We start from the raw sequence: 288358 nt of genomic DNA, 5'->3' as shown, positions 1-288358 counted from the left end.
AATTTTTCCTATAGTCAAACCAGACATAATCACGAGGTTATTCATTACAACAGTGTTTATAGTTACCAAAGATTGGAAACAATCCAAAGGACAGTCAGTGGGGAACTGAGTATATAAATGAAATGCCGCAAGGAAATATTGTGACACTATAACAGAAAACAAAGAAGTTTACTGTGAGTTGTTACTGAAAAATCTCCAGATATACTGTGAATGAAAAACTAAAGTGTCGAACATGGTCAACTGTGCTTTTTACGTTAAAAAAAAGGGGGGGGAGGGTGGGCACATGGGAATTGCAGTATATGTTTGCATACTCTATACCTGTATGAACATAACATATCTCTAGGTGGAAAGACGAGACCCGAGCAATAGTGGTAATAGTGGTTGCTTGTTGGGAGTGCTGGGGGCAATACAATTAGCAGGTGGGAGAGCAGGGTGAGGGGAAATTTTCACCTTATGTCATTCTACACTTTTTTTTCCATTCCCTTAAAAGTTTATTTCTGATGAGGGTGTCTGGGTGGTTCAATCGGTTAAGCAAATGCCTTCAGCTAGGGTCATGAGCACAGGGTCCTGGAATGGAGCCCTGGGTCCGGCTGTCTGTTCAGGGGGGAAGCTTGCTTCTCCCTCTTCCTCTTTGCGCTCTCACTATCTCTCAAATAAATAAGTAAAAAAAAATTTTTTAAAAAAGTTTATTTCTGATGAATTAAAAGAAAAAAAATAATGTAGGTGCCCAGATCAATACAGTAAAGACATTATGATATGGGAAAGAGCTTAATGTTCGTGTTGCTCCTGGATTTTGCAGCGTGTAACAGAATAGCTTAGTAAGACCCAGCCTCCTGCTTTGTGGAGCTTAATTCCATAGTTTTTTGATGTGAAAATCTGTCAAAAAATAAAGGAGGAAGAAGAGGAAAAAGAACAAGATATCTTCAATGTTTTTATCTCATCCAGCCTCTGATGGGGGCCAATTCCAACCCCTTCTTCATTTGTGTAGATCAACCCTCATTCCAGGTAAACTCACTTCTTTCATGAGATCACCAACATATGGATGTGCAGAAAGACTGGCGTCTCTTTTTTACAGATGAAGAAATGAAAGCTTAGCAAGAGTAAGTGACTGGCTCATGAACACATAGGCAGTAAATCACTTAAAATGTTTTCAGCTGAAAGTAAACAGATGACTTGATTTAAAACAGCCTAAGCAATGAAGGGCTTATTAACCAGAAAGGAAGGGCTGTTCAATGTTTAATTAGTTCAGGGGCAGGAAGACGTTGTCGAAGCCTCAGGAACTGGCCAGCCTTATGCTTTGCATTCTCAGCAAAGTTGCTGTCTTCTCTCCTCATGGCCACAAGATGGTGGCAACAAGGGTCACTTAAGGACACATTATCTCAAAAAAGAGGACATTTTTCTCTTATCGGCAATGAAATCCTTTTCCAGAAGCCCCAAGTGAGCTGCTCTCAGATTCCCATCTCTCAGATGACTGATTCATAGTCCATGCTCAAACCAATCACTAACCAAAAGTTTGAGATCACCAAGAATGGCTTCACCCACTCATGATTCACCCTCCTGGGGCTGAGGATAGAGCCATCTCCCCTCAGCACATGATACACCAATGCTGAATGTCACTGACAAGGGTAGAATAACTATTACATACCCACCCAATAATGTCTGTGTCCAGATAGGAAATGATATGTCCTCTCAATACAAGTAGATGGGACCTCATTGAGAACATTAAAAAAAAAATTATTTAGTAAAGTTTTGTTGAGTAGCTACTACGTGCAAGGCAATCTATGCAAGGTACCAGAATTTTGAAATGAAAGACACTGTCCTTTAAGGCCCTTCCCATTTTAGTGAGGAATGCAGGTAAGCAAAGACACAGGTCCAACCCAGCACGGCCGGAACCCAAGGAAGGAGGCTCAGGGGATTGCGGGACATGGAAGAGGATCCTGGTCCAGAAGGTTATGGGCAGAGCTTCAGGAGAAGGGAACCTTGAGCTGTGATGCAGAAGAACTGGCGATAACCAGGGAACCGCTGGTGAGGATGGTCCAGCAGAGTAAACGGCCCGTGTGAAGCCTGGCGATGGGGAACGGGCACGGGCGAGGGACTATGTGGTGGGCACGGGTGGAGGGGGAAGTGCTTATGGACCAGGGCCGGGAAGATGACCAGAATCACAGTCCTGCTGAGACTTGTACACCAAACCTCTATCCAAGAAGGTGGGAAAGTCAGACAGTCTCTAGTAGGGGTCTGACCACCAGCTTTATGTTTTAGAGGAGGACATGGGAAGGAAAAGAAAAAAAAAAGAGGGAAAAGAGGAGAAGCAATGAATAGAGAAAGACTGATAAATTACAAAGAGTGACTGGGAGCCAGACTCCGTCCTAGGAGCAGGGGGTCCGGCGTGAGCCGCACAGAATCGGCCCCGCCCTCGCCACCCTGTCAGGAATAGAGACGTTGTCCACATGCTCTAAACCTGTAACGGCTGGGAACCGCGGGTATCAGGACAGGCTCCAAGGAGGAAGTGAGCTTCAGGCTGAGATCCGAAGGATGAGTAGGAGTGAGCTAATGAGGGATAGAGAGGTGTTCCAGGTGTGGGAGTACCATGTGCAGTATCCCTGTGTCCCTGCAGTGCAGAACCCATGGGTCATCAAGGAACAAAGGCCCCCAGAGGGGCTGGAGCTCAGAGAGCAAGAGCGCAGTGACCTTGAGGGGAGCTGGGAGAACCTCTCAGCCAACACCCTAGAACATGTTTTATTGAGAGAAAGAAATAGAAGAAACACAAAGAGAATGCAGGGGGAGAGAGAGAGACCTGAAAGGCCGATTTCCTGAGTTCAGGCCATTTGAGATCGTATTGGCAGTTGGAAACCCCAGGATGGAATTTCAGCACCATCCTACCAGCCAAGGACAGAGTGACAGCCTGCTGGCAGTTCCGCACCTCCCCAGCCAGCGCAGGTCCCTCTCCAAGCCAGGGCTCAGGCCTCTAGGGGCAGACCCTCAGCAGTGAGTGATTTGCCCCAGGCACCCGCAGCGAGGGCTTGTCCCGCCCCCTGGCAGCTTCCAGATCTACTGCAGGTGGAGGCCATCAAAAAGAGATTAGCACGCTGCCCTGAGACACCTGCAGGGAGGAGCCTTACTGACCCTCGTACTGGGAACTCCTCCAGCTGATGCTAGGGGAAGAAACCTGAGCTCTCTTTTGGCAGGAGCCAGAGGAGCCTTGGAAATACATTTCCCCTTCGGGGGGCGGGGAACTTGCAAAATCTGTGATGGACTTGGGACTTGCAGATTCTAGAATTTTTTAGCTAAAATGTGTCTTCAGAAACTTGAACTTTAGAGAAGAGAAAACCAGAGCCGAAGAGAGAAAGTGACTTGCCCAAGGTCACAAAGCAAGTCATAGAAGAGCCAGTACTGGTATAGAAGTCTGAAGACTCCATGTTTAGTGCTCTTGCTGGTAACAACGACAATAATAGTAGCTAACAAGTACTGAGCACTTTCTATAGACTAGACGCTGTCCTAAGTGCTCTGAATGGTTTCACCTATTTAATCTGCACCACTACTCCGTCAGACTGGTAATGGCCTGATGCCCATTTTCCAGATGAAGAAAATGAGGCAGAGAGAGTTTAAGTAACTCTCCCCAGCTTGCACAGCTGGCACAGTTAGAATCTGAGCTCTGGAAGCCTGCATGTTTAAAGACCACTCAGAACTGCCCCACTTTTGGATGAATGCCCCACTTCTGGGTGCCACCCCCCTCCTCCAAAAGTCACAATCTAGTCACTAATGTGGGCCTCACTTTTTAAAATGCGGTCTGTCTTGGCTTCATCTCTCTTCTCCCAGCCCTCCCTCAGTAGGAAACAGCCAGTGGTCTACACTGAATAATAATCCTCACATCCCCAATCACCTCCAGGCAGAAACAACAAGGTCACATGCCAATATGTCCGCTGAGCCCCAATTCCCTTCTACCACTCACCACCTTTCTGTCCTTGCTGTCTTACTTATATGGATCACATCACTGGGCATCCTTGCCCTCTGGCCAATGGGGACAATGGGAAGGATGACCAGGAGATTAGAAAAAGAAAACTAGAGGCTGGCATATTTTTTCCCCCAGTTCCCTCTCTTTCTGGTCACCCCTGACTGAATGCCTCACCTGCAGGTCCAGCTGTTACCGGGGTGGGGGAGCCTTTCACACAGTCTTCCCTTCCTCCGCTCTCTTAGGGCTGGGGATGGCAAAGAAGCCTCTGTGATCTTTGTTCCAGGGTCCCTCAACATCCCTTGTGACTTCCCTATGCCCTGAAATGGCGCCATGATGGGCTCCTGTCTTATCTTCTTGATGGATCCCAACTTGAATGTGTCATCTGTTTCCTGAATGATGCACAGGCTGTTTCTTCATCTTCTAGATGGTGGGCTCTGCCCTAGCCCAGGGGAGCAGAGACCAACACACAGCAGCTATCATCATGCTCACCAGCAACCTCCAGGTTCCACCAGCTATTTTGGGACCATCATTAGAGATGACTCTAAAGCCCAAAGCCCAGTCTCCAGAGCCACTAGCTTTAATCCCTGACAGTTTTCGCAGACATGGCCAGAGGGAGTTCCCAGGTACCCAAGTTGGGTGGGGCACGCGGGTCTCTCATCCTTACAGCAATCCTGCAAGCTATGTGGCATCACCCCATCTGACAGACCAGAAAAGAGGGTCCAAAGGAATGGAGATCAAGCTCTGCAACTTGGTAAGGCTCTTTCCCTGCAACTTGCCCTTGGATCCGTGGGCCATGGCAGGATTATCCGAAAGGTGGCCCAACCAAAGTCTGGGGGATGGGGGCCTTCTGCGAACGGGTGGACGGTCCCTGCCAGTTTGGGGCTCTGGGCCACATGGTTCTGATGCCAAAGAGGCCCACAGGTATTAGGGTTTCAGGACCCGGGCATTGGCGTTGTGTCCCCAGAGCGGGTGTCGGGAGCACCTGGCAGTTTCATCCACGTGACAGTCTTGTCTCCTCCTTGTCCCCGCTGTGTCCTCCCCTCCTGTCCCATCCCATCCTCCCCTGCACTTTCAGCCACTCCCCATCCACGGGGGCCGGATCCATGGGACCCGATGGAGAGGACAGCAATGCCCAGCATGTCTCACAGTGAGGCACGTGGCTTCTGCAATCCTACCGCTGAAAACCCTACTGGGTTCGAATCCTGGTTTGCTATTGTTTGGCTGTGGAGAGGGGGGAGGGAAGGGTGGGGGGACTCGTGCCTCAGTTTCCTCATCTGTAAGATACAGATATTCAAAACAGCACCTTTCTCTTAGGGCTCCCGGGAGGACTGAATAGTCCATGACACGTGAAGCATTTACAATAATGCCTGGCAGATCATAATAAGCTCAGTCAGCATTAGGTCCTGCCATCCTCCTAAGCCATGCAGGTGACCCCAGGCTCATGCCAGGCTGCAAGACCCCCTTCACACCCACTAAGGAGAGATAGCTGAGACCAGACCTGCCCCTCATCAGAATGCCTCAGGGACTCTGAGGCGAAGCCTGTAGGAGAGACCTCAGTACAGACAAGCTCCCACCGGCTGAGGACAATGCGGGCCTCCAGGAGGGCAAGCTCTGGGCATCCGTGGGCTGCCCAGGGCATGCCCAGATCTGGTGGCCATGGCAGGGCCTGCTGGGAGGCCCCTCCTTGGCCCCTCTGTGCCCACCACCCAACTGTGGTGATGACCCTTTCCCTGACCACATGCGGCCCTGGAGAGGCAGGCACCAGCCCAGGGCCTGGCCAACACCCCGCCCACGCAAACTCACCACTGGGCTGCGGGGCCGTTTATAGCTGGGATGCTACAGCCAAAAACCGAGTGGGATGTCTTTGGTTAGAAAGGAAATTGTGGGTTTTGTTTTTATTGAATTAAGCATGTCCCCTGACCAAGACAAAGAAAAACGCAGAGGGAGAAAACTGCCTTCAGCCAGAGTCAGGAGGCCCAGGCTCCAGCCCAGGCCTGGCACTGGCTCACTGTGGGACTTAGGCCAGTCCCCTCTCCTCTCGACCCGGGTCCCCTCAACTGTAGACTCCTGGGTGGGAAGCAGAGCAGGAGAGGAAAGGCAAGTGGGTTAAGCAGCCTTGGTGGCCTCCTTCCCATCCAACAGTGCAGAAATTCCCTTTCATCACAAAGACCAGTTACTTTGCAGTTTGGAAAAGTGAACTTTCTTCATTCCTAACATGGGTTATCCTGCGCCATACTTCCTCCTGCTGGCTTTTCACGGATTCCTGGGTCTCTCCTTCACCCACAGCCTGTGCCTGTCCTCCCCTCCCTTTGGTGTCCTCTGGGAGCTGGTTCTTGGAACCCACAGAGATTAAGAACAAACGACCAACGTTTGTATTAGCCCTTTGCCATCTAAAACTAACCTCACGGGGATAGCTTTGTTTAGGCCAAAATGAACGGAAGCCTATCATGGTATAGTCCAAACAGAAGGCTTCCCCCCTCTACTGGAGTTGCTGCTTTAATTGCCTTCCTTGTAGGGTCTCTAGACATGTGGGGGAACTGCGTCTATCCTGCTCACCCCCGTAACCCCACTGCTAGAACGTCCTGCCTGTTATGTGGTAGGCTTTCTCGGTAAACAAGTGTTGAACAAAGCAGCCAGGCCTGTCGCTGGCTGAATATGGAGCTTAAGGAAGAAGAGGGAATCCAGGGTGGTTGGAAGATCCTCTCTTAACAAATGACACCACTGTCCACCTGCTCACTTCTGGAAAAGCAGACTCAGAGTTAGGGAGGGAGTCCCAGTGGTTCAAGGGCCCATCAGGGACCACTGTGGCTTCTCCAAACTGGTGACATCAAGAGAAGTGCCCAAGAAATTTTTTCGTGAGGGCTGCAAGAAACTTTGAGTGGTTTTTACTAAATCTGATCGTTCTGCAGCCTGTAACACTGAATCAGATAGGTCTACAGTATTTTGTTGCCAGAAAATCATCTGTGACAACTTAGCAAGTTAGGGAAATATTTGGGTTCAGATCAATCTGGGAAGGAGGAAAGGAAGGAGAGACAGTGAGGAAAGAAAGAAGGAAGGAAGGAAGGAAGGAAGGAAGGGGAGAGAGAGAAAAAAGAAAGAGAGAGAGAGAGAAGGAAGGAAGGAAAGAAAGAAACTTCCATAGAAGTTTCAAGAAGGAGGAAAAAAAATGAGCCCCTTGAAGCAAAGGCAGATATCTGACCCAGGTCAGACTCTATAAACAGAACCACATGAATGTTCAGACATTTTGGTCAATTAGCTAAATGAAACATTTGCCACACCTTCCAAATGCTTTCTTCTTTTGCTGCAGGGCTGGGGTGGGGGGGACTTTAATTAAATGGCCAGAAGAGGTCTGGTACAGAGGACAGCAGATGGGAAGAGATCACCTTAAGGAAGCCATTGGCACAGAAACAGAGAAATCGGGGCTGGCTGGGACGCTCAGCATTCATTAAAATTCCCAAAGTGTGAACTCACGCCTGAGTCAGACTGTCAGCGGGGAGGAGAGTGGGGCCCATGATGAATCCTGCAGCCAGAGGCCTCGCCATCGATTCCAATTCCAGCACCAGGGCTGAGGCAGGGAAGGTAGAAAACCAAAGCTTGGATATGGAGCCTTAGGAGAGCCGGGTCCCAGTACGGAATGGGGCTTGCCTTGGTGGATGGGGTCAGCCTAGCTCAGGCGGGCTCAGGAGGCATAATTGGGCCTTGGCCAATAGTCAGTCCATGGACAATGATGAAGAAACCACCCAGGCCTCGCATGGTTGTATCCTAAGCAGGCAGGAAGGCTTTGGAGCCCAGGGCACCTGCAAGACCTTCCCCAGCCCTCCTTCGTCCATCAGTCCCCTACATGTCCACCTCGGCACACTCCTCTCCTCATTTACTACCCACTGGCTCCAACCTTGCTCATGAGTCCAAGACTCAAACTGCACACTGCCCGCTTGGATTCTCTAACTGGGTGTCTCGGAAGCCTTTCAAACTCAAGATTCCCCAATCAGACTGATTATTTGGCCTACTGGCTACCCTGCTCTTCCCCAGAGTCCCCTCGGCGAACGACGGGCACAACCATCGACCCAGACACAAGAGCCAAAAACCTGGGTGTTGCCCTCAGCTCCCCACATCCCATGAGTCACCAAATCCAGCTGTCGCATAAATGGATCCCAAACCCATCATCCCTCACCAGTCCCTCCCCAGAATACCCCCAGACCATGGTGGTGCTTCCCTGAGAACCGGCCTAGGTCCAGGCAATCTATAGTAGTTCAGAATCGAGATGGCTTCACCTGTTGAATGGCAGACGCCCTTCCCCAGCCATGATTCCTAAAGCCACACCAACCATGCCAGCTCTCACGGGACTCAAAATCTTGACTCATGGCTCCATAGGGCTCCTTATTTCTCTTCAGCTTCTGTTCCTGTTTCTCTGGGACGCCTGATGGGGCCTTGGTGGAGAACCCCCACCACCTTCTACTTACTCTGCCCCAGGCCCCTTAAGCATTACTTCTTACTCCTCAGCCTCAGCCTCCCCTGCCCCGTCCCATTCTGAGTTGCTCTGCAGAGTCTCTCCCGAATGAGCCTCTGAGCCTTAAGTTAGGAGCCCTCTCTGAGCTCCCACAGCCTTCTGTATGTGCCCTGTCACCACATTCATCCCCCTAGTCATTTGTATAGCTCGCTCCTTGGGAAGGGCCATTTAAAAGGCATTCCCTGTTCTATCTAGAAAGGGAACCAACAAGTCACTTGAGAGACAATCTCCTGAGTGTCTAAACCAATAGGTTAACACACTAATGTTTATTTCTCTCTTATGCCATTGCCCAGTGCAGGAGGGGCAGGGGAGGACCCGCTCTATGTGTCGCTCGGGAACCCGGATCCCTTCCACGCAGGTGCCCGAAGACCTCTCCATACAACAGGTGGGTGAAGGGAGAGAACAAGGATTGCATTTCCCCGGCCAGAGCCCAGTCATCGAGCCACACCTAGCTTCAAGGGAGTCTGGACGTGGAGTTGAGCTCCACGCTCAGAAAGAAGAAAAGAACATGAATGTTGGTGAACATTAGCATTTCCTGCCGTACCCGGCAATGTTTACCCAGCAAGATTTTGTTCATTTGATTAGTTTAACCTTGGGAAGGAGAAACGTGATCAGTAGCAGCAAGGAAAGTAAACGGGGAAGGCCCCTTCAGACCACCTTCGTTGCTGCTGCGGCTACGCCCGTTGCCCCCCTCCAAGCCGCTAGCAGCCCCTCACCACCCCAACACCAGCATCTCCTATGCGAGGTGGGACCTCCTGCCTTAGAGAGCATGGTTTGACTCCTGGTTCCTTGTGATGACCTAAGTCACAGCAGAACCAGGTCTCCTCACATACCCACTGCTAAGTATTCAGGGAGTCCCACTGGGTTTCTGGAGGAGAGCAGGAAGGAGTTAGAAAATTATATTCCAGGACACCACTGGGGAGAACCATGTCAGCAGCCCAAGCTATAAGATCAGACCCTTTACTTAGATCCATTGCTCTTTTTTCCTTAACTCTGAGCTACTCAGAGGCAGAATGTCACTGCAGGGCCAGGGGCCAAATATGGCATGGAAGGGCCATGAATGTAGCTCTTCCCCGAACCACACCCTTCCAGAACCTGCTCTGGGAAAACTGGGTCCGGTTAGCTAGGATGACCAGACCCCAAGGACAAGCCAACGGAATACTCATTCCACACCTGACTCTATTTTCCAGATGAGTCACCAGAGGACACAACTCTGGACGTGTTCCTAAATCCAGTCCCCTTGATTATTGCCCGCTAAGGGTGTGTAAAAACCAGAGTTATTGGCCAAAATACAAATTGGAACATGGGTGGGAATTACCTAATCCTGCATGAAGAGAAGACACTTAGTAACCCCTGGATCGGGTAGGTTTCGTTCATTAAGTCATTTAATCTCATAAGGGTAGTATAAAAGTGATATTTTGATGCCCATCTTGCAAATAGAATCACAGAAGTTCAACAAATGCAAGTAATTTTCCCAAGGTCATCCAGCCAGAGAATGGTTGCATTGAGATTTTGAACTCAGATCCTTCTTTGAACCTGCTGTCTTCTATCATATCACGATGCTGGCCTCCCCCCACCACCAGAAGGATCGAGGAGGGAGTCCCAGCCGAGGGGTCAGCACTACTGAGGAAAGCAAAGGGCTTGGGCACTGCTGAAGGGAAAGCCAATGTGTGACAACAGGAGGGGAAGGCACAAGGAAAGAGCCTTAGCAAAGGTTCCAGGGTTTAGCACTCCCCCATGTCTCATTTTATCCAAACCTCACAACAGCCCATCTAAGAGGTATAATTATCTCCATTTCACAGAGCAGGAAACTGGGCACAGAGAAGCGAAGTAGTTGAGCCAAATTTACAAACTATGATAGCAGAGCCGAGATTGAAACTCAGTCTACCTGGCAGGAGACCAGCTGAAGAGCCCACTGCCTAAGCCACGCCCCCTGCCACTCTTGGCCAGATCATATAAAACCCAACACCCTGGCTGCTGACCCAGAAGGATCCATGAGGACAAAATGTCGAGTGCATCTGGTGAGAGCCCGGCCCTCATCAGCATCTCTGGAACCCAAGATGCTGTATCCCTGGAAACACTCCTCAGAGCAATGGTATTTGGGGAGGGGGGCTTTGGGGAAAAGGCCAGACACATCTTGGCCCCTCTTCTTGCCCCAGGCCCAACCTCTGGGGAGGCCATACGGAAACACTTGGCCTTCCCCTTGCTGCCTCCCTCTTCTGCTGCCCTCAGCCCCGAGCCCACGGTGTACTGTACTTTAAGAGGATAAAGCTATAAAGAAAAACAAGGAATAAAATTCAACAATACATAAACCCCAAGTGACAAGAATGGCTATCATCAAAGAGACCGCCTGTCATCTAGGCTAGCTAAACTCTTGTCTCTTTTGCTAGTCCTGGTTTAAACAGCACCTTCTTGAAGAAGCCGCTCGCTGGAAGGAACCCCTCTCTCCCTGCCTGTACTCTGTTGCCTGGTTACTTTAGATTTATTGTCCTCATCTCCGAGACCGATCACACCTCCTCACTAAATTACAACCCTACTGAAAGCAAGGACCATGCCTTCTTTGCAGTAATAAAAGTAAACTAATAAAATTTCTAAAAAAATCTTTTAAAAAGGTGGGGCATGCCTGGGTGGCTCCAGTGGGTTAAGCCTCTGCCTTTGGCTCATGTCATGATCCCAGGGTCCTCGGATCAAGCCCCACATCAGGCTCCTTGCTCAGAGTGGAGTCTGCTTCTCCCTCTCCTTCTGTGTTCTCTCTCTCTCTCTCAAGTAAATAAATAAATAAAATCTTTAAAAAAAAAAAAAGGAAACTAATAGCCATCATTTTGAGGTGTTCATTATGCCCTATATGCTTTACATTTACTGTCTCCTCGAATACTCATGATGCTCTACATTTGTTTCACCCGTTTGGAAACTCGTGTTTGGAAAGGTCACCCACGGGGCCAGGATCCAAACCCAGATCCAAGAGTGGACTCTTTCCAATGCATGACAATGCACCAAACATTTATTGAAACATTTGTTTAGTACTTGTGAATTCATGGGTTCCAACACCACCACCTGTGTGTCAAATGCGAGTGAAGATGAGAACGTATCAATTTTCTATTGCTGCATAACAAACTGCCTCAACTCTTAGCGGCATGAAGCAGCAATCATTTTACCTGCTCCCGATCCTGAGGATCAGAAACTCTGGCAGTGCTCCCTGGGGACCTCTCCCTTCTGCTCCACATAGTATCTTTCCCCCTCCCCTTCCTTGTGGCCTGTCTATATGGATATTCTGGGCTTCTTTACACAACAAGTATGTTTCCCTCCAAGTGAGAGCAAAAGCTTTCTTAAAAAGCTTCTTAAATTTCAGAATGTCAGTTCTGCTGCATTTTACAGGCCAAAGCAAGTCACGGTCCAATCTAGATTCTACCCTAGAGGGCAGAAAAATGGACCCCAGTCCCTGTTGGGAGGAGCAATAAGGTCACATCATGAAGGGATGTGGACCTAGGAGACATCATCCAATGGGGACCTTTTTTTTTTTTTTTTTAAGCAATCTACCAGATACAAATGATGGATTCTGATCAGAGCACAGAGCTCTGGAATTGTCTGCTCTCCTAAAGAAATGGAGAAAATGCCAATCTGATCTGGAAATCGGAGCACATCAGGAAATCAGAGCTGCATCAGACCCAGAATTTCTCACGGATTTTCTCATTCCCAGCTTGGGTTTGCCATGATAATCATCACATGAACTTCACAAAGTTATCCACAAACATTACCACTTGTACAGAATAGAATGGGCTCTAACTTAAGTCTCCTTGCCAACCAGGACTTTGTGGTGGAAGGGACAACACGATGAAGGGACAGCAGCTGCCCCTGCAGGATGCCAGAAACCATCACTGGCACCTCCAGGGCCCCACAGGCCACAAGGCACAAAGCAGGCACCACTGGCCCTGGAAGAAATTCAACTTGCCCCCTGAGCTGCTCTCTCCAGATTTGGAGCACTTAAAGTGGACCTTTCACTATCTGGAAATTTTACCGTGTGGAAAATTCCTTGACAGGGCAGGAACTGGAAGAGAGAGGGGCTATCAGGGGAGATGATTCAAATCCACCAGTTAGGGCCAGGAGAGCCACAGCCCGTCCTTACTCAGCCTGCTGATCAAGAGCAGACGCTTACCCTCAATCCTCTCTTAAATGTTGTGTGACAACCTTTTCGAGTCAGTCGCACAGTGAATTGTATGAGCTGCCGACAGACACGGGTAGTAGGCCACATCTGGGGCAGAGGTCGGGAGAGAATAAAGGGGCTCTTCATAAAGATGTGAGCCGAGGGGCGCCTGGGTGGCTCAGTGGGTTAAGCCGCTGCCTTCGGCTCGGGTCATGATCTCAGAGTCCTGGGATCGAGTCCCGCATCGGGCTCTCTGCTCGGCAGGGAGCCTGCTTCCCTCTCTCTCTCTCTCTGCCTGCCTCTCCATCTACTTGTGATTTCTCTCTGTCAAATAAATAAATAAAATCTTTAAAAAAAAAAAAAAAAAAAAAAAAAGATGTGAGCCGAGCGCAAGGAGACTGACCAGGAGTCGTGCCGTGCCCTGGGGTCCAGAGCAGCCTGGCTCCCTGGAACTAAGCCATAGTCTCCTGGCAGGGAGAGAACCCTGTCATGTCCCCTCCAGCCACCCCCATCTCCGGCCGGTACCAACCATTGACTGAATCCAACCAGAAGCCAAAAGGCATGGAACCCAAAGACGCCATCTTTGAGGTCCCCTTCCCAGAGCCCAAGGCGAAGGAGAGAAGAGAATGGGTCTGGGAGGACAAATGGGAGAGAACACAGCATACAGCCCCTCTGCTCAATAGCCCACCCCAGGCTGTTCCTAAAGATCCCTCCCTGTCCTGCCTAACTTACAGTCTTTAAAATCCAGTTTCACCCGATCCCCCATTTGCAGGGAAGAAGAAGGCTCGTACCCAGAGATGGTCCAGAAGACCACTCCTCTGCAGCTCAGCGCTCTGATCTATAAAGTTATAAGAACATGGGTTTCCTGGAGTTGCTGCAGCTCATGAATGCATTTGGTCCTTATAAAGTATAAAGATGTTTACAGATATGCTCTACCCTATGGGATAGGGGAGGAGGGCCATGGTTACAAAAGCCATGACCCCAGGGAAAGACAGTCTCGGCCAATTCCACTGGACCCGTCACAGCACACACGTCCCTCCTCAACTAAAGGTCAAGGCAAGCTCCCAGGTCCCCCGTGGCCACTTCTGGTCTGACGTGTGCCGCCAGCAAGGAGTCCGGCTGGGCCCATGGCATCAGGGATGACAGCCTGGGAAGGCGTGGGGAAGTCAGTCCCTCGGCAGTGTGACCGATGAGCTGGAGATACATGAACGTCATCTGAGTTTTTGCTTGAGGAACATGCTTCTCTCCAGAGAGGCCCATGGGAGCATTTAAATCCACAAGGTTTATTTAGGGGCATAGGAAGTCAGTTGAGGGTGCCAGAGAGCGCCGTTCCCCAGGGAGTAGCCTCACAGAGGCTGCTGGCCAGGGCGAGTGGAGGGCCGGCCGAGCCAAACGCTGTCTCTCTTCCTCCTCAAAGGACCCTTGCCAGACTCTTGGCAAAAATGGCTCCAGAATTTACGAGGCCAAAAGAGGCTCTTAAATAATTTTTATTTTATTTTTAAAAGAAATTGGAAGAGGGTAGCAGGAATGGTGATATCCTCTTCGGATGGGGTCAGGCAGCATGAGAGCCCGTGGAAGCAGGCACAGAGGCCGTTCCCGTGTGCAGGCCCATTTTACTCGGAAAGGAGGGGCAGACTTCTGCTCTTCTTTTCCTGTGGCCCCGAAGACGATGTCCAGAGCTCTTTCAGCCAGCTTCTCAGGACCTCCCCAACTGGTCCCAGCCAATTTCTACACGTGCATTTCCCCACTCTAGGCCTCGCTCGCAGGCTTACAATCCTGGCCTCATGGGATGGTCAGATGCACAGGCCTCATTCAGAGCCTTCTCACCCGGGCTCCATCCCTCCCTGAGCCATGTGTCTTTGGCCAAGGTGTTCAGCCTCCCTGACTCAGGCTTCGCCACCCAGATAAATAGTGTTTGCCACAAAGTCAATGAGGTTATGTACATAAAGCCCTCAACATATTGCCTGACCACCACCCCGAAAACAAACAAACAAAACTCAGTAAATAGCTGATAGCAAACCAATCTCCTGGTTGTGCCATGTCCTTTGCTTCCAGAACCCTGCCTGCCCAGGCCTCCATCGATATAAGCCCACCCCAAGTTCAACATCTGCAGCTGTTCTAAACACACAAGCCTCTCCCCTGGCCTTGACCTCCACTCCTCCATGAGGACTCCAGGGAACTATTCAGCCTGAAAATGTCACCACCATGATACAAGAAATACTGCTAGGTTCAGCACCTAAAAAGCCAAGTTCAAATCCGAGCCTCTCCGATGATTTGCCACCTGACCTTCCCCAGTCACTCAGCCTCTCTGGACTCCATCCTTCTTCTCTAAAATAGGGAGACCGACCCCTTCCACTTGCCGTGGAAAGCCAGCATGATGATATATATGGATGGACTACGTAATTCTGAATTGCCACAGAGTGTTAAAAAAAAAAATTAACTTGTAGGGCAATACTAATATTAACCACAAAAACTTATTTTTTGTAACCTAGTTCTGCATTTATTGTCTATAATGCTTCTGCTGGAAACCTCGGTGTGCCGATTCAAATATCCAAGCCACGCCAGTTCACCATCACTGACAAGCAGGATTTCCATGGACTCCCAGTTCTTCCCCAGGCCCCTCTCTGAAAAGTGAAGAAATAGTTTATGTTCAATGTATGTTGTTGTTCAATGAAGGTTCTACTTCTCCTCTGAAGATGCTTCACAGTTTACCAACCACTCATACATCCCAGCACCTAAGGACCCTATGGTGCACCTGAAGAGGCAGCCAGAGCTCCTCACATCAGCTGGGGCTACTGCTCTCCTTCCAAACCCCAAGGGCCCAGGGCTTATGATTACATGAAAACCAGGGGGCAACCTCCTCACCTACGAAGGACCAAATGCCCTTATGCCCATGGGAAATGGGATTCTTTGGAATGCCCAGTCACGTGTAAAACAGTTAAGCCAGGGTTCTGTAACTATAAAGAGAAGGATTGCTTCTTTGGTTTTATTTCTTACAAAGAGCAAATCTAGCCTTTGTCCTTTCTCTTGAGCTTACAGCCCTGAAAAACACACTGAGAGCCCCACTTACCAACTCCAGTTGTCTGTCAAGTTCTCTACGTATTCTAAGCCGTGTTTCTTTCATTTTAACCTTCTTGACTGACATTTCTTAGGCAATGTCTAATGCACAAGCTTTGGTAATGCACAAACTTTGCAGTTTCTTCAAGATAGGGGAAGATGTTGAGAGGAAGCAGAATTATCTGTAAGCACAAAGAGATGAGTCAACTTGTTGAATTCTACACAGCATCACAGCTGGGGTTAGAGCCTATGGCCTCTAATAGTCTAGGCTACCTAAACAATGGAAATCCTACTGTGGGAAGAAAATAGTTAAATCTTATTGTCAAGGCTTGGCAACTGGACTGTCAATGAGAAAAATCACTAGACCCAGTTCTGCCCCTAGCTCATTGGGTAACCTTGAGTAAGTCAGTTCCCATCTCTGAGGTTTGTTTGTTTGTTGTTTAAATGAGAGGTTGGATTAGATGAAGAATAGCAAGTGCCCCACACGCTAACTCACCAAAGCCCATGCAGACATTACTAATGGATCACAGCACCCTTTCCCCGTAGGTAGAACACAATCCAGGGCTCGGGCCGTGGTTACCAGGAGGCCAAAGCCAGCACATAAGAAAGTAAAACCTGCTTGCCATCCCTAAGCTAGATAATTTCTAAAGATTTTTATTAATCTTGACATTGTGTGATCTATAAGGGGGGAAAAAAAGACACCAAAGTGGAAATCAGGAAATGTGGGACCAAGGCATCTCGTTGCCATGGGCTTTCAGTGCCGCTGAGGAAGACACACAAAATCTGGCTCTGTTTCCTCATTGAGAGTAAGAATTTTATACTTCTCTTCAAGGTCTTTGCGAAGGTGAAAATGGAGATGACAAACGTGTAAAAGAGTTTCCTGAACTGAAGTCCTCAATAAGAGTAGCACACCGACATTTCTTAAGCACCATGCTAGGTCCTCAGGTTTATTTCCTGCCTCATTTTCCCATCCTCGCCACTGTGAAGCTGTATTTCTGGCATGTGAAACTGAAGGAAATCTGCAAAGTCCTCCAGAACAGGCCTGCTTCTTCCATGCCTTTGTCCCAGCTCAGAGCCTAGGGCATTCAGTAAACATTTATTGATTCTTATATGATTCTCTGCAAGAAATTGTTGGCTGCTGAGAGAGTAATTAAAGACATACTTGGGAAGGTGAAGTGTAACCATGGGACTGACATGACAGTGGTTTCAAATCCTGAGGACACTTCAGGGTATGATCCGTGGACTCTCACCTCATGGTCCCAAGGTGACTGCTACAGTTCTAGACATCACACTCTCACAGTGTGTTTCCAAAGTAAACAATTGAGGGGGTGGCCAAGCCAGTAAGACACAGTTCTTATTGAATACTTATCTCCTTTTATCAGAAAGAGAGAATCTTTTCCTTATAACTCATTGGGTCTCATGATCATCTCTGCGTACAAAGGAGGTTAGGAGTATTAGTACCTGGGAAAAAGGCAAGGAATAAGGGTTGTTAGAAATGGCCATTAGGTAGACAAGCAATGGTATCTCCCACTGGGAGCATTTCAGGTATTCTTCACGTGTTAGTTTCAAAGTGCTACTGTAACAAATTGCTAGGAACTTCGTGGTTAACACCAGGAATTTATTATCTCACAGATCTGGAGGTCCAAAGTCCAAAATGGGTTTTAGGAGACCAAAGTCAAGGTGTCAGCAGGGCTGAATTCCTTTTGGGAGCTCTAGAGGAAAACCCTTTTCCAGCCTCTACAGGCTGCCTTTGGCCCCGTGACTTGTGGCCCCTCCTCCATCTCCAGAGTCAGCAGCCCCGTGTTTTCAAGTCTCCCCCTGCCTCTGGCCTTTGCTCCCAACCTCACCTCTCCCTTTCTGATCTAAACTTCAGCTCCCTCTTCTGGCTTTTAAGGTCGCTTGTGTGAATATAGGGGGTCGGTCCACCCGGATAACCTCCCCATTTCCAGATGGTTAACTTAATCACATTTGCAAATCTCCCTTTGCAATGTAGGGTAACACAGCCTCGGGTTCTGGGGATTGGGACTTAGGACATGATGAGTTCGGGGGGGGAGGTCTTATCTGGTTTGTCATACCTCACTTGATTCCTTGTAAACCGCTTCTTCCTGAACATGGGCTATCTGCTCCTGAAAGAAGGCTGAAAACAAGATGAACTGCAGACTTCAGAAACTTTATACATCTACCCACTTAAACAACAGCGGTCAACCTTCAAGAGAACGACCAAGAGGCTGGCTCAGGCCACTGTCCACCTTGGCAAGCTTTCCACCCAGCCCGGGAGAAGAGATAGACGAAACAAATTTGGAAACCAAAAGAAAAATGCCCTTCCTGGGTGGAAGAAAATATCTTTTAGACTATCCAACAGCACCCCCAAGTGCCAGGAGGCAGGAAGAAACAAGAAGGGCTTCCTTGGGCACATACTTTGACCAAGAATTTTATTTCGCAGCTTGGTTGCTCCTCAAAGCTGCCAGGCACAGATGCCCAGCCCCAGCCTCAGAGATCAGAAGCAAGTGATACGAGGTTGGGCTCAGATGGGAGAAAAGTTGTAAACATCTCCAAGTGAGTGTGTGAAGCTAGAACCCCTGGGTTCAGTGGAGCAGTGAATACCATCTGAAAGCCAGCGAGGCCCGGAGGGTCAAAAATCGATACAATAAAATCGATACAATATTGTATCAATAAAGGTCTTCCGCTCAAAGAGCTTCCAGTCTAGATAGACTATGAGACCTGGGAGAGACCCGCCACAGCTAATAACTGTGTGCTGTAAGGCGAGTTACCTAACCTCTCTGTGCCAGACTCCGCAGCTGTGTTCCAAGTCCCTGCCTTATAGGGTATGAAGAGCGTTACATGATAGAATCCACAGAAAACATTTAGTATGGTGTCCAGAACAAAATCAGCAAACAGCAAGTGCTGGGGGTTCCTAGCACATTCTGGGGATAGAAAATACATGACCCACATGCCACAGTGCCCTGCCACCTGTGGCAGAAATCACTGATGGATCTGAATCCGGACATGCTTCCGTATTTTTCTCAATCAGGTTTCCACGGGGGGAAGCAGCGGGATCCAATCTGACAGGCAAACTACCTCTGCCGTTTTCATTGAAGGGAGCTGAGACCCGGGAGGGCCAAGCTCGCTGCATGAACCTATGAAGAACTGGGAGGAAGAGCCACATCTTCCCGGCCAGATACTCTGTGCACGCAGCTTTTTGGCACACACCAGCTTGCTGGCTCTGTCTCTGCCATGACATGCTAGGCTCCCCGCTCCTTCTGGTCAGGGTTCCTAGCTATTCCTGTCTTCTCCACCACGGCCTCCCAGGTATTCTGCGGTGACAGCATGACCTCAGAGTTTCTCTGAGGGCCAGCCACCCCAGGGGACATTGTAGAAACGCACACCCAGGGATTAAAACTACTCCCATTCCCAGAGCCCTGACGCCTGCCTTTTGCTAATTGCTTGATTGTATCTGCTGCCTCTCAGGTAGCTTCGCGTTGATCCTGCCAGGCAGGGACTTTTTTATCCCCATTATATAGACGAGGGAAGTGAGGCTTCAAGAATTTTAGTATCTAGCTGGAAATAAAACTATTCAGAGGCAAGAGTATTCAAACCCAGGGCTGACAACAATGAGCTTGATCATAACTGGTTTTGCATATCCATAACTTCATGAGCAAAACCATGAAACTTTGCCATGATCCCAAAGCTTCCAGACTTTCCTCTGTCATGACTGGTACTATATTACATTGAACCTGTTTCTGTCCGGGTAAGGGTCTCCCCTGTAAGACTGAGGTCCTTCTGCCACTATTTCCAGCACACACATATGTGTACTTATACATCTTTCTACCAGTTTCCTACTCATCCTTCAATTTTATGCTTATAAGTCACTCCTCCTCCTAGACTGGCAGGTGCCCTGCTATATCCACCAGTAACAACCCATATTTCCCTGATCTCAGCACTTGTCAACCTATGTGGAACATGTTCTCTGACTCCAGGACCATTAATCTAGTAGTCCCCACAATATGTGAAAGTTAAGAAACACTAACAAATACTGCATCTCACTTACATGTGGAATCCAAAATAGTCACACTCATAGCCACAAAGAGTAGGGTGGTAGTTACCAGGGGCTGAAGGCTGGGAAAAATAGGAAGATGCAGACCAGAGAGTACAAACTTTTAGTTATAAGATGAATAAATTCTGGAGACCTCATGCACAGTGACCACAGCTAACAAGTCTGAATTCGGTACTTAGAATCTGCCAAGAGAGTAGATCCCAAGTGTTCTTAATACACAAACACACACACACACACACACACACACACACAGAACTATGCGAGGTTATAGATGTGTTTATTAGCTTAATGGCAGGGATCATTTTGCCATATATACATATACCAAAACATCATGTTGCATACCTTAAATATATGCAATTTTTACTTGTCAATCATCTTTCAATAAGTCTAGTCAGGAGGAAGAAATATTAAATTACACTTAGTAATAGCAGCTATCATACCAAGTTTCGGTCCAGACACTCACTATACTAAACACTACATATGTATACACACACACACACACACACACACTTACACATGATCTCACCTAATGATGACTCCAGGCCACTTAGGTGATTATTATCACTTTTCTTATTCTGTGGTTGGTAGGACTGGAAGCTGTCAGAGAATGGGCCTCAGAAAGGTTTGAACTCCCCAAAGCCAGGTAGATATGTGGCAAAACCAGAACTTGAACCGACCGCTCTGCAGCGGGAGGGCCAAAGCTGTGGGTCACCATGCTCTCCCAACCCCTTCCTCCTCTTCCTTTTGAGATTTCAGCTTCTAGAAAAATTACTAGCTTGTGAACGGTTCATTGAATTCTGTCACTGGAAGTTGCTGATTAAGGAGCAAAGTGTTCCCCCAAAAGATCACATGTTGGAGATGGTGGGGGAGAAAGGAGTTTGAGGGATTCTTCCCAGGTCCCAACGCTGAGAAGAGACAGTTGAAGCAAATATATATACATTCATCCACCATCAGAAACTGAGGAAAGAGATGGTTTTGTTCCTTGCTGCCTCCCGGGAACCTGGAACAGGGCCAGGCACAGAGTAGGTGCTCAAAAAAACACACCTGAATGAGTGAGCAGGACTCCCATTAACCCACATTGTGACAGCACACGGGGAGCAAGGGTCACCCCAAATCACTGCTGAAAGTTCTCCAAATACAGCACAATAATCTGTTGAACGCGAACTTAAATGGTCTTTTTAGGAACCCATGTATCCTTTTTTTTCTCAGATCTTCCCTAGAGAAATGAATAAAAGTTGTTTAATACAAAATACACTAATCATTAATGCACAGTACGTTTCCTCTGACATCACCCCTAACCACGATGATATAAAATATTCTAGTAATGAATGCACAATATATTGCATGCATCGTTTGATGAAAAACAGCTCCAGATTGCTACCAGCTCTCTTCTGAAGGGGCGTCTGTGGGGTGGAAGGGGACAGAGGGACAGACTGGGTGGCAGAAAACGGGCCAGGAGTGTGTGCCGAGGTATAAACTGAAAAGCTCAGGAGATGGGGCAAAAGGAGGCTCTAGCCAGAGGAAGGGATTTCCAGATGGTGGCAAGTTAGATGAGGTCTGGGACCCGGGCTCAGGGCTCCGGGGAGGAGGGCGGCTTGGACCTTCTCAGCAGCTCGGCTGGACACAGCGAAGTGCTCCCTTGTCCCTCAGCCTCCATCACTCTGCTCTGCTGGCTCTGCCTCCCAAATCCTTTACACTTTTTCTTAAACACTCGGCCTTTCTGCAAAGCAGTTAATCCCCCACCCCCCACCCCTCCTCAGGCAGAGCTAATTCTAAACAAACTAACAAACTCTTAAAATAAGAACACAGGAACTAGGAGGAGCTCTTTCTTTACTAAAGGCTGTAAAGAGAGAAGAAGATGGCTGTCTTCTGGGAATGGTTAAGGGTGGCCTTTTCCTACTCTTGACTGAACTGCCTCTTGAAGCTCTATTCCGTCCCGACAGTAGGTGGCGAGAACGTGCCACAGGGGCCGGGAAGGGACACTTCAGCCTCCAACACAGCTGTGCCCATGTCCACAAGAGGGCAGTGGTGAGTGTGGTCTGAACCAAAGGTCTCACCCTGCCATCAGCCGGAGACCGGCATTAGGGACACACACACACACACACACACACACACACACACACACACGTACACACACACGTACACACACACGCACGCACACACACACACACACACGTACACACACACACACACACACACACACACACACACCTGCATAGAGCTCCTGGTTAATAAAACCCTCGGTTTTCCTTGCAGACCCAGTGATCAGAATCTCTGGGTGAGACTTAGGCATCAGTGATTTTTCCAGCACCCCAGGGTGAGAAGTCCAGCTCATTGCTGCCTCTCACCACACAGGATACAAAAGACAGAAACATTTGAGTCTCCTAGACTTTCCCAGGCTTTGCGACACTAAGCAGAAAAAGTCAAGAAAATAGGAAATATAATGAGAGGTGTATATGAAACAGTGTGTAAGTCGGGATCCCCGCAGAAACCAGCTCACTCAAACTGGGTAACTTGGAGAGAGTTAATAAAGGAATTACAGAAGTATTATCAGGACGTTGAGAAGCCACAAGGAACAGCGGAGCAGCCTATGGGACATTTACCATGGGCCAAAGCCAGAGAAGGGAGTGGTTAATGTGCCCCACAAAGTAGCAGTACAAGGAGACAACCCAGGGAAAAAAATACCCCAGACCCACTTTCCTCCACCCTCTGAGCTCCCACCGGCTTCCACTGCGCTGACATCAACCAGCAGCCAAAGGCAGGGGAGCCATTGAGAGTCCCTCAAGGTCAGTTGCCAGGGACAAGGAGCAGGGTGGCAAGGGACAGAGGATCAGCAAGTATACGCAATCCAACACAAGTCTGCCAGACAGAAACTGAATATGCAGTGCTGTATGGAGAACCCTATCAGATGAAAAAGAACTTCACCTTAAACCCCTATGGAGAAGGAATAGACATTCTTGGCTAAGTTGAATACAATCTAGGCAGTCACCTCTGGGAAAACAGTATAGTTTTAGTTGGTCAGAAGAAGAATTTCTAAACACCCTTGTTTTTTTCTTTTAACATAGTAATGAGTAAATTTTCTTAGAATTGGACAACAGGAAAAGGTTGTCATTAAGTACAGTACCCTAGGGTTGCAAACTTCCTGGTTAGAACTATAGAATCTCCTTTCTGAGGCTTAGAAAAAGTAAGTTCCTTATATTTATTATACAATATCTGTCTTTTCAAAGAAGTCCCACATGTCATCTCATGGAACAATGAGACAGCTCAAATACAGAGAAGGGGAAGCATTCTTGAAAGGTCAGCAAAAGAGCAGGGAAAGAGGGACAAGGCCAGGCCCCCCTGATGTCCGCCCCCACCCCCGACCTCAGACCTCCTGTCCTCCCACCCCTATACCAGGGTATTTACCTGCCCCTAGAGGTGGAGTCAGGGTAGGAACTCAACAAAACAGTGGCTCAATCAGTTAAGCATCCAGCTCTTGATTTCAGCTCAGGTCATGATCTCAGGGTCTTGAGATCAAGCCTCACACCGGGCTCTGTACTGAATGTGAAGCCTGTTTAAGATTCTCCTTTTCAGGGTGCCTGGGTGGCTCAGCGGGTTAAAGCCTCTGCCTTCGGCTCAGGTCATGATTTCAGGGTCCTGGGATCGAGCCCCATGTCGGGCTCTCTGCTCAGTGGGGAGCCTGCTTGGCCCCCCTCCCCCCCTACTTGTGATCTCTGTCAAATAAATAGATAAAATCTTAAAAAAAAAAAAAGAGTCTCCCTTTCCCTCCTCCCTTTCTTTCCCTCTGCCTTCCCCACCCCCACTCACTTGCACACTCCCTCTCTCTCTCTCTCCAAAAAAAAAACAAAAAACAAAAACCTCAGCGAAACAGAGTCCTAGGTCTAACATGGCCTCACCATCACCTCACTGGTGAGCTTGAGCCAGTCACCTTCCTTCTTTGGGCCTCAGTTTCCCCAATCCAAACATGAGAGAGTTGGACTAGACATGTAGCTATTAAGCATTTTTAGCCAGAGGATTTTTTTTTTTTCCAAACAAAACCTTATTTGGCAATCACCCATTTGACAGACTTAGCAGCTCTGTTTGTTAGGGCAGAACCCCTCTTACCCTGTCACTAAGGAAATCTTAGAGGGCTTTTCAAATCCATTCCAGGCCTATGTTCCACGAAATATTAGTTCCAGGAGATAGTAGTATAAGCCTTTGGGGAAAGGAGGGAGACAAGGAGACAAGGCCACACACTTGATCAGTCAAGTCCAGCAAATTTCTTTACTGCAGGAATTTTCAGGGTCTCTAAGATGTCACTCTCCAAGCTGGCGATGTAACTTATAGTTGGGGAAAAGGTGATCTAAACAAGTGTCTCTCAATCTTTTCTTAACAGAATCCGCAATCAGAAATACAATTTATGTCACAACCGAACATATACACGTGCGCACACAGGGACAAGTTTCACAGAACAACATTCACCTTTACTGCACTCTTCTATTTTATTTCCTTTTTCATATGTCTAAAGTCTGGGTGGGAAGGTCCATGAGCATCCGTGTGTGTGTGTGTGTCTGTGGGTCATGAAGCAAAATGGATTTCACCCTGGAGGCTCCAGTCAGAAATGTTTGGGGACGGCTATCTTGGCCACTGTCCGCTCAGTGACTCGGCCATGCAGGCCGCCGGCTGCTTGTGGGTCTCTGAGGCACAAATTAACGGATTCTTTTTAGGGCCTTAAACATGGGAGCCTCTGTGCCTCTCCTCACAGCTGATTTGGGCCAAAGAATGTGGGCAGGATGGAGCGAAGAAAGTTGGCACTGCCCTCGTCTGGGAGGTACAGCTCAGGAACAAGGAGAGAGTTTGTCTCAAGGGCTGCCAATCCCGCCTCATTCACAGGCACTAAATTCATTCAGCCTCCACCAACCCGCAGGCATCCCCTCTCACCCCTCAGGGCCTGCCAGCCACTTCTACAAGGGGGTAGTGTCGGATCTGGGCAGCTCTCCCTGCCTGATGTGATGGGCATTCAGGTCGCCTGTGAGAATCGGAAATGGAGTCACTCTTGTCTGTTGAAAAACAACATCCTTCCCCCATAACCCCATGTGCTCCCTGATCCCACCCTTACCCTTGGGGGACCCAGGAAACAAACCAATCTTGAGATGTACGTCCATCGTGGGAAAGGGTGCTGGCTGGCCTCCCTGTGCGGGTCCCAAAGGGTCGCCATTCCTCCCTCTCTTTCACCCAGGCTCCTTCCTCCTTACTCTGCAAGAGCTGCCTTTCCAGAGTGAGACACCACGCTGAGCAAAGGGATGGAGAGAGGAAGAAGGAAAGGAAAGAAATCCTACCTTGCACCAAGCAGCACCTGGGTACCTCACATCTAATCTCAGGTGTTCCCCATTTTATACAGAGGACATAATGGGACTTAGAGAGGATGTCACTCAAGCCTGAAGGAGGCCTGGGTTCAAGACCTACTAAGCTTGAGTGACAGGGATAGCAGATCAAATGGGTGAGTGGAGGGCAGTCTTAAGCTTAGGGGAAATGACCAGCTGCTTACAGAATGAAGTCCCGAAGAGTCTACGTGTGGGCAGCCAAATACAGACACATTGGGAGTCCCTAGCTGAACACCAGCGATGGGGACAATGGTGTATAGAGCACCCATTTTGTAAACACACAGATTCAGGGGGGTTTTAATGACTGGACTGTTTTTTAGAGCAAGGTTACATTCACAGCAAAACTGAGCAGAATGTACAAAACTCTCACATGCTCCTGCCACACACAGCCTACCCCAACACCCTCCTCAACATCTCCCACCAAAGTGGTACATTTGTTTCGATGCTGCACCTACACACAGACACATGATTATCACCCAAGGTCAGTGGTTTACATTAGAAGTCACTTTTTTGTGTTGTACATTTTATGAATTTTGGCAAAGATATAATGGCATATATTCACGAACTATTACATGATTTCCTATGGAATAGTTTCACTGCACTAAAATCCCACATACTCCTCCTTATTCTTCCCTCCCTTTCTCTCCCTCACATCTTTGACAACCACCAATTTTTTTACTTCCTTTATATTTTCTATTAATGAGACTGAATTCATTGAAACTCTTAAAAAGCAAGTATCTAGCCCCAGATGTTTTTATTGGACAATTCTGCCAGATGCTTAAGGAATAATTAACACCAGCTTTTCATAATCCCTTCCAGAAAATAGACAAGGAGGGCATACCTCTCAGTTCATTTTATGAAGATAATATTACCCTGATACCAAAATCAGACAAAGCCACTACCAAAAAAAAAAAAAAAAGAAAGAAAGAAAGAAAGAAAACCACAGGTCAAAATCATTTATGAATATAGATGTAAAATCCTTAACAAAATAGCAAATATAATTCAGTACGTATAAAAAAGAATTATATACCACGACCAAGTACGATTTATTCCAGGGATGCAAGAATGATTCAATATTCAAAAGTCTACTGTGTTAGGATAAAGAAGAAAAATCCCATGACCATATCAATCAATGGGGAAAAATCTTTTGATACAATTTGACACTCACTCATGATAAAACTCTGAGAAAAAAATAAAAATAAAAGCAAACTTCTCAACTTGCCAAAGATCATACCAAAAACAGACTGCCAACATTATACATGAGATCAGAATCAAGGCAAAGATATAAGTTCTAACCTTTCTTACTCAACATCTTCCTGGACCTTTTAGCCTGTCCAATAATAATACTAGAAAAGGAAATAAAAGGTATATAGACATAAGAAGAAGTAAAACTGTCTCTATTCTCAGATGACATAATTGGCTATGCAGAAAATCCCCAAAGTCCTCAAAAAAAAAAAAAAAAAAAAAAAAAAAAAAAACCTTTAACTCCTAGAATAACTAAGTTTAGAAAGATTGTATTGTAAGATACAAGATAATCATACTAAAATCAATTATATTTGTATAAGCTAACAAATTAAAAATAAAATACCACTTACAATTACTCAAAAAGCTAATAACTCAGTGTAAATCTAGCAAAATGTGTAGAAGACTGGTATGCTAAAAATTACAAAATGATGATGAAAGAAATCAAAGAAAATAAAAATGAGAGGCATAGAGAGTTCCTGGATGGAAAGATTGGACAGGAGAGGAGGAGAAAGATGGCAGAGGAGTAGGAGATCTAAATCTTATCAGGTCCCAGGAGTTTAGCTAGATAGTTATCAAACAATCCCAAATACCTACAAACTCAAGAGGAGATTGAAGAGAAGACGAGCAGCAATTCTAGGAACTGAAAGTGACCACTTCCTGAAGGTAGGATGTGCAGAGAAGTGAATCTGAAGCAACGGGAAGATAGACCACGAGGGGAGGGGCCAGCTCCTGGCAGTAGAGCAACAAAGCACAAAATCAGAACTTTAAAGAAATCTGCTCCACTGAGGGACATTCTTCCAGAGGCTAAGTGGGGTGGAGTCCTCACAGGGACAGTGTGGTCTCAGGTCCCACGGGGTCACAGAAGGATTGGGGGTATCTGAGTGTGGCAGTGCTCCCAGGTATCAGAGCAGGGAAGCCAGCTGCAGAGACAGAGCCAAAGAGTGGGTTCTCATTTCAGGATTCCCTTAAACCATGATCTGAGTCACAGTTGGGCTACTGGTCTTTGAGCAGGGACAGATCTGGGGAGACTCACCTTCCTCCCCCGGGGGGGCAACATGGGAACACACTGCAGGAATCTGCTGGGTTTGGAGACCCCAAACAGGTCCATGCACCAGAGAAGGAAATGCTCAGTCACAGGCCAGGTGAGCTCGGAGCATGGCCAGAGACCAAGGAGACAGGAGGGAATGACTGCTTTTCTCCAAGGGCATGCTGAGGAGTGTGGCCCAGAGCTCTTGGCTCCTCCAGCACTGGAGATTGGGAGGCCGTGATTTTCATTCCTGTCGTTCAGAGTTTTACGGAAAGCATTCAGGGAACTAAAGCTCCCGAGACCGAACCCAAGCAGATTACTTAGCCTAGCTCCTGGCAAGGGCAGTGCAATTCCACCTCAGGTAAAGACATTTGAGAGTCACTGCAACAGGTCCCTTCTCCGGAAGATCAGCAAGAACATCCAGCCAAGACCAAGTTCACTAATCAATGAAAACTGTGAAACTCCAGAGCTAGGGGAAAGAAACACATAGAATTAATGGCTTTTTCCTCATGATCCTTTGGTCTTTCAAAGTTAAAGTTTTTAAATTTTATTTTTTCTTATTCTATTTTTAAAATTTTTCCTCTTTCCTATTTTAACATCTTTTAACTATTTTATCTTATCAATACATTTTTTTAATCTTTTTTTTAAGATTTTATTTATTTACTTGAGAGAGTAAGAGAGAGAGCATGAGAGGAGAGAGGATCAGAGGGAAAAGCAGGCTCCCTGCTCAGCAAGACTCGATCCTGGGACTCCAGGATCATGAACTGAGCTGAAGGTAGTTGCTTAACCAACTGAGCCACCTGGGCATCCCTAAAAATCTTTTTTAATTTTCATTGTTATAGCCAAATTTTATCCCTTCATTGTATTTAACCTTATTTTTTGTATACATACAGATTTTTTTTCTTATAAAATTTTGGGATACAGCTTCTTCTAATAGATCAAAATATACCCTAAATCTAGTGCATGGCTTTGTTCTAGTCTCCAACCTGATCATATTCTTTCCTCCTTTCTTTTTCTTTTTTCCAAGCAACTTCTTACCTTATCAATTCCTTTTTTAGAATCTTTTTTTAATTTTCATCTTTACAGTCATATTCCATCCCTTCATCACATTTACCCTTATTTTTGTATATATAAGATTTTCTTTCTTTAAAATTTTGGGAGGTAGTTTCTTCTAACAGACCCAAATCAAATACACCCAAAATCAAGTGTGTAGCTCTGTTCTATTTACCAGTCTAATACATATTTTTTTCTTTTTTCTTTTTTCCCCTTTCTTTCCCCCCTGGTTTTGGGTCTCTTTCGGTTTGGTTAGTGTAAATTTTTCTGGGGTCATTGCTATCCTTTCAGCATTTTGTTCTCTCATTCATCTATTCTTATCTGGATTAAATGACAAGGTGGAAAAACTCACCATAAAAAAAAAAAAAAGAACAAGAGGCAGTACCAATGGCTAGGGACCTAATCAATATGGACATTAGTAATATTTCAGAACTAGAGTTCAGAATGATGATTATCAAGGTCCTAGCTGGGCTTGAAAAAACCATGGAAGATACTGAAGAATCCCTATCTAGAGAAATAAAATCCCTTTCTGGAGAAATAAAAGAACAAAAATCTAACAAAGTTGAAAATTTAAAAAGCTATTAATGAAGTGCAATAAAAAATGAAGACTCTTACTGCTAGGATAAATGTGGCAGAAGAGAGAATTAATGATATAGAAGACCAAATGATGGAGAATAAAAAAGCTGAGCAAAGAGTGACAAACAACTACTGGACCACTAGGGGAATATTCAAGAGATAAGTGATGCCATAAGATGAAACAATATTTGAATAATTGGGATCCCAGAAGAAGAAGGAAGAAAGAGAGGGGTAGAAGGTATATTGGAGCAAGTTGTAACAGAGAATTTCTCTAGTTTGGCAAAGGGAACAAGCATCAAATCTAGGAGGCACAGAGAATCCTCCTCAAAATCAATAAAAATAGGTCCACACCCCATCATCTAATAGTAAAACTTACAAATCTCAGTGACAAAGAGAGAATCCTGAAAGCAGATTGGGACAAGAAGTCTGTACCATACATTGGTAGAAATATTAGACTGACATCAGACCTATCCATAGAGACCTGGCAGACCAGAAAGGACTGGCATGATATATTCAGAGCACTAAACAAGAAAAATATGCAGCCAAGAATGCTATATCCGCCTGGGCTGTCATTGAAAATAGAAGGAGAGATAAAAAAAAAAAAAAAAAGCTTCCAGGACAAACAAGAACTAAAATAACTTGCAAACACCAAGTGAACCCTAGAGGAAATATTGAAAGCAGTCCTCTAAGCAAAGAGAGAGCCTAAAAGTAAGAAGCCAGAAAGCAGAAAGGAACAGAGACAATATACAGTAACAGTCACCTTACAGGCAATATAATGGCATTAAATTCTTATCTTTCAAAAGTTACCCTGAATGTAAATGGGCTAAATGCCCCAATCAAAAGACACAGGGTATCAGAATGGATTAAAAAAAACATGACCCATCAATATGCTATCTACAAGAAACTCATTTTAGGTCAAAAGACACCTCCAGATTTAAAATGGGGGGTAGAAAACAATTTACCACACTAATAGACATCAAAAGAAAGCTGGGGTGGCAATCCTTATATCAGGTAAATTAGATTTTAAGCCAAAGACTATAATAAGAGATGAGGAAGGACACTATATCATACTTAAAGGGTCTGTCCAAAAAGAAGATCTAACAATTTTAAATATCTATGCCCCTAACATGGGAGCAGCCAACTATATAAAACAATTAATAACAAAATCAAAGAAACACATTGACAAAAATACAATAATAGTAGGGGACTTTAACATTCCCCTCGCTGAAATGGACAGATCATCCAAGCAAAAGATCAACAAGGAAATCAAGTCTTTAAATGACACACTGGACCAGATGGACATCACAAATATATTTAGAACATTCCATCCCAAAACAACAGAATACACATTCTTCTCTAATGCACATGGAACAGTCTCCAGAATGGATCACATCCTGGATTACAAATTAGGTCTCAACTGGTACCAAAAGATTGGGATAATTCCCTGCATATTTTCAGACCACAGTGCTTTCAAACTAGAACTCAATCACAAGAGGAAAGCTGGAAAGAACTCAAATACATGGAGGCTAAAGAACATCCTACTGAAGAATGAATAGGTCAACCAGGAAATTAAAGAGGAATTTTAAAAATTCATGGAAACAAATGAAAATGAAAACACAGCTGTTCAAAATCTCTGGGACACAGCAAAGGGGGTCATGAGAGGAAAGTATATAGCAATACAAGCCTTTCTCAAAAAAACAAGAAAGGTCTCAAACACACAACCTAACCCTACACCTAAAGGAGCTGGAGAAAAAACAGCAAAGAAAGCCTCAACTCAGCAGGAGAAGAGAAATAATAAAGATTAGAGCAGAATTCAATGAAATAGAAACCAAAAGAACAGTAGAACAAATCAACAAAACTAGGAGCTTGTTCTTTGAAAGAATTAATAAGATTGATAAACCCCTGGCCACGCTTACCAAAAAGAAAAGAGAAAAGACCCAAATTAATAAAATCATGAATGAAAGAGGAGAGATCACAAACAACCCCCAAGAAATACAAACAATAATAAAAACATTTTATGAGCAACTATACACCAGCAAATTTGACAATCTGGAAGAAATTAATGCATTCCTAGAGACATATAAACTACCAAAACTGAACCAGGAAGAAATAGAAAACTTGAACAGACCCATAACCAGCAAGGAAACTGAAACAGTCATCAAAAATCTCCCAACAAACAAGAGCCCAAGGCCAAACAGTTTCCCAGGGGAATTCTACCAAACATTTAAACAAGAATTAATACCTATTCTCCTGAAACTGTTCCAAAAAATAGAAATAGAAGGAAAACTTCCAAACTCATTTTATGAGGCCAGCATTACCTTGATCCAAAAACCAGACAAAGACCCCATCAAAAAAGAGAATTACAGACCAATATCCTTGATGAACATGGATGCAAAAATTCTCACCAAAATACTAGCTAATAGGATCCAACAGTACATTAAAAGGATTATTCACCATGACCAAGTGAGATTTATTCCTGGGCTGCAAGGTTGGTTCAACTTCCACAAATCAATCAGTGTGATAAAATACATTAATAAAAGAAAGAACAAGAACCATACGATACTCTCAGTAGTTGGAGAAAAATCATTTGACAAAGTACAGCATCCTTTCTTGATCAAAACTCTTCACAGTATAGGGATAGAGAGTACATACCTCAATATCATCAAAGCCATCTATGAAAAATGCACAGTGAATATCATTCTCAACAGGGAAAAACTGAGACCTTTTCCCTTAAGGTCAGGAACATGGCAGGAATGTCCACTGTCACCACTGCTATTTACCTTAGTACTAGAAGTCCTGGCCTCAGCAATCAAACAACAAAAAGAAATTAAAGGCATCTGAATCTGCAAAGAAGAAGTCAAACTCTCACTCTTTGCATATGATATGATGCTTTATGTGGAAAACCCAAAAAACTCCACTTGAAAACTGCTAGAACTTATACAGGAATTCAGTAAAGTGTCAGGATATAAAATCAATGCAGAGAAATAAATTGCATTTCTATACACCAACAAGACTGAAGAAAGAAAAATTAAGGAGTCAATCCCATTTACAATTGCACCCAAAACCAGAAAATACCTAGGAATAAACCTCACCAAAGAGGCAAAAAATCTGTACTCAGAAAACTATAAAGTACTCATGAAAGATTTTGAGGAAGACACAAAGAAATGGAAAAATGAGGACGCCTGGGTGGCTGAGTGGGTTAAAGTCTCTGCTTTCAGCTCGGGTCATGGTCCCAGGGTCCTGGGATTGAGCCCCGCATCAGGCTCTCTGCTCAGCAGGGAGTCTGCTTCTCCCCCTGCCCTCTCTCTGCCTGCCTCTCTGCCTACTTGTGATCTTTGTCTGTCAAATAAATAAATAAAATCTTAAAAAAAAAAAAAAGAAATGGAAAAATGTTCCATGCTCATGGATTGGAAGAACAAATATTGTGAAAATGTCTATGCCACCTAAAGCAATGTACACATTTAATGCAATCTGTATCAAAATGCCATAAATTTTTTCAAAGAAATGGAAAAAATAATCCTAAAATTTATATTTCTTTTGAAAACCAAAGTTAATGGCACCACAATTCCAGACTTCAAGCTCTATTACAAAGTTGTCATCATCAAGACAGCATGGTACTGGCACAAAAACAGACACAAAGATCAAGGGAACAGAATAAAGAGCCCAGAAATGGACCTTCAACTCTATGGTCAACTAATCTTCCACAAAGCAGGAAAGAATATCCAAAAGAAAAAGCACAGTCTCTTCAATAAATGTGCTGGGAAAATTGGACAGCCACATGCAGAATAATGAAAATGGACCATTTCCTTATACCACACACAAAAATAGACTCAAAATGGATGAAAGACCTCAATGTGAGACAGGAATTCATCAAAATCCTTGAGGAGAACACAGGCAGTAACCTCTTTGACCTCAGCCGCAGCAACTTCTTCCTAGAAACATCGCCAAAGGCAAGGAAAGCAAGGGCAAGAATGAACTATCTGACTTCATCAGATCAAATCTTTTGCACAGCAAAGGAAACAGTTAACAAAACCAAAAGACAATTGACAGAATGGGAGAAGATATTTGCAAATGACATATCAGATAAAGGGCTAGTATCCAAAATCTATAAAGAACTTATCAAACTCAATACCCAAGGAACAAATAATCCAATCAAGAAATGGGCAGAAGACATAAACAGACATTCCGGTAAAGAAGACATACAACTGGTCAACAGACACATGAAAAAAATGCTCAACATCCCTCAGCATCAGGGAAATACAAATGAAAACCACAGTGAGATAACCACCTCACACCAGTCAGAATTGCTAAAATTAACAAGTCAGGAAACAACAGATGTTGGCAAGGAAGGGGAGAAAGGGGAACCCTCCCACACTGTTGGTGGGAATACAAGCTGGTGCAGCCACTCTGGAAAACAGCATGGATGTTCCTCAAAAAGTTGAAAATAGAGCTACCCTACAACCCTGCAATCGCACTACTGGGTATTTACCCTAAAGATAAAAATGCAGGGATCCAAAAAGGCACATGCACCCGAATGTTTATAATAGCAATGTCTACAATAGCCAAACTATAGAAGGAACCTAGATGTCCATCAACAGATGAATGGATAAAGAAGATGTAATATATATATATATATATATATATATATATATATATATATATATATATATATATACATACATACATATATATGTATATACATATATGTATATACATATATATACATACATACATATATGTATATACATATATATGTATGTATGTATATATATATATATATAATGGAATACTATACATATATATATATGTATATATATATATATATAATGGAATACTATGCAGCCATCAAAAGAAACGAAATCTTGCCATTTGCAATCACATGGATGGAACTAGAGGGTACTGTGCTGAGCAAAATAAGTCAATCAGAAAAAGACAATTATTGTATGATCTCTCTGATATGAGGAATTTAAGAGGTAAATCAAGGGAAAAAAATAAAACAAGATGGGATCGGGATACCCATAAGAGACTCTCAGGAAACAAACTGAGGGTTGCTGGGGGGTAGAGGGGGAGGGATAGGGTGGCCGGTTTTTGGACATTGGGGAGGGTATGTGTTATGGTGAGTGCTTGGAAATGTGTAAGCCTGATGATTCACAGACCTGTACCCCTGGAGCAAATAATACATTATATATTAATTAAAAAAGAAAAAGAAAGATTGGACATAGTAAAAATGTCAGTCCTTCTCAAATTAATCTCTAAGCTGAATGTGATTCTCATCTAAGTTCTTTTTTGTAGATCTAGAGAAGCTTATTCTAAAATTTATTTGGAAACAAAGGACCTAGAATAGCTAAGACAATCTTGAAAAAGAAGAATATGGGAGAAATCAGACTCCCTGCTTTTGGGATTTATTCTGTAACTACAGTAATCAAGACCGTGGCATTGGTAGGGGGGATAGACACATAGATCAATGGAACAGAAGAGAGAACCCAAAAATAGATTCACACAGGGACGCCTGGGTGGCTCAGTTGGTTAAGCAGCTGCCTTTGGCTCAGGTCATGATCCCAGCATCCTAGGATCGAGTCCCACATCGGGCTCCTTGCTCGGCAGGGAGCCTGCTTCTCCCTCTGCCTCTGCCTGCCATTCTGTCTGCCTGTGCTTGCTCTCTCCCCGTCTCTCTCTCTGATAAATAAATAAAATCTTTAAAAAAAAATAGATTCACACAAACACCCAAATACAAAAGTCACCCAATGGAAGAAGAATGGCCTTTTCAATAAATGACTCTGGGGTAATTAAACATCCAAAGAAGCAGGAAAAAATGAACCTCAACCTGAATCTCACACCTTATACAAAAGTGACCTCAAATGGATTACAGGCTGCGATGTAAAGTGTAAAGCTATAAATCTTGGTGGGAAAAAAAAAAGAAAGAAAGAAAAAATGTTAAAGATACATAAAAGAAAAATGGAATAAAAAGGTACTTCGTAGATATTAAAATGTTTTGCTCTCTGAAAGACCCTGTGAAGAGGAGAAAATGGCTAACTACAGACAGGGAGAAAATGTCTATGAACCCCACAGCTGACAAAGGGCTGGATAAACATTGCTCAAAATTTAAAAGTCAAAATAAAAAACAACTTAAGTTAGAAAGTAGGAAAAAGGTGTGTAGACATTTCACTGAAGAGGATGCATGGATGGTAAATAAGCAGATGAGAAGATGTTTAATGTTGTTAGCCATTCGGGAGATGCAAATTAAAACCACAGGGCTATGTCACTATAAATCCATTCCAACGGCTAAAATAAAAGAGGGACAACAGCAGATGCTGGTAAGGGTTCTGAGAAACCGATCTCTCACACATTGTTGGTCAGAATGTACATCCATTCTAGAAAACAGTACATCAGTTTTTAAAAGAATGAGCCAGGAAACTCCAATACAAACCAGCAATAGCATTCCTAGGTATTTATTCCAGAAAAACGACAACTTACATCCATGTAAAAACCTGTCCATAAATGTTTACAGCAGCTCGTTTGTAACAGTAAAAAACTAGAAGCAACCCAGATGTCCTTCCAATTTTTTTTTTTACAAATGCCAAAAATGCCACTAAATAACCATTCTTGTGACATGTCTTCTTTTATACATGTGGGAGATTAGCAGACACTGCTGGATGCTTGCCCATAACCCATTCTCATCTTCTAAGATTATTTTAATGACTGAGACAGATGCAATCACTGCTCTTTTTTTTTTTTAAGATTTATTTATTTATTTGTGGGGGGGCACGCTCAAGGAGAGAGGGAGAGGGAGGAGCAGACTCCCCGCTGAGCAGAGACTGATAAAGACAATGACCACGACAGGGACGATGATGACCCAGGGCTCCATCCTAGGACCCTGAGATGAAGGCAGACCTTCAGGTGACCTGAGCCAAAGTCCGTGTTTTAACCGACTGGGTCACCTAGGCACCCCAGACACCATCCCTGCTCTTACAGAGCTCAGGGTTTGGGGGAAACATTGACAAGTAAACAAGGATGAACAATTAATTGGTTCATTAATGGGTTGTTGTCAGAACCCTCTCTGAGTTCACAGCTACCCCAACCCAAAAAGGTGCCAAACTCAGCAGCTGACGTCACCATTTTACACAGAGGAACTTAGGACTTTTTTATATTTTTATGTAAAACTCATCACAAAACTTTCCAAAGGACTAGGTGACAGCCCCAGGAACTCTAATTAAATCTCTCTGATTTAATTAGAAACACTGAGTTTCTCTGATCAATGGAGCAAGGAACAATTTGCCTGACTTAATTATTTTGTAAAAAAGATAGTTTTTCACCCTCTTCTTGGAGCTATGTATTAATGAGTCCATAGAGTAAGTGAGGTTATGAAGAGCTCATACAACTAGAGTCAGATAACCCCAGTTCCCCCACTTCTCCATAGTTAGCCTTTATGTAACTTCTTTGGGTCTCAGTTTCCTCACTTGTAAAAAGAGACTGCATGAAAGTACCCACCTGATTAATAAAGCAATTGTGTAGGTTAAATAAAATAATGCATACTAATGCACTCAGCACAATGCTTAAAACATAGCAATTTCCCTATCCCATGATCGTAGTCACCTCTTATCCATGGGGGGATACGTTCCCAGATCCCCAGTGGATGCCTGAAACCACAGATAGTTCTGAGCCATATATATAGCCTGTACACACACACACACACACACACTCACACACTATACATACAAACCTGTGATAAAGTTTAATTTATAAATTAGGCATAGTAAGAGACTAACAACAGTAACTAATAATAAAAGAGAATGATTATAAAAACAAGAACAATCATAAAAGTCATGTGAGTGTGGTCTCTCTCTCACTCTCAAAATATCTCATTATAATGTACTCATCCTTCTCCTTCTTCCTCTGCTTCTTCTTCTGATGAAGTGACATGGTAACATGCCTATGTGATGAGAAGTCATAAGAGAAATGATGTAGACACTGTAACATAGCATTAGGCTACTACTGACCTTTTGAAGATCTATCAGAAAGAGGACCATCTTCTTCAACCGATGGTTGACCATGGTCACCGAAACTGTGGACAGTAAAACTGTGGATAAAGTTGGGGGGGTGGTGCAAGGAGAGACTATTGTGTATAATAGTGAAACCTACAGATTATTTCCTTAGTATGACTCTTAGGAGGAGTAGAAGTACAAATCAAAGACCTTGAACATTTTTAAATCTCATGATTATCAAAATATTTTCTACAGGGACGCCTGGGTGGCTCAGTTGGTTAAGCAGCTGCCTTCGGCTCAGGTCATCATCCCAGGGTACTGGGATCGAGTCCCACATCGGGCTCCTTGCTTGGCAGGAGCCTGCTTCTCCCTCTGCCTCTGTCTGCCTCTCTGTCTGCCTGTCCTCGCTCACTCTCTCTCCATCTCTGACAAATAAATAAAAATCTTTAAAAAAAAAATATTTTCTACAAATAGCTAGACTAATCTGGGGAACCTGGGTGGTATAGTCAGTTGAGCAACCAACTCTTGGTTTCAGCCCAGGTCGTGATCTCAGAGTCATGGGATCGAGTCCCACATGGGGCACCAAGCTCAGCACAGAGTCTTCTTAAGTCTTTCTTCCTCCCTCTGCTCCTCCTATTCATGCTCTCTCTCGCTCGCTCTCTCTCTCTCTCTAATATAAATAAATAAATCTTTTTTAAAAAAAGAATAGGTAGACTAATCTACATTCCCACCTGCTATGTAGAGAGCATCTATCTCTCCTTATCCTTTACAGCTTTGTGTGCTCTTATTTTAAAGTCTTTGTAACTGGGGGCACCTGGGTGACTCAGTTGGTTAGGCATCTGCCTTCAGCTCAGGTCGTGACCCCAGGGTCTTGGGTTTGAGCCCTGAGTCAGGCTCCCTGCTCAGTGGGGAGTCTGCTTCTCCCTCTCCCTTTGCCCCTCCCCTTCTGCTTGTGTTCTGTCTCTTCCTTTCTCTCTCTCAAATAAATAAATACAATCTCTAAAAATAAAATAAAATTTTTATAATTCGACAGACAAAAATTTGTATATTCCTTTCCTTTGTGTTTCTTTGATTATTAGCAAGTTTGGGAAAATTTTTAAATGTCTGTTAGCTATTTGTATTTCCTCCCTGGTGGATTATTGATTAATATCTTCTACCAATATAATTATCAGGATCTTAGTTTTTATTGATTTATAGAAGCTCTTTACATATTAGGGATATTAATTCTTTGAAGGTAGTGTGTAATTTACTAAATATATGTGGAAAGGTTGAGAGCAGTTCTAGTGGTTTGTCATTGGAAGGGTAAGTAATGTTTATGGGATGCAGGTGACCTTTAAGACTTTTAATTCTGCACAGATGGTAAGGCTACCTTTTTTTCTCTTTTTAACTACCTATATGTAATTTTCCATCCTCCATAGATCTGAAGATAAAACTGCTATTTATTATTACTAGAGTAGCTATAGTGGGTCTCATAGGTGTCCCTCTTCCTACCCAGTGTGAGTGTTGCTGACAAAATTCTCCTGTCCCCTTCCATACAGAAATGAACCAAACAAGACCACCCTCACCAGAAAGAATATACCACTCCTTCTTCTGTTCCACTTGTCCATAAACCTCAACCAATAACGGGCTGACCTTTGAGTACAAAAGGTCCAATCTCTTACTGTGAAATGGCAACCTTCATGGTCTAGAGCTTTCCCGTGGAAGCTGGCTGGAGTCAGACTCGGGAGGAAACCGCATTCTTGCTTGTCTTTTCTCCTCTGCCTTATGCCACTTCCCTCTATCTCCTTCCCAGGGAGTGCTCTCCCAGTACATCTCTTGAACAAGAATCCCTGCCTCAGGCTCTGCTTCTAGGAAATCCAACCTAAGGCCATGCATGGCCTTTCCAGGAATAGCCATTTCTGTGTGTACCTGTGTTCCCCCAACCATTCTGAGATGCACTTTTTTGTGGCTACCTTGAGTATACAACTACTTGCTTTTCCTTTACGGTTAAGTAAACCAAGTGATGAATTGTTCAGTAGTTTGTCCAAGGTCAGCCAGTATGTTAGTTAATGTTTACTGAGACCCCTGAGGCAAAGTAACCTGAATGCGAACTTTGGGGCAATGGCAGCTAGGGCTCTGGCTTCCCCAGTGCCCTGATGAACTGAGATCTCACACCTCATTCCCAACCCCAGGGCTGGCTCTCTTCTGTGCAGAAAATGATTCGCACCGGGTGGGCACCTCCAGTAGAAGGTACAGAAAGTGCCTCACTCAGAGGCCCGCACAGTCCTACATGGTTGGAAGTCGAGAATGTCACAGTGATTCTATAATCTTATGGGGAAGCTGAGGCCCAGGAAAGTAAAATTACTTAGGCAATGCCAAGCAGCAAGGTAGTACAGCCACAGCTGGCCATCCTAGCATAGGGGAAAACTATGGACCTAACCGTAATTTCTTTGCCTTTGACCCCCCCCCTTATCTCCTAACCTAGCAACCCCTTTTCTGTTCCTTCCTTGCCGCTCAAGCTCAGCCCTTGATTGATTTGCCTGAAAGCCACTGTCCTTTACCTCCTCGCCAACCTTGCACGACTGCCCCCTCTGCCCAGTTGGTCTTCTCAACTCCTGCTCCCAGCTCCCCAGGTGCTGCTGGAGAAAGCAGCACAGGCCGACTGGTTCATGGTTTCCCTATCCATGGACACCACCTCTGACAGCTGTGGCTACTCCGTGGTTTGCTCTCTCATTCCCATCCCTGCCCACCCCTGAAAACAGGCACACTCTTTACAACTTCTTTGAGAAAAGACAGATAACAATGTATGCACCCTCTGAGCTGTCCATCCTGCCGCAAGAGAATTTATATCAGCTCCCAAATACCTCATCTTTTCTCTGCCCCTTTCACTGTTTCCACAAAGGCTTCTGCTCCTGAGGGGCCCAGACGCTTGGTGCAGACCCTCGTCTCTCTTCCCACCTTGCTCTCTCACCACCACCAATAAGCCTGCAGACTTGCTCAAGTTCCTCCCATACTAAAAACACACCAACCAACAAAATGCTCCTTAATTACAACCCCTCACTCAAGAGCCAGTGGCCCAGGTGACTGAGGGGGCCAAAGTGGCCATGACCGGGTCCTGATCTCCTCCTCAGCCCCAGCAGCTCCCATTCCCCACCACAGACTTGCTCCTCTGGTCACATGGACAGGCTTCTAGTCCCCTAAGCACATGACGCTCTCTGGGCTTACTGTCTTTGCCCATATAAGTCCCTCCTTCTGGAACATCGTCCCCCTCCCGCCTTCTCTCTTCCCCCAAGACTCAGTTTAGCAGCTGTTTCCTCCAGGAAGCCTGGTTTGACAGCCTAAAGCCATTCTACCACTTATCCAAGTGGAGCTCCTCCCTGCCTGAGCGTACCCCTGGGCCAACTACCACTGGTCCCCTGACTGCACGACAGCCACACCGTGTGTTTCTGTGTCTGGGGCTTATACTAGCCCCAGAGAGGCCCAGGCAGGGGTATACCCTGGCTTGAATGGGGTGCCAGCACCGGCACATAGGGATTTCTCAGAACCTGCTTATTCCCCTTGTGCTTCCTGCTCTGGTGGTTTCAAGGGCCGCCCCCAACCCCCAACCCCTCACCCCTCACCTCCCACCCCTGCCCCTGGCCTGGGCTCCTACGACCTGGTGACAATGCAATGGCAATCCAAGTAGACTATGACCTTGACCCTGCTGCAAAGTGCTGCCACTGGCATAGGATCCGAGCACCAGAAAGTGATTGTTAAAGTGATTGTTAAAGAAGTCAAGTCCTTTGTATTTTGCAACCCCATGAAGGGGATTCGTGCAACCAGAACATCTTTAAAAAATGTTCCCTTTATCTCCTCCATTCCCTGACATGTCACAGATCCTTCCACACCAGGGTCTTTAAAACTCCTGCTCATCTTTGCTCTCATTTTCTTGTCCTTTTGAAATCACTTTGGCCTAAAAGAGCAAGACCGGCAGAGCCAAAGCCTCCGCAGAGCAAGGGGACAAGGGACAAGTTGAGCCCACTCATTCCATCTTAGGAATGGATCCTAATTCACCTGTCTATTTGCATCCTATTTGTGGTGTTTCTAATGTTTTACTATTGTGAGATGTGTCTCAAAGAAGATCTTTTTTTTTTGTATCTTTTTTAATTTTAAAAATTTAATTTTTTTCAGTGTTCCAAAATTCATTGTTTATGCACCCACACCTAGTGCTACATGCACTATGTGCCCTCCACAATACCCACTACCAAGCTCACCCAACCCCTCACCCAGACAGATTTGCCCCAGAACTTCCACTTAATAGTTTTTGTTGTTTTTTAGAGAAAGAGAGAGAGAGGGAGGGACTGCAGGAGCAGGAGCAGGGAGGAGAGGGAGAAGGAGGTTCACCCCTGAGCAGGAAGCCTGACATGGGGCTCAATCCATGACCCTGGGATCATGACCTGGGCTGAAGGCAGATGCTTAACCCACTGAACCACTCAGGCACCCCACTTAATAGCTTTTTAACTTTGACCTGGAACAAATTTCTTATCATCTCTCTGCCTCCATTTCCCCAGATGTAAAAAGATATAACAATTCCTATGCTACAGGGTCGCCATAGGGATCTAATGAGACAAAAACTGCAAAGTACTTAGAACAACTGGCAATCAAAGCTTCTGATCAGCTTAAGGTAACAAAATTAGTGCTGAATTGGTGTAATTCCAGATCAAAGCAGAGGAGCTTCAGAGTTTAAGAAGAGTTTACAGGGGGACTCGTGGCTGGAGTGTTAAATCAGTCAGTGGAACATGAGTCTTGATCTCCTGGTTGTAGGTTCGAGCCCCATGTGGGGTATAGAGATTGCTTAAAAATAAAATCTTAAAAAAGAAAGAAGAAGAAGAATTCATGGAAAACTCACCATGTGCCTGGCAGTTATCCTTGAGGGTCATCATTATGAGAGGACATTACCCTCTTTTTCTGACAAGGAAACAGAGATGAGCTCACCATCATCACTTTGCAAGCAGGTAACAAAGCTGAAATCCCAACTCAGTTGATCTGATAGCAGAACTCAAGCTTCAGTGTCCTTAGCCATTGCCAAGATGATTAAACATGCACAAAAATACAGCAAAAATCTGGAGCTCCTCTCTACCTTGGTACACCTCTAAGAATCTTCAAATTCCAGGTGAGGAACCACTGGCATAAATAAATCCCTTTCAAGATACTAATCACTTTTTGTTTCAGTGTTTTATTTTTACCACTTAAATCTAGATAGTTTTTTAAATGGTCTACTCCTTTTTTTTTTTTTTAAGATTTATTCATTTGCTTGAGAGAGAAACAAACACACACACACACAAACACACACACACCAGCTTCCCTGCTCCCCCCTGCCCCCACACCAGAGAGCCCAACGCAGGGTTCAATCCAGAACCTGATCATGACCTGAGCCAAAGGCAAACTGTCAATGGAGATAGGCACCCAGGCACCTCTCTACCTCCTTTAAAACACAAACAAACAGGGGCGTCTGGTTGGCTCCGTCGGTTGGGCATCTGGCTTTTGCTTGGGTCATGATCCCAGGGTCCTGGAATCAAGCCCCACATCAGGCTCTCTGTTCAGTGGGGAGTCTGCTTCTCCTCTCCCTCTGCCTGCGGCTCTGCCTACTTGTGCTCGTTCTATCAAATAAAGAAATAAAAATCTCAAAAAAAAAAAGAAAACTTGGTTCTATATGTTTTCCCCCTCTTTGTAAGTGACTACAGTATTTAAACTGCACTGCCCAAAAATACAAGGAAGTTCATCATACACCATTCATTCACTTAACTCTAAATACTCCCAGTCCGTATCAGTATGCAGACATCAGTTTTCTCTAACTCTGAGAAGTGTGTAAATACTCTCCGTGGCCCTATTTTGCATTCCATCCTTTTTACTCAACAGACGGTTCAGACCTGCCCTGCTGACATAATTCATGTCCTTGTCTTTTGAAATCAGCTCTGTTTTGTTCACGTGTAACAGCTCACCTCTCCACCTTCCAATTTGGCATCCACGTGATGAATGAGAGCTGTAAATATTTGTGGGGGTGTTGTTTGTGTTTTAACAATTGACCTTCTTTCCTTTTTAAGTTACCTACTTGGGATATTTTCCCCAAAGTGAGAGCGCCATCCCCCAGAGTAGAAAAGTATAAAGAGGAAAGTATAGACACTGTACTTGGGCCTATGCTTGAAGGTTTTCCCTACCACCCACTCTCGGGGCTTCCTAAACTTGCTCAGTGGAATGGTAACAATACCATCCCCACAAAGATTAACAGTAAAATGAAGGACCCAAACACAGAGTAGACCCTAGCCAAATGAAGGCAGCTGTTATTGGCATTACTAATTTCAGGCTTTTTTTTTTTTTTTCTTGCAAGTTACCATCTGACTTTCTAGCATGCACAGTAAATATTTACTTAACTAATTAAGACTTCATCATTTAGATTGATCTTATTTCAAGTGTTTTTCCTTTACGGTGTTTTCTTTTTAACCGGGCCTCCCAAAGACAGCACACCTTCACTCAAATATTAATGGGGGAATTTATTAGTTCATAACAAAATGCGGGAGGAGGAGGATCATAATAAAAGTATTTAGAGCTTCCCTTCACATCAGTGCCATATTAATAACTACCATTTATTGCTGTCAGTCTACATGCCAGGTCCAGGGCAAGAAGCTGTATGGTGTTTCCTGAGGTAGTCCTCACAGCTGTGCAAGTTGTGAATCACAATGACCATCTTCAAGATGAGAATACTGAGTCACATTGATGTCGTGGACCCATCTATTCAGATGGAAGAGGCTGAGTCCAGTTTCAAATCCAGGTCTATGTGATGCTAAACACACATGCTCTTTTTGACACCAGACCGCTTCCCAGGGAATGGGAATAAGCATCTCCAAAATAATCATGGACATGGGGACGCCTGGGGGACATACTGGGTCATGCTAGGATCTCTCTAGAATCTGCTGTTTTGACGAGCATTCCTTGCTGGACACCTACACTGGGAACCACGATTTAATTTGATATTCTCATTCCCAAGGCCAACATTGGGTCGGCTTCGAGTCGACTCTCGAACACGAAGTCTCGAACACAGAGTCTCGAACACGGAGTCCCCCCAACCCCTGCTCCTTGCTACTTATTGACCTTGGACAGCTCTCTGGATCTCCTCTAATCCATAAGGTGAGAATAATAATAGAATCTAACTCAGGGTTCTAATTAAGAAAATTTAAAAAATTAAAAGAGCGAATGTATGTACAAGTTCCTAGAAGAGTACCCAGGATCCTGTTAGATGTTTAATAAGTGTTACCTAGTATTATAAAAATAACACGTTCTTATTAAATGAGGGACTAACCTATTTCCAATCTAGGTGTCCTTGTCCTGCTCTCTTTCCTTCCCTGCATGGTTCCCTCATCCTATCCTTCATGGGACAAAAGCTGTTTAGAAACTATTTCTGCCTGGGGATAGGAATTTGGGAAGAAAACAAAATTAAACCAATCAGGCTATAAAAATTTCTCTTTGCAAAGATGGCTTTGAGCCAGGCCTGCTGGCAGTCAGAGTGTCAGAACCAAGGGGAGATGAAGGGTACAGTTCCCTCCAGAAAATGCCACTGTCGGGATCGATCTCTGGCATGAAGTCAGAGCATGTCGTCTCTGTGACAGGGCAAGCCAGACTGGACAGTCAGCTTTTGTTGCCCCAGAGGCCCCCACAGAGGTCAGGCCCTAACCCCCAAGTGTCAACCAGTTAGACTGTCCCAGCAAGAGACTGAGGGCAGAGCCAGAGCCACAAGGTGGGTCCCCGCTCACAGGGCTGGGTAGGCCAGACCAGGATGTGACACATCCATCCCCGAGCTGGGCAGAGGGGTGCTTCCCTCAGGTACCCTGAGGCAACGTAACAACCGTGGGTTGACCCAACCATGGGTCCTGAGAGAGCCCTGACCAGAGCCAAGGTCAAGGTAGGGAAAGAGAGCTCAGTCTTCCAGGTAGTGAGAAAGCAAGTGCAAAGTCCCAGGGGAGTAAGGTGGGTGGAAGAGTGGAGGGAGAGTGGCTGTGAGCTGGGGAACAGTGAGCTGGGCGGAGGGTGGTGCCAGCTGCCGCTAGTGGTGTGGGGACTTATCACTCAGCATCTTCAGGCTGTGTTGGGGAATTTAGTTTTTATCCTAAAGTAAATGGAACATTTTACACAAAGGAGACACATGACCAGATTTGCATTTTTAAACAATTCACTCAACAAATATTCTTGAGCAACTGCAAAGATCATGCAAAGCACTAAGAAGACTATTAGGAGAACAGATACCCCTCACTGAGCACTCAGAGAATATTTCATTAGGAATGTTCGATAAATGGAATATATAGGATTCGATGGCAGAAGAGGGTGTTTCCCAAGTGGGATCTGGGAAGTCGCATGAAGAAGGTAGAATCCGCATGTGGAGACTTTTACACATGTAAGTGTAACATAGCCTACACGTCGTGTAGACACCACACTGTGACACTAGCATCTGACCGCCTAGGCCAGAAGCCTGGCTCGAGCACTTACATAAGAGTTGTGAAACCTCAAGCAAATTGCTTAACCTCTCTGTTCATTAGTATTCTTTTTATTTGAACCAGACCTTAAAGGAGAAGAGGGATTTGGACATGCAGAGTGTGTATGAGGGAAGGGGGAGCAGAGATGGAGGACAGGACGGGGAAGAGCATGAGTGAAGGCACAGGAGGCTTGAAGTGGGAGAGCCACGCCGCACGTTTGGCTGAACAAAGTGTGTTGGGGAACTGTGCCTTACGAAAGGGTATTAACACTTTTCCAGAGCCCTGAGTGGCTGAGTCAGTTAAGGTCATGATCCCAGGGTGCTGGAATAAGCCCCACCCAGGTCAGGCTCCTTGCTCTGCAGGGAGCCTACTTCTCTCTTTCTGCACCTTCCCCTCCAACCCCACTCATACGTGCACACTCTCTCTCAAATAAATACAACAAATCTTTAAAAAAAAAAAAACATTTTTTGGATTTTTACCAGGTGCCAGAGCTCCACACATGTGACTACACCTCACTTTCACAACCACACCACCAGGGAGCTGGGATTGCCTTTTTTTAATACTCAAAGAGACCGATGTTCTAAGACAGCGAGTAGCTTGACAAAGCTTATCAATGGAGAGAGAGGATTAGAACCCAAATCCTCTGTTCTTGGGAAGAACAAGCTCACGCCAGCTCCCTGTGACCATACTCACACCACCCCATCCCCCACCCCAGAGCCGGACAGCATCTTTTCCTGAACAGGAACCGCACCCTCCCCAAGCACATCCGGGACCGCTCCCACTGAGGACATCCGGAGCCTGAGCCGTACCTGGGAAGGTGGTTCAGGAAAGGGAATTCCAAAAACACTTTGAGCAAAATGATCCTGTCAGACAATGCCTCCCAGAGGAGGCCCTTTGAGGAGTTCCACATTCATTTGGATGTGTAAGATCTCTGGAGGTTTTGAAAACTTCAGTCACATTACTTTATATTCACACCTCTGTGTTACCTTGGAGTAGTAACAAATTAAGCCCGAATCAGCCATTCACGCTGAATGATTTTATAACGCTTTCTCCGCTCCCACAGCCTGGCTATTTTAAATGCAAGCTACTTGCCTAAGGAAGCAGATATGTGAAATATGCATTAAAAGAAGGTGCATTAAAAAAAAAAAAGAAAAAGAAGAAGAAGAAGGAAGAAGGTGCATGAACTCCTCCAAGATCCTCAACCCTTTACTTCTGAAATTCCTTCTTCAATGAGTCTTCTCGTTCTTGGCCACGTAAAAAGAAGGAAGCATGGGCAAGAAAAGAAAGGTTACTTCTATTCCCCCAAAGCATTCATCGTGTGCTTTTTGTGTTGCACAGTAAATTCTGCCATGAAAACAACCAACCAACCAACCAGCGTGTCTTTGAGAATGGGAATCGACAGTTGAGTGAGAATTGACATTTGGTGAGTTTAAAAATAGACACTCCAATAGAAAGAGCATCTGCCCGCTAAAAATACGAAGCAACACAGGCCTGCTGCACTCTGGGTGCGCTGACCAGGTTATTAGGCTATTTAATAATGCCCTATTTTTAGGGCTGGGAGGCAGGGAAAAACAGGCTAGCTTCAGCGGCTCAAATAAGCACATAACGCAAGGACATACAGGGTAGGTCTCCCAAGCACCTAGAATTAAGGGCTTGTAAAAGAGAACCAAGTTTTCTGTGGCAAAGCAACAATGTGGCCAAGACGTCCGTGGCTTGCATAGGCTGCTCAGGATAATGGGGAGGAGGGTTGGGGAGGGCCATCTCCATTCTCATTTTGCTGGTAGACACATGGATTGGTAGACAGATGGGAGCTCCCCATCTGAGGAGCGTTGACAGGCCACAGAGCTGGCCTCCCTCTCTAGGAAGCTCTGCTTTCCAGTATCCCCAGCAGCGAGGGCTCTACCACATTACCCAACTCCGGAAGATGTCCGATGCCCCTGCTCGGGCTTTTGAGTCAGAAGTGAGTGGCTCAAAGAAGGATGGAGAGTTGAGAATTCTTTCCAAGGGTAGCAGCAAAGGCAGCAACATCTAGTTCCCGAGGGAGGCATGACCAACGGGCACCGGACACCCCTGCTTACAGGGACACTGACTGTGACACCAAGCATTCAGGACACATTGGGCACAGTGGCCCCTGGTTTTGCCTGTGCAAACTTCCCTGTTCTTGCCGGTTCTCTGGGTCTGGTTCTTTAGGCTTCCTGGTAATCCTGTGAACTGGCCAATATCCTTTCCATCAGTTCCTTTTCTTCTTAAATTGCCCAGAGGCAATATTTGTTCTTTGCCACTAAGAACCCTGACTGCTCTAACAGCCCAACCCTGTTATTTTACAGATGCCATTAAGAGTGTGAGGGAAAGACACCCAGCTAGTTAGCATTAGATCCAGGCCTCAAAAGCAGGTGACCCAGCAGGCTTTCGCCTACATGGCACATACAGTCTTAGAGAAGCAGAAATGTGCTTTGTCCCTGAGATGTGCTTGGTCTTAGACGCCTCGTTCACATCCACCATCAGAGCAGGACATTTCCATTCTTTCCTGCCCACGGGTCCCCACGGTCACGGCCTACCCACCAGATTGTTTACATCCTTCCCCAGTCATTCCAAATGTCACAACCTACCTACCCTCCATCACTTTCCCTCTAGGCCTTTCCAGGCTACGAAGTCTTTCAGGCTTCCTTTCTTCCTAAAAATACTGAGTACCTCTACGTGCCTGACTCCACACAAAGCCCTAGGGATCCTATGGTGAGGAAAACAGAAACAGACTCAGACACCATGAAATACCCAGTGCAGAGGGGAAGACCCCACATTAATCAAATAATCACGCAGGCATATAACCACAACCACAATAACTACGAAAGGAAAAGTGTAGGCTCTTATAACAGCGTTTCGCTGAGGGCCCCTTTCTAGTTGGGAGTTCAGGGAGACTTCCTGAGGATTAACATTTGAGCTGGGATCTAAAAGTCAATTAGGTTTGTTTGGTGCAAGGAGGGGAGGGAGAATTCTAAGCAGGGTCCTGATGCAGAAGCACAGAAGTAGGGAGTGAAAGCAAGCCCATGAGCCTGGCAAGTGGAAAGCTTGGGTAAGGTTGGGCGGAAAAATGGGGGTGGCGACAGGTCACTGAGATGCCTACAAACCTTGTGAAGGGTTTTGCTCAGCGCAGCAAGCAGCCACTGAATGATTTGAAGCAGAGGCGCAACAGGGCCCTACTGTATTTTGAAGAGACATCTGTGGCTGTCCTGTGAAGAATGACTTGGAGAAGAGACGACAGTAAGCCTAGGCAAGTGAATTAGCAAGTCATGGCCACAGTTGAAGGGGGACGTGATGGTAACTTGTAGTCGGGAGATATGATCAGCCTGGGGAGAGATGCAGTAAAATCAACAGGATAATTGCTGGATGGTCAGAAGAGTTCTCTTCCAGAAGAGACAGTGTAGAAAGGCCGGTTTTGAGGGGGGACACCATGAATTTGGTCTCAAGTAAATTGAATTTGAGGTGCCTTTTAGACTTTTGAAAGGAAGTATTGAAATATATGGATCTGAATCTCAGGCAAGAGGATTGGATGAAAGATACATATCTGAGGGTTGTTATTATTATATAGATAGTCATTGAAGCCACAAGTGTGGATGAGTTCACTGGGGGAGACAGCACAGAGCGATGGAAGAAAGAAGCTTAGGAAATAGCCTTTAGGAATCACATTTAGGGGCACCTGGGTGACTCCGTCAATTAAGTGTCCAAATCTTGATTTTGGTTTAGGTCTTGATCTCAGGGTCATGAGATTGAACCCCACATGGGGCTCCATGCTGGGCATGGATCCTGCTTGGGATTCTCTGTCTCCCTCTCCCTTTGCCTCTCCTCCCCCCACTTAAAAAAAGGAATTATGATATTTAAAGATCAAATAGAGGGGTGCTATCCAGCAAACAATACTAAGAAGGAGTTGTCGAAGAAGGAGGAGACAAACCAGGAGAAGTTTTCACAAACACAAGTTAGCAGGCGGAGCTGGCATCCACAGCTGAGAAGTCAGGGAAGCTGAGGGCTGAAACATTGGCAATTGGTTCAAGCAACACAGAGGTCAGTGCTCATTTCAGGGAGAATCATTTTTATTGCATGACGGGGGTGGAAGCCAGGCTAAAGTGAGCTGGGAAGTGAAAAGAGCCTGGGTGGTAACCACATAATGATGTCAGGGCATCAGGCAATCTTTCTAGAAGTTTTACTCTGCAAGAGGAAAATGAAACATGGTGGGGCTGGGCTCCAGGGGGGAATTCTTCAGGCTACATGAAGTTGGGCATTTTTTAAAATGTTGATAAGAAGCATACATAGGACAAAAGGAATCGAGTATTTTCTATAAAATTGATCTGAACATTGTTAATGGGTAACATGAACATCGCCCACCTCCCAGGAAATTCTGATGTTTCTATACATGGGTGTTGGATGACGGAGCCCAGGTAATGGGTTATGTGGGACTCTCTGGTGTCAGTTACATTTTCTAGTGTCATCGCACTGCCCCAGCCGACGTTAACTCCTCTATCCCACCAGACACTTGATTTGTGTCTACTGCGATGCTCCTCCCAGTGTTGCGATGTGATTTACCGTCCATCTCTCCCGCTCATTGTATATTCCTCATTTTGTACAACATACATTATATGTTCCACATTTTACCCATTTTTATATCCGTGGGCCAAGAACAGAGCCTATAGAGCAGGGCTCGGGCATTGCTCGGGTCACATGTGCCAGAATTGAGCAAGATGACAGCCCTGCCTGACCTTCTGCGCCCGATAAATGTTTATTGGACGAATGAATGAGCAAATAACAACCACCACAAGGTGCAACGGGGCCTCTGAATGCGAACCCTGGATCTCAGAAGGGATTGTTCACCCACCCGTGTCAACCGGAATTCCTCCATGTGGCTAGCCCTATAGTGAGATAATCTGTGTCTTGAAGCACTGTGACTTCAGATGCTGAGAAGGGCCAGGAGCAACTGGGAGGAGGACGTCACAAGGCTTGTTCTCAGAGACAGAAGCGTGGTGAGCTAAGTCAGCGCTTCTTGGGCCAAGGCAATTTCTCAGAGAACCCAGGCCTCTTAAATCAACCCTTGCCTGAATTTCTTGCAAAAAAGAGCAATGTTTTGGTAGGAGCAGGTCAGCAAGTATCCCCAACGTGGTGCAATTGCTTCCAGCCCAGGCTGCATGCAGCCTCTGGAGATTGGTGTCGGGTGTGCAGTCTTCCCTTCCTCCCTTCATTCCTTGCAGAGTCCAGGTCTGGGTGGTTTCATTGAGAAAAAAAAACAACAGCCACAGCCACGGAGTTCTACATCTGCTTCCACCTTCTCTCCTGAATGGTCCTATCCAGAGGGAATCTGTTGCTCTAGGGTTTTCTTTCACCGGAAATACCGAGCGCACTGATACTAATTGGCAAACTTCACTCTCTTTGCCACTAACTCTCCCCCCTCCCCGACACACACACTCACCTCCTTCCTGTGCCTACTCTGTATCCCAAGGCACTAATGTTAGAGCTATAAACGTGGGCTCCGGTGCCCTCTGGGTTCCAGCTGGGTTTGACACCGGAGGGAGACTGAGAGCTAGACCCATTCCTCCATGTGCCAGTAAGGACTGCACCCCTCCAGGATCTCAGACACCGACTCGGGGGAACCCCTCCTTCATGACTCCAGCTCCCACAAGGCCTAAGGGGTGGCAGAGTCTGCCCACTGTAGCTAGCCCCCGGAGCCTCCATAGTCCTTGGGCTTTCCTTAACCTGAACTTGCCTCTATAAATCACCGTTTTGTCCAGTCCACTTCCAGATTCCATCAGTGTGCTTCCGCTTCCTGCCAGGACGCTGACTGACACACCTGCCCTTGTCCCCTTTCATGAGGGGAACAAGGGATAGACAATTGAGAAGTTGGACGGCGATATGAGTCACAGGACAATAAAGTCACGGGAAAAGTTTAAGCACCTGTCAAGCAGGGGCTTGCTTACATTTCCATCCTCCTAACTTATGAAATCCAGTTTCCCCCATCTGCCTCAGAAACACTTTTTCGGGGGGTATAGGCACCACTCGTCTTTCTCCCCATTGTGGCGAAATTTCTAACTAAAAGATATTTTCAAAGGTCAGTTGATCTAGAACCCCCCCCCACCCCGCAACACTGAGCAACACTGATGAACAAGGAGAGGTCTCTTAATTTTCAGTGAATTGGTTTCTATAAGTAGCCAGTGAGTAAAATTCTGAAGTAAAAACCTGTGTCCTTTCCCTCTGTTCATGATGTTCTGGGGCTTGAGTCTCTTCCACAGGAAAACATGGAAAAAAGCTAGCTGGTGATACCAAGCTGTTAGTGACCTATGACAGCTCTTCAGAATCCTAAAATGATTCCAAAACACTTTCTCTGGTTTTCTCATACAGCAGCGTCTCCCTCCTCTATCCGCCCCCCCCCACAAATCTCTCTATCTCTGTCTGTCTGTCTGTCTGTCTCTCTCTCTCTCTCTCTCTCACACACACACACACACACACACACATCCCCTCATCTTAAGATTTTCTTTTCACTGGAGCAACTGGGTGTTTCTTATCCCTCAGACTTTTGTGCAGCCAGTCTTCCACCTAATCTGTATTCCTTTCCTCTAACTCTGCTCACTTTCTACCTTTCTCATCTCTTATTCATAGTTATAGCTATACTGCTCCAGGCAAATCTCTTTGGCTCCCCAAACTTTCATTTTCCATTAAAGGAAATGCTGTGGCAGTAGTTTGTAAATCGTGAATTATTTTTTTTAATTCAATTTCTGAAGGATATGGCACCTTATAGGAGCTGACAAGTAGGCATCTTAGGTGTGACTTTATTATTTTTGAGACAAGAGGGTTGGGGAAAAGGCATACACTCCATTAAGACTGATGGATTGCTTAATACTGTGCATGCACTGAGTACACAAGTGAGCGTAGTCACAGAAGAACAATGATTCGCACCTCCCCTGAAGAATGAGGACAACATCTAGGTAAAAGAGCAGATGAATGTGGATTTAAAAAATGTACAAGCAGGGATGTCTGGGTGGCTCAGTCAGTTAATCAGCTGCCTTCGGCTCGGGTCATGATCCCAGGGTCCTAGGATCGAGTCCCGCATTGGGTTCTCTGCTCAGCAGGGAGCCTGCTTCCCTCTCTGCTGCTTCCCCTACTTCGGCTCGAGCTCACTCTCTCTCTTTCTCTCTCTCTGACAAATAAGTAAATAAAATCTCTACAAAAAATAATGTACGAGCATCCCCTATTTCACCTTGAACAGCTTCCCAATGCCTTGCCCTAGAATTTAAGATTTCCCACAGGCCACCCCCAACTTATGTCTCCGATGCTCCATATATATATATATATCCTTATATTCACTAACATATAATATGTGTGTATACACATACACACACACACACACACACACATATATATATATATGGAATTTAAGGGTACAGGGCTCAGATAGAGAATATATATATGCATATATATGTATATATGTGCATATATATGTTTATACACACATATATACATATATATGCATATATATATTCTCTATCTGAGCCCTGTACCCTTAAATCCCAGGCCTCTGTACCTTATTCCTAAACCCAATATGAGAGATGACTCAGGAATTCACCACAGCCTTTATGTCTTCCTCCTTTTATTCACAAAAGATTTACCATGCACCTACGCTCCAAGTGTAGGAGGACAGGCTAACCCAGTCCAGAGCTGACTGGGACCCGAAGGGTAAAACCACCTCATTCCACCACGAGTTAGCATTGCCTGAGCTATGCTTCCAAACTAGCCCCTATCAGTAATGAAGGTGGTATTTTCTCTTATCTTTAGCGTTTTATCCTATTTCTTGAAATTATTCAGAACCCAAAGGAGGAAGAGAGGCATTACTTACTATGAGTGTGTGGCAGAGTGTGGGGTCCTTGGAGTTGGGCACCAGGCACAGCCTAAACCATAAGCGAGAATGCTGTGGCTAAGACAGGAGGGTCTCGGTTGTCATGGAGTCTGCATTCTGATGGAGGAAGACAGATGATGAACAAAGACACATGGGATAGGGGCCAGTGCCAGCGAGAGTGAGCTGTGTGGTGAGATGGAGAATATCGGGGTGGATGGGAATGCTTCAGGTTGGGGGGAAAGGGGAGCTTCTCTGAGGAGATGACACTGAGGGGATGACAGGACTTGCAGCTGATGTAGGGGAAGGGATTTTCAGGAAGGAAAGAACAAGTGAACCGTCTCAGGGATGTGAACAGTTTCAGAGAGCACAGGGTGTGCAAGGGAAGACTTAGTATGGCTTCAGCTCAACTAGTAAGATGAAAAGTGAAAAGAGGTCAGAGAGCGCAGCGGGGAGCAGATGACCTATGGTAAGGAACTTGGATTTTCTTCTAACTGTGATGGTAAGCCTTCTAATGATTTCAAGTGAGAAACCTGATATGATCCAATTGATTTTTTTTTATATTTTTATTTTGAAATAATTACAGGTCCACAGGAAGTTGCACCAAAAAGTATAGTCAGGTCTCAAGAACACTTCACCCATCCTTCCCCAGGGTATTTATAGACCCACAGCATAATAACAACACCATGAAACAGACGTTGCTACAATCCGCAGAGTTTATCTGGATTTCCCCAGGTTGCACGTACTCCCCTCTGCACGTGTGTGCGTGTTCGTGTGTTAATCTACAGATAATGGTTCGAGGTGATTTTATACCATGTACCTTTGCACAACGACCACCATGATGAAGACGAGAGCTGTTCCCTTTTGTTGCCCCTTTGTAGCCATGCCTACCCTCTTCCCACAGCCAACCCTGGCAACCACTAATCTGCCTTCCATCTCTATAATTACAACATTTCGAGAATATTACATAAATGGAATCATACAGTATATAATCTTTGGAATTGGCTTTTTGCACTCGGGGTAATTCCCTTGGGAGCATCCAACTTGTTGCCCGTGTCAAGAGTTCATTCCTCTCCACTGTGGAGTAATATTCTGTGGCATGCGTGGACCACAGCTTGTCGTCTACTAAAGGACATCTGGGTTCTTTCCAGTTTTTAGCCATTATGAATGATTATGAACATTTGTGTGCAGGTTTCCATGGAAACGTATGTTTTCATTTCTCTGGAACAAATGCCCAAGGGTGCAATTGTTGCATTGTATGGTAAGTCAGTTTATTATTTGTGGATTTAATTTACATTTACCCAATGGCAAATGATGTTGAACATCTCTTTTGTCATTATTTGTCACTTGTATTTCAGTAAAGTGTCTCTAGGTGTTGTTTTGCCCATTTTCTAATAGGATCGTTTGTTGAGTTTTACTGTTGAATTTTGAGTGATCTTTGTGTATTGTAGGAAGAAGCCCTTTGCAAATACTTTCTCCCAATCTGTGGCTTATCTTTTCAAATCTTCTAAACAGAGTCTTCACAGAGAAAAAGTATTTAATTTTGATGCTGTTCAATTTATCATTTTTCCCTTTTTTGGATTGTGCTGTTGGTGTCAAGCTAAGGAGTCTTCACTTCATCCTAGGTCCTGAAATTTTTCTACGTTTTATCTAAAAATTTGTATTTTTATGTTTAACATTTAAATCTTGGCCCAATTCTGAGTTAGTTCCATGGGATTATGCCACAGTTCTTCTCTTTTTCTTCTTATATTATTTCTTTCTTTCTTTTTTTTTTTTTTTTTTTTTTTTGCCTATTTATGTCCAGTTGCACTGGGCATTTTTTGAAAAGGCTATCCTTCTTTCATTGAATCGTTTTTGCAACTTTGTAAAAAATCAGTTGTACAGGACGTCTAGGTGGCTCAGTGGGTTAAGCCTCTGCCTTCAGCTCAGGTCATGATCTCAGCACCCTGGGATTGAGCCCTGCATCGGGCTCTCTGCTCAGCAGGGAGCCTGCTACCCTCTCTCTCTCTCTGCCTGTCTCTCAGCCTACTTGTGATCTCTCTCATTCTGTATAAAATCTTTTTTTTTTTAAATTGGTTGGACGTATGTATGGATCTAATTCTGGGTCCTCCATTCTGTGCCATTGATCTACGTGTCTGCCTGCCAGCACCGACTGTCCTGATTATTGCAACTGTATAGTAAACTTAACATCAAACAGAGTGATTCTTCTCAAGTTACTCTTCTTTTCTAAAATATTTTGGCTGTTCTAGGTCTTTTGCTGTGACAAATAAATTTTAAAATAAGCTTCTCTAATCTACAAATCTCTTGCTAGGATTTTGATAGGAGTTTTCGTAAGCCTATAGATCGACTAGAGGAGAATTGACATCTTCACTGTGTTGACTTTCAGTACATGGATAATGAATGAAATTTACCTGCTTTGATTTTTTTCATCTATGTTTTATCCTGTTTAGCATACAAATCCTGTACATGCTTTGTCAGATTTTTATTTAGATTATAGGCAAGTGTGCCATTTTCTGAGGAGCTGTTGTGAATAGTAGGGTGGTTTTAAATTTCAGCCTGCACATGTTCCTTGTTAGTATATAGAATTCTATGTGTGTTCATTTTGTAACCTGATACCTTGCTGGACTTACTTGTACTAGGATTTGTTTTGTTTCATTTTCTTTTGTTTGGAAGATTTTTTGTTTGGTTGGTTAGTGTTTGTAGGTTCCTTGGGTTTGTCTACATGATAGACAATCACTTATTATTTGCTGTCTGCAATGTCTATAAACATTATTTGTTGTCTGCAAATCAAGACAGTTTTATTCCTTCCTTGGCAAACTGTATGTCTGTTATTTCTTTTTCCTGCCTTATTGTGCTGGCTAGGATTTCCAGGGCTATGGCGAAGAAAAGTGGTGAGAGTGAGCATTTTTCCCATTTTCCTAATCTTAGGGGGTAAGCATTTAGTTTTTCACTGTTAAGTGTAATGTTACGTGTAGAATATTTTTTTAGGTGCTTTTTATCAAGTTGAGAAGTTTCCCTCTATTTCTACTTTCTGAGAGTTTTCATGAATGGATATTGAATTTTGCCAAATTTTTTTTCTGTATCTATTGATATGATCATGTGATTTTTTCCCTTTAACCTGTTAATATGAGTTGTATTCGTTGATCTTCAAATATTAAACCAGGCTTGCATCCCTGAAATAAACCCTATTTGGCAATTTTATATATATATATATATATATTTTTTTTTTTTTTCCACATTGCTGGATTCACTAAGCTAATACTTTGTTGGGTATTCTTACCTCTAAGTTCATGAGATATACTGATTGATTTATATTGTTAAAAGATTGCTCTGGTTTCTTTGTGGAGAATGGATAGAAGGGCAAGGCTGGCAGATGGTCAACTAGTTAAATATTTTTCTTTTCTCTCAACCTTGAGCTCCCTCTTCAGTCTTAATCTGCATTTGCTTCTCAAATTGCGTTTACCTCCTCTGAGTCCAAGGAACACCACAGTTTCATTGAATATAGCCCTGGTGATGCTAAGGCACCAGCTCCAACTCCAGTGGAAAGGAATAAACTCTCCACTCCAGCCATGCAAGTCCTGGTGTTGAGTGTGCATGGTACTATACTTATGCCCTACCCTTCCTTCAGGATCTTATTCAAGTCCTAGAACCTCTTCAAAGATTTCCTCACCATTCCAGTCACTGGTGACTGTTCCCACCTCTCACCTCCTACTGATCTTATTGTCCATGCTATTCATTGCCTTTCATTAATTCACTTATGCAGTCAATAAACATTAATTGAAAACTTACCATAGTCTAGGCATTTTGGAGATACTGGGCACAGCTGTGAGCAAAAGAGATGCAATGAAATTTACGGTCTAGTGGAGGAAACAGCATTAAAGGTTCACACAAGTGTATTTGTGTATATATTCCATTTGTGTGTATATGTTTATGTGTGTGCCTATATATAGGGGGAGAGAGAGAGATACAAATCAAGACAAATGCCGTGAAGAAAAAGTATGGGGTGTTCAGAATAGACTACTTGCATTTATTTTTTCTTTACATATTACAGTTTAATTATAAGTTTTTTTGAGAACAGAGATCATATCTGATACTGCTTGTTCAAACTCAGAATCTAACCCACAGTTAGTAAGCAGTGGGTGTTTATTATGGATGATAGTGGCCATGAAGGAAAAAAGAGTATTGTTTGAGGATGATGCTTAGGTACCAGGAGCTGAAGAAATGGCACTTGTCTTCACATTCCTGCAAAGAATAATCAGTCTATGGGCTCCTGGCTAGCTCAGTGGGTTAAGCCTCTGTCTTCGGCTCAGGTCATGATCTCAGGGTCCTGGGATCAAGCCTGGCATCAGGCTCTCTGCTCAACAGGGAGCCTGCTTCTCCCCCGCACCTGCCTCTCTACCTACTTGTGATCTCTCTCTCTCTCTGTCAAATAAATAAATAAAATCTTAAAAAAAAAAAAAAGAATAAGCAATCTATAGACTGTGTTCTTATTATGTTGGTTTAAAACACGGGCTCCCATCTCTAAGTATTTTATCTCTAGAAATTGCTTTGAAATGCCTACCGATTTGCCTCCAGTGTGCATGCATCCTCTGCCCAAATTATGTTTGCTAAGATTGTGCACAACGATGCACTGATAAATCTTTAACAATAGACTCTCTTGAAACAAAAACATAATGAAGTCAGAGCTTTTGCTGATTTCTGTGGTGCAAATACTCTCACCATGGCCCGTTCAACACTACCAGCGTGACGTCACTAAACACAGAGATGGAAAGAAATACACAATGCACATTCCCACAGATAGAGCAGACATAACCTCAAAAAGCACAATTAGTAGTAAAATGTAGTAAAATATTAGGAGGTGATGAGGGGTTGGGTTTTTTTTAGTATTTATAACCCTTTTCAATATAATTGATTGAGTTATAAATTCATATAATTCAATTTTAATGACCATATTTATTAGTTGGCTCAAAATATTCCTAAAAATTTAATAATTGGCTCTCATGAAATGGTAGGAGCCAACAGTAGCACCTCACTGACTATGCAGCTTAAGAGACTCATATATGTCCCCAATGGGATCCCACCAGCTTGAGTGGTGAGACACAGGGGAGAAAACAGAGTTGAATTTTGCCACTGACCCTCAACTCTCTCTCCCAGTTCTGTAGAACAGCCTAGAGTCAGACTGAAAGCTTCAATGTACATAGCAGTACCTGAAGTTAGCTGGCCAAAGCACTGTTTCTGACCACCTCTCCCTTGTATACTTCAACTATAAAGGTTGGAAAAGCTAAGCATTCATTTTCCCAACTTCCAGTGATGCTGAGTGGCCAATGAGACATGAAACTGCTTCAGGGGCGGGGGTCGATAGTGGTCTGGAAAAGCTTTTTCTTTTCTGATAAAAGGAGTCGATTGATCTTTTACCCTCCTTCCTATTTCAGATGTGAATATGATGTCTAGAGCTTCAGCAGCCTTTTAGAACCATGAGGCAATATGCATGAGGGAAAGGCCAAGGGACTTGAAGAGCTACCAGCTGTGGGTTCATTGGACTCCTAGACTAAAACCAAACCCGCGGACTCCATAGATACAGTGCTCTTTGAGGGAGAAAGCACTTATTTTTTAAAGCGCTTATGAGAAGTTTTCTGCTATCTTTACAGACAAAACTATTCCTAGCCCTTATAGGAATTAAAGGTAAATGGTACAACAGGGATGGTATTGGGTGGTTTTCCTCTTCTTTGAGTTTCACAACAGAATGAGAGATGACATTTATAAAAATATATAATTTATCATGGCTAGTCACACTTTAAAGGAAGTGTGTTTTAAAGGAAGATTTGACAAACATGCAGCTATGTGGGCCTTAAAAAATTAATTTCATGGGCACTGGGGCGGTTCAGTTGGTTAAGCAGCTGCCTTTGGCTCAGGTCATGATCTCTGGGTCCTAGGATGGAGCCCTGCACCGGGCTTCCTGCTCAGTGGGAATTCTGCTTCTCTTCCTTTTTCTCTCTTCCTCTCCCCACCTCTTGTTCTCTCTCTCTCTCTCTCTCTCTCACTAATAAATAAATAAAAACCTTTAAATAATCAATTTCAGTGCAAGTTTGTAAAGGTTTAAACATTTATCCTTTTTCAGTAAATTAAAAGCACATCACACAAACATGTACTTTGGATAAATTAGACACAAACTGCCTATTGGCAGACATAACAGAGCATCCATGCCTACCTCCTACCAGGCGACTAAGGACAGTTGGTTGGATTAACAAACATTTTAATAAAAACTAACAACTTGTATCAAAGTTGGCCTGCTGTTTCAAGGAGGTAAAGAAAAGGCTCCTCCCCCTTGGGGCTGGGTGGTGGCAACTACAGAGGAGCCGAATGGGCTTGCTGGGGTGTGGCCTGGTTCTCTCCTGGGCAGGCCAGAGGCCTGTGGTTCCCAGGGAATTCTTCCAGTAAGAGCCAAGAGGGAAATGTGGGAGGGCAGCACACTTCTGGGGCTCAATCGGCCAGTCAGCTAGTCACCGAGTCAACCAGTAGTTAGAAGTCCCTGGGCCTTCATAGTGTACGGAAGTGGAGGCCTCCCTGGCAAGAGTCAGGAGGACTGGGAAACTGCAGAAGGCACCATGGGAGAAAGGCAAGGGCAAAGGTGACAGAAACCACCTCAGGAGATATTTAAACATCATAGAATGTGTTCTAACTGGGATAGTCACATTCCTACCACACAGACATTCTTCAATCATTCAGAGGAGGGAGGTGTTTTGCTGAGCGTCTACTATAAGTTAAATCCCGGGAATGTAGCAGTGAAGTGAGCAGACAGAGGTCCAGCTCTCATTGAGGGTTCAGTCTAGTAAAGAAAACAGTTAAAACAAGTTATAAGAAAGTGGAGCGAGTGTTACAATACGTGAATGCTATTATTTGTATTCATTCTCTCGCCTCCCTGTGGCTTTATTACGTGGTGACACAGAATGAAGCAAGCCTTGGACAGGAGCCTTGCTTAGTTAAGTCACCGATATTCTTCAGTTGTGTGTCCTTGAGTAAATCTCCTTACCCTTTCCACGTTTCTTTTCACTTTAAAATAAGGTCAAGTTAGAGGGTTCTGATGCTTTTGTTTATACTAAAAATAGCAGTAGCTTTTAAGACTATCTCCTACCATGACTGTGATTGCCCCATTTGGACGAGTACCATTTCTGTGTTTATCAGCATGTCCAAAGTTCATTGCAAAGAACATGTTCTGTCCTGAGCTTTTCCTCTCTCTCCGTGGCTCTGACTTGGGTTTCCTGGGCCTTCTGTGCTGGTCCAGAAAGACCCACATCTGAGGCAGATCAGTTTACTGCTGGGAATACCAACATTCTACAGCAAGTGTGAATCTTTTGACCTGGTTCTTCTACATTAGTATGTTTCAAAGCAGTGATTATTAATGCGAAGTCTTTTCTTTCTTTTTTTTTTAATTTTTTAAAAAGATTTTATTTACTTATATGACAGAGAGAGAGAGAGAGAGAGATCACAAGTAGGCAAAGAGGCAGGCAGAGAAAGAGAAGGGGAAACAAGCTCCCCACTGAGCAGAGAGCCTGATATGGGGCTCGATCCCAGGACCCTGAGATCATGACCCAAGCCGAAGGCAGAGGCTTTAACCCACTGAGCCACCCAGGAGCCCCTTTTTCCTTTTAAATTTTTTTTTAAGATTTCATTTATTTATTTGACAGAGATCACAAATAGGCAGAAAGGCAGGCAGAGAGAGAGGGGGGAAGCAGACTCCCCACTGAGCAGAGAACCCGAAGCAGAAACTTAACCCACTGAGCCACCCAGGCACCCCCTAACTCGAAGTCTTAAGTTCCTTGGAAGAACCAAAGATCAGCTTGCGGGAATCCATGTACAACTTTCAAATGCATGTAAAAAAACAAAATGCAAAAGGGTGTGTGTATGTGTGTTTGTGTGTGCGCACGCACAAACGCGTGCGAGTTTTGGGGATAAAGAATTCACAGGGTTCATCAGATCTTCAAAAGTGCCCGTAATCCCAAAAGGTTTAGAAGCCTTAGCCTGGAGACTATGATATGATCTTAATGTCTCTCCATCCTCTGAATGCCCATGGTTCTTACACCTTTTACCACTTTTACTATAGGTGTATGCCTCCTTCCTACCAGACTATTCCTTCTTTACAAATGGAGATTGTATCTTATCGAAACAAGCTATACAGGGAAAAATATATATATGTACACACACACACACACACCCCGAGGCAGACAGACAGACAGATTTTGGAGTGAGACACACATGAGTTCAAATCCCAGTTCTGTTGCTTACTGGCTATGTGACCTGAGACAGGTACGTAACTTCAACTATTATTTTGTCTGAGTCCCTTTCTCATCTCTTCCTGAGAATATTTCCTTCCTGTCCATGGGAAAGGGCATGAGATTCAGCCTAAGCCAACCAGAGTACCACTTTCCCTAGCCATGGAGATGGACAGCAGCAGGGGGCACAGGATCCCCACGGTCCACCTGGGTTACTTTCTAGGATTCTGGTCAGTTGTGTTGGCTGGGAGGAGAGGGGGCTGGGCATTCTTTCAACTCCAGCTGTACGGTAGGCAGGACACAGACCTAGGGAGTGCACAGGCATGTCTCCACTCTAGTGAGGACATCTGTCTGTAAAAGGAAAGAACAGACTTGGCAAATGAATGGAAGCAAAGGTCTAAGAGAATGTGCTGGTTTCAATGTGCCAAGATTCTCCATCACATGAACCATTTAGACACCCCTTTTCGCCTAACCAAGTTTGCTTTCAAATCTATCACACCCAAGCAGAGTCTTGAGCTCATCTGTGAGTAGATGCAGTAACGCCTACGCACGAGGTGTGGTGAAATTAAAATAACATGTAGAGAAGAAACTGCCAAGAAGCTTTCACCCTGTTTGTCACTGTCCCATTTCAACAGGTACACCTTTTATTTGTTCCTCAGTGCATTCCAAGGGACACCAATTACACAGGCTGTTACTAGGTTTTTTCTGAGTTGAAAAAATGATTCAACAATGTGATAAATGCTTGGTTAAAGAAAACTCTTTCCCAAGGGACTTTCCAGTGTCTCCAGTGTTCTATTTTGCCTCGTGAATTCCCAGCTGGACAAAGGAACATAACCACAGAGTCCTATGTCAAGAAGCACCTATGAACACATTTTGGGCACTGCCATCTCTGCGGCTAATTCAGTAGTTGTGCAGGGACAAATACTGTTTTGGTGACAGTCTGACTCGGCTGGTCCTTTTTCTCCTTGAACAAAAAGTCCAGCAGCTTTCCACCTCTCTTCCAACAATGACTAGCCATGGGACTTGGAAAGTGACTTTAATTCTCTGAGTCTCAGTTTAGTCATCAGTAAGGTGTGTTAGACTTTGTGACATTCTAGAACCTGTCCAACTGTGGGGCCCCTAGATGGCTCAGTCATTTTAGCATCCAACTCTTGGTTTCAGTTCAGGTCACGATCTCAGGGTCGTGAGATGGAGCCCCGCTCAGGCTCCCCACTCAGCCGGGAGTCTGCTTGCGATTCTCTCTCCCTCTGCCCCTCCTCCCTCCCATGTGCGTTTGCTCACTTGCTCTTTCAAATAAATAAGGACATCTTAAAAAAGAAAAAAAAAGAACTCATCCAACTATACACGTCTCTGCTTGTAGGATTATGAAATGTTCAGGAGAGGTTGAATGCAGAATGCAGTGGATACTCTGGGCCTGTGAAGGTCAAGAAAGGCCCAGGAAGTCGAGTGGGGAGAAGTGAGCAGAAACACCCATGTAGGCTCTAGTGCTACCATCTGGAGGTTTTAAGCCAACATTCTAGCAGAAGCAATCTCTGGATTTTCTTAACTTTCTTAAATTGAAGTTTCTAATTGTACTAGACTACTATGAGTTTGTCTGTTTTAGGTTTGGATGGAACAAGACCTCATAAAACAAAAGATTAAAATGACCAAATGTTGCCCTGTGGGTCCTGAAAGGCCAAGAAAACCCTACAGGAAGAGGTGGGAAGCAAAGATCCTGCTGTTCAGACTGTGACTCCTGAAAAGCTTTGGGTTCTTACCGTTCTTACTCAATTCAAATTGAACCAAGACAGGGGCAGCCAACCAAACCCACTTCCCTTCTGCCACCCTCCACTAGCCACCGGGAACCCTCAGGGACGCTGGGGAGTGTAAATGAATGATAAAGGACAAGACCTTTTGAAAACTGCAAAGCACCCCACAAACAGATTATGTTTATCACTATTCCTGATGTTTACATTGTAATTCTGGCTTTGCCACAGACATGACTTCAGGCAAGTAATTCATCAGCTCCGCCCTTCCTATAAAACGAAAGCTGTGATGGATGGGAAAGATTAACTAGAAAATGATGGTGCAGACGCCTTTGAAAATTGAGGGTCACTGCCATACTTACTAATTAATAGTAACCATACAATTGTGAAGTTATAAATAGCTCGGCATCCGAGCAGAACCCAGGGCGCTCTGCTACGTTTTCACTTGGAGCCATTTTGATTTCGCTCATTAGCTCCACTAGCCTATAATTAGCACAACACCCTGGAAAATTAATCCAGCCTGGTGAGTCAACATGGGGGAAGTGAAACAGACTTCTAAATCATGTTGGAATGAAGCTGAAGTCTGAGAGCTGGGTCCTCCTGGTTTCGGAGGGAATTAAAAGCCTCAACTCTTGACCTTACAGCTAAAGACAAAGAGAGTCCCTCTCTCTGTTTTCGCCCTCTGAGTTTCAACATTGTTATCAAAGTAAACATACCCCTTAGGCCACTTTTCCATCAGTGGGAGAATGGCAAACTGTCACGTGATGACTATCTATTCCTTATAAAATGTGACTTTGGAGAAGCTAAGCTTGCCAATGCAATGAAGAGTGCCCAGATCTGGGGTCGGGCGGAGCAGGAGGGTTCTGAGACCCTAGACCAGCAGAGGAAGTCTTACTGGAAACTGAAATTGCTGACACCTGAGCCCACGGAAAGAAGTAGCCAACATGCAGGAAGGTGCATCACATGTTACTATAGATAAGAGGCCACAAGTGGATTAAAAGCAATATAGAAGGCTTGAATATGACATGGTGGAGGTCACCGAGAGGATGTGACCACCACTTGACCCAGCAGTTGAACCCGGGCAATCAGAGGCCCCTCACTCCCTTCCCTGTCCTTGGAATATACATTCCATTTGCCTTCCCCATGCTAGAAGCTACTCCATCACAGTCTTGCGATAGTCATTTGGTATTGATGCCATCTGAACAGTATACTGTTCATATATATATAGTATAACTGAGCCCTGATAAGGCCTCTACATAGACTTTTAAGATTTGGCATGCAGATGCAAGAGATCTGTTTGTCTTGTGGCTGTCCAAGATGAGCCTCGTTGAAATAGGTTCCCTTGCCTTTTAAAACTGTCACCTACCAACACAAGTGATGGAGTAGTCCACCTCTTAGGTCTGTCTCTCCTTGCCCGCCATTTACAGGGCCCAGTTTGCAAACCACAAGACGGATGCAGCTAACCCAGGAGCAGGGAGATAAAAATGAAATGCAGGGATGCCTGGGTGGCTCCATCAGTTAAGTATCCACCTTCAGCTCCCGTCATGCCCCAGAGTCCTGGGATCTAGTCCCGCACTGAACTCCCTGCTCAGCGGGGAGTCTGCTTCTCCCTATGCCTGCTGCTCTCTGTTTGCTATTCTCCCTGCTTGTGCTCACTTGCTCTAGCTCTCTCTCTCTCTCTCTCTCTGACAAATAAATAAATAAAATCTTAGGAATAAAAAAAAAAAGGAAAGAAAGAAAGAAAATGAAATGCAGTGGGTAAAAACGGGAGTGTGTGCTGAGAGCACTTCTCCTGAAATGCATTTTGCTTTCTTCAGCAGGCATCTGGTGTCATGTGTAAGGTGTCTGCTGAGTTAAAGGCCAAGAACTAGGTCATCGGAGAAATAAATGGGTCCTTTCATCTGTCTCTTTTTGTAAAAATCTTTTCGCTTTCCAAATTAAATATCCCTAGTGTCCTTTCCTTATAAATGTTTATCAGCTTTAACTGTTGTGTTTCCAGTGTACACATGTGAAATGATTGAGGAAGACTGCAGGAAAACTTTCTTAGTGAAATACCAACCCATCTCAGGCCAAAGTCATCATCTTGCATTCTGGTCAAACCCTGGCTTCGGATCCCCCAGGCTTCAAGTCTAGAAGTCTTTCCTTTTCCTTGATCGTCAAATCCAATCACCAAATCGCAAAGAATCTACCTTACTTCTGCATGCTTCTTTTCATTCTCTCCCCACACCTGCAAATCTCTTATGTTCAACAGGCTAATGACATTTTAATCTTTTTTAAGCCCACTTTCAATCAGAACATTTCCTGGCTCAAAGCCTTTAATGGCTGCCCACTGCCTAACAAATTAAGGAAAACTCTTCAGTTCAGCAGTCAAAACCCTGGCCTTACACCACATGCCTCCTTTCCACTTGACAACCTGATAGCATGCATTTATGCTGTGGACCACTGGATTCATAACTCATCTGCAACAAGTCAAAGGTCTTTCAAGGAGAAGGCAGTGGAAACAGTTTGCATGCCCAGGGGATAGATCTGCCCATGAGTCATGGGGCTCATGAAAACTCACTCTTGCTGCTGGCAAAATAACCAAAGCCTAATGTTGGGCTACTATCAGGTCAGTTGTATCCTCTTCTTAAGTGAAGGAGGATACCACTTTACCTTTTAAATGACTATTCATTTGCCAATATACTGTCTTTAGTAAAGGGTGGGAGGAGGGTTAGACTGAAAAATTATATTTTCCCCTTCCTTCTTCTAGCTTTCTCCATTTCTCATACTGATTTTTTTTTTTGGCATTAAATAATCAGAATCTAGATTCCTTTAAAAAATATTTGTAAAATATTTCAAAGAAAGTAATTGCTCTCCTTAATCCCCATTACCTAGTTAACGGTGCCTCCTCTGATGAGTGCACTTATCAGACAATACAAGGTAATGTACAGAAAAGTGTTGATTCACTATATTGTACACCTGAAACTAATATAACACTGTATGTTAACTCACTGGAATTAAAATAAAAACTTAAAATAATAATAATAAATAACAACAACAATAATATTAAGAGGCTTGCAAGTATTAGAATATATCTGAAGATATTTTTAAAAAGTATTTCAGGGGGAAAAGCTATATATATATTAGTTTTACATGAAGGCATTCAGCTGCAAAAAGAATGCTTCATCCTTTTTAAATGTACTTTTAAAAAATACGAAATTGAGTGCATTATTTTTGGAGCATTTTAGGTAATATATTATTCCGTTTTCATGTAAAAAAAAAAAAAAGGTAACTGCTGTCTTTCCCCAAGAGTATTACTGTATTTTTCAATAAAATATTAGCAAATTGAATCCAGTAGCATATATAAACTATCATACACCATGACCAAGTGGGATTTATCCCAGAATGCAAGACTGGTTTAATATATGAAAGTCAGGGACGCCTGGGTGGCTCAGTTGGTTGGGTGTCTACCTTCTGCTCGGGCCTGATCTCAGGGTCCTGGGAATGGAGCACTGAGGAAGTGGGGCTAGTCCCTGCTCAGCAGGGAGCCTACTACTCCCCTCCCCCCACCCCTCCTCCCTAGCTGTGTCTCTCTGTGGCTCTGCTCTCTCGCTCAAATAAATAAATAAAATCTTTAAAAGGAAAACATGGAAGTCCAGGGGCGGCTGGGTGGCTCAGTGGGTTAAAGAAAACATGGAAGTCAGTAAAAGCAATATACATTATCAGCAGAATAAAAAAAACATAAATCACATTGATCATTCTCAATAGAAATAGGAGGAAACCACCTCAACATAATAAAAGCCATATAGGAAAAGCCCACAGCAAACATCATACTTAATGGTGAAGGATTGGCTGCCAACTGCATCTCTATTCAACGCTATACTGGTTCTAGCCAGGGCAATTAGGCAAGAAAAGTGAAAAAAAAGGCATCCAGATTGGAAAGAAATAAGTAAAACTATCATTATTCATAGGTAACCTGAATTGTGAGTGGAAAATCCTAAGAAATCCACCAAAAACTATTAGATTTAACACACAAGTTTAACAATGTTGTTAAATTGTTTACAAGATCAATTTATAAAATTCAGCTGTATTTCTATACATTTACAATCAATCCAAATGTGAAATTAAGGAAACTACTCCATTGGGGTGCCTGGGTGGCCAGTCGGCTAAGCATCTGCTTTCAGCTCAGGCCAGGGTCTCAGGGTCATTAGATCGAGCTCCATAGCAGGCTCCCCGCTCAGCCTGCTTCTCCTTCTCCCTCTGTCGCTCCTTTTGCTTGTGCTCTCTCACTCTCTTTGTCAAATAAATAAATAAAATCTTTAAAAAAAAAAAAAGGAAAAGAAAAAGAAAACTCCATTTACAGTGGCATCAAAAAGAATAAAATATTAGGAATTTAGCAACAGAAGTACAGATATACTCTGAAAAGTACTAAACACTAGTAAAGAAATCAAATAAGATTCAAATAAATGGAAAGACAGACATAACATGTTCATGAATTAGAAGACCTAATATTGTCAAGATGGTAATATTCCCCAAATCTGTTTAGCGATTCAGTGTAATCCCTATGAGAAGCCCAGCTGAGTTCTTTGAGTTCTCTGAGTTCCCAGTCTGAGAAACTGACAAATAGATTCTAAAATTCATATATAATTGTGAGGGACACAGAATGGCCAAAACAATCTTGAAAAGGAACAAAGGTGGGGGACTTGCACTTGATTTTAAAACTTACCACAAATGAACTTTAATCAAGCCAATGTGCTATAGACATAGATATATAGATTGATGGGATAGAACTGAGATTCCAGAAATAACCCATGTTTAACTGATGTTTGACAAGTGTGTAGGACTATCTAATGGGGAAAAAATAATCTTTTCAAGAAATAATGTTGGGACAATTAGATGGCCAAATGCAAAAGAATGGAATTAGACCTTTACATCATGTGCAAAAATTAACTCAAAACAGATCAAAGATCTAACAGTAAGAGTTAAAACTATAAAACCCTTAGAAGAAAAAACACAGGAAAAAATCTTGATGTGAAATTTGGCAAAGATTTCTTGGATACACCATGAAAAGCACAAGCAACAAAAGAAAAAAAAAATTGTACTTCATCAAAACTAAAAACTCAAAGGGCACTAGCAAAAAAGTGAAAAGACAAGCCACAGGATAGCAGAAAAATATTTGCAAATCATATATCTAGTAAAGTACTTGGGTCTAGAATATAAAAGAAGTCTTATGACATCATAATAGAAAGACATGGTCTTGAATAGAGGACTTGAATAGAATTAATCCAGAGGATAAACAAATGACCAACAAGCAACAAAAACTTGTCCACACAAAAAATTTTATATAAATAATTACAGCAGTAGTATTTGTAATACCCAAATAGTAGAAACAACTCCAATGTCCATTATGAGTGGATAAACAAAATATAGTGTGTACACACACGCACACACACACACACACACACACGTATAAAATGAAATATTACTCAGCCAGGAACTGGAGCAAAATACTGATAACGTGCTAGAAAGCGTGGATAAATCTTTCAAACAGTATACTAAGTAAAAGAAGCCAGACAGAAAATATTACATATTATAAGATTCCACATACATGAAATTTCTAGAATGGGCAAACCTATAGGGACAGAAAGTAAACTAATGGTTGCTTAGCACTGTGGGGAAGTGAGAATACAGAAGAGAGATAGCTAAAGGGTATGGAGTTTCCTTCTTAGGTAATGAAAACTGTTCTAAAATTCACTGCGGCAATAGTGGCACATATCTATGAATATACGAAAAGCATTAGCTCATACACTTTAAATGGGTGAAATATATGTTATGTGACTTATCTCGCAGTTAAACTGTTACCAAAAAAAAATAATAATAATACTCAAGTAGAGTATTCAAGGTATAGCCATTGATGCCAATTTTTCTAGTGGCTGTTTTTATTAGTTTTTTAACATACACAATGGATATGAATTTGCATCCATCAAAATCTGGAACATTGGGGTGCCTGGGTGGCTCAGTGGGTTAAGCTGCTGCCTTCAGCTCAGGTCATGATCTCAGGGTCCTGGGATTGAGTCCCACATCGGGCTCTCTGCTCAGCAGGGAGCCTGCTTCCTCCTCTCTCTCTCTGCCTGCCTTTCTGCCTACTTGTAATCTCTCTCTGTCAAACAAATAAATAAAATCTTAAAAAAAAAATCTGGAACATTAAATGTCATTTATTTTTTCAGATACAAATTAAAACTCACTTGAACCCCGCCTCTGCCAAAGTATTGAGATGTTGAATTACAGTCAGAGTGAGGGTTCCCTCTCCCGTTACAGGAGGGATTATGCAAATTGCCCAGGTTTGTGCTTCTACAGCTTCCAGAGGAGTCCACTGGTTCCTGGTCTGTATTAGTTAACACTGAAGGGATCACAATCTAAGCCTACACAGGCTAAGCTCCTTTGGAGGAAGGTGATTCTGTTGCTTCCCTGCCCTGCTAGAAACTGGGGAATTTTGTAGAGATTTTGCAAATCTGGGACTCAGGCAGTCATTTATTTTTGAGCTCTTTCTATCTGGGGTACTACAAGCTAGCAGGGCAAGGCTCTTCCACCTCACGGAATATCCAAAATACTAACCTCTTCCTAGTCTTGGAAAATCTCCCATCTACAGGGTCTGTCTGTTCCTTTTACCGATTGCCTCAAAGGAACTTGCTCTGTCTTCTCTCTTCTACGGAGTTCTGCTTCTAACTATGACAGACTTACTTATTTAAGACCATCCCTGGGGTGCCTGGTTGGCTCAGTGGGTTAAGCCTCTGCCTTTGGCTCAGGTCATGATTTCAGGATCCTGGGATCCAGGGCTGCATCAGGCTCTCTGCTCAGTGGGGAGCCTGCTTCTCCCCTCTCTCTGCCTGCCTCTCCGCCTATGTGTCATATCTCTCTGTGTGTCAAATAAATCAACAAAATCTTTAAAAAAAAAAAAAAAAAAAGACCATTCCTCTTTTTGAGAACACCTTGACAAACCAGGCGAGAAAAGAAGAATTTCTGTTTGAAGGCACTGAAAGTTTCCCAAGAGGCTTGCCTGGGGCACTCAGTTGGTTAAACACCTGTCTCTTAATCTTGTGTCAGGTCTTAATCTCAGGGTCAGGAGTCTGAGTCTCACGTTGGGCTCCACACTGACCTTGGAGACTGCTTAAAAAATAAAAAAAATTCACGTGAGAATTTCAAGGACCAAATCCCAGAGAGAAAGGAAGTACAGAGAAGTGAACCTGTCATTCAGCATTGCTTTTCCCTTTGATGAGTTTGCTGATTAACTGGCAACCAAGAGAATAACTGATCAATTGAATTCTCCACCTTTGCCTTTCCTCCCCCTTACCACTCCACTCTTCCTAAAACTTAAATAACAATCCGTTTCTCCTTCACATAAATATTTCAGAGGCTTCCCATTTCCTCAGAATAAAGTGCAAGCTCTTAGCACAGTTTAAGGAACCCTCTCAGATCTGACGCTTGCCTACATTTCCAGCTTCCCTTCTCACTACGACCTAAGAACCCCAGCCACATTCTGCTGGCTTTTAATTCTTCTCAGTTGCTTTTCTCTCATTCATTCCAGGGCCTTTGCACACCTTGTCCTATTCTTTGGATCTCTTTTCATCTCGTATTCATTTTCCTGCCTTTCCTATTTCCGTTCAGGTTATAGTTTAAATATCCTCTGGGATTTAGGTTTCCTACACTTGGTAATTTTCCTCCGTAGAAGGCAAGAAATTTGCCCCTTACATCCTGAAATTCCCTATCAAAGCACCTATCACATTTTATGATTACTACTTTATTGTCTGTCTCCTTTTAAAGACAGCGAGTCCTAAAAGGGCAGGAACTGTGCGTGTGTCTTGCTCATAGATGTCTCTCTAGTCCTCAACCTGGTTCAAAACAGACATTCACTAGATATTTTTTAGATTACTTATTAATATAAGAAAGCCCTCATATTTTGTCTTCAAGACAGTTCATCATACCTCTCTTCAAACCCTAGCTATTTTTTTTCTTCTAGAAGCTTCTAGGCAAGGACTACTGTGAATTGAATGCCATTTAAAATTTTTTAGTCCTTTTAACATTTTCAAGATTTTACTGCAATTAAAATAAAAATGTAAGTGAAAGTATGAATATTCACACCACAGGCCCCTCCCCTGCTATCCCAATTCAACAGGGTTTATAGTCCTCACTTGCTTTCTCACATGCAAAAAAGTGTGATTATAACTACTTGCATCCTCAAATGACACTCTGGCTTTTCAGTCACTCCAGGATCCGGTTCAAAAATGGCCTTCCTTGTTTTCTGTAGCCTTCTGTGGCTCCTTTCCAGTTTTTATCACAGACTTTGTTTTTCTCTGCTTCCTTCTCTGCTTCCTCTTCTCAGCTCGGCACAGCTTCCTCTGTCATGTTCTATAAACCTGCCACTGTTGATGAGTCTTTTTATGTGCCATCTGAATTGGCCGGCTCTGTCTCATTACCTCTTGGGTTGTCTCAAATCTCAGTGGCAAACAATTTTTTCTTTACCTGTTACTTTCTCTCCCCTTTTTACCCATTCCTTAATTTGGTCACTGAATTAACTCTTCAAACACAGGGCAAAATTCACTTTGCCACCATAAAACGTCTGCTTTATTTCGTGTTGCCACATACGTGCCAAGAACAGTACCTGGCACCTGATTACTAGTATGTATTTGTTGAATTAATGAAATATTTTGGCGTGTACTCTATGATAGGCTGCTTGGCTCCATTTACATTACTTTTGGTCCTCATGTACCAGAAATGAATATATGAACACCATGGAGTACTTAGAAGTTAATAACACCTAGTAAAATTATACACACACACAGAGGAACCTGATTCAGTTACAGGCATTTTTCCTTAGCAGGTTCTTTCGTTACTGTTCAAAAATAAAGATCCTGGTGTAATGTAAGAAGGGTTTGTTTTGTTATTTTCATTCACAAATTAAGAGACATTACTTCCTTTGGGTATAAGGCCTATTCTTTGTTCTATAATACAGCTTTTAATCAGTACAACAAATACACTTATTTCATTTAAACGTAAACGACAGTAATGAATTTAATAAATGTAAACAAGGGCAATAAATTCACCCTGTAAATCAAATTGCTGGTGTTTGCAAATATAGGTAGCAAGTACTAGGCAAGGTTCTCTAGGGTTCAGGGGTAAAGACGCTAATAGGGGGAAATTTTCTGGGTACTGACACTAATTTAAGATTTGGGATACGGGGAGATTTTAGTGAGTGCTGGGTTGCCACAAGGAAGGAAAGGTTGGATGGGATGAGAAAGGTTAGTTGGTGGACTTCAGAGTTCTGGAAGAAACCAGGGTGAAGGCAGTAGAAGATGAACTGAATTAACAAATATGTAGTGAAATTAAAAAGAAAGAAAGAAAGAAAAAAGGCATCAGGATCTTGGGATATGGTGGGGGAAGAACCTAGAAGCATGAATTAAAGGAAATTCAAGGGTGAAAACAGCAAGGGCCAGGGCTTGGATGGCAGAGTCAAGGAAACTGGACGCACCCCCGGGTGTTAATGTTAAAGGTGGAAAGAGAAAGCAAAGCAAGCAGGCCTCAAAGGGTAGAGGAATGCTTAAAGGTAGAAGTGAACAGTGGTGGGGGTCCTCCCGTAAAGGGCAGAAATCGAGTGGGTAGGATTCTCGCTCAAAGGGCAGAAACAGAATCCTGAGCCAAACGATGATGCGGCAGTGTGGGTAGGTGGGTCAGCACCCCGAGGGGAGCAGAGGTCCAAGGCGTCCTGAGGCGTCTCTGGCTGGCTTGTGATGCAGTCTGGGTTTTTCCGAGGTTTTCATAGAGAGCGCTGGGATTTAGAGTGTAGGTTGTAAAAACACGTTTCAGACGCTCAGGGTTTTTCAGTGTTAAGAGTTTGGTAGCGTTCGGTCATGTTTGGTGGGGGCAGGTGGCCAGTGACAGACGGAACATTCAGGGAGGGCTGGGAATCCATTTCAGCCCGGCTGGGGTGATTTCCGTGGCACGTGGAGGGATCTGGGTCGGGATCCGTGGGGGTGATTTTCGGTCCGGGTGGGTCCATGCGCCGGGTGTGGGCAGGGATTGAGGTGGGCGTTGGGGAGTATTTCAGGCAGCGCGGCGGGCGAATTTCCTTCGGGACCGCGGCGTGTTTCAGGCCGCGCTGGAGGCGAGGTGCAGCCGCGACCCAATGAATTCCACCCGGGATGGGGTGCGGGCGGGGGCGAGCCAGGCGTGGAGAGAAGTCCGGCGGGGCCTCTGAGCAGCTTCGGGGTGCGAGGCGCGGGGAACCGCCGTCAGGGCTGGGCCGGACTGACGGCCTGGGGACTTCGGGGACGTTCCTCGCAGCGAGCCGCAGTCGGCCCCCTCCCGTCCCGCTCTCGGGGGAACCTGTTGCTGGAGAAATGGGCGGGCGGTGGCGACGGCCGAGGACCCTCCCTCGCCTCCGCCCGGGTGTCTGGGCGGCCCTTTCACCCTAGAGGCGCTCCGCGGCGCGGCCCCTCCCTTTGCTGTCTAAGTGGAAAAAAAAAAAAAGTCACCCCTCCACCCCCCACCCGCGCCCGTCCTCGGCGAGCCTGGGGCAGCCCGGGCCGCTTCCGGGAGCGGAGGCGCGGCCCCGCGGGCCGGAGGAGGCGGAGGCGGAGGCGCAGGCGGAGGAGGAGGCCAACATGGCGGCGCGCAGGGCTGGGCCGGGCCGACGCCGCGCCTGAGCTCCCCACCGCCCTCGCTCGGCTCGCGGCGTCCACGCCCGCGCCCAGCCTGGCCCGGCGGCTGCGGAGCGCGCAGGCCGGCAGCGCAGGGGCCCGCTCGGGCGCGGGGGCGGCGCGGAGGGAGCGGCGCGCGGTCCGCCAGGCCCGGGAGCCGCAGCTTCGCCGCCCGCCGGCCGGCGCGGCCCGGAGGCCCGAGCCATGGAATCGGAGGAGGAGCAGCACATGACCACGCTGCTGTGCATGGGGTTCTCGGACCCCGCTACCATCCGCAAGGCCCTGCGCCTGGCCAAGAACGACATCAACGAGGCCGTGGCGCTGCTCACCAACGAGCGGCCGGGCCTCGACTACGGCGGCTACGAGCCCATGGACAGCGGCGGCGGCCCCAGCCCGGGGCCCGGCGGGGGCTCTCGGGGCGACGGCAGCGGCGACGGCGGCGGCGGCCCCTCCCGCGGCGGGAGCACCGGGGGCGGCGGCGGCTTCGACCCCCCGCCCGCCTACCACGAGGTGGTGGACGCCGAGGTGAGGAGGGCGACCGTGACCCCGCGGGAGAGGCCACTGGCCGGAATTCCATGGGCAGGGGGACACACCCCACTGGGCTGGGAGTGCGGAGGGCGTGTGGGGCGGGGGCTGGCTTGGAGGCCGAGAGAATGAATGGAGCCCCGGACGCGGCGAGGGCGGAGGTCACCAGGCCGGGGTCAAGTGGGGAGAGGAACCCCTAGGGGACGGGCTGAATGGGCGTTAGGGACGCGGGGCAGGGCTGTGCGGCGGGGGTGGGGAGGGGTTTCGTGGGCTTCGGGCTAAGCACGTCGCAGGGCTGGTAGATCGGGGATGGGAAGGAGGGTCCAAGACTAGTACCTGGGATGGGCGAGAAGTGACGCGTTAGCCTGGAGTGTGTGGTGGCAAGGACGCGTGTGTCAGGGGTCAGAAATGGGGTACTAGAAGGCTAGGCTAGGGTCGCCGGTTTCCTTAGCACCGGCTTTCAGTGAAGGAGTGGGGGAGGCACGAGTTTCCGAGTCAGGGAAGAAGTGGGATGGGCTAGCCAGAGTAGTGGCCTTTGCTAGGGTCAGGGGAGGACTGCTAGGGTTAGGAATGGGGTTTGGGTTTTAGTCAAGGGCCAGAAAGAGGAGATTGAACAGGGTCTAAAAATGAAGAGGGACTGGGCCGGACCGAGGGTGACAGTAATTGATACAAGGTGGGGGAGGGGGTTACCTGCAATAAGGTCTGGTTTGGGAGGACTGACGTTAATAGGGCCAGGTGGGATTTGGACCGAGGAGGTTAGAGGTCTGAGGCCAGGTCAGGAACGGGCGCTGAGGAGGCCTGGCATTGGAGCATGAAGCTGGGACCAGGTCGAGGTAGGGGGAGTACTGGTCATAGGCAAGGTCGGAAATGAGAGAAAACTAGAGGTGAAAAGGGATTGCGGTCATACTGAGGGTGCTGTGCAGAGGGACAGGGAACAGGGTGGGAGAGAAATGGGAGGAGTGCAGGAATCTGTTAAGGAGAAAGGGCCATCTAGGCAAATGGCTCTGAGCACAGATCTCAGGTCTGGGTGGAGAAAATAAGGCCTCTTGGGGATGTGAGCAAAGAACATGGGGAAGAAAACCGACTTTAACCAATTTCAGAAAGGATCAGCCAAAAACACAAGGGCCTGTGACATAATTGCTTTGCAGAAAAATGGCAGCTCATGTCAAGAATTTTGGTCAGATTCCTTGGGTAGTGCATTTTGGGTGGACAAGTAGAGCAGCTTGGCCTGATCGCAGAATAGCTCAGAGCTCAGATTAGTGGGCTTTGTGTTTTTAAATAGAGATATGAGTTGGGATAATTCTTAAGCTAAGCCTTCTGAAAGAATTTTTACTAAATTGTGTTCTATCCTTCTAATAATGTGCTTTTGCAGCAGTCACTTGGGCTGAAGTAGCTTGGAAATGAAGGTAGCATGTCAAAAAAAAAAAAAAAAAAAAAACACGGTTTCTTCACAAGATTTCTTAGGTTCCCAGACTTCCACACACTTTATTGATTGCCCTGAGTTACCCTGTAACTCGGGTCTTTCATTGACCAGCGTATGAAAGTAAAGATTGATGTTATTTCTCATTTGGGACAGCAGTCCCACATAATTAAGGAACTATACTTAAGTCACTTTAAGAAATGAGCTTCTATGGGGAGTCTAGGTGACTCAGTGGGTTAAAGCCTCTGCCTTTGGCCCAGGTCATGAGGGATTGAGCCCCACATCGGGCTCTCTGCTCGGCAGGGAGCCTGCTTCCTCCTCTCTCTGACTGCCTCTTTGCCTACTTGTAATCTCTGTCTGTCAAATAAATAAATAAAATCTTTAAAAAAAAAAAAAGAAAGAAAGAAATGAGCTTCTCTTTGCAAGTCCCCTTCACTCCTCTACTTGCTCATTCCACTTTTGACCCAGTTTTGAAATCAAGAAAACCGTTGCTTTCTCTGAAGGTATTGATGTAACTGTGAAATTCAGTGTATCCTCATTTTGCAAGAAATTTGTATTCTTTTTTCCTTTGGTCACACCTTTTCATTGCCTATAATTGAAAAATCAAATTAAATAATGCTTAGTGGTACTCCCAACATTAACTACTGCCTGTAGATTTAAGCACAAAGAAACGGGCCTGGCTTCTTTTCACATGAGCGACAGGCGGAAGAATTTGCTTTCAGGTAAAATCCAGACAATGTTTTTTTGGAAGAATTACGTCAAGTTTTGATTTCCTCTTGACCTGTGGATTTGGCCTGGGGGGCTGCACCAATTTTTTTTTTGAGAGCCCAGAAGGTGCTGGTGGCTGAAGCTTCTGGTTTACCCAGAAGCATACGGGCAGGCTACAGGCAAACACTTTACTGGCACGCAGGAGCCTAGTGAGAACGTTTAACCAATTTCTGCTTGTACTTTACAGATCTCCTACCTGCCACCTGTGCACCTCAGTGGTTGGTCATCCTTGCTGTAGACATTGGGAAACGGAGGCTTTTGATTCTGGGAAATAGGACAGGGTGCTAATTGTTGTTGAGCATCTCCAGTATGTTAGGTGCTTTATATATTCTTTGAGCCCTCAGTGAAATTGTTCATAACATCACTGCTTTAGAGCTAAGATTCATGGGTGGCAGTCTGGATATGAACCTGAGCTCTTTGACTTTAAGGACAGTGTGCTTTTTACTCTGCTGTACTCATGGTTTTAGGATCAGATTCATTTTAGGATAAGAAGGAAAAATAAAGAGGGGGAAAAAGACAATTTTGAGGTTGCTGAACAAATCAAGGAATGATATGGCAAGCATTTAAGTCATGGCATTTAGGAGTAGAATGATGGGTGGAATGAAAGAATTAGATCTTTAAAGAGGAAGGCTTTAGAAATGAGTAATTCGTTCAGCTCCTTTGTTTAAGCAGGCAGCCTGGCAGGGCCCAAAGGGGAAGTGACTTGTCCCCACAGAGCCAGTTAATGGAAGAAATGGGACTACAACCCAGGCCTTCTCCCTGCATGGCCCATGCACTTTCTCTGTCCCAGCTATACCCTTCAGCTGAAGAAGGGTCAGGATGTAGCAGTGTGTTAATGGGGAGGAAGAAAAGGGAATGTAACAAACCAGGAGAAGTTTGTCAGCTCTGATATAATCTACCTGTTTTATTTCTTTAAAAATGAGTACCTGATTTTAAATTATATAAAGTTATTTTTGATGCATAGGAAAATTTGGGTTTAGTGTCCTCTTCAAAACGTTTGGGAATGTACAGATTAAATACAAATGTTAAAAAAGAGGAAATGACTCCATTTATATTTGTCATTTGGGGACAGGCAGTAAACATTCAGTGCCTTCCATGTCCCCGAGGGGGTGGGAGCTGAGTAGTGAACGAGAAGGTTACATTCTAGTGCCTCTCAAGGCAAGCCTCTCATTTTACCAGAAGTGACTTCCCAAGGTCATGTAGTTAGTTGGGTAAATCAGTTTAGTAATTTGGGTGCATGCTGTAATTAGGGATTTGGTTTAAAAATTAAAATTTCAAAAACAAAAGTAGTTAACTTCTGGTTCAGAAAAAGGAAGAATGCAGATATAAAACACCGAGATCTCTAACGGGGGGGGGATCCCCCAAAACACCCACATTTCTAACAGAACACACAAAACTGCTTTGAAAGCCACCTTTTCAGTATCCTCCAGTTAAGGTATTGCTAGGCATTGGTTTACACAAGTTGTGTTTGGTCGTTACTACTGTTGTTGGATAACTGTAATTCATGGTCTCAGTGTCTGGAAGGAAGGCACTTTGAGAAGCTATCCAGTTTAGATTTTGAATAACACTACTTCAAAACCCGTCTAAGGCAGATAAGAGTTTGTTCTGTTATTTAGGAGAATGAAATCTCACAGCTGCTCTAGATAACTTATCCAGATGTTCAATGCCTCACTCAGAATTCTTCACTGTTTCTTACCCTGCTGGCCACTGCTAAGGCCATACCTTCTGGTTCTATCCATCACAGAGCTAGAAGAATCTGTCTTTTAAGCAGTGTGATCCTGTTCAGAGGATCAGAAATCAGTCAGGTGCTGTTGTGGGAATCTTTTTTTTTTTTTTAAGATTTTATTTATTTATTCGACAGAGAGAGATTACAAGTAGGCAGAGAGGCAGGCAGAGAGAGAGGAGGAAGCAGGCTCCCTGCTGAGCAGAGAGCCCGATGCGGGACTCGATCCCAGGACCCTGAGATCATGACCCGAGCCGAAGGCAGCGGCTTAACCCACTGAGCCACCCAGGCGCCCCTGTTGTGGGAATCTTAACACAGTTTAACAATTATGTAATATAACTTATTTATTACTGTCTTATTTTTTAGAAAATACTGAAATAGATTTTTTTTTGTGAGATTTCACTTAACTGCTAGAAATACCTTTTTTAGCTGTTTAGTTCTGTGATAATTAATCTTCCTACAAGTGGTTTAATACCGTGATCTAACAAATATGGGGAATTTTTGTTTTGTTCCCACTTTAATGTGGACTTTCTTCTTGAGGTATTTTGTCAGAAATAGTTCCAAGATTTCATTGCTTTTTTTTTTTCTAGAGCCCCAAACTTGGTCCTGCGCTAATATAGCTAAATCACATTAATTTGTACTATTTTAACTTACCTCATTTCTGCCTCTGTTTCTTTCCTTTGATAGTATGTGGTAATTATAAATGAATTAAAATTTTAGTATCAGTACTTATACTCAAGTTTATATTAAAATTCATGCTCTTTTTTACCTGAAATATAACAATCCTCATACATTTGAGTGTGGAGTAAATATCAAATAAATAAATTTTAGTAATTATTAGTGATTTGAACACATGACCTTACAAATCATGGCTTACTATGATTTGATAAATTAAAGAAAAAAAAAGAATCCATGTAAAGGTTTTAAATTAAAAGTAAAATAATTCCAAAAAATCAGTTGAAAGTAATAAAATAGAAAATAGGGAATCTACAAGGTTAATTAATTAGCATAGCCTAATTTTTACAATAGGAATTTCTTTATAATCTAGTGTACGAATCTCCTTTGGGAATTAGGCCTATGAGTTCATCTAACAGTTGAATTCGTACCTTGTAATTACCTGGCCATATGCTGTTAGAATTGAGTGTAATTTGGCATGAAGGAAATACCTTTTGCATGTTGGTGAGTATAGTTCTAGTGAAATCTTAGTAGGTAGTGACAGTTTTATACACCATAGTAATGCTGTTAGCTTAAAATCAGTTGCAACTTTAGAAAAGTAAATTTTTTAATGTTTTAACAATTTGAAGAAGGGATTTCCATTTGAGTACAACTTAAATAGCAGACATCAGTGTATTACACTTTTGTACTTACTGGCCAAGTATCATGTAACATTGATTTTATTGGAAACTGAGTGTGAAGATGAAAATTTTTCACTTCTAATGAGAACTGTTGTGTTTAGGAAGATTTAGCCAGATAATACTTTTTATGTCTGGAGTTCAGTTTTCCAGGAATTTTTTTTATTTGGAACACCAGAGAGAGGTAAACACATAAATACAGAAGAGTGAACCATTTCAAAACATGCACACATTTTTAGTGTAGTCACTGCATGTGTTTCACTTATTTATTGTTTTAGCTTGTTTTTTTCCCCTGTAGTTCAGATAAATTTTAATGTTAGGTTTCCTAGCAAACTAGACGTGGCAGATTAGAAGGGTTTTGTAGCAGTCCCAACATGAGGTGATGAGCATTTAGAAAGCACATTTGATAGTAGTGAGAAGTGACAAGCAGCAGCTCAGTGGTAAAGGAGGGGACAGGAAAACTTTCAAAGGGGACTCAGGCAAAGCAGGCCAGTCAGTGTGTATGGGGCCATATGAGACAGCTTTGTGTCCTTCACGACCCTGGAGGACAGCAGGTTTTCATGATGCTGCACCCATGAAAAGGTTCCAGTATGCCCTGTTTAAGAGCGGTCAGGAATGTATGGTACAGTTTAGCAAGGTTTTAGTTTTTGAACAGAATAAAAGAAGGTTGGGTGCATAAAGAGGTAAGCTTCAGGTACCTGGGAAATTCAGACACGAAGGGCATTTCAGTCTAAGGATTCTGGATTGCTCAGGCATGGCTAAGAAAGTTGTGCTTTGTTTTCAGAAGAGTTAATGTTCTATCTCACCTTCCTTCTGGGGAGTTTTAGTTTCTTTTTTAGGTTTGTAATTCTCGTTCTCATTATCATAGGAATTTTTATTAGTATTGGAACATGTTTTTAAGTCACAATTGATTTATGAACATTATTTGTTAATTAGCAATTTGTAGGAGGCATCATTTTATTGTTTATTGTTGATGATCTCTATGGTGAGTTTTTGGCCAAGTGTTTTGTGCCCTTTTTGTTTTTATGATAGGTTTATGAGTTCCCTATCTCCAACAGTGGAAAACCCAGCTTCCATCATTGGTGGCTTATATTTTTTTATTTGTGTGTGTGTGTGTGTGTGTGTGTGTGTGTGTGTGTATGTGTTTGTATGTGTAAGGGAAGTGGAATCTACTTGTTTACCAGTTGACTTTCAGCTGGGTCATGGAACATATAACCATAGATTTGGTTTATTTTTGTTTGTTCTGAAGAGAAGAGCTAAATGCAATTAAGTCAAAGTTTTATCCTGATAACCTTTCCAGAAACGGAAATGCTTCAGCCACAATGCAGAGATCTGTGGAATCTTTTCCCAGGACTGAGTTGAAGATTTGATTTTCCTCTTACAGATGAATAATATCTTAGGTGCCCTCCAAAGTCTTCTCACTTCTGAAGATGAGCTTCCTTGTTTCAGCCCCGGGTTTGCTTTCCTGTGGTATCTCAGTTATTTGTGTTATGAAATTCAATTGACACTATTTGAGATACTTTCACTAAAGTTTATGCTGTTTATGTTAGGAATATTTTATTTAAAAAAACACAGAACTTAGTAAATAGCATGGTACATTTTTTTTATCAGTAGGCTTCCAAAATGATTTCTGAAATTAAAATCTTTTTCAGAAGGACTTATTGGTCAGACATTCTGTTGCCAAAGACTTTTCAGTTTCTGCTTTTTGTGCTTTTAGAATCTAGCTTTTTATAAACAGATCAGTTTTTTAAAATTTTTTTGCTTTTTTCCCCTCTTTTCATTTCTCACCTCTGTATTGTCAATTTTGGTGGAAAATTGAATTGCTTTCTGAAACCTGTTGTTGGAAATCCACAGTGAAGCATTTTGGTAACAATTTATAATATATTTCAGATCTTAGAAAATATGAACGAATTCTATACTGCAAATGGCAATGTCATCTTGCAGTTGTTTAATTTATTCTGGATTCTTTCTTTTTTTATAGAACAACCTCTTAATTCTGACCTAAATATCACTCCCACCCCTTCTGTCTATCCCCACTGTTACTGCTCTGGCTTTGTTCATGTTCCTTTTTTTACCTTGTCTCCGTGCCATTCACTGACACCAGAATGATCTCTCTACAGTGCAGATTCTACTCACAGGATAACCTTGCTCAAAAATTTTTGGTGCTTCCTTATTTTCTATAGGTAAAACCCAAACTTCTTTTCTCTCAAGGTCTCCATACTTACCCGTCTGGTCTTATCTCCTGACTTCCAGTTTCATGCTCTGCCTTGCAGTTCAGAGGCCGTCTCTTGATCCACTGTCACCCCCAAACCCTAGTTTCCGTCTGCCTGCCTAACACCAATTCATTCTTCAAGGTGAACTCCAAAGCCGTATTTCCCTAAGTTCAAAGTAAAGCGGTGATCATATTTTAGTTAAAAAAGACGTGTTTACCTTAAAGATTTTTTATTTATTTATTTGAGAGAGAGAAAGTGAGAGAGAGAATGAGCAAGGAGAAAGTCAGAGAGAGAAGCAGACTCCCGTGGAGCTGGGAGCCCGATGCGGGACTCAATCCCGGGACTCCGGGATCATGACCTGAGCCAAAGGCAGTCGTCCAACCAACTGAGCCACCCAGGGGTCCCACGTGTTTACCTTATATGTATCTGTCTTTCCATTAGGCTTGAGGAACAGGACTCTTTTTATCTCTGATTCTGACGTCCTTGATTGGATAGAGAGTCAACTGAATGAATGGGTGGAAAGAGAATTTTAAATGAAATAAGAAGTCAAATGACATTTGGAAGAGTATTGTGCAAGTGGTTTGGAAGGTGGTATATTTTGTTCAGGCTTCTGTTGTCTGCTAACTTTTATCATTGGGCAAGTCAGGTTGTCTCCCTGAGCCTCAGTTTTCCCATCTATAAAATGGAGGTCTTGGACTATACCTGTGGTTATTTTTTTTCATTCATTCATTGACTTCTTTGAGAGATTAAAAGCTATGTGGCCTCTCAGGAAATATACACTTAATTTTTAAAGTAAGCTGGTGCTTAAGTATTAATACTATTATTTTTGGGTGATGGGACCACAGGTGATTCTGTTTCTATTCTTTCATTTTCAATGAACTTCTAAAAAGTATATAAACTTTATTTTAAAAGACCAGCAAAACTATGGTGTTCATTAAAATGAAAGTAGCTTTAAAAAAAAAAAAGGAATAAAGTATTTCACAAGTCCTAGACTCCAAAATTATTTTTTAAACTTTGCTATTGAGGAAAATTAAATACTAAAATGATTTAATTTGTGTTTTAACTAGCCAAAATATAGAAAAAAAGGATACTGCTTCCTAGTATATCACTGGGAACAATTTTCTTTAAATCTAGAATTCATATTTGACTATCTGCTTGTTAGATGGTTTCCATTTATTTCTAGTTATAAGAAAACTGTGAGATGTGGTTCAGTAGGACTTTCCACATTTGGGTCAGAGGTTAAGCTTTAATGGAGTTTTTGTGTAGTTGCTTTTCTGCATGCTCTCCCTTGCCTTGGAGTATCTCAGAACATTTTGCCCTGTTAATTGGTTCTAGCATATTCTTCTGGATGACTCCAGTGTATTTTAATTGGCCTTTGGATTACCCTCAAATACAGTCACAAGTCTGGGACTGTATTTGGAAAAGAGCTGTCTTTAGAGCAGAAGGGTTTTGTTTGTTTTGCTTTGCCAAAGGTATGGACTAGATAGAGGTGCACATCTGGCCACCACAGCCTTCCCTTGTCACCTCTGTTTCCTGAGACTGAAGCAGTGTTATTCAGGGTTGTTGGGCTCTTGGTAGGCTCCAGACCGAGTCCTCATCTATTGCAGTCCACCCACTTGACTCTTTCTGTCATTTATATATGCTGAATGTAGAGTACTCTCTCATGTCTTTTTGCACATTTTTAAGAGGGTGGAATGGCTATTTCTGGTATTCTTATTAAATGGAAAATCATTAAGGAGTTCTGAGAATAAAAACTTTAGATTTATATGAAATAATGATTCGTTCAAATTCCAGTGGTAAAAACAGATATTAAACTAAAAATGTTAGAGCAACAGAACGGTTTTTAGCCCATTTAATAAAATAGCCATTCTTTCAGTAGGTTTTAATTGAGCACCGATTGTGTGCTAGGCACTGAGCTAAGTGTTGGGAGTGTAATGGTGAGCCAGTCACATGTAGTACCCTCTCTATTATAGTTCAAGGCTGGTAGATTTCTTGTGCTCTAAGTGGAATAAATTGTGATGTTCTCATTCAGAAACTGGAGTCCTTGAAGAGTAGTGAGTTAAATATGAAAGAACTGACATCTATTCAAAAGCATTTGAATAGTGCCTCAAGAATTTTTTGTGATGTAATTTGATTTATAGTGGTATCCATTGCTAGGAAACCAAGTGGTATTTTTCTCAAGTGATACTTCTTTAGTGCTATGGAATGTACTGAGTTTGTGTTTATTTACTTGTTGGGTTTTTAATATTAGTAGTTGATATTTCTCTCAACTAGTGTCTCTTCTGAGAATAGCTCTGATTATTTCAGTTAAATGCTGTTACTTTTTGTCCTGAAATTATGAGTGTATATGTTTTTCCCAGAAACGAGAAATTAGGAACTGGTCTGATTTCAAGCTAAACATCCCTTGTGATTGTCGATAATATAAAAGAAGCCATTTTAAAGCTAGAGCAATGTGTTTGGTTTTAGAAAGACTTAATGATGGTAAAAATAGCATTATCTTTATAATGAAAACTTGTCTAGGATTAGTAAAATAAGAAATCCTTAGTTTGTTATTAGTATTTTAGGTTTTGTGGTCAGTTTTACACTGGAGTGGACTGTCTTTGCTAAAATAATACTTAAAAAAGTAGTAATTTTCTGGATGAAGGACCTCAATGTACGAAAGGAATCCATCAAAATCCTTGAGGAGAACACGGGCAGCAACCTCTTCGACCTCTGCCGCAGCAACATCTTCCTAGGAACAACGCAAAAGGCAAGGGAAGCAAGGGCAAAAATGAACTATTGGGATTTCATCAAGATCAAAAGCTTTTGCACAGCAAAGGAAACAGTTAACAAAATCAAAAGACAACTGACAGAATGGGAGAAGATATTTGCAAACGACATATCAGATAAAGGACTAGTGTCCAAAATCTATAAAGAACTTAGCAAACTCAACACCCAAAGAACAAATAATCCAATCAAGAAATGGGCAGAAGACATGAACAGACATTTCTGCAAAGAAGACATCCAGATGGCCAACAGACACATGAAAAAGTGCTCCATATCACTCGTCATCAGGGAAATACAAATCAAAACCACAATGAGATATCACCTCACACCAGTCAGAATGGCTAAAATCAACAAGTCAGGAAATGACAGATGCTGGCGAGGATGCGGAGAAAGGGGAACCCTCCTACACTGTTGGTGGGAATGCAAGCTGGTGCAGCCACTCTGGAAAACAGCATGGAGGTTCCTCAAAATGTTGAAAATAGAACTGCCCTATGACCCAGCAATTGCACTATTGGGTATTTACCCTAAAGATACAAATGTAGTGATCCAAAGGGACACATGCACCCGAATGTTTATAGCAGCAATGTCCACAATAGCCAAACTATGGAAAGAACCTAGATGTCCATCAACAGATGAATGGATCAAGAAGATGTGGTATATATACACAATGGAATACTATGCAGCCATCAAAAGAAATGAAATCTTGCCATTTGCGACAACATGGATGGAACTAGAGCGTATCATGCTTAGCGAAATAAGTCAAGCAGAGAAAGACAACTATCATATGATCTCCCTGATATGAGGAAGTGGTGATGCAACATGGAGGCTTAAGTGGGTAGAAGAATAAATGAAACAAGATGGGATTGGGAGGGAGACAAACCATAAGTGACTCTTAATCTCACAACAAACTGAGGGTTGCCGGGGGGAGGGGGTTTGGGAGAAGGGGGTGGGATTATGGACATTGGGGAGGGTATGTGATTTGGTGAGTGCTGTGAAGTGTGTAAACCTGGTGATTCACAGACCTGTACCCCTGGGGATAAAAATATATGTTTATAAAAAATAAAAAATTAAAAATAAATAAATAAATAAATAAATTAAAAAAAAAAAGTAGTAATTTTCATTTTGTAAGATTTACTCTTCATGGTGTTTTGCATTTCAAATATTTTGGTGAAATAGTAAAAACTATTTCATTAGTTTGTACATCATATTTGTTTTTGAGAAAATGGCAGTTATCTATTGAGCAGTTGGTACTATCAGTGTTGAAATTATGCCAGGCCCCACCAAAAATTGTGTGTGTGTGTGTGTAATTTGTACCATAGAAGCAATTGGTTCATGTTCTGTGTGCAGATATACTGACATCTGTAGAGAACAGTAAGTGGGTCCTATTTGCTATTCATTACTTTGACATTTTTATGGTGAGAATATAAAACATATCTGTGGTAGAGAAATTCCAAGCATTTGTTAAGGGAGGATCAAAGATGGGAAGATCAATGCAGAATTATCAGAGATTCAAGGGTTCACCCAGTTCATATCATAATATAGGAGACTAGAATCAAGAATTCTTAGCAAGATACACTTTATAAAACAGAAAAATTATCTGTAGAGCTATTTCCTGCCTTCCCCTCTCCCTATTCCTAGCAACAGAACTGAAAGTTGTAAATTTAAGTATTAAAATGAAAGATTTGTTCAGAGCTGGAAGGGGCCATAGGGATCTTGTGTTAAAAAGCTTGTCAGTTTAGGGATGAGGACCTTGACCTTGGATCGTTAGCAAAGTCAGGAAGGGAGCCTAGCTTTCCCCCCTCGAGGTGTGTTTTGTGTTCTTTACCATGCTTTGGGACATGAGGAAGGCTGACTGCAGGTCTTTAATATATCCTTCCTCATAAACTCACGTATTTGAATCACTACTATTTCCTCTGTTAGATACTAGTTTGGGTTAAGTAGGCAGAGTTGACGTTTAATCCACTTTTTCCTCTCAGACTTTTTTTTTCCTAAGATTTTATTTATTTATTTGACAAACAGAGATCATAAGTAGGCAGAGAGGCAGGCAGAGGTGGCGGGGGATGCAGGCTTCCTGCCGAGCAGAGAGCCCGATGTGGGGCTCAATCCCAGGACCCTGAGACCATGACTTGAGCAGAAGGCAGAGGCCTTAACCCACTGAGCCACCCAGGTGCCCCCTCTCAAACTTTTTATCTTGTTTTCTCTTTCAGCATTTTTTTTTTTAATGTCTGTGGCTACTGATGTTTCTAGAAGGTGGTAAGTGTTGAGGAAGGAAAGGCTGAGCAAGTGCTGTCACTTGTGAAGATGTGTGTCTGTCTACTTGGCATCCTTGCACAGCTGACAAGGATTAGTGAACTCCTGAGTCTACCCACAGTTGCACCCATGCATTGGGTACTTAAAAAATAAGCATAATAGGGGCGCCTGGGTGGCTCAGTTGGTTAGGCAACTGCCTTCGGCTCAGGTCTTGATCCCAGGGTTCTAGGATTGAGCCCCACATTGGGCGCCTTGCTCAGTGGGGACCCTCCTTCTCCCTTTCCCTCTGCTGCTCTGCCTGCTTGTGCTCTCTCGCTCTGTCAAATAAATAAATAAAAATCTTAAAAAATATAAGCATAATAGTCAATATGCAAATCTCTTGAAATAGTATACCGCCTAATTTGTCTTTTTTTAAGTGTGTATCTTTTACTTAAAATTTTTTTCTCTATCATACAGTGTTTATTATAAATATCAACTGGGATGTTTTACACACTTGTAGATTTGAAATTAAACGTTCTGAATGATAAATTGGAGAGGTATTAATATGCTAAAAATGTAACAGTTTTCCTTAGATGATATATTTTAATGAACACAGAAATAAAATGCAATCTTTGATTAACTCTTTACAGAAGAACTTTAAACAAATGAGCCTTAAAATATTTCAAGGTTTGTATTTTGTTTTTTGTTTTTAATGACTCCTTGCCTCTGCACATGTCTTTTCTCCTACCCAGCATGTCCTCCTTGTCCCTCTTTCCCCTTCTCTTGCTGTACTGGACTATGAGAGTTAGTCCCCAGTGCTGCCTATGTGACATCCACGTGACCCTGCACTTGATCCTTCCTCTACAAAGTAGATTTCACACGGGCTCCGTGTTGACAGATATAGGTAATGAACGCCGTCCTTATTTCAGTCCAGCTAGTCCTGGGGCACTCTCATTTGCTAACCTACCACATGCACTTTTGATCAGGTCTGCTAATGGTTGGCTAGTAGGGCTTGATATCTTCCATTATTTTTCTTCCACTTACTCTTCTGTTCTTCCAAGTTAAAAGTCCCTCCTTAACTTTGAATAGAGACTTACATTCTCTTGCCACAGCATTTATCTGTTACGTTGGAATTATTCATCTACTTGTCAGCCAGACTGAACTGTGGGTCTTGAGGACAGGGTCTGATTTTCTGCATTTCCCATGAAGTTCAGGGTAACACTTGACATAGGAGATGCTAAATTAAATGAAAGAATGTGATCTGGAAAATATGGAGTTTGCATCACCATTCTGGCACACATTTTCCTTCATTCAAGCATATCACATAACCTCTGAAAGCTAATCTTGCCTAAAATAACCTCCTCCATAGCTTAAAGGCTATGCTAATACCAATGCTTTGATAATCCTAGGGCAGATTTCTGTTGAGGTATTTACCTTGTTTTACAGTTTGCGGAAAGGAACTTTTTTTTGAACTGTTGCCAGTAGTTCAAATGGGCACCTTGTTGGACACAACACATGAAATTGGTATATGTGCTGCCGAAGCGAGCACACAACACATGAAATTGGAACTTTGGTATTCAGTACCACTCCCTGTGCTTTATAAATTGTTATATAGCTCACAAAGAAAAATACCGCACACAGGAAAAAACATGATGGCTGCTAAAAGAAACAGACTTTTTTTTAGCCTTAGGTAGGACTGTTTTTAGATAGTTTTGTTGCATGGCTTTGTTGAGCTCTACTTCAGTAAGGAGAAGATTATTGCAGAGATTGTCATTTTTGGAGAAGAAAGGGCAAACATGCTTTCAGTAGAATTAAAACAGGAAACTGATTTTTATTGTTAGTTTTTGTTTCGGCTTGTCCTATTTATTGGTTTCATTTATCACTATAATAATGATGATGTTACTATTAATCTAAGCAAGTTTATTTTGAAAGAAAGCTATTAAGATGTTGTTTGTTTTTTACCCCACTTTTCTCAGCCAGTGTGTGTGTGTGTGGGGGGGCAATGTGCAGAGGGGAAGTAGGAGGAGGAAAGAAACAGTAGTATGGGAACCATTTGTTTAACACTGAACAAATATTTATTGAATGCCTTTGGCTGTAGTCTGGCCTCTGATGGCGAAAACACAGTTCCTGCTTTTAAGGAGTTGACAGCCTATTGCAGTGGTTTTGAATGGTGGGTAAGGATGGCCAGCACCAGATCAGAATCAGTTGGTTTGCTTTTTCAGAATAGCTTATCCCCAGCAGAACCTCCAGCTATCTCAGGAGATTCTGCCAGAGTAGGGAGTATTAGGTAAGAGTACTTAATAAAGTGTTAGAAAAGGTACATGTTCTGAGGTCAGCTACAAATCCAATGTAGATATATTAGCTATATTTTTCCCAAGTTTTTCATCTTGAACAGTTTCCAACCTGCAGAAGCAACAGTACAACGAACACTTGTGTACCCTTCACTTTGATTCAACATTTGCTTTAGCTCTGCTCTCTCTCAAGGCACATACACATACACAGCTGCACATACACACGCACAGACACACATACACATGCGCGCGCACTTACACTTTTCCCCCCCTGAACCTTTTGATGATAAGTTATAAACGTCCTGACACTTGACTCCTAAATACTTCAGTATGGATCCCCTAAGGACAAAGATACTCTCCTACAGAACCACAATACCATTATCTCAGCAAGGGAATTTAACAGTGATATATTCATATTCTCCATTATTTAGATCATATTTAGATTTCTCCACTTGGACCAAAAATATCCTTTGTAGACATTTTAAATTATAACCCAGGATTGAATCAAAGATAGTGCATCTCATTTAGTGATTATGTCCCTTTAATGTGGATTCTAGAATGGACTTTGTATCTTTTTAGTCTTTTGAGACTGACATTTTTAAAAAGAGCCCAATTCTTGTATTTTTTAAAGATTTTATAATTGAGAAATATACCAGGAAGTTTTATCATTATCTATTAAGGTAATAAGGAAAACTGAACAAAAGCATTAACTTCTTCCATGACATAATTTGTTCCTCTTTAGTATGACTGTACTTTTAATCATCTTTATTCTGACTTTTATAGAATTTTAGCAATTTTAGAGCCAGAAGGGATCTTGGATCTATAGGTAAAGTGTTTTCATTTTACAGATGAAACTGAAGTATGGAGATACCAAGTCTCACCTAAGAATGTGGTCTCAAAATGTTAAAAGCTTCTGGTCACTTGGACATACTTAGGCAGAGGCTCTGGGATTTTCTGGGGATGTAGAAGAGAATTAGGTATCAGATAAATGTTTAGACATTGAAAATAGGATGGAGACAGGATGTAGCTCCTGTCAGTTGAGTAACATGATCAAACTGGGATGCCAAACCTGTAAGCTGATAAAGCCTAACACACCTCAGTGTCAGATGTTTGGAAATAGCGGCAGGCTCTTCAGTTACGCTGCACTCTGTCTTGGGTGGCAGACCCTTGCATACACAGTTCTCTGTGCCTAGAATTTCTTCCCCTTCTCTCTTACTTCATAAGAATTTTTTTTTAAAGATTTTATTTATCCATTTGACAGACAGAGATCGCAAGTAGGCAGGGAAGCAGGCTCCCTGAGGAGCAGAGAGCCCAATGTGGGCCTCGATCCCAGGACCCTGAGATCATGACCTGAGCCAAAGGCAGAGGCTTTGACCCACTGAGCCATCCAGGTGCCCCAGCTTCACAAGGCTTTATTAGGTGCTTAACATCCATCCATTCACCAGAATTTATTGAGCCCCTACTCTGTGTCAGGAACTGTTGGAGATAACGCAACAAACAAAACAAAACTTCTGCCCCGGCGAAGTTTATATTCTAGGTTTAGGGAGGCAGACAACAAACAGGGTAACTAAGTAAAGCATGGGCCATCAGATGGTAAGTGCTATGGAGAAAAATAAAGCAGAAGGTGGCGGGGCAATCGTGCTGGACTGGGGCTGGCTGGGTATGGCTTGGCCCTCTTAAAAGTCCGTCATTCGGAGAAGGCTTCACTGAGGAGGGCGTACTTGAGCAGAGACCTGAAGGGGGTAAGGGAGCAGGTTTCGTGCTTGTCCGAGGGCAAAGCACTCCCAAGTTAGAGCTCCGCAAACTTGTTCTGTATAGGGCCAGATGGTCAGTATTTGAGGCTCTGCAGGCCATACTGTCTCTGTTGCAGCTCCCCAGATCCACTATTGGAGTGCGAAAGCAGCCATGCATGACATAAACCAGCAAGAGGGTCTCTGCACTGATATAACCTTATTTACGGAACGAGAGAGTGGACAGTACTTTGCCATCTCCTGCTAAGCACAGGGAACACCTAATGCAAGTGCCCTGGTGGGCATGGCTGGGGTGCTCGTGGAGCCAGCAGGCAGGCTATGTAGCTAGAACTCAGGAAGGAGGGAAGAGCAGGAGATGAAGTCAGAGCTGAAGGAGAGGGCAGATCCTCATGAGGGCCTCAGAGGCAACCGTGATGATGCCTTTTTGTCAGAATGAGGAAGGCAAGCCTTGAGGGTTCCAAACAGGAAGATGTCATATTGTGGGAAAGATCCAGAGTTTGTCATTGAACTTACTAATTTAAGATGCTTATTAAATATCCTAGTGGAGGTATCAAAGAAGGAGTTGGATGGGTGCTTGGAGTCAAGGGAAGATAGCTATATTGGAGCTGAACTGTGAAAACCTTTAGCTTAGAGATGGTATTTTTCATCATTAGACTAGGGGCGACTGCATGGCTCAGTAGGTTAAAAGCCTTTGCCTTCTGCTCGGGTCATGATCTCAGGGTCCTGGGATCAAGCCCTGTATCAGGCTCTCTGCTCATTGGGGAGCCTGCTTCCCCCTCTCTCTCTGCCTCTCTGCCTACTTGTAATCTCTCTCTGTCAAATAAATAAAATCTTAAAAAAAAAAAAATCATTAGACTGAGAGCACCTAGGTGGCTCAGTCAGTGAAGCTTCTCTTTGTTTCTGTGCAGGTCATGATCTCAGCATGGTAAGATTGAACCCCACATGGGCTTCATGCTCAACAGGGTGTCTGCTTGAGATTCTTCTCCTCTGCCCCTCCTCCTGCTTGTGCATACATGTGTTCCCCCCTCTCCCCTCCAAGGGAATAAATAAATCTTAAAAAATATAAAAATTAAAAATAAACCATTAGACTATGCATTCTCAAAAGGGCTAGTAGCACTCCAAAGGAGACTCTTGAGGAGTGAAAATAATCTTAACTGTTATAGTGGTTTGCTCCAAATCTCAAACCTACCCATCACAAATTTATTCTTCAGTATTTAATTAACAGAGATGGGATGATTGGGGGAAAAGTGTTGAAAAAAACTTCTCAAAGAGTGATAATGAAAACAAGGTTGAGAACCACCAAGGGCACAGTTGAAAATCCACAGGTAACTTTTGATTAGCCCAAATTTCACTCCTAATATCCTGTTGACCTTAACTAATAACTTAAACAGTTGATTAACACATATTTTGCATGTCATCTGTATTATATACTATATTTTTACAACCAAATAAGCTAAGGAGGAGATGTTATTTCAAATCATAAGGAAGAGAAAACACGTTGACAGTACTTAACCGTATTTTTCAAAGTGAACCCATACAGTTCAGGCCTGTGTTGTTCAAGGTTCAAGTATATAAGATGACAACTTCTTATGAAAACCTTTGTTTCTGAATAATCTAAATACGTGAATAACCAAGAGTATGAAAGGAAGGGACCATGAGAAATGTCAGCTTTTATAGAAAAGTTAGGAAATTTTCTTCTGCTTATAGCAGAATGAACTTGAATTCTAAGAAAAACAATTTGCAATAATTTCAGTAACTAATAGAGTGTATTAGTAACTTGGGGACTGCCTACACACTTGCTATCATCTCTCTTTTTCCAGGAAACAGTATTTTAGGAATCATTTTCTCTAGTCTGAAATAACAGAAGGAATATCAGATCTGCACATCACTGTCTCTGAATTACTTTGAAAAATATTTAATAAGTAAGACTGACAATCTCAAGATTAGTGAATATTATAAATTCATGACTTGGAAGAGCACCTCGGTGGCCCAGTCAGTTAAGCTTCTGCCTTTTGGCTCAGGTGGTGATCTCAGGGTTCTGGGGTGGAGCCCCGCATCCCATCAGCTCTCTGCTCAGCAGGGAGTCTGCTTCTCCCTCTTCCCCTCACCTCTCTCTCACACTCTCTCTCTTTTTCTCTCTCTCACATAAATACAGTCTTTTAAAAAATCAATTCATGGGGCACCTGGGTGGCTCAGTGGGTTAAGCCTCTGCCTTCGGTTCAGGTCATGATCTCAGAGTCCTGGGATCAAGCCCCGAATCGGGCTCTCTGCTCAGAGGGAAGCCTGCTTCTCCCTCTCTCTCTGCCTGCCTCTCTGCCTACTTGTCAGATGATTAAATAAAATCTTTAAAAAACAAATTCATGACTTGGAATCAGATGTTCATGTTTTCATGTTTTTCCTTAACTACTCGACATATATGATGCAGTTTGTTTATTTTAGATAATCTGTTTTGAGAAATCAATGGAGAAAACAGTTTGCCATCTTCGTTTTCCTGTACATTAATCAGAAATATGGACACTGAAAAAAAGAAATGTAGACACTCTTTTGAGTACATTGTTGGCTAATAAAATAGCTCAGTAATTGAATTTAGTAGTAAAAGAAACGATGCAGCGTTACCAAACACCCTCTCTTTAAGTTGAATAATTTTCTTTATCTGTCTTCGTTGAGTCAGTGGGCAGATAGTTTATTTCTAAACAGGCTATGCCAACTTGAGTAGGTTTTGCTTTCTTTGAACAAAGAAGACTTAAATTTTAATAATACATCCATGTTCAGTTCAAGATTAAAACTTGAGGTAGTTTTCTAAAATAAATATTAAACTCTGTTATTAACTTAAAAGCTTGTGCAATGCTTATTTTAAAGCTCATTTGCAAGGGTTAATAAGTTACCTTGTTTTTTGTACTCAGCCACCAACTAAGGTAGTGCCTATATTTACGTTGGTTTATCTGCAGTTTTCAAACTGGCAAGTTTCTGGATATAGGTAGTGACATGTATGAACATACCTAATTGTAAATATAAAAGGAAAGATATTTTTGTCAGAATAACCTACTTGTTCAGTCTAAAGATCTCCTTTAAAGATCAAAACTGTGGAGGTATATTTATACTATATAGTGACAGCATTTGGCAATACTGTGGAAAGCTTTATAACTCTACTTCCAACTCTGTAAGTTGGAAATACTTTACTGAGTATAAAATTGCCCTTTTAAGTAAGTAAATAGTAGATAGTAAGCCTTATTCTGAACAGTGTGCCAATAGGTGAAATTGTCATCACGACTCTTTGAATCCCTAGCAGGTTTATAGCACTATGAAGTATTACGGAAGTTACAGAAGCTTTGTTTAATATTTTCATTTGTATTTTGGGGCATAAGTAAGATTATTTAGGAATAGGCTAAATTATGTATCCAGCAATGTTAATTGTTTTTATTTTAGTCCTAAACTGGCTTATTCAATTTAACAATTTAACAATATGAACTCATCTATTATATTTCTTAGGTGATGAAATAAAAACACAAGATTCAGTGTTACTAGAAAATTTTCAGGTTAAAAGTGACATTCAGGAATTGTTTGCAAGTTCATTTCTCTATTTATTGCCTGGTGACAGAATCGTGCATGTCTAACAAATGCTGAATTTATGTATTATAGAACATCTTTTAAAATTTTAAATGAAATTGATGGAATATCATAGTAAAGACATTACTTCAAGTGGTCAAAAAGGCTGAGTACTGAGGTTTTATTAATATGCTTGAAAATTAATACTGGTTTTGAAATAATACTCTCTGTAAGCCTCTGTCTAGAATATAGTCCCCCTTAAACTTCTTCAGCTGCGTACACATCCCTCCCCAGTGCACATGTGTGCACAACATCCACAGGCTAGCTTGGATGCCCCCTCCCTGCTCTGCATTCATGTGTCCTGCTCTTTAAAGACAAGAGTTGTATCTTTATCTGTGTCTCCAGTGCTGAGCACCTTGCCTGGAACTTACCAAGTTTATGATAAATGCATTTCTAACCCAGTAAAAATGAATGGTTACTTGAGAGTCATTTGGATTTGGCATCTGATGAGGAATTAGTGTATTACATTCCTTAGTTCTTATTAAAAGCCCAATACCATATTTCCGTTGGGAGCTGTGTTGCAATAGGACAGTTCTGAGCTGCTTTGCATGTGTTCTCTTGCTCAATATGTAATTTTTGCCAAGGACAGTCTCTACTTAAAGTGATGACTCAAAATATTAAACCAACTTGAAAATGGGTTCATGTCACTATTTCCTCCTCTCTTAAGATTCCCTATCTCTTTGTGTTGGTTGGCAGCAACCTCCTCAAAATGTAATTCTGCTCTGTATCATTCATTAACCCTACTGTACATCACGCCTGTTCTCTTTTTTTCAAGATCAAGAATGGTAAGTGCTTAGGAGGCAACATGAGACTTTTTGCCTCTTAGATCTCAGATATATTATTTTTTAAATTGCTGTTTTCAAACTGTCAAATGGGTCTGTGTATCATTTTTATTATAGATCATTAGGTACAACTCTGTGTTTTGAAGTTCTTAGATATATTTATGTACTTATTCATGTTTAGTGACCATAATCATTAATTCCTTAATCAGCTTTTTAAAATAACAGCCTTATTGAGTCACAATTCACATACCATAAAGCTCACCCTTTTAAAGTATACATTCACAGAGTTTTGCAGCCATCACCTCTCCTTTAGAATATTTTAATTGCCCCCCCAAAAAACCTTATGTCCAGTAAAAGCCTCTGCTTTTCTCCCTCCTCCCATCCTCTGGCAACCACTAATCTACTTCCTGTGTCTGCGGATTTGTCTGTTATAGACATTCATATAAACAGAATCATATAGTATATGGCCTTTTGGTCTGGCTTCAATTTATTGTAATGTTTTTTGGATGTCATTCATGTTGTAGCATGCTGTCAGTATTTCATCTATTTTTAGGGCTAAAAATATTCCATTGTATGGATATACTACATTTATTCATTCATTTCAGTGATATTTGTGTTTTTACTGCTTTTTGACTTAACTGTCACCAATGCTGCTGGGCACATTCATGTACAAGTTTTTGTGTGGACACACGTTTCATCTCTCTAGGGTATATCTAGTAAATGTATCAATGGGTACAATTGCTGTGTCATACGGTAACTGCAATTAACTTTTGAGGAATTGACAGCAGTCTTGCAAAGTGGCTGCACCATTTTATATTCCAACCACCAACGTATGAGGGTTCCAGTTTTTCCACATTCTCACCAATACTTACTTATCTTCTTAATTTTAGTCATTGTAATGTATGTGAAGGTGGTATCTTTAGGGTTTGATTTGCATATCCCTGAGGACCAGTTAATACTGAGCATCTTTTCATGTCACTTTAAAGGTCACTTAGAACTTATATCTTCTTTGGAGAAATGGCTGTTCAGATCGTTTTTTTGGTTTGTTTGTTTGTTTTTTTGTTTTAAGTAGGCTGCATGCCCAGCTTGGAGCCCAGGGTGGGGCTCGAATTTAGCACCCTGAGATCACAGACCTGAGCTGAGGTCGAGTTGGATGCTTAACTTACTGAGCCTTTTAGCACCCCAGTTTGTCCATTTTTTAATTGAGGTGTTTATTTATTGTTGAGTTGTAATAGTTCTTACTTATTTGTTTGTTTTAAAAGATTTTATTTAATAAGAGCTCTTTTTTAGATAAAAATTTTTTTATCAGATATGAAAGTTGCAAATATTTTCTCCCATTCTGGGATTGATTATCTTTTCACTCCTAATGATGTCCTTTGATGCATAAAAAGGTTTTAGTTTGGTGGAATTCAGCATTATATATTTTTTCTTTTGACATTGTGTTTTTGGTGAAATCTAAGAAATAATTGCCCAGTCCACAGTCATGTAGATTTATTTCTGTGTTACATTTTTAGTTAATTTGTGTATGAGGAAGAGGTCAAGTTTCATTCTTTTGCTTGTGTGTATTCAGTTCATCCCGCACTATTTGTTGAAAAGGCTAACCTTCATTGAATTGTTTTTATGCCTTTGCCAAAGATTCATCAAATTTTATTGTCATCCTTGTTGAAAATCAGTTGACCGCAAATATAAGGGTTTTGTATTTTTGAAATCTCAAATCGGTTCCATTGAACTGTATGTTTATCTTTATGCCAGTACTGGATTGTCTTGATTACTACAGCTTTATAATACATTTTAAAACTGAGAAGTATAGATCCTCAAATTTTATTCTTCTTTTTCAAGATTATTTTGGCTGTTCAGGGTTTTTCACATTTCTTTGTGAGTTTTAGAGTCAGCTTGTCAATTTTTGCAAAGAAGACAGTGGGAATTTTGATGCTTATTGTTTTGAATCTATAGACTAATTTGGGAATTATTGCTGTCTTAACAATATTAGCTTCCAATCCATGAATATGGGATGTCTTTCCATTTATTTAGGTCTTCTTTAATTTCTTTGCTGTATTATGTGTTTTCAGTGTATGAGTGTTGTACTTCCTAAGTATTTTATTCTTTTTGATGTTATTATAAATGGAATTTTCTTAATTGTATTGTAGGATTATTATTAGTGTATAGAAATACAATTGAATTTTGCATATTGATATTGTATTCTTCACCTGCAACCTTGATGAACTCATTTATTAGTTCCAGAAGGTTGTTTTGTTTTTTGATATATTCCTTAGGATTTTCTGCGTACAACATTGTGTCATCAATGAATGTAAATAGTTTCATTCTTCCATTTCAGTATGAATGAAGGCCTTTATTTCTTATTTTGCCTAAGAGCTCTAGCCAGATACTCCAGTATAGTGTTGAATGATGGAAGCTGTGAGAATAGAAATCCTTCTTTTTCTGGACTTCAGAGGAATGCATTCAGTCTTTGACAATTAAGTATGATGTTAATTATAGACTTTCTTAGATGCCTTTATCAGGTTGAAGAAATTCCCTTTTTGTTGAATTTTTTTTTATCATGAAAAAGTGTTGAATTTTGTGAATATTTTTTCTGAATCTGTTGAGATGATCATGTGTTTTTATTTTTTATTCTGCTATGTAGTGTATTGATTGATTTTTGTTTTCTAAACGAACCTTGCATGCCTGGGATAAATCATACTTCCTCACGTGTATAATCCTTTTTATATACTGCTGGGTTTGGTTTGCTGGTTTATTATGAAGGATTTTTGTATTAATATATTCATGGGGATATTGATCTGTCCATGTATTTTTTTAAACTGTGGTAAAATATTCCTAACTTAAATTTACCATTTTAACCATTTTCAAGTATAGTTCTGTGGCAGTAAATACATTCCATTGTTCTCTGACCATCACACCATCCATCTCCAGAATTTTTTCATCTTCCTAAACTGAAACTATATATTCAGTAAACAGTAACTTCGTATTCTCCCTTGCCTCCAGCCCTTGGCAACCACCATTCTATTTTCTGTTCTATTAATATGACTACTCTTGTTACTTCATATACATGGAAACATACAGTATTTGTACTTTTGTGACTGGCTTATTTCATTTAGCACCAGTGTCTTCAGGGTTCATGCAGGGTTGTAGCATGTATGAAAATTTCCTTCTTTTTAAAGACTGAATATACTACTGCCTGTAAATACCACATTTAGTTTATCCATTCATTCATCAAGCATCTCTCATTGTGAAGTATCTTTGCCTGGTTTTAATATCAGAGTTACACTGACCTCGTAAAATAAATTGGTAAGTGTTCCCTCCTTTTTGGGGGGGATGGGGAAGAGTGTGAAGGATTGATGTTAATTCTTCTTTGAGAGTTTGGTTACAATTGATCGGTAATGGCTTCTAGCCCTGGCCTTTTCTCTGTGGGAAGCTTTTGATTACAAGCACTCCATTTACTTGGTATAGGTCTATTGAGATTTTGTTTCTTCTTGGGTCAGTTTTGGTAGTTTATGTCCTCCTAGGAATATATCCAATTCATGTATATTATCTAATTTGTTGTCGTATAATCATCAATAGTATTCTTTACAGTTGTTTTTATCTTTGTAAGGTCAGTGTTGATATCCCCTCTTTTGTTCCTGATTTTTGTAATTTGAATCTCTCTTTCTTTCTTGGTTAGTCTGGCTAAAAATTTCTTTTTTTTTTGTTGATCTTTTTAAAGAACCAACTTTTGGGTTTAATGCCTCTATTATTTTTTCTTTTCTTTCATTTGTTTCCACTGTAATCCTTATTATTTTTTTTCCTCCTGTTTTCTTGGGTTTAGTTTGCTCTTTTTCTACTTCTATAAGGTTCATGGTCAGGTTATTGGTTTGAGATCTTTCTTCTTTTTAAAAAAATCTTCCTTTAATCACTGCATGATAAGTTTTGTTATATTTTAATTTTCATTCATCTCAAAGCACTTTCTAATTTCCCTTGTGATTTTTTTTTTTTTTGACCCAGTGGTATTTAGAAGTTTGTTGTTTAATTATCACATGTTATTAGATTTCCCAAATTTCCTTCTGCTCTTGATTTCTAATTTCATTCCATTGTGGTCAGAGAACACACTTTGTATGATTTAATCCTTTCAGATTTTTTGAGGCTTGTTTCAGGACCTAACATGCTCTGTCCTGAAGAGTGTTCTGTGTACACTTAAGAATATATATTCTGCTGTGATTGGCTGGAATAATCTATAAATGCCTTTTAGATTTAGTTAGTTTGTAGTATTATTTATTTAACTCTTCCATATCCTTGTGATCTTCTGTCTTGTTCTCTTGTTCTGTTACTGAAAATGAGATGTCAAAGTCTCCAACTATTCTTGTTGAAGTATATATTTCTGTCTTAAATTCTGTCACTTTTTGCTTTCTTTACTTTGAGTCTCATTTGTTACATGCATACATTTTTATAATTGTTATGTCTTTCTGATGGATTGTTTTATCATAAAAAATTCCTTGTCTTTAGTAACATATTTTTGCATAATATGTGTTTTTTTCCTGATATTAGTGTAGCCAGCCACTACAGCTCTCTTTTGGTTATTCTTTTCATGGTATGTCTTTTCCCATCCTTTTATTTTATCTATCTGATATTTTGATCTTTTTTAGAAAATCATTATGAAGTATACCTTTTAATCTTTAGTAGTATCTTTGAACATCTACTCTGACTCATACTGGTATAGCCATTTTTGTGTGTACATGATATATCTTTTGCATCCTTTTAGTTCAGCCTGTTTGTGTCTTTGAATCTGAAGCATGTCTGTTGTAGATACCATAAAGTTGGATCATTTTTTATTCATTTTATTTTTAAATTCTATCTTTTTTTTTTTTTTTTTTTTTTTAAGAGAGAGAGAGTACATGCATATGCACATGAACTGGGATGTGGTGGGGTGGAGCAGAGAGAGAGAGAGAATCCCAAGCAGGCTACACACTCAGTGCAGAGCCCAACACGAGGCTCGCTCTCACAGCCCTGAGATCATGACCTGAGCCGACATAAAGGGTTGGATGCTCAATCAACTGGGCCATTCAAGTACCCCTAGTTGGATCAGTTTTTAAAATTCATTCTGCAGATCTCTACCATTTTCATTGGAGTGTTTAGTCCATTTATATTTAACATATTACTGATAATTATAACTTAATTGATAAGACAAAATTTACATCTGCCATTTTGCTCTTTGTCTTCTGTGTCTTATGCTTTTTTATTCCTCTAATCCTCCCTCCATTGCTCTTTTGTATTAAGTAGATGTTTTTGAGTATACATTTTTAATTTCCTTGGGTTTTTTTGTTGTTTGGTTTGGTTTTTTGTTTTTGTTTTGTTTTGTTTTGTATTACTGGGTAGATTTTTTTAGTTATTTTCTTAGCAGTTGCCCTGTGTATTATAATTAACATCTGAATTTGTAGCAGTGTAGTTCAGATTTAACTTAATTTCAATAGGATACAAAACATTGCTCCATTAACACAGTTTTATAATTATTGCTTTCTGCATCAGTTTTTTAAATCAGATAGGAAAAGAAATGCTGCATTAATACTGTCTTTATATGAGAGAGAGTGATGGGGGCCTGTGGAGTTGGTTCCTTTCACATTTATGCATTTTTAAGAAAATGAAGTCTGTAAAGAAATAGCTTTTACTGGGACGCTTGGATGGCTCAGTTGATTAAGCAGCTGGCTTTGGCTCAGGTCATGATCCCAGCATCCTGGGATCGAGTCCCACATGGGGTTCCTTGCTCTGCAGGGAGCCTGCTTCTCCCTCGGTCACTCTGTCTGCCTGTGCGCATGCTCTCTCTCTCTCTCTCTCTCTGACAAATAAATAAAATCTCTTAAAAAAAAAAAGAAATAGCTTTTACTGGAAAATAGTTATTAAAATGTCGATGTGGTTAATTTTTAAGTGGTGGAATTAATGGTAGGTCTTACTTTTTGCTATACATATTTTCTGTATTTCCTACAAAGTACATGTATACTTATTTAGTAATTCGAGACAAAAACATAAAAATATTTAGAAGCCATTTTTTTTAAAGATTTTATTTATTTATTTGACAGACAGAGATTACACGTAGGCAGAGAAGTAGGCAGAGAAGCAGGCAGAGAGAGAGGAGGAAGCAGGCTCCCTGCTGAGCAGAGAGCCTGATGTGGGACTCCATCCCAGGACCCTGAGATCATGACCCGAGCCGAAGGCAGCGGCTTAACCCACTGAGCCTCCCAGGCGCCCCTAGAAGCCAATTTTTAAAAAGATTTTATTTATTTATTTGACAGAGAGAGAGAGATCACAAGTAGGCAGAGAGGCAGGCAGAAATGTGGGGGAAGCAGGCTCCCTGCTGAGCAGATAGCCCAATACAGTCCTTGATCCCAGGACCCTGAGACCATAACCTGAGCTTAAGGCAGAGGCTTAACCCACTGAGCCACCCGGATGCCCTAGAAGACAAATTATTTATGTTACCAACTAGAATGGGGTTTCAGTCCAAAAGTAGAGCATACTAAGTATAATTTAACTTTATTTTTATTTTTTTACCACTATAGGTATACCCCCACCTCTCTAGATTCATTAGGTTATACCTGTGTAAAATACTTAATTTTCTTAGATTCCCTCTGACTCCAAAATCCTGGGTCTTTATATCTTCATCTGACTAAATTGTTTTTATTTTAATTTTGTAATAATTCCAGATTTACAGAAAAGTTGCAAAAAAGTACATTGCGACTTTACCATAAATCTGGAATTTTTATATAACCTTTATTAGGTTCTTCAAATATTAACATTTTATCACATTTTCTTTATTATTCTCTTTTTGTATGTACACGTGCATCTGTGGTGTTCATATGTATATAAATTTGTGTGTGTCTGTTTTGTTACTGCTTTTTCTGAACTGTTGGAGAATAAATTGTAGACATGATGCCCCTTTACCCTTAAATACTTCAATGTGTGTTTACTAAAAATGAAGATATTTCTAACCTTTGCATGTTATCAAAATGAGGAAATTAACATTGATCCAGTATTAAAGTCCTCTGAAGCCAAGAAGTAAAGTAAAACAGGAACAAAAATGCCTGTTTCAAGATAACCCAGGAACCCATGTCTCAGTTATTTGTCGGGTCACTCTTAGTCTTTTATAACTTCGACATTTTTGAAGAATACAGGCCTAGTTATTTTTTGAGTGTTCCTCACATTGGGTTTCCTCGTGGCTAGTTTCAGGTTTTGCATATCTGGCAGGATGACCACACAACTAATGTTGTGCCTTCATGGTGCACTACTTCAGTGTGCACATGCTGTTCATCTCACTACTGATGGTAAAGACCCTTGCCTCTCTCCCAGGCTCCAGAGGAAGCTCTTAGCTCTTCAGTTGCTTGGTTTTTGGCTTATGAATAGCAGAAATTCATTTCACACTGTTCTGAAGGCTGAAGTCCAAGATCAGAGGATCCACATGGTCAGGTTCTAGTGAGGGTCCCCTTCTGGGTCATAGGCTGCTGCTGAACTCATTGTGTCCTCACCTGCAGGAGAGCAAGGAGAGGGCGCAGCTTTATTGTGACTCCTAGAAAGGCAACCATCTGGAAGCTCGTAGTTTTAGTAGCTACTAGGCGCATTCAGTGATTACATCTATGATTTGACCTATTAACTCCTGTAGAAATTAATGATAGATATTTTGTAGTAATGGCATAGTATGTCATCTGGTTGAATTTCTATTTTGTATGCCCTAATTCTACTTTGATCCTAAGTTATTAAATTTAAACATTTAACAAGTAAACATTTTTGAAAGAATACTAAAATCTTTACTCTTACTAGAGTTCCTTTAAGTAAAACTGTTTTGTTCACAGAACTTAGTAATTTCGTGTATTATATTTTAAAAGCTGAATTTCCCCCATACATTATGATTCTAAACCTATTTCATCCCCCCCACCCTTTACCTCCAGTTTACATTGTTGTCTACTTTGTTTTTAGTTTTTCACCACCTTGCTATTTTTTGTCTTATTTTCATCCCAGTTTAACCACAAACCTAAAAAAAAAAAAAAAGTGTCACGCTTCCTTTAGCTCTCATATGGGATTGAAAATCACTTTCTTCTGTATACTTTTATAATTTCTGCTTTATATTTATGGTCTTTTCTTTAACTGAGGCTAAAAGTAATTTTTTAATGGAATGATTTTATTTTCTAATGATTAAATTATAGAGTGAATTGTGAAAATATTTAGGTTTCAAAGAAACAAGAGTAGGTATTAGGCAGTTTGGGGGAGAGACCAAGGTTGCTTTATAACAGATTACTATGGTAAGAACTTATGGAAAGTCTAGCTGTTACCCTATTGATGGTTGAAACTTTGTTTGAATGAAGTATTTTTTCACTTAATAACACATATTACATACCTGCTTTGTGTTGGGCACCAGGTTCTGGAGATAGTGAGGCGGTCAAAACCAAACAGGGTCCATGTCTTTATGGAGCTTGGTCTAGTGCAGCACACATAAAATATATCACAAATAAGTGTAAAGTCTGTGAGCAGTGCTGTGAAAGAGAAGTTCAGGATGGTAGGAGTATAAAATAATGCAAGGAATTCAGTATAGTTTAGGAGTACCAGAAAGGCTTTTCTAAAAGAGTTATGGATGCACAGCAGTTACATAAAGAAGCTGGATGGGTGAAATTGGGAATAGTGGTATCTCCCTGGCAGTGGACAGAAGTAGATAGATTTGAGAGAAATGGAGGGAGTCTCATCACCAGGTCTTGGAGGGTAGAATGGTAGAATAGGGTTTTAAGAATGAGTCCTTGATTTCTGGGTATGCTGCTCTTCACTGGGTTGGAGATCACCTAAGAGGAAATATCCTAGAACTGAGGTTTGAGAAGCTCCAGTATTTAATGGTCAGGAAGAAGCAGTGTACCAAGAAGAGACAGAACAGAACAGCCAGACCCGCAGGAGGAGCACTGGGAGGTGTGCCCTCCTGGGAGTGAGGCCTGTGAGCTAGCATTTCAAGAAGAGGGAGTGGGCAGAGGGGCAGATACTACTGAGAAGGAATAGTGGGACTGAAACTGCTCATTGGATTTAATGACTTAGTGGTGGCCTGAACAACAGCCTCTGTGGGAGAGTAGGGACTCTGGAAGCCATACTGGTGTGGGGTCAGGGAAGAGTCAGTGTGAGGAGATGGAGAAGCAATACGGAGAACTCCTTGGGGAAACCTCTCCCTTCTGAAAGCAGGGGGAGGTGGTGTGCTCTTTCATAGATACTGAAGATCTCAAGAGATAGAAAAAAGAGGTGGGCTGGCCTCTTTGAGAGCCGGGGATGCCGCCATGACGAGAGGTCGCAGGATCTGAGATGAGATAGTCTGGCAGAAGATGTGACTATGAGAAAAAGATAGGGAATCCACACTCAGTGTTCACAGCTCCCATTGGGGCAGCATCTGTTCTGTGTCCAAGTGAGACATTTTACAGTAGTCACTAATGAGTGTATTTGTTTTCTTACCATAATCCCTTTTTGTCAGAAGAATGATGAAAATGGAAACTGCTCAGGGGAAGGAATTGAATTCCCTACAACCAATTTGTATGAACTGGAAAGCCGCGTTTTGACTGATCACTGGTCCATCCCTTACAAGCGAGAAGAATCACTAGGCAAATGTCTGTTGGCATCTACCTATTTGGCCAGACTTGGTAAGTTCTTACACCGCAGGACACAGAAGGAGGGGATAGTTTGTTTGATAGGAGCCCTGACGTTAAACTTCACTCTTGTATGATCACCCCTCTGTATGATTTTTTTTTAAAGATTTTATTTATTTATTTGACAGAGAGAAATCCAAGTAGGCAGAGAGAGGGCTCTGTATGATATTTGATTGTTTATTCTCCTAGTCTTGGTATAGCCCCTGTGGAATAAAACCTTTGAATTCAGCCAGCTGTTTTCTTCTAGCTCCAACAGAGGATGAGAGTCTTTAAAATAGAATTTTTTTTTTTTTTTTTAAGATATTGAGAGAGATCACAAGTAGGCAGAGAGGAAGGTGGGGGAGGGGGAAACAGGCTCCCCACTGAGCAGACAGCCTGATGTGGGGCTTGATCCCAGGGCCCTGGGATCATGACCTGAGCTAAAGGCAGAGGCTTAACCCACTGAGCCACCCAGGCACTCCATGCGTCCTTAAAATATAATAGAAAAGCTTTCTAGAAATTGAAATGAACGTTTTCTGCAAAAGCTTGGAGAACTTTAAGGTTCAATTCAGTGTCTTTTTATTCTTTAGGAAAATAAAATAGTATTTATTTAGTGAACATTTTGTGCATATTAAATGTTTGGCACTGTCTTAAGAGCTTTACAAATCTTAAAGTAACAGAGTAATAAAATATCTCCAGGTTGGAAAATGGGTGTCAGTATAAGGAAGCTTCTAGACTCTAAATACATTGAAGAAAAAGTAATTTATTTTTTTCATATTCAGTTAATAAAATCAGATGACTTGGTCCACTGTTCTGTGATTTTTTCCCCCTCATTAAAATTGTGCATAGTTTACCACCATGATTAAATATGAGGCACATCAAAAGGAAATATTTTGACTGGGATCAAATTTAATTCTCACGGCTTTGTATGGCACCTTAGGACTGGCTTTTCGCAGCAGCATTCATTGTGTACCTGTCGGGAGATAGGTACTACGCTACACAGTGGGTCTGAAAAAAAATGCGTCCAGCAGTATTTCCAATGACAAGGAAAATACTTTATTAAGTTTTTTTACACAGTGTATTCCAAAGGGTAATTTTAACAGTGGATTCATTCATTCACTTGGCAAATACTAATCACCTGTTGTGTGCCAGGCACAACTCTGTGCATTTAATAACACTGAGTCCCTCGGTTTGTCTTAGGGAAGAAGAGTGATTTTGGTATCTGTTGAGAATAATTTGTGTTTTTATTAGAGCTGTTTAGGAAAACAACAGCTAGTAAGAGGCTGCTGTTGGTGTTAAGGCCTATTGTTTGAAGTTACTCTGACAATGGAAACCTAAGTTCAACCATTTCACTTTATTTATTATACTGTTAACAAATGTATATGAATTAATAAATATGTGAATATATTGGGCTCTTACAAATACATTAATACTGTGGTTGTCAGTCTGTTCCTTCATCAGAATATATATATTCTGCTTTTAATAATCCCTTAAGAATCAGGGCTCCATAAATAATTCCATACAAATGAATTTGGAATTGATATATATGATTTCTGCAAACTGCCCAAAATCGTAGTAAGGCATGTTGTTTCATTTATTTTACTAAGGTCTTTCCGAGTCTGATGAGAATTGTAAAAGATTTATGGATAGGTGTATGCCTGAAGCCTTTAAAAAGGTAAGGAAAAATGCACTAGTCTGGTTTTTTGGGAGGGGGTGAGAATGAATGGGCTTTTTGTTTTCGCTTTAGTTTTTTGCGTGGGACTAGTTTATGATTCTTGTTCAATGGAGGAATCCCCTACTCAGAACAAAGTCAGTCCAAATTTGGGGCTTATGAATGATTTACTTTTATATTTAATTGTTTGTGCATGTCTTTGGACGGCTGTAACGTTTCCTTCCTTCTCTTTAATTGCCAAAAGATAGGCTAGGCTTACCTATGCGAGGAAATGATGCCATACTAATCTAAGGCTTGTGGCATTTAGAAAGATAATACTTCTTTATCAAAATACAAGCCATTTGTACTGTACTGATTGTTGTACTGAGACAGAAGAGGAATTTGAATAGTACAAAGTTTGACTGGGTTGAGTATGTTCCATGGCAAAATGGCAGGTGTGTTGCAGCTTCTATGGCAGAGCAAGAGTCATGCGCTTCCTCCCCTTCTGGTCACATCGCTTACAAAGCGATTTTTCTTAACAGGGAGAATAGGAGATCACAGGACTTGTGTTTCAGAAAGCAGTCTAACTCAGCATGATTCCCTTTTCAGGACATGAGTCCTGAATTCCCCAAAGAGCAGGGACAGTGTCATAGACACTGTCGTTTTCCCCAGTGTGTAGCCAGTGCCTACCTCCAAGAAAAAGCTCAGTAAGTCTTTGCTGAATGAATGAGTCTCCCTGCTGTCTTGTCCTTCTGGGTTTTGACATCCATTTTTGTCCCATAGGCAAGGAAGTCACTAGATCTACAGATGGGTGAAGACTGTATTTATCTTGAACACAGCAAAATAAACTGTTCATTTGTAAACTATTATTCCCATCTACATATTGATAGACTCTCCCTTGATTCAAGGCGTACAAAATAACAAAATTAATTCTAGGAACAAAAACAGCTGCATCTCTGAAAAAAAGTGTGAAATTCTTAAAAATTGTCATTTGGGCAGAGATTACATGAAATCAAGACTTATGTTCATTTTGGGTGAATTCATCTACCAATTTATCATTTAAAATTATTTTAAGCTTTTACAAATTCTGTTAAGAATTACAGTAATTTTTTTAAAAATAGCCGAATTTTTGTAATGTCACATGCTGTGACACATTATGTTGTATGCATAAATTTACAGAGAAAGAAAATGCAGCTTTATTCAGAGTCATGGAGAAGGATTTATCAGTATAAAGACCTTTAGGTTGATCTCCAGATCCAGACAGCCCTGTGTCAACACAGGTCACTGACAAGTTACATATTTAGAGTGTATGACTGTAACTCGGTGCAGAAACACTTCAGAAAGCAGTTTTATATTATGTCCTCAGCTGTTTGTAATAGTGTAATAAATGGTCCAGCGGTTGGTTGCTCGGTTGTGTTTTTTTTTTTTTTTTTTGTGGAACACTAGCACAAAGGTACCCTCTGTTACATTGTTCAGTGTTGTTTATGTAAAACTGTGTATGTTAAATTCTCTTTACAGTTTAGAGCTATTAAAAAGGTTCTCCTTCGCATCAGTAAAGCATACTTTTTAAAAATTAAATCAGAATTTAATTTACAGAATTCTGTGTGCCTTTAGACTTGGCTACCAGAAAGCTCAGTAGCGTTTTATATAACTGGTATCATTTCCCTTAGCTGTGTTTCCTGGTGTGATGACCATCTCTCTTCCCTCTTTCTTGACTTTTCTTGCAAGACACATCAAATGTTTGATTAGAAGGAAGGGTGTAAGTAATAAGCAACTGTATGAATAAGGCACACCAAAGGGGCTCTTGTCGTGTCTGCCTTCTGTACCTTTTACCTTGAGGTCGGCCTGGATCCCATATTGTGTGTTCAAGCAGGGAAGGAAATAGAAGTCTGGCATACTTAAACCCCTGCATACTTAAACCTTGAGCACAACTTCCCCCCAAAGGGCTGCCTGTCTTTCCCCCGTCTTCTGCAGGATAGATAGACTTCCCTTTCCACATTCAAAACTGAACAGATGAGATTGCAATAGAGGGAGTGGTGCTAAATCCACATATATTTTATTTTGTAGTCCATGACCCTTCTCAAATGCCAATCGGCTTCATTTTGCTTTTTTATTTAAGTGGAGAAAGAAGATAGCAGGCAAAAAATTCTTGCCAAAAAAAAAAAATAGTAACTCATTGGTTTATATGAAGTCAGTCTTATGACTATTACTCATGTGACCAAATAGTTCAGCTAATTGGTATTTAGAAATCTGGAAGTGGGGTTTTTCTCTGCAGCTAAAGAAGTTTGGGCTCTTTTAAGCTGCTCTTACTAAGGGGTTCTCATTGTGACCAAGGTGGAATTTTTATTGCATAGTATTTTCCTTCTAAAGGGAAATCTTACAAAAACATGAAACCACCATACCAATTTGCCATTATTTTATTAAGTGATTCCCTTTGATTTCTCATTCCCCATTCCAGCAAGTTGTTCCTGCCTTAGATTTCCCCGAGGACTAGACTGAGGATTGGAGAAATCCACTGGTGGTTATTCTAGATTCATCTATGTGCCTTTTCCCTCCTTTTTAATGAATCTAAGATGCTGAGTGTAAGATGCAACATTGTTATATATTTTGTTTTATATTAAAGAAAAATAGCTGCAAAATGTTACAATGCCTTATCCCTTAGAACTTCTAGATTTACTTAAACATTTTTTTAAAAATTGAGTGTCCTTCTGTACATATCGAAAAGGAAATTATAAGTGAAAGGAAATTATCTAGTAAAGTATTTCTAAAATTTCTTTCACATTCAGAGTCCCATTGCCATCTGGTCAGCAGGTGGAAAGATGTAGTCCTGTTTCTAAAATATTAAAAATACATCAAGAATATGTTCAAATCGTGAAATATAGCGCACATCTCTTAGATTCTAAGAATATTGGTTAATAGTGACAGCCAAAATATATTAATAATAATACCTTACTATTTACAAAACACTTTCACTTTTGTTTTATCTTTTGATACTCATCACACCTTTGTGAAGTGGATAGGAGTTTTGCTTCTTTAGACATGAGACAGCTGAGCCCCTGGGAACTTGGGTAATTTTTGTCCAAGGCCATACAGCTATAAAGCAGTAGTAGCTCCAGGATTTGGCCTCAGATTCTTACTTGCTCAGGTTCTTACTTGCTCTACACCATTTGACCTCCCCAAGTAATAAGGAAAAGTAGAGAAACAAAGGAAAATCTTCTCTTAAACCACCTGTTTCAGTTGAATTAAGGAAATTAACATTGAAAGGCAAAACTCATGTTGACTCTGAAATCATTGAGCGAGTAGATGGGCTGCAGGTTGTAGGCCTTTTAAAGCAAGTCATCTGTGTAAAAGTGATACTATGGAAATCATCTCATGATTATTCAAGATTGAACTGATAAACATTAGACTTCTGCTTTTCAAGTTAGACTCTAAAGCTAGCCCTTTGTTTCTGTAGCTCCTGACTTCGAGTGCTGTTCACAAATGGGGTACTGAAATTCATGAAGGAATCTACAACATGTTGATGCTATTAATAGAACTGGTTGCAGAGAGAATTAAACAAGATCCGATTCCCACTGGTCTCCTGGGTGTGCTTACGATGGTACAGTATCTCTAAAATATGAAGTACTCTGTGTTTTGATTTTGTTTAAAATACCAACTGTCCTATAACTTGTAATTAATAAAGAGTGATAATGATACTGTAAAATATATTAACTTAGCTTTTAGGGACCTTGCTTTTTTATTTTAAAAACAGAGCAGTCATTCATTCTGTGTTCTCAGTTTTAACAAAATACCTTTCTAATTTTAATAGCTTTCTCAGCTCGTAGAATAATTAAATTGCTTTCCCTCATGTCTTCCTGATTATTCACATCATAAATGCTTTCACAGGGGTGCTCCTGTGGTTTGGTTTTTGGCCTTTTTCCCTGACTAGTCCCAGTAGCTGTGTGAAGAAGGGGCCTTTACGGCCCTGCTGGCCGGCCGTACCGTGCCAGCTCCAGGACACCTGGCTGCGCGCCCTGTTTTCTCTCCCAGTGGCCACTGGACAGGAGGGGAGAGCTCTGCCTCACTCATCCGCTTCTCTGCACTAGCTTGGGAATTCACGCTGTTGGGATATTTCTAAGATTCCATTACCAAAGGAGTCCAAGGCTATATTTTTCTTCTTTTCTAATGCTAATATTTGTTGCTATAGAAATAGATAATAATAGTGCTTCTCTGTTCTCTTTGAATCTAGGCTTTCAATCCTGATAATGAATACCATTTTAAAAACAGAATGAAAGTGTCTCAGAGGAATTGGACAGAAGTGTTTGGGGAGGGAAATATGTTTGCTGTTTCACCTGTGTCTACTTTCCAAAAGGTAAACATGATCTTGTTTCGTCATTTTATAGAGAAATGTATTGAAAAAGATTTTATGTGCCACAAAAATTTACGTGGAAGGATTAAAACAGTCTGTGAAAAATGACAGATATTCCATATGGCTCATAAAATTGCTTAACTTTTTTTTTTCAGATATTGCGTATTTTTCCACAGCCATTAACGAGCATCATAAATAATTTTATAGATTTGAAATGTTTAGCGAAATGCAGAATGACTGCCTGACATCAGTGCCCTATTTATTGAATTGTCAGAACCCCAATTTAATGGGTGTCCCAGTTTCTTAGAGATGTTTGAGAAGCTAGAGCATGTGAAACCATTTGAAGTGGCTAATTATGCCTAGAAAAAATAATCTAGAAGGTACTCTTATGTATCATTTTCTTTTAAACTCCAGAAGCATTAAAGCTTTGGGGTTTTTTTTCTAAGCCAAGAACCAGTTATCTTGATTTTATATTTAAAGGCCTACAGTGTACCCAGTAACATTATACCCACAAGGAGTACATTATCTAAACATCTATTGGTCGAACTCTGGTTTTTGAGGAACTGTACAAAGGAGTCAATCAAGTAGATAGAAAACTTGACCACTGCTTTAGTCGAACCAGAAGTTTGGTTCAGTAGTTATATAAAGAGTAGTAAGCCATGGCTCCTAACTTAGAGCTAGCAGAGGAAATTTAAAAACCAAAACTTAAGGTACCACGGACAGAACATGCAGTCATTGTAATGCCGACTACAGGAGGGGGTGGTCCGTGTTGTCTGGGAGGGTCAGGCAGTCCTTCGGGGAGGAGGGGATGAGGCCGAGTGGAAAGGGCAGTGAGTACACACTCCAGCGTTTGATCTCCACAACAACTCCATGAGCGGGGTACTATTTCTGACCCCATTTCATGGACAAGAAACTGAGGCACACAGGAGTTGAGTCCTTGCCCAAGTCCACAAACCTCATCACAGGAAGAACCCACGTAATCCAGCCTCATCTGTAATTGTATACAGTCTTTCCTCCCAAAATATTCAAACCTCGTCTGCAGTTGTGTTGTGAAGGTTGGATGACAACTGTCTACGCAGCCACTAACCCCGGGGGTTCGATATCGTTCAATATCGCCGGATATTCCTTAGCTTCCCCTCAATCTCCGCACATGACATCCAGGACCAGAAAGGGTCATTCTGTGCATTTCCTCTCAGTACTGCACAGCAGTTCTCCCTCCTGCAAAGGCCTGAGATCATTCCCTTTCTTCTTGCCTTCTGAAGCATTTTCCTCAAGTTTTCTGTCCTTTGTTCAGTATCTGCAGTCTTTTTCTCTCTGTTGGAGCATTCCCGTTGTGTACCTCATGCTCTAGTCTTTCCCATCTTTAAACATTCTGCCTTGGACCCCACGTCCCTGTCTAGCTTCAGCATCATTCGCTGCCCTCCACACCCCTACCAGAGAAGATTCCACTTTTCTCCCCTCCCACTTGTTCTTTTACTGGTTATCCTGGAATTGTAACTTACGTAAGTGAAATCAAAATTTCATGAATATCTTTGTCCTCCTCTGAGCAGCACGTAAAGACCTTGGAATGTTTCATATGCTCATTCCCCACCTGACTGATTTACTCTCTGTCCCCTTGTTTTTAGCATGCAGTGTTTTAGTCCTTTCCTGTCTTGCTTTACCCTCAAACAGATACCATCATTGTTCTCTTCTATGGTGTTTTAACTTAGCCATATGTATGTACTGTTTCACTGAGTACCATTCCTTCTGTACCTATTCACTGGGATCATTTTTCTTCTTTCCGGAGTGCATTCTCCCAAGTATCTTGGTGGTTAAGTCTGTGTTTTTGATGGCCTGAGCTTTATTTGATTTCCCATGCCTCAAAGAATATTTTCACTGGGTTTTTAATTCTAAATTGACTGCTACACTTTCAGAATGTCAGAGGTACTATGTCAGTGTCTTCTGGCTTTGATTATTGCTGTTGAGAAGTTGGTGGTTGATCTGACTGTTGCTTTTATAAGAAGTTTGTTTGCTTTTGGAGATACCCTCTTTCTCTTTGATATTTGGCAGTTTGACTCTCCTGTGACTGTGGGTTTCTAAATCTAAGGACTAATGTCTTATATCAGTTCTGGAAAATTCTCAGCCATTATCATGCCTCTTCCCCACTAGTCAGTCTCTCCTCTTCAGAACTTCAAGTGGATACATGTTAAACCTTTGCATCTGTCCTCCATGTCCCTTAACCTCTGTCATATTTCCCATCTTCCTGTGTCCTTGTGCTGTAGGTTGTGATCATTTCTTTCAGATTTGGGATTTAGTTCCCTAATCATGGTTCTGTCCATATCAAGTATGCTGTCTAACCTGTTTGTTAAAAGTCTTCAATTTCAGTGTCTTTTCTTCATTTATATAAATTCTATTTGATTCTCCTTTGACTTTGTTTACTCATTTTTATTATCTCATGTTCCTGCCTCGTGTTTTCATTCTCCTGTGTGTTTGTGTTCTTTGTCTGATATCTACAACTCTGATTCTGCTGGTTTTTACCAACGTGAACTTGTTTTATGTCTGTATGTGTATATATATAAAAAAAAATACACGTTTGTGTTTGTTTTTCTGTGAAGTTGTATTTCCTGAAATTAAATCTGGAAGTATTGTTTGAGGCCTGGATTGAAAGTTCCTTCCTTTCAAAGAGGGTTTACCTTTACTTCCTCCAGGTGCCTGGGAGCACAAATCTGGGATCACTTGAAAATAAATTCTCAGCTTAAGGTATTTCAGACCATAAAGTCAGTGTGAATTTTTTTTTTAAGATTTATTTATTTATTCTAGAGACGGAAAGAGAGGGAGTATGAGTGGGGGCAAGGGGAGAGGGAGAGAGAGAATCTCAAGCAGACTCCACACTGAGTGCAGAACCTGACCTGAAGCCCAATCTCACCACCCGGAGATCATGACCTGAGCCAAGACCAAGAGTCGGCTGGCCAATCTTCTGAGCTGCCTAGCGCCGCAAAGTCAGTGTGAATTTCAGAATTGAAGCCGAGTGAGGCAAGTCAGTGGTTATAGACTCTTAAGAGTTTTTTTCCTCCCCTCCATCCAGGATCAGAGTCAAGGTAGGCAGGCTTCCCTGTTGTTCTCCCTTTCTTGCAGATGATTTCTTTTAGTTCACCTTACACTGAGGAGGTAGCCCTTTGAGCTCCAGCTTTATGTGACTCTCTCCTCTTGGTTTCCCAGCCCCTCGTTGGCTGTGAAGATGGAGGCCAGACCTCACCGGGGTTCCACAGCCTACACGTGAAGGCTGGCCTCAGAGTCTACTTACCTCACATGATTTCTGCTTTCTCTTTGTTTTCAGTTTCTGAGCACTTTGTGCCAACTCAGCTGTATGTTTTAAAAGATTTTTTAAGTGTTTTTGTCCTGTGGCATTAGTGCTCTTCTGTTAGAGAGGTGTTTAGGTATTAGAGGTTAGCTAGACTGAAGTCTCCATGAACTCCTCAGAGTGTGACAGTCTGTGTTCTTTTTCTGCCATTTCCCTTTAACTGCTCTCGGTAAGGCACCGACAGCCTCCACATGTCCAGAGCCACAGGAAATGTCTCTTGATCCCCATCAACAGGGATGGTCACTGTCAGTTCCTGCCTCCCCCAAATCAGTTGTTCTGTAGTCTCTTGCTTCTCTGCCTAATCCGTAAATCATCACATTGCCTTCCGTGATTCCTTCACCTCCATTCAGCTTTGACCCAGAGACGCCTTTCCTTTGTTCGTTATTCTTTCCCTAAGAACTGTCTTCCATTTTCATGGCTGTAAATGCCATCTTTATGCTCCTGGCCCTTCAGTTTGTGTTCTCTGTGACCCAAACATTTTCTCTGAGCCCACCAGACTTGAAGAACCAACTGTTTTCCTTTTGGTTGCTACACAGACATCTCAAATTTAGTGTGCCTGAAATGGAACTTCCTTCTGTCTCCAGCCTTCCTCCTTCTTCCTGTCAGTAAACAGCATCACCGTCTACCGAGGTGCTCAAGTCAGACACACAGGAGTCTGCCACGATTCATCCCTTATGACCCGCCTCCAACTGTAAACACGTCCTTGGAGTTCATCTCAAAGGTGTTCAGTTCTCTCTGTCTCTGCTGCTACTGCCCTACTGGTGACACCATCACACCTTACCTAGTTACTGCACTGGTCTTCCAACTGCGCCTCTCCCTTCCACTCACCTTCATGCATTCTATTCCACCCACCACACAACTGCGAGATTGGTCATCTTACAACATAAAAGGTGTCACTATCTGGTTTAAACACTTTTGTTGCTTTCCTTCTAATCCCAGTGGGCACGTTTCCATGTGATCTGAGTTTGTCTCTCTCGACATCTCCACCTGTGCCACTCTTCCCAGCTCAGTGCGTCCCACCTGGGAGAATCCCTCCCAGTTCGTCTTCATGACCTTCCCCAAACTGGACCTTTGCCATTTTGGCCTCTCTGCCTTGACTCTTTGAATGGCTAAATCGCTGTCATCCTGTAGGGTCCAGCTCAAAGACCTCTTCTCCAGAGAGGGTTTCTATGACCACTGCTCTGAGCAGAGTAGGCTCCTTCCATTTCTCATTTGAGGACCGTTTGGTGGTTTTTCCTTTTGTGGGGTTGAGCCCAGACTGAATTCTGTGATGTATGTGGTGGTTTATTTGTTTTTGTGGACACTGCTACAGTATGAGCTCCGTGAAAGCAGGGACCACATCTTTTCATAGTCACTGCTCCCCCACGATGGTATCCAGCCCCCGGAGCAGTGAAAGCTTTGAAAAGGAAAGCAAGGAGGGAAAGTGGGAAAAAGAAAGCGCATGCTCCAGTGTACCTATTAATGGGACAGCTGGGACTGAAACTTAACCTTACTTTATTCGGGATCTGCTACTCCTTAGGTTAGGAATTCTTCATGTCTAAAGTGTAACTTTCTTAGAGAATTTAACTCAAGTTATCCAGCACCTTGGAGAGCTTGACAGCTGCTCTGAGCAACGCAGAAAGGCACGAATGCGCCATGCTCTAGCAATGCCATTCCCCAGCCCAGAGGCGCAGCCCCGTTCTCCCCCCACAGTCATGTACAGCAGTGGCCCAGATGCCCGTGGAGAAACCTGTAGAAAGCCTTTTGGAATGTTTTTGACATCTTTGTATTTTATTTTCTCCCCACATTTGACAGAGGTTAAAAGAAATATGGGGGTTAATGGGGAGAGTTCTCATCTTGCCATCTCAATTTCTGTTTTCTTTTCTCACAGGAGCCTCATGGATGGGTTGTGGACTTGGTAAATAAGGTATTCAACTTTCATTAATACAGTCATGTTTTCCTTCTTCTAACTAGATAACCTGGAGTTTGGTATTTTAAGTAAATGACAGCTAGAGATAGTAATAGGAACTTCTTTTTGTAAGGAGGTTGATTCTGTAGTTCCTCCTCTTTTGCTGTTTATACAATGCACGTCAGCTTTAGGACTCAGCAGGATGATCTTTGTGGTGACTCGCTCAAGATCAGTATTACCTAGGGCATGTTGATTGAGTAGAATATAGTAGCCTTCGTTTTTTGCTTAAATTATTGGTATACACCATTTAAAAATTAATTTGTGCCCTTTTCCCCCCTCAGTTTGGAGAATTAGGTGGATTTGCAGCAATCCAAGCCAAGCTTCATTCAGAAGATATAGAACTTGGGGTAAGTTAATGTGCCCAGAATGGAAGTTTGCTTTGTTCAGGCTGGTATGTAACCCAAGGGACACGGTCTGGACCGAGTCAGGGACCCAGACTCACGCTTTCTTTCCACTGTTCATCCTGAAGGATCAGGTGTCTGCCAGGTATGTGTGTGTTATCTCTGTGGGAGCAGCTTTGTGGTTCTGATAACCAAAGAAAATGTTCACACCTAATTATAATCCTGTTTCCGTTGGGGGGGTATTTGCTCTTTTTCACTTCGTTTCCCATTGCCTGTGGTATTTGTCTCTTAATTTGTGAGGGTTATGTGATGTTCTCTTGCTTTTTAAAGGACAGGGGCTGTCTGTGGCAAGTGCACGTGTATGTAACAATGTCATGATTCATAACAGTGTGCCTAGTGTCAGGCGCAAGTAAAGTAATTCATCTCAAGGTTGTTAGTAAGCTTTCTGGTGTGACAGCGATGCATAGACAGCCAAGGACTATGACAGGAGCTGAGACTCTCCCTCAGGCACAGTGCCATTCTCTTTTTATGTGACTTCCTTTTCTCAAAAGAAGTTTAACCTTGTGGGAAGAGGGAATAACTCGGTCTCTAATTTCTCACCAAGCACCGCCCTCTTTGTAACCCAGAGCACTTTGTTCTGTTTTCTAGTCAGTTATCCAGTCAGCTATTCATTGTGTACTTGCCCCGCATAAGGCATGGTGCTAGCTACTGTGATGTGATCAGAACAGAAGGTCATGTGTTGCCCCTAAGTGATGCGGTATTGTGCGTGGGGCAGCAGTGGTTCCTGAGGAACCATGGCTGAGCAGCTGACTCCCTTGATCCGAGGAGAGAGACTGACACCTTCTTTCCACTGTTCATCCTGAAGGATCAGGTGTCTGCCAGTTCATGACTACTACTACTGACACTGACCAGGGAGCATCTTCTACCTTCCCGGACTTGAACTAGCTTGTTAGGCTGTCATTTGGATTCCCCATTAGAAGTGACTTGACCAGGAAAATACTGAGTAGTGATTTAAGAAACAAAGCTTTTAAAACAAAACAAAACAAAAAAATCAATTCAGATATAAGGTTTTATCCACTTTATTGTTTCTCAAGAACTGGCTGTATAGGTCATTGGCCATATCAGAAATGAGCCTCATTTTTTTTTATGTTGAAACACTAATTTCTGGCAGAGTTAATTTATTAAAAAACAAAAACAGAGCATCCCAGTTTCTAGCCTGCTTGGAAGAAAATTGGCTAAGTGTGGATATATAGGAATCTGGGCTTACGCTCACTGTTACCAAATATCTTGAGGTTAAACATTCTTCCAGGATATTTCCCATTTTTCAGAACAACTGTGTTGTTGCTGCATTTGACACAATTACATTGTTTAGGTTGTATTTGAGGAGAGGGTAAAATTCAGGCATAGGAGAAAGAGATTCCCAAAGATTGAGATTCTAATTTTAGCAAACAAGTATGATTAAAATTTCACAATAGATGCCTGGTTTCTGACCAGTTAAGGAGGTGATTATGTCCTAGAATAAATTCAGGCCACTGAGTACAAATAAATGTATTCATTTTACATTTATATTTACATAGTTTTGAATTTGAAAAATACTGGAAAAAAATATCTTTCACAATTTGTCAATGAAAGATACCTGTACAAAATATGGAATGAAAGTTGCCTGTCCCTGACCCCCATGCACGTATACCTACCTCCTAGGTAATAACTACCCATTTAATGCATAGCTTTCCTGACTTTGTCATATATATATGTAAAATATACCTGTGCATGTTCTTTTCTTCTTTCTCTTTCTCTCTTTAAAACTGAATTTTGTAATCAAGCTATACGTAGTAGCATATTTTCATTTAACAATCTGTCGTGGACGTCTTTCCTGGTCAGCACTGTCATTGCTTTTAATGGCTCTCATCAGTTTCTGCACCTATTGTACCCTGATGCTGTCACTTATTAATGGGCATTGGATTATTTCTAAGTTTTGTGCTCTTAAGACCGCTTCCCATATAAATTTGTATTAATGTGCATGTGCTACCATTTCTGAAGGACAGATTCCTAGAAAACGGGATTTCTGGGTTAAAAACTATATACATTTTTAGATTATATTCAGTAGTATTAAATCTCTTTCTGAAAAACTTATACCAATCTGTACTTCCATAAGCCCATTCCTTACTTATCTTGTTAATACTGAATATTTTCCATCTTTAATTTTTCATTATAGTGGACAAAAATAACATTTTATTTATATTATTAAACATTATTTAATGGGTAAGACTCTGATTTCCTTTGAATTTGAGCATTTCATCTTGTGGTTATTGTCTGTTTGCATTCTTCTATAAATTGACCTAGTTATTTGGGTTACTTTGGGGTTATCTTACTAACTTTCAGGAATTCGTTTTATGTTCAGCATATCGGTGCCGTGTCTACTTTATGTATTAGTAAATTTTTTCTTCCATTCTTTTGCTTCTCTTTTTATTTTTACTGATGGTGCTTTTTGCTATACAGAAGCTTCCATATTTTATGTGAAATATTTTTTTCCTTAATAACAGTTTGTTTCCTAACTTGCTTAGGGAATGTTCTCCCATCTCAAAGTTGTAAAAATACTCATTTCATTTTATACTTTTATAGTTTAACTTTTTACACCTAGTTCCTGAATTCATTTAGGATTTCTTTTTATGTATTATTACATAAGATAGAGATCCAATTTCATTTTCTTCCAGATGGATAACTAATTGTTGTAAGATCATCTAATGACTAAATCTTTGTTTTCTGTACTATTTTGATGTGTTGTCTCTATCACATGTCAAAGCCCCACATGTCCACGGGTGTGTTCCTGGACTTCTGTCTGAGTCATTCATTCATCTGTTCATTCTTTACTCATTTGTATACTATTGCTCCCTTGTTTTCAACACCAGTAGCGCCAGTTTGTCCAGCATCGTTCTTCTCTCAGATTCTCTTGGTCATTCTCAGAGTTTGAGAATGTCAAGTTGTCCTGCAGAAAATCCCACTGAGATCATATTTGGGATTATGTTGAATTTATAGGTCAGTGTGTGGAAAATTACAGTATAGGTCCTTTCCATTCAAGAACATGTATCTCCTTGTTTATTTGGGCCTTTTCTTATGTATTTTAGTCAAGATTTGTCATTTTCTTCATGGAAGTTTTTGATGTTTTTGTTGAGAGCATATTTCACTTCTTCACCAGCTGTTCTCTCCTTTTTCAAATAAAAATTTTTAATATTCTGTGGTTTGAACTTTAAAAATCTTTCATCCAGTCCTCTAGAGTTTTATTGGCATATTGTGATTTAAATTATATTTAATTTCTATAACAGTTTAAATGGATTGGCATCTTTATATCAGTTCTTCCTCTCCAGGAGAATGGCTTGTCTAGTCATTCATTCATGACTTGATCAAGTCACCATTTCAGATTGTCTCTGATATATTAAAAGGGATTCGTTAAATGCTAAAAAGAAAAAACAGTCTTGCACTGATGTCTAACCTGCACCATCTTTGTTTTCAGGCAGTCTCAGCATTGGTGCAGCCTCTAGGGGTGTGTGCGGAGTACCTCAATTCCTCGGTGGTTCAGGTAAGATGGGGCCACTCTACATTTACTCAGAAGGTGACCCAAGACATACCATTAATCATCATTATCTTTTTATCAGGTTGTTGAGAATCGTGCCTGATCCCAAGTAACTTCTTTTTTTAGGATAAGCTATTTTTCTAGTAAAAATATAATCAGAAGGTAACTAAAAAATGATTAATAATTTAAAGTATAGGAGATCTCTAATATTTATGATTCTATACCTTTTAACTTATCCTTTTATCCTATTTATACGATTACATGTATTTTTATTTATAATATAGGCGGCATAGATCCCAGCCCCCTTCCCAGGATTGTTGAAGGATTCAGTGCCATTGTGTATTAAATTAGAGTGGCATTGAGCAACTCACTGGGCTTACTTACTGGCCAAGTGACTGCTAAATAGTGGCCTAATGGCATATCTCATCTAATTTCTTGGCACTGCAGACCGTAATCCAACAGGTGGTCACACAGGCACAGCTGGGTGTATTCGTTTGCTGATGCTTAAGGTCTATTGTACTTTCTTGTTTCCTTTCCATTTCAGTTAACAAGTTTTACTGAATGAAGTGTCACTTTGAGATACCTTCATTTGGGGCTCCTGGGTGGCTCAGTGGGTTAAAGCCTCTGCCTTCGGCTCAGGTCATGATCCCAGGGTCCTGGGATCGAGCCCTGCAATGGGCTCTCTGCTCAGCAGGGAGCCTGCTTCCTCCTTTCTCTCTGCCTGCCTCTCTGCCTACTTGTGATCTCTGTCTGTCAAATAAATAAATAAAATCTTTAAAAAAAAAAAAAAAGAAAGAAATACCTTCATTTTTTGGTTTTCTTTGTAAATAGATCTGTGAAACCTATAACTTTCACAGAGATTTTTTTTTTTTTAAGTCACTGTAAATGGCTTTGAAAGCATCATGTCCTTTGGGAGCAATGTGTTTGCACTGTTCCCTCTTGTTAATATCTCATTTACTTAGGGCCATTTTAACAAGGGAGATAAGATTTGTTTTAGTAGGTTCTGGAAATGTCTACAATTTCTAAGTATTACATGCTTTCTTTAAATGTCAAAGTAATCCTATAAGATTTTTAAATGAAATCAGATGGCTATTTATGCATTTCTTCATTCTGGTTATTAAGTTCTTTAGAAACATTTAGTGTTCTTTCAGCTTATTAAACATAGAATCATTAGTTTTTTAGTAAGATAAGATACAAGAGGCAAAATAATTTGACTTTTTAATAATTTAATAATTATTAATAATTTAATACTTGGCTTTTTAATAATCAGAGCCAAGATTGGAGTTTTAAATGCTCTTTACCCATGCATTCCAGTGTGGAAAGAGATTTATCATAAATATTCCAGCTGCTAATTAATAATAAGTTTTTTAGAAATTCTAGGTTTACTAGAATTTTTGGAATTTTATAGAGTAAAAAGAGCAAAAAAGTATTGAATATCCAACCGCAGCTTATTTAACTTTATTTCACACTGTCCAACCTTATATTTATTCAGCAATATAGTCATGCCTTGAATTTATTCTCATACTGTATTCACATCCTATTACTTGATATAAACTAACAATTGTCTATACTACTTGCCAGTTCTGTGACTTTGGAAGACATGTGTATGTGCCTTGGCTTCCTTGTCTGTGAAAGGGTGATCCTGCTGTCTCAGCTGCAGTGGGGAGTAAGCAGGGCCTGTGCTGCTGAGGAGAACAGCACGCTCGCCTCCTGCCCTCACAGCCCCCAGTCCTCACTGTACAGTGGGCATGAGGAGAAAGGAGGAGATTCTATTTGGATAGTTGTCTGAGGTCATTTTAATTCATTGCTAATGTCTTCTTGGCTTTGCCAGCCAAGTACTATCTTCTCTTGTCACCAGATAAGTTTTTTAAAAATTATTTTACTTAGATGGAAGTGAGCATTTAGACCAAGCTAATACTTTCTACTTCACGTAATACTTAGAGTCAGTTATTGGATTATGCTACCATTCTGGAGCACAGTGTTGTATTAATCTCCTCTAGAGGCCTCATTTATATCAGCACACAAAAATAATGCATATTGCAGCACATTTTTTGTGCTCCAATTTGTTAAAGTCAAATGTAAAATATTTACTTTATTACAAAAATCATACATACTCATGCTTCCTGTTTTAGTTTATGTGTCTTTGGTTGCTTTTTTTTTTTGTTTCCCCCAAGATTTTATTTGACAGAGAGAGATCACAGGTAGGCAGAACAGCAGACAGAGAGAGAGGAGGAAGCAGACTCCCTGCTGAGCAGAGAGCCCGATGCAGGACTCAGTGCAGGGCTCCGTGCAGAGCTCAGTCCCAGGACCCTGAGATCATCATGTGAGCTGAAGGCAGAGGCTTAACCCACTGAGCCAACCAAGGCACCCTCTCTTCGGTTGCTCTTTAAAAAGACCCTTATGAGGGCGCCTGGGTGGCTCAGTGGGTTAAGCCGCTGCCTTCTGCTCAGGTCATGATCTCAGGGTTCTGGGATCGAGTCCCGCATCGGGCTCTCTGCTCAGCGGGGAGCCTGCTTCCTCCTCTCTCTCTCTCTGCCTGCCTCTATGCCTACTTGTGATCTCTCTCTCTCTGTCAAATAAGTAAATAAATAATCTTAAAAAAAAAAAAAAAGACTCTTACGAGGGACGCGTGGGTGGCTCATTTGGTTAAGCATCTGCCTTTGGTTCAGGTTATGAATCCAGGGTCCTGCAATCAAGTGCTGCATCGGGCTCCCTTCTCAGCCAGGAGCCTGCTTTTCTCTCTGCCTGCTGTTCCCCCTGTTTTGTTCTCGCACTCTCTCTCTCTGACAAATAAATAAAATCCTTTAAAAAAAAAAAGACCCTCATACGAATCACTGAATTCTGGGGCACCTAGGTGACTCAGTAGGTTGAGCGTCTGCCTTCGGCTCAGGTCATGATCCTGGGGTCCTGGGATGGAGCCCCATGTCAGGCTCCCCTTGCTCAGTGGGGAGACTACATTTCTCCTCTCTCTGCACCGCTCCTGCTTGTGCGCGCACTCTCACGCACTCTCTCTCTCCCCTCTCATAAATAAATAAGTATCCCTGAATTCTACTCCTGAAACCAGTATTGCACTGTATGTTAAGGAACTAGAATTTAAGTAAAAATTTGAAGGGAAAAAAAAAAATCTCAAACTTCTATTGGCAAAAACAAAAAAACTTAATAAATGAGACATATTTTAAAAAAATAAAAGGACCCTGCTAAGATAGCAGTGACAGTGACTGCACCCATGTGGTATGAAAGGAGCTGGGGCATGGAGTCCCTTGAGGGTCTGCTTGGGATGCTGGTAGCTAGCTGCAGCATCTGATACTGGAATTGAGGTCTTGGCATTGCACTTTCTCCTCTGTAAAGTGTGAGTGAAAAAGTGACTTACTTCTCTCCAGTTCTGGAGCAGAAGCAACAGTCTTTATTAAGTACAGCACTTCTGTTCCACAGCCGATGCTAGACCCGGTCATCCTTACTACAATCCAGGATGTGCGCAGTGTAGAGGAGAAGGACCTCAAAGACAAGGTAAATCCTGTCTCCCACCAGGTAGGCCCCAGTGCCCGTTCACCCATAGAAGCATAGCCAGGACCTAGGGCAAGGTTCACACACCTTTGTTCTTTGGATCCTGGTCACATACTACTCATATCAAATTAATTATACATTTCCTAACCAAAAAGTGCTTTTTCTGAAGCACCAGGTTGGCTGTAGATCTTAACCAGTAAAGTGAATTTAGGGTTCTCAGTAGGTGATACCATTCAGAGTTCTATTAACATGTTGATTTAGATAGTATTGTAATTGGTATAGCATTGAGGAAGCTTTAAAATAATTCGATACTATAGGCTTATCCAAAGTTGTTTAAATCAATTTTAACACTGAACGTGATTTATTTTGTTGACCTTGAAATTCTCACAGGGCCCTTCCCTTTGCTCACCTGTCTGCTAAGTTTTATTTAAAAGCAAACTAGTTAATTGACTGTACAGAATATTGGATATCACCAAACCATTGCTGTTGAAAATGTGCTAAATTCCTGTGTGTATTACAAAAATTGAGATCGGAATGTTTTCATGGTTCCTTTTTTGTTTGTGTGTGCTTTTAATAAAAGAGATTGGTTAGCATCCCTGAGCTCTTGTCTGCCATCAAGTTACTCTGCATGCGTTTCCAGCCGGATCTGGTGACCGTGGTAGATGATCTTCGATTAGACATCCTACTGCGCATGCTGAAATCCCCACATTTTAGCGCTAAAATGAATTCCCTCAAAGAAGTAAGTTTTACATTTGCTTCCAGAAGGCTTAAAGCACAGACTCTTTAAACTCTGCCAAAACATATGGTCATTAATGTAAAAATGTTGGGAAATAAAGAAGAAGGGTTTCTTGTAATCATACAAAAAAGAAAACAGTAATTATATGATTAAATGGTACATAAGGTTATGATTATTAAGGTGGTCTTTATATATGTGTTACATTCAAAATTCATTCTCTGAAATATTTGTGAAAAATTTAGTGTTTTTGTGAAATTTCCTAGAACATAATTCCTTGGATTAGACCTTTCGAGATTTACTCTTTACCCTAAGGGTACACTTCCTTTTGGTATATTTCAGATAGGTGTTTACTTAAACCAAATGTTCTAACTTGGGTTGGGACCAAAACAAAAAGACTGCAGCTGTGACCACCTAAGCAAAATGCTGGAAGTGTTTTCCTATCACTTCCTAAACTTCATCTGAACATAGTTGGTTTTGGTGAGTACAGTTGGAGCCAGTATAGTTCAGTCATACCTCTGGTCTTCTTCCCTGAAGTTCCGCATTAACTAGAATTCTTTACTAAAGTGGAGTAAACTCATCATGAACCATCTGGGGCTAAAAGAGGAATTACAGGGAGGAAGTCTGGACTGTTCCACATGAATGAAGGATTGGCTGGCCAGACCATGGAAGGGCAGGGACATGTGTGGGCAGCAGGAACAACTAGAATTTGAGACCTGACCACTGCCAGGACTGTCCAAGTCTTGTCCCCGCTTTTCTGAGTGTGTTGGCTTGGCTTTCTCTCTTCCTACAGAGTGACATTTTTCATGGGGTAGACATCATGGCCTCAGATTGGTCTACAACTGGGCCAGGGAGGGACTGACACTTTCTGGTCCCAAGTACAGAATTCAGAGGGTGCACTGGTAGAAGTTGGGTCAGATGCTTTTCCCAAGCCACCCCAGGTGCCATTCTTGGCTCCCTGTTCTTTTTAGAGACACATCAGGAATAAATAGTCTGTTAATTTATTACAGTAACTGGCCTTCAATACATTTCGACTATCAGACCACATTACAACAGTGTATAAGTCACAGGATGTGTATACAAATATATGTAGGTTTTGATTGTGCATATTTACACTAGGTTTATTCACAATAATTCTGTCTTTTTAGGTAACCAAGCTAATAGAAGATAGCACTTTATCCAAATCTGTGAAGAATGCTATAGATACAGACAGACTGTTAGATTGGCTGGTTGAAAACTCAGTTCTGTCAATTGCATTGGAAGGTAAGTTGCTTTAAAAAAATATATATATATATGTGTGTGTGTGTATATATATATATATTTATTTCCTAGGGTACATGGCTGGCTCAGTGGGTTAAAGCCTCTGCCTTCGACTCAGGTCATGATCCCAGGGTCCTGGGATCAAGCCCCGCATCTGGCTCTCTACTCAGCGGGGAGCATGTTTCCTCCTCTCTCTCTGCCTGCCTCTCTGCCTACTTGTGATCTCTGTCTGTCAAATAAATAAATAAAATATTTTTTAAAAAGTATTTCCTATCATAATCATAAATAACATTTTTTGTACTAAACTAATGGTAAGAAAATGTTGTTTTGACTGTATTAGCCTTTAAATGTTGTACAAGTTACTATTGCTTTGAATTAATAGAATCGTATTTAGAAAGTCAGTGTTCACTGTTCTGTCTCTTGGGTGTCTCTTCTCCTAGGCAACATAGACCAAGCCCAATACTGTGATCGTATAAAGGGGATTATTGAACTCTTGGGCAGTAAACTGTCTTTAGATGAGCTCACTAAAATTTGGAAGATACAGGTAAGTTGATCAGCATTACTTTCGCCTTTTTCTGACATTTCTGGCAGAAAGAGAGGGTGGAGGGTGGTAAACGAGTAGGGAAATGGAGCTTCTGTCTTGCCTTAGCCACAGCAGCTCTGCCAAAATCTGCTTTCTCATCTGGGGCTTGTGTCAAGGTTGTGTATGTGAGAAAGGCTTGCACTTGCTCAGAAGATGTGAAACGACTGAGCGTGTCTAGCCCTCTCGTTTCTCAGTTAACACAATGAAGAGCCGTCCCTCAGGCTCCCCAGCAGTTAGTGACAGCACTAGAACAGTATGTCTCGTTTGTCAGTCTTGTGTTCTTTTCACCGTTTGCTCATCAGTTTTCACAGATGAGTTTTTCCTGTTGGGTTATTTCGTGAGAGTGAGAGTCCTGCTTACTGAGTTCCCAGACCTCATCTCACCAGGACTCCCCGAGGCCGCTACCAAATTGGCCATGCCCCTGCCTTTTCTTTTCCTTCACTTTTTTACTAGTCCATTGGACTCATTTTCCCCCCACTTTCCTGGTACCCTTTTTAAGTCTCCTGTACTAACTTACTTATTCTCTTCTTCTTTGTAGTTACTAGTTTTGTTCACCTCTGAGCCCTTGCCTTGGTCTGTAATCTCCTGTGGGGCAGTTTCTTCGCCTCCTGGGGATTCAGGTGCATTTGGATGCCGCTGACAGAACTATGCCCCCATCAGAACTATGCCCCCAATTCAGACTTCCTCTTGGCCCTCAGTGCCACGTACCTAGACACATAACAGTTACGCCTTCTTGCATGCCATCTTGTAGGCATCTCAGATTCAGTATGTCAGCACCAAGTCATTTTCCAGGCTATTTCAGTAATGGTATTAGCCTTTGTCTAGCCACTAAGCCAGAAGGAGGCCTGGGGCTCACCTTGACTATACTGTCTTAGTTCACTGTATACTCAGAACCTAGTCAGGAAATAGAAGCTACACTGGGTATTTCAGAGGGAATTGGATACAGGGGCCTGTTTACAAAGGCCTTGTTGGGGTGGAAGAGCAACAGAGAGAAGTAGGAATGTCGGAGGAACAGAATGGGGAAAGGGACCTCTGAAGTCCAAGGAAAGGGAGCAAATTTGGGAGGTGCTCTCCTGGCACATGCTGGGGTGCCAAAGAGTGGTGGCATGGCCACCAGGTTTTCTCTCTGGCTGCCCCTGATGTGAGCCCCTGCATCCACTTGCTGAGCACAACCCAGTGCTTCTTTCTTCCTCTTCCCTTCTCATCACCCAGCAGTGCCTCTCATGGGCAGAATATCACAGCAGTGGACCTAGGAGAGGAACTGTAATTTGCAGGCTCCCAGCCTAGCAGCAGAGAGTAGGCTATAGATAGAAAACAGTCCCAGGTCCTATAAAATCTTGTTTCCCATGTCCACCATAGTTGAATACTCTCATAATGTTTTGTGGGTGTGAGTTTTGAGTCCACATAAGGTTGGAGATTAGAGACATAATGCAGATTTGTATATCATTGCTACATTCAGTGAATATATGTATATAGTAGATACTAAGCAGATTCTTGTAGAGTTGAATCTCATTCCAATTTTAGTATATGTGCTGCTGAAGTGAGCACTGGAGTTGAATCTCAAAAAGTCTCTGACTCTCCAGTCTGTTGCATGGTGTGCAGTGAGGCATGATGGAGTCATGTTTGAAGTTATAAAGTAAATTTTGACCATAAGGTTGACCCCAGGGCCTATATCACTGAGGCAGAGATTTACTGGATGTGGGATAAATTAATATTAGTTGAAATTATAAAGAAACTAGGGGCAAAATAAAAAATAATGTAGATGGTACTGTCAAGCTCATTTATAAAGTGCTGGAAGCGAATGTGTTCTGTGCTTAGTTCAAACCTTTTTATGAGCCAGTTGAGAACATTTCTTGCTTTCGTCTTGAAATGCGTATGTTGGATTGAGAATTTCTTTTAAAGATTTAATGCTGCTAGAAATTTCAACAAGTCTAACTGATGGCCATTAACAGTGGTTGTTTCCTGTGGTTTTGTTGTCATGCAAGTGAGTGCTGATCAGGCCAGAATCAGATTATCTTGTTGCTGTTTTACTTGGGCTTCTGTCAGTCGCTGGGGGGAAGCATGAGGGTCTTTCCAAGTTGCAGGATGTAACTTTCCCCCGCTGTCTCCTTTTCCAGTCAGGACAATCATCTACTGTGATCGAGAACATCCATACAATTATTGCTGCAGCAGCTGTCAAATTTAATTCGGATCAGCTTAATCATCTGTTTGTTCTCATCCAGAAGGTATGTGTCCAGTCAGCTGCACCTGCTTTTAAGTTTTTCTAAGAGAAGCTCATTTTGAGGTCTCTGAGTTAAATAACTCTTCTTACTTTGTTAAACCGTTTTAGCTCAAGTGTAAAGGTTTCTGCATATTTTGCCCATTTGATGAAATCGGATTGTCTTGTCTTTTCTGTTCCCCAGAGCTGGGAGACTGAAAGTGATAGAGTGAGACAGAAGCTGTTGAGTCTGATTGGACGAATAGGCCGGGAAGCTCGCTTTGAGACCACTTCTGGAAAGGCAGGAGAATCCAGTTAATCTTCCCAGCTACAAATACTGAATGTGGTCTGACTGGTGTGTGGGCCGGCTCATCTTGTGTGGCATTATTGCAGGTGTTAGATGTACTCTGGGAACTGGCGCATCTTCCGACCCTGCCCAGTAGCCTTATTCAGCAAGCCCTGGAGGAGCACCTGACAATCCTTAGCGATGCGTATGCCGTGAAAGAGGCAATCAAGAGGAGCTACATCATTAAGTGCATCGAAGACATTAAAAGGGTCGGTTTTGTCTTTGGTCTAGTTTTGTTGTCAGAGCCATAGTGTTGTAGTTAGAGCCAAATCATTTTCTTACCCTATTCTGTAAATTAAATGTCCTACCTGGAAACTTTTGCCTTAGAGTCCAGGACTGGGAAATTATAGGTACTGCTTTTTCCAAGTCACTTATGTTTCTCTTAAAATTAATTTCAGCCTGGAGAATGGTCAGGTTTGGAAAAAAACAAGAAGGATGGATTCAAGGTAAGAATTTGCAGATGGAACCGCATAAAAGGTATACTAATTTAATAATTTCTTTCAATAAGTAATACCATACTTTGAAGATAACAGTCTCTTTTGGTGTTTCTTTGAGTAATGTTCAGATAGAAGCCGCTGTTTAAATATTCATGAATCCAAGGTCACGTTCACAGAGTAGTTTCATTTTGTTGCTTCCAAAAAATTGTAACACCTTTAACTTAGTTTTTTCTTTGTAAAATAAATGCAAAGTCTACACAACTTTAGTAAGTACAGTGGATTCTGCTTAGTATCATGCCTGTTTTTCTGCCATGAGGGAGAAATGGAGGAGCACCCATAGAGTGGGAAGAAAGAGTTTCATGCAATGCTGGCACACAGTCATTTTTCAGGTGCCTGGTTCAGAGGTGTCCATAAAGAAATTCCATAGTCCTGCTGCTGGGGTCTGAGGCTAGAAGGTGGTCTGTGTCTAGCGACTGTTGTGGGAGCTCTCCCCTGCTCGGGGCTCTGGCCTTTCGGCTGTGGGACTTAGGGGACTCCCTTTGAAAATCCTGGTTAGTGGAGGAAGCAGTGAGGACCAGAGCTCTCCTGTCGCCCCAGTGCTTCAGCGTCCGCCCGTGCCTGCCCGTGCTTTCCCGTGCTCTAGGGCGCTCCTGACAGGGCCACTCAACTGGAGCTGCAGCCCTGGCCAGAGGCGGTGCACTCCTCTGGCCGAGACCCTTGGCTTGCGCAGACCCAACAGAGAGCCTCATAGTGAGAGGGACTTCCTCTTACTGTGACATAAGAAAAGGTTCTGGTGACTAGCCAGGGGCTCCGTTATTTCATTGGTTCAACATTTTTCTTGGCTTTCTCTAAGAAGTATTTCTTTAAAGGATCTTGAACACTGCTCCTTTTCACTGGTGTATTTAGAGACGCTCAGCTAAAAGGCTGTGGTGACTCAGTGGTCTTTCATGAAGTTCTGTGTGGTCATCAGGTTTAGTTAGGGACACCTAAGAAGTTGGTGTTTAAATTTCTGACCCTGGAATTCGATCAGGTGAATTTTCTACATACACGCTAGCTTTAGAGATTTTCAAAAAGTCACTCGCAGCCTGGAGCTGATGGTGCTCAGGCTATGAGGAATCGTTCCTTTAATTCAGCAGCGTTGCTCTCATTCTCAGATACAATACGAATTTTTCCAGTTTTCTCAGCTCAGCAGTCCGGATCATTTATTGCAGCCTCCACCTTTACACTTGGACCTCGTCCAGAGTTATGTAAGGAGTTTAGATCCTTCAGTAGTGACAGTGAGAGGAAAAGGGTATCTATACAATAGTGGTCTTTTCTTCTCAGTAGCAGATACGTTTCTTTCTCAATGGGAGGGGTCCACACCCAAGAGACTGTTCCCTGGAAATTGGCTTTTGAAAGCAGAAACCCCTTCCCACCGTCCGTTCCTTCTGTTCCTTCCTCGTGCGGCTCAGGCTCAGAGCATTCCCGGTTGGTCCACGGCATCCCTGCATCTTTGCTGCCTCTCTGCAGTCCCTCCATTCATGCCTGTTGTTTTACGACAGAACTCAAACAGCAGCAGGGCCATTTTTGGAGTCATTTTGTGAAACTTGAAAGGAGTACTCTTCGTTTTGTTTTTTTTTTTAAATCTCCCACTGCTCCCAGTAAAGTTACTTTGTTCCAGATAACAATACCTTGCATTTACATAGCACTTTCTAGTGAACTAAGTGCTCACAGATACTCTCTGGAAGTACACACGGCTGAGGGGGGCAGTGGGAAGATCAAAACCCCCTGGACATGACTCCAGGCAGGGGGGTGAGATATATTCTGCCACTAAAGGTGTTTTTCTATGCTATGCCCTTTCCTGCCAGGCAGCAAGGTGGGCTGATTGGGGATTATGTCTCCCTGCCAGGCTACACAGAAACTAAGCAAAGGGTAAGACAAGATCACCCACCTCTTACTCCCCTCCCAACCTTAGCTACCTCTGTTGCCCCCAACTGACTCTGACTCCCCTCCCCTCTGCTTTTCACACTTTTAAAATTCCCAGATTCCACTGTTGTGTTCAGAAATCCTGACCTTTTTTTCTTAACTTCATTTTTGTAGATTCTGCCAGGATACCCTTGGCTCCCGTGGTCCTCTTTCCTTTGCTTCCTTTAGCCTTCCACTGTTTACCCCCAGCCTTTTCCCTCTTATTTCACTTCTTTTTGCCTTCAATTAAAAATTTAAATGTACTCATCCAAAAAAAAAAAAGAAAATTTACTAAACCAAAAAAGTCATTTTTACTCAAGTAGCAGCGTTTGCGTAACCCTAAGTCATTCTCTTAAGGCTTCCCCCAGCACAGCACCTGGCAGCTTCTAAGTAGATGCCCGTCCCTTCCTCTTGATCCCTCCCCTTCACCCTGTTGAGGACACTAAAATCTTTACTTACCCAGTGTGGAGTGGCCACTATTTGCTGAAATGTGTAACTGAAAGCAAGAGTAGCAAGATGTCCTCAGTGCAGTTTCACAGTGATTGGTTAGAACGGGAAGAAAGACTTTTTAAGAAATGTCCTCCTGTGCAAAAAATTGGTACTATGAATCTAGATAAATGGCTAGGTCCAGAAAAATAAGACAGATGACGAAGTGGGGATGTTCAGCTTTGAGAATGGAATTCAAGAAAGAATATGAACATGTTCTTCGGAGACTTAGATTGTGGTAGAGTTTGATTGCACTGACTTTTTAGGTCTCCCAAGAAGTCATGGGAGGCATGTTTCAATATGAGAAGACAGTGCACTTCAGTGAGAACAGTCTGCCGCCTCCTAACTCCCTCATCGTGGGAGACACCAGGAGAAAAGTTGTTTAACGACAGTGAGTGAGGGTTTAGGTGCAGGTTTGTAGGCTGCACCACCTGACCTCTGAGGCTTCAGCTGACGTTCAGTGTCTGCTTCGAACATGCCGTTACCTCCTACTTACGAAACCTCAGCTCCATTACCAGGCATTATCCAATATGCTCATTTTAATTGTTTCCCTTAGTCTCTTGCCCCTTTGGTAACTAGAGAAAAATCACTTAAATTTTTCTTGTAACTTAGCAACCTAGTGTCACAGATACGATGAAATAAATAACATCTTTCCTGTTAAACTGTTAAACTGCTAAACTTTCCTGTTAAACTACTAAACTGTAGGAAGATTATATCAGAAGTACTTTTTAAATTCCGATTTTATAGGATTTCCTTAATTTTATTGGACATTGAACAACTTCCACAGGATGACTTTCTATGTTAAAATAAAAATATTCTAGCCATAATTGACTTAAGTCTTTCATAATGATGCTTTTTTAATATATCTGATTATTTGCTGAAGGGTTCATATTTATATCCTAATGTTTATAATCATTAGTAGGTATCGGTTTGGACTTAAGCCTTAGAGTTTTATTCTTTGTCATTTTGCAGCTCTTCTATTTTAGCTGAAATATGTAGGTAGTCTTGCAAATAGTTGGCCTATAATATATACCTTATTTCTCTGATTCTAAGATGCCTGTGATTGGACCCCGCATCACAGACCTAATAAGCTTGCAAAGAAGAAAAAAGAAATTGCACATTTCCTTTCACCATTCGCTTGTTAAAATTCCTGCCCAGAGTCTGAATGGAAGCCTCTTTTTGGACCAGTATGCAGAGCTTCACTGGCACAGTGCTTTTCATTATCTAGAGTAGTGATTTTGACTGCTGAAATCTCCCAAGAGTGACTGTGTACTTTTGAGGCATGTGAAAGAATATGAAATTTTGTGTCCTTGTCCTTTTTGGTAAATCTTTTTTTCCTTAATTGAATTGTGATGTGTATATTACAGGATAAATGGCTTCTCTCGAATTATGGGTATACCTTTGGACAGAGACATTTAGTGCTGGGTGACAGAGCCCTTCATCGGGTCTGAGTCTGTCACACCAAATTCCCCCAGCTGTGAGAAATGCTTTAAACTGAGACCACTGGCAGTTTTCTTTGCTTTTAATTGAGTTGACAGATGCAACAGGCTAGTCGATGTTAGATCATAGTGCCATCTTTTTTTATAAGAATTTTAGTAACAAATCCTTGTTCCAAATTTAAGTTAAAAAGCCATTCTTGTCTGGTGCTACAGAAATGAGGTCACAACTAAAACGACAGGTAGATGCACAAACAAATACATTTCATATGCAGCCAAGGGTACATGCATTCAGGTAAGGACAGCTGTGTCAGAACCTTACTCCTACACCTAGTAGCTGCTAAGTTACTTTTGACAGTTGTAAGAAGCCTCAATTTCAGAAATGTTGAAATTTATAAAACCTGTATCTTAGAATCCAGGAAATAGGGTATTTGATGATTGATTGGCTGATCCTCAAGAAAACCAGTACTGTTTTTGGCAATAGCTCTCTCAAATACATATATTTGGTAGTATAGTCTTTTCCTGCCAGAGACAGAAAGTGTATTTTTCCAAAGTATTATCTGCCTCATATAGGTCTTCATCTGAGAGAGACACTTGAAGAAGGAAGAGAAAGCTGTAAAAACAAAAGCAAAATCCAGCCTTTAAGTAAAGGCTAAGGGCTTAAAACTTCTACTCAGATTTTTAGAGACTTAATAGATAATTTGATTAATAGTGTTAAACACTCTTCCAAATTTTATAAATGTCTTATAGTTCAAAAGATGCTATGTATTAAAGAACAGTTCTCTTTTTAAAGATCATTTCACAAGCATCGGACTTTTCAGATATGTACTATGAAAGATCTGGATTGTCGTGTATCAGTTTCAGAAATAACATTTGAAAGTGTTATGAAAAATACAAAGTATAACTGTATAGTGCTGTAATAATTAATAAAAATAGAATTCTCTCTTGCAAAATTGTTCTAACTAGGATGTACAAGCAGCTCCAGAGTATTTTCTTTAATATTTAGACCACTATCAGTATCTTGATCATATCATTGGTATCTTAATCATGTAATTATAGAAAATCATATTTTTATACCATTTTACTTATCAGCCAGCTCAGTATTATCCAGGGTAAATTTTGGCCATCAGCTTATTTCATTCCAACATGTCCTAGCAGCCTGTGCTACTTAATCTATCCTCTGAAGTTGCTAATTCCTTGTCGTCTGTTTTTTGCTGATGTACCCCTATACATTTACTGTCACTTCACATCCACTCCTGTTTGCAGTTCTTGGCCTTAGGAAATTGCATGCAGAATATGAAGTTGAAGACTGAATTATGAATGCATGGAGATGCGCTCTAAATGAGCAGTGTGAAGAGAAAAATAATAGAATGTGTAGCCATAAAATCTAATTGACTTGGGAAATTTTTATAGCCCATAAATTTAGCCTGCATTTTATTTCTAGTGGTAACTGATGTAACTTCTTTTTAACTCTAGTCGTCTCAGCTAAATAACCCCCAGTTTGTATGGGTGGTGCCGGCTTTGCGTCAGCTCCATGAAATCACCCGCTCGTTCATAAAACAGACCTACCAAAAGCAAGACAAGGTAAGAGAAGAGCCCTGTTCAGTGACTATCCAGTTAGACACACAGCTGTTAGAATAACGAAACATAAAGAGATTGCTGGGTTTTAAAGTCACTATTTTACATTTTTACGATTATTAATATAGTTCATTTATAGTCTCTAATAATCTTGAGTTTAAACATCCTTCTGCATTCATTTCGATGGATCTTTTCTTTCTTTTTTTTTTAAGATTTTTTTTTTTACATTATTTATTTATTTATTTGTCAGAGAGAAATCACAAGTAGGCAGAAGTAGGCAGAGGCAGGCAGAGAGAGGGAGAGAAGCAGGCTCCCTGCTGAGCAGAGTCTGATGTGGGGCTCGATCTTAGGACCCTGGGATCATGACCTGAGTGGAAGGCAGAGGCTTAACCCACTGAGCCACCCAGGCACCCCATCGACGGATCTTTTCTTTTAATCTATCCTAACTCATTTCCTTTTTATTTCCTTAATTTATTGAAATGATTATACCAGTTTTTGAAAGTCGGAATGTGTTTGGAAAGATGTGAAGACATTTGATCTCAGGAAGATTGGGTTGTTTAAGGACCTGGATCTTCCTTGGTGGGAGAGATTTGGGAAGAAAGATCCAGAAAAGTACACAGGCAGTGAAATAGTTCTTAGGAAAGTCACCTTAAACAAACAAACAAACAAACAAAACTCTGTAGAAGGAGAAAATTAGCAGAGAAGTTTATTCCCTTAATTTTAATTGTGTGCATACTAGATGGTTTTATTTGTTTGTGTTGAACTGACAAAATTACTGCAGCTTCTCATGCCATCTTTCTTTTTGTTGTTTCTGCCAAGAGCATTATTCAAGACTTGAAGAAGAATTTTGAAATCGTGAAATTGGTAACGGGAAGTTTGATAGCCTGTCATCGACTTGCAGCCGCTGTGGCTGGACCCGGAGGCTTAACTGGTTCAACACTGGTGGACGGCCGATACACTTACCGGGAGGTATCCGCCCGCCATTGCGCTTTTGTGTCGTGATTACAGTGCTCATCTGGCTTTTTGCACTTGAACTGTAAACAATTACATTCATTGGGTGTCTCTCTGAAAGAGGTAGCCTGAGGTATCTTTGTAGTGACCTAACGGGTTTTGTTTTGACTGCAATCTTTTTAAAACAAAAGTTGAAAAAAGTGTTATTTCTGGGTAAATCTTTCAGTAAATCACCTAAAAAACGGCCTGTGATAAAGATCACCACCTTTCTTTTGTCTTTCATGGGAAATAGTAATTGTCAGGTTCTCTGAAGAGTTGTTTTGTTTCTTTAAAAACAAATAGTTTTCTTACTGGTTAGTAACCTTGTTTTTAAAAATTAGAAAAATCTTAACTCACTGCTTGTGAGTTTGGTGTTTTACTTTGAGATGGCTGAGATGATATTTTACTGACATCCTAAGTCAACTGGAATTGGTAATAGACTGCAAGTAGCTTCTACTACATTGTGCTGTCAGCTTACAAACAGATGTCTCACATTTATATTACCCTAAATTATATGAGAAAGTGTTAGGTAGAACTCTTTTTTTAATTAAAAAGATTTGTTCTTCATTTTCATTTTAGGAAGGAGTGCCTGGAGTTAACTAATTAACATTACTTCTTTTTGCAGTATTTAGAGGCCCATCTAAAATTTCTAGCATTTTTCTTACAAGAAGCTACACTGTATCTGGGTTGGAATCGTGCCAAGGAAATCTGGGAGTGTCTTGTGACTGGCCAGGATGTCTGTGAATTAGATAGAGAGGTAAGAAGACGGTAGTGTGGGTAAAATAAGGCAGAAGTGGAACTTAAATATTTTACCTTTTCTGGGTGTCTCATATTTTTTGTGGGTTTCACTTCTTTAATTCTAAATACTTCTCAATTTGCTAAGCATACATTGTACTAACAGGCCAGGAACTATAAGTGCTGAAAAAATATTTTATGTAATTTATATCTATGATCTAAATATATGAGTTCTTTAGTAATTTTTATACCATTCCGGGTAAAATCAAATTCACAGCTAGCACAGCTACAGAATTCTTATTGTGTCTTATGTTTTTTCTCCCTCCCATGGAACTAATTTCGAGTTACCAACCAGAACTTTGAGTCCCTGTAATGATGTTGTACCCCAGAAACACAAAGAAAAATAAATGCCTAGACAGATTTTTTTTAAACTATAATTAAGCAGCTGAAACTAGATTAAACCAGGAGCAGAACACCTGACTTGGCGTATTTTAACAATGAATTACTGTTGGCTCATCTCATTTTACAGAATTATAACTGCTTGATAGTATTGTCGAAAGGACTATATACGTGCCCTTGCCTAGCACAGTCATTGGCACATACATAGCCAGGCTTGTTAATAAACATTAGTGGAGAAGCCCAAGTTTAAGTTCCATTGAACGATGTGAGTCTATATTTGCATTATCTGGGGTAAAGGTTGCTAGAACTGCTTTATTTAGTTCCAGAGTACCAGGCATTTCAGTTTTCAGTGGTATTTCATCAATAAATATTTTTAAAGGTTTAAACTTTTATTCACTTTCCCACTTTGGAGTATGTATTTACCTGAAACGGATTTTACTTATAGAATAACATTTGTCTTGATCCACAGATGTGTTTTGAATGGTTTACAAAAGGGCAACATGATCTCGAGAGTGATGTTCAACAGCAGCTTTTCAAGGAGAAAATTCTTAAATTGGAGTCATATGAAATCACAATGAATGGTAGGAAAACAATGTAAAATCTTTTTTTCTCAGTTCTTTAAGAAATTTTTCTGTCCTCTCCTCTGAAGTCCGCTTCTCAGTCTGGAATATCCTTCTGGACTTTTCTTTACATCTCTGTATACATATGTTTATAATCACAGCTAAGTTCCTTTTTTTGTGAATGGTATATGATTAATTTTAAATTATATGGCCCGATAGCTCAAATGGTCAAATGGTAGGATGTATCAGTATTTCATTTCATTTTATGGCTGAATAATATTCCATTGAAATTTTATTTATCTGTCCCACATTTTATTTATCCGTCCATCAGTGGATGGACACTGAGTTGTTACTCTCTGGCTTATTTTGCCACTTTTTGGCTATGACCAATAACACTGCTATAAGCATTTTATGTACAAGTTTTTGTATGGACATTAGTTTTCATTTGTCTTTGATGTATACCAAGGAGTGGAATTGTATCCTGGAACTAACATTTGAAGAACTGTCCAACTATTTTGCAAAGTGGCTGCACTGTTTTTAATCCTCCCAGCAGCATCTTCGCCAACACTTGTTACTGTCTGTCATCTTTATTCTTGCTGTGGTGTGTGTCAAGGGTTATCTCGTGGTTTCAGTGTGCCTTTCCCTGATGACTGATACTAATGAGCATCTGGGCATGTGTTTATTGGCTGTATGTATATATTCTTTGGAAAAATGTCTGTTCAAACCTTTTGTCCACTATAGGTTGGCTTGTCATTATTGCTGAGCTGTATATTCTGCATAGTATCTCCTTACCAGATACATGATTTGAAAATATTTTGTCACATTCAGTGGATAGACTTTTCACACTCTTGTAGTCCTTTGAAGCACAAAGTTCTAGATTTTGATGAGACCCAGTTTATCTGTTTTTTCTGCTGTTGTTTGTGCTTTTGGTACCATATCTAACAAAGCATTGCCTAATCCAGGGTCTTGAAGATTTATGTCTGTTTTGTACTAAGAGTTTTACAGTTTGGGTTCTTGAGATACTTTGACGCTTTTCATTGATTATCTGTGGTACTTAGAGTGTGTGAATTTATCTGACCTTCTGTAATTTCAGGTTTTAACTTATTTAAGACTTTTTTTGAAAATGTGAATCTTTGTGATCATCGATTGAAACGACAAGGAGCTCAGTTGGTGAGTACATTATTCTGAAATCTGGGTAGTTTGGATAATCTAGTAAAACACAACAAAAGTGTTGTAATTTTGTTAAAGAATGGGTGTCTCCTCAACTGCACTGACTGCAGGGCTTCTCTTAGAGCATAACGGAGGCCCCCCTATCCAGCATGGTGAGAGTACAGTTGACTCCCAAATCCCTCCATGCTTCTTGCTGACCTAGGGCAGCCGGCAGCCTCCTGTGGCTGGGTGAATGTAGGGGAGGGGTTGTTTCATCGAAGCTTCCAACTCCTCAGATCTGGTAATGGACATGTTCCTAAAAAGTTACAACATCTTTAATTCTGAAGATGAATCTTTAGTTCATCACAGTGGCGGGGATTTGGGGAGAAATTTTTAGGAACAGTCCATGAATCAGGAGAATGAGGACCCATAGAATGTATATAGCATATGTTTATATTTACATGTGGACCTTAAGAAAGGAGACAAAAAGTAACTCTCTTTTCTAAGGCATAACTCTTGATTCAAGATGTAGCTTCTGGATGGCAAGAATTTTTATGAAATCTCTAAGGCCTGGATACTGTCCCTTGAACTGAGCTTTGGGCAGACCATATTGAGCCTCAAGGATTATTAACCCCTTCTAGCCTGGCTCTCTTGCCCTTTGGAGAAAAACTGAATATGGTGCCCACCTCACTCCTATGTGTTTCCTCTTCTGTAGCCTGTCTGGGTGTATTTCCAGCTTGGGTTTAGCAATATCTGGAGACAGCACTCCATAACTATCCTGGTTGCCATGGACATAGCCCAGTGTTTGTGTTTTTTTCTTTTTCTTTGTTTTAAAGTTCCAAATCAGTACAACAGTACTCTCGTGTGTAGCTTGGTTTTTGCAGCCTTAATTCATATTAACCTGAAAGGGGTAGACTGAGTGATATAATAAAAGATAATTGTCTGTAATTTTGGTGTACTATATAATTTTTTTTCTTTTGAACAGTATGTAGAAAAGCTGGAATTGATAGGAATGGATTTTATTTGGAAAATAGCCATGGAATCACCTGATGAAGAAATTGCTAATGAAGCTATTCAGTTAATCATAAACTATAGTTATATTAACCTAAATCCTAGATTAAAGAAGGTGGGTGCTCGTGCACAGAAGATTATATATGTATTTTTATTGATAAGTTTTCACCTTTGGTATGCCCCAAAATTCACTTTATTTTGATGTTTTGCTCTTAATAATGATTGCAACTAAATGTCAGATTCATTTTAATTTCTTTTATCTCTTACTTTTAGGATTCTGTATCATTACATAAGAAATTTATTGCTGATTGTTACACGAGATTAGAAGTGAGTGGTAAATCTCATTTGAACCTGTTTCTGTATTTCATTTGAGCCTCTTTTTGAAATAAATGCTTTGATGTTTTTCCTTTAATATTGGGATCTTGTAAAATATTGATATTTGTGGCTGGATTCTACTAAAGAATTTGTCGACAGTACCTTATTGTCACACAGGGAACAGACATTTGCCTTGATTCCCCCAGTACAGAAGTGTCCTTTATGAGAAAGCTTTCCTTCTCTTTCCACCACCCCTCTACCCCACTCCACCCACCCCCTGTTTTGGGGTATAGGAACTGTCTTCAGAAAACAGATCTGCTATACGTTCCACGTTTCTTTCTTTCTTTCTTTCTTTTTTTAATCTTTACTTGGTTTTTAAAAATTATTTATTTATTTAAAGATTTTGTTTGTTTATTTGACAGAGGGAGAGAGACAATGCAAGCAGGGGGAGTGGGAGAGGGAGAAGCAGGCTCCCCACTGAGCAGGGAGCCCGATGCACTGCTCAATCCCAGGACCCTGGGATCATGACCTGAGAAGACAGAGACTTAACCCACTGAGCCACCCAGGCGCCCCACATTCCACATTTCTAATAGATTCTTTTCTCTGTTTTCTCTTTCTGTCAAGGAGTTTCATGAAAGAATTGGCTTTTCCTACCCATCTCCATTTTCACCCAAGACTATATCTTAAATGTTACTAAAGGCCCAGAAGGACACTCAGTAGTTGGTGGTATTGATGTTCTTTGTCCATTAGAAGTCTACTGTGTGATACTATCTCAATCTGTTTCTAGTGCCTTATAGCTCCAGCATGATGGTTAAAGCATTAAGCAGTCACTTTCATTCTTAACTCATGTTTAAATTTTATACCTAATGGAGAGTATTCCAAAAACATAGGCTGCTGCCCCCAAATGTCAATAAGTTAAACCTTCTGATAATGACTATGTGCTCGAATCCATACAGAATTTTCCAGGTTGTGACTTCATCCAGATAGGTCATCATTAGAAACCATTTAAAATATTCAAGGACCTTAAATGAGGTACCAATTAAGTTTTAACATATGTAGAACAGTAGTTTTCCACTGGAGCTGCTCCTGCCTCCCGGAGATCGTTTGGCAATGTCCAGACACCTTTGTGGTTGTCACAGCCAGAGAGTTCCCACTGGTACCTCGTGGTAGGTGGGTAGTGACAGGAGGTCAGAGAGGTTGCCAAACATCCTGTGAAGCCCAGAAAGCCCTCCAACAAAGGTTTCCAGCCCCACATATCAGTAAAGCTGAGGTTTGAGAAAACCCTGATAGAGAATGATTGGTTCTGTTTCATAGGCAGCCAGCTCAGCCCTTGGCGGCCCCACTCTGACGCATGCTGTGACGAGAGCAACAAAAATGCTGACAGCGACTGCTATGCCTACTGTAGCAACGTCAGTTCAGTCTCCATATAGGTAAGTGCGCAGGAGTGATGGCACGTCCTTGCCTGATGCAGGAGTGTGTGTGTGTGTGTGTGTGTGTGTTTTCTTTTTTCAGTTCAAAAAAATAAAAAATAACTGGCAGCTCTTTTTGGAGATGTCTCAGTTGTGGATTTCCTCCTTTTATGTCTTAATTTTTGCAAATAGTCATATCCCGAGAAATTGTATGACCCCATCATACTTCCCCAAATCTGTATGTCTTTCCCTCAAGATCTGTAGGTCATCATCACCACCACCCAAGCACTGCTCTGCCCCTCCCCTCTGCCTAGTGGACAACTTCTGTTGTTAATTTGGGGCGGGGGGGGGGTGGTATTTAAATCCCTTTACTTTGACTCTACGTAACAGGAGTAACCTACTCTTTGCGACAGACTACCAGATATATTCATTGTATGAAGAGCAGTTTTCTCCTTGTGCCCAAATCAGGGCATTTACAGCATAAGCAAAATGAAATGGCAGATGATGGCTAGTTAAAATCGTGCATTGTAATATCATCATAGTTGAAATAGTATTTCCTTTACATTTTTTCTCAAAATAATTTTTATTAAGAACTTCATCACCAAATATTTGTGTTGTAGTTTTGAACTGATGTCTGTGACCACATTACTGTGTTTAATGTTGACAGATATTATCAGGGAAATCTGAGCTCAGTATTTGCTATAGTTGTTTGCTGTGGTAAGGAACGAAGATGCGTATTCAGGAACGTTAGACTGAAGGAGCTCAAATAGTACTGTGAGGTTTTACAAGCACTTTGTTTTTAGTAGCCCCAAACTGGTGGTGCCCAGGAAACTTTGGCAGGTGCTCCCAACAAGGCTTACTTTGCTGCCCTCTAGTGATGGGTACTCAGATTGTCATTTTCTACTCTTGGAAGGTCTTTGTATTTGTTAATTTACAGTTCTTTTTTCTTTTTAAAGCCTTCCTTTAGAAAAGGAGTCAAAACAATAAATCCTTATATTCTTCATCTTTTCATCTTTTTTAAAAAATGAGTTGAGTACTAAGTAGCAATATTTTTTTAACATGAGAGAGATGCCAATACAACTCAGCCCTCTTGGAGCTCTTTTTAAAATGCCAGAAAAGGGGTGCCTGGGTGGCTCAGTGGGTTAAAGCCTCTGCCTTCGGCTGGGGTCATGATCCCAGGGTCCTGGGATCAAGCCCCGCATTGGGCTCTCTGCAGCAGGGAGCCTGCTTCCCTCTCTCTCTGCTTGCCTCTCTGCCTGCTTGTGATCTCTGTCTGTCAAATAAATAAAATCTTAAAAATAAATAAATAAAAATAAAATGGCAGAAAGTGGGGCCTCTGGCTGGCTCAGTTGTTAAGGCATGCAACTTGTGAGTTTGAACCTCACATTGCTTGTAGAGATTACTTAAAAATAAAATCTTACAGGAGCACCTGAGGGGCTCAGTTGCTTAAGCATCTGCCCCTTTGGGTGAGGTCATGATCCCAGAGTCCTGGGATGTAGCCCCGCTCTCCTCCCTGTTTCTGCTCTCTCAGTCTTTCTCTCTCTTTCAAATAAATAAATAAATAAATACTTAAAAATAATAATAAAATAAAACCTTACCAAAAATAGTTAAGATAGTAGAAAGTGATTGTAGATTCAGCTCATGATAAAAACACTAACATGACCTTTGCGTTCCCACATTGATGGAAGTGTATTTCAAATAAGACTTTGGTGGAGAATGTGCATTGAGAATTCCTAATTACATGTTTGTAAGATGTGATCAGTCCCTGCCTAGGTCCTTAATGATTCATTTGTCTGGCAAACCAGAAGAGAAATGCATTAATGAACTATTGGATTGGGCTATTGGATTGGGATTTCCAAACTGGAACATCTTTAAATAAGTGTGTTTTCTGTTTTTCTCTTTTTACTAAATAATTTTTATTCTGAATCAGTTCATGTTTGAATGCGTACAGAGCAAAATCATAGGATCATTTTTTTCTTGTTAAAAACTCTAAACACTTTTAATAATATAAAATTTCAAACTTGCAAAAAAAAAATTTTTTTTAACTCGCATTTGAACCAGGACATTGTAGTCAATCTTATTTCACTGGTTTTGGAAGGACTTCTCAGTGACTCTAATTGTCCCGTCTTTGGGAGGGCAGGAGTTATTCCCTCCTCTACACAGTGTTCTGTGATGCTGTCTGTGATTTAATTCATTATGGAGGCATAAATAAATTCACTCATTCACTTACTATTAGCACTTAGATATTTCTAAGGATTTTCCATCTAAGTATCAAATTCTAGTCTTGCCCATAGCTGGAAAGGATTTAGAACTCTGTTAAATGTGTTCAACAGAACTATTAAAATGTGTTTAATAAATTCTATTTGGTTTTTTTTTTTTAAGATTTTATTTATTTATTTAACAGAGAAATCACAAGTAGGCAGAAGGGGTGGGGGGAAGGGAAGCAGGCTCCCCGCCAAGCAGAGAGCCCGATGTGGGGCTCAATCCCAGGACCCTGACATCATGACCCAAGCTGAAAAGGCAGAGGCTTAACGCACTGAGCCATCCTGGCACTCCTAATCCATTCTTTTTAAAGTGAAATTTCCAATACTGCTGATCAGCAAAATGAACCAATTGTTAGAAAATGGTAGTACCTTTTTTTTCAGATTTAGAAATACCTGTATTTGAAATGCCTAGATTTTCTGGAATAGCACATGTTTCAATTAAGGGCACTTGGATTTTCATCTCTTGATGTTAACACATATAATGTTCTCTTTCGTAAAATATGGAGCTGTGAATGTATAAGCTTGCTGCATGTTGGAGTCCTGTGAATTCAGATAATTAGTAATACACCCTGAGTCTAACCAAAAGGGACTTCATTTTCAGGTGTGCTAGAGCTCCACACTTCCTGGCCATATGTTCTAGACATGGTTGTCTCTCAGTGCCTGCTGACTTCTGAAGTACTTTGAAAACCAGTGGAATAATAAATTCTTATTTACACAGAATGTTCTTTTAAACCAGATAAACAATTGTTTATCCTTCACTTCCTCTTCATCCTCTGGCTCATTAAAACAGCAGGTGTTATTTGTGGTAGACTTACTGGCTTTTATTCATCTTCTGATTTTCAGGCAGGTCAGAACTTGGTAACACTTGGTCCATGTTTACCAAATCATGTGGTGTATTTTAGTTGTAAGATTATGAGACTCAAACTCACTGATAGTTTCTTCTTGGGGATTGGCAGACAAATAGACCTGGAGACCCAGGTCCTCTCTTTACAGAACAGCTGTTTACAAAGAGAGAAGACAGGAGAGGAGAGATGCTGTCCTCCCTGACTCTATGGGTATGTCCCAGCTGTGAGCTGGTTGAGCCACCGCTCCCCCCACCTTGGGTGCAGGGGAAGTTTAGTCTCTGCAGATTTCAGCCTTAGACCAGTGAGTGCTAACTGTTTGGGTTTGAGTGAAGCAGACCGGAATCAAGCAATTCTTTTCATATATGTTCCAAAAAAATTTTTTTTAATCCATAGATCCACTAAACTTGTAATAATCGAGAGATTGCTGCTTCTGGCCGAACGCTATGTGATCACTATAGAGGTAAGCCTGTCTTTTTAAAGCCACTTTATCATTGTATCGTTAAACTTGTGTTAAGTGTGTGTTTCTAAGATATTTCAGTGACGCACGACGTCTGACTTGTTTGACTTCTTTTTCAAGGATTTTTACTCTGTTCCACGAACTATTCTACCTCATGGGGCCTCGTTTCATGGACATCTTTTAACTCTCAATGTTACGTATGAGTCTACCAAAGATACCTTTACTGTAGAGGTAGGTTTGCGCTGATCCTGGGGGCCATTCTCGGATTGTCTTGTTACTTTCTCGAGAGCAGTATGGACTGGGATAGCTGCATAAGCTACAAGCCGTTTGGTCAACAAATTCAGACTAAACACCTGCAGTGAAAGGGAAATGATGGGGTAGAAGGCATATAAGTAGGCATGTGATACAGTATCGGGTGGTAATGGGTGTTTCAAGGAGTAAGAATAAAGCTGGATGATTTGGTAGAGAGTGGTGCATATATGTAAAGCGTCTTAAAAAGATGAGCAGGGGGCGCCTGGGTGGCTCAGTTGGTTAAGCAACTGCCTTTGGCTCAGGTCATAATCCTGGAGTCTCAGGATCAGGTCCCACATCGGGCTCCCTGCTCGGCAAGGAATCTGCTTCTCCCTCTGACCTCTCTCCTCTCATGCTCTTTTTCTCATCCTTTCTCTCTCTCAAATAAATAAAATCTTCAAAAAAAAAAAAAAAGGGCAGGGAAGTTCTCTCTGAGATGGTGACATTTGAGCAAAGATGGAATGAAGTGACAGCAAGTTGTTTCTGGGGAAGAACATTCCAAGTGAAGGGAGCTGTAGGGACAGAGGCCCTGCCGTGGGACTTGGGTGGCTCATTCGGTGACAGGCAGGATAGCTGGTGGTGGAGCGTGCAGAGAACAGAAGAGCGTGGAGACTCCGCAGCAGGACTTGAGATTTGATTTCACGAGATGGCAAGGGCAGAGGTGGGAAGGTGGACATTGAATTACTGTGAAAGGGGTGAGTTGTCTGTGGGGTCTCTTCCATGTTCCTGGCTTCTGGAACAGTGGCCGGCACCCATTTCCTCCTCACAAGCGGTGTTTGATCTGATTGTGCAGGCCCACAGTAATGAGACCATAGGGAGCGTGCGGTGGAAAATAGCCAAGCAGTTGTGCTCGCCTGTGGACAACATACAGATATTTACCAACGACAGTCTGGTAGGTCTGCACCAGCCATCTGGCCCTTCGGCCTGACAGCCATACCTTCATCCTCCTTTCCCTCCCGCTAATTAAGAAACCACTTTTTGCAGCTGACAGTGAATAAAGATCAAAAGCTCCTCCACCAGCTGGGCTTTTCTGATGAACAGATCCTCACGGTGAAGACATCAGGCAGTGGGACCCCATCCGGGAGCTCGGCGGACTCCTCGACCAGCTCCAGCAGCAGCGGCAGTGGGGTCTTTAGCTCCTCATACGCCATGGAGCAGGTACGGGGGCGGCGGGGGGCATCCACGGGCAGGTCAGGTTGGTCATCTTCATACTTGGGCCTGTGGCCCACATAGGCTCGGTGGGCTGAGTCCTTTTCTGTTGGACAAGTCCTGACTGATGAGGTTCCTCCAAAGGGAACAGCAAGTGTAGACAGAGAGCTCAGAGGATGGAGCCAGGGAGCAGCTTTGCGTAGAGATCGAGGGTGGAGAGGACCTGGCAGGGCAGACGACAGAGTAGCCAGAGAGGAAGGGGAGAGCTGAGCGAGTCCTGCAGATCCTCGACTCTGCCTTCAAAATGCATCTCGAATCTAGCTACTCTTGTCTGCCTCCATGGCTTCCACATGGGTCCAGGCAGTTGTCATGCCTCACCTGAAGGAATTTGTCCATGTTGGCCTGCTCTCCCAGCTCTGCCCCAACACCGCTTCAGTGTCTCCTCTGTGCAGCACCCAGCAGCCTGGGCTCTGCTTGAACAGCAGACACGTGTTGCTCCAGTGCTCCAGGGCATCATCTCCCGCAGAGCAGGAGGCAGAGTCTGCTGGGCCCTATAGGGCTCATCTCCTGGGACTTCTCTGAGATCACCTCCCCCGACCCCCCCCCCAACCCGCCACTGCCCCAGCTATACTGGCCTCCATGGTCCTTGTATTTAGTAAGGTCTTTACACTTGCACTTCCCTGTGTCTGGAATATTCTTCCCCAGTATCCTGGTGGTCCTCTCTCACGTTCTTCAGCTCTCACTTGGATGTTGCCTTCTCAGTGAGCCTTCTTTGGCAATCCTGTTTGCATTTTTAACACCATCCCTGCACTTCGTATCTCCCTTCCTGATTTACTTTAACATAGTGTATGTTTTATCTTATTTAATGCCTCTCTCTCCCCGGTGAGATACACTGAAATGCCGTGAGAGCTGCCTTCTGTCTGTTTTGCTCATTGTTGTATCCCCAGCCCCGAAAAGAGTGCCTAGCACATAGTAAGTACTCAGTATTTGCCCAGTGATTCCATGAATCCGCCATTTACTTGATACCCTTTGTGGGTCAGGACAGAGCTTGGTACCAGAGTACAGAAGATGGGCCTGGTTCTGCTTCTTCACTTTTTCAGTCTAGAAAGTAAGATCACACCAGACATCATGTAAAGATACTTAAACAGCACGTGAGGTTTTTTTCCATAGTTATATGTATTGCTTTAATTCTAAATAGAAGATTTTTGTATACTGTCATTTTTTTTCTAACTTGGCATAAACTTACTTTAGATCTCAAGAACTCCTTAGGGCTAGTATTAGTGTAATGGGTTTTTTCTTTTCTTTTCTTTTCTTTTTTTAAGTGGCTAAACTTATGTAATAGGAAGAATTTAAGAAAGCTCCCACTCAGAGTAGTAGTATAACAGTTAATCACAGCAGAAACAATGTACAAGCATGCCTTCACTCATTGCATTTTGCACATGGTATGTTTTTTATAAATCGAACTTGGTGTCAACTCTGTACCAACCAAGTCCACTGGTACCATTTTCTCAACAGCATTTGCTGACTTTGTGTGTCTGTGTCACATTTTGGTACTTCTCACAGTATTTTAAACTTTACATTCTTATATTTGTCATATATAAGTCATGTCATGATGATCTATGGTCAGTGATCCGTGGTGTTACTATTGTAATTATTTTGGGGCACCACAAACTGTGCCCATGTAAGACAGCAAACTTCATAGATGTTGTGTGTGTTCTGACTGCTCCACAACTAGCTGTTCCCACATCTCTCTCCCTCTCCTTGGGCCCTTTATTCCCTGAAACAAACAGTATTGAAATGAGGCCAATTAATAACCCTCTAATGGCCTCTGAGCATTCAAGTGGGAGGAACAGCTCTACGTCTCACTTTAAATCAAAAGCTAGAAATGATTAAGCTTAGAAAGGCAGGTCAGAAGCAGAGTTAGGCCAAAAGTGAAGCCTCTTGCACCAAACACCTAGCCAGGCAGCACAGCAGTATGCCTGTGAAAGCAAAGGACAAGTTCCTGCAGGAAACTGAGAGCGCTGCTCCAGGGAACACATGGATGATAAGAAAGTGGAACAGACTTACTGCTGACGTGGAGGAAGTGTGAGCAGCCGGGATAGAAGAGCAAACCAGCCATCACATTCCCTTAAGGCAAGCCTGACCCGGAGCAAGGCCCGAGCCCTTCTCCATTCTGTAAAGGCTGAGGGAGGTGAGGAAGCTGCAGAAGGAAGGCTGGAAGCAGCAGAGGTGGGTTTGTGAGGTTTAGGGAAAGAAGCCGCCTCCATAACGTAGAAGGACAAGGTGAAGCAATCAGTGCCCATGTAGACGCCGCATCAGGTGATCCGGAAGCTCCAGCTCGTATCATTCGTTAAGGTGGATGCACTGAACAACAGATGTTCAGTGTAGACAGAGCAGCCTTCTGTCGGGGAAGATGCCGTGTGAGACGTCCACAGCTGCAGAGAAGTCAGCACCTGGCCTCAAAGCCTCAAAGGCCGGGCTGACTTGCATGGGAGAGGCTCATGCAGCTCGTGACTTTATGTTAAAACCGGTGCTCATTTGCCATTCATAAAGCCCCAGGACCCTCAAGAATTTTGCTAAATCTATACTTTAGTGTTCTGTAAACAGAACAACAAAGCCTAGATGACAGCATACTTGTTTACAAGATGGTTTACTGAGTATTTTAAGCCTCCTATTGAGACCTCCTCAGAAAAAAAGATTCCTTTCAAAATATTCCTGCTCACTGACAGTAGTACATCTGGTCACCCAAGAGCCCTGATGGAGACGGACGAGGTAAGTGTTTGAATCCCTCTGACACAGCATCTGTTCTGCAGCCCATGGATCACGGAGTCATTCCAGCCTTCTGATTAAGGAATTCGGTTCATAAGACTGTCACTGCCATAGTGATTCCTCTGGTGGCTCTGGGCAAAGTGAAATAAAAACCTTCCAGAAAGGATTCACCATCCTAGAACATCCGTGATTCATGGGAAGAGGTCAGGATAGCATCATGAGCAGGAGTTTGGAAGAAGTTGGTTCCAGCCCTCATGGGTGACTCTGAGGGGTCAGGACGTCAGGGAGGAAGTGACTGCAGATGGGGCGGAAGGAGCAAGAGAGCAGGAAGCGGAGGCTGAAGGTGGGACTGCGCAGCCGCCCTCTCAGGGTAAAACTTGAGGGTGAGCAGTTGCTTCTTACAGATGAACAAAGAAGGTGGTTTCCTGGGAGGGAATGTACTCCCGGTGAAGATGTCATGAAGGTGGTTGAAATGACATCAGAGGTTCACAATATCACAGAAACTTGGTTCATGTAGCAGCAGCAGGGTCTCATAGAATTGACTCCAATTTTGAAAGAAGTTCTGTGGGTAAAATGCTATCAAACAGCATCGCGTGCTACAGAGAAATCATTCTTAGAAGGAAGAGTCAGTTGATATAGCCAGCTTCCCGGTGGTCTAATTCTAAGGAACTGCCGCGGCCACCCGCATCCATGGGCAGCCATCACCACCGAGAAGCTCCTCCCCCAGCAGAAAGATCACAACTTGCTGAAAGCTCCCATGATGGGTAGCATTCTTTAGCAATAAAGTCCTTTTTAATTAAGACATATACATTGTTTTAGACACGATGCTACTGTACACTTAATAGACTGTAGCATAAACTTAATATGCACTGAGAAACCAAAAAAAAATTCATTTGACTCTTGCAATATTTGCTTTCTCACCGTGGTCTGGTTGTGAATCTGTGATATCTGCAGTACACCTGTACATAGTAGCATCTTCAAGCTTAACATTTCTAAATCGTCTCCTGTTTATCTGAAATTTATTTTAAAATGTTCCCTTATATGTGACAATCTACAGTGACATCCAGTTTCTTATCTTTATAACCAGAAAAAAAAACCCGTACTTTAGTCACATGTAAGCTGCTTCTACCTATTGTCTGGAGTGTGTATATCCATGTACTACTTTCATTTTGCTTTTCAATCAGTCATTGCCTTGTTTGCTCCTGACGAGCTCTGATCAGCTTTCAGTGGAGTCTGCTGTCCATTCTATTAATTGTACCTGCCCATCATTTTACTTCTCTTCCACTGCCTGCCTTTTGGCACCTTAACCCCTCACCAGCAGGTGGTTGGGGAGAGCCCAGGTAACAGTCTCTAGAATGTTGTGGTCCCGCCAGTCTCTGTTCCTCAGGTGAGCACACTGCTCCCCTCAAGCTTTGTTGCAGCCACTCTTTCAGAACTTGTAATTTTATTGTTGGCATATTTGATGAGAAAAAGAGAAAATGTTTTTGTCAGTTTGTATTTACAGTTTGCTTTTTTCCCTCAGGAGAAATCACTCCCTGGTGTTGTGATGGCACTCGTATGTAATGTGTTTGACATGCTTTACCAGCTTGCCAATCTGGAGGAGCCAAGGTAAATATAAACTTGTATGAGGCTTGAAAGAGAGAAAGTTATTAAGGTTAGGGAACTAAGTACATTTTGACTTGACTTTACATTTGTCGGGAACAAATGACTTTGGTTTTGAAACTGGCTAATGTTGGAAAATTTGTATTTGCAAAATTTCAGGATAACTCTACGAGTACGAAAGCTGCTGCTCTTGATACCCACTGACCCAGCCATTCAGGAAGCCCTGGATCAACTTGATTCCTTGGGAAGAAAGGTATGAGTGTCCTCGACTTCAGGGACCTGGAAATTTTAATGTCACAAGTCAGTAACAATACAACTTGAAATCACTTTCAGGCCATATGGTACCCCGTAACAGCTCTTCTTTAAAAAAATACTTTTGGGGCGCCTGGGTGGCTCAGTGGGTTAAGCCGCTGCCTTCGGCTCAGGTCATGATCTCAGGGTCCTGGGATCGAGTCTGCATTGGGCTCTCTGCTCAGCAGGGAGCCTGCTTCCTCCTCTCTCTCTCTCTGCCTGCCTCTCTGCCTACTTGTGATCTCTCTGTCAAATAAATAAATAAAATCTTTAAAAAAAAAAAATTCTCTTCCCCACTGTTTAAAAAAAAAAAATACTTTTGTTGTAAATGGAAATCAGAACTTCATGTAGACTTCTAAAAGACCTAGAGTCAGTAATGACATCAAATTTTAGAACTGGAAGAGCCTTTAATATCATGTACATCCACGTTCTTCTTTTTCTGGATTAAGATACTGAAGCCCAGAGAGATTAAGTGTCTTGTCCAGGATCAGACTGTAGTCCTGATTCAGTGGAGACATTTTTCTTCTGTCATGACAGTTCTCCGAATGTGATTGTTGCCTGTGTTTGAGTTGCTTCCTTAATTATATTATCATTTAATTTTTTTCCACAGTTGATATTTAAAGTTCATCTCAATTTCTAGAATGTTCTTCCTCAAAAATTTTATTATATGTATTAAAATTATATTCTGCCTATAATGTTTAATTATGATCTCAGAATAGATTCACGTAGAACAGAGTTGTTAGCACTATGGTACGAACTTGTTTCAGTGGTTGAAGTTTCTTCAGCTCATAGTGTTGTCATGCACAGCTTAGGTATTTGCAGGGAGAAGAAAAAAATGAATGTAACCGCAAAAACGTATCACTAGTGCTAGCCAAAAACATGTTCAGACCTTCTATAAGTTAATAATTTTATTATCAGTACTTAGTAGTAGAGATTTTTAAAATACAGAAACAAATAAAAACGACCTTGGTAGTATTACCTAGAAGACACTCTCAGATGGGTTCCTGTAGGGTCGGGATGTGTGATGGAATTCAATCTTTTGTTAGTGATTATCAAGTGATGTGTCCTTGAGGTTAATTTGTAGGAAATCACTTTGGTGCAATTATATTAAAAAGGAAGAGAAGGTTAGAGTGCACACTGAGGTATGTTTCTCTTTAACTTGTGCTTTTAACACATACATCCTTTGTTTTCATTCTCTAAAACCTCAGAAGACATTACTGTCTGAAACGAGTTCTCAGTCCTCAAAGTCTCCATCCCTGGTCTCCAAGCAGCAGCATCAGCCAAGCGCCAGCTCGATTTTGGAAAGTCTGTTTCGGTCCTTTGCTCCAGGAATGTCTACCTTCAGAGTGCTCTACAACTTGGAAGTAAGAAGTCTCTTTTTTTTTTTTCACCGTTTCAACCGAGCTATTTTTGTTTGCACATCCATGTTTTATTAGATGTCAGAGATAAGTATTTTTATTGGATGATCTGTGAAAAAATTAGTTTTGGAAAAAAAAATAAAAAACAGAACATAAACTGAACCATCTTGGGTTTTTCTGGGCTCAGAAAAGGCTCAGTTTTTTGTTTTTTGTTTTTTTCCACTTTATTCCTATGCGCACTGCTACACTCGCAAAACCACTTGTAAATTAATAATGAGGAAGCCTTATGTAATAAAATATGCCATTCTCTTCCTCTGGAAGTTTAGAGAGTCTGTCTAATACAGTTGTTATCCTCAGCCTTCTTGTTATTGAATGCATCCTAACTTTTAAAAATGATTGTAATTTGTTTTCATAAATGAAGCTGTGAGGAGTTTGTCAGAAAATAGATTAACTTTATCATTTCAAGGTTTTAAAAAAAAAAGTTTTGGAAGAATTTAAGCAAAAGAATGTTTTTATTACCCTCTTTCCAAAAAGTGGCTTTAAACTAGTAGATTTAGTTCAATAAACATTTACTGTTTAGTGTCTGCAAGTCATTGTGGTAGTTAAAGGAGTACAGTTGAAAAGACAGGGTATCTGCTCCATGGTGTTGAGTAAGATCTAAGAGAGGCTACATACCTCTGAGTCGTAAGAGCAGAGTGGTAACGGGTGAGAGTGAGCAGGTAGAAACACTCCAGTCTTGGAGGGTTGAAGAGGTTGGACCTTCTTGCCATTTTAGGTCTGGAGGAAATAAAGCCCTAAGTGATTTTGCTTTGCCCCAAGTTTTATTTCATCTCGCGGTCTAATTTAGTATGTAAATATATTCATTCATTTTTCTGCATCACTTGTTGCTCTTGTGGTCAAGCTGTGCTCTTTCATATTGGCCTTAAAGTAATCATTCTTGGGAAGAAATGTGTTGGGCTCAAAAGGAGAAAATATTTAGCAAATGTTTTTAAAAGATAGCTTGTCTTTATTTAATGTGGGCATTGAAAAATACATGTATATGATATTTTAAGACAGAAAATCGCCCAGAAATTTTTGGCCAGTTTAAGCTTGTAAATTTTGCAATACCTGCCAGATTTGTCATTTGGTTTTGAATGGTTGTCTTAAACAAAGTTAAGGTGTAAACCTTAACACCCACATTTGAGAGCACCCAGAAGAGCAGAGTGGTCCAACTATGAGTTGCTTGTCATTAACTACCTGGATTGCATTATCTTAAAGCCAAAGGCCAATAGTAGTAAAATACCTCCAGCACAATTTCAGGACTTTTGATTAAGTGGGAGTTCCTTTGAGAGGTTGTTTGTGTTTGGGGGGGGGTATGGGTTGTGTTTTGGTTTTTTTTTGTTTTTTTTGTTTGTTTGTTTTTTTGCTTTAGATAACACAAAACATTTGGAAAACTGAACACTTTCAAAAGCACTCATTTTGGGGCACCTGGGTGGCTTAGTCAATTAAGTGTCCGACTCAGTTTAGGCTCAGATCCTCATCTCAGGGGTGTGAGATGGAGCCCCACATTGGGCTCTGTGCTCAGTGTCTGCTTGAGAGTCTCTCTCCCTCTGCCCTTCCTGCTCATGATCTCTCTCTCTCTCTTTTTTTCTTAAGGAAATCTTTAGAAAAAAAAAAAATTTTTTTAAAGCACTTCTTTTTCTGAACCCTGAACGGTTAATTTCTTTGCATTTTAGTCTTCAAGTTGCATTCGCCTACTAGGAAGCTTTAAAGTGGTTGTTCCAGATGCTTATTCTTTTGAAGAAATCTTCCACTTTCACTAAATTGCTGTCCATTAAAAATGGGGAGTACATGTACGTGGCTGTCAACTCACAGGAAGGGTTAGAAAAGCAGAGGGCTCCCTTCCTCCCACGCTGTGCTGATAATCTGAGGCTGACAAGCCTGTTTCCCAAAGAGTACTTTAGGAAGAAAAAGATCTATGCACATAAAACCCATGGATTCATAGAAACATTTGCCAGAATAGAAAAGGATCTTGAGTGTATCTTTTTTTTTTTAAGATTTTATTTATTTATTTGACAGACAGAGATTACAAGTAGGCAGAGAGGCAGGGAGGAGGAAGCAGGCTTCCTGCTGAGCAGAGAGCCTGATATGGGACTTGATCCCAGGACCCTGAGATCATGACCTGAGCCAAAGGCAAAGGCTTAACCCACTGAGCCACCCAGGCACCCCTGAGTGTATGTTTGTATGTTTTTAAAACCTTGGAAAAATTGAGGCAGTGGGTTCCTTTTCTTTTCCTTAATTTTTAAATCATAACAACCAAGTAAGCAGTTGATTGCTAAGTACTTAATAAGTATTTACTAAGTATCTCATAAGTTATCTGCCATACCAGATTTTTCAGTTTTTTCCTTTAGGTATGTATGTCAGTGCCATAACAGGGGCAGGGATTTAGGAGGGAGGTACATCTGGGTTCGAGGTCAGTTAGCCTTTGGGTCTCAGTCTTACAAAGTAAAATACATACTGCATGTAAGAACTTCCTTTTATGCCTACTGTGTTGTATGTGGTCAGTAAATAGTAGGAGTTTCAGAATCATTATTGGCTCATCTAGCTTTTTTTTTTTTTTTTGAAGATTTTATTTATTTGAGAGAGAGCGTGCACAAGCAGGGTCCAGGGCCACAGGAGAGGGACAAGCAGACTCCCCTCTGAGCAGAGAACCCAGCAACGGAGCTGCATCCCAGGACCCAGAGATCATGACCTGAGCTGAAGGCAGATGCTTCGCTAACTGAGCCACCCAGGCGCCTCTCAGCTAGCATTTTTAAGGAATGGGCTATTTTACAGAAAACTTAACCTACTTTTTCAAAAATATGTCTAACATACCACATCATCTTATCTAAGCCTGAGACATCCAGCTTTGCTAGTCTCCTAAAAAAAAGCATACAAGCTTTCTACAACAAAACAGATTTTTCTTGCTAACTAAATAGAAGTTGGAAAACACGATTAGTTCAATTGTGAAGTGTCAGCCTCCTCCTCCTGGGGGCGGGCAGGGAAATAATGTGCAGCACTTACTGATACTCAGACTGGAGTTATTGGGTTGTTTTACTTAGCGAGGGAGTCATTTCTGCTGAAAATGACTATCTATTTGAGCTATCTAATTGTGTCTCTCTGTTTTCAAGGTTCTAAGCTCCAAACTCATGCCAACAGCTGACGATGACATGGCAAGAAACTGTGCAAAATCCTTCTGCGAGAACTTCCTCAAAGCAGGAGGATTGAGGTTAGAGTTTCACTGTAATGTCACAAGAATTGCAAAGAATGAATAAAGTTATTGTGAATAATTTCTCCTGCCGGTCCTTGGTGATTCCTGTAAGGTGTTGTGTGAAGTGTCGTGAGAGTTAGAAAAAGGAATGGTGTTTCAGTCTCTAGAACACTAAAATTCATTTTACGAGTTTTGGTTATTTGAGGAACTGGCGGAAGCACATCTCCTTCCCTGCGGTAGTGGGAGAAATTGCTGAAGAGAAGAGAGGAAGCAGATCTGTTTCCGCCGATCCCGCATCAGTCTGACAGCGGGCAAATTGATTCCCGGTAATGGTTTTGTAAGGCCTTATTAGTGCTGGCAATGCAGAGATAACTTAGATCTCATTCCTGCCCCTTAGAGCCTCATGGTTTAACAAAGAATAATAAACCATTACTACAAGTATCAAAACAGGCTCATAAAAAGTGCTTTGGGTAGGAGGCGGGCAGGGGTGATGGAAGAGTGCACTTAAAATGGTGACATTTTCATGAGATAATAAGATTAGGAGATGACGCTTGAGCTGGGAATTGAGAAAAGAGCAGGGGCAGTGTTTCGTGGGGAAAGGGCACAATAAGCCAGAGGGGGTGGGATGAGTAAAAGCCCCCGGTGTGGCCTATCTTGGGAGCCATCATTACCTGGGAGGCTAGAGCAAAGGATGAGGGAGAGAAGTATGTAGGAAGGGTCACCTTGAGGAATTTCAACATTCGTGTATAGACCATGGGAAAACAGGAGGCTTCAAAGCCAGGAGTTGCTTGGCACAATCACTTTGGCTGCCGTGGAGACGATGAATAAAAAAAGTAGGAGAGAAGAAGGCAGGGAGAGCCATGCAGTGGCATTGAGAAGAGTGTCAGTGGTGAATGTTGGGCAGCAGTAACCGAGATTCATAACGTAACGTAGGCAAGTCTTTTTATGACTAGAAATAGGGGAGGAAATGTATCAACAACCCTGTAATTCCTTGCGTAGGAGAGGGAGGGAACGGTGAACATTCACTCCACATTGGAGGGGGACGGAGGACATGGGACATGGAGAGAGATGAACGCAGTTGAGGCACATGAAGTGAGGAGCAGAGAGTGGTGTCAGAGACGTGGGACACAGGGCAGGGGTGACGGTGACTAGAAGAGGAGAATAGCTGAGGGGAAAGATTGCTTTTCTGTTTTGCTTTTACCTTAGGGAAGTCTAGGTAGTCTTTGCAGGCTGACTAAAAGAAAGATCAAAGGAAAAGGGATAGTCGTAGGGCCAAGTTCTCCTGCCCTGGAAAGAAGCAGGCCTGCATTTCCTCGGGCAAGGAAGGAGGGAAGGCTGGAGGACAGGTGCAGGAATTCCCGTGGGAGGCCTGGCGGGGAAGAGGCTGGGCCAAGACCCGAAGAGATAAAGGGAGCGTGGCTGAAAGAAGCCCCAAGCTGGTGGAAGGCCTTCTGCCCGGAGCTTGATTTCATTTTCAGAATCGCAGAGGTATTCTCAGTGAAAACTCATTTCCGATACTCCCAATCACAGAGCTCTGGAATAAAGTCATCTTACTGCTGGCTTAGTGTCAGTTAATCTGCATGCCAGGCAGTGTTCTGAGCACTGAGAACAGAGCAGCGAACAGATCAGAAAGAACTCCACATGCTTGTGAAGCGTACTGTGTGGAGGGGAGAGAAGCAGTAAAGAGGTAAAGGTAAAAGCATATGCCAGCAGGTGATATAGAGAAGGGAGTGGACAGCGTGGTGATTTTCAGTAGGGTGATCAGGGAAAGTTTCACTGATGGGGTGACATTTTTACAAAGACCTGAAGGAGGTGAGGAAGGGAGACTTGGGGATCCCTGGGGGAAAGCCATCCAGAGGAACAGCCATTGTGCCCCGGTGCAAGACAGACAGACCCAGTGCCTTCAGAGACCAGCAGGCCCATGCGGCTGGGATAGTGGGAGGGAGGCAGAGCAGGGGGATGTGAGGTTCCAGGCATACCAGACGTCAGTCAGCTTATGGGTCTTAACAGGTTTCAGGTTTCTGGCAAGACTCTGCCTTTTCTTCTCTCTAGGAAATAGGAAGCCATTGGATGGTTTGTGCAGAGGAGGAGCTCTGTGATCTGACTGAATATTTTAAAAGGATCATTCTGATCTTTTGAGAATAGATTTTGGGGGTGGAGAGGTCAGAGTTGGGAGCAAGAAGAACAGTTAGGAAGCTTTTTTAATAAGAGAGGTGGTAGTGGATGTGAAAATAAGCTTTACTGAATATACCAAATCTAGATAATGCTTTCTAATTGGTAGTTCTTCTGGTAATGAGATAGTGGAGAATCCGTGAACTCACACCAGTGAGTGAGAAGGGGGACAATCCAAACACTCTATCTTTTGGCTAAGCAAGGACTCTGACTCTATGTAGACCAAGAGTTATGGGTATCATAGGAAATTGTTATGGTAGAAACATGTAAGGTTTGTGCATATATAAGGCTCTTCTAGAAATTTTAAGTAAATGATAACATTTACATGAACAATTAAATTAGTTACAGAAAAATTCCTACGAAAGAAATGAAATCTTTATTTAATATACTGCCTTTTTCTTTTCTTTTCAGCTTGGTTGTAAATGTCATGCAGAGGGACTCCATCCCATCGGAGGTGGACTATGAGACCAGGCAGGGAGTTTACTCCATCTGTCTACAACTTGCCAGGTACATAAATACAACATCTTAGTCTCATAAGGCAGTACTGCCCTTTATTTCTCTTCCCAAACGCTCATATTGAGTAGCGTGAAATGACCTCAGATAAGTCCAGCTTTTTGTCTCCTTTGCAGGTTTTTACTTGTGGGACAAACAATGCCCACGTTATTAGATGAGGACCTCACCAAAGATGGCATAGAAGCACTTTCTTCTCGCCCGTTCCGAAACGTCAGCCGGCAGACAAGTAGGCAGATGTCCTTATGTGGTACCCCAGAAAAGTCATCCTACCGACAGCTGTCCGTGTCTGACAGGTCTTCCATTAGGGTCGAGGAAATTATCCCTGCTGCACGAGTTGCAATACAAGTAAGTGACTTGTGTGTTCAAGAGAGGAGAAGTCCCTCCTGTTATAGGGAGGGGCTGTGCACACACAAAATTTCTTGACATGAATGTAGCCTTCACAGAACCTACAATGAGCCAGAGAGAGACCAGCAAGGCAGAAATCACTGTAATTCAAGGTGGGAAGTATCCGGCATTATAGGAGAGCTATAAGGCCAGAACATTCGTAGGCCTTCAGGGGAAGTGGAACAGTTGCCTTCACCTGTGGCTGTCGTGGGCGATTTTACCTAGGAGGTGGCATTTGCACCAGGCCTTAGAGCTAGATGAGGTGACAGAGAAGCATGGAGAGTTGTTCCCTCAAGAGTGCAGGTGTGAGCAAATCTAGAGAGAACACAGCCTATAGGGAGGGTCTCGGGGTCGTTCACGTGGCCCAGAACGTACAGTGTGGAAGAGGAGGAACCATAAAAAAACAAATGAGAGACAGGTATCCTAATGCCTGAGCGTGGAGGTCAGGCTCTTGGGAACAGATAGCAAAAGTACTGAAAGTCTTTGAACAGTCTAGAAACATGGGAAAGGCTGTCCTGGATGATCGTGGAGGAGAAGGAGTCTCACAAAACTGAGACCAGTAAGAAGGGGATGGAAGTCAGCAGGAGGAATGTGTTCAGGTGCTTCCTTTTCTCATAACAATCTTCCCACCCTTGTTTAGACAATGGAAGTGAGTGACTTCACGTCTACTGTGGCTTGTTTCATGAGGTTGTCGTGGGCTGCTGCTGCGGGACGACTGGACCTGGTTGGGAGCAGCCAACCAATTAAAGAAAGTAATTCTCTGTTTCCTGCTGGAATCCGAAGCCGACTCAGCAGTTCAGGTACTGATTTAAAAGGATAAAGTCATAAAATCACCAGGCAGGAAATAAGCTGTGTGAGTTACCTATACATAGGCTGTTGGGAGTCACAAAAAGGAGGAAGCCTTTTCTCTTGCTTTTGAGCGTGAGTAGAAACCCATCAAACTGTGCACCTGAGACCCATGCACATTACTGTACGTAGGTCAGACTTTCCGGAAAAAGCGTTGATAAGCACAGGGGAAGTGGGGAAACCAGATCAGCAGAGTTTTTAGCTTGCTGAGTGTTGTAAAAGTGCCATGGGGCCAATAATTGGGGCCATAATAAAATTCATCTGGAATTCCTACCTGGAGAAGTCATTTGCTTGGTTTGGCCAATTATTTTCTGTAAGGCTTTTATAAATTGGTTTCCCTCTTCAATTTATATATGTATTTTTACCTCAGAAAAAGTTTTAAAAATGTATGACATTCATGGAGTGAAATGCAGAAATGTTAAACGTGCAAGCTTTTTAGGATTTCTACATATGAATGACCCAGTGAGGTAAAGATGAGGAACATTTCTAACATCTCAGGAAGGCGCATGCCTACCAGGCTGCGCTGTTCTAACTTCTGTCACCTCAACTGAGTCTTGCGTTCTAAGTACACTGTGAGTGCCTCCGAATGTGGTTTAAAGCAACTGCAGCCACATAAAGTGATGGTCTCTCATTTCTTAGACCAGAATGTCTCCTTGCACTCTTTACTTTATCTTGAGGATTCTGGAACACATGAAAAGGATATTATGATACCATGAGGGTCTGGTGGGGTCCGCAGTAACCTTCTGCTTTCCTGTTCCCAGGAAGCAACTGCAGCTCTGGGAGTGAAGGAGACCCGGCAGCCCTGCACGCGGGCATCTGTGTGCGACAACAGTCTGTGTCCACCAAAGACTCGCTGATTGCTGGGGAGGCTCTGTCTCTTCTTGTTACGTGCCTGCAGCTTCGGAGCCAGCAGCTGGGTAGGGAGACTTGTTTGCCCTTCATCTCTTTCGGGGAAAGTCCAGGTTTCTGTTGAGAATTACGTACATTCCGTTGTAAAAAAGGTCACAGTAATAGAAATGGAAAGGGGGGAAAGCTGGCAGGTAGACTAGGTAGGAGGAGTGATTAGAGTGGCTAAATTCTGAACAAGTATTTATTGAGCACCTTCTGTATACAGGGTTCCATGGTTAGGTATTAAACGGGCAGTATATCTGCTCTCTAGGAGCTTACTGTCTAGTTGGGGAATGAAGACAACCCAGATTTATATAGGTTATAAACTGCAGAATTAGAATTCTGTATCCATCCCTAAACTGGTGATGACTCTAGCATTCAAAGTTACAGAACTGCAGACTTTCCCTTTTATCTTCATCTGTGGGCTTTGGCAAAAACTGCGACTGTTACTAATTGCACTTCAACATTAGAACACCCCAGCGTCCAGCCCCTGGTCACTGTCTCTTCTCTGTCTACATCCCTTCTCCCCATGATCTCATCCACCATCACAGCCCCAAACTCCCTCTGGTGTCTGAATGTGGAACTACAGCCTCACCCACCACCCTGACCCTTCCACTTGGCTCTCAAGAAGACATTGCAGGCTTGACGATGGGTCCACAGCCCAGCTACCTAGCTGGCCCATACCACACATGTTTTCTCAGCTAAAATAAAGAAGTTTCATTCTTCTGATTGCTCTGGCCCAAATCCTTGAGTCCTCCTTGATTCTTTTTTCACACCCACTTCTGTCAGCACATTCTCCTTCTAGCCACGTCAGATTCCGCCCTCTGGTACCTTCACTGTTACCCTCCCCTGCTCTGGCATCCTCCCTTGCTCAGGTTATACCCGTAGCACCCGAACAGATCCCCTGCTTCTACCCTTGCAGTTTATTCTCCACACAGTAACCAGAGGGGATGTTCTGAAATATAAGTCAGATTGTATCACTCCTCTGTTTAAAACCCAGCAGCAGCTTCTCAGTTCCCACTGAGTAAAAGCCAAATCTTTACTAAGGCCAGACAGAGTCCACCCTTTCGGGACCATCACCTTCTCCTGCTCTCCCCCTCACTCACTGTGCTTCGACGTCCCTGGCTTCCTACCTGTTCCTCATCACTCTGGGCACATTCCTGCCTCAGGGCCTTCACACTGGCTGTTCTCTCCTCCTGGTATGTTCTTCCCCATCTTTCCACATGGCTCTCTCTGCCTCATTTCCCACAGGTGTGCTTAATCTCAACCTCTTGGTGAGACATTCTCTGACCACAATCCTCCTGTCCTCCCAGCACTACCTGAACCCCATACCTCGCATAATTTATTTATCGTGTTTATTGTCCTCATCCCTCCCCACCTAGATTGTAAGCCCTATAAAGACAGAGACTTTTGTCCATTTTGTTCCCCACCGAATCTCTCACACCCAAACATTGCCCAGTGTATAGCAGGTCCTCAATAAATATTTATTCAGGAATGAAGTCTTAACAGTTCCACTTCTGAAAGCCCTGTTCTTCCCTGTTATTACTGATTCAGATGACCTGTTACATCAAATTGTTGACTGTTACTGTGTTTCGTGTAATAACCAAACTCGTCATATAAGATAAGGTAGCTCTGGAAAAAGTTGGACATTTGTAGGACAGTAATGTAGTGTCCAAAATTACTTACTTGGAGCAAGAGTGCTTTGAAGACACATATAAGAAGTACAAGTCATTACGAGATGCTTAGAACAAATGCCATAGTTGAACCATAGTTCAATTTTCCCATAATTGTTTAGTTTTAGAGATATTTTCAAGTCAAGATGAAATAATTACAACTTCTCTTCAAGCTGTTTATCATTTATACTTTCATTGTAGAATATTGATAGTTCATCAAGGCAAGACATACTGTTCGACAACTGGTGTGTACAAGGCGCTGTGCTAAAATGTGGGGGCAGAGAGGTGACCGAGACATGGTCCTGTTCTTGGACACCTGAGGTTCTCAATGGGGAAACTCAGAGATGTGGAGGCAGTTGTGGAAAGTACTGAATTCATTTCCAAGTAGAAGAGTTGAATTTCTGTTATAGTTAAGCTTAAGAAAGTATTCAGAATTTCTGAAATTTTGAAAATGCATTTTCTAACTTGGTTCCCCCCTCCCGCCCCCAATTCTCTTTATTCTCACTAGCATCCTTCTATAACTTGCCCTGTGTTGCTGATTTTATCATTGATATCCTGCTTGGATCACCAAGTGCTGAGGTAAGGATTTTTGTACATTACAAAAAACGTCCCCTTGGTCCTTTTCTGTCCATGGCCCTCCATACACCTGCAACGCTGTGCACAGGGCGGAAGGCATGGCGTCTGGTCCTCTTCGGAGTCCTACAAAGTGCTCCGAGAGCAAAGTGACCATTTGGACACTCTGTCCTCCTTTCTGTTCTGTATTCCACCAAAAGTTGAGAGAGTACTAAGACTAACTTGTGTTTGTTTACAACAAGCAGTGTTACAGCTGGTGTGCACCCATAGCCTGGCGTTCAGTGTCACCATTGTCAACATTGTCAAATCCAGAGAGACCAGCTTCAGGCCGTGAATTCCCACTAGATTTTATAATTCTTATTTTCTTATTCGACCTTGAAAATTAATTATGAAATACCTGAAGAGTTTTTTCTTATTTTCATTTATATTAAATTAAATTATGAAACTTTTGAGTAGGAGACTGGAATCATTTGGGGGATCAGTTCTCTGAGCACGCTTCTTTTTAATCAGCCCTAGTTTATTCAATGTAAACGTTACCATCAGTGATGAAAACATTCTCCTCCTGATAGCCTCCCTCAGAGTGTGGACTTTAGAGGAAAATCACTTTGTAAGCAGTGTCAAAGTGTTGACTGTGTGTCCTTCACCACTGATGATGTAATTTCAGATTCGTCGTGCTGCCTGTGATCAGCTGTACACTCTTAGTCAGACAGATACTTCAGCTCACCCAGATGTACAGAAGCCAAACCAGTTTCTCCTAGGTGTGATTCTCACGGCTCAGCTACCTCTCTGGTCCCCAACTAGTATTATGAGAGGAGTCAATCAGAGGTATGGAATCTAGATTAAAGTTCATGTTAAACTGAAAGAGAATAATGATTTGTGTGCCACTCCCCTGAAGTCATTGTTGAGATGACAGAAGATTTTCTCCTTTCCTCCTATAACATTTGTGTCCCAAACAAGGGCTTTTTAGTTCTTATTATTTCCACTCAGGACAGGAGAGTTAGAGGAAACACTATACTGCCAGACTTCCTTCCCCTTGAATCACTTCCACCTCCCACCTCCACCTGACATGGTCCATCACCCGCAAGAGAAAGAAGAGCTCACTTGAGTGGTGAGAGGCTGAAATTATGGGAGCCCCATCACTTGATGAAGGTCATACCGCTCATGTCTTTGAGTTTGTCACTCAGATCAGCATACTTCCGAGCTCCCTATCTAGATGAAGCTGGGGTGTCCTTCTAGCTCTCTCCCTTGGTTTTACAAGTACCTGGGCATGGAGGGAAGCTGTGGTCCAGGCTGATGGAAAGGCTTGGATAAGTCCATTCTGCCCACCCTGCTGTATCTCTGTGGGCTAGCCTGCATGCCAGGCTGCCCCAGTCTGGGCCCGGGATACGAGGGAGGAGATCTCACACCGCCCTCCACTTTCTCCAACTTCGCTTCACCAGAGAAACCTTGTCATAGGACATGAAAGGTACCACTGAGATGTGTGAAACCAGTATTTGCTTTTCTTGTGTATATATTTTACAAATGAGAATTTTGCAAGGGAAGAAATGTTAGAGCTACCCCAGCCTCCTACATTTGGATAAGTATCCAAAGCCCCAAGTTTGTATCCAAACTTGGTCTGTTTAAGCATACGTAAGCATTTAAGCATAAATTCAGTGGTGTTAAGTATATTCTCATTCTTATGCAACCATGGCTACCATCCACCTCCAGAACTTCTCATCATCCTGAACTGAAACTCTGGACCTGTTAAGTCATGAAATAAAAGGCTGATAAATTCAACTCCACAAAAATTAAATTATTCTGTGTGGGGGAAAAAAATACCATGAAGTCAAAAGTCAGTTCACAGGCTGGCCGAATAGATTTGTAATGAGACAGACAAGAAACTCATTTGATAACATATATAAGAAGCTTTTAGAAATCACTAAATAAATGAGCCAACAACCAACTGAAAAATGGACAAAGGACATGAAGAGACAGTTCGAAAACAAGTGGTTTTTTTTTTTTTTTAGATTTGCTAGAATTTTTTTGACTGCAACAAAATTTACATAAAATTGATCATTTTACTCATTTTTAGGTCTAGAGACCAGTGACATTAAGGACATACACAGTACACATTATTGGGCAGCTTTCCCCACTACCCATTCCCAGAACTTTTTCATCCCAGACTGAAGCCCTGTACCCACTAAACTTTAACTCCCCATTCACTCCCCCTCCCCCATTCTACCCTTTCCAGGTTCATCTGTGTCATGGTTCCATCTCTAACCAAGACTGAAAAATACTTCCTTTGTCTGTTCTTTCTTTTGTTGCCTGTGCTCTTGGCATCATATCTTAAATCATTGCGTAATCTAATGTCATGAAGTTTTCTTGCTATATATTCTATCTTTTTTATAGTTTTCCCTCTTGCATGTTTGTGTTTGATCCATTCGAGTTAAGTTTTTTGTGTAACAGAAAGTAAGAGTCCAGCCTCAGTCTTTTCCGTGTGGATAATCCAGTTGTTCCAGCACCGTTTTCCCCATTGAATGCTTTTGACAACTCTGGTGAAAACTCCTTGCTTGCTTGCTTGCTGATTGATTGGCTGTTCATTTCTATTCCATCGATCTGTGTGTCTTTACACCAGCACCACACAACTTTCTTGCTCTAAGTGTGGTATTCCGTCCTGGTTTTCTTTCAGCGTTGTTTGTCCTCACTGTGTGTCTTTTGCTTCCTTCGTTAAGTGGACGCCTAAGTACTTTACTCTAATTGATACTATTGTAAATGGAATTGTTTTCTTACTTTTTCATATTGTTTGTAGGTGTATGGGAGCAAAACTGATTTTCATGTCCCAATTGGGTATCTTGCAACTTTGCTGTATTTGCAGATTAGTTTTGAATTATTTTGTGTGGACTCTGGGGTTTTCCCTACACAGGACCATGTCATCTGCACAATTAGAATTGTACTTCTGTGTAAGCCATTTTTTAGGAAGCAAACTATTGCACTTAATACTTTTTGTAGACTCCAATTATTTAATATAACTAAATGTTAAGGGTTTGATTTTCTGGTAAATTTCTCAAAACTCAGGAAAAGAAAGAAAGCATTGGATGAGTTTTTAACATTTTGAAACAATCTCTTGGATGTAGAACATTTAACTTCACATAGAATTAAATCTTCAATTTTTTTTATAATTTGAAAAATGTGTTTCACAGCTTACTTGAATGCCCAGGTTTGGCACATTTCTTCCATATTAGTGATGACAATACTGGCATTACTGTGGTCTGATTGTGTGCCATGAAGCATGCTAAGTTCGTTGCATTTGTTTATCATTTATGTCACAAAGGACAAATGAGTTTATCAGTTATATTATCTCCTTAACAATCATAATTCTTGGTTCATTCTCTATTCTTCTCGGTAGTATATTTTTAAGCCCTTTATGGATGTGCATGTACGTGTGTGTGTTTATTTCTAACACTCTAATAAGCATTTTAGAAATTAGAAACCAAAGAAATTGGCCCTAGACACCCAACTATAAGTGATGGAGCCAGGAATAAAACCAAGGTGCCTTGACTTGAAATTTTGTGCCCTTCGCTACTTTAATTGCAGAAAAGCTTAACTGATCATCCTAGATAAAAGAATTTACCTTTCTCTCCTCTTGCTCCACTTTATTTTTCTTCTTAGTATCACCAGTTAATACATGTATTTTTAAAATTTCTTTGTCTCTTTTGTTCCTTTTCAACTGTTCCTCTAAAACAGTTCCAGGCATGTAGTAAGTGCATAGTAAATACTGGTTGGTATTTGAATGAATGAATGAATGTGATCTAGGTGATGTATGCAGTCAGTCCGTACATCATTACAAAATGGGAGATTTAGTAAGTTTCTTCTTTTTACACTATTACTTCTTTAGTGTATCTGTATTAGCAGAATCTTTAGTATGCTTCTTGCTAAGATACTAAAGTTGAATTAATGTAAAATAGTTCTTTTATGCTTAGGAAAATTCCATTGTTCAACTATTTTATGAACCTGTTCTTAAAAGGAAAATGCTTTTTATTTTAAAATTGACCTTTTTTAATACTTGAAATCTTATCTGTTTTTTAGACTGTTATCTCAGTGTATGGAGTATTTTGATCTAAGGTGCCAATTATTAGATGATCTAACAAGTAAGTAGATGTAGGACTTTGATTTGTGGGGGAAAGGGGGGAGTAGAAAAGAAAGCCAAATGGACATTTCTATATCTGACTTAATGTATTTTCAGTATAAATGAGGTTATATTTACTTGTTTGAAATTGAATTTTATTTTCTTGAAAATTGCACATAAACCCATATACCAGTTCTCTTCTCCTAGCATATACCCAGCCATTAAAGTATTCAGAAGATTTGTTGATTTTAAAAATTGTCAAAGACACGTTTTAATTACACCGATACAGAACTGTTAGGAAGAACTTTTCTCCCTAGTATAGTGAATTCTGACCATTTTAAAGGTCGATCACTGAAGAAAAGAGGGAATCACTGGTTGAGGTATGTTGATAACAATAGAAGTCCATTAATTATTTAGTGTTAGGTGATTGAAGTGTTGTTCGAAATTTTAGTGATGGAGCGTTTAGATTTTGATCATCTGTGCTTACTCATGTATAAGGCAGAGGTATGCTGGGGTGATCTGTGTAAATTTTAGTTGTTCACATCAAGAGTTTATTAGTTCATTCCCCATTCTCTACATAAAAAGATTTGCTTCAGCTTCCAGGAAATAAATAAAAATCAGGATGGACAAAGGATTCATTAGAAATACTAATTGAGAAAGAATGTCCAGACTTGGGGAGTTACACGGAAACACCGTGCCTGTGTGCAGGCGCTAAAGCTGCACACAGTCAGAATTTGGTCATGAGGTTGCTGGCAGACAGAGGGAAACAGGAAATAGCTATGTTCGCTGTTTTCAGGACCCTCGAAGAAAACTGAATGGTTTCTCAAAAGAAACAGATCTTTTTGATGGCACTTAAATCTAAAAGGAAGCTTGCGAAGAGGTCTTTGTCATGGACACATGAAGACACATGTGACTGTAAGCCTCCACATAGGTCTTAAGGCAGTGCTCTGAGTGGTGCAGTGAAACAGGGGTGTTGGAGTCTGAGATAATGTAATCGGAGTGCCTGCCTGTCCTCTAGACACATGGGCTGGGCGGGTGACATGTACGTCTAACCGTCTAGCCGAGTGCCACATTTTTCAGCCAGGCTTCTGTTGAAAGGTGGGTGGCAGCCAGCAAGGTTTGCTCTCTGGCTTGGACTTGGCGAGTGTGGTGTGCTTTGCCTGTCGAGGGCTGGAACCATGAATTGGCTGTGATACATAGGACTGCAGAAGTCATGAACGAGCACTTCACATAAGCCTTCCCTGTGTCACTGACTGACAAACGAGGGAATCCAGGGTGCCTTGTGGGAATGTTGAGTGCAGAGTGGGAGTAGTAGCAGTAGTTGTCATTTGGGGAGTAATTTGTATATGCCAGTGCCTACACTAGGCACTTCATACCCAGATCCCTGCCGTCTAGGTGTTAGCCGAGGGCCCACTGTGTGTAAGTGGACTCCTGTCCCGTGCTGGTCCCACTCTGACTGACCCTGAAATATTCCTCTTCACATCATCCTGTGGGACCTTACCGCTCATGGCTGTTGTGACTCAGAAGGAGAGTGCAGTCACGTTTTCTCTCCTCCCCAGTCCCATCTTCTGGGACGGAATCTGGCTTTACTCCTTGTTTAGAAGAGAGTAAGAGAACTTACTACAGCAGAGCAGAGTGGTTCTCCAGGGTTTGGTACACTGTCCAGAAATACTGTGCTGTGCTGAGTCCTTTGCAGGACTCCCTTGGCCTAGGTGACACTGCGGGAGCCTTGGCTCTCCTTGTACCCTCATCCTTGCCTCCACTAGGGACACTTGCTGGCACACACACACACACCCTGCCTCCAGACTAGGAACTTCTTCAGAACAAGATTGTCCCCCCCCCTAAAAAAAAACAAAAAAGAACAAGATTGTCCCCTTCCTGAGACAAACCATAAGAGACTCTTAATCTCACAAAACAAACTGAGGGTTGCCAGGGGGAGGGGGGGAGGGAGAGGGTGGTGGAGTTATGGACATTGGGGGGCGGTGGGAGAGGGCGGTGGGGTTATCGACATTGGGGAGGGTATGTGCTACGGTGAGTGCTGTGAGGTGTGTAAACCTGGCGATTCACAGACCTGTACCCTGTACCTGGAACTAAATAATATATGTTTATAAAAAAAATTTTAATTATTAAAAAAAAAAAATTAGCCCCTTCCTGACCTTCACAGAGGGGCCCTCACTACAGGTTTGGTTTAGGACTGAGAGAGTGAGTGGGTAAGGAGTGAGTGCGCATGAGCTGTCCCAATCCTTGGGGCAACAGCTCCAGCCCACTGCTTGTTAATGACAGCTGTCTCTGATGGAGGAAATGGAAGGTTGGGATTTGACTTTGCTACTGTAATTCAGGATTTGGACTCCTTGGGGGGAAATCCTTCTTTCTTCAAATGGACTTTTTTTTTTCCCCCTAAGCTTCAGAAATGGAGCAGTTAAGAATCAGCCCAGCGACCATGCTCGAAGATGAGATCACTTGGCTGGATAACTTTGAACCTAATCGCACCGCTGAATGTGAGACCAGTGAAGCGGACAACATCTTATTGGCAGGACACTTACGGCTCATTAAGACCCTTCTCTCACTCTGTGGGGCAGAAAAAGAAATGCTTGGTAATTATTGCTTCATCTTCCCATGTGATAGAATACCTTGCTTCTTAGTTATTGCCATAGTATTGTGTGTAATTAGGAAAATAAGATAGGTGCTCCGTGCTCCATAAAAGACTGGCCCTTCAGGTAAAATGAGATTATCTGGGATTTTAGTGGCTAACAAACTTAAGGTTTGTTTTACCTGCATCATTAAACCATGTAGAGAATTTTATAGTATTCAAAACGGATCATGTAACTTCTTAATATCTAAGTAAAAATTAATTCAAAGTACGGTTTTCTCTTTTTGCTATTTTGTGCTTTATAAAATATTATCTGTTGTAAGTCTCACTTATTTTAAGGGTAATTCTCATCTGGGAGGCAGCCCCAATCACCACCCCCTGCATAGTGTGGGGTACATATGAGTGTCCTGGGGCACACATATAATTTATGAGGGCATATTCATTATTATAAATTATATTCAGAAAATAAGTCAAAACATTAATTATTACTTTTACCACACAAACTAAGCTCTATAAAAATCTTCTTGGCTACTGGGGATACATAGAAAAGAGTGATTCTAAACCAGGGTGAGAAGGGCACATCATTTTACCCAAAGAAGGCAAGATTTTAAAAGTTTCAGAAACCCTTCCGTGCCCCCCCCCTCCACGCACCCAGAGTAAGAATTAATTGTTCACTCGAACTGTTCTGCCTTGTGGTGTTCTTCGCATTTGTGTTTCTAAAGTAAAAGCATGGCTTCTTTCACTCCACCATCAGCTCCTAGAGGAAGGTACCCTCGCTTCTCTATCCTTGTTCCTTGGCCATGGCCCTCCAGCCCCTTCCCACCCCTCTGCCCCATAGAGCTTTGCCGTGTGTTATGTAAGTGCTCACAAAATAAGCATCAAATAAAATTGAATGCCCTGCCATTGGGTGGCCTTGGGTGCCTTTGCTGCTCTGATATGAAAGTACAAAAACAGGATCTTTGAATTAAAATGTGTTCCTCCTCAACATGAATATTATGCTCTATTCCAGGTTCATCACTCATTAAACCATTGTTAGATGACTTCCTTTTCCGAGCTTCTAGAATTATTTTAAATAGTCATTCTCCAGCTGGCAGTGCCGCCATCAGTCAACAGGACTTTCATCCAAAGTATGGAAAATGCACGTTGTGTTCAGTTTTGGTAAAAATTCTAATTCGAAACTTTAGTCCAAAAAAGATTTTCTTAACTTGGAATTTGTCGTCCATCTCGTGAGTGTGTGTAGTTAATAAGATAATATCCACTATATAAAGAAATGCATGTAAAGGGGCTTAGGATAAAACCTGTCTGGCACATAATAGGTGCTGAGCCGTGTATGCTGGAACCATTCTTATCATCCAGTTGGAAGAAGAAGTAATAAATTATGTGGTTAACTTGGTCAGTAACAAATTCCAAGAGAAACTGAGGTGGTAAGGATTATGTCCAAAGTAAAAGTAAATAGGCTCAGAATCTCAAGAGTTTCTTCTCGGAGGAATGTGTAGGTGCTGTAGTGCATGAACTGTGATTTGCTGTGTATCTGCCATGTCCTGATGATTACAACTGCTAGTGATTTATTGTGGTAATTTTAGAATCCCATATTGTATTCGCTTTTATGGGTAGAAATTTGAAAGATCTTTTTGTAATGTTGACCCTACTTGGGTGCTCCTAGAGCTAGGAGGAAGCTGCTTCATGCTGCCATCTGACCTTCCTCTGAATCCAACTTACTTTGCTCTTAGGAAAACCAGAGTTAATTAAATAATCCTGAAAGAACTGGGGATTTGGTATTTAACCAGTGAAAAACATTCCCATATAATCTTAGTGGTTATTGGAATGGGCAAGGCCTAATAAGCAGTATTTCATGGAATCTTAAACTGTATCTTACCATGTGTGAGTATTTCTCTGTGTAGAGTTTTTTTACTAGCAAAATCTGTTTCAGGTCATAAACCTTCATTAGCACTCTTGGGCTGTCTCTTGGGCTATGACTCCCATCTTCAAGACCCCTGCTCCAGTCTTGTTCTGGAAGATCTGGTGCTAGCTCCATGGGAATCTGTTATGAAAGCAGTAGAAATACAGGAGTTTTCCAGCTTTCAGTGAATGGAGAAAATAAATCTTCAGTAGTTTGTTTTTTTTTTTTTATTTAAATTCAGATAACCTATAGAGTATTCTTAGTTTCAGAGGTAGAGTTCAGTGGTTCTTCAGTGGTTTTATTGAAATTTTATTCATGAATTCTTTTCCTTATATTTATTAAAAGCAACACCTTCATCAGCAGGGAGTTGGGTTGTTTTAATCATACACAGTGCCTTGAGTAGAAAAGGCGGCATTTTGTCTCATCCTCTCCTGTGTACTGAGTGCTACTCATTCACCACAATGACTCCCCGCCCTTTCCCACCTAAACCCTAAAGCCAGAAAGAGAGTTATAATACACAGAAGTATCTTCACGAGTAATGCTTACTAAAACTGACCAAAGAAATTTTTCACATTTAGCCCGTGTGTACGGTACCTCCTATGTGTTCTTTACGGTCCTTTGCAATCCAGAAGTCCAAAAAAGAAGCCAAGGACAGTGCCAGTTCCTGGGCGCTGTTCTCAGGGCATGGCACAGTGCTGATCTAAGAGCCAGCCCTGTGGCCCTCACTCCCCAGCCCATGAACACATCTCCTACACTGCACTGCATATGTGTTTCTCTCAGAGGTTGGATGTCCTCTTTTCTGTGTATCCTTCCTAACCTGTGATCATCTCAGTAAGGCAAGGTTGGCATAGGTGACACTGAGAAGTTACTGTCCTTCCCCAAAATGATGTCTACTAAAGGGGAACAACATCAGAAGCCTTTAGTTTTCCTGCAGGATGCTTGCTAGTTACCTTTTATCGTCATTGTTAAACAAAATTAATTTAGCCTACCACATATTTCTGCCTCCATTTTCTTAGCAAAATGAAGCAGATTCGTGTCCTTGAAGAGTTTTGTTTTTTGTGGTTTTTTTTTTTTTTAAGTCTTCAGGTGCATATAGGCATTTATGGGCATTTATTCTGATTTGTATAGCCTTCTTTTTCTGCCATTTAAATATTTGAATTTCAGGGTGATAACAAAAATTGCTCTTGCTACTCTCATGTTGTCTTTGATAAAATTTTTGGACTCTTTGTCCTCCTTTTTTGCTGATCCAAACCTTAGATAAAAATACTCTGAAAAAAAAAAATACTCTGTAGTCCTAAGTAAGAGATTTTGCTACTCTACCAGGCCAAGAAGATATTTAGCTCTCAGCCATAATCATCCTTCCTGTATTCATGGCTTCTTCCTTTAAGTAAACACTTCCCCCTGGGTTCTTAGAGCTCTGCCATTGGACCTGATTAGCCCTGTTTGAGGAACTGCAGCTCTAATACTTTCGTTTCAAATGTTGATTTAGTTTAATGAGCTGTCTAAGTAGACTATTCACTGTTGGAATTGACAGGTGTCTTCTGTTTTCAGGTGTAGTACAGTGAATAGCCGATTGGCAGCCTATGAAGTCCTGGTGATGTTGGCTGATAGCTCACCTTCAAATCTGCAAATTATCACAAAAGAACTGCTTTCTATGCATCATCAGCCCGACCCTGCTCTTACTAAGGAGTTTGATGTAAGTTTTCTAGACCTTGACACACGTCTTGTTTTTGGAATGATCAATTAAACATACAGCTTTAAAGCTTACGTTTGCTTTATTATAATCAGAGAAAGTATTATTCATATACCTGTCTTGTTCACCTACTCTAATCAACTAGAAACTACAAAGTTACTTTATTACCATTGTCATACTATATTTCTCAGCAGTACCCTTTTTCTTAACTAAAGAGGAGACATGTTCAAGTCAGCTGATAGTCACTTTCAGAAAGAAGTAGCACTTCAGCCCATTTGTGGAGTAGCTGGGGGTGGGGGGCACAGTGCCCGACACTGGAAATACTGACTCAGACATTGGCTCTGCCACTGTCTGCATTCATTAACATTCAGCTAAGAGTTACTGGGCTTACTAGGCACTAATAGGTGTGTTAGGCTTTGGAGCTCCTAAATGAAGACAGGATTCCAGCCCTCAAGAGAGGCAGTGTATAATGGAGGAGACAGAGCCATAGTCAGGTAATTTCAATATAATGTGATGAATTTTAAGATACAGGTCATGTCCCAAATGCTCTACCAACAGAGAGGCACTTGACCACCAGGTGGCGGTATCTTTAAGAGCTGGGGAGCCTGGGTCGCTCAGTTGGTTAAGCGCTCAACTCTTAATTTTGGCTCAGGTTGTGGTCTCAAAGGCGTGAGATGGAGCCCTGCCTTCAGGTTCCCCCACTCAGCGAGGAGTCTGTTTCTCTCCCCCCACCATAACCCCCCACCCCTGCCCCACTGTCTCTTCCCCTTCTCTGCTCATGCTCTCTCCCAAAAATAAACAAATCTTCTTTAAAAAAAAAAGAGAGAGAGAGCACTCTTATGTCTCGCAAGCCACCTGAAGCAAGGTGGGAAGGTCATTCCAGCAATGAAAGGATACAGGACAAGGCTCTAGAGCCGGGCAGCAGTTTAGTGTTCGTTGAGATCTGCAGGAGGGAAGCCCATCACAGGTGCACTGGAGTACCAGACCAGGAGTGGGAGGACACTTGTAGAGCTTCCTTCACCTTCTCCTCAAACATCGCAGAGTCAGGCTTATCCCTTTGGAAGCCTGAGCTGAGTACTATGGAGCATACGGGGAAGGAGGGTAAGGAAGGGGCACCAGATAGAGAAGATAGCATTTGCAAAATGAAATGTGAGCATGGAAAATAGAAACTGTTTTTGTGTTAAAACACTCAGTTTATAAGTATGTTTTTAGTTTTACATTATTTGTTTAATAGATTTAAATGGAAATTTTATTTTTCTCATAAGGGATTGTATCAGCAGCATGAAAAAAGCACTTGCCTCATATAAATACTTATTTCTTAGCACTATTATGAACTCACTTTTCTTATTTTGTAGATTTTTAAAAATCTCTGCTTTGGGCTACAAATAAATTGTAGTGTTGATTAGATCTTAGAAATCACCCTACTCTACATGTATGTCAAATGTTAGTGGAAGGTATGTCATATTTAACAATTCCCTGAGGTCCAAAAGATCTACAGGCTTTTGTCGGTTGGTTATTACATGGATGCAGATACTTGAGCTATGTAGGTTAGGTGATTCTGGGTATGGCCTTAGAACCAAGATTCCACTGACATGGCATTCAGTATCCTTTTCAACTTGGAGAAGTGCCATGTTCAACTTCATCCAAGTTGCTTTTCTTAGATTATTTCTAACCAGAAAAGCATTGTAACAGAGTTAGTATAAGGCATCTTTAAGTGCAGTGCAAGCATAATTACTTATTTAATTGTATGCTTACTATAAGTTATGCTGTAGAAGAATGTTACTTTCTTAAAAAGGAGGGGAAGGAATATGAGCCTTCCTTGACCATTCCGACTGGCCAGGATTCTTCATAGTAAATACTTCATAGAGTTCTGTTTCTTTTTTGCAGAGTACTACCTCAGTTTGTAAGTAGATATATTTACTTGATTGATGGCTGTGTACCCTGCTAGACTGTGAGCTCCTTAGGATAAGGGACCACATATACCTCCTGAGAGCCTGGCACATAGTAGCCCCTTCATGAGTTTTTGTTGAATGATAGGTGACGGAATGCATGACTACCACATGGATAGACAAATAAACAGTATGTTAGGTACTTCATCAATGGAAAAGGAGCTTTGAGATAGTAGTATTTTTTATTTGTATTTGCATCGGCAGAGATATTTCAAGAACATAGGTTGGGTTAGCCTGACTCCTAGCCCACTGGATGGATGAGTCTGTGAGTTTCTCTTTTTCCCTTTCAGACAGCCCCGGTGCACATGTGCTGGTGGCAGATACACTCATTCTGTGTCTACCATTTCCCTTCCTCTGTTTCCTAGTACCTTCCACCTGTGGATAGCAGGTCCAGTTCCGGCTTTGTGGGACTGAGGAATGGCGGTGCTACGTGTTACATGAACGCAGTCTTCCAGCAGCTATATATGCAGCCTGGACTCCCTGAGGTGACTTCTCTCTTCTTTCCTGTATGGTATGAAAGAGAATGTGTACACGGCCTGAAAATTGTCCCAGATTTACAGATCACAAAGTTGACTAAAGCTAGATGTAACTAGGGATTTTATCATAGCTTCTGAAATACATGTAGACAGCATGTTGGTGGTTATGTCTTTATAAATTTGCTGAGGGTGTATGTTGCCTATTTGGCAGATAGATTGGACTAAGTGGGATTTTTGAATGAGGTTACTCTCAAATTCTATTCCATAAAATTACTTCATGTTTTTAGTATTTTAGAAAAATTAGGGTCTCTCATTGATGCTTTCTAATAGTTGTGTTGACCCTTGAACGCAGGAGTTAGGAGCACTTACGCTCCGCTCTCCCAGTACCGTCAGAAGTTTGCATGTAACTTTTTACTCCCCTAGAACTTAACTACTGACAGCCTACTGTTGACTGGACAATTAACTCCTATTCTGTGTGTTCTGTGTATTACATACTCTATTCTTACAATAAAGTAAGCTAGGAAAGAGAAAATACATTTATGGTACTGTTCTGTATCCAAAAAAATCCATGTGTACCTGGACCCGTGTGGTTCAAACCATGTTCGAGAGTCAGTCTGTACCAGAAGTTGGTGCTATAGCAGTTAGTAGTTTTGAGAATATTCTATGTAGATCATTTTTCTTTCATAAAGATACTGGTATCGCTAGTTCCAGTTTTTCATGATCAAACACAGCCTCAGAGAAATGACTTGTCCATGATTCCACCAACTCAGAAGTAACTAAGGCTAACCCTACTCAGAGCTGTAGCCGCATCCAGACGTACACAGTGTTGTGACAGCAGTGTGGGCGGTACACGCGCGTCTGCCCAGGGCCCTGTGCAGCAGTGAACTAGCTCTGGCTCATGCTCCTCGTTTCTGTCCTTTCTATGTAGTCATTACTCTCAGTGGATGATGACACGGACAATCCAGACGACAGCGTGTTCTACCAGGTGCAGTCTCTCTTTGGGCATCTGATGGAAAGCAAACTGCAGTATTATGTACCTGAGAACTTCTGGAAGGTATGTCACCCAGTTAACTCTAGATTTCAAGACACTGGATCCTTGGATCTGGCGGTAATTGTTTCTGTCTTTATTGGTTCTAGACTGATCCCACTGCCAGGAACCTACAGAAGAATGGGCTACACCATTCTGCTTAAGATGGATGCTTGATTTCAAATGATGAGAAGATTAAAAAGAGTCATTTATAATTTTAGGGGTCTGCTGATCTTAATGATTTTGAATATTTTTCATGATTCTGATTTTGGCTTTTGGGAGTATTTATTCAAATTATCCCGATTTCACTATTGCCCTAAATGAAGGACATTACTCTGTTTCACAGGAGGAGTACCTGGTATCTTCCTCTGTGGTTCGGATAGCTCTAAGACGAAAACTCTGTTCCATGGCCTCAGATCCCACCCTGTGTGGCCTCACAAACTTGTGACAGTAACACGGGGGCCAAGAGCAAGCCTAAGTAGCCAAACACAAGCTTATCACACTTCAGTGAAAGTGTCTACTGCCCTAATAGGGAACTTGGTTTTTAGAAGCACTCAAGTGCTCTCTCACATTTGTGTTCTACCATGTTCAGATATTGCTAACTTTTCCTTTAATGATGTATTTAATTCTTGTTGCATAGATTTTCAAGATGTGGAACAAAGAACTTTATGTGAGAGAACAGCAGGATGCATATGAATTCTTCACTAGTCTTATTGATCAAATGGACGAATATCTCAAGGTAGGAAGAAAATGTCACTTTCTCTCTGACTCCCTCAGACTCTAATACGAGAGCGGTGCGGCAGAATGGACATTACTGTGAAATCGGCCAGTCAGAATCTGGTCATCTTTAATACCACAGCTGTGAGTCAGTTCTTGTGGGGTTTGAACATCAAAAGAGACTAGACTTCTTTTCTTCATTCATCCAACCCTTGGTGAGGTGTGGAGCTCTTAACCCATACTCCGGAGTGACCACTGCGGGTGCCCCAAGGTAGCCTGGCGTCGGGCGTGCTGCCCTCACTGGGGACCCACCAGCCCGTGCTCTGCAGTCTGAACCTGCCAGAGGACCAGATTAGAGTTGTTGGCGGGCGGGGGGGAGCCCAAAGCTTCCTGCCCTCACCTAGCACGACGTGTGACCAGCTTCCCTAGTTACAGGGCACCTCCCAGTGAAGCAGGAGACCCAGGTTACTGCTTTCCTTTTTCAGATCATTTAGGAATATATAGCATTTTATCCATAAGAAGGAAGAAAAGATTAGGGAGAGTTGTTCCTAACCCAGTGGTCACTGCGGGCAGTGTGGGGGAAGGATTCAGAATCGCCACTGAGTACTGTTCTTGTCACCAGCAGGGACTGGCCATCTCCTCTTCCTTCACCAACAGCTTAAGCTGTTCTGAGAATCGGGCCAGTGGCTTCCATTTGTCCCAATTAATCCCAGCTTAAGCTAGCAACACGACTCCCTGTATTTTAGCTGTTAAGTTGAAATCTGCACTTTAACTTAGGCTTAAATAAAATTCTGTGTAAGCGACGTATAAATTCTAGGGGCATAAACTAAAATTCTGTCCCTTTATTCCAACAGAAAATGGGGAGGGACCAAATTTTTAAGAATACTTTCCAGGGCATCTATTCTGATCAGAAGATCTGTAAAGACTGTCCTCACAGGTTAGTCGAAGATACCATGGACATCAAAACTGATCATCTTCATTTTTGGATTTTTTTCCTCTTAATTGGTAGTACTTTATTGATTTTCATCCATGTTCTACTTGACTAAAGTGACAGTATCTAAAAATTTCAACTATGATCTTTTTTACTAGTATTTTTATTTCTTAAGCTGTTGTAACAATTTATTGACATGTTTGAGTTGAGCCAATTTCTAGAATATTCAGATTCATGCTTAGTATTAAGCAAATCATGATGCAAGCAGATGCTTCTGTATTCATGTATTTAAGGTGGAGCTATAAGAGTACTGTAAGTTTCATCTATCAGTACATGGATTTCTATAGGAAGTCACAAATCCTCAAACAGAAAAGTATGTGTTGGCTCATTTTGTTAAGCAACTGCCTTCGGCACAGGTCATGATCCCAGGGTTCTGGGATCGAGCCCCGTGTCAGGCTCCTCGCTCAGCGGGGAGCCTGTTTGTCCTCTCCCTCTTCCCGCTACTCTGTCTGCTGTGCGCACACTCGCTTGCATGCTCTTTCTCTCTCTCCATCAAATAAATAAATAAAATTTAAAAAAAAAATATATGTTCCCTGGGTTATCCTGATGCAGATACTAAACTCGGAGGAAATATTTTTGCAGTAGAAAAAGGCTTCAGTATTGAGGTGAAAACATAGAAACTGCCAGTTGGCTACAGTAGTACAGCACATGATTGTCATCCTTTTTAAATGATGCTGCTGGTATGTCGTGAATTTTGCATTGTTGAGAGACTTACAGATCTCTCTCTAAGTGGACCTATAAATGTTTATTGAATTAAGTTTCTCTGCTTTTGACTTCTGAAATTCTTTGCTGAAAATCATGATTTTTTAAGGAATTTCTCATCATCAAAAATTGGCATTTTTATTTGGCAGTGTGGATTAATTTCACTGGTTATGAATGTAGTTCTGTGTACAGTCTCTGGTATTGCGATAATTTCAAGACCTTTACATTCCACTGTTTGATTATGTTTTTCCTGTGATTTCCTAACCAGATATGAGCGTGAGGAAGCTTTCATGGCTCTCAATCTTGGAGTTACTTCATGTCAGAGCTTGGAAATTTCTTTGGACCAGTTTGTTAGAGGAGAAGTTCTAGAGGGCAGTAATGCATATTACTGTGAAAAGTGTAAAGAAAAGGTATTACATTTACCTTTTTTTTAGAAAACAAGATTAATTTGTTATTTGTTTGTGTTTTATGTGAGGACAATATTAAGCTTCTAGTGTTGTTCCTATTAAATTGTGTTGTTATCTGTTTTTACCTGGGCAGGAGAAGCCCATGGAAATCTCTGACCTTTATATGATTTGGCTGTTTTATTTCCTCCATGGAGATAATTGGGTTTTGCTTTTCTTTAGAGAATAACCGTGAAAAGGACCTGCATTAAGTCTTTACCTAGCGTCTTGGTAATTCATCTAATGAGATTTGGATTTGACTGGGAGAGTGGACGCTCCATTAAATATGATGAACAGATAAGGGTAACTTCTTTTCATTCCCCCCAAAATACCTTACAACCATGACCTCTCCTTTCTGCTGTTTACTTTTTACATGTTTAATTTCCATCTCTACTGTGAAAGGCTGTGGTCTCAGCATTCAGAGGAGTATAGGGCCCCTTGTCTTAAGCAGCTGCTGCCGCTGGACAAGCAGATCTGGGAACAGCCCTCCTCTCTAGAAGTCGTCCTGGCCAGAGTGTGGAGGCGGGCCTAGCTAGAATTAGGAAAACAGCCCTCTTATTTGAATCTGACTTAATGGGGTACTGCTGTCTGTGTTACTCATCAACATTAATGTGGTCTTTTTGCTTTTAAATAGTTTCCCTGGATGCTAAACATGGAGCCTTACACAGTTTCAGGAATGGCTCGCCAAGATTCATCTTCTGAAGTTGGTGAAAACGGGCGAAGTATGGACCAGGGAGGTGGAGGATCCCCACGAAAAAAAGTTGCCCTCACCGAAAACTATGAACTTGTCGGTGTCATTGTCCACAGTGGACAGGCCCACGCGGGTCACTACTATTCCTTCATTAAGGACAGGCGGTAAGAGGGTCTCACGCTACTTCCTCCTCATGCCTTTCAGTAGTCCTACCTCCACTTCCTTTGCATTCCTGTGTCCCTTCTCCATTCCTCCTGCCATCCTCTGTCCCTCCTTTGCTCCCCCTGCCCTGCTCTGACCATCCTTGCCTCCGAGTGTAGTGTAGAGAAGCTTTTGCATTGCTCTTTGGTGTATTTCATATTGGATTTTTAAAATGTACTGTAACTGTTTACCTTCCAACCTTTAGTTGGAAAAGTTGTTTTAGAAGCTTACATTTTTTTCTTGAGTATTTTCTAATAGTAGTCATCCTCTGTATGTGTAGACAATACCTAGAGATAAAGGCTGGGGAGGAAGATGTTGGCTTTTAATCTCATAACGTTTGTTTCCTCTGTGGGCTCCAGAGGGTGTGGAAAAGGAAAGTGGTACAAGTTTAATGACACAGTCATAGAGGAATTCGACCTAAATGATGAGACCCTGGAGTATGAATGCTTTGGAGGAGAATACAGACCAAAAGTTTATGATCAAAGTAAGTATTTACAAATGGATGTTTCCCGTTAGTTTTATTTTTTTAACTTAAGGTTTTCTGTCAGATTGGAAGTAGTATTCTTAACATAAAATGTAATTCTTTTATTTTTACATACCATTGTTCTAGCTATATAGATCCACAAACTCCTTGATAGCCAGAGAGAAAATACTGAGGCTGCTTACAAAATGTTTTGAAACTATTTCCTTACAGCAGCACCCAGAGGACAGGTGATAGAGTAAGTTAAGAGGAAGAAACAAGTATCAGAGAGTAACTAATGAATGCAAAATTTCAACTTTAAAAATCATTTCAGAAGAAGTAGTTGTCCACTAAAATTCTCAAATTTCCTTTTCACTTACATAGAGGCACAATTAATTACAGAAGACATCCCTAACACCTGGGTTTTCAAACCGTGTTTATGCAGTATGGCAAAACAGTCTTTCTCTCTCCAGCCACCGCCCCCAGAAGAAAGACTATGAGGAAAAGGACCTCAGAGAATCCAATTGGAATTTGCTACTTGGGGGTGAGGGGAAGACCTTTTATAGAGATGTGAGCGTTTCTGAAACCTGATTTTGTAGTACTCTAGGGGCATTTAAAAATGTCTGTGTTTGGGTCAGAGGAGAACAGGGGAAATAGGTGAAGGGACTTAAGAGGAACAGACTTCTAGGTAGAAAATAAGTAAGTCACAAGGATGGAAAGTAGGCATAGGAAGTATAGTCAATAATACTGTAATAAGGTTGTGTGGCTACAGATGGTAATGACACTTACCATGGGGAGCATTTCATAGTGTACCTGATTGTCAAATCATTGTGTTATGTACCTGAAACTAATAGTATATGTCAACTACACTTCAATTAAAATTTTTTAAAAATTGTACCTGTATTACATCCACTATATTAGATTTTGATACCATACCAAGGTAGTCTTTTGTGTAGAGTAGTTACTTTTGGCTACAGATAGTTAATGGTTAAAGATAGTATCATTGCCAAAACTTACCTAGATTTGGCTGTCCTATACAGAATTGGTTAAGTGAGGCCAATTATAATCCCATCCTGTGTCACAGAATTTATTTTAAATGTTAATCTGCATTTTGGTTAAATTTAGACTTGCCTAGGGATGTTTCCCTTCTTTACCCCATTACCATACAGCTTTCTTCCTATTCCTCTATGTCCCCTTTCAAGTGATTCTAAATAGTATTACTGGTAAAAAGACATTTTACTTACATTTTGCTTTTAAATTTTGTAAGTACTTGCTTTATTTGTAGGTCCTTTACTTTATTTTAAATTGTGAAGACAAGAAAACATTTTTTATTTACAAAGATTTCTTCCTGTCTTGTTATGAAGCAAACCCATATACTGACGTACGCCGAAGATACTGGAATGCCTATATGCTCTTTTACCAAAGGGTCTCTGATCAGAACTCCCCAGTGTTACCAAAGAAAAGCCGGGTCAGCGTCGTCCGGCAGGAAGCTGAGGATCTCTCTCTGTGAGTTTCTCTTCCGCATAATTCACTGCACCATTTCAGCAGGCGATCATTATAATCCTGAATATACTGTTTGGCATTTTAAAATAATTTGTTAAACAAGCTAGAGAGAAATTCTAAAAAGAAAGTAAGTAAATACCTCTTCCCCTTTTCTTATTGCCACCTGTTTATGATTCCTTAGTAAGAAGTTACTTGGTATTTAGAAACATGTATATAAATGATTTCATTCTACATTGCCATTTTTTTCTACTCTCAGCACTTATTGGGTACACTTTATGTCCAAAGTGTCGCACTTGGCCAGCACGGCCAGCGTTGTTGGTTTTTTTAAGGTCCTGTTGTCTATAAATTTGCATTTTCCTATATTGGATTTGGAAAGTATGCGGTTTATTGCCAAGTCTAGTGCCTTGTTACATAAGTCTGTCTGCTCTACACCAGACTATTTTCTGATTCCATCCTTAGGTCCGCGCCATCTTCTCCAGAGATTTCACCACAGTCCTCTCCCCGGCCCCACAGGCCTAATAATGACCGGCTCTCTATTCTAACCAAGCTGGTTAAAAAAGGCGAGAAGAAAGGACTGTTTGTGGAGAAAATGCCTGTGCGAATATACCAGGTAAGAACCATATAGAAAATTCTAAAGGAGAAAAATTCAGATAAAAGTCAAAATCCACCTCAGAGGTCCAGATGTGTTCCTGCTGGCCTCCTCATGGACTTGGTTGGATCTCAAGTGCCTTGTCCTAACCACCTTGTGCCACGAGTGTCTTATACCAGGTCACAGAGGTGACCACAGACTCGAGGTGGCCGGCACTGTCGCCAGCCTGCCGTGTGACTGGAGGGTGTCACAGATAGACACGTGGGAAGGCGTGAGCACTAAAGACACATGCGGCTGAAATATAGGGTTCATTCCTTTGGGGAAAACTATTGTGACAGTGATGACCATCAGTTATTGAATATCTACTCTGCTACATGCTGTAAACAAATTCTTAATTCTTAAAACATTCTTGTGGAGTAGCAGGTTTTACACTCATTTTTTTAAGAGGGAAAGAGTGAGCTCGGAAAAGAAGTGACCTGCCAGTGTCACAGAGCCAGGATTTAAATTCAGCACTGTACAACTATCCAGTCAAGTCTTTGTACACTAAGTAATCAAAAGCTCAGTAACCAGAACCAGAGAATTTAAGAAAAGTATGCAGTTTTTTGTTTAGAGAGAATTAAGCTCTCCAGTGTAAGGAAAACATTGAGTTAGTTGTACTTGGAAAAGCTCTGTTTGCCCCTCAACCCAAAATAGCAGGTTTGAATTCACTTGTCCTTTACATGGTGGTTTTCTAAAATTTCCCAGAAGAGTTTGGTTTGATAAAGAATAATTTACCTTATTTCAGCTTCTTGTGTTTGAAAGGAAGATTTTCCTCTCTCCTTTTTTAAAATTTCAAAGCTCAAGAAAAGGGTTCTTGTGAACCCTTCTAACCTAATATTTTTTAAAAAACCCTTTTTACCTAACATATCAACAAAAATGTCTTCCACATACTGAATATTTTGCCCTGTTTCTTAAAAATAATTACTAATTTTCTTTTGTAGATGGTGAGAGATGAAAACCTCAAGTTTATGAAGAATAGAGATGTGTACAGTAGTGATTATTTCAGTTTTGTTTTGTCTTTAGCATCATTGAATGCTGTAAGTACTAGTTGGCTTCTCAGTAGAGGACTAAGAAAGGAGCCTAGTTAACTGTCAGCTCAAGCATTCAGTGACTCATCCTCCCCCTCAGATTAGAGGCCCAGAATGTTTGCACAAATATGTCACTTCTGGGGTGATGTTAAAATACAGGCAGTGCTCAGAATGTGTCCTGCAGATTGTGAATGGGCGTGGGTTTCCACATACTGGCCTTTTAAAGTGCTCTTCAGTTTTGTAAAGAATCTGAGAATAGCCACAAGATGAGGTCAATGAATGTTGTGCTTTGTGGACATCAGTTTGTCCTATTTGTCATCAGACTTTACCAGACTCAAGATGAACTTTCAAGTACTTCTGTTTCTTGAGTACCATGATTACAATTTGCCAGTAAGGGGGAAGTTTCTTAGTCTGCTGACAGGTTACCTATAACATGTCCATGGCCTAAAGTTTCTATTTTGAGAAGGCTTCATAAAAGAAATGAAGAGGAAGTCTTTTCTTACCCTTTTAAAAAATTTGAATGGGGCACTTTCTATAGTACGCTGGCTAGATTTTTCTTAGTAATATTAATTATGTATCATTATTCAACTCATAACATTTAGTAATCAATAAAACATCAGTGAAAAATAGCCTCTCTTTTCTCCCTCTCTCTCAGACTAAATTAAAGCATCCATATTATCCTTGCATGGCAAAGGTGAGCTTACAGCTTGCTATTCAGTTCCTTTTTCAAACTTACCTACGGACAAAGAAAAAACTCAGGTGAGAAATGATATGTTTTGATAGTCTGTTGTGGCAAAAGGCACCAGTGAATTCAATTAAAATAGAATTTATGAATTCAGAGCATTGTGAGGGCACCTACCTGATAGACTCAGGTGATTAAGGCATGGTTCCTATCTTGAAGGAATTTCTAATCTCATAGGAAGGATAGATAAAGCGGAAAAGGCAAGGCATAAATGCTAGACATCTTTAGGAATTGGGCAAAATCATATCCAGATGGGTATGGGGTAGGTGTCAAAGAGAGTGACAGTCTCAGGATTTTGAAAGGTGAAAACAGAAACGGAGGGACCAGTCTGGGTGAAAGGGGAAAATCTGAGAAACGAACAAGACTTGCCTAAAGAACCGTGAATGACTAGTGTTTTGTTTATACATGTAGGAACTCACTGGAAGTGAGGTCAGATGTGGGGTTTGGAATTGAGGGTCCTGATTACCACAGAGGGGACTTGGGACTGTGTTCAGTGGGATATGGTGGAGGGTTTTTGAACGGTTTCTGTCTTTAGCACCTGGAAGGTGCCCGACACATTGTAGGTTGCGGGTGCAGAGGTGCTGTGTTAATAAGCGGGTGACGGGTGAGTGGCTGCACGCTGGCTGGAGCAGGAGCCCAGAGCACGCAGAGACTCGGGGTGAGGAAGGCAGGGACAGCTTAGCAAGCCTAGTGCAGGGAACTTCGCTAGAGGTGAGGGGCTTGGGGAAAGACTTTGCAGTCAAGAGACACTTGAAAAGAAACAAATAGAATAGCAACTTCATTTTTAGGTGTAAAAAGTTGTATTAAATGACATTGATCTTTATTATTTAATTGGAAAAGAAGACATCGTATGTTCCTTTATCTTTTAACGTCTGGCATAGGACTAAAGAAATGTCATTACTTCTGTTGTGAAATTGACTTACGCCATTGTCTGTGCATTGCAGGCTATTTTCTTTTTTTTTTTTTTTTTTTTTAAGATTTATTTATTTATTTGACAGAGATAGATCACAAGTAGACAGAGAGGCAGGCAGAGAGAGAGGAAGGGAAGCAGGCTCCCCGCCAAGCAGAGAGCCCGATGTGGGACTCGATCCCAGGACCCTGAGATCATGACCTGAGCCGAAGGCAGCAGCCTAACCCACTGAGCCACCCAGGCGCCCCAAATTGCAGGCTATTTTCATCTTGGTTATATTCACCTTTTGGGGGCACGAGAGAATGGAGGGGTGTTATGGGAAGTCCCAGGTATTATAGCCATGACACCTATTTGTCTGCCCAGATGTTTTTATTCCATGAGGATATTAATGATTATAACAATGAAGTATAAAAATGTTGATGTAGTACCTATTCTGAAAGTGGGCATTTTACACTTGTAACTTAGTTAAGCAACACAAAATGCCACAGTCAGGCAGCTTTCCTGATTGCAGTTGTTTGAAGAACAACTGAAGATAAAAGTTAAAGTCTAAGACTTGAGCCTTCTTCACACTCTTGTGGGGAGGTGAGGCAGGAGAAGGGAAAGAACGCAGAGCCCTGGCTTGTGGGCTCCGCAGATCCATGGTAGTCAGTGGCCATCAGGTGTTCAGCTTACCCTGTACCCCACCTCCCTGGAACAGGTTAAACCACAGTGACACTCCACAGGCTTATTCGCTGGGGCCGTGCTCCTTACGTGTCTGTCTTTGCTTTTTTAAAGGGTCGATACTGAAGAATGGATTGCCACTATTGAAGCGTTACTTTCCAAAAGTTTTGATGCTTGTCAGTGGCTAGTCGAATATTTTATTAGTTCTGAAGGGCGAGAATTAATAAAGTAAGTGTCAAGATCTTTTAATTAATTAAAAGAAATCTCTATCTCTTCTGGTGACTTAGAGCTGCTGTTTCTTATAATTGTTTTTATTTCTATTTGAAATTACTTTTCAGATTGGAGTCATTTTGAACTGTTTTCTCTTGAAGTGTGAGGAAATTTTTCAGGTCACTCTAAAATCATTTTTTCGAAAACCTTCTCCTTTGGACTATAAGCATTCATTGTGTGTGAGGAGAGCATGTGTACACATAACCACGGGCTCACAGGCAAGCATGGCCTGAACTCCTGCCGCGGCCCAAGAGATTCCCGAACATGTGCCCCCTCCCTCAGGGACTCACACTCCAATGGCAGGGAGGGGAGGTTAACGATCCTCCATTACTACACAGTAGTACCACAGTATTGTCTGTATTTGGATTCTGGCAAAAATATTATTTATCAAAAACTTACTGATACTGTAATACCTATGGTGGTAAATTTACCTACATACCTATAATAAAAAATAATTTGCTTTTTCTGGCAAAAAGTCAGGATGATCAGTCACTATGGATGTTTACACCCTACTCCCAGTCATCCTTGTCAGGTTGGCCCCTCTCGTCCTTGACGAGTTCAGCGTTCATGTAGGGGCACCCATGATCTCAGTGTCCTTTGTCCCCATTAGGCTCCTCCTTCACCCTGCGCCCGCTCTACCTCCTCACCCCTCTCACCTGCCATGCCAACACACCCCACCTCCAGTTAAGGACCTTGCCTCAGACTTCCCGGAGAAGGTACCAGTCACAGATGAGCAGACCTCTAGGCCTGGTGCATCAGAGCCTGTTCTCATCTCTTCCTCCTGTGATTCTGGAGGAAGTGTCCTCTCTGCTCAAAAGGAGTCTCTACATAAGCAAACCCTTTATCAGCTGTCATTCCTGCATCTTTATCTTGTAGCATTTTCTATCAAGTACTTCCATCCCCTGTAGATACGCTCTGGTATCTCTCAACTTGCACAACAGGGAAGTCAGAAATACAGGCGCTTCCACAGGGAGCTCACAGTTTGGTTCCACGTTAGAGAGCTCATCGAAACTCTTGGTCCCATGTTGCTCTCATCTCTAGGACTAAGCTCCAGACACTCATTTGCCTACTTTAACTCTCCATTTCTTTCTCTAATCTACCTCATAACAGCAACAAAAGTGTTTTGTTTTGTTTTGTTTTTTAACAAACTGTATCGCATTACTTCTCTGCTTGAAAATTTTTCAGTGGGTCCCTGTCACACTTCTAATAAAATCCCCAGTCTCTACCATAACCGACAAGGCCTTGAATATGGTCTTGTTTCACTTTCTTCACATGGGCTTATTGATACTTGAAACACACTAAGCTTTGTTTTCTTGCCTAAAGACCCTTGCACCTTTACTCCCTCTATCTGGAACATTCTCCCAGCCAGTCCTGTATATAGTAAGCCCTTCCTTACCCTTCAGATGTCAGAGATGCTGTTCCCTCCTGACGATGTCCTCTAAAGCCAGTCTGTGCAGCTGGCCTGCTGTGCTGTTTGACTGTCCCCTCACTAAACGCTGGCTTCTTGAGGGCAGAAGCTAAGTCTGCTTGGTTTTCCTTTTGTACACAAAGAGCCTGGCACCATAGTAAGCACTCCCAACGTTTGTGTATGAGTGTGTATCGTATCATGTGTTCTCTTTATCATTCATAAAGAGAGCAAGCAATATGTCTGTGAAGTGTTCTGTGTACCTATCCCTTAAGAGTTTGCATCAGAAGGCAACCTTTCCCCCATATTTCCAGTGTAATTCCAGTCTCTTTCCAATAGTAGGAAGTAGGGCAAATACTTAGTTTATTCCCTTATAACAACTAGACTTGCCTTTAAGTATCTCCAGAGGAACTTGTTGACTCCTTTGGGACTATGTTTGGTTTCTTAGCGTTCCTCATGGTTAAGAATCCCAATGAATTACCAATTTGAATTCTTCCTGAGAGAGTTTATTATATTTTTATCTCTTAATCACCTTCAGTTTGTCATCATTATCTTGATTTTATATTTTATAATTTTATATTTAATGACTTCTTTACAATTTTTAAGATAGCTTAGGTTATCATCATTACTACTGAAGTAACAATGTGAAGGGAATGCTCTTGGATTAGAGCCTCTCAGTGTAGTCCTTTTTTAGGCAATGCTTAAATGTAACCATAATTGTAAAAATTTGAATTAGTACTAAGTATTGCTTGAAAAACTATCTGAAGAAATTAAAACTACTGAGCAAAAAATATTTTACGTCTTTTAAAAAGTTTTTATTGTGAAAGAGGTTTAAACATACAGCCAAGTAGCCAGAATGAGAACCCGGTTCTCTACCTCTTCCCAGGTCAGGTTACTAGCACTTTGCCCATCTTGTTGCCCCTCCCAGTACCCACCACTCACTCACAGGCCTGCTTTTTTTTTTCCTCTCAAATATTTTACTTTTCTTTTAACGCTTTTGCACCGTTTTTTAAAAAGGATTTTATTTATTTATTTGACAGAGGTCCCAAGTAGGCAGAGAGAGGAGGAAGCAGGCTCCCTGCTGAGCAGAGAGCCCGATGTGGGGCTCGATCCCAGGACCCTGGGATCATGACCTGAGCCGAAGGCAGAGGCTTTAACCCACTGAGCCATCCAGGCACCCCTACTTTTTTTTAAAAAAAAAAAGATTTATTTATTTGAGAGAGAGCACGTGTGTGCATGAGAGTCAGGGGTTGGGGGGCAACAGAGGGAGGGGGGAGCGAGAATCCCAAGCAGATTCCCCCCACTGAGTGCAGAGCTTACCAGGAGGCTCAGTCCCACGACCCGGAGACCATGACCTGAGCCAAAATCAAGATTGGATGCTCAATCAACTGAGCCACCTGGGTGCCCCTTTTCCCCTCAAGTATTGTAAAGTAAGTCTCAGACATCATATAATTTCACTATAAATCTTCTTGCATATATCTCTAAAGGTAGTTTTTTTGTAACTAAGCACTCTACCATGATCACACTAAACAAAAATATTTCTTTCATATTATCCTAAACCCAGTCAATATTCAGATTTCTGCAGGTATCTCAAAAAAGTTCACTTTAGCACTGCATATGTTCACATCAGGACCCAAAGAAGCTCCACGTGTAGTATTGTTTGTATATGTCTCTCAAGACTTTTGTAATCTGTAATTGTTCCTTTCCTCCACCACCTCCCTTTTTGTCCGCCATTTTTTTGAGGAGCTGACTTGTCATTTGCCATGTAGAACTCCCCACAATCTGGAATTGTCTGTATTCCCATAGTGCCTCCGAGTGTCTGTGATAGGAAAATGTAGAGCAGCCCCTGGAGATAGTCTCTGAAAGTGTTGTACCTGAATCAAGCCTCTAGAGCAAATATTACAGGCACACTTGTTATCTCTCTCTTTCTTGTAATTGTCCCTAGAGTCTTAGGAGATTTTGAACACAACCTTGTCAGTCTGGTGCAAATTGGGTCACTAATCGGTAGCATTAGTGGTTACGGGGACTGAGCAGCAAGCAGAGTGATCTCAACTCCACTCTCTGCGTACCCCGCAGAGGGCAGGAAGGAAATGCCAGTGCTGCCCTCAAAGGGGGACCAGCACAGCTTGCTGCTGGCACCTGGAGGACATGGTCATCAGAACTCGGCTGTATTTAAATCTTTCATGCAGAATAATGAGAACTTTCTGTCAAGAAATGGGTGAAAAGTGAGGTGGGTTTTCACTTCACTGATAACAGTGTGGGTTATCAGGTCCAAGTGAGCCTAGGAAGCAAACAAGAAAGGCTGACTCTGGAGAAGGCTCTGGGGGCACTCCCACGCCACACACCCCACGCCCCAGAGTAGCGCTTCTGCCTGACCACACCCCTCTCCAGCCAGACCAGGTTCCTCTGCATAGGAGGCACCCCCCCCACCACTCTGTTCCCCTCCCCTCCCACAGGGCTCCTCTCCCAGTGACTCCTCTCCCTGCTGGGCGGGTAGTTTGTGTGCAGTGCTGGAGATCACGGAAGCACCTGATCAGCCTTGACTGCTGTGGTCATCACCATCATAGATGAAGAAAGGAGGAAAGTGGGACCTCTTGGGCTGCAAATGCTTGGTTAGGGTTCAGGCCTGGGGAGGGAGAGCAAAGGGAAAGGGTAGAAATACTGGTGCATGGGTAGAGTAGGAAGGGCTCACCTGACTGCAAGCTTTAGTATCTTACTCTGAGAAATTCAAAGGGAAGGTAGGGATCCCCTGGGAGAGACACAGAGTGAACAGAATTTGTTACATTTTAGGTTCTTTGCTTTCATCTCTTTATATCCATTTATCTGGTTACCCCCATTAGATTTATACAGATGCTCATTTTATGAAAAGGGGGGAAATCTGCTTTTCAGGGTCCCAGGGTCTGGATTTTCCTGTTTGGCCTTCTCCCTCCATCATAGTAGCCTGTGAGTGTGTCCCAAAGCTCTCAGGAAGCTTGACTCAAAGTCTTGGAGGGATTTTGTGTCTTGAATAGTAGGTAGGCCTGGTCATGGGAAGCTGGCTTATGGAAATCCATTTTGCTTTCTCAGTGTGCGTCTTTTCTGTCTCTGTATTTTAGGATTTTCTTGCTGGAGTGCAGTGTGAGAGAAGTGCGAGTTGCTGTGGCCACCATTCTGGAGAAAACCCTAGACAGTGCCTTGTTGTATCAGGATAAGGTCGGTCTCATTTCTTGGATGTTATTTATATATTCTTTTCCTACCAAGTGTTCTGAATTGCATATTATATAGTAAGAGAGAGCACCTAGGATAATTTTGCCACCCAGAATGTACCTCCCGTGGACTGCCTTTCTGATAAATGCCAGGGTAGAAGGCATGTTGTCCTTGCCGCCTCCTATCCCAGGAGTCAGGGTAGGCTAGGAGGTTAGATCTGCTCTGGTCTGCTTCAGGATTTTCTAGAGCACTCCTTTTTCAGAGTCTTCTATGAAGAGTCTGTGTTAGATTTCACTGAACTGAGATTAATGTGAGTCTGGAGACTCTGGGCTAGCCCAGTAGACATTTTGAACCTCACTTGGCTTTGTCTCTCTGCTATTAAGCTATTTGCATGATACAAGTCCATCAATCGGCCCCCAAACCAAATAGTGCTGTCCATCCGGGAACAGCCGCCAAGATAGTTTCTTCATCGATCTCTATTAGTCCCTAGGCTTTGTTCCCGTTCTTCTGAATTTCTTCTTCCTAATTCTATTTTCTGCAGTTTATTTTCTGATTCACAGTTCCACACATGTGAAAACAAACCATGGTATTTATTACTATCCTCAGTCCCCTGAAATTTAAGTCTTAGGGAAATAAATGACATACACTGTAAGTCTGATTATTCAATCTGTTATTAAGTCCTAACAATATAGCACTTCTTCCCAAGTTTGCTGTTTCAAACAGCTGACACTACATGGAAAACTTTGAAAAATGTTTTTTGCAGATCTGATTGGCTCCTTGTAGACCTTGGCTGGAGGCAGTGTGTCTCAGTGAACTAAACACAAATTCTAGGAATTGCTTCAGATCCAGGTGTTACTCTGCTGTTCAACCTTGAGCAAGCCCATAAAAAAGGATGTAACCCAGTTACAGTAGCGGGCACCCATCAGCATTGCCCAACCCAGCAGTCACTGTTAGACCAGACAGCCACAGGAGCTTTGCTCAGCCCAGAGTGAACAAGGAGGTCAAATACGCCCTTTAGAGAGGGCCTAGAAGAAGACGGTGTCTCAATTCCAGGAATTGTAAAGATGCTGACGTTTGGCCTAAGGCACTGGTTTTCAATCTGCTGAAACAGCAGAACCATTTTTCAAACTTCAGCTTACCTGGATGCAGAATATATAAAATCGGTCATGGGGAGCCACTTAGGACAGTTCGGATACCATTGCTCTGAAAAATCCCCATGGAGCTTTTCTAAAATATTTAACATAAGGGCCTCTAACTGTCCTCCTTCCTCCCATGTGCCAACCCAAACAGAGGATAAAAGCAGAATTAGTGCAGTCTCCCTAGAGAGGGGGTCAGGCTATGGCATAGTAGTCCGCCAACCTCTAGAGGCAAGAGCACAGGTGCTAGAAAGGGAAAGGAGTGGTGGAGGACAGAAGCATGCGAGCCATTGCCTCAGTGAATTCTGTCTCCTCTCCAGCAGATGTATTTTATGTCTATTTTCCCCCCATCATGGAAATGGTGCCTCTGGCCACCCACTTTATATTGTGAAGTACTTTGAAATTGAGGTGCTATGTAAACGTGGGTTTTCCTGTATTTATAATCAGTGTGGCAGAATGGATGGTACTGCTTCAGAAGTCTGTGAACACCATCTTCAGGGGAGATGAACTAACCAGAGTAGTAAGCTGGTCTTACTTCTCCCGTCACAGATGAATTTCTAGGGACTTGTCCAAAACCAGTTGGGGTGGGAGGGAAAGAAGAGGCACTGTGATAACCAAAATGGTTTCTAAACAAATAAAATGTTTTTCAAAGCTTTCCATGAGGCGTCAGCGGGCTTTCAAGTAAGTTCACGGTTGAGTTGATATTACCGTTGTCATTCTGTCAGGCTGTTGCTCTCCATTTGCTCCATTGGCTTGATTTCTGGCCCCTATGCCTGTGTCTGTGTTCTTTATTCTTTGCATCTGTGATTATGTGAAGAAGTAGCGTAGCGGAGGGAGGGGTTCAGAAGTGCTTCCTCTAAACCCCCTGATTTCTTTTAAGACACAGAAATTGGGTCTGCAAAAAGTGTGACCATTAGCCATAGAGTCAGCCCTTGAGTCTGAAATCTAGAAAACAAGACTAGGCTATCCTCATAACTGTTTCTACAGTACCAATCTTACCCTGGAAGATAAAAGCAATGATTCTGTTTTTGCTCTCCAAAGCATAAATCCATCTGAATCTGAGACTGGATTGTATCAATCAGACTTGACTTTTGTTCTTACGGTGATTTACTTCCGATTAACCCTGTTACAAATGCTGCCTTACATTCTTTTTCTTTACGTGATTTCATCTTTCTTCTAACCAGTTAAAAAGCCTTCATCAGTTACTGGAGGTACTACTTGCTCTGTTGGATAAAGATGTCCCAGAAAACTGTAAAAACTGTGCTCAGTACTTTTTCCTATTCAACACTTTTGTACAAAAGGTAAGTGATTTTTCTCTAGTAGCTTTTCCTAATATAGCAGATTTCTAGTCTAAAGGAATTGTTTATACATGGAAAAAATTTGTACTGGTCAGTACTGGATTTAAAGATGTGGTCGTCTGAGGGTTTCTTCTTAAAAATCTTAATTTGTGGGTAGTGTGCCTTGCCAGAGTTCTGGAACAGTAGCTGTAGATACCGCAGGCAGCGGGAGGCATCTGTGGCAGCTGAGGCCCCAGCTGCACAGAGCTGGGGCCTCAGTGCATGTGTGGCACCTGCTGTGAAGCAGTGTGAGGCTGTTGAAACTCCAGAATTTTAACTCATACTTTCTGTATGTAAATTACAGCATTTAAAAACTTATTGACCCCTTAAAACTTCTCATTTAACTGTGTTTTTAATACAAATTTTTGTCTGGATAGATCTGTAACTTGTCCTTGTCGATATCTTGTGACAGCAAGGTATCCGGGCTGGGGATCTTCTTCTGAGGCATTCCGCTCTGCGACACATGACCAGCTTCCTCCTTGGGGCCAACCGGCAGAACAATCAGGTAGTGCCACTGCTCCATGGCCCCGTTCGACAGCCACGGTTTTGGTGCCTCGTTGTTTCTCTTTGTGCCAGTGAACATACGTCATCCCCTAAGAGTCCAGGTGCCAGTGCTACGTGGCTTTTAAAGTTCTTCAGACTTCGGTTGTTTTTACAGCCTCCTAGTCGAAGTTAGTCTGATGATACCACAGAAATGACTAATGAGACTATCAGTCAAAAAGTGTCCAGGGAGGAAAGATGGACTCTGAGCAAGGGGGTTGCATAGGCCTTTGGGAAGGAGAGGCACAAGGGTCTCTACCTGCCCTTGGGGAGTGCAGGCTGCGCTGTTCTAGCGGAGGTGGCTGGTGTGGGGGAGCCCATAACAGGGCAGGATGGGCTGCAAGGCAGAGCGGTGTGGCCTCCTGGGGCCTGTCGCCGCACAGCACCACAGCCAGAGCACAAGAGGGAGGTTGTGTGTGGCCATGGCGCTAGCTGCATCCCAGGATTGCTCTCCGGCATGGAGTTCCTGTGCTGGCGTGCTTCTCCTGTCACTTTGTGTCTTCTGTTTGTGAACAGAAGTGTGAACAGGGTGATTGAACTGTGAAAAGGGTGACAATGCACTGATGGCACACGCGGCCTATGGGGCTCCATAGGCCTAAGGGGCTCCTTAGGCACCAGGCACGCTGGTTACTTTACACACGTGCCTGCTGTAGTTCAGTAAGATAAGCATTTGCCTTTCCAATCCCAAGCAAGCACCGGAGCTCAGAGAAGGGAAGTGACTTGTGTCAGGTCACAGAGCTGAAGTGTCGTGGAGCAGGGACTCAGACCCAGCTCTGCTTTCCCCTCTCTGTAACGCATGGCAGCCTTGCTGCCCGGGGCTGCCATCAGCCTCCCGTCGTGCTGCCTGTTGCCCTGCCGCCACGGCATGCTCTCTGCACTGGTAGGACATTGCAGTTCACAGTGTCTTTGTTCACTGCACACACTTTCTGCTCTGGGACGCTGATGACACTGGCGGTTGATTGACACTGATCATAATTTAAATAAGATTTAATGGCATTAATAGTGTTATATACTCCATATTGTTTTACCTTTATGAAGTACACATAATGTGAAAAAGGTTCTCCCTTTTCATGTTTCATTGGGTCCTCAAAGCCAGGAAGTAGGCAGATAGATCATCTCTGCCGGTGCCTGGAGAGATCAGGTGCTGTTACCCACATCTACCTGGCATGGTAACTAGCACAGGGGGGCCCAGGCACCAGCTCCCCAGCCTCCCGGGGTTTCCCTGTCATACTGTGGTACAGCAAAGTTACCCAGCACGTCAGAAGCATTCAGTACCTAGATTGAATACAGAAATGGAAATATTTTAGAACACAAGTTAATGTGTCTGCAGGAAAAAAACACTCCATAGCTAGCCTAAAATCCATGAGTTCCTTCTATTTTGATCTCTTTTACTATCAGACATTGAGAAAGAATCAAAATAGCATGAGCCAGCCCAACCTTTCCCTTCCTTTTCATATTATTTCTGACCAAAACATTAATGTCCAGTCTATTTTCTCTGTTGGCAGATTCGTCGGTGGAGTTCAGCACAAGCACGAGAATTTGGGAATCTTCATAATACGGTGGCATTACTGGTTTTACATTCAGATGTCTCTTCCCAAAGGAACGTTGGTGAGCTTTCACATGTCATTATCCAGCAGAAAAATGAAGACAGTGAATTTGTCGATAATGCATGGAGACTAATAATGTTACCAGTTAAATGAATATTACTTCCCATTTGGCTATTTGATATTTGAGGAATACTCAAAATTTTTTGTTTTAATGCATTAATAATTAATTTGCATTAATTAAATGCAGAATTTAATACATTTAAATTTCACTCTATTTTGTTAGTTCATTGCAAGAGAAAGTCAAAAAACATAAAATATTTAAAAATGTTTAAAAATATTTAAAGAAACACTCTGGGATTAGAGGCTGATTTAGAGTTCATTCATCACCATACCTGGTATGGCTAATCTAGTGGGGAAAATAACCAACTGTGGGTTGGAGTGTCCTGGCAATGTGAACTTGATGAAGCCACCTGACCTTCCTGAATCTCAGTATGAAGTGGAAGTACTAAAAACATAATAATTCCCCAGGTGTAATGAGGATTAGTCAGATAAAATATTAAAGAACTTTGTAAAGCTAAAGAGGATTCAGATGTAGCTTATGTCATTGAATCATGTTTGAAAGCAAGATGTAGTTGGTGCCTTTCCATTTTTGTCCCCCAGAGCCAGCAGCTCAGTCCTTATTTTGTGCAGCCGAAACATGTTACCTCTCTGCTTATCCAGTGTCCTAATCTACATGCGTAGCACGTTTTTTACTGTTCTGAGGCCTTGTCAGAACAGCAACAGCAGTAACAATAACAATACAACAGGCAGCTGGGAAGTATCCAGAGTTTTCTGTGTGCTGTGCCTTTCCATGGAGCTCTGGGCTCTGTGTGTAATCCCCTCCACCAGCCTGTGAGCCGTGGTCCCCCTCCACAGACAGGGAAGCCAGAGCGCGGCCAGGCTCATGGCTCGCACAGGCCGCAGTGTGTGAGGCAGGCCTCTGACCACCGGCAGCTGTGGCAGTTGTGCATGGGGCATGACCGGGAAGATGTCCGAGAAATCCCAGAGTACTGGTTTGCTCTGGAAATGCGTCCTCACTCTCTAAGGGCCGGGGAGCCTTCGGGCTATGAGGCAATATGCGTCCTTCACTCTGACTCCTGAGCCTGAAAAAGACAAGGCTGCCTACCTGACTCGTGAGGGCAGCCAGGTTTGTGAAAGGCAGAGTTCGAGTCCTTGTTTGCTAGCACGTGGGGCAGCTCACCCGCTCCCTGTGGGTCAGTTCTGCTTAGCGTGGGTGGTGGTGGCCGGTCTGTGAGGGCAGTTGTTAGAGCAATGGGTATGTCGTCCAGCATCTCTTCACAGGCATTTGGTCATTTTCTTTCATACATTATATATACTTTATCTTCTTTGAAAGATTGTCTTGGGAGGTGTAAATTGTCACGCTGACAACTCTGACATACACTGTGAGAAGTGGGTACACGTTTCCTCCTGTCCGCGTGCCCACTTACCCTCCCCCAGGCCTTGAGGGAACAGGCTCTAAGTACCAAGCCGCCCTGTGTGTGCATCTCAAGAGAACCGCTTCACCTTGTAGGTGTCTCTCTCTCTTGAAATAACATCATCTGAGACAGGCTTGGTTTCTTTGGTCTCCTAAAGCTCCTGGAATGTTCAAACAACGGCCGCCCATTAGCGTCGCCCCTTCCAGCCCTCTGCTGCCCCTCCACGAGGAAGTAGAGGCCTTGTTGTTCCTGTCTGAAGGGAAGCCTTACCTGTTAGAGGTATGTACTTGGTCTTCTGGAGCCTTTCTCTTTTTCCTCTCATTATTGTCTGCCTGAGGAGAAATGCCCCTTGTAATAGTTTGTGTGTCACTCTGATGATAAGAGAAGAAATGGGTCTTTGAAATTAATTTTTCTTCCTGTGTATATGTCAGAAAGAAATGAGCAGCTGAAAAGAATTTTTGTTAATCCTCTCTGCGAGCAGGGATTGGACCTCCGGGTCCAGCCCAGCAAATTTCCCCTCCACGGCTCAGGAGGTGAACGACACTTTGGCAATCATAGATACTCAGTTTATTATCAGAGGAGTTAGTTCCCCATGTTTGTGTGTGTCTCTGGTCCCGGAATACCACAGCTCCAGAGCACACATGTTTTGTAAACCTCAGGAGTGTGGGAGTGGGCTGCTCCCGGCCCTCCGTCGCATCACACACGATGCGGCCCATCTGCGGCCTGAGTCCCCTCTCCTTCCGCCCAGAGCTACCTGTTCTTGACAACTTAATCCTCCAGTTCTCTTCCAGAACTTGATTTACATGGATAAACTGATGAGCCGTGTGTCACACTGGTTTTTTAATCATGTCGGTGCTGTCTTACTAGCTTAACATAGTTTCCTTTGCGATATATCTGTGATTTTTTTTTCCTGTAGTGTGGGGGGCATACATTTGGGGCATTTACCTTTGAAAATCAGATGAGAGTGACTCCCGGGGGGGAAAAGGTGCACATTTGCAGGTTTTGTTCAGGGGACTTTGTCCCCTAGCAGTTAGTCAGAGAAAGCCTGTTTTGAAGAGATGTTGAAGATCTTAAGTCTGAGTACATTTCAGGTAAAATCAGAAACAACATGTAGACAATTAACTGAGACATAAGAAAACTTGAGTCCTTTTATGCTCCCTCACTAGGTAATGTTTGCTTTGCGCGAGCTGACCGGCTCGCTCTTGGCGCTCATCGAGATGGTGGTGTACTGCTGCTTCTGTAATGAGCACTTCTCCTTCACCATGCTGCACTTCATTAAGGTAGGACTGCGAGAGGCCTGGGAAGGGCCGAGAGCCGGCCACCAAGATGCCAAGGAAGTGTTCCTTTGCTCCCAAGCAGTTGGCTCCTTTTAATAACCTGTCGCTTTTCCTAATCATAAAAATAGTATAGACTCATTAAAAAAAATACAGAAGGAAAAGAATGTCAAGTCTCAACATCACTAATGGTCACTATGAACATTCTCCCAGGTCTCCCTTTATTTCCTCTGCATGTATTTTAACATGATTGGAATTTTCTGTCTCTCTGATTCTGTGTCTTTTTTCACTTGACATTCTAAGTATTTTCCCGTTATCACTAAGTGACCTCTGGGGATATGTCATCTTCTTGTGTACCATAACTTACTTAGCCATTCCCTTCCTAGTGAGGCACATTTGCACCAGGCTTAATTTTTAACCATTTAGAATATATTTTATAGTTAATGATATGCTGTGGTGACCATTATTTTGTAAAAAGGCTTTCCAATTTCAGGTTGTTTTCCTAGGCAACGTTTTAAAATCGAAAGTAAGCGGGCGCCTGGGTGGGTCAGTGGGTTGAGGTCTCTGCCTTCAGCTCAGGTCATGATCTCAGGGTCTTGGGATCAAGCCCCGAGTCGGGCTCTCTGCTCAGCAAAAAGAGTGCTTACCCTTCCCCCTATGCCTGCCTCTCTGCATACTTGTGATCTGTCTGTCAAATAAATTTAAAAAAAAAAAAAGAAAAGAAAGGTTTTTCTTACCATCTGAAATAGCAACAAAGTTCATCACGAAGCTTTGGTCAGCGTTATAATCTCTCTTACATACACTGCACTAAGCACTGTTCAGGTTATAATCACTCTTAAATACGCTGCACCAAGCACTGTTTAGGCAGAGTACATATTCCCCTCACTCAATTCCCAAGTAGTCCTGTGATGTAAATAGTGTCATCATCACTATTTCACCTTTGAAACCAAGGCTCAGAGTAAGTGACTGTTGCCCCGTGTCACACAGCTGATAAGTGGCAGAGTGGGGATTTGACCATCAGCAGTCTGGCTCCAGGGCTCTGCTCTGAACCATGTTGTTCACTGCCTTTCTAGGTACTACCAGAAAAACCTTTAAGCCTGTACATACTTTTATTAGGTTTTTGTTTTTTAATTTTTCATCCTTAATTTTGAATTGCATGGATAATACCTGTCTGCGTATTTTTGTGAGCCTGAAAAATTAAAACACACAGATACGGCCAAAGTCCACTTAGACCACCACCAACCCACCTTGTGCCCTGTCTGCCCTTCCCCAGGGATCAATACTGTCACCTGGGTATGTGTCCTCACAGGCCTCTCTCTGTGAATGTACTCCGTTTGTGGTCGTCCCTGCCCAGAGGGTTTCTGCCACGCCTTCGTACCTGCCCTGGGGTTTGTCATAGTGACACATGTAGTGTCACTACAGGCAGCGGCTGATCGGGGACTGTGTGTTCAGGGTCTTAGTAAAATGTGTCTGCCCTTAGCCTCTTCCCCTGCAGCCCCATATCAGAGGTGGTTGAGTGTCTCTTCTTACACTTCACAATTACATGACCTTAGGTGAGGTTCTCATCCGTGAAGTGGGGGAAAGTATGACTTAACCACACAGAGGGTAAAGATTCGGGGTGCCTCCTTTGTGACGGCCTTGGTGCCTCAGAAGGGCAATGCTGTAACACTGTGCCATCGCCCACAGTCACATGAGGCCACTGAGTGCACAGCACGTGCCTCTTATGAACCCTCACACAGTCCTTGGGCATCTTGGCAGAGTTTTCTATGTCATAAGCTGACTTGCCTTACGTGCATCTCTCCTAGCATGCTCGCCGCGGAACACGTGTCCTGGAAAACAGAGTAGGACACGTGTGAATGACACAAACAGATACCTGGGCCTGTTCACTGAAAAGGCCTCCTTTCCTTTCTGCCTTTCTTCCTCTCTCCTCCCTAATGTCACGGTCCAGGGTGACAGTGCTGCCGTCCGTAGACACTGCATTAGTCCTAGGTTTAGCATTCAGGCAAACTGGGACCCCATGAGGGCAAGTGATAGTGGTAGAAATAGAGCTTGAGGCCAGCCCTGTTGCGGGCCACTCTGATGGGCTTGCCTCTGAAGACTCAATAGAATCTTTATGCTTTTAAAAAATATTTCAGAATCAGCTGGAAACAGCTCCACCCCATGAGTTAAAGAATACGTTCCAGCTGCTTCATGAGATACTGGTAAGTGAAAGATGTTCTGATCCTCTTGTGCTACTGATTAAATTTACTAGTTAGCTCATGTTTGCAAACAGAATGGTGTGTGGCCTTGTATCATTTTGCACTCGCTTGGTCTGCACTTAGTGAGCCCTCTGTAGGACAGTCAGGTTTTGTCATTCCTGGCTGAGAGGCAAGAGTCCTAGGAGATCAGAGAGGGAGCTGGACACGTCCAGGAAGGACAGTGCAGAGAACCAGGACACGTGAACAGCCTCACCTTGCATGAGCGACCGTGGTGCTCACAGACGCTGTCTCCTTTAAACCTTGTGATAACCTTGTGATAAGGAAAATTGCTGGCTCTACAGTTCATTCAAATCTAAGACACCATCAACTCTCTATGTGCTACTAAAAATACTGCTTCCAGGCCACGAAACCGGAAGGTAATTGACTGTAGGATGCGTCCCAGTTTCAGAAGTATGAAGAGCAGGGGAGAATTCAGTTGTAAGCAGTGAATCGCTTAGTGAAGTGGAGGGATTTGCCCAAGGCCACACTCGAATTAAAGTGACAGAGCCCGGATTTGAGCCCAACAGCTGGCTCCAGAGCCCAGGCTGGCCACCAGAGCTGGTGTACAGACACTGTAAGTAAGTAGGTGGCATGACCAGGAGAAGAGGGAATTGATGAGGGCTTGGGGAAAAAAGCCTAGACCAGATCACAAAAGGCTGCCAGTACCCAGAGTGTGTGGGCTTTTACCCATAGGCCCTGGTTGCACACGGGTGGCCAGGTTCTGCCTGTGTGCCTGTTTTATTTGACCCAAAGTTTTGTAATTTCTGGCTTCCAGCCTATCTTGAGAAACCAGGTAGTGTAATGAATTGGCCCCATTTCCCACCTGCCCCACTCACCTCGACCAGTTAGCTCTCGCTACCCTCTGATCAGGCGTGTGCTGCCCAGTCCCCTCTGTCCTCACTGCTCAATACCATCATACCTAGCCCACTGTGTTCATTTCTTGTTGTCCTGGCCTCTGTAGACATTTCATTTTGCAGTCTTTGCTTTCACTGATGAGCACTATAGGCAGACCTTAACAGGAGAGTGACATGACTCGACTTAGGACAGAAAGCTTCTGCTGGCACTTGTTTGGAAGGCCTGACTGAAGAAGGAAGCCAGGTTGGAACTGAAAGACCAGAGAGTTGTGTGTGGCAGTGAACTGGAAATCACAAGACCTGTACTGAGGAGACACAGGGCAGAGGCGGCAAGGGACAGGTCTCCATGTATTTGGGAAAGAGAAACAGTAGACTTTGGTGACTGGGTGAGCTGATGAGTACCTGGACCAGGGCTCTCTAAACAGAGCGAGAGTCCTGGGCACAGGGTGAGCATTTAATAAACACTTCCAAACAAGAAAAGACATCACTGATGGCATTTATAAAAAGCCTATCTCTCTGGTCCTTTATCTCCTGTTTGGTCCTAGTACTTTCACAAAATATAGAAGATCGTTGCTCCTCCGGAGAAGGACTGCACATTGTTTGTCTGCTCAGCAGCAAACCACTGAGCTTACTGCCCTGTACACAGGTCAGTGCCAGGCACTAGTAGTCCAACCATGAGCAGGACACAGTTCCAGCCCCGTGTGGCATGGCATAAACCTCCTGACAGTGCAGAGAGCCCTGTATCGTAGCAAAATTCCAACAGGGTTTCAGTAAACAGTTTAGACCCTAAACCTCTTATTCTGTGGAGAACTGTAGAGGTCAGAACACAGAGACAGGAAATGAATGGGTCTTCAACTATTACTTGATCATTTTTTTTTCATCTTTAGTTTAAAATTTAAGGAGCACCTGGCTGGTTCAATCAGTAGAGCCTGTGACTTTTGATGTTGGGGTCCAGAGTTTGAGTCCTGTGTTGGGGAATAGATTATACTTAAAATACAATAATAAAATAAAATTTAAGATGCTGTTGAGATACATGCCAGTGCCATGTTGTTGTTCATTTGTATTGGGTTTTGTTAAGTTAGGAACTAAATTAATCTCTTGAACAGAATCATTTTTAAAAGGCACCAGTGAGTGGCCTCATACAAGTTCCTTCATTCATTTACCAACCTTTGTCTCCTTCTATCACAGGTCATTGAAGATCCCATACAAGTGGAGCGAGTCAAATTTGTATTTGAGACAGAAAATGGATTATTAGGCAAGTAGTCTGGCCATCCTGAGAGATGTCTGTAGCAGACCCACAGCCAGGGAGCCTGTTATTCTGGCCGGCCTCCTCCCTGACTGGGACCCCCCAGCACTAGTCAGCAAGGGCTCCAGGAGAGGCCTGTTGGGGCTGTGGGCTCCCGTATTCTGGCCAGGAGACATGAAGTCAGAAGATCTTACCAGCTAGACAACTGTCCCCCTTGAGTCAGCAAGGTGCAGCCGGGGCTCCTGTTACTGGGTCGGCTAAGAGTCAGGGGTGCTGTTACTCTTTTCAACAAGCTAAGAGCTACTTTCCGAGGCCAGAAATCTTTCAATCCGCTCTGCAGCCTTCGGGGAGAGAAAAACCTCAGGCTCAGGATGGTGTCAAGCTCATAAAATAGGATTATTTTTGTTGTTTTACCGGTGGTATGAATGCATCCACATTCCTCTTACCACTCATAAAAGCTTTTTGCATTTTTCTTCCTTAGAAGGCTCAAGTAGCTTTAATGAGCTGTTTCTTAGAAAAAGCGTGATTAGAAATCGTCCTCTCCAACACCCACCACCCCGCCAGTATTGCCAGTTAATCTGAGTCATTCAAGAATTTGCTCTGTGGCAAGAAATTGAAGACCTCCTCTTATTGCAGCAAAGAAATGTGAGCTACGAAGTTGTGTAGCTGCAACATTGCAGGCCTCCAGGTGGCACCCAGCTTCTCTAGACTTCCAAACCAAACATTCCACAAGAGCCCACATCAAGGACTCTTTATTCTTATATCCACAGAGCACAGAGCAGGAAGCATTTGTTGAACTGAACTAATATTGTAAATTTCCATTTATCAAACTGAAAGTGTTGTGACTGCTCTTTTGTCAGGAGTATGGAAAAGTTCAGAGATCTCTGAATAATCAGCTGTGGAGATTTGAGCTCCTTTTGGTTCTTCCAAAAGGCAAGCTTCCACTCCCACATACGTTTCTGGAATACCATTGAAAGCAGTGTCTATGCCCACTAGAATTTGGGGGATCCCATTGAGGCCACACCGCCATGCTTTTAGTTGAGTGCCCTCTCTGCTGCTCAAACCTGCTGGTTGTGAATGTTCAGGATAAGCGGTGTTACTGGGACACACTTTCCGTGTCTTGCTTTCTTGTCACAATTCCCTCTTCTCTTTGCTCAGCCCTGATGCACCACAGCAACCACGTGGACAGCAGTCGCTGCTACCAGTGTGTCAAATTTCTCGTAACTCTTGCTCAAAAGTAAGTATTGGCTCCATTTAGAGGGGAAGAAATGGTGTCTTTAGTTACCAGGGGAAAAAATCTCCCTTGGTTAGTTCCTAGAGAGCCTGACTCAGAGCATGCTTGCTTGGATGGTTCAGAAAGCTGTTCACAAGATCTCGAAGAGATGTGAGGAGGGGTGTCAGAGGAGCCGCAGATCTTATGGAATCCAAGAAAAGAGCCCCACCAGCAGGCCTTAGGTGGGAAAGGCAGGAAGCAAGGCAGATTCGGGGACCTCCACAGCAAGAGTCCTTGAACTTTCACTTGAGATAGCTTCCAGCAATGTAACTTCACTACCAACTCCATCATGTTCTAGGTCTCCACTTTCAATACAGTCTCTCAAGAGACAGAATTGTGTTATAGCTACTCAGACTCAGGAACCCAGGCACTCTGCAAAGTATATTGCCTTCCTCTCATTTAACCACAGAGACAGTTCTGTGAGGTTATACTGGTAGACTCTGTCAGTCCAACGTCTTGGGTGGTGTGAGCGCCGTGCCTGCTGTCAGATCTAGGACTTGAGCACAGGGTGATGACTTTCAAGGCAGAGGTTCTTTTTGTATTTAATTGTGACAAAATATACACAAAATCAGGTTTGTCACTTTAACTACCTTTAGGTGTACGCATCAGTGGCGTTAAGTACCTTCACGTTATTGTGTAACCATCCATCATACAACCCATCTCCAGAACTATTTCATCTTCACAGACTGAACCTCTGTCCCTACCCAACACTAACTGCCCACTCCTGTCCCTTATCCCCCCAGCAACTACCCTTCTACTTTTTTATGAATTTGGCGACTCTGGGTGCCTTCCATAAGTGGAGTCACACGGGGTTTGTCCGTTTGTGCCTGGCTTATTTCACTTAGCCTGATGCGCTCGGGTTCATCCGTGTTCTAGCCTGTGCCAGAACTTCCTTTTTTAAGGCTGAATCCTGCCCCCTTGTATGGCTGTACCACGTTTTGTTGGCGCATTTGTTAGTTGATGGCCACTTGGAAAGTAGAGGTTCTCAGGGTTAGAAGGAGCCTTAGTGGCCCGCTGCCTCAACCTGTGGCACACGTGGGGCCCGTGGGAGCAGAGTGACTGCTGAGTCCCCACCCAGCCCTCCATACAGCTTCACTGATTTTGCTCCAGATTTTTCCTAATTCTTGAGCATGGGGATTGCCATCCTTGGGTTTGTGCCAAAATAAGAAATCTGTTGGGCCCGAGCTGCTGTATGTGAGTGTCCTCAACAAATGAATTGAGAGCCTGGTCGAAGTAATTAATGCATGAACATGCATTTTCCGGATGACATAGTGTTGTGGACACAGGTGGAGACCATCCTGCCGCAATGGTGGTGCGTTTCAAGGCTTGATGTTGGCAGTGTGACAGCATCAGTACTTGCCTGAGTGGTATTTCCAAATTGTGATGGGGCCGCAGGGTATGTCTGATGCGTGTCCTCCATCCCTCCATTCTGTATGCACAGTATTGCCATCAGTACTGTTTTTGAATGTGAAAGACAGCTTTCTGAGTGGGCAAAAATGCTCCAGGACCACACTTTAAAGTTGTTCTTCCCCTAATACCATTCTTACCGAAGTCACAGAAATTAAAAACCAGTTTGATTCTTTCAAGAATTATTTCTCTTATTAAATGGACTAGCGTGGGGTTTTTCTGTTTCATTTTTTAGTTTCTGTCTTCGAATTATGATAGAACTGAGTGGATGAGGTCTCCTAGATAAGATTTCTCACTACAAATTTAACCTTTTTCTGCTTTTCGAAGTTTACACATGGGAATATATTCCAACCAAAACAAGTAAAAACTTCATAGACAACTGAACTTTAGTGGAAGTAGCATTTGTGTATCAAAATAAAAAGGTAGAACAATGGAAACAAGGATATTGACAAGGCAAGCATTTGGCTAATACAAATCCCCCCACCCCTCTACTGCCAGGTGCCCTGCTGCTAAGGACTACTTCAAGGAGAACTCCCACCACTGGAGCTGGGCCGTGCAGTGGCTGCAGAAGAAGGTAACTGCCCCTAGAGCTTTGCTGGCTGTCACCCAAGAAGCAGTTAAACCACCGTGACGTGTTTTAACCTGGGATGCTGCTTGTCAGGGGCAGTTTCTCCACCTGGAGACTGGCCTCCGAGTTACTTTCAGACTTCCAACCTTTTTCAGAACAGTTGTCTCTACACATGAAGTTCATGTCTTAATATAGTGTCTGAACTTGATAGGTGAGAGAGCAGGGGTGATAATCTGAGACACAGTGGTTCACTGAACTCTTGAGAGCCGACGTAAGATCCTCCCAGTGTGACAGAGGAGCTGGGTGGATCCTCTGTGTGTGTGCTGTTAGATGCGTTTTATATTTGAGTATCTAATGGTAGTGATTGTGGCTCACGTGGGCTTGTTTGTTGTCTCTGATGGCGTTTTTGACCTCCCACCTCAGATGTCAGAACATTACTGGACACCACAGAGTAATGTCTCTAATGAAACATCAACTGGAAAAACTTTTCAGCGAACAATTTCAGCTCAGGTGAGGCTTCCCTTTCTGTTTTGTGTAGCTTTAAATCCCACAGGTAGGATTTTCAGTGCATTTCTCAGAAGCCACGGCCTCAGAGATGAGAGGTGTAGGTTAAAAATGAGAAGGGGCTGAGGCACCTAGGTGGCTCAGTGGCTTAAGCATCTGCCGTCAGCTCAGGTCTTGATCCCAGGGTACTGGGATCAAGTCCTGTGTCAGATTCCCTGCTCAGCAGGGAGTCTGCTTGTGCTTACTGTCTCTCTCTCTCTCTCTCTCTGACAAATAAGTAAAATCTTTTAAAAAAAGAAATGAGAATGGACAGAAGAGGCAAATTTTCTGTGAAGAGAAAGCACGTTGTTGGGCAGGTGGCAAACTATGTGCCAGAAGAAAAGCATTGTGGGTTACAGAGGTTGAGGGGTGTGCTGGTGGCTGCCGGGCGAGCACCACCTGGAGGCTCCCGCCATCTCCAAAGATCAAGTGGAGGGTCGTTGTCTTTGGTGGCACTGCTGCCACCGCATACCCCCTGACTTTTTCTTCTCATGTTTCAATCTCTCGCAGGACACGTTAGCCTATGCCACAGCTTTGCTGAATGAGAAAGAGCAGTCTGGAAGCAGTAACGGGTCAGAGGGTAGTCCCGCCAATGAGAACGGAGACAGACATTTACAACAGGTATAGCTGGGCCCATGTCCTTGTGGGAAAGGGCCCCGCCTGCTCTGAGTTTTCCAAAAACAATTTCCATAACCAAGGAGAAAAGGAGACACCAGCCCCCCACCCCCCCACCTCGTGGTCCTTGTCCGGGGCTCACCAGCAGTGTGCTTCTAGAGTGGAACAGTGCTGCCAAGTAAAGTTACCACAAGGCTCCCACCTCAGTGTCTGGTGGGCAGTGCCTTGAAGGTGGGCCTGATAGAGCCCGGATGCCGCAGCATTCCTCCTGGCGGGGTCTCTTCATTCTGCCAGGGAGCGGCAAATCACCCCCTCCATCTTTGGCTCTCATCATTCTTTCTGGAAACACAGACCCTTGAAGGGCCATTGAAATACCCACTTGTGGGGGAGTCAAAGAATACCTTTTAGCTTGTTTAAATATATATATTTTTTTCAGTACTGCTCTGTCTAGTGGGAAAAAGAATGGGATATATCCACAGCACACACTGGTGAAGCGGTCATGACTGTGATGGCGTGTGCTGTGAGGGTGGCCTTCTCTGGAGTTCACCACAGTACTTGGCACAGAGACCTCATTAAATGAATCTTGTTGATGTCGTGTGTGCCTTTTTTAACCTTTTAGATCCTCCCAACCACCCCATGAGGTCCCTGTCACCTTGACTTTCCAGAAGGGACACAGAGGCGCAGCACTGTGACACAGTTTAACCCAAGGTGCCGCTCAGCAGCTTACCTTCTCACATGCTTTGTTTGCAGAGAACATAACCGCTGTAGGACAGGAGCTCCTGCAACAGCCAGACTCAGTCCATGCGAGCGTGGGTGCACACATGTACACATGCACACATGTACACATGTACACACACACACACACACACACACATCCTGATCCCCTCCCTGTCAGTACAACACCTCCCACAGCATTTGAACACACTCCGTTCTCCCTCATCCTTTAAAAAAAAAAGACTCGTCTTTCCTCTTATCCCCTGCCTTCTTTCCCCTTCTTCACAGCCAGACTTCTCCAAAGAACTGTCCAGACTTGCAGTTTCTTCCCTCTCGCTCTTCCTTCAACCTCTTCCCCGCTGGCTCCCTGCCCTGTGGCTGGCTCAGCAGTCGGGGTGACAAGTAGGCTTCTCAGGCCTTATGGTAGTGGAGCACTCAGCAGAATCCGACCCTGATGGCCACTCCTCCCTTCCAGAAACACTCTTTCCCGGGGCTTCCACAGCACCTCACTCTCCCAGCTTTCCTCCAACACCCCCCGCCGTTATTTCTCCATCTCCACCAACTTGATTCTTAGGGGTGCCACTCAAGAGCCCAGCTCTGCTCCTCAAAGACAGCTCGCACCCACCATGCCCGATACCTCCATCCACTCCCACTGGAGCAGGCCTCTACCCGTGTCCGTCATCAGTGGCACCCTGTGCCCTGGACACGCTGCAGTCCATTCACGGTCCTGCCAGGCTGACCATTTAAATCTCTCTGAGGCATCTGTTCCATTGTCTTAATAAGCACCTTGGTGTCCTGGGCTTTTGAGAAGCCCCTGCCTCGCTCTTGCTTCCCTCTGCTTCATCTGCTTAAACCTTCTGTGGCTTTCCATTGCTGTCAGGGTAAAGGCCAGAATCTTCACGGTCTTACTTAATGGGGCCCCTGGCCACCTCTGCCCCCTTCATTTTCTGACTTCTGGACACCAGTGGCTTTCTTGTAGTTTATCAAATGCCTTTTTTTCCTTCCACCTTGGGCCTCCCCATCCCCCCACCCCCACCCCGCATCTGTCTCCCACCCGCCTTTACCTGTCCTTTTGCAGAGAGTCCCTGTTCCTTCCCATCCCCACCACCAGCTAGATCAGTCCCAGGACATACGGCAGGCATTCAGAACTTTATTAACATGTAAACCAAACACCACACAGCTAATGACAGAGGCAGAATTCAGGAGTGACCCAGAGTCATCTCCAGCAGCCGCTCCATCATGACGGTTTCCCCGAGTTCTCACAAGCGCTGCAGCCCTGTTGCCTGGTAGCCCACTCACCTGAGGCAGGTCGCTGGGTGCCTTCGGTGACTGTGGGAGAACATGGAAATCAGAGTTTGCATAATCGGGAACTCTCAGGTATAAGGTCTTAGAGCTCTGTTTTATTACCCTTCAATAAGTCTTCTGTTGTTAAATGCACTCGTTTACCAAACACAGGTCAGCGGGCATAGAGAACCTATTCTCTAACTTTACTGTGCATGAAGTGAACCTCCTTCTCTTTTTCAAAGGGTTCCGAGTCCCCCATGATGATTGGCGAGTTGAGAAGTGACCTTGACGACGTGGATCCCTAAAGGAACAAACACGCCCAGCGTACAGTAAGGAGTCACAGCTCGGTTCCCCGGTGCTCAGCGCTGTTCTGAAATCAGATTCTCACCCTTGAGCCCTTTAGAAGAGCCTGCAGCTTGGACTAGGGAGCCCGCCGTGATCCCAGAGGAGTGTGGGTTTTTAAAGAAGGCACTCTTGGCCCCTGGAGAAGGTTCAGGAGCTGTTTGGCCATGGGAGAACTCCTTCCCCCCAGATCAGCGGCTCCGGGGCCCGGTTCACACGGGGATTCACGTTTCTGTGGAGATTTTAGGAAATAAAGCTGGTGGCAGACTTTTTTGTTATATGAACATATAAGAATGAATGGGGTAAAGCTGTTGCTTTCTCTATGATGCTACAAAAGAAATTCCTTTCGTTTTTATATTTAAAAAAAAAAAAAAAAGCAAGCTGCCTTTAGATATGTGGGGGCAAATTTTTAATCTTGCAGTAACATTGACTAGGAATATCCAATTTAAAATGATGTAAAGATAGGTGATAAAATTCCTTTTCGTTGTAAAATAGTAGTTAAAGAACTCCGTTTACACAGACCTTTGTATTTAATATGTCTCCCTATTTGTATAGAATTTCAGACGGGTCAAGATGAGAGCCCTGGGCACATAAAGTTGGATCTTGATGAAATGTTACCAGGATCAAAAATTTGGAATTTATTATGCTCTTTAACATACATTTCTGATATAATTGAGGTTGGAAAAGAGCAATAAAAAAAAAAAAAGTCCTCCAGAAATACAAGGTGCATTCTTCGACATCAGTCACTAAAGAAGTTACGGAATTTTCCCCCGAATTTGGAAAACAGCAAAATAAAAAGCACTTTAAATTATAATCTTACTGAGTTTGACTTCATAAAATCATCTTTTTAATGCTTGGAGACATATTGAATAAACTGTAGTCTTAAATCATGTGATCCGCAATCATTTGCTTTTGCTTAAAATATAATTACTAAAACCCTTGGTACTGTTTGTATATGAGGTTAAATATTTGAGTTGAGAAACGCTGCTCTGTGAGTTGTAGTAATTTTAATGTGGAGAAGGAACTTGACACTTTGTTTCTCTTCAACATGACTAATGAACACCAAAAGAGACAAGATTTGTTTTCCCAGAAATAACCAGAAAGTAATTGAACAACTGTCCCATTTTGTTGGTATTTCCCAAGTATAGTCACCATCTACATACTTCAAATTAGATACCAGCTTCCCTTTCTCCAGAGGGGACAGGGGATATGCCAATGGATTTCATGTATTTTGTACATTTTGTATTTTGAGTTTCTACACCCATTTTCCGCCCTATTTTGACTTTAGTTACGTGTTCTGCCTTGTTTCCAACTCCCTGTGATGGAACTAAGGAAGCTTAGGAAGTGCCAGGTTGCCCCTGTCGGTTAGATTTGCCAAGTTCAAGAGGCGTGGCCAGCCCCAAAGTGCCTTTTTGGTGGCTTCCGCATTGTGTGGACACGCGACAGGACAGACAGCTTTCACCACTGTGCACTCCAGCCCCAGCCCCTTCGCTGCTGAACGTGAGGTAAATGTGCAGCCAAACCACAGTTTGTCTGTGTGTCTACAGCCCCCGCAGCCTAGCAATGGTCTTTGTCAAGGACACCGTGCAGACGGGGCAGCGTTTAAGAGCAGAACTGAGCCCTCAGAGAATTGGTCAGAAGGAGTTGGCAAACTGTACATGGTTCTGCTGTTCTTGGAATTTCGAATGTGATGTTTTAAAATTGACTTTGAGTTCTTCAGTACTCCCATGTCCTCCTGTTTTCCCTAGCACCTACCTGCCCAGTCTTCTCTCCACCCCCATCCTCACAGATCGATTGTGTAGGACATGACCTTGAAATGCCAGTGATGATCTGTGTTGGGATATCATCGCTGGCAGCTGCACTCTCAGGAGCCCAAATTCAGGAGTGAAATTGCCACTTCTAGTCCCTTATTTCCTATGGAAACAACGCCTCCCACCACCCCCGGCACCTGCCGTCCTCACTGTAAGGCTCCATCAGGATCACCCGTCACTGCTGTGCATCATACGCTCTGGTTAAGTTTGATTGTGTTGTTGCTGCAATGACCATCACGTCCTCTTTGCCAGGAACCACTTGATTTCCAGCGGCTGCAGACTACAGCTAACCTGCTGATGACTTTTTTTTTAATGTACAATGAAGTGACAATTATGACAGGCTTACCTTGGAAGAGTTGTCATTTTTACTGCCAATTTTTTGGACGAAGATGTTTTTATAAATCTTTCAAAAATGGTCTGCACATCGAGTAAGAATTGCACAACTAACTCAATGCTGTATGTTCTCTCAAGACACTCCCTTCACGAGGCCCACCGCAGGGTGCCACGTCTGCCCCTCGGAGGCATCTGGGAAGGAAAACAAACGAGCAGCCCAGCGGGTATCTTGCCCACGACTTCTCCTGGAGTACTCACACGGTCACTGGCAACTAGAAGAAACAGTAGGACCCAGAGCATCGTGTCCTCGGGCTTCCCCGGTCTTGCCCCACCCTCCCTGCTAACATTGAGATGTGTGCAGTTACCTTTTGAGCTTGGAACAAGCAGACTGGAATTTTCCTCTGCTACCTCTTATGTACAAAATCTTGTTTATAAAATTTCAAAAGGAAGTAGATAAACTAGGGGAGAATCTTAATCCTAAATTTGGTTCATGAGTGGCAGAGTTCTTAGCTTCTAAGGGTATAAAATAAATTTTTCAAAAATCTAGAGATGGAGTCCAGCTGACCTTCTTCTCTACAGTGCGGGGAGGGGCGCCGTGGGCCTGGGCCTGGTGGGAAATGGCTCTGGGGTAGCTTTTGGAACTTGGCACTAATGACGGGAGTCAGGCCCCTCTTTAATAATCAGGGGTGTTGGGTTTTCTAAGCCTTTTGTGGTTCTTTGCTTTTGGGTAAGGATGCCAAGCCCAGGCTGCTGTCCTACAGACATCTCCCCATAGCTCTGAGGTCTCCCAAGGGATCCCCATGTGAATCACATCCCTGGTCAAGCCAGGCTTCCTGTGGGCTCTTAGGTCCCAGTCTTGCTCCTAATGTCTGGGGTGTGTGTTCACATGACTCCCATGTTCACTGCCTCAAACCTTCCTCTCCTGTGGCCCATACCCATACCTCTCCCACTCGCAGTGACCACCTGCTAACATAAGCAAGACCCAAGTAGCTCCCTTCTCTCAGCCCTGGAGCAGTCAGGGTATGGCTGTCTCATGAATGGGCACCTGATTCTTGGGGAAGGGAGGCCATGTCCAGCACCACGTAGCCAGCCGAGGTGCCTGTGGCATAGACGAGCTGCACTCGCCAACTCTGAGAGGCCGGAGGTCCCATGTTGAATGGGTAATTACACGATGCAAACTGGACTGAGACTTCATAATTTCCAGTCATGAGAAGTGATTGTGGATAGAGTACTGACTCATTACAGAAGCACTGGGCATTTGTATAACCGTCTTACTCCATAAACTAACTCTGTGCCATGGGGAGAAGAGAATGAAAAAGACAAGGAACCAGAGCTTGGCAGTGGACGTGGAGGAGAGCATCGAGAACGCCACAAGGGCACCGGTTACCAAGGGTGTGGGGTGGGGGGGCAACCACCTAGGGGCTCAGGGAAGACAGGTTTTATCCTAGAACAGATCGAAGTGCTCATCCAATACCTGATTTACTCAACCATTCCACAGATTTTTATCAAGTGCCTAGTACAAACAAGGTGTCATCCTAGACAGTCAAACTCAGGCCTAAGAGTCATGACCAAGTTGTTTTTATTTTAAAAAGCCACTGTATAGTTACAAAAGCAAAACAGAAGTCTAGAAAAACTTCTTGCTATTAAAAAGGCAGTAGAGAGAGCGGTTTGCGAACAGACCAAATAGATAAATGCTTGGTTTTGTTTGCCTGGGTAGGGGTGTAGGGAGCTCAAGGAGGGAGGGAGAGTTGTCCTCCCCCTCCAGCTCTCAGAGCCCCCCAGCCCACCCCCCAATCATGGAGAACTGCCAGCACCATTCACCCAGTGCCCGTCCCGGCTCACAGTGCTACCTCAGGCCTGTGTGCCCCTTCTGGGCCCCAGAAGTTTACCTACAAAGACGGGGGTTCCCCCTCGCATGCTGTAACGAGACTTGGTTTTACAGGCAAATCTGGATTATGTATGGGCCCCACCTCTCTTCCTGGCCCTGCAGGCTTAGCAGGTCTCCCTTTCAGGTTCCCAGTAGCTTCCTCCCCAAAAGCGTGGGTGGTGGTGTGTCCTGTGCAGGGTAGTTGTGAGGGCTGGGTGAGAAGGGGTGCAGGCTCCACAGCCCCCACTGCAAGCCACAAAGCTGGCCCTGGGGGCTGCTTCCCGCCAGCCACACTGGGCGCACAGCCAGGCCTGCACCTGAGCACGAAGAGGGCTTCTGGAAGAAGCACAGGCCAGCCCCTCAAGCACCTGGGATGGTCTCCCACCTCCAGCTGGATCTCTTGCTGTCGCCAGTGGCTCAGGAGTGGATATGAGAGCTCAGAATTTTGTCAACAAAAGCTCTCTTCCCTGTGAGCCCTAACAGCAAGGCTGGGAGAGCCCATGAGTCCAACCACACTTGATGGAGATCCTTCCACAGGAGCGGGGACTTGAACGCAGGTCTCCTGGCCGCCGCCCAGGGGTTCATTCTGGCCTCACTGTCCTCATCTATCCAATGGGTAGAATAGACCCTGCCTTTGTCCCAGGGCTACTCTGAAACCCTGTGGGAATGTGGGTGGAGAAGCACCTTGGCTGTCTGGAACCACCAGCCAGACCTGGGCAAGCATATCGCCCCTGTCAGTGCCTAGTAGCTGGCACCCCCACAGTATGGAAAACATCTTCCTTGATCAAGGGGCAGGAGGTGATGACCCATCTGCCCATTTCACACTCACTTCCCCTTCCGGCCCTTAAGTGTCCGCCCACGGGAGGATGACTGCCTCCTTCGGGGAGCCCTCGGGATCATTCTGCCCAGGAGCTGAACACAGCTTGCCCCATGCATGTCAGTGGGGGAATGTCGGATGCCTCCCATTCAGCACAGGTTTGGGGACAGAGTGACCCAGGCTGAGTGGTCACGTTCTCCCAGGGAAAGAGCCCATAACTCCTCTACCCCAAAGGCCAAAATAAACCTGTCTACACCAGGTCTAGACACCCCATTCCCTGAGCACACACCCCCACCCTGACCGAGGACTCAGAACCCTGCGGGGCTCCCAGCTCACTCAGGCAAAATCCAAAGTCCCGACTGTGGCCCTCACGCCCCACCTCACCTGGTCCTGTGCCCTCTCTAGTCCTCCAGCTTCAATGGGTTCCCCCTCCCACAGGCCTCCCGTCTGCTCCTGGTGCCCTCCAGTCATGCTCCCACCACGTCAGGGTCTTTACCCTGGCTGTTCCCGCTGCCACAACACTGTTCCTTCCCTGTGATGCCCTCCACCTTCTCAGTGAGGCCTCTCCTGAGCACCCTCCGTCCAACATTCCCTTCCCTGCTTTATTTTTCTCCACTGTATCTTTTAAGTACTCCCTATGACGTTTTTGTTTACTGTTCTCCCCCACGAAAATGGACACTCCAGGGAAGAAGTTGGGTTAGTGCCGGGGACAATGCAGGTACCCCGCAGCCCTCACTCAATGCGTGCCCAGCCTATGGACCTGAGACAGTCCTTGCCCTCCAGAAATGCGTCATCCAAACCATACTCTGTGCTTTTAAAAACCTTTTCTGAGCACACATAAGAGCAGACCGCCCAGGGCTTCCTTTTAAGAGGCTCCCTGTGGCTTTTTAAAGGAGAGGAGAGAGCAGCCATTGGAGTTGCATCTGCACTGAGGTTTCCTGGGGGCACTCCTGCCCTCTCTCAGCTCGCCCTCCCTGACCTTGCCGGCCACATTGGCTGCTCCTCCACCCCCAGCCCACAGCTCGTTTGTCCTCACCCTTGGGTCCCATCAGGTCCTCTCTGGCCCTAAAATGCAGTGGGGCTCCTGGCCCTGAGTAAACCCCAGCAGCTCCATTCCACAGATTCAGCAAGGAAAACACAAGTCCTGCCTCGTTCTCAGTGATAGCTACTCACTGGACAGCAAACCTCACTCATCTGGACAAAAGCAAAAACTGGCCCAGCCACACCCAAACACACACACACACACACACACACACACACTGTCCCCACAGATGCAAAAGCTCCAGGTAGCATCCTCCCCATAAACCTCTGCCCAGATATTTGAGAGCCACCCAGAAAAGCTGCAGGGGGTAGACCCACGCCAGCCCTTGGGACACTGGGTACCCATCCTGCAGGCTCCTCCTGCCCCCACAGGCCCCGCCCGTCACCTTCTCCATGGGCCCCAGGATTCTGTGCCTCCTGGCTGTGTCCCACGTGGGGCGGCAAGAATTGAGGACGCAGACCTCCTCAAGGCCCACACACTTGTGGGGCTGCCTGGGAGGCTGAGGTCCTCTGCCTCCCTGTGGGAGCCTGGGGCAGAGGAGAGCAGCTTAGACCCTTGGAGACTGGGGGACCCTCTGTCTCTCCTTGCCACCCTCAGACTCCATCACTTTAGGGGCTGAGGCCAGAGCTGTAAAATCCAGAAACAAGTCAATGTACAAGCTACACTGACTTGAGTGACACAGCTCCTGAGTTCTCAGCGCTGCCGCCGGCCTGCTGTGTGACCATGGGAAAGTCATTCAACCTCTCTGAGCTTTAGTTTCTGAGGGCAAGCACTGCCTCCTCTCCATCCGGAGATGGACCAGGACAAGGAGCTCCCCCAGGCTCTGACCCAAGCAGAAGTTCGGGGGGGAAGCTTGATGCCTCTCCAGGGCACCTGGGGCTTCCCCTCACGGGCCTGGGAGTCAGACATACCCCCAGCTACAAGGCCTTGGAAGGTGGTACTCAGCTATGCCACGCCTCAGTTTTTCCATCTGTAGAATGTAGAGTGATCATGCCTTCTCACAGGATGGCCTGAGGATGAAATAAGGACTCCACAAAAGTGCAGCCCTGCCCAGTGCCCCAGGGCGTGTTGGGATCACCTTCACTAGAAGCCCCCTTGTCCTCACCGCAGGGCCCTGGGGAAGTCATTCAGCAAGTGCAGGGCCCTTAACTCTCCGAGTGTGTTTCACAGGGAGCAAGGTTCCGTGGCTGGCAGGATTTTAACCTGGCACGTGCCCCTGAGCTCATCTGCTTGGTGTTCCCAAGGCAGAAAGTGACCAGCACACTACGGACTTTCTACCAAGCCTGGACCCCTACAAGAAGCATGGCCAGCGGCCCATGGGACCTGTTCCCGCCTCTCCTCTGGACAAGGGCCCCCATCACCTGACCGGGCTCCTCTTTCCCCTGCAATTCCATCCTGCACACTCCACCAGCCCACTCTTCCTGGAGCCGGCTCCTAGCTCAACACTGCCCCTTGTCACACTCCTAAACTTCAGTGGCTCCCCAGCATCTACGTGCTTGAGAGTCAACTGAGCCCACCATGTGCCATCTCCCCAGCTTCTCCCCAGGACACCCAGTGCTCCACCCAAGCAGGACAGCTCAGCCTCCTCCCAACTGGAGAGGCCCTATTCCTGGATCCCCTACGAGGATCCCCCACAACCCCCATGACTTACTGCTACCTGCCCCGGGCATATTTTCCACACAATGGAGCCCGCTCATACTTACCCACCTCAGAGCATGGACTTCAGAGCAAAGAATGATAATAATGGTAGCTAGCGTTGGTACAGTCCTCACTAAGTGCTTAGCACCCATCATCCCCATTTCACGGGTGAGGAACCTGAGGTACAGAGAGGTGAGGTAACTTGCTGTTGCCCGGCAGAGCCCAGGTGAACCCAAGGTCAGCTCCACTTTCAGCTCCTGCCCCAAGTCCCTCCCTGAACGGCCTCCCATGTTGTGTGTGGGGAGCTTCCCATCTCATGGCAGCCCACGAGGCAGGTCCTCCTGGGAGGAGGGCAGAGGCTGAGAGCTGAAGCCACATGCCCAGGGCCATGGGATGAAGCTGGAGACCTGGCCTTCACACTGGGCAGTCAGGCCTTGGCGTTGGGCCAGCCCGGTGGAGGCAGTGGAGCCAGGAGCCCGGGACGCCTCCTAGCCCTGAGGACATGGCCTCCCAGGTAGCACTGGGCATGGGTCTCCATTCCAGCCCCAGCTGGAAGCAGGGGGAGGCAGGGAAGAGGCTAAGCCTGTAATGGTGTTGACCACGGGGAGAGGAGAAGGAGGGCCCAAGGTCACGGGTTGGGTGATTCAGGAGGGAGAGGGACCAGGGCACAGGGGTGTGGCTATGTGGTAGTGGAGGGTAGTGCTGAGGACAGTGCTGTTCATAGACTAGGATGGTGGAAGTTCGAGTGCCTCCTCACCCAGGCTCCTGTGTTGGGGTGTCTGACGACATCCTCCAAAGCCAGGCTGTTCAACCTCCAGGAGAACACCACACGAAGCCCACAGTGTTCATGCCTGCCCACCTTCCCCTCCATTCTGGGGGGTAGTGGCGTCCACCCCTGCCCCGGGACCTGAGGCTAGAGAGTGAGGCAGGTGTCTTCCCAGAAGGCCACAGGCAGGGGCCCAGGCCCTGCCAGCCACTGGCGGGCTATGCTGAGAGGCCAGACACACCCACCCACCGAGGGCAGCGATACCATCCCCTTCCTGTGGGCCAGGCCAGCTGGCTTTCCCAAAGAAACTCCAGCTTGAGAGGCAGCTAACGGCTTGCACAGCAACTCATCTCTGCGTGCTTCAGGCTTCCCGTGGGCTCCTTAACCTGCCAACGCCTCTGTGAATTCCTGTACTTAGTGTCTGCCTAAATATGTCACCTTCTCGCTTAGTTCTTAAGTGACTGTTCCTATTTTTATCTCCAGCCTCCAGACAGTGGCTGAGGGTCTTGAACCCAGACCAGTACAATGGCCTTTCTCATCCCAGCAACATCCTTCTCAACGTCCTTCTAGAAGGTGAGAGGTTCAGGGAACAAGGAAGGGGGGCTTAGAGCTGAGTACTGGGGGTGGGTAGCCAGACTGAAGAAAGGAGATTTAAGAAAAGGCACAGGCAGCCCTAAGGGCCACGCCCCTTCGCCCACCCTGGCACACTCAGCAGGGGCTGGGGCTGGGGCAGAAGCCGCTGCCCAGGTATCCATTAGCCCATTAGCGGTAGAATTTCCCCTCTGCTCCAGGAGCTGCAGTGTGGAGCAAAGAGGAAGTCACCAGGAGGTCACTGCAGACAGCAATCTGCCCTGGCTCCCACAGGAGGTCACAGAACTCCTTTCCTCTCACAACCCCTACGGAGGGACTGTCGCCCTTTAAAGAGAAGGAAATAGAAGCCCAGAGGCTGCGGAGCACCACACAGCCTGTGAGGGTTGGAGCCGGGATTCAACCCCAGTTCTGACTCCAACGCCCCAAGGCCTGGGAAGATTGTAATGGAGAGAACCAGCCGGCCCTCAGCAGGGAGCTCCCATAGCCCTGGGGCCAGGTGCCGGCATTGGCCTTCGGGAAACTCGCCAGGCCCACCCTGGGCGACCGCGGCGAGCGCTGTGGGCGTGGGGCTCAGCTTCCCGGTTCCCAGTACTTGGCCCGCCCTGCCACCTGGGAGCACCCGCAGCCCTTCCCAAGTGGCCCGGCCAAGGACCCCCTAACGGGCTTCAGAACAATTCCGCCCCTTCCCCTTTAGTTTTTGTTGTTTCCTTCGGCTGAAAAAGATAGAAAACTAGAAAGTTCTGTGGCATGAAGAAATCGCCCCCCCACCCCCGCCCCTGGGAGCCGCCGTCTCTCCCTCTCCCCCCGGACCACAGCGGTGCGTCTCTCTCCAAGCCCCCAACCCCAGTCGCACCGCCCACCGCCGCGACCCGGAGTTCCCGAGCCGGGTCAGAATGCAAGCTACAGCTCGGCGACCTCCTCCGTGAGCGGTGCGGTTTTCAGCGCTCTCTGGCAGGCTGCTCCTTCACCCGCCGGAGCCACGGTGCTGTGGCACGGCTGAGACCCGACGCCGGCAGCGCTCGGCTCGCCCCAACTCGCGCCTCCACCCCCCACCGTCGCGCACCTCCGGGCTCACAGTGCACCGAGCGCGGGCCAAGAGCCGCCGGCTGGGTTCCCCCCGCCCCTGCGGTCCCCCGGGATCCGCGCCCAGGGACGGCGAGCAGAAGGCGCTCGGCAACTTGAGCTCCAGGCCCTCCCTTAGGCAGGGAAACTGAGGCCACAGAGAGGACGACAACCGCACGGGTCCCCGCTGGTGGTTCGCGCCCGTCTCCCACTCGGGCACGCGCACCTAGGCGCGGCATGTGGAAGGAAGCGGTGGCCGCGCGCTGGGCAGCGTGGCTGTGTGCTCCGCTCCCGTGGAGGAGGTGCTCGCCCTGCGCGCGCGCGCGCCCGCGGGGCTCGGGAGCCTCAGCAGCACCAGCCACAGCTGCCGGCGCCCATCGCGGGGAGAGGAGAGGTTTGCGCCCAGGCGGGGACACCCGGGGTGGCGCGCGGTCCAGCCTGCCCTGTGCCTTGCGGTGGAGAGCACCGTCCGCGAGCGGGACTCGGGTCTCGCGTGGGGGCTGCGCGACACGGCAGCGCGTCCCCGGCCCGGGCTGTCTCGCTGCCAGGCTCTCTCGCTGCCAGGCTCTCTGCTCTGCTCCTGGCTGCGGCCCTGAGCAGATCTGAGCGGAGCGCAACTCCGCGGCCTGGCGGAGACTCTGATTAGGTGCGGGATGCCGGGCGAGAGAGCCAGCCACCCGAGACCCAGGGGACCCGCCCCACCTCTGGAGGATCAGGTTTCCGCCTTGTTCTCCCCATACAGCGTCAGACAACGCTCAGAGGAGGGGGCGCCTGGGTGGCTCGGTCCTTAAGTGTCTGTCTTCAGCTCAGGTCATGAGCCCATGGTCCTGGGGTCGAGCCCCACGTTGGGAAGCCTGCTTTCTCCCTCTTCCACTCCCCCTGCTTATGTTCCCTCTCTCCCTATGTCTCTGTTAAATAAAGTCTTTAAGAAAAAAAGATTACGCTCAGAGGAAGTCAACAACACCCCCAAATCCTAACTGGACTGGAAGGCAACCTGCACCTTTGGGGAGCCCCCACCCTGAGCCCCACCAGCCAGCGGTGCAGTGGGACACCAAGTCCGGTGGAGACCACCTAGTCAGTATTTCTGGGTGTCCCTTGTCACTAGCCAGCCACGCTGCTTGCTTCCTCCCCAAATGACGTTAAACTACCCCATCCTGGCCCTCCTCCTCATAGCCTGCCACTGGGTACTCCTCCCTGCCTTCCCCCATCCATTCTGTCCGCGGTGCCTCAGCCTGGCATCCTGGAATCTCAGCTCCTACACTGCTCTGGCCTCCGTGTCTTACACACCCCTGCATGCACATGGACTCTTCAAAGGATGTGTTAAGACTCTGTGTTTTCTGCCACTTCCAGTCGGCGACAAGAGAAGAATTAGGCACAAACAAGTCAGAAACAAGAGATTGGGAGCAGGGGACAACAGTCGACAAGACGGCTGCCACGAGCAACTCCACAGTCTCACTTTTATTAGATAGAAACAATAGCCAACAGAAGGACCGATGAAGGTCAAATGTTAGTCACAGGTCTTGCAGACTAGCAAGAAGGAGGATGAAGTTTATAGTTAACCAAACACATTCAAAGGACTCCTCTAAAAAACAATGGGCACTTCTGGGAAGAGAAAGGAGCGATAACGGAAAAGGGAAGCAGGCCATATTTCATTACACCTTGACCTGACTAGTAGTCCCCGGGTGCTTGGCTTCCCTGAAGCAGGCGGTGTTCCGCCCTGGGCGGGACAGGCACTCCCGGCTGTCCAGCTTCTGTGAAGGGGCGGCGTTCTGCCCTGAGCAAGCCGGGCATCCCCAGCTGCCCAGCTTCACGATCGTATATTGTCCTTCTCCCCAAAGACCTGTTGCCAGTATATGTATTTCTTAAGGCCATATCTAAGTGTGCTTGGCAACTAGTAAAATCCTCCAGGGGTTATAGTTTAAGTAACAAATTGTTCCAAGGGGCAGTAGCAGTTTTCATCTGCAGGTACGTCATACACGTACTTTCAAGAATTCTACTGTAGGCACAAGCCCAGTGTTCCAAATGGTTCCTCTTGCAGATTCCTCTTAGACACCATGTCTGAGAACGCAATTGAACGTGCATCTGGCAAATACCGAAGGAGGCAGAAGGACTTGCAGGTCAAGAACAGCTCTGGGGACTCATCAGGGAAGAAACAAAGGAGACTTCATGATCCCACCGCGCAGCCAGGCAGCAGCTTCCCAGTGAAATGACTTGCTCTGAGCCTGGGTCTCTGAGTTTGCCGCCAAACACCTCACTCTGGAGGGCGAATTGAACAAACACTCTGCAGCCAGGGGCATGATGCTGACCTCTGCAGGGTCAGAGCCTCGTCCACTCTGCTCTCTCATGGAATATCCCACCATCTGTGGCACAGAGTGGGAGCTCCCCTCTCTGCAGGCTGCCTGCCCCTCCGCAAAGGGAATTGTATTTGAATTGTGCTTCTGGCCACTTCCTGGTCAGGACCCCCTCCTGTAGGGAGAATCGCCCTTGGGAGGTGGGAGCAAGCTTGCCCCAAGCTCCTTGGAGCACCAGGCTTCTCGCCTACCAGGGGTTCTTAAGGTGAACCCAGAGGATGGTCAAGCATGTGCACCCAGGGATGCAATATCCCAGGCTGACAAAGTGGGGGTACTGTCAAGTTGTTCAGGGAGGATGTTTGGATGGAGGTGGGGGAGCAAGGAAGCCCCACATGCACCTGGGGCTTTGTGACAGGTGGAACCAGAGGGGTGGCCACTTCTCACCCCACACCCTGCACTGCAATCCATGAAAGGCCAGCCCAGCTGGGCCTCCTGTCATTCGGCAGGGTTTTAGTCCCTCAGTGGTTACTTCCACCCCGCAGACATATACAAGTCACCTGAAGGAGCTGTGTCATCTCATCTTGCCCTGGCCAGCTGCTAACCAGTCTGCCCTCACTGAGTTGTGGGAATCAGGATCAGACAGAAGCTCCCGTCTGGGTTCTCCCTTCCACCCTGAGTGCTCTCTGAGGCAACGCCCATCCTTTCCTCTTCCTTCCTTTCTCTTTCAGGGGAAAGGGGACCATCCATTTATTTTTTTAAGAGTTTATTTATTTGACAGACAGAGATCACAAGTAGGCAGAGAGGTAGTGGGTTGGGGGAGGCAGGCTCCCTGCCGAGCAGAGAGCCCAATGCGTGACTTGATCCCAGAAAGCTGGGATTATGACCTGAGCTGAAGGCAGAGGTTTAACCCACTGAGCCACCCAGGTGCCCCGGGACCATCCCTTTAGCATTCTTAAATCTGCCACTCTAACAACACCTTCCCCCACTTTTGGGGTCCCTTGACTTCTGCCCACAACCTGAAGGAGCGGACAGAACTCACTGTTTACGCTCTCCATCCCCTCCAACCTCAGAAACTTGGAGTCTGCTAGTGCGTGAGTGGCAAGTTAGGCAGTTTAACAGCACCAGCATTTTGAACCTGCATACTTTTGGGGAGTGAGGAGAGGGAGTATCCTTTCTGTGTGTTCAATTTAAAGTTTGTTGACCTGAAAATGTTATTTTAACTGTGAGTAGTTTAGAAGGATATACAGTGAAAACTTTATCTCTCTCAGTCCTGACCCCCCCACCCCACCTTCCCAGGGCTAATCACTGTTACCCATTGTAGTGGGTCACAGAGTGTCCCCTCCCACAAAGATATGTCCAATCCTAACCCCTGGTACGTGTGACTGTGACCTGATTTGGAAATAAGGTGTCTGCAAGGTAATGAAGCTAAAGATCTTGTGGTGAGAGCATCCCGGGTACAGGATGCGCCCTAAATCCAAAGACTTGTGTCATGAGAGAAAGGAGAGGGACATTTGAGACACAGAGGAGCACAGGGAAGGAAGCCATGTGCAGAGGGAGGCAGAGCTGGGAAGGATGCTGCCCTCTACCCAGCAAGGTCGGGAGCCACCAGAATCAAGAGCAGGGGCTGGGGGTCCTCCCCTAGAGGCTGCAGAGGGAGCCTGACCCAGCCCACACCGGAGTTTGGACCCCTGGCCTCCAGAACTGTGAGACAATATGTATTGGTCATTCTAAGCCCCCATATTTACAGTAATTTGTTACAGAGGGTTTGGAAGACTAATACCCCCATTTATTATCTCTGCCTGGATATTCCATTTTTATAAAAAAAAATTTTTAATGGATTTTCAAACATTTATTTCCTGATTTTTTTTAACTTTATAAAAATATTGGTGGGGCAGGGAGGGGCATCTTAAGCTTTTTAGATCCCAGGAGCTCCAGCATCCTACTCTAGCCTTAACCTTGGGGTTAAGACCTCCCAGGGACACCTCTACCTGCTTCATTGTTTTCTCAGCTGCAGATTATTCTTCTCCAATCTCTCATGGTGCGTGTGTAGGTTTTCTGTCATTTACTATTACGAACAAAGCGGCAGCGCCGTTCCTCACCCGTGCCTCTTGGCAGGATAGGCTCGATTTTGCCTTGGGCGTGCTCAACCCGCAAATCCCAGGACTTTCACACTGATAAAGGCTTCTTTCTCTGTCACAGCGCCTGTCTGCCACAGGCTTTGCTCCCCATGTTGCTGGCACACCCCAGAACCAGACCAAGGACCAGGCATCATGGAGAGTGTTGCTAGAGCCCGAGGCAGAAGGAAAGGCATAGTGGAATATTGGGCATGGCTCCCACTCGGAAGGGACCCCCACTCGCCCCTTCCGCTAACTTTCATCCTCCCAAGCAAGTCCTGTGGTCACACCTTGGTTCTGGGGTGGGGACAGGCCCGCATGCAGGTGCCCAGAAAGAGGAAATCGGGAATATACTTGAGTTCTGCTTGCAGCTGCCCCTCCCAGCCACATGCACACCAACACAGTGGTCAAACATTCTGATCTGTCAGGGTCATAAAAACTCTCCACACGTGTTAGTCTTCGAACCGTGTCCTCGTGCCTTTTGTTTGTCTTTTCCATTTGGCTTTTCCATTTGGTCTTTCGTTTAATGATTTATAATCACTTTTCCTATGGAGTGGCAAGATTAGCCCGTCATCTGTCAGACATGTTGCAGATCTGTTTCTCCCACTTGTTGATCGACTTTAGACTTTATGGTATTTTATTCCATAGAATAAGCTGTCGCCACCATTGCAGCCGTTCACCGGAAGCTTGAGATGCCAAGTCGGCAGCAGATGTGTGATCTGAGTGCAGGGAGGCACGGGGCTGGGAGTCCCCAGCGTACTGACGATGTTCAGAGCCACCGAATGGCAGATGTCAGCAAGGCAGAACGTCCAGGAAGAGAAAGGGGCCAAAAGCAGCCCACAGGTCCTGCAGGTGAAGACCAGAAAATTGATTCGGCAGATCCCATTACGGCGTCCGGTGATTAGATCTAGCAATGCAGAGATTTAGGAACACAGAATGGCCTGATGAAGAGGGTTCTAGAAGGAATGCAGGAAAAGGAACTAAGATGGCCAGCAAGGATAAACAGCTTTTTATTTTATTTTATTTTTTTTAAAGATTTTATTTATTTGTCAGAGAGAGCGAGCACAGGCAGACAGAGTGGAAGGCAGAGTCAGACGGAGAAGCAGGCTCCCTGCGGAGCAAGGAGCCCGATATGGGACTCAATCCCAGGACGCTGGGATCATGACCTGAGCCGAAGGCAGCTGCTTAACCAACTGAGCCACCCAGGCGTCCTGATAAACAGCTTTTTAAAGGAACTGTCCTATAAGGGGAGCAGGAAAATGGCCTACGACTGAAGGGAGTAGGAGGCCAAGAAAGGGTATTTTTCCTAGATGGAAGCTACTAGAACATGCTCATGATACCTATGAGGGACAAGCTGGCAATGCAGGCACGGGAGATTTTCCGTGGGAGGTGAGAAGGGGTGTTTTCTGGTGCACAGGCAGAGGGTTTGTCCTTAAGGCAGGGCCCAGACACTATTCTCGTAACAGATGAGCAGGTTGAGGTGGGGGGCTCGGTTGCAGGTAGCCAGGTCAATATGGGGCAGAAGCTGGAGGTTCTTCTTGCATCTGGATTTTCACTGAAGAAGGGAGTGAGGCATCCACTGAAAAGAAGGCTGGGGAGGACGTTTGAGGGGAAAGAAGGCATGGTGTAGTCATCGTGGGGCAAGCCATCATCTCCCAGGGGTTAGGGGCATGTACCCCGGGGCTGGTCCATCAATCTCTCTGTGCTTCTGTTTCCTCAGCTGTAAAAAAAAAAAAAAATATATATATATATATATATATATATATATATACATAAAATAAAATAAGTGGAGACTAATGAAGGGCTAGAAAATGTAGTTTTTTGGGACAACCTCACAGACACCTCCCGCCGGCCACCAGAGGTCTGGGGGTGGTAATGAAGTGAAGCCACAAAGCATGCCTGTGTCCTTCTTGCTGTGTTTGGCCGCCTGGGAGCTGGAGCAGGGTTGGCGGGCAGCTGGGTGTAAGCAGGGCCAGGTTTTTGCCCACTGAGTACAACACAGAGCAGGGCGAGTGTGTGGTGTGGGGGAGCATGGGCGGATAGAAGGCTGACCTGGGAAGTTTCAGCCAGGGAGACAGGTGAGGAGGTGGGAGGGGCCAGAGGGGACAAGTGGGCAGCATCAGCAGATGGTAGGTGCGGGAGGTGTCAGTGTCGAACAAAGTGGGAGTTGGGAGTGAGCTAGAAAAAGGGGAAGCGGTGACCAGGAAGTGGGGTGTCTGCGGGGCACCTGGTGGCTCAGTCGGTTAAGTCTCTGTCTTCAGCTCAGGTTATGACCCTAGGGTCCTGAGATTGAGTCCCTCTGCTGCTCCCACGGCTTGTTCTCTCTCTCTCTTTCTCTCTTTCAAATAAAATAAATAAAATCCTTTAAAAAAAAAAAAAGTGGGGCATCGAACACTGAGGTTCTGGAGGAGACGCAACTGCACGTAGAAACAAAGTTCTTGACCTTGCACAACAGATGGCATGTGGCGAGGTCTTGCAGGGGAGGAGCTCGAAGTCCAGAACCCCCAGAGGGTTACCTGTGTTGCCTGCTGGAATCGTCCCGGCAGGAGAGGGTGACCATGAGCTAGTAAGCCTTCAGTACACAGGGCTTTCATCTGGTGACAGGAGCTTCAGGGCTGACATTTATGTAGAACAGATGAGCCGCACGCTGGAAGAGGCTGTGAAGAGGAAGGAGGGTCCCACCAGACTTCAGGCTGTGGGAGAGGAAAGGGAGGGAGTAGTGGCCTTTGGGGCAAAGGGGACTCTAAGTAAAGCAAGAAGGGGAAGGAACGTCCGGACAGACATTCGAGGGAAAGAAGGTTGGTGTTAAAGGACAGGATTTTGAGGGCAGGCACAGGGATGGGTTTCAGGATGGCAGGAAGGAAGGCCTTCGGGAGGGAAGGAATGGGCTCAGGGAACAAGGCTCCTCAGGAGCAGTGGCTGTGCCCAGCTGGGCCAGCAGGGGGCGCCCAGTGCACGGCATGAAGAACCAAGGCCTATGGCCCAGGCCAGGCCAGAGGACTACTGCTGGTGGCTGGCTTCAGCTCCTGAGACAAGCCTTTGGCAAGCCCCCATCTTTGGCAAGCCCACAGGGAGGCAGGTAAGAGCATAGCCCTTAGTGATGAAAAGCAGGAGGAGACAGTCACACAAGGAAGAAGCAGGTGAGGTGCCAGGGGAGCTCCGTAAATGGACACTGGATCCAAGCATGCTTCCTGGAGGAGCCAGTTCTGGGTTTGTGGTCCAGCTGTAATGAGGTGTCAGGGAGCAGTGCATGGCCCAGCTGGGGATACTGGGACAGGAGGCTGGTTTTCAGTGTCTCTTGAGGACCCCTTCCTGTGTGGGAGGAAGCCGGTGGAAGGGGCTATCCTGGGAGATTCTGAACGGAAGAGGTTCCTGACCATAGTGCCAGCCTCAGTGCTGCTTTCACCCATTCCCAAAGCCCCTGCTCAGGAGCCACACCAGACCCATCATACTCCACGAACCTCCACACATTCCTCTCTTCCCAGGGGTGTCCCTTAGCTGCCAGGTCATGGGGAACACGGAGGCCAGGGACACGCACTGCTCCCACCACCTCTCTGCACACCAGCTCTCTCCCTGCAGTCTTAAAGAGAGATGTCCAGCGGGTCGAGGGGCCCCAGGCTTTCCCCCAGCCTCCTCCAGGAACCGTTCTCTGGCATTCTCTGTCTCAACCTCCTGCACACCAAGGCTTGCTGCTCCATTTCCTGCCGGCCTCCATGCACACTCAGATCTCTTCCATGGGAGAAATAAATAAGCACAAACAGAACAGAACAAAAGGCCCCAATCTCACCACACATGTCCTAGGCACTGCACTAGATGTGGGGTCACACCAGCGCACCAGAGAGACAAACTTCTGTGCTTATGCACCCCTCACTCTTGCAGAAGGTAATAAACAAAGAGGTCAAGTGTGCAGTTTTGCAGGTGGTGATAAGAGCTCAGGAGAAAATTGGGACGGGAAGGGGAACTGTATCTGCAGGGAAGGGGTGGAAGAGCTGCACCTACAAATAGGGGAGGGTCCAAGAGGGCACAGCCCCTGCCACGGACCCCAGTGCTCCCACCACACCTCTGCCCCATCCTCACCCCTGCACACAGCTCTGTCCTCGTTCCCCAGTCTGGCTGTGTCTCCTCAAGAGGGGCTCAGGGACCACCTGTATCAGAACTGTGGAGTGGGGTCAAGGAACCAGGCTGTGGGAAGTGCAGATTCCTCTGACTGACCTGGAATCTCCAATGCCTGGGCCAGGAATCTGCATTTCAAAAGCCCCTGAGGCCTTCCAAAGTGTGGGAACTGCAGGTTTGCTCCCTGAAAATGTAGCAGGGGGCTTGCAGGCATCCGGGTTGCTCAATGCCATCCCATAGCCACCAGGCCAGCCCGTAGCTCCGCACATGCTGTTCCCTCTGGAGTGCCCTTCCCAGTCTCTAAGCAGAGATGAGCGAAGGGCTAGAGGGCGTGGGTTTCTTCACTGATAACTCCTTTTTTTTTTTTTTTAAGATTTTATTTATTTATTTGACAGACAGATCTCAAGTCGGCAGAGAGGCAGAGAGAGAGAGGAGGAAGCAGACTTCCCGCTGAGCAGAGAGCAGGATGCGGGCTCCATCCCAGGACTCTGGGATCATGATCTGAGCCAAAGGCAGAGGCTTTAACCCACTGAGCCACCCAGGCACCCCTTCACTGATAACTCTTCTTTTTTTTAAGATTTTATTTATTTATTTATTTAATAGACAGAGATCACAAGTAGGGAGAGAGGCAGGCAGAGAGAAAGGGGAAAGCAGACTCCCCGCCGAGCAGAGAGCCCAATGCGGGGCTCCATCCCAGGACCCAGAGATCATGACCTGAGCTGAAGGCGGAGGCTTAACCCACTGAGCCACCCAAGTGCCCCTGATAACTCTTAACCTCCCTTTCAAGACCTGCCTCAGAGTTGCCTCCTTCAGGCAGTACTCCCAGAACAGACAGGCTTGGGAGGCAGATGGAACAAGACCCCAGGCTGGGATCCAGAATATGGTTCTAATCCCAGCTCTATCACTAAACCCGTGTTATGACTGAGCAAGTCACTGCTCCTCTCCAAGCCTCAGTGTACTCATTAGGAAAATGGTGACAGTAATTCCATTCTGTCCAAGGAGATGTGAGGCCAAATGAGATGACAGATTTGCAAATGCTTGATGTCCTCAAAGCACAAGCAAAAAGAAAGGGTTCATCACAGAGGACTCACATGGAAGGAAGGGGGTGAATGGTTGGCGGGCAGCCCCAGCCCTCCATACAAATACCCACTGTTATCAGTTTGCACCCAAAAGACCCCAAATGCTTGCACCCAGTCTGCATCAAGTGCCCTGAGGTCTAGGGTACAAGGAAAGAATCCCCAGCAGCCCCAGAGGCCCAGGCAGGTTGGGGTGGGGACTGGAAAGAATGTGCTATGGGCAGCTCCCAACCACCGGCCCTCACCCCCAGGCCAAAATATTTCCATCACCTCCTGGTCAGGGCGTTAATGATGCGGGAAGGGCAGCCATCTGGGCCTGGGTGGTCAGAAGCTCTGAAGTTCACACAGCAGGAACCACCTTGACCCTGCCCACCCTTACCAGGCTGTGCATTGCAGGGGTGAGGAAGCAGGCTGGGAAGATCCCACAGGGAATAAGGGATGGGATGGTCTTCAGGCAGGAAGATCAAAGGTGGGAAGAGGATGGTGGGGTGGACGGGGATCCTGGTGTGTTGATTGGGAAAATGGAGGCCCAGGTAGATGGTCTGAGCATTACCCCCAAGAAGGCGAAGGAAGCGGAGAGGAGGAGGAGGCAGGAAGGGAGAGAGAGTGGAGAATGGGAGTCACTGGGGACACGAGACGTTCTAGACTGTTGTACCCCATTCTAAAGGAGAAAAGTGGACAGCGTCAAAGCTAACATCCAGAGTCACCCAGGAGCCCACGCGGGCACAAGCCATCCTGACATTCCAGCCTCCCCCACCACCACCCCAGAAAGAAAACCCCTGCTGTCCTTAAGTGACCTCTCCCTCCCCCAAAGTGCGTCCTGCACCCTGCTCTCCTTCCCTCCGTCTTTGGCGGCACTACCTCCCCGCTTGGGGCTGACGATGGCACGAGGGGACCTGCGTGCAAGCATGAGAACAGCCCCATTTGTTAGGACAGCCCATGTCTCCACGCAGCACAGCGGTGACCCGGGAGACCGTTGCCAAGTAGAGAAACAACAGAGGTCCCTTGGTGTATGTTTCCTTTTCATTCTCTGCTGGCATGTTCTCCGTCTTCTGCTTCTCCCAAGGGTCACTTTCACAGAGATCATCCGGGTGTGTTTCGGGAAGGCAGCAGTGTCACTGGGTGTGCCTCTGTGTTTATAGCCAACACAGGTGCTGCCTGTCAGCCCCAGCTGCAGGCCACACAGCTGCCCTTTCTTCCTGGGGCTGTGGCCACAGACCCCAGCTCTGCCCTTCCTATCACTCACCCCATACTCTGCCCGGCCCTGGCTAAGAACCTGCTGGGCAGACCCACCAGGGGAGAAGGCCTGGGGGCCAAATCACAGAGTGAGGAGGGACGTGTCCTGTGGGAGCCAGGGGACATGCCTAGGTGGGGAACACGGGGACTCGGGGTCTGGCCTCGAAGCCCGGAGGGAGAGGTGGGGCCTTCGGGGGTGCTGGAAGGGCAGTCTGGGGGTTGGGGAGGGCAGGAGGGTGAGTTCCAGCCCCTCACAGACACACTGGGGACCTTGCTCGCTTTTCTTCTCTTTCTAGAGCCTCAGGTTTTCATGTTTCCCCCGGACCATGTTGTCTGCCCTGCCTCCCTCCCTCATAAGGTTGGAAGAACACAGTGCTTCAGATGGGACCTTTGTAGGTCAAGTTCAGGGCCCTCACTCCGTGCTGGAATCCGTTTTCCAGCATGCCCACAGGCGGTCATTGGCTTCCCTCAAATTCTCTGATCAGAAGGGAGTGACCTACTTCCTGGAAGCCCCATACTTTATTTTTTTTAAATAGAATTAGCATCACTGTTTGCTTTCTGAATGTAAAGATGTTACTTCCTGATCATTATTTACATGTTCAATATAAATATTTCGTAAAGAAGAATCCCGTCACCCATAGATAATCTCTTCAATTTTTTTCTGTTCATGGCTACACATAGATATACATGGGATTGTATTCTATATGTTTTGGGAGTGAGTTCAACTGCAAATACAGTGGCTTGAACAAATATCACATAAATTATCTCACCAGAAAACCAGTGGTGGCTGATTTTGTTTCAGTAGTTCATATGTCCAAGATCTCTGATTCTCTTGGCATTTCCCTCATGGTGATAAGACAGCTGCAGCAGTGCCAGCTACTACATCTGTACTCAAGACCAGCAAAGCTAGTCATTTCTATGTTTTCATCAGGAAAGCAAACATTTGTTCAGAAGGGACACCAACTAATTTCATTTCAGGTCTCATTAGCCAGACTAGCAGTCGAGAATAGGATTTTCATGACTAGTTTTGGATCAATCATAATTCATCGCCTGAGAATGGGCCAGAGATTCTTCCAAACAAAATCAAGGAGGGAGGGGAATAGACATTGTTTGTTGCATTCTACTTTATAATTTCTCTTTCTCTTAATTTTATATCATGAACATCTTTCTACATCAATAAACATAACCTCAGGCGCATGCGGGGAAAGTGGAGCGTTTATAAAACAAAAGAAAGGAGAGTGGAGGTTGCTGGGGGCTCGGGGAGTTCGTGTTTGATGGGTGCAGAGTTTCAGCTGGAGATGATGACGGTGAAGGCGGAGATGGGTGGTGGGTGTGGTCACACAACAGTCCAAATGTGCTTTGTGGCACTAATTGGACACTCAAAAGGTAAGATAACAAGTTCGACATTGTGTGTCTTTTACGGCAATAAAAAAAAAAGACCATCATTGATTTGCCAGCTATTTATGGAGGGCCTGTTGTGTTGCAAGAACTGAGGCACTGAGGACACAATAAGGAACGTAATAGATATTGTCCTTTCCTTCAGGGAATTTAGGGTCTAATGAGGAAGGCAGCAAGTCGCCAAAAAGATTCGCAATGAGTGTGAAAGGGCAAGACCCCGTGATCTCCCAGGCAGAGGTGTGCGGCGCTGGGAGGGCAGGTGAAAGGGATTTGATTCCATCAGAAGGGTCACTGCGGCTAATCATTTAGGCAACGTCCTGTTGCTGGGTGTTGAGATTCTTGCCACATTATAAATGAGGCCACAGTGAACCCCCTTTCCACAAGCCCATCTTGGCCTACTTGGTTCATTCCTTAGCATATGTTCCTGCATGTGGCCTTGCAGAGTCGGGGGACAGCCCCATGAGCAGCCATGTGCCACACACCCCCGCCCTCCGCAAATCTGTGTCCTTTCCATCCCTGCCAGCAGTGTAAGAAAGAGCCCTGTCCCTCCGCATTCTGCCAACAGCACCTGTTGTCATTCTCTTTATGCAATGTGGCCAATGTTGTGGGCAAAATATGGTTTCTGGTTGTTGTAATTTGCATTCCTTGGATCATTCCTGAGACTGACCTTGTTTTTTTCATTTTTTCTTTTATGGGGTCCCAGATCTTTCCTGTGGGTGAACTTCTTCCCTTTTCTTGTGCGGTTCTTCACTCTCCTTGTTAAGAATGATAACCTCTGTCTATCAGACATGACTGCCCGCTCTTTGGGTGGCTCCGAGTGTTACAAGTCCTTCTTCTATGGACACTACAGTGTGTCCCTGTCAGTCCCACCGGCCAGGGTTTTTTCATGTGCTCCAGGACATCTACCGCAGCGCACCTGGTCAGGTCCTGCCTACCCATCCCTGCCCTCGGCAGCCTTCCACACCTACCCTGAGTTCCACTCACACCTTCCCCTGGGTCAGTCCTACAGCATGGTGGGGTGACTCGGGGCTCCCAGCCCTCCTTCAAGCTGGTCTCCCTCCCCTTTCTTCCCTAGTGAATGCTTCAGGATAGAGCTTGGTTCGAGTCACCTCTCTGAGAAGCTCTTGCTGACTCCGCAGGCAGGGCCAGACCCCAATTATGCTTCCCTCTGCCCAGCAGTGACCACACTGACTTGTCACTGTTCATTCTGCAATAATCCTATGGGATTGCCACCCCACCCCCAGACAGCCATGGTCAGATGCATCTCTCTATCTCTAATGCCTAGAACATGGATGGTATCAGCAGTTGCTTGATGAGCATCTGTAGCCAGAATAAATGGAGGAAGGAAGAATGACATCTCCCCTCCCCTTCTCTTCCCCCAGGCTGGATGATCAAGCATCCCAAGCCTGCTATCACCCACCTACCCACCACCCCAGCTCTGCACTTGTCGGGTTCAACATGGGGGATGGGCAGGTGGCCAGGAACATTCACCCTGTGAAAAATCACCTGGGGGGACCTGTTATCTGACTCGGGCACTTTCTGGGTTTTTCTGGCATTCCCCTGCCCTCCCCCAAAGTGATCTCTGGACTGGGCACTGCCTGGCCAGAGTTCTGGTGTCTTGCACGGAAGACCCAGCCTCCACCACAGGAGGATGTTCTGTGCGATGGGGCTGGCGCTCAGCATTGAGGAATCTGGAACACTGCCTCCCCCAAGCTTCAGTCGTGACAGTCACCCAGTACTACCACCATAGGAGGAAAAAAAAAAACCTTTCACGGGTCAAGTTGGAAACTGAATTCCTGCCATAGGCCACATACCCGCCTTCTTGCCACCAGTATGTTCCCCTCCTTTCTCTTTTGCATCTCTTAACCAGAATATACTCTCAACATTTCTTTCTTCATGTCAATCCTCTGCTCAAGAACCATCCATGGATCCCATTTGCTCATCGGATCAAATATGAGCCCCACACTAGAAATTCAAGGAGCCCCATGACCAAGTTCTAGCCTCCCTCTCTGACTTCATCCAGCATCCCTTCAGCCTGCTACTCCCCACTACGTTCTAGGAACCTCTTCCTCCTTCTCTCCCATGGGGCTTTGCTTACACCATGCCCTCTGCCTGAGATACCTTTGTCCCTTCATTCTCTTGTTTAAATTGTAGCTTGCAACCCCCGCCTTCTCTGGGTCCCCTTCCAATTGTTCCAGTTCTTAGTAACCCATTTAAACACAAAAGACTAAGTCCTTGTGTACTTTAGAATCATTTGGCTTGTTTATTCAAAAGTCAGACCAGCCCATTCTCCCTGGAGGTGGTTCAAGGACACTGGACTTTTTAAACTTCCCAGGAAAGTCTGATGCTGCAAGCCCCACCTGGTCCAGTGACCTACACTGGGGAAATGCTGATGATATAGGGGTGGGTGAGCAACCCCAAGTTCACACGGGCTACTGATGTCCACGGCTCATACACATTCCCCTCATCTCTGTGAGCAGTGCCAATAATGAAAACCTCCATTTACTGAGGGCTCACCAGGCACGAGACACACTGAGCACTTTGCAGGCAACTTCTCACCTACTCTTGGCCAAAGTCACAGAGCTTGCCAGAGGGAAACCCAGCCTCGAACTCAGACTGATGATGCCCAAGCCAGTGCTCCTCTTCCTGGACCAGAGAGCCTTCAGAGTGGGCCCCTGGTTCAATCTGGGTATATTTCATTTTGTTGCAACAACTCTTCTGCCCTTTGCTTTTGCTAAGTTCTGGGGATAGAACTACGGCAAGGAAGAGGCCCCTTTCTTCAAAGAACCTCCCAGTCCAGGTGGGGAGACTGACACACACATAGCTAGTCACATAAGGAGGGCTGGGATAAGAACAGGGCACCCCATATGGGAAGGACGCCAAGGAGAGGGTGGGGTGGGGATGGGTTCTGTCCTGGGAGGGGAGAGAGGACCAGCTCCAGCCTCGGGAGTAGTTGGAATTTGTGCCAGACCTTGAGGGATGACAGAGAAGGGGACGGAAGGCATCAGGCATAGGTAAGTGTCTAAACACAGGCAGCATGGTGGGAAAGATCAGGTTGGCTGCTGCCCTGGGAAGGGGCAAACAAATCAGCCATTAAGGGCAGTCGGGGCAGATCACGAAAGGTCTCAGACAGGAGGCTGAGGAATCTGTCCTTATGCTGTGGGCAATAGGGAGTCATGGAAGGTTATGGGAGCAGGGGCAAGTCTGCCCACAGCACTAGCACCGGGAAAGACACAAGCAGTTAAGTGCTCAATGGAACTTCACTGCCTGATGTATTGCTGTGTGTCTTTCTCCCGTCCTCAGCAGGGATGGAATGACCAGGACCTACTGGATAATGCGCACCAGGAATGGAAGTGTTCCATAGCTCTACCTCCTCTCCTCCATTCAGCCCTTCTCTGGGAGGATGGGCACATTCGCCCACTTCTCTGAGCCCATTTCCTCATCTGTAAAGTGGGGACAACACACCAACCTTGCAGGTTTTGAGGCTGACATGAGATCAGGCGAGCAGAGTCCGCGTGATACGCGCAGACCAGACGGCATAGGGCGGAAAGAGCACAGGCTTAGGGGACTTACATGTGAATCCTAGCTCTGCCCTAGGGGATTCCATTCTCTCAGGGCTGGTGGGAGAATCCAGTTCAGAGAGCTAATATACACACAGCCCCTGACACTCAGCAGGTGCCCAGAGCGCTGTCTGCTGCCTGTCTTGGCCAGCACAGTCCTGTTCTTCCTCCTCACTCCAGGAACACCACCAATCTTGCCAGAACGCTGCTCCTTCCTCCTGTTCCTGCTCCTGCTTGGTCCCTCTACAGCAGGGGGTTCCTTGCAGTGGGAGCCTTAGCTCTCTGCCGCTCGCTGTCAGTTTAGTTGCCCCCCAACAGCTGGCACACCATAGATGTCTGTGTCCTTTGCAAAGAGTTTTTCCCTGCATCATCTTACTGGGGAATTCATTCACCTACTGCCAATTTGTAAGCAGGATGGAGTTGATCCGCTTTGCACAGAGGAGGAATCGGAGACCCAGAGAGGAAAGGAAGGACATGTTGATGTTGTTCCAGCACCTGCTATGTGCCAGGAGTGTAACATTCATCAGTTCTCCAAATCATCCTCCCATTGCACACATGTGGACACTGAGGCTCAGAGAGGGGCAGTGACTTGTCCAAAGTCACACAGTAAGGAACTGCCAGAGGCTGAGTGCAAGCCCAGGTCTTTCTGACTCCAAAGTCTGGGATTTGGAACAAACATGTACAGCGTAGGGTTGACAGATCTGTCCCCAGGGCTGCTGTGAGGACCAACTGGGGTAATAGGCATGAGGCCAACTGGAACAGTGCTTAAGGACTGGGAATAGAAGTGAAATCGTGTCTGCCTCTACCTAATCACATGGCAAACAGGGACAGAAGCCTGGGAAGGGGGTGCCCAAGGTCAAGGCAAGGCCAAGCTCACTGCCCCCGGGACTACTCTCCCAGTTTAGGGGCAGGGACTATGCCTCCCGACCTTTCCCTCCCCAGACAGTGGAAAATTCCAAAGTTCCCCTGACCTGACCGGAGGGTGAAAAGAGCAGGAATTTTTTTTTTTTTTTTTTTTTTTTTTTTTTTTTTTTTTTTTTTAAAACAGTGGAGAATCTCTTCCTTTTTATTTTTTTTTTATATTTATTTTTTTTTAATTTATTTGACAGAGAGAGATCACAAGTAGGCAGAGGCAGGCAGAGAGAGAGGAGGAAGCAGGCTCCCCGCTGAGCAGAGAGCCCGATGCGGGGCTCGATCCCAGAACCCTGGGATCATGACCTGAGCCGAAGGCAGAGGCTTAAACCACTGAGCCACCCAGGCGCCCCAAGAGCAGGAATTTCTGCCATGGTACAAGGATCTGGAGCCTGGGGCTGAGGGCTGACATCCCAGGGCTTGCCATGGCCTCAGGTCCATACAGCGCCCCCCCCACCGCCAAACCCTTGGACCTGCAGGAAGACTTCACCCTCCTCCCAGCTCATCAGCCAACGAAGGGGGCCATCCCAGAGACCCATGTTCTTGGTGGAGACGGAAAGTTCTCAAGGCCAAGGGAACAGAGCACAGTGGTGGGTTTTCAGGTGTAACCAGCTGGTGAAGCAGATCATGGAGTTTGGGGAGGTCAGAGTGGAATGGAATGAGAGCCCCTCTGCCCCCTTGCTCCTCAAACTTTAAAAAAAGTGCTGCAGACACTTCCTTTCAAATGAACTCCGTAGCATGTGCTCCTCCCCACCCCATGTCCCCCATAGTCACTAGCAAGCCCCAGGGGAGGAACCCCCCCTGCCAGGCAGTGAGCCCTAAGGAAGAACAGCGGCCTGTCAGCCAGGGGCCAGCCCGACCCTCGCAGCTCAGCCTCGGTGTCCTGTTGAACGTGAACAATTCCACAGAACACCAGCATCAGGCAATGCCATGCGGGGACCATGCTGGCAAATCGCAACCACTCGGGAGCCACGGCAGAGCACAGGCAAGCATGAACGCCGTTTCTGAGCCACCACGGATGCCCACACTGCCTTCTCCTGGCTGGGCAGACACCAGCTGGCCAACGACAGCTTCAGCTTGGACCTAGCCTTCCCTCCTTCTAGATCACATTGGCTAACCGCACAGTTAGTTCTGCTTCCCGACACTATCCAGCATGGAGCAGAGCTCTGCTTCTCTAGACCCTCCCTCAAATCCCCTCTTGGTAAGCTCTTTTTCATGCCCTCTGAGACCCAGTTCCCGTGGGGGTCCATCCTTCTCACTGCCATGAGTAATAAACCAGATATTAACTTCGGGTGAGCAGCCGGCGAACCCTCCCGCAAGGCATGGGCAGACCGATTCTGCCAAATACCCCCACTGCCTAACTCTGTGGAAGTCCAAGGCAGGAGGCCATCACCTCCCTTTGGCATATAAGGAAAGCAGGAGCCCCAGAGGCAACCAGACTCGCCCAAGTTCACAGCGTAGGGTGACTCTATCATTTACCATCCAAGTGGGATGACTTTGATAGTGCAAGTGTGCACGAACAGTCAGTGAGCAGGGACAGTGGGTCTAAGCCAGGACTGTCCAGGGCAGACCAGGCATACAGCATCCAGCAGCAGGATGTGGGGGGAGCCAGTACTGGCAAAGCCTGAATCTCACCATCTCTCCCTTCCGCCCCGAGCACAACCCTCCCCTGCCCCGTGCTCCCTACGACTGGGTTAGTCTCTCTGCTGGCCGGCTGGCAGCCCGGGGCTCTGGCTTCTCTGGGTAGGGATGGGGAAGGCATGCAGTTGTGATTCAGGCATGTGGGGCTACTCCAGGCCTTCTGGACCACATAGCTGTCCCCCGGGGTCATCCCCCCCCTGCTTGACATTTGCTTTCCAGAGGGTGCCCTCGGTGCCTGCCAAGCACGATGCCTTATTTTGCCTGCCCAGAGGGGGAACAGGTGGTTTCACATGAAGGAATTTGCAGGTGAAAGTGACCCCTTTAAACACTGAAAACTTTATTTTAGCTCTTTGCCCAGACAGCCCTTCTGATGCAGGTCACCTGCTGCCTGACCTCAGGAAGCAGGACAGAGGAACACGAGGCACCTTGCCATGTCCACTGTCATGGGGCCATTGGTGGGACCATGTTACAGCAGAGGGCATGCACCCGGGGGCAGCCCTCACTACGGAAGGTAGTAATGACCCAGAATGAAAGAGGAGTGTTTCCAGGGGCGCACACTTCTTCTTCTTCTTCTTCTTTTTTTTTTGTTTTTTTTTTTTAAGATTTCACTTATTTATTTTATTGGGATGGGGGGCAGAGTCTTGACTCTGCTCTTAGCACAGACTCAGCACTGTGCTGAGTTCGGAGTCAGATGTGGGGCTTGATCTCATGACCCTGAGACCAGGGCCTGAGCTGAAACCAAATGGAGGCTTAAGCAATGGGGACCGCCCAGGCAACACAGGGGCATGCACTTCTGACTCAGCCCATGGGGCAGTCCTTTCCCTCGGCCGAGATCCCCACCCCTAACCCAGAAGCCTAGCTTAGATGAAGGTCCCCTCCACCCAGTGGGCCATGGTGCAAGCTCTGAGTGCGCAGACCTCATGGGAAGTCGTGCCACTGCCCTCTTCTCCGAAGCAGCTGCCGTCCACGCTGGGGACACAGCACAGATCTGCCTCACCAAAGCGAGACACGGCAGAGTTGCAGTATAGTCATGTATCTTCAGGGCCTGCTCAGGCAGCCTGAGCCACCTGTCCCTGCATTCCATGGGTGGTGTGGTTGTCACTCGGCTGCCTCTGGACTCCATTGTCCATTTCTAACTTCTCTGCACCCTCCTTGGCTTGCACTCAGCACTCCGTTCCTAGCTTACAAGGCACCAAGTTCAGTAAATGGTAAGCTCTTGGAGGGCAAGAACCTTATCAGTTCATGTCTTTCTCCTCCTAAAAGTCCTGGCTTTGTGTTCAGCACACAGTAGGTGCTCAGCAAACGTCCCCGAATCCAACCGAAACAAGCCAGGAGGCTTCACCTCACCCCCCATCCTCAGCCAATGCAGACATATTCTGCAGGGAAGGGGGTTTCTCTGAGGCCTTTCTGCCTGCCTTTGTGACCCCAGTGCAGGCCATTTGGAGGTTTGAATGCCTGAGGGTGAGGGGCCTCGGGGTCTAAGAGTTGGGGGATGGGGGCATTATCTGCAAAAGGCTCTGTCAGTTTTGTAAGCCTTCGATGACTGCTGATCTGAGCACAGGAGATACCCAAGTGAGTAGTGCCGAAGTCTAGCCTTGAGCTGGCAGTCACCCTCCAGCAATGTACAAGGCCCGCAGGTGGCACAGAGGAGCCAGAAGAAGTAACTCATTCTGGGAGGTGATAGCATTAGGAAAAGCTTTCAGAGGACGGGCATCTGTGCCGGGGTTTGAAGGATGAGCATGAATTTGCCAGATACGGAAGCAAAGGGCATGCTGGTGGAGGGGACAAGCCTGGGACGGGCTTGGGGAGTGAAGGAGGACTTGGCATTGGAGGAGCAGAGGCTGTGGCATGGGGCTGACCAGAGAGAAAGTCAGAAGGTCCACGGAGGTGAGGCATGGCAGGTTTTGGATCTGGGGCAATGGGAAACACAGGACGAATTTGGGCAGGATAGACGTGGCTAAGCTCTGATGAAGAAAGATCACACCGTCCATCTGGGTACGGGACAGCAGAGGGGACATCAGGGGGTGGCTATAGGACTTCACAGGAACAGGCACCCTGAGCCTTCACTGAGGATCGGGGCCTCAGGGATAGCACCAAGAAAGGTTCTGTTCAGAGACCCGCTATGGGGGGAGGCAGAAAAGGCTCTTGAGGGCCCCAGCAGCTGCAAATCTTCTCAGGGAACCGTATTTTACCTTCAACACTTCACCAAAGAAAGTGAACAGTGAAAGCAATGTCTCCCAGACAGCAAGCATCCCCTCCCTGAGCTCCGCTTTGAGCCCTCCAAGTGCTCTCCGGCCCGCTGTCTCGCATGAACCTCCACATAACCCCATTTTGCAGACAGGGACACTGAGGCCCTGTGAGGTCACATGGGGGTTAGCGGCAGTGCGGGGCTAGAACCCAGGGAGAAGATCCATCTCAGGCCTGGGCATCAGGCTCAAAGCCCACTTCCTTGTCTGGGAGGGGGTCCCCAGGGCTGTCTGGCAGCCCATAGTACAAGTCTTCTTCTTCCTGTTCTGGCTCCTCGGCGCCTGTGTCTAAAGTCTTCTCTTCCTCCTCCTTTGTCCTCTGGGATGGCTGCTGATAGCTGGACAGGGCAGCAGCCCCCTGCTGGCCCTCTGGGGGCGCATCCGCTGTCATGGGGGCGTCGATCAGGGCAAAGTCGTGGAAGCGGTCCAGCTGGCACTTGCAGGCCCAGGGCTCCCGAGTTGGGCGATGAGGCTCCTCCCCCTCTGGGGGCGAGGGGTGGGGGCTGCCGCTCTCACTGGAGTCCACATCCAGCTCATCTTGGAAGGAAGCCAAGGGTGCAGGGCCCCGGGGACAGGCCTGGAGGCTGCAGGAGCAAAGGACCAGAGAGCCAGGGTAGCCCCGAGTCAGAAGGTCTGGGTCCCAGTTCTAGCCACTAGCTGCAAGGCCCAGGGTAGGTGAGTTTGCCTGTCTGGGCTCAGTGTCCTCCCCTATAAAGTGGGACAGCGTAATCGTACTCTCTTATGGTTGTCTCTGAGGATTACAGCACATGGTGTGTGCAAAGTCCATTGCGCACATAGTAGGTGCTCAAGAAATGGGGGGGGGGGTGCCTGGGTGACTCAGTGGGTTAAAGCTTTTGCCTTCAGCTCAGGTCATGATCCCAGGGTCCTGGGATCAAGCCCCACGTCATGTTCTCTGCTCTGCAGGGAGCCTGTTTCCTCCCCTCTCTCTCTCTGCCTGCCTCTCTGCCTACTTGTGATTTAAAAAAAGAAAAAAAGAAATGGGATTATGTTATGATCCCCATGTTATGATCTAAACCAGGTTCTTTCCCAGCCTCTCTGGCCACTCAGGGGTCTCCTGTGGGCCCTCAGCCTCCACCACACACACAGCACCATACCCTTCTGTTCCCTCGTCACCTCCCCCATTGGACTGGGAGCTCCTTCAGGGTGGGAGCCTTTGCGGTCTGGTGGGAGTAGGTGCCTGGCAATGTTGGTGGGATGAGTGAATAAATGGATGGATGGGAACCCAGATCATAACCAGCCCAGGACAGGACGGGCGCGAGTGCCCAGCCCGAGGTCACAGAGTGCATCAGCAGCAGAGTTCAGATTTGAACTTGCTGTCCCAGCTCTCACAATAGCCCTCTGAGGTGGGAGTGATTGCTCCCACATGGGGAAACTGAGGCTCAAGAGGGGAAGAAACTTGCCAAAGCTACACAGTGAGGAGCTGGGATTTGAACCCAGGCCTGGGTGACTAAGCCAGACTCGTGTGTCTGCTCTACCCGCTGCATCTCAGGGTGTCCCCACGCATCCCCCACCCTCTCTACTCCCAAATGTCCCCAACCAGCCCTGAGTGGCCCACAGCCCTGCCTGCTTCACGCAGGAACTGAGCAGCACCCCACCCCTGCACTCCGCCCACTCACCCAGGCCTGCTCGGAGTCGGGTTGCTTCCTCCCTCGTCCTCATCCGAGCCTCTGTGGATGACCACCGCAGCCTCCATCCAGCCCTGAGACCCACAGGGGCCACCTTGTCCTCCATCGCTGGCTCCTGGCTGGGGGGCCAGCAGCGGGCGAGGGTCCTCATGGTAGCCCATGACCTTCATCTGGATGTGACTGAAGTCGGGCAGGCTCTGGTCATAGGCAGCTTCCTCCCACAGCCTGATGTATGGGGGCTGAGGGCTGGGCAGGGCACGGCAGAGAGCAGAGAAAGAACAGGCAGGTGAGTCCACTTAGCGAACACCACAGGAGGAGACATCAGTATTGTCCCCCCCACCCTTGCTGCTCTGGACATCTGGTCTCCCCTAATCTCTGGACTTTAGGGGAAGTAACTGTACCCAGTCCACGGATAGGAAAACTGAGGCCCAATAAGTCTTGGCAGAGCTCAGACTCTCAGACCAGTCAGTGCTCCTCTCACTGCACATCCCCAAGGTTAACCCCAAGAGTCCACTTGTGAACCTCAGACCAGTTTGCATTGACGGAGTATGTGCTGCGCTGCAGACGGTGAGCTAAGAGCCCACAACTCCCACCGCATTTATCCTGCACCGTGAAGCCGAGCAATCGTTCCCGTGGTTCAGTTGAGGACGCAGCAGCAGCAACAGCCTGGTTAGTGCGTGCTCCTTGGCTCAGGCTGTGTCAGGGGGCTCCTCGAATCCCCACCTTACCTGGGAGCGGGGAAGCATGGAGACTTGGGATGGGTCGCCCCGAGTGCCTCAAACACCAGGTTACAGTGTTGGGGCTCCAGACATCCCATCCCGTGCCCTTCCCTATGTGCTCTACTGCCTCTCCAGGAAGTGAGGCGCAGGGACTAGATCCCTTGCCCACGATCACACAGGAGGAGCCCAGAGCTCAGCTAGGTGCAGTGGCTCTTCCTGTATGACCATTTTATGCCCACCCAGGGTCTAGCCACCTCACTCCCCTGGGGACATGTGGTCACTCTGTACGCCAGGAACAGAAAATATCATCACTACCTTTTTCTGCAAGCAAAGCAGAGTTCCAGAGCCCTGATCACAGACCCTGGACCTGCAGCCCAGCCTTCTGAGTGCAGAGTTTCAGCCTCCAGAGGGTGTGGAGGGTGGGACCCCAGGGACCCCACACACATCCAGGGCGGGAGTGCTCGCTGCTGTGTCCTGGGGAGCCAGGCCTGGCACCTCCACGGAGGCAGGTCTGGTCTGGTCCATCCGTGGCTCCCTGGGAGGTTTGAGGCCTGTGATTATACTTCTTTTTTTGTTTGCTTGCTTGTTTGTTTTGTTTTAGAGAGAGAGAAAGAGAGGGTGAGGGGGAGAGGGAGAGAATCCCAAGCAGGCTCCATGCCCAGTGCAGAGCTAGAGGCGGGGCTCAATCTCATGAACCTGGGATCGTGACCTGAGCTGAAATCAAGAGTCAGATGCTTAACTGACTGAGCTACCCATGCGCCCTACGATTGTGCTTCTTGAGCCTCAGTTTTTTGCTCGTGTAAAGGGCCCAACAGCCCCACTTCCCAGGGTTCCTATGAGGACTGGAGGAAGTAATGAGTGCCAACTGCTTGCTTTGATCTCAGGTTGATAGAAAATATGTCTTGCTAATGAAGGCACACTGAGAGAGGGCCCACCACGCACCAGGTTCTGTTCTTAGTGTTTCCTTACATTAACTCCCTCACCCCTCCCTGAAGCCCTGGGAGAAAGGTGTGATTAATACCCCTGTTTTGCAGATGGGGCAAAGAGAGGCACGTTGCATTCCCCAAATCCCATAGCTGGTAAGTGGAGAGCCACAGGGCTGTGTCTGGCTGTCCACATGCCCCTTTTTTGCCATAGAAGATGTCACAGCTGTTTGGAATTTAGGGCTACACCTGTTTTTTATTTGGGTCAGCCACGAATTTGCCCTCAGAAGGACAAAGACCCTGAGCCTCAGTTCCCCAATCTTTAAAATGGGGGATAATAATGCCTCCCTCGTAGAACTGAGGGTTCAAAACAAGTCCTGATTTCAAACAGCATGCTCTCAGTAAGCGAGGGGGCAAAGCAGGAAGCTGGACCCAGCAGACGGATACCCCCCACCCCTCTCCATCACCCTCCATTGAAAGAGGAGACTGGCCTGAGGGGCTCCCCCTGCTCCACCCCTGTCCTGGAGAGCCTGACACCTACCTCTTCATCTCAGCAGCGAGCCCATTCTCCAGCAGGCCCAGCGCCTTTGGGGACAGGATGCCTTGGAAGTCAGAGTCAGCGGGTATGAAGGTGATCTGCAGGACAAAGGAAAGAAGGCTTCTCTGTGGCTCCCACAGCCATCCTGACAGGGGTGGGCCTCCGTGTGACAGCAGAGGAGCCTGCTCAGGGCCCAACTCCAGGGGGTGGAGGCATCTCTGGGCTCTTACTCCCAGGGGCTCTTCACCCAACAGACATTTACCTGGCACCAGCTGTGTGCCAGGCAGTCTTTCAGGCACTAGGTGGCAGCACTGAGCAAATGAGCCAAACATCCCTGCCCCAGAGGACCGGTATCTTGTCACTTCCCAGGATACTTGTCCGGTGCCCAGAAGGTGCCTGGCACAGTGTAGGGGCTTCATCCATATCTGGTGAGTGAGTATCATGTATTTCTTGGCACAGAGGTTGTGGTGGGGGACAGGGAGGTGAATGGCTGTAATTGCACCCACTAGTCCCCATTCTGGAACATTCAGGGATCAGGAGGTCTCTGTAAGTGCAGCACATGGGGTGGGGACCGGATGGCAGAGGGGAGGCAGGTCATAAAGGAGTCAGCGGGATGAGACAGAGAAGCCCTGTTTTTGGGGTCTGGGAGACTGTGGAAGATTCCTTCCTTGGGCAGGTCTTCTCTCTGCTCAGAGCCTCTATGTGCCTCTCTATAAAAGGGGCTAACCTCAAAGAGATATTGGCGGGCACTGTTCACAACAGCCACAAGGTGGAAAGAACCCAAGTGTCCAACAGCAGATGAATGGATCAAGAAAATGTGGCACATGCACACAATGGGTCATTATTCAGCCTTAGAAAGTCGGGAAGCTCAGACACATGCTACAACATGAACGAGTCTTGAAGAAATAAGCTAGTAAGAAAGAGACAGATGCTGTAGGAGTCCAGTTCCATAAGATACCCACAATAATCAAATTCATAGGCAGAGTAGAATGGTGGTTGCCACAGACTGGAGGGAGAGGGGTGGGGAGTTTCTGTTTAATGGGTAGTAAGTTTCAGTTTGGCAAGATGGAAAGACTTCTGGAGATGTGCACAACAGTGTGCATTTAATTAACACTACTGAACTGTAGGAGCACCCTGCTCACTCAGCTGGGGGAGCGTGTGACTCTTGATCTGGGAGTTGCAGGTTTGAGCCTCATATTGGTATAGAGATGGCTAAAAAATAAAAAATGTATATATATTTTTAAAAACTGTACACTTAAAAATGGTTAGGACAGTAAATTTTATGTTATGCATATTTTACCACAATTTCTTCAAGTGGGGCTGGAGATACCTATCTCCTAGGGTTGCCGTGAAGATCCCATGAGATAATGTAGAAGGAAGCCCCTGGCACAATGCTGGGCACATAGTAGCTGCTCAGTAAACCATAGTTCATGCTACTGAAGATGAAATTATTTGACCTCTTTGAGTCTTGCTCTCCTCAACTGAAAATTTGTTCAACAAATATTTGACAAGACCCCACTGTGTTATAACAGGGTTGTAAACAGCAACTCCTTTTGTCTCTTCCTACAGAGCGTGATGAGTAAAAGACACTTGTCTGTCCCAGAAAATTCCATCCTGCTAGGAGGAAGGAAATGATGGATGGAGAGGTCCCTAGAACTCCTATGCAGAGTGAGCTTCCTTGAAATGTCTAGAAATAAGGAATGGATCTCAGTAGCTTCCACACTCTCCAAGGATACCCTGCACTTGCCAGCTGGCTCGGTACTTCTTAGAAGCTTCCCCTTTCTCTGCCTCATTACCTCATGGCCCAATCAACACTTCCTCCCATTTCTCCTCTTCACCACCATCACCATCATCATTATCACTACACCCACTACGCCCACCTCTACCATCACCATTATCACCATTACTACAACCATCACCATCATCACCACCACCACCATCATCTCCATCAACATCATCATCATATCATCTTCTCCATCACCACCATCACTATCATCACCATCACCACTACCAACACATCACCATGATCACCATTACTACAACCATCATCATCATCACCACCACCATCACCATCACTACCACGACTACCATCAGCATCATCACCACTACTACAACCATCACCATCATCGCTACCACCACCATCATCATCTCCATCAACATTATTACTGCATCATTACCATCACTATCACCATCATCACCACCACTACCACTATCATGATCTCCATCACCATCATCATATTATCATCACTATCACCATCATCACCATCATCACCTCCATCACCACCATCACCATCATCACCACCACCAACACATCACCATTATCACCATTACTATAACCATCACCATCATCACCTCCATCATCATGATATCATCACCATCACTACTACCATCATCAACTCTATCAACATCATCATCATATCATCATCACCATCACCACCATCACCATCACAATTATCACCTTACTACAACCATCATCATCACCACTACTCCCACCATCATCTCCATCATCCCCATGATGATGATCACTATTACCATCATCACCATCACCACCACATCATTGTCAACATCGTCATCATCATCACCATTACTGCTATCATCATCCCCATCATCATGATAATATGCATCATCATATTATCATCACATCACCATCATCTCCATCACTACCATCACCATCATCACCAACACATCACCATTATCACCATTACTACAACCATCACCATCATCATCATATCATCATCACCATCACCACCACCACCACCATCATCACCTCCATCAATATTATCCTCATATCGTCACCACCCCACCACCATCTCCATCATCACCACAATGATGTTCACTATTAGCATCATCATCATCACAATACATCATCACCATTATCACCACAATGAAGAGGCTGATAGAAAAGGAAAGTCTAGAATGTGTTAGAACACAAGTCCTTTAAAGTGGGGGAGACAGACAGTGTTGAAACTGGTGAGGGGATACCAGACTATGAAGATCCCAGAACATCAGACTAAGTAGTTCACTGTTTACCCAGAGGCAATGGGAGCCCTGGAGAAGTTCTCAGCAGGAGAATATACAGACAGATTTGTGTTTCAGCAGAGCACCAAGCAATCACCAAAGGAAGGGAGCAGAGGAGAGAGGGATACCCATGGAGAAGACAGATCCATTCACCACCAGTCAGGGGCCTGGTCCTAGACTTTTTCTCTGCCAACCCTTCCCTTCTCCCAGCAGCCCAGGCCCCCTCAGCCAATGGACACAGCATCCCTGACTGTCTCATCTTCCAACTTTGCCCCAATTCCTCCTCCTGTCATGCCTGAAGTCCGGCTGACCACCACATCTGACTAAGTTTACTTCAAAAAGTCAATGAGATAAGCTCAGTAGAAGCTCAGTCCTATATCCAACCACAGCAGGGACTGGACATTTGCTGAATGAACAATGTTTTCTCCGTTCTGCAGTCCTGGGTTCAAATGCTGCTGCAGGCAGTGCAGGGCCCCATCACTTCTCACCCAGCCCAGTGTAGGAGCTTCCTCCACTGGCCTAGTTGCCCCTTCCTCCTCTCAGATGTCAGCCTGATAACTTCCCTCAACTGCAAAGATAGTCATGTCCCTCTCTTGTCTCATCAACTAAAGGGTAAGGTCCAAATTATTTAGCATGGCATCCCAGGCCCTGCGGAGCTGAGTCCATTCTATCTCCACCTTCCTTCCAATTGCCGCCGGGCACCAGCCATGTTGACCCACTCTCCTTGTTTTTACCTCATTCTTTTGATTGTGCTGTTCCTTCTTCCTGGGAAGTTTCCCTCCATCTTCTCTGCCTGGCCAACTTCAACTTAGCTTGAAGGCTAGCTCATCTTCTCCGTGAAGCCTACTCCCTCCCTGACAGGCAGAAAATTATCTCCCTGACAAGATCCCCAGTACTTCAAAGACAGGGACAGCTCAAATCTTGTTACTACTATATCTTAATTGGCTGATTCCCTACCCTTATATTTATATTTTGTTCAACCCAGACAATTCCCATTTGTGGGGCACTGAGAGAGAGGGGAGGATGGGCACCAGCATTTGCTGAGGGCTCTGATGGGCCAGGCACAGAGACGATGTAGGAAACAGGGCCCCTCCCTCTAGCACACCTCCCTGGTCCACAGCACACTTTCCTTCCTTGCCTGCGTCTCTAAAACACACACTCACATAGACCCACACCAGTGCCCACACCCCTGCACACACATTCAGAGACCTGACCAATGCCACAAACACCATTCCTGAGGACAATGTCTGATGCCAGCTCACCGACACAAGACCCCACTGGTTCCCCACACGGGCCCATGCAAGGCTCCACCAAGGTCACAGAAGAGGGGCAGAGGGAGGAGGGAGTTGAAGCTGGGCCTGCTGGACACGAAAGTGCACACTGTTTCTACCCTGCCTTGCTGCCTCCCCAGCATCTGAACACGTGAACCTATCAACAGTTACTCATTAATACCCAGTAGGGTTCCCTCTCCGCTTTCTCCCTCACCCGTCACTGCCACTGGGTCCCTCTCCCTTCCACCCCCCCCCCCACCTCCCTGCAGAGCCACCTCTGGTAAAGGGGGAGAGGACAGGAAGGACATGGCCCTCCACACCCCTGCTGTCCCCTTCTCAGGCCCCAGGATCCAGCCTCCTCCTCACTGGGAGGATGACAACACAGGTGGGGACACAGGTGGCTTGGGTCCTAGGGACCTCTTCTCACAGTGACCTGTGCTCAGGGCATTGCACAGAGGCTCGTTGACTGTAAACTGCTCAGTAAATGGCTACAAACCAGTCCAGACCGCCCCAGCACTGAACACACTGAAGCCCGGGGCTGGCCCATGGAGGGGGCAGGGCTGGGGAGAGCCGGGCCCAGGCCCCCAGGAGCTTCCTCCCTCCTCCCCAGAACCCTTGAGCACAGCCACCCAGGTGGGAGGGCTGCATGTCGTGGGGGCTACCCAGGACCTGGAGGCCTATATCCTTACGTGTCAGGACCCACAGGGCCCCTCAAGGCACCCCCTCACCCCCCCCCACTTCCTGACACACACTTTGTACAAATGAGGAAACAGGCTCAGAAAGGGAAGGTGCTTGACCAAAGTCTGCCCAGCAGTTAGAGACAGAGCCCAAGTTCTCTCCTTCTCTCCCTGGGTCTGTCTGACCAGTTGTGTGATCTTGGAAAAGTCGCTCATCCTCTCTGGGCCCTGAAGGATTACAGCTCCTGACATGGTCCACACATTGTTGGGAGGACCAGCAACAGTGAGACTGGAAACTCTTCTCCTATATACAACACCCTACTCGTCACAAAACAGTCCTCCCTCCTGTCTCTTCTCTGGTCTTCATAATAACTCCGGGAGGCTGGAAGAAGTAGGAGCTTGGGGCCCCTTTTACAGATGAAAGAAACCAAGGTTCCGAAAGGCAAAGACCCACAGAGTTTGAGACAGAGCTGGAACTAGAACTCAGGACTCCCAAACCAGTGCTCTTCTCATCACTAAGTCACTGATAAGGCTAGGCGTACATTAAAGGGAAGAGTACATTAAGCTGCCCCACCCACGTCGGCAAGGTTACTGCAGACCCGCCCCGCAACTCTCCGCAGCTCCGGGACACAGGGAAAGCCCTCCAAGGGGGAGGCTTGTACTTTAAGTCCTACGTACGTGGCTGAGCGGCAACCCTGACTCTGACCCTTGGGAGCTGTGGAACCTCACCTTTCTGAGCCTGGTACTTCCTCACTCCACTCTGAAATGAACTACAGACAGTACCAGAAAGTTCCAGATGAGGATGAACTGTGTACTCTGTGAAAGCAGTAATGCCTGGCAGGCAGGAAACTACTCCTTAGCTGTAGCCACAAGCACAGAATCGTGGGTTGGGTTTCTTGCGTCTCCTTCATGGTTCAGGGTTCCAGACCCAAGGGGCTTCTGATTAGTCCTTACATGAGGGAAGCACACAGGGAGGGACGGAGGGATGGAGGGAGGGATGGAGGAACGGAAGGAGGGATCGGTGGAGGGAGGGATGCTCAGGAGGGCAGAGTCGAAGGAAAGAGAGAGGGGAGGAGGGGAGGATGGAAAAACCAGGGAAAGATGGGGGACCATACCCAGAACAGAAGCACAGTCCCCGACCCTCCTGGGCCTGGGCCAGCAGCCCTCCCGATGCGGCCACTGCCTACCTTGGGGTAGCATTGGCACATGCTCCAGATGACGCCCCCGATCACCATGATGCAGCCCATAGCGTAGAAGGTGCCGTAGACTTGGGGCCGGTCGTGGCTCATGAGGAACGTGCCGAGGGCCAGCAGGAAGAGCCCCAGCACAATGAAGCCGATGCGGAAGGTCTTCTCGTCGGCCATGGCTGCCTGGCCCAGCCCCGGTATAAGGGGGGCCGGTGAACCCCTGCAGACACCCGCACACGCTCACACAGAGAAGGACGACGCTCCAGGACCACTGCAAGCTGGGGCTCCAAGTTCAAGGGAGGGAGGCTCCCTCCAGGGCCAGCTGTAGTCGGGTGCACCGTTCACCAGGCTGGAGGAGCTACGCTTCGATGGCCCTATGCCACCCCCCCCTCCACCTTCACTCCCTCTCACCTTCCCTCTGGGCCCAGCCAGTGCTTGCATGTGTGTGTGTGTGTGAGAGAGAGAGAGAGAATCTGAACGAGGGAAAACATGAGGGAGGGACAGGGGGAGGTTTCAGGGGCTGAGCCCTAGCCAAGACTTCAACATCACCTCATTTGCCTGCGTGGGGCTGAGCTGGGCTGGACAGGTGGCCCCGTGCCATCGGCCAGGGAAGCAGGGTACAATCCCACAGCCAAAAGACACCGACATGCCGCTGGAAGATTTTAGGGTCCCCGGGGCCAGCGTTTTAGGATCCTGAAGCACTCTGGACTCTTCAAGGTCATGGGTCCATCTGGGGTTCAGGAATAATAGCTTCTCCTTCAACAGCCCTCAGATCCAGCCAGGCTGCACTCTACAGTTTGCAGGGGAAGGGTTGGGGGAGTTCCCTATAATAGCTCAGGAGACCCTCACAAATGAGAGCTTGCCAAGGGGTCAGGAAGGGCTGAGAGTCGCCCAGTCACATCCAGGTTTGATTCGCCAGGCGAACTTGGGCTGGTGGCTCCACTCTGGGCTTGAGACTTGTCACCTGTGCAAGTGGGTGGTGGGGAGTGCGGATGTGCGCGGTCTCCGTCCGGCGGGAGCCTCTCGCGCCCCCTGGTGGCCCTCATGATACACGCTCTGGAAAACGCTCAGCTCCCAGTTCAATCAGGCGTGTCTGTCGCTCAGCCCCAGGTTATCGCGCTCATTTCACAGGAGAGAAAACGGAGCCCGGGGAGTGGCAGGGACTTGCCAGTACCTCCCCAAACCGAGTCGGTGGCTAAACGAGGACAGAGACCCATGTAGTCCAACCCCGATGTAGATAGATCTGGTCCTTAGCCCTTCCAGAGAGGCCTCCCGGTCACCCGAGCATTGTCCTCCGCACCCCACCTTTTATCTCCTTTCCCAGAGAGCCGCGGTGATGGTTACAGGGGAACATGTGTGTCCCGTTCTCCCTGCTTTCCGCTGCTCCCCTCCTGCCTGCTTGTGGCCTTTCCCTCCCAGCCAAGCAGGGGTCAGTGGGAGAGCAGGCAAGAGACCTTATCTCCCAGTAGAGGGCGCTCTAACCGCTGTTTTCTTCATCTCAGATCCACTCAGGATCCTTCCAAGATCCTCAGAGACAAACAGGGAAAAGATCACACCAATTTGACAGATGCAGGAACTGAGGCTCTTGGAGGCAAGGTGAGCTACCCAAGGTCACAAACCTTGTGAATATCAGAGCAAGGAATTCAAACCAGGTCCCCAATCAGTCTCTTGCTAAACAGCTATTCCCTGCCGGACACCCTGAGGTCCGAGGCCCTCTTGATAAATATGGGATTTTCAGAGAGCAGAGGCACTTGGTCCCACTTTCTGGGCCACCGTAAGGCTCTGAGACATGGGTGAGGCCCAGCACATGCACAAAGAAGAGAGAGGGATGGACTTGGGGGAAGGCAGGGAATGGGAGGAACAAAGGGACAGATTCATAGAAGGGATCCTTGAGAGGATCCTTGAGAGGTCATTTAGAGTTCTGTCAGGGAAGGAAAAAAAATTCAAAGTGATCAGCAAGTTCAAAGGCCCAGGGGTAAGTAATGGCTGGAGTGAAAACTCTAAATGCCAAGCACACCCTCGCCCCCTCTCCACCTTACCCTGCATACTCCTCCCCTACCTCCTCAGACCTGCCTCTCCCATGTCAACTCCATCCTTCCAGCATTATTGAGGCCATTACCTGGGTATCCCGGCCAGCATCCTTACTTCCTCTTCACACCCATATCCTGTTGGCTCTATCTCTAAGATGTAAGAGTCCAATCACTTTTCACCCCCAAATTCTACCCATCACTCTGGTCCCAGTGCCCATCCTCTGTCTCCCTGAATGGTCCCTGCTTCTACCCTTGCCCCCTGAAGTCTCTTTTCAACCCAAATGCCGGATCAGGGCATGTCATTGCTCTGTTCAGAACCCTGGAAGGGCACCCTGTTTTATCAGAGTAAAAGCCAGAGACCTCAAAAACAGCCTACCAGTCCCTGGATAATTTGTCCTTGCCGCCCCCCCAACGCCCCCCACCCCGAGCCCATCTCCCGCCCAGCCTTCCTGTCACTACTCCAGCTCCCTGGCTACGTACTCTTCTCAGAATACAATGCAACCCAAGGTCTTTGCACCTGCTGTTCCTTCTGCCTGGAAAACTCTGCCGACCCCCTCCCTCTCCTTCTTCAAGCTTTTGTCCAAAAATCATCTTCACGTTGAGGCCTTCTGCTTTAATGTTTAAAACCGCAGCACTCCCTCCTCTCAGGGTGTCCTCTTTTCCTGATTGGTTTTTCTCCAGTAGCATGCGCATCTATCATGCTAGTTACATTGTTTATTCCTCTCTTGTCTGTCTCCTGCTAAGGCAGGGGGAACTTTGTTTTGGTCACTGTTTTAGACCCAGGGGCTAGAATGGGCGAGGCTCTTGATTGATACTGGGGAATGGAGGGATGCGTAGAAGTTCCAGAAGAGAGGGAGGCCAGAGAGAGAAGCACAGGCAGGCTTGAATGAAACTCCTGGCTCTGCAGTTGTTCTCTGTCATTTTACTTATCTGAGGCTCAGTTTCCTTGCTTGGTAAATGGGAACACCACCTGCAGAGCAGCCATGATGATGGGAACAATGCAGAGGCCTGCCCCGACATGCAGTCCGCCCTCAGGGAATGCTGCCCTTATCCAGCTGACTGAGTCTCAGGACTTTGAAACTGCTTGCTGTGTGACCCTGGGAAGGTTACTTAACCTCCCTGAGCTGGCTTTCTCATCTGTAAATGGGGTGAGGTAGAAATGGGGGATGCAGAATGTAGCTGAGAGAACAGACATTTCTACTACATCTGGAAAGTAAGTCTAGGTAATGAGCTCCCTGTCACAAGAGGTATGGGAGCAGAGCCCAAATTTGCACTGGTTGGAGGGAGGTTACTAACAATATCTGACATCTTAGCCCCTGGGCTAAGATGTGCATTTATTCTCTGAAGCATTAATACTGCGCCTGCGGGGTCACTGTGAGCTCCCAATGCCAGCTGCTATCACCTCGTGTATTCCTCACAACTCAGCTCCTCGGGTAGGACCTTGGCCTTTGTGTCTCCCGATTCCCATTTTACACCAAAGGAAAGCAAGGCAGAGAGGCAAAGCCGCTTGTTTGTTCAAGGTCACTCAACCAGTATGGGGTAGAACCCATGCCCAGGAGAACTGAATTCAGAGCCCACCTTCTCCTGATCATAAACTTCATGTGTGACCTTGGGCAATTCTGCCCCTCCCTCTGGGCCCCCCTTTACCCGTCTGGACCACAAAGCTCCCCAATTGAGCCAGGGCTAACGTCCAATTGGACTACAGAAGAACCACCCAGCCGGGCCCAGGCAACCCCTGGCATCACGAGAGATAGTAAGACGGATTTATTTAAGCGGTTTGTTACACAGCGACAGGTAAATACAAGAGCATTCAACAGCAATCATTTGTTGCGTGCCTCGTGTGTACCAGGCCCTGCACTGCACACCGGAAGCTCATCACCCCAGCTCTGAGGTCTGCTGGGAGCCTTTACTCTCCCCCGCCCGCAGTCTGAGCCGGGCCTGGGCAGGAGCCCCTCGTGCCAGGAGCTGTCTCTCCAGAGATGTCGTGCACGGCACCAGTGATGCTTTCGTAGTTGGGCGGCTGCGGGGCGTGCTGGGTCCTGAGCAGGGCATCCCAAGAGGCACTGTCCTTCAGGCTTTCCTGCATGGGGTCCACGGGTGGTGTTGGGGGCCCCTCAGCGAGTGGGTAGCATATGGCCTCCTCGTAAGTGGGGATGGCAGCCACCACTGGGAGCCTACGGGACAAAAGAAGAGTGGCTCTAGCAGGGGCAAGAGAGAAAGAGCAAGGAAGGCTGGGGCTGGGGAGGACCTCATGCCGTGGTCCAAACCCTGTGTGGGCCCCCCAGCACCCCGGCGACACTCCTGGAGCATGGCGTGAGCCAGCCCTGCCGGCCTCAGCCCTCCCATTCTGTCCTCCCTGCCCACACACGCTCCTTGCTCCTCCTCAGTTCTCTCTGCAGGGCAAGTCCTTCTGCTCTCTGCTAGCCAGTCCCCACTTGTCCTGTGAGACAGACTCCTCTGCTAAGCTAAGCTTCTTGACTGCCCCCCCCCCCAAGCTCTCACTTCCTGCTCTGGGTTCCCACAGCACTGTCGCCCTCTGTCACTGCCCCCATCAGGGGCCCAAGGTCGTCCCTCAGGGCAAGGATTGACTTTGAGCATCCAGAGGCTCAGGGTAGGGGTCTGGGGATGTTTGTTGAAAGACAGAGTGATGGTTCATAGGCAGAAAGATTTCTAGCTTATTGTTATATCCCTTACAAGATCAGGAGTTGTGGATGCTCAAGGCAGGATGGGAGACATCAGTTCTCCTGCCCGAATGGATGCTTGAAGCCTCATGTGGTAAGTCCGCCAAGTGACTGCCTCTGCTTGCATACCTCCAGAGACAGAGAGCTCACTATCTATCAGGTGAACCACATCTATCTGTAAACAGCCTGGCTTTCCTGTGACCTGCCCTGCCTCCAACGAATGAACTACCTACTCTAGAGGGACTTAAGGCAGAGACCAGATCCTGTGAGGCTTCTTGAGAGCTAGATTCCAAAAACAGGTTACCTGTATCCTAGGCACAAAGCTGAGGGGAATGAAGTTGGCCCTCAGTCCTCTCTGAACCCTGGTGGGTCACCTCTGGGGACCCTGGTGGGTGGGAGTGTCGCTGATCCCAGGTCTGGTCTGTTTATGCTTTGGGGATGACGCTGAAGGATACAGGAGCTGACCAGGTGATCCCGAATGTCGCTTCCCACACCAATTTATGAGTCTGGGCACTGGCTAGTTCAACTCTCTGCTCTGTCCCATTCTTGGTGGAAGATCATGGGGTCAGTAACTCCATTAATCTGAGCCTCAGTTTCCCCATCTATAAAATGAGGACAATAACGGCACATATGTCATAGGACTATATGAAGATTAATTGAGATAATCTAGGGGAAGGGGCACTTAGCATACGCTCCATAAATGGGAGCTGACAACAAAATCTCAAAAGCCTCTGTGAGGAAGGGGTGTGGGGAACAAAACTTATCACAGATCTCCCGCACCTTAAGTGCTACCCGGGCGCGGAAAGGCTGTCACTTGCCAGAGCTCATCCGTCTGGAGTGGATGGGGAAGCAGTTCAAGCCATACCAGGGAGTCTGCCTGCACAGACCGGATGGAGCTGGCCCTGGGGGTCAGAAGAGGTTGGGGGGTGTGCTGGGCACTGGCTGCTGCCCCTCACGGGAGCACTCCCCATCTGCCGGGGCCATGGCCCTTTTCTGGACGTGTCTTCTCAGCCCGAGCCAACCACAGCCCTCAGAGTGATCCACTAGAGAGACAGGTTTGCTGCTCCAGTCACAAACAGGGTCATGGAAGAGGCCGGTGGAGAGCCTAGGGTTGACCCCCCAGCCTGTGTGCCAGCCTGATGGAGGGCACCAGCCGGGAGCCAAACCTGGGCTCCCTGTCTAGTGCTACTGCACACTTCTCTCACAGACCCTCCTCTTCTGGAAGACAGCCTGGGAGCCCTGCAGCTGAGAAAACTCTCCTCTGAGCTCCCAGCATCCTTTGCACGTGAGGGCAGGCAAAGAATATTGCTTCTGGAGGCAAGCAAGCTACATTCTGTTGTTGTCTGTTGTTGTATGACCCAGGCATGTTCATGCGGCCTCTCTGAGCCTCTTTCTTCTCATCTGTAAAATGGGGATGACAATTCCCATTTTATAGATTCAGGGTGGGGGAAAATGGAAAAAGCTCTGACAACACTCAGAAAATTGTGGGTCATACAGCTTCCAGAGCCCTATGTCCTCTGCCCTGCTCCCCTCCCAGCCACACCCCTGCCTCTCCCTGCCCTGTTTCTCCAAGCCATGGAGACCTGAGACAGATTTGGGGTATGCCTGGGATCAGCCGGGCAGGCGACAGCTAGCAGGGCAGGGCACAGAGGCCAGGTAAGCTCAGCCCACAGCAGGAAGTTTGCTTACAGGGCAGACATGGAGTGGCCGTCATGCACCTGCTGTTGCCTTAGTAACCATCTGGGCCCAGCCAGCCCCAAGTCCCATACCCATGGTCCAGAGGCCGGGAACTCAGGCACCACAAGATCCCACGTGGGGCGGTCATATCACACACACTTCTGGATGGAGGCTCCATTCATGGAATATTCTGCATCGTGGGCCTGACACTAGGGTCCCCAGACACAGCAAGGGGCTGGGGCCTGCCTCACTCCTGGAGCCCAGTGGGGGCAGGAGACCTGGGTCCCGCACTGCCTTTCCCACCCTTCCGCTGAGTCTGGTAACCGCAGTATGGAAAGGGAAAGGCACAAGGGTGACCTACCGTTTGCCTGAAGTGTAAGCTCCCTCATCTATGTCATGTCTGTGACAAGCCTGGGGGCATGGCTTTCAGCCATTGTACAGTTAAGTAAAGGTCACACATCAACTAAGCAGCAAAGCCCCAGCCCCATCTAACTGCAAAGCTCAAGCAACGGCACTTATCACCCTTCTTACCATCCCAAGCCCTAATCTGTCCACACCTTAGCTGTATCATCTGTAAAATGGGCCTAATCCCCGCCTTTACTTTCCCACTGTTTGAGGCTCAAATCAGTGATTGGGCGCTGGAGTGCCCAGGAAACTACAGGGCCCAGTCAGCCCAGCAGCAGAGCTCAAGTGTGCGTGAACCTTGCAGGGTCTACACCTCCCGACTTCTCACCTCTTCCAATCCTCTCAGCCATCACAGGGGAAAGTTCTGTCATGGCCTGATGACAGACAAAGGATTGGACACAGCTCAGAGAGTCCAAGTAACATGCTCAAGGACACACTGCTTACGACGAAAGTACAGACGCTGAAACCTTCCTGTCTGAAGAGACCCAGGCTTTTTCCTGCAGGGTTCCCTGAGGGTGGGGGTCCCCGGAGACCTCCTGTCCTGCCACCAGTAGAGTACCCTCCCAGTGGGGGGGTAGAGGCTGGCCTCGCAGAGCAGCAGGACCGGGCGATGTCAGCTTTAGGGACAAGACAGATAGTCGTTCACAAGAGCAGCCTTCCCACCCCCCGAACCAGTCATCCTGGTTCCAAACCTGATGGGTCACGAGCACCCTCCTGGGTGGGCATCTCCCTGGCCCTGCTGGGAATGAAGGCCAGCTGGCCCCAACACACACACACACACACACACACACACACACACACACGATGGCCCCGACCCTGTTGAGTCAACATGCTTGTGTGTACAGACAACACCCTCCCCAGGCGGTCAGGCCACACTGGGTGAGGAACGACAGGCTGTAGCCGAGCACGCCAAGGGCTGGCCTGCTTCCAGTCAACCACTAACTCGTTGTGACCAGGTGGGTCCTCAGTCTCTCTAGGACCCAGGCTATTCAGCAGAGAAGTGAGGGGATTGGCTGGAGAGTCCCCAAGGCCGTGCCCTTCCCTTTAACAGTTGGGTCAAACCAAGGCCAGACCATTGTACCAAGGGGCCCCTGGTTGAATGCTCTATTGTCTCTGACCTCAGGGAGTCACAGGACAGTAGCAGGAAGAATTTGTTACATTCTTTAACTCAGAATACATTTTCCCCTCTCCAGAAGGGGAGAAGGGTGTCCAGGCCCCTGGCCAGCTTATTTGTGTCTGGCTTAGCCACTAACACTCCAAAACCCAGGGCTTACAGGCTGGGTCGGGGTGCGGGGGGAGAATGCTAGCTTTGCAGCCAGCAGGCTAGGCCACTTGCTGGCCAGATATCCTGCACCTTCTTCTTCTGTAACTGGCAACTGATTTTTACATTGCAGGCCAACAGAACTAGAATTGCGTGCAGGCCTGGAGATGTAGGCACAGCCCATACTTGACTGAATAGATAAAGAGGTGACAAGTGCACACGTAAAGACTGCATTCACTGCAGGGCAAAAAACAGGTTCTGGTGATACTCTGTTTACGTGTATAATACAGATCTAGAGCAAACAATGTATCTGTGGCATGAACATTTCATGGAGGAGGTGTGGGATGAAAAAATAATGCCTAAAAAGACTCCTTAGAGGGAGTCATAATTTTAAAAAGGTTGAGAAAGATGGTCTTAATGCAAGATTTTTGTCTCCACCCCCATCCTGCCCCGGAGCTTTTGCACAGGCTCTTCTGCCTGCCTAAATAACCTCGCTCTACCTTATCCACTTGAGGAAAGTTACATTTCCTGTGCATCTACTGTGCACCAGGCACTGGGCAAAGTTCTACACCTGCATGTCCCCTAAGCTAGGGAGCAGTGAGAGCACAGGCCCTGGGTTCATGTCCTAACTGTGCCACGCCCTAGGTGGGTATCCTTGGGCAAGTAGTTCGTGCTTCAGAGTTCTCATCTGTAAGTGGAGTACAGGACCCACTTCAAAGAACTGCTGTAAATATAAAATGAGCAAATATATGCAAAACACTTAGAATAGAATCGGACACATGGTGAATACAGGTGTTCGCTATTATTGTGCTATTCTCTCTTACCTCAGATGAGTAAGCAGAGGCTCAGTAGGGTTGGACCATCTACTTTCCTACTTGCTAGTTAGTGACAGAACCAGAAGACCCCAGTAGGTTTGACTCCTGTGTCTGGGCTCCTAACCCCTATGTTACTCAGCCCCAGAACATGCTGAGTTCAATTGCTGCCTTCTCCAGGAAGCCTTCCTGGATTTCTCCATGTCTCCATAGGACCATGTCTGCCCCTCTCTGATAGCTCTAACTACCTTTGTTTGTCGAAGTCTGTCAAAGGGCTTTAAAGCCTCCAAGATGGTGCTGATCAGCCTCCAAACATAGGCCAGGCCTGGTCCAGAGGAGAAACCCCATGAGAATGTGCTACACAAATATCCAATGGCGTGACAGTGCCTTATCCACCCCACACCCCACCCATCACTTCCACCCTGCCCTGCTGACCTGTAGCTCTCCTTCTCCGAGGGCTCCACAGTGAGGTAGTACAGGTCTCTGGAGAGGTGATACGGGTCCCAGCGGGGAGGCCCCTGGGTGCTGGCCTTGATGGACCACAGCAGGCCGAAGAGTAGTAGCAGGCCCCCTGTGCCACAGCAGAAGAAGCTGACTGACCTGAGCAGGGGACTGGGGGCCTCAGGCACAGGGTGCCCAGTGGGTGGGGCCGGCTGGCCAGGCTGAGCACCTGCATCTCCTTCACTCCACCAAGCAAAACAGAGTGTCCCAGCTACCAGAAGCACCATGCCGCTGACCGTCATGCCATAACGTAGCGCAGAGGCCGCTCGGCTGGCGTCACACGTCTGAACACAGACAAGGGCGGGGAGGAGAAAATGGGCCATCAGAAAGGCCTGCAGGGGAACTGGAGACCCTGCTCTCTGTCCTCCCCCATTTGTCTGAGATCACTGTGTAACCATGGACAGTTCATTTGACTCCTCTGTGCCTCTGTTTTCCTCATCTGTAATATGGAGATGATACTTCCAACTTGGCAGGGCTGTTCCAGAGGCCACTGAGAATGTGTCCTAAGTTCCAACCACCATGCCTGGGACCCAGCAGGAGCTCAGTAAGTGTGTCTCTGTTCACTCTGGGCACCCACTCCCAGACCTCATAAGGCCCCATCAGCCTGGTAGGTGTGACTCCCCCCACCCCCAGTCCCCAACACCTGCCAACCCATCAGCTACAGGCTGGGAGGGACGAGCAGGCACACTTGTTGGATCCCTTCTCCCAGTCACAATCCCAAGAGAGGTTGATACTTCCCTCCCTTCCCCTGGCAGAGGAAAGCACAGACCCAGGGCGGGTAAAGGAGCAGGTGTGAAGGAGGGCACGAGAAGCTCCAATTTGACATCCACAACAGGTGGCCCCTTTGTGCAAAAAAGATGTCCACCCTGGCCTTATTTATAATGGTCCTAATATGGAGAAAGCCTAAATGTCCAACCACAAGGACAGGGTGAGTAAAGCGTGTCATCCCCCCCCTGGATGGAATATTAATAACCCATTTGAGAAAACAAACTCAGCACCAATGTTTAACAACTACAGGGGCAGGGGGGTGATGTATATATCTTCCTTTTCTCAGCTTAGAATACCAAATTATGCATGGTGGGTCATCTCCATCAGGGAAAGAAAAAATGCACAGGGAAAACAAACACTGGAGGGAAATCTGGCCCCAGATCCTACCAAAGACAAGAAGGGACTAAACCCATATCCATGTTGTCCCCAAAGCCAACCTCTAGGCCATTGCACATGCTGTTCTCTCTGTCTGGTAACCTGCCATTATCTCCCCTCAAGGCTGGGCTTGGCACTCACCCCGGAAGCCTCCATTTAAACGCCAAGTCCCTTGGCCTTCTTGGCTCACAACACCTCCCTGCCTCTGTTTAACTTCTCCTTTGCTTGTGCTCCCCACCAGACAGTGAGCACCCTGAAGACAGGATCCACGCTGGCCCCACTCACTGCTATATCCCCCCCACGCCTAGCACATAGTAGCTGTTCAATACACATTTGTTGAAGAAATTCCCTCAAGTGAGGGAAAGTGTTACTGGGTAAACCCCTGCTATAGGAAAAGACCCCCCCCCCACCGCCACCACCAGCTAAGAGGAGGGAGGGAGCCCAGGGATCCAGTGGCTCCCGCATCCAGCCAAGGAGTGGAGGCCTGGCTTTGAACCTACCAACTGCCCTGGGCTTGTTTTCTTTCCCTTATAAAGGGCAGGTTCTTTAAAAGAAGTTAATGAGACAACACCTCCTCTTACAAAATCTGAGTCAGTGAAGTGGGAGGCTGGGGAACTCACAGACCCTAGACTTTAGTGATCAGGAACGCCTTCCAAATGGGGGCTCACCCAGCCAAGCGTGCTGAACCCAAATGGTACCCTACTGTGCCGCCATTCAAGGGTGTGCTCCTGGGGGAGCCAAGGGCCATAGTAAAATGTTCAAGATCTAGTAGGTGAAGGGGCACCTGGGTGGCTCAGTTGGTTAAGAGGCTGGCTCTTAGTTTTGGCTCAGGTCAGGATCCCGGGATCCTGGGATCGGGATCAAGCCCGCATTGGACTCTGCCCTCAACGGGGAGTCTGCTTGAGATTCTCTGTCCTTCTCCCTCTATCCCTTCCCCCAATCACATTCTCTCCCTCTCTCTCTAAAATAAATAAATAAATCTTAGGAAAAAAAAAAAGATCTAGTAGGTAAAGCTTTAGACTTCAAAAGGGCATGTTCCCAATTGTGTTTAAAAACATGTGTGGGGGCACCTGGGTGGCTCAGTGGGTTAAGCCTCTGCCTTCAGCTTGGGTCATGATCTCAGGGGCCTGGGACTGAGCCCCACATCAGGCTCTCTGCTCAGCGGGGAGACTGCTTCCCCCTCTCTCTCTGCCTGCCTCTCTGCCTACTTGTGATCTCTCTGTCAAATAAATACATATTTTTTTTTTAAAAAACCCATACATGTGTGGACTTGTGAGAGAAAAAGAGAATGTATACATGTAACAGGGGTGCTCTAGGCATTTTCCTGAATCTTTCTGAGCCCCCAGACCACCAGAAGCATCTAGAAAAATGTCATCCATAAATTTCCTGCTGTTCTCTTCCTGTAAATGTGTGTATGGAGCAAGTGTCTCCTGTCTCCAGCTCAAGGCATTTGTGAGGGGAACAGCAAAAGAACCTGATTTCTCCCTCTCTGAAGTTAGACAGCTAGGAGAGGCTGTCAAGAGGAAAAGCTGCAGAAATCAGCTTGGAAAAACAATTCCGAAACTCACAGCAAGCCGCTAACAGTCAGTAAGCCCTCGCCGGTATACAGTGGCATCTCTTCACTCTCCCCACACCTGAGGTGGGTGGTCAGGGCAGGAAAAGAAATTCCCATTTTACAAATGAGGAGACCTAGCCCAGAAAGGTGAAGGACCCGGCCCCAAGCCAGAAACTGCTGTATTTCTCGACACTTAAAGAACTCTGTTCCACAGAAGGTAACTTAAGGTGCTTTGACCTTCTATAAAAGCAGTGGTTGCTCATTGTGAGAAAGAGAGAAAACCGCAGAGGGGAATGTGAATCATCATTAATCCTGCCCCTCGAGATGAAGGTGGTCTGCAGGTGGGGTTTTCCTTCCCATGTCTCCCTTGACCTGCATATGTGACAATGGCAGCAGCTGACGTGTACTGGGTATTGACACGGGCTGCATCCCACATGGCACTTTACAGGTGGCCCCGACTTAATCACCATAACAGCATTACGGAGCTTCAGCAGTGACAGATTGCCTGAGGTCAGTGCCAAATTTGAACCCAGTCCTGAGGCCCTGGGGGCCTTGTCCTGGGGAGACCTTGGTCCTGATCCAGGGCCCTCATTTCACAGCTCCCCCTTCAAGACCCAGTCCAGACACCAGCCACCTCCTCCGAGAAGCCTATGTGCTGTTACCAGCCCCACCTCCCACCAGCCAGAGGAGGCCCTTCCCTGCACCAGACTTGTCACTCCCTCAAACCATGGCCAAGCTCGGTGACCTTGAGCAAGCTGCTCAGCATCACTGAGCTCAAATTCTGCCTGGCAGGGGAAAGTAAGTTGTAAAGATGAGATGGCAGGATGACAAGCTGTAAGTGAAGCATGGTGACACAGAGCTGGACAAGAATGGACCCTGGCTCTGACACTGGGCAACTTACCTAGCTTCTCCACGCCTCCCCTGGCTCCCTCTGTAAAATGGGCCCATCACACTGTGTAACCCACAGGAGAACTCCACCTGACACTTTCCTGTAAGAACTAAACCATCTCAACAGGAAGTAGTCTGAACCATCCCCAATCAACTGCCGGGTAAACTGAGGCCCTGACTGCCATGGCCAAGGCCACCCAGCGAGTTAGCACACAGGATGAGACCTGGGTGTCCATTCTGCACCGGCAAGTCACTGTAGTCAAGGTGAAGAGACAGGCAGGCGCGGCGTTAGGAGGAGCCTTGATGCTCTGGAAGGAGGGAGAGAAGTAAGCTTACACCCACCTCAGAGGAAGCCATCCGGAGGCAGGTAGTCAGGTGTGGTCCAGGCACAGGGACCGAGGGCGACACGATCCCCAGGACTGCTATCCCCTCGGGTCTGCAGGAGGCGCCCCGCGTTAGGGTGCGGCCCTAGAGGCGGTCTCCTAACCTGGCTCACCCTCTTCCCCAAAAGCTCCCAAGTCCGGCTCTCGGTCTCGTCCAGGGGTGTCCAAATGCCTCCGACCCGCAGGTGCCGGGTGTCCCGTTCGCTCCCGCCGCCCTCCAGGCGGCGCAGAGAGGTGTCCCGCCAGCCGCACCCTACGCGCTCGCCGGGGGGGGGCTGTGTGACCCTCGCAGGAGCTCTGCGAGCTGGTGGGGCGCTCGGAGCAGTGGGGGCGGGGGGCGCGCCGTGGGGCTTCGCACTCTACCCCCGCGCGGCCGCCCGCCCGCGACCCCTGCGCTCGCGCTCGGGCTTCCGTTCCTGGGCGGGGGCGCCGCCCGCCCCACCTCTTCCCCATCCCGGTCCTCGAGCACTGTCGGTCAGGGCGGAGACTCCCGGATGATTGGGGTCGGGGCTCCAGGTGCCGCGCCGCGGGCTCCGCCGGATCTTAAAGCTACCTCGCGAGCGCGGAGGGCGGGGTTAGGGTGTCCAGGCCCCGAGCTGCAACCGTCTGGAGCGGAGCAGGCTGTCCTCCGGCCGTCCCCACCCCAATCCCTCCCGGCTACGGCTACGCCACTGGGGCAGGCTTGGGAGCCGAGAAGGACTGGGTCCGAGAGGCCCCTAGGAGTGCTGAGCCATACCTCCTCGCTCCCATTTTACAGGAAGGGAAACTGAGGCCCAAAGAGGACTTACTGTATACTTCCTGGAAGTAACTGGCTTTTGCTTCTCAGAGCACTCAGTCTTGAGAGCAGGCCCTATCTCCAGGACCTCATATCCTGAGCAGGAAGGCATTCTGAGAAATAATGGTTGGCATGTAAGAGCTTCCCCCAACGCCTACCCGAAGTCTTGGCTCCAGTCCGGAGAGGGGCAGAGGGTGGAGCTTGGGAGCAGGGCTTCCCACTGCTGTGTGACCTAACCTCTCTGAGCCTTCTTTCTCCTGTGTCAAAGGAGGGCTCATGGTTCCGACTCAGGGGTCTTCCGAGCACCATTAAGTGCTAGGCTAAAGGCAGTCTGAGAGACAGGTGATTTAGGAGTCTGAAGGAAGGGTGAGCCCTGCATGCGTTTGCAAAGTCTTCTGTGGGAGGACATCTGAGCTGTCCCAGAACGCGGGGAACAGGATATAGCATCCGGGATGAAGGAACAACATGTGCAAAGCCAGACAAAATCACAGGCTGGTTAAACCTTCACAAAATCCATGTAGGTCAAAAGGAGCCCATTCCTGGACAAGCTGGGGTCTAGGTTTTGTTTCTGTCTTTTCCTGCTGCTCCAACAAGCCAGGGAACTGGGCCAGATTCCCCTCTGCCACAGCTAAGGATTCCCCACAAAGCTGCTGGGGACCAATTGTCCTCCCTGCCCAGGAACAAAGAAGGTCAGAGCCACCTCGTTGAGATCTAAAGCTCAGAGATGGGAAACACTGCCTCAGAGTCAGAGAGCAGGTCGGTGGCAGGACCCAGGCCCCCAATTCCTAAACTCCTTGTCTCCGAGGCAACTTGCCATCCAAGAGCATTAACCCTCTCTGAGCACAACCTCCTCTGACTGGTGGGGTCTTTTTCATCCTGGCTGTGTGCGTCTCGGGGAAACTGAGGCCCAGAGAAGCCTGCATAAACACAGAGTTCAGAATCTCTGAGCTGAGACAGAAACCAGGCAGACCTCAAACCAGGACCACCTTCTGCTTTGCTGTTCTCGATCTGGAGGTGGGGGCAAGCCCTCGGGGACCAGAGGCCACCAGCAGCCCTCTTGGTGTCCTCGTGGACTTGCTCCAGGGAGGCAAGAGAAGAGGGGGAAGCTGGAGGCTGTGAAATTCCAGGCTGACTCACACCTATAGGGGTGCTCCTCAGAACTCCCCTGCCCTGCCCTGCCCCGCCCCGCCCCGCCCCTGCCAGTAGGCCTAGCAGTAAGCCACAGGTTGGTGAGGTAGAGATCCCTGCCTGGGCACACTCCTGTCCCCGCTTAAACCTGAGTCCCCTGGCCTGACCCAGACACCCACACCCTGGAGTTGGACAGGTTGTGGCTTCTGTCTCCGACTCTGCCACCCCCAGGCGGGAACACCCAGGCCACAGCCTTCTCTTGAAGCTGCTATCCCTGCACCTCTGAAGTGGGGAGCATGGCACCTGCTTCCCAGGGTGGCTACAAGGTTTAGTTAAGACCTTACTCACAAGAAGCTGGCCTCCATGCACTCTTGTGTGGCAACAGGGCTCTATTTGTGACTCTCCCCTAGCTGATGGTGACCTCCCTGAGGGGATGGACTAGATGTGGCTTGGCTCAGGACCAGAGGGGGCTGGTACGGGATATGGATTGGAACCCAGGGATCTGGCCCCATTCTGCCTCTGTCTTCCTCTTTCCCCACTGGTCCCAGCAGTTCTGGTCCCAGCCCCCAGGGTCTGCTAGGGTGTCTGCTAGGGTACCATGGTCGGACAGGCTTGGTACGCTTATAGACCCTTCCCAAAGAAGCAACCTCACAATTTCCCTGGCACCAGCTGGGGGACTCAGAGGAGAAAATGGGTCGCCAGCTTCTGTGTGAAGGGGGTGGAGAAGGGAGTTACCACTTATACCCACTTATTACCTGTCACCAACCATCTGCCTTTCCCAGTTAGCTGTCCCCTCAGCTCAGCCATAGAGGCTGAATGAGAGTGCCCTGCCCAGTGTTACACAACTAGTAAATGGGGGGAGGGGTGTGGGGAGGAGGTGCCGAAACCCACAAGGGGTCTGAATCTTCTAGACCCGTAGGCATTTTCTATTTTGGCCATACTGTCCCCTCCTCAGTTCCAACCAGGACTGCAGCCACCACCTGGCTTCTCTGCCCCCAGATCATCTGCCCTTCGTGCAGCACCAGCCTGAACTTCCAGACTAGCACCCCGCCCAGCCCCTCACCCACCTACGACTTTCAGTGCTCCCCATCGTCCTCAGAATAACGACCCCAGCTGCTAAGTACCCACCTCCCAGCTTCATTTCTTGTGCTCCCCTCAGACCACACTCCTGAATTCATGATCCAGGGTGTTGCAAGCACAGCGCCATGCCTTGGCTACACCTGGTGAGCTCACACTCTTCCCTTAAGATGCAGGTCACAGGTCACCTTCTCTGGATGACTCTTCCTCAGTACCTCAAAGCAGATCTGTCTAGTCCCTCTCCCAAGCTCCCACCGGACTTTATAGACCCATCTGCCCTGGCCTTGAGCACACCCACACCAATAAAACCACGTGCTTTCCCTTCCTCTTTTCCGATAAAAAGAAGTAGCTGGATATTGTAGGGAGTTTAGAATATATCGATCGGTTGAAAGAAATCAGAATATCCCCCTTCACAGAAATAGAACAGGGTCCAGCCCTGTAGATGAAGAAAAACACTCCCCTGAAGGAGGCATCATCTGCATAGGTCCGCCCACTGGAATCAGACAGGCTTCTTAGGGGTATTACGGGGATTAAAGGAGTTATTATATAATGTGCTTGGCAACGGTGCTTGGCTCATAGTAAATATTAGTAATATTGGCGATGATTCTTCTTATTATCTATAAATAAAGAAGCAATGAGAGAATCCACCATCTTCTTGGAAGAGCATCCTGCCTCCTTCCTCCACCTCCTGCTTCTGGGACAGAAGTCCAGCATCCTTGTCCAAGATCATCACCTAGAGATAACCAGGCATTATAACATTGTGACATAACTCTTTTCCAAATGGACACATTTTACAAAAATCGGATCATGCATTGCATATCCTTCTAATAGGCTTTATTTTTATTTAACACAATCTGTCATGGATATATTTCCATATCTCGCTGCATTTTATTATTTGCTGACATATCCAGCTGAGCTATGGACAGCATCTTGTGGGCAAGTATGGGCATCTCATGTCCCTCTCCATACTCCCAGCCCCGTGCCATCGTACCATAAGCCCAGTGTGAATGGATGCCATGAACAGCATGGGCTGTGCAGTGGTGGGTTCTGTTGGCTGCCTAGGAGCACGGTGCATTTCCACTGGGAGGGAAGACTCATGGAGAATGGGGACATCCCAGACTCTGCCAGCAAGGTAGCCATGGCCAACCAAGGCCAAGGATTAAGAATATCTTTAAAGAACAACCTCTGAGCACATTCCTTAATGCCAAACAGGATTCTGAGGTTCGGCTTCGTGAAAGAGGGGGCTTAGATCAGTTTTTTGATCCCAGGGCAATTTTGCCCACACTTATTCCTCAGAGGACATTTGACAACATATGGAAGTATTTCTGATTTCAGCACCATGGTGGGCAGAGGGACGCTGCTGGCATCCCATGTGTAGTGGCCAGAGATGAGGATAAGCAGCCCACAACACCCCCACAACAAGGGACAGCTGTCGAGTGCCAAGATTAAGGAACCCTGTTTGAGACTATCTAAGTTAGGCTTTGGAGACTACTTCATTCAGAGGTTTTCAGACAATGTCCCATAGGGAGAAGGAGAAAGAAAGAAATGTGAATTTATAATATAAAGGAATATGAGGGAGAATAAACCTGAGATGCTAGAAAGACAGCTTTCTTCTCTGTGCCTTAGAAAAGTCTCTGCAATTTTAATGTGTAACTTCTAAAGCAAACTCACCAGAGCATCTCTCCTCTCTCATCTCTCTCTCTCTCTTACATAAAGAGCAGAAAGAGGCGAGAAGGCAGTGACCCTGGCCCCACTCCCAGCCAGTCAGAGTAAGGTTTTGTTACTAGGGTTCTGAGTTAGTTCTTCTTTGAGGGAAAAACCCTGGAGGTGAGGGATGGGTAGAGAAAATGTTTGAAAACCATTGATCTGCTTTCATCTCTATTTTATAGGCCCAGAAAAAGAGAGTGGGTTTCCTGAAGTCACACAGCAAATCGGAAGAGAAACAGGAACCCAGGCATAGACTCCCTATGCCCAGAGCCTTTTTTTTTTTTTAATTTATTTATTTATTTGACAGAGAGAGAGACAGTGAAAGCAAGAACACAAGCAGGGGGAGTGAGAGAGGGAGAAGCAGGCTACCCGCCAAGCAGAGAGCCCAATGCGGGGCTCCATCCTGGGATGGAATCATGACCTGAGCCAAAGGCAGACGCTTAGAGACTGCACCACCTTGGCGCCCCTATATTTGTTTTCTATAGCTGCATAACAAATTACCACTAACTTAGCAATTTAAAATAATACCTATTTGTTATCTCAGAGTACCTCAGGTCAGGAGTCCTGGTGGGTTCAACTGGATTTTCTGCTTAGGGCTCTACAAGGCCAAAGTCAAGTCAAGGTGTGGGAGGAGCTGGGCTCTTATCTGGGGCTCTCGGTGAAAATCTTGCTTCCAAGCTCATTCAGGTTGTTGACAGAATCTTGTTCCTGGTGACTGAAGACCGAGGCCCCCTTTTGTCTCTGATGGCAGCCAGGGACTGCTCTCTGCTCCCACGAGTCCCTCCTGCCCTGGGTCCATTCCTGCCCTGGGCTCCCTCCATCTCAGCAGCGGAGAACCTCCCTCAAGCCAAATTTGCCTCACACTTTGAATCTCTTTGACTGCCTTGTCTGCTTTAGGGAAGAAAACCATCTTTTGAAGATCTCCTGTGATTAGGTAAGGCTCACCCATCTCTGTCTTAAGGTCCCTGATTAGTAATCTTTTTTAAAGATTTTATTTATTTACTTGAGAGAGAGAGAGAGAACTAGCAGGGGGAGAGGCAGAGGGAGAGGGAGGAGCAGAATCCTGCTGAGTAGGGAGCCCAACACGGGGCTCAATCCAGGGACCCTGAGATCATAACTTAAGCCAAAAGCAGACGCTTAACCAACTGAGCCACACAGGCGCCCCCTGATTAGTAATCTTAATCACATCTCCCAATCCCCCTGGCCGTAGAACCACTGTGCAAAGGTCATGAGAGCCACTTGAGAATTCTGCTCACACAGGTGCTGTGCTGGGGACACAGGGCATGTGTGTTGTAAACATTGTCATTATAAGATTGTGTCCTTTGTGCCTGGTGCTGAACACAGAGATAGCCCACACAGAGAAACAGCGTTCACCAAGAGCCCAGAAACAGGGCAGACTGTGGGCAGAGCTTGCCTCTGAGTGCCCCAGGTTTCCTCAGTGGACCAACAGGGAGGATCCACCAAGGCGGCTTCAAGCTGGCTTGTGATATAGGTGGGATTATGGCATGCATGGAAAGGATTGGGTGTGTGGGGTTGGAGGACCACTTGCTCAAGGCACAATGCAGATTACCAGGGGTATATCATTCTTATGCTGACAATGGACATATTTTTAAGCTTTTGGATAAACCAGCTTGTTAAAGATTACAACCCAATATAAAGTTAGCATTGGCTGACCACCTACCAAATGCTGACACCACGTTAGTGACATTGTATACTTGGGTCATAACCCTCAAAGGTCCCTCCATGGTAGGAATTTTTTTTCACAACTTTATGATGATATAGTTCACATATCATAAAACTCACCCATCTGAAGTGTACGATTCAGCATCTTTTATGCACAGAGTTGTGTGTCCATAACCATAACGAATTTTGGAACATTTTCATTATCTTCTAAAGAAACATCACAATCTACCTTCTCCCTGCCCCCAGCCCTAGAGCAACCACAGATCTCCTTCCTGTGTCCATGGTTCCGCCTAACCCACACATTCCATGTACATGGAAATATCTGTGTGGTCTTACGTGATGACGTCTCTCATTTGCATTGATGTTTTCAAGGTCCGTCCTGCAGTGACATGTAGCAGTCACTCGTTCCTACCAAATATTACTAAATATTCCATTATCTGAATATATCCCATTTTGTTTCCCTGTTCATCAGTTAATGAACACTTGGGTTATTTCTACTTTTTGGCTCTTCTGAATACAGCTGCGGTGAGCGAGTTTTTGTGTGGATGGATGTTCTCACTTCCCCCTGGTATATGAGCAGGAGTGGGCTTGCTAAATCGATGCAACTCTCTACTTAACCAACCAAGGATAAAGGAGGAATTTGTACCTCCACTTTAGTTGAGGAAACTGAGGCTCAAGGAAGTTAAAACAGCCACCTAAGATCAGAGAACAAAGCAGGTTCAAACTCAGGCCCATCCAACATCAAAGCTCTATTCTTTCTGCCTTTATAAATATACAAAATCGTACGGAGGTCCAGGAGCCAGTCCCCTCTTAAAATAGTAACTTCTTGACAGCAGGGATCTTTGTCCATTTTCCTTGATATGTCTATAAAAGTTCTGGTGCCTAGAAGATGCTCAACACATAGTAGGTGCTCAGTACATCCTTGTCAAGTGAAGGGGAGGAGGAGTCAGTGTAGGTGATTTGAGGCGGGCGGGTGAGGCAGTGGAAAATCCGCACCACGGTTGTGCCAGACTTGGTGCCAGGATGAATTTTTCAGACTCTTGGAGTTGCTTCCAGCTACCTTGCAAGGGACATGCTCTTCCCCTGACGTCTCTCAAGTGGCATGCGGGTTCCTAGAATTCCATGCCTGGGAGACTATTCACAGACAGGCAAGGAGCTGTGTCCTCCGAGTTCCTGTTCTAAAAAAGGAAACCGTGGGTAAGAAAAGGATCGAGACTTCAAGGCCTCAGCTTCCTTGGAAGTCATTTTCTGCCCGACAGAGATGGGCCCCGGGCTATTCTGGGGCCTCTGTTCTGGAACGGCTAAAAATGGGCTTGGCAGCCTTGGAGCGTGGGGGAGTTACCCCCGCCCTCCTGTCCGAGGAGGAAATCTTGTCTGGGAGTCAAAACTAAGGGCTGAGAGCAAGGAGAGTCTGTGGATGGAGGGCTGGCGACAGCCTTTACTCCAGGGTGACCTCTGGGAGCTTGGGCAGACACATAAAAGGGCTCAGATTCTGGGAAAGAGCCAGATGTTCTCTCCGCTTCCAGAGATCCTCAGAAAGATACAGCAAGCCTGCCTTTCAATGTGCTGAAATGGGATTGAGGGAAGAGACCCGCCCTAGCACACAGCCGGGGCTGCTTTGGGTTCTGACCGTGCCTTGTGGCCTTGGCCAAGTCTCTGCCCCTCTCAGCCTCAGTTTCCCCTATCTGTAAAAAGCTGGAGTTCCTTTCCAGCCTCTGGACTCTATTCTGGGGCTCAATTCTCTTTCTTCCTCTCCTTGTTCCTCTTATTCTGAAGAACTCCCTAGTGCACTAGTTCCCATCCAAGTCTTACAAAAATCCCAGACTCTGATTCTTCATAGTGTTAATGATTTCTTTACAGATATATGGAGGCCCTTCTGGAATCGTCTGTCTCTAACTAAGGATTTCCTACCACCTGTGACACCAAGCCACTCCCAGCCCTAGCCCCATTTACCCAACAGCTGGGCTCCTTGAGGACCTTCCACTGGGCCTGTTCAAATCAAATCACCATCTCCCTGCGAGGCTGCCCTGTCTCCTGAGGCCAGTGCTCAGGGAATGGCACTCTCACTCGCCAGTGGCAGCAAAGCCAGATATCAACAGAAATATGATCACTTGCTACCTTTTCTGCACTTGGTTTCTCAACAGTTAATTGAAGGTTGCATGCAATGGTGTCTAAGGCTACTACAGGCCAAATGCTCAGATTTTATTCCAAATCATTAGCCTGTGAAGTGACCCTGGCCAAGTCAATCTTCTCTGTGACCTGTTTCCACATCAGTAATTGAGATGGTAGGATCACATGAGTTTGGGACTAGGAGAAGCAGGAAAAGCACTGACATTGAAGGCTAGAGGCTTAATTATCAGTTCATCGGGTGGTCCTGGGCCAGCCCCTTCCCAGGTCAGGCCACAGTTTCCCCTTGCATCGGATGGGGAAGGTTGGCCTACCTGCTGTCCCAGGTCCCATCTTTTCCTGCTTATGACATTCTGAGACTCTGGGTCTAAGCCCCTTGGGTCATTTAGCTAAAATTCCAGGATACGTTTAGCTCCTCTCATCATTCTGGAAGCTTCCAGATTGTTCTGTGAAACAGTTGAAGGTGTCTTAATCACCCTGGCTCCCCAGGCAGGTGGAGAAAACTTGGCCAGCAGGAGCTTATATTTCATTATTTTATTTTTATTTTTTCAAAGATTTTATTTTTAAGTAGTCTCTATACCCAACGTGGGGCTTGAACTCACAACCCTGAGATCAAGAGTCACGTGTTCTACCAACTGAGCCAGACTGGTACCCCTATATTCCATTATTTTAAGTAAAAAAATTAATATTGCATTCATAGCCCATCTCAAAAGCCCAACTGATTTTCTGAATTTTACTAAAACACTCTTAAACATCTAGCTAACAAGTCACTGAGGATTTCTACATAATGTGAAGTGTTGGATGTTATTGACACACGTTGTTATTGACATATGGTGACACTCTACAGTGTTGTGTGTGCATTTTGTTTTCTATCAATGGATTTGTACTATAATGTAAATTATAATGAAATGGTGTATTAGATATGTAACTGAATACAACCACCACTTAACATAATAAAATAAGTAATCCAATTTGAATATTCACACTAACCCCTAGGAGAGTTTCCTGAGTCAGGTGTGCAGCGAGAGGAGGAGAGGGCACTGTGAGTGCCTGACACTGGTCTGTGTCCAGACCAAGGAACTGGAAGATGCCCTTCCCTTCTTGAGACTTTGGACTCAGGGAATGAATGGCCTGTACCTGAAGCCATAGATGAATCGTCAGGATAAAATAAATCAAAGTGGACATCGGTTTGCTTTTGTGTTACACAGCTCTGGGACCAAGCTCCCTTTATTGCCTTTTTAACTATTATACATCAGCTCATGTCAGGACTACACTCACTGGTAATCATGATCAGTTTGTTTCCCTGACAGGCACACGGTCACGGCCAAGCTCATTCCATTCATGTGCCCCTTACTCTCAACACTCTTGATCGTTTCTGCTTTTTCAGCTCATGAAGGACCTTTGTAGGCCACTTGGCCTCACCCACTGTCATCACAGGCTTTCTGATTTCTCGTGGGTATTTACAATTAACACGTGGGCAAGATTGCTCAAAGATGTCAGCGCTGATGCCCAATACATTGGACAATGCAATAATGGGGCGCAATCCATGGAGAAAAGGCTCGAAAAGGACTCTGGTCATACCACACATGCTCGCTGGGGCTCACCCATCCCATAAGTGTTCTGTTGGTGGAAACACCAACTCATCAGGCAGGTGTTCAGTTAGGGTCACGACTCTCGGGTACCAATTCTACAAGCCATCACAGTAAGTATTCGTGTAACCAGAGTTCAGAAAACAAGGGATTGTCTGAACTTCACTGGTTATTTGTAATTCCCACCACTGTTCTACAAAGAAAGTAACTTATTCCTGTTTCCTAGAGGAAACTTACTCCTGTTTCTCAGAGGGCCCATCCCCGCCTGTCAGAGCATTCCGAGAGAAAAACGAAAGCTGAGCAAGGCAGGCGCCAGTCTGACTGATGGTGTCTGCTGCCCATGTCTCTAAATTCATTTTAGTGCTGCTTTTATTTTTCAGTTGGGGGTCACAGCCCCCTTGGAGAATTTGATCAAAGGCATAGACGTTCCTAAAAAAAAAAAAAAAATACACATCCTCACAAAATTTTGCATACCATTTCAAGAGATCTAAGGCTGTCCGGCAGGCTCAGGCAGTGGAGCACATCACATGACTCTTGGTCTTGGGATGTGAGTTTGAGCCCCACTTTGGGTGTAGAATTTACTTAAATACATAAAACTTTAAAAAAAGAAGAAGAAGAAGAAGAAGAAGACAGATTTGTAAACCTTCTAAAACTCAGTCTATGGGCTTTGAGTTAAGAACTCCTGCCTTGGCATGAAAGTCCTTTGTCTGGTGTGCTGGCACGATCTGACGTCCCTGCTCTGAGTCGTCCCCTGCCCCAGCACCTAGTCTCCAGCCGTGCCTGTTCCTTCTCACGCGCACAAGTCTGCTTCACATTTTACTTTGCATCCCCTCCCCCTTCCCACACTACACTTCTGATTTATTCTGCAAAACTCAGCTCATGGGTCATCTCCTCCAGCCAAACAACCCAGTTTCCAGTCTACCCCAAGCTGGGTATCAGATTCAAGCTGCTCCTAGATACCTCCCAACATCATCACACATAATTCCTAGTAAAGCTTGAAAAGTCTGGCGACTTTCCAGATAGGAACAGACACATAAAACACAGATATTTATGAAGAGCTGTTCTTGACCTTGTCTCCGTAGATATTATTGTGGTCTGAGTGCAATGGGGCAAATCCAGCCAGCTTCCTGTTTTTTTGTCCTGGGAACTAAGTTTGTGAACAGCCTGTGAACAAAGAGCGGTTTTTACCTTTGAAAATGGTTGGGGGGGGAAAAATCAAGAGAATGATATTTGTGACCCAAGAAAATTTCATGAAGCTCAGAAGCCAGTGTCTGTAAATAAAGTTTTATTGGTCAGGGCCAGCCTCAATCATTTACATATGGTCCTTGGCTGTTTTTTACACTGTAATGGCAGGGGTAAGTCGCTGTGACAGAAACCATATGACCCCAGAGCCTAATATATTCACCTTCTGGGCCTTTGCAGAAAACGTTTGCTGACCTCTGGTCTAGATAGTCCAAACAGCCACCATATTTCTCTGACAGTAAGATGTCATCAGTCGTAGGACACCATTAGCTATGTACCCCCAAGAAAAAAATGAAATGACTAATTAGATCTTTATGAAGAATCCCAATATCAGAGATGTTTAACGTTTGCTGGGGGGTGAGGGTGGGGGTGGGATGGGTCTTTGGAGTTGATGAAATAGTTCTTGAATGCTTATTTTGTGCCAGATAACATGCTAGTATTTTATATTCCTTCTCTTAAATAATAATTCCTAATTAGTATTATTCCTTATCCCTACATATGTTCTAGCAGGGGAAACAAACAGTTCAGAGTCCAGAGTGCTAACCATTACTCTATGGAACCGAAACAAACAGTTCAGAGAGGTTAAGTAAGGCACCCAAGGCCACACAGAGGAGGCAGAGCTGGCTGACTCAAAGCCCGGCTCTTTTCCTCCCCACCAGGCTGTACGCTAACTCAATGCCTGACCAGGTCCTCAGTCCCTCCCCTGTGGACTCTGTGCTTCAGCCATAGTCAAGAAGGAACTGGAGCCTCTGCTGGGGCCGGGGCTTTGTAAATGTTGTTCCCTCGCTGGCACAGCCCCTGCCTTTCTCATACTTCCCATTCCAGCCAACACATCGTTTTCCCGAGGAAGACTTCCCAGAATGGATGAGTGCCCCTGTTTTTGGATTCCTCCAAGAGTGCTACTTCTCTCTATTTCCCCATGACTTAGATCACATTCATCAGAGGCAGGATCTTTCCACCCCTGTACCCAGTCCCTAGCACAGTGCTTCATGTGGAGCAGGTACCCAGCGCACATGGGCTGTGCAAGCGAGTGAGGCATCTGAGGGCTTAGGGCTTGGGCCCAGAGACAAGGAGGGCAGCAGAGAGTGCCCCAGGCTGGGGGCTGGAGACTCAGTCACTCCTCGACCTCAGAGGTGACCTGGTATCTGTCACTTCCCCACAATGAACCTCTGTATGCTTGTGTCCCATGCTCTCTGTTGCCACCCTGTCGACAGAGGGCACAACAAGGCAGGTGGAGAAGACAGGTAATAGCTCACACTGACACACCCGAAGCCCTCTACAAAGTGAGCTCACGGCATTCTTCCAGCAGCCCTCACAGTAGATGGGGACACTGAACTGTAGCCAAGTTAGGTCACCTGATCATGCTAGCAAGTTGCAGAGCTGAGATTTGAACTCACACCGTCTGGCTCCAGGGTCCTGTGCTCAAAACCATGGCACTCTACCTCTAAATCAGCAGAGCCTGCTGAAAAGGGACAGAAAGAGCTATGGGGGCCAGGCACTGGTAAAGAGCTGGTGACAGTCAAATCAGATTCCCAGTCATTCCCCGGCTCAACAGACAGCAAGGAGCAGGTACCCAGTGCACATGGGCTGTGCGTCTCTTCCCTAAGAGGAGAAAGCAGACCAAAGCATCCACATGGAGGGAATCTTCTGGAAGTTCTATTCCAGAACAAGTGCATTATGTGTTCCACCAGGGCCCTCCATCACATGTTCCTCCAGGAGGCCCTGAGTCACCGAAGGCACAATGGCTCCTGTTATGGTTTTGCAAAGGCCCAGACCTGCAGGAAACCATGTCATTTCTGGAACCAGTCTGACTCTACTTCCTTGGAAATCCCAATGTTGGAGTGCAAGCTGGAGCCTCTCTCACCAGGACCGGGCAGCCCAATGCTGGTGCGCTAACAGGCACTGGGTGGGTGCTGGAGGACACCTGGTTCTGCCCGTGAGGGCTGAAGTCACCGGTCTGAGCTCCTGTCATCTTGGGCTGGTGGAGAGGACACTCAGGGCCCAGACCCAGATGGGCCACGCGTCAGGAGCATCACTGAGAATCCTGGGCTTAGGGAGGATGTGTCCTCATGGGAGACTCCCCCCAGGCTAGGGGACCCACATTCACGTTGGCAACACACCCCCAGCAGCCAGCACAGGGCCAGGAACAGAGTAGGGACTCTGTAAACGTTGGACGAATCCAACGGAGGTGGGGGTGCCATGCCGGGTTTGAGGGGCTCTGATGAAAAATAATAACAATAATACAACCTGCTTCCGTGTGTCCTCCTAACAACTATCTGAGAAAGGAGTGATCTTTAGCTCAACTTCCCATTTTAGGAAAGCTCAGGTTCTGCAAAGTTAAATGATGTGCCCAAGGTCACGCCCCTGGTGGCTGCCATCCAAACTGAGCTGTTGGATGAGGGCCTTTGTTTTGTTCTTAGAATCCTAGCCGGACTTCCTGGGCTGTATTTTCCAGGCTGTAGCATGATCAGACAGGAGACACCGCAGCACCCAGAGCTGGCCTCCTCACTTGTGAACACTACGTCAGGGCTCAATTGGTCCAGCAAGAACCCCAAGGAGGGACCGAAAATTAAAACTCAAGACAGCCTCTAAGTGCCACCTTGCGTTGAGAACCACTGTCCTGTGTCTAAATGTGGCGCTTCGACATCTAAGGACATACAGGCCATAGGAAAAGTGAGGGCTCCAGTGACCTCCACATGGCTGTGTCCCCAGAACCAGAAGCCCCATTTCCCAGGCCCAGAGAGTTCACCGGTTGTCCTTAATGGCCCAGAGCTGAGGCCCCAGGCACTGCCCAGGCATGGTGGGGTCAGTTGCCCACCTGGTGGTCCCTGATCCTGGGGATCCATGTCCTGAGCTTCTGCCAGAAGCACTTCTTCCCTCCCTGCCTCAGTTTCCCTCCTTCTCATCCCCCATGCCCATCAATTGCACCTGCTTCTGCACTGGAGATCTTCCCGGGGCTCCCCACCTTCCCATCCTACCCCTGTTACCGCACCTGAATATTATGGGCATCCCTCCATTTCTCTCTCCTTCCCACCACTGTTCTAGTCCAAGCCACTGCCGTCTCCGCCCTGGACAATTTCTAAGGCCTCCCCACCTCCACTCTTGACCACCCTTGCACTTGCACTCTGAACCTTGACCTGAGTCAGCCTTCTAGAAGGGAAATCTGAGCAATGGAAATGTCTCTGTAGAAAACCTCGGGGGGGGGGGGCAAAAGTAGGGGAAATGTACAAATGGATATATAAAGGATGGAAAAATTGATATGTAAAGAAGTTTTTAAAAAAGTTTTATTTGTTCATTTGACAGAGAGAGTGGGAGAGCACAAACAGGGGGCGTGTCAGGCTGAGGGATAGAGGGAAGCAGGGAGCCCGAGGCGGGGCTCGATCCCGAGACCCTGAGATCACGACCTGAGCCAAAGGCAGACGCTTAACCCACTGAGCCACCCAGGTGTCCCCACAAGTTATTTTTAACGGTACCCAGAGCTTGGCATGTATCCACTAAAACCCTTGCTTGCCAAAGTGCATCTGGGACCAGCCATGTCTTTTGTCAAAGATCTAAGTACAAGACATTAATGAAAGAAATTAAAGAAGGCACAAATAAATGGAAATATATTCTGAGCTCATGGATTGGAAGAATTAATATTATTAAAATGTCCACACTACCCAAAGCAGTCTACAGATTCAATTCAATCCCCATTGAAATTCCAGTGGCATTTTTTACAGAAATAAAAAATACAATCCTAAAATGTATATAGAACCACAAAAGACCCAGAATAGCCAAAGCAACTTTGAGAAAGAAGAACAAAGCTGGAGGCATGATGCTCCCTGATTTCAAACTGTATGGCGAAGCTATAGTAGTTAAAGTATTAGCAATAGTACTAGGATAAAAACAGACATGCAGATCAATGGGGCAGAACTGAGAGCCCCCCAAATAAACCCACACATATACAGTCAATTAACTTACAACAAAAGAGCCAAGAGTATACAACCAGGAAAGGGCAGTCTCTTCAGTGAGTGGTGTTGGGAAAAGTGCACAGCTACATGCAAAGAGTGAAACTGGACCCCTTTCTCACACCATGTGCAAAAATTAATTCAAAATGGATTAAAGACTTGCACATAAGACCCAAACCACAAAATTCTTAGAAGAAAACTTAGGCAGTAAACTCCTTGACATGGGTCCTAGAGATGGTTTTTGTAAAAACAAAAGCAACAAAAGTAAAAATAAACGAGTAAAATTACATCCAAGCTTCCACACAACAAAGGAAACGCTCAACAAAGGCAATCTACTGACTGGGAGAAAATATTTGCAAATCATATATACGATAAGGCAGTCATATATAAAATATATTAAAAGTTCATACAACTCAGCAGCAAAAAAACCCCAAGCAACCCAATTAAAAGATGGGCAGATCTGAATAGACATTTTTACAAAGAAGACCTCCAGATGGCCAGCAGGCACATGGAAAGAATCTCAATACCACTCATGGTCTGGGAAATGCAAATCAAAACCAATGTGAGGGAAAACAGTGTGGAGGTTCCTCAGAAAGTTAAAAATAGAAATGCCCTACGACCCAGCAAATGCACTTCTAGATATTTATCCAAAGGATACAAACAGAGTGATTCGACAGGGCGCCTGCACTCCAATGTTTATAGAAGCAATGTCCACAATATCCAGAATATGTAAAAAGCCCAGACATCCATTGACAGATGAAGGGGTAAAGAAATTGTGGTATATATATATATATTATTTATATATTATATAATATATAAACATAATATATTATGTTTATATATAATAAACAATATATAAACATAATAAACATAATATATAAAAATAAACATAAATATTATATATTATATATTATAATTATATATGGTTGATCTTCCGAACGGAAGAGTCCTAAGGTGGGTCTGATGGTACCGCTGAGTTTTCTCTGGCTGGTAAGCAGAAGAGAAGAGCAAAGACTAAGTTGACTCAGGCAGTTCAAGTTGTGCTTGCTTTTTTAAATATTATAATTATAATTATAATATATATTATGTAATATATAATATATTAATATATTATGTTTGTATATTATATATAATCGTGGAATATTATTCATCCATCAAAAAGAATGAAATCTAGAGAGTATTAAGCTAAGCAAAATAAGACAGTCAGAGAAAGGTAGTTATCCTATGATCTCATGCATATGGGGAATTTAAGAAACCAAACAGCCTTCCCGCCCTCTGCACAGTCCCCTGCCACACCCACGCACTCCTTCTCTGCTACTCTGTTCCTCTTGCCCCTTGCCGCTGATCGGCGCGAGTGAGCGCTTCCCACGCTGGGGCCCGAAGGCCCAGCCAGACCTGGGAGGCTTGGATATGGGCTCAAAGGAGTGACAAGTGGTGGGGGAAGAATGAGTGAACACTTGCCTTAATACTTACTTAAATGACTCCAGTCTGGGGGCTGGACACACGGGGGCACGAGGCAGCTAAGGGTCTGTCTCCTGGAGTCCGGGATAAAACCAATGATGGCAGAGTCCAGACTTCCCAGTTTAAGGCTCCCTGTGGAGCCAGACCAGGGTCCCTGCATGCTCCTCTCCTAGGAGGAGGAGGGGAAAGCCTGGTACATGCCTTCACCTGCTACTCTGTGCTGCCACCTTGTGGCCTCACAGAGAGAGCGTCTGTGATTTTTCATCCACAGGGCTAAGGCTTTAAAAGATTTGGGGTAAAACCGGCCTGAGGTGATTTAATCATAGTAAATTGACCTTCCCATCTCCCTAATAAAAGATCAAGTGCTAGTCCACTAGAGAGCACAAGTACACCCACACTGAGATACAATTCCAACCAAAACTACAATCCTTCACGCTCTTGGTAGCTTACGACTCCCTCCTATGGATAAGCATACAGTTTATATTATGTTTTCTGAGATTTTGGAGATGGCCCATTTTCCAGGTTGGAGAGAGTGTACAATAGCATATATTAAACAGCTCAGGCAGTGTAAGCTGTGCTTGCTTTGTCCCAGGGACTGTCCTCGGGCTGGGGACCCAGGGAGAGCAAAACAGAGCTGGCCTCTACCCTCAGGGGGCTGAGACTCTGTAGGCAGAGACAAGGCTTAGCCAAAAAATCACATAAATATGTGACCTCAAACCAAGATAAATGCACTGAAGAACATGTACACCGAGCCATCAAAGCAAAATTAGAGGAGCATCTGTCTAGTTCGGGGACTTGCAGGAAAGACTTCCCTGGGGATGTAACTTCCGAGCGACGTTCTCAAGAATGAGTAAGAACAGAGAGAGCAGTGCTGGGAGGGACCGGCTTGTCTCCCCAATTCATATGTTGGAGCCCTCACCCCCAGTGTGGCCACAGGGCCTTGAAAGACTTAATTAGGGCTAAATGATGTCCCGGTGTTGGGACCCTACTCCGACAGGACTGAGTCCTTGCGAGAAGAGAAGTGGACGTTAGAGATCTGTCTCTCTTCGTGGGAGGGGAGCACAGAGGAGAGGCCATCGGAGGGCAGAAAGAGAAGGTGTGGCCCCCCGCAAGCTGAGGAGAGAGGCTTCGCAGAGACCAGCCCTGCCGACTCCTTGAGATTAGCCTCCCAGGCTCCAGAATTGTGAGAAGATACACTTCTGTTTATGAGTATCTGTTTGTGAAATATCAGTTCTGCTTTGAAGGTGGGAATTCTAAAGATGCTCCCATCGTTGAATTCCTGGAACCTATGACCTGGAACCTATGAGGAGATATGGTTCCCGTGATTACGTTATGCTATGTATCATATGGCACGGTTGACCTTCCGAACGGAAGAGTCCTACGGTGGGTCTGATGTGACCGCTGAGTTTTCTCTGGCTGGTAAGCAGAAGAGAAGAGCAAAGACTAAGTTGACTCATCATTGCCAAAGATGGGGGTGCCAGGTGAGAAGGAATGTGGGTGCCTTGAGGAGTTGAGAGAGAGGCCACAGCTGGTAGTCACAAGGAGACATGGCCTTCCTTGATGCTACAGTCCTCAAGGAACCGAATTCTGCCAAAGACCAGCCTGGAAATGATCTCTTCCCCAGAGACTGCAGACAAGAGACCAGTCTGCCTACACCTTGACTTTGGCCTCTTGGACCGGAAGCCGAGAAACCAGGGGAGCCCTGCTGGACGTGTAGCCTATGAGAACTGTGATGTAACATGTCTGTCTGGCATGAAGCTGTTGCACATGGCGTTCCTTGTTAGGTAGCCACAGAAGGGTCGGAAAGCGTGGGTTCTGAAGGAGTGTTCACGAGAGCTTTCTCTGTGGACAGCTGCTGGCGTGCTGGGCTATTTCCTTCACCTCATTTCCGGAAAAGAGAACTTCTGGGGTCCTCTGAGGCACCTAGAGTTGTTCTCAAGCGACCTGGGGCCTGACTGCCGGCCGAAATGCTGAGGAGCCTGCGGTGGTGGGTAACAAGCAGCATCCGCCCTCCCAGGGCGGGGGGGCAGCTCCAAGGACCCCAGAGTGCTCCCGAGCATTCAATGGGCCATGCACAGTCGACCAGAGCTTTGGTGACTCTCGCAAGGGGGCCACCTCACAGCTGATCGGCTCCAACTGACAGTCTGGGGCCCTGACACGCGGGAAGACAGGGGCTGAGGCAGGAGAGCATCGGCTGGAGAAGCAGAACGCAGGAAGGAGAGCCCTCCCGCATCCCCATGCGGGCCTAGAGGTAAGAGCGTGCTTTGGGCCACCAAGAAGGCATAGGTCTGTCAGATCATGCCTTGTGCTCCCTTTCCCTTGATTTGCCCAAGATCCTACAGGGAGTAAGAGCAGCACTGAGGTCAAGCTCACCTCTGTCTAAACTCAGAATCCATGCTATCTTCACTACGTGTAAACCCTCTGGAAGGCGAGGGTGTGAAAGAGAAAGTGTGATGTAGGCGCTAAGTGCATGAAAGTACGAAGCTTTCTTCATCAGGAAGCACAATCAGGTAAGTTAGCTCATTTTGTCTTCGCAGAAGCCCCATGAATTCTTCCTTCCTGACTCTCTGTTAAGGACCCAAGGCCGGAGAGATTAGGCAGTCTGCCAGGGGCTCTGATGCCATGTTCTTTCCCCGGCCCTTTGCCTCTCACCCTCCGCTTGGATGGTACCAATGACAGAAGTTTCTAGAAGGTGGAGGGAGCCTAGCTACATTGGGGAGATGAAGCAGATCTGGAGATTGAGGGTGAGTGGAACATCCTGGTTAGAGGCGGCATGAACAGAGTTTCTAAAGACAGGAACACCAAGGCAAAATATTCTGAAGACAGAGCAAGGAGATCCATCCCAATACTCAGGGCTGCCCTCCCGGCCTAGTTCCTGGGTCTGGCCTCTGCACTCCTGCCTGGACGAAGACCCAGCTTCCTAGCAGACTTCCCTGGGCTCTCGGTCTCACACAGGATACCTGCTAAGAGCAGAGCCCAGGTTCAGACACCCCGGCTTGAACCCCCACTCTGCCAGTCACCAAGTAACTGTATTACTTCGTCGTCCTGTGCCTCTGTTTCCTCCTCTGTAAAATGCGGTGATCACAGCCTACATCTGGGCTACAGATAGCTGCTTTCACCCCTGCTGCCCCCCGACACCCCTGCTGGTCCTCTCCCGGAACCCCTTCTGCGGCTGGTACCCAGCACCCTGCTTCCTGCTGCCACTCAGAAGGGCCCTCCCCATGCTTTCTCACTCCCACTTGTCTTTCAAACACTGCTGTGGGGATGACCCCTCTCCAGGAGCCTCTCCCATGCCCCCAGAGTGCGTGCTGCCACTGCTATTGTACTTGTCACACTGGCCCACCACCTCACAGTACAGGTCTTGAGGACATGCTTCTTGAGGGCACAAACAAGGTCATACTAGACTCAGCATCCCAGTACCTGGCTCAGTCCCCTATGCGTGGCAGGCATTCAGGAAATGTGTGTTAGAGGAGGAGAGGGATGAGGGGGAGGGGGCCGGAGGGGAGGGAAGGGGGAGAGAGAAGGAAGAGAGAGGAAGGGAAAGATAGGGGAAAATACTGGGAAAGTTCCAACTCTTTGCTTTGGCGTTTGAGGCCCTGAAGAGCAGCTTCCTTGCGGGGCCCCTTCTGACGCCCTCCAGCTTGCTAACGCCCTGTGTGCCCAGAGCCCCGTGCGCTCATTTACGCGTTGGCACCTGCTGTGACTTCTGCCCGGAGTGTGGGAACCTCCCCCTCACCTTCTCGCCCTCTACATGGTGAATCCAGGCCCCTCTCCCTCACCTCCTTCCAAATATTAAAACTTCCTTCCCAGCTCTCCTTATGCTTCTTCCCAGCTTTATTTCTCTCTATCTGTCATATCACCTGTCCATCCATCCATCCATCCATCCATTCATCCGTCCATCCATCCGTCTGTCATTTGGCTACATCCACATGAATGTAAGTTCCACGAAGGGAGGGGTTTTGTCCGTTTTGTTCACTGCTGTATTCCCAGCACAGAGAACAGTCCTGGCAGGCAGGCGTCCAATAGTCATTACCGAATGAGTGAATTCTTCCTTCAAATCCCAGCCCGACTCTTCCTTCCTTAGTGGAGCTTACCTGCTTCAACTTCGTCCCCACCAGGAAAAGCTGGCCTTGCTTAGGCTACCTCTGTACCCTGCCCAGTCTTGTTTTCCACCTGTCACACTACAGCGATCGATGGCTCTCTTAGCCAGGTTTCCTACAAAGAGACCCTGAGGCAAAAGCTTTGGGACAGGGGACAGTTCCCAGGAAGCAAGAGGGAAGGGGCAGAGAAATGAGGCAGGAAAGGTGTGTGTGTGTGTGGGGGGTGGATACAAGGAGCTCCCTTGCAGAGTCAGGTGGATTGAATTGCGTCCCCACAGTTCACATATTGAAGCCCTTACCACCCAGGTGATGGAATTGGGAGGTGATTCCTTTGGGAGGGAGTTGGGTTTTGATGAAGTCATGACGGTGGGACCCCGCGATGAGATTCGTGCCCTTGTAAGAAGAGACACCAGAGCGCTGGCTGTTTGTCTCTGCCGTGTGAGGACGCAGCCAGAAGTCTGCCTCTACAAGCCGGCGAGAGAGCTCTTCCCAGAGACCTCCCCGGCTGGCACCTTGATCTCAGACCTCCTGTCTCTAGAACTGTGAGAGAGTCCATGTCCGCCGTGTCAGCCCCAGACCGCGGTGTTTTGTTACGGCAGCCAGAGCAGACTAACACGGACTCACTCTATTTCACAACCGTCCTGGAGTATGCAGGGCATGGGGCAAATGATTCATAGGCTGCATTATTCCCCTCTCGTTCTCTCTCTGGGCACAAACCCTGCACGGCCACATGGTGCTGCTTGGCCCCCCAGGGCAGCTGCCAGGGAATGTCGGGAACTCTGGTGGCTTGGTCTAGCCCAGCCAGTAGACAGGAGCAGCAGCTTCTCGTTGTTGGCTGGCACGGACATCAGAGCCCCTCACTTTGTGCCAACCCATCCAGGTTTGGAGGTGAGAGTCATCATCAAGGCCACTCTGGCCGGGTAGGGAGGCAGGGGGGCTCAGCAGGTGCAGGGGGCAATGATTTCCTGCCTCTGCTTTAAACAGCTCTGTAACTCTGGGCCGGGCTCGCACTTCATCTCCACAAGTAGATTAATAGCACCTATTCATAGAACTGCTGGGAGAAGCAGTGAGAAGATGCCTACTACGTGGCTGGCTCCCGGCGGCCAGGTATCCAGCATGTCCTGTTGTTTCAGTCTAGCATGGTGCCTGGCACTCAGTGCTCTGTTCAGTGTGTGCAAAGCTGCTCCCAGTGGCCTGTGTGATAACTTGCTTACAGACATAGAAAGAACACCCAGGGTTTAAATGAGGTGGGGCCGTCAAAGACGGCTTTGTCCGTAACTGAGCTTCCTTCAGGGAACAGGCAAGGTGTCCCTTAGTGCAGCTGGATGGGAAGAGAGAGTGGATTTATTGTCTCTTCTCTGCCTTATTTTTTACTTCAACCCCTGCACGGTTCATGCTGCAAGGGCCTAGCACAGAGCTGACTTGCAAAAAAGATGAGTTGAATCCATAAAAACAAGATGACTTTGTTTACGTCTTGCCCTCATCATCACTAAATTGCGTGTCTTTGAGAGCGGGAACCAAGCCTTCTTCACGCTCTATCCCCAGCGCAGTGTCTAACACATGGGGAGTGAGATTCGATTGCAAGCAATATAAACCAGCTCCAGATACTTAAACAGAGAAACAATGCATTCAAGGATCTTCAGCATCTCAGTGAGTCTCTGGGAGACCTGGAGAGCCAGCCTTGGAGGGGTACATTGACCTTAAATAAGGCCCCTCGGAGCTCCTGCTGAGGCCACAGAGCAGTGACCCTGGCCTGCCTGGCCCACACCATGAAACCCCACGTTATCTCGGGAAACCAAATGGAATTTCTGTGGCTGCTGTCACCCCTCTCACCACGACAGAACCCCACAGCCCCTGCCTCCTTGGCCCCTAGCCACTGGGACTGGGCTGGGGAGGCAGATGCCTCTGACCTCAAAGCCCCAACTGCACAGAAGGCTGGGAAGGGGAGGATCTGGCCTGCAGCCTCTGTGTATGGCCCCTGCCTCCCTCCAGAACTCAAAAGCTGGGGAAGCCTTCAGCGGTGAACGCTGCAAGGGAATTTTGGCGTGAGTACTCGGGCTGCACTCGTGCACCATGCAGGGGAGAAGAAGAGAAGAGGCCATCCCCCCAGGCTGGCCCTGAGCTCAAGAGGCACGTAGTCGTGGAGTAGATTAGAATAAAGACCGGAAAGGTGGGGTTGGGGCCCATTCAGAGGGCCTTGAACGCCAGGATAGGGAGGTGCTGCTTTAGTCTGTAGGCAGTGGGGCCATCGAAGGGTTTTGAGCTGCTGTGCGACGTGAGAGGTGTCAAGGAGCAGAGAGAGGCAGCATCCAATATGGGACGGAATGGGTTTGGGAGCCAGACAACTGTGTATGCCAAGGATGGGCTTCCCTGCCCCTCCCCCAAAATGAGATCCCCCTCATTCATTTCCTTCCCTAAAACCTCCCAGCCAAGTCACACCCCTAGGGACTGAGATGGAGACCCCCTCTCTCAAGGAGATGCATAATTTTCACCTTAGAGGACTATCTGAATATTACGTGAGTATCTGGATATTAAATGAGGTAAAGGACTTAAAACTCTCATCACATAATAGGCCTGTAATAAAAGGTAACTAATAACTACTGAGCCGTTAATATGTGCCAGGCTCCTCTCACCCCATCCCTGCGAGGCGAGGTGCTACCCCATTTCACAGATGAAATCTGGCCCCAACTTGCCCAAGACCACACCAGTAACAAGGGGCTGAAGAAGCACTGGAACCCAAACGGGTCTGTCTCCCGAAGCAGAGTTCTCAGGGGCTGAGCTCGCCCTTGGGGTGCACCCAGGCATGGGGAGTGAGCAGGATAGGTCGCAGAGGGGGAAACAGGAGGCCACGAGGCTATTTCAACGGCAGGGCGCCCTCCAAGCTTTTCGTGCCTGTGATTCTTTGGTCTCCCAGGCCCCTTATGAAATCTGAATTCCTGAGGTCAGAGCCTGCTTTCACTCGTCCCCGTAGCCCCAGCCCCTGGCCCAGGGCCCAGCGCTCGGTGACGGGAGGAGCAGGGACTGATAGAATGGACCATGTGCTTCCAAGAGGACTGCCCTGCCCCGACCATCCATCTCTGCAGCCCCAGTGCCTGCCGGGGTCTGGCACGTGAGGGGTCCTCATGTGGTCCTCCTGTCACCAGCCTCTTCATAAACCCATAACCTTCCCCGAGAAGCCTTTTAGGCTTCATCTCCACTGGAAAATCACCTCCTGGCTCTCTGGTCTTCATGTACAACAGAACCCTCCTAGTTCCCGTGTGCTTCTTGTGCTGGGTTAGGACCTCTGCTTAACCCCGGTTAACACGGCGTACCTGGCCACACTCCAAGCATGCTCCAAACACAGCGTCAGCCCTTTCCCTCCCTGACTTCTCACTCGAGCAACGACCCAGACATTCTTATCTCCATCTTCCCGAGTGGGCAATGGAGAGGAAGCCTCCCCGCTAAATGAAGAACCAGAATTAGAAGTCCTGTGGATTCTGCGACCTGGCTTCTCTTCCGTCCTCACCACCTGGAGGACGCCAAAAATGTCTTTTCAGTTCAGTCAGTGTATGTTTAATAAAAAGTCCAGCTTTATCCCTTCTCTGTGTGTGTGTGTCTGTGTGTGTGTCTGTGTGTGCGCGTGTGCACTTGTGCATGTGTGTGAGCATGCGCGTGTGTGCTTATGTGCACACACGTATGTGTGTGCGTGAGTGCATGTGCATACACATGCACGCGCAGACGCCAGCCTGGGTCCTTGCTATTGTGCACCTGGTGCTAACTCCCACAGATGCTAGAATCCCCACAATTACCTCCAGGAATTCAGAGGCTAGTGGGGATGTTCAGTTTATTTTTAATTGAATATATCATAGAGTATATTGGTCAAGGTCCAGCTATTTTTTTTTAAGATTTTATTTATTTATTTGACAGACAGAGATCACAAGTAGGCAGAGAGGCAGGCAGAGAGAGAGAAGAAGGGAAGCAGGCTCCCTGCTGAGCAGAGCCCGATGGGGGGCTCGATCCCAGGACCTTGGGATCATGACCTGAGCTGAAGGCAGAGGCTTTAACCCACTGAGCCACCCAGGCGCCCCAGGGTCCAGCTATTTTAACAGAGAATTTAGTATAAAGAAATGGAAGCTGGTTTAAAGTTGCTGACTCAGGGGGCACCTGGCTGGCTCCATCAGGGGAGCACGTGACTCTTGATCTTGGGGTTATGAGTTCAACCCCCACACTGGGTGTAGAGATTACTTAAAAATAAAATCTTTTTTTTTTTTTAAAGATGTATATATTTATTTATTTTAGGGAAAGAGAGAGAGAGAGCGAGAGCACACAAGCCCGGGGAGGAACAGAGGGAGAGGGAAGGACTGTCAAGCAGACTCCACGCTAAGTACAAAGGGAGAGGCAGGGCTCTGTCCAATGACCCTGAGAT

The 288358-nt window shown here is 45.2% G+C and overlaps 4 protein-coding genes and 1 long non-coding RNA gene across 9 annotated transcripts; 1 reads left to right on the top strand and 4 right to left on the bottom strand.

The window, feature by feature from the left end:
- Positions 1-15092: 15092 nt before the first annotated feature.
- On the bottom strand, positions 15093-17932 carry LOC106005662. Its single transcript, XR_001179181.2, has 3 exons — positions 17733-17932; positions 15671-15839; positions 15093-15224 (listed from the first exon to the last, which is right to left on the bottom strand). It is a non-coding gene; the product is annotated as an uncharacterized LOC106005662 (long non-coding RNA).
- Positions 17933-73166: 55234 nt separating this feature from the next.
- Positions 73167-74201, bottom strand: LOC123387268 (translation initiation factor IF-2-like). Its single transcript, XM_045063430.1, has 2 exons — positions 73850-74201; positions 73167-73687 (listed from the first exon to the last, which is right to left on the bottom strand). The coding sequence occupies exons 1-2, from the start codon at positions 74199-74201 to the stop codon at positions 73167-73169; spliced, it is 873 nt and encodes a 290-aa protein (XP_044919365.1).
- Positions 73958-211978, top strand: USP24 (ubiquitin specific peptidase 24). Of its 2 annotated transcripts, none has more exons than XM_013055630.2 (68): positions 73958-74520; positions 104897-105059; positions 106652-106719; positions 110150-110293; positions 110924-111046; positions 116254-116289; positions 116613-116678; positions 120184-120249; positions 123676-123750; positions 124328-124486; positions 125629-125743; positions 126181-126284; positions 128441-128548; positions 128726-128821; positions 128914-129075; positions 129265-129312; positions 134646-134753; positions 135567-135716; positions 136363-136494; positions 137341-137452; positions 138525-138601; positions 139566-139706; positions 139865-139918; positions 141221-141336; positions 144818-144884; positions 145002-145112; positions 145966-146064; positions 146157-146330; positions 150613-150698; positions 150852-150945; positions 152192-152347; positions 155491-155588; positions 158154-158249; positions 158372-158600; positions 159280-159439; positions 160247-160402; positions 162555-162625; positions 163284-163444; positions 166685-166746; positions 169127-169318; positions 170324-170441; positions 172766-172910; positions 175222-175341; positions 176261-176386; positions 177000-177098; positions 177931-178013; positions 179038-179179; positions 179396-179515; positions 179847-180067; positions 180464-180588; positions 181929-182070; positions 182527-182677; positions 183637-183732; positions 184379-184482; positions 186150-186263; positions 190806-190902; positions 193217-193333; positions 193782-193874; positions 195415-195517; positions 197089-197210; positions 198098-198211; positions 200341-200406; positions 202485-202551; positions 203701-203779; positions 205721-205796; positions 206214-206300; positions 206844-206954; positions 209189-211978. In XM_013055630.2, exons 1-68 carry the CDS (start codon positions 74200-74202, stop codon positions 209249-209251), a joined length of 7857 nt encoding a protein of 2618 aa, XP_012911084.1. In that variant the 5' UTR covers positions 73958-74199; the 3' UTR covers positions 209252-211978. The 2 variants fall into 2 exon arrangements, with proteins under 2 accessions (XP_012911084.1, XP_004751675.1); XM_004751618.3 differs by having other exon boundaries at positions 104894-105059.
- Positions 211979-236260: 24282 nt separating this feature from the next.
- BSND (barttin CLCNK type accessory subunit beta) lies at positions 236261-252089 on the bottom strand. The gene is made up of 4 exons (XM_013055629.2): positions 249782-252089; positions 243632-243726; positions 241440-241694; positions 236261-240386 (listed from the first exon to the last, which is right to left on the bottom strand). The coding sequence occupies exons 1-4, from the start codon at positions 249956-249958 to the stop codon at positions 239972-239974; spliced, it is 942 nt and encodes a 313-aa protein (XP_012911083.1). The 5' UTR covers positions 249959-252089; the 3' UTR covers positions 236261-239971.
- Positions 252090-253560: 1471 nt separating this feature from the next.
- Positions 253561-264057, bottom strand: TMEM61 (transmembrane protein 61). 4 transcript variants are annotated; one of them, XM_013055628.2, is made up of 4 exons: positions 263906-264048; positions 262959-263042; positions 259083-259432; positions 253561-253985 (listed from the first exon to the last, which is right to left on the bottom strand). In XM_013055628.2, exons 1-4 carry the CDS (start codon positions 264002-264004, stop codon positions 253718-253720), a joined length of 801 nt encoding a protein of 266 aa, XP_012911082.1. In that variant the 5' UTR covers positions 264005-264048; the 3' UTR covers positions 253561-253717. The 4 variants fall into 4 exon arrangements, with proteins under 4 accessions (XP_012911082.1, XP_004751673.1, XP_004751671.1 ...); XM_004751616.3 differs by lacking the exon at positions 262959-263042 and adding an exon at positions 263077-263170 and having other exon boundaries at positions 263906-264014; XM_004751614.3 differs by lacking the exon at positions 262959-263042 and having other exon boundaries at positions 263906-264057.
- Positions 264058-288358: the final 24301 nt, after the last annotated feature.

Source organism: Mustela putorius, unplaced genomic scaffold (genome assembly GCF_011764305.1).
Source record: "Mustela putorius furo isolate JIRA1106 unplaced genomic scaffold, ASM1176430v1.1 tig00003853_pilon_pilon_pilon, whole genome shotgun sequence".
Classification (NCBI taxonomy): domain Eukaryota; kingdom Metazoa; phylum Chordata; class Mammalia; order Carnivora; family Mustelidae; genus Mustela; species Mustela putorius.
This window is presented reverse-complemented; position numbering and strand designations above follow the sequence as displayed.

Bases quoted from the DNA above. Each gene is read 5' to 3' on its own strand.
- LOC123387268 (XM_045063430.1), bottom strand. From the start codon at position 74,201: ATGGCTCGGGCCTCCGGGCCGCGCCGGCCGGCGGGCGGCGAAGCTGCG. The intron at 73,688-73,849 runs GCGGGTGGGGGG...CCATTTCTCCAG, and splicing joins CAGGCTCGCCGAGGACGGGC to CAACAGGTTCCCCCGAGAGC.
- BSND (XM_013055629.2), bottom strand. From the start codon at position 249,958: ATGGCCGACGAGAAGACCTTCCGCATCGGCTTCATTGTGCTGGGGCTC. The intron at 243,727-249,781 runs GTAGGCAGTGGC...TTTGTCCTGCAG, and splicing joins TGTGCCAATGCTACCCCAAG to ATCACCTTCATACCCGCTGA. The intron at 241,695-243,631 runs GTAGGTGTCAGG...TGCCCTGCCCAG, and splicing joins CTCGCTGCTGAGATGAAGAG to CCCTCAGCCCCCATACATCA.
- USP24 (XM_004751618.3), top strand. From the start codon at position 74,200: ATGGAATCGGAGGAGGAGCAGCACATGACCACGCTGCTGTGCATGGGG. The intron at 159,440-160,246 runs GTACTGATTTAA...TCCTGTTCCCAG, and splicing joins AAGCCGACTCAGCAGTTCAG to GAAGCAACTGCAGCTCTGGG. The intron at 182,071-182,526 runs GTGAGTTTCTCT...TTCCATCCTTAG, and splicing joins GAAGCTGAGGATCTCTCTCT to GTCCGCGCCATCTTCTCCAG.
- TMEM61 (XM_013055628.2), bottom strand. From the start codon at position 264,004: ATGCCTTCCTGCTCAGGATATGAGGTCCTGGAGATAGGGCCTGCTCTC. The intron at 263,043-263,905 runs GTAAGTCCTCTT...CCCTCCTTCCAG, and splicing joins TTACTTCCAGGAAGTATACA to AGCATCAAGGCTCCTCCTAA. The intron at 259,433-262,958 runs GTCTCATCCTGT...GTCTGTGTTCAG, and splicing joins GGTGCAGAATGGACACCCAG to ACGTGTGACGCCAGCCGAGC.